Source organism: Meles meles, chromosome 17, assembly GCF_922984935.1.
Source record: "Meles meles chromosome 17, mMelMel3.1 paternal haplotype, whole genome shotgun sequence".
NCBI lineage: Eukaryota > Metazoa > Chordata > Mammalia > Carnivora > Mustelidae > Meles > Meles meles.
This window is the reverse complement of record NC_060082.1, coordinates 39,707,449-39,988,073: the sequence shown is the minus strand read 5'-3', so window position 1 is coordinate 39,988,073 and position 280,625 is coordinate 39,707,449. Positions and strand designations below refer to the sequence as shown.

The 280,625-nt window shown below is 51.8% G+C and overlaps 9 protein-coding genes and 1 long non-coding RNA gene across 17 annotated transcripts; 6 read left to right on the top strand and 4 right to left on the bottom strand.

Annotated features, from left to right (window-relative positions):
- The first annotated feature begins 12,441 nt into the window (after positions 1-12,441).
- Positions 12,442-15,000, top strand: LOC123927432. The gene is made up of 2 exons (XR_006815461.1): positions 12,442-13,872; positions 14,484-15,000. It is a non-coding gene; the product is annotated as an uncharacterized LOC123927432 (long non-coding RNA).
- Positions 15,001-57,013: 42,013 nt separating this feature from the next.
- Positions 57,014-66,090, bottom strand: LOC123927758 (histone H3.3A). The gene is made up of 4 exons (XM_045982578.1): positions 65,940-66,090; positions 64,285-64,435; positions 62,908-63,061; positions 57,014-57,669 (listed from the first exon to the last, which is right to left on the bottom strand). The coding sequence occupies exons 2-4, from the start codon at positions 64,410-64,412 to the stop codon at positions 57,541-57,543; spliced, it is 411 nt and encodes a 136-aa protein (XP_045838534.1). The 5' UTR covers positions 64,413-64,435; positions 65,940-66,090; the 3' UTR covers positions 57,014-57,540.
- A 47,056-nt stretch (positions 66,091-113,146) lies between these two features.
- On the top strand, positions 113,147-124,277 carry SDE2 (SDE2 telomere maintenance homolog). The gene is made up of 7 exons (XM_045983514.1): positions 113,147-113,325; positions 118,068-118,185; positions 119,698-119,809; positions 120,126-120,295; positions 121,036-121,150; positions 122,978-123,491; positions 123,943-124,277. Exons 1-7 carry the CDS (start codon positions 113,206-113,208, stop codon positions 124,162-124,164), a joined length of 1,371 nt encoding a protein of 456 aa, XP_045839470.1. The 5' UTR covers positions 113,147-113,205; the 3' UTR covers positions 124,165-124,277.
- Positions 124,278-133,448: 9,171 nt separating this feature from the next.
- LOC123927475 (protein FAM71A-like) lies at positions 133,449-135,706 on the bottom strand. The gene has a single exon (XM_045982072.1). It carries the CDS (start codon positions 135,169-135,171, stop codon positions 133,627-133,629), a length of 1,545 nt encoding a protein of 514 aa, XP_045838028.1. The 5' UTR covers positions 135,172-135,706; the 3' UTR covers positions 133,449-133,626.
- Positions 135,707-157,221: 21,515 nt separating this feature from the next.
- On the top strand, positions 157,222-161,015 carry LOC123928043 (left-right determination factor 1-like). Its single transcript, XM_045983089.1, has 4 exons — positions 157,222-157,471; positions 158,741-158,987; positions 159,255-159,497; positions 159,809-161,015. Exons 1-4 carry the CDS (start codon positions 157,222-157,224, stop codon positions 160,170-160,172), a joined length of 1,104 nt encoding a protein of 367 aa, XP_045839045.1. The 3' UTR covers positions 160,173-161,015.
- An 8,012-nt stretch (positions 161,016-169,027) lies between these two features.
- Positions 169,028-172,310, top strand: PYCR2 (pyrroline-5-carboxylate reductase 2). The gene is made up of 8 exons (XM_045981993.1): positions 169,028-169,265; positions 169,485-169,555; positions 170,009-170,188; positions 170,300-170,521; positions 170,718-170,810; positions 170,957-171,120; positions 171,614-171,780; positions 171,893-172,310. Exons 1-7 carry the CDS (start codon positions 169,199-169,201, stop codon positions 171,777-171,779), a joined length of 963 nt encoding a protein of 320 aa, XP_045837949.1. The 5' UTR covers positions 169,028-169,198; the 3' UTR covers position 171,780; positions 171,893-172,310.
- On the top strand, positions 171,933-195,922 carry LOC123927609 (left-right determination factor 1-like). Its single transcript, XM_045982294.1, is given in 6 exon segments — positions 171,933-172,096; positions 192,896-193,194; positions 194,324-194,444; positions 194,446-194,511; positions 194,813-195,061; positions 195,336-195,922. Coding segments are annotated over 6 exon segments (1,281 nt in total). The 3' UTR covers positions 195,718-195,922.
- Positions 195,923-197,721: 1,799 nt separating this feature from the next.
- On the top strand, positions 197,722-223,615 carry TMEM63A (transmembrane protein 63A). 5 transcript variants are annotated; one of them, XM_045983265.1, is made up of 25 exons: positions 197,722-197,867; positions 200,724-200,906; positions 202,640-202,839; positions 204,475-204,554; positions 204,663-204,722; positions 205,614-205,680; positions 206,564-206,601; positions 208,546-208,688; positions 209,742-209,793; positions 210,005-210,113; positions 211,175-211,245; positions 213,071-213,151; positions 213,329-213,452; positions 213,542-213,675; positions 214,788-214,925; positions 216,036-216,189; positions 218,336-218,442; positions 218,565-218,651; positions 219,075-219,137; positions 219,541-219,703; positions 220,036-220,141; positions 220,573-220,740; positions 221,361-221,476; positions 221,781-221,843; positions 222,533-223,615. In XM_045983265.1, the coding sequence occupies exons 3-25, from the start codon at positions 202,654-202,656 to the stop codon at positions 222,656-222,658; spliced, it is 2,436 nt and encodes an 811-aa protein (XP_045839221.1). In that variant the 5' UTR covers positions 197,722-197,867; positions 200,724-200,906; positions 202,640-202,653; the 3' UTR covers positions 222,659-223,615. The 5 variants fall into 5 exon arrangements, with proteins under 5 accessions (XP_045839221.1, XP_045839220.1, XP_045839222.1 ...); XM_045983264.1 differs by having other exon boundaries at positions 202,627-202,839; XM_045983266.1 differs by lacking the exon at positions 204,663-204,722 and having other exon boundaries at positions 202,627-202,839.
- Positions 223,591-257,833, bottom strand: EPHX1 (epoxide hydrolase 1). 4 transcript variants are annotated; one of them, XM_045983276.1, is made up of 9 exons: positions 257,750-257,833; positions 238,552-238,739; positions 236,118-236,298; positions 228,851-229,078; positions 228,181-228,310; positions 227,526-227,731; positions 226,718-226,826; positions 224,331-224,456; positions 223,591-224,004 (listed from the first exon to the last, which is right to left on the bottom strand). In XM_045983276.1, exons 2-9 carry the CDS (start codon positions 238,732-238,734, stop codon positions 223,803-223,805), a joined length of 1,365 nt encoding a protein of 454 aa, XP_045839232.1. In that variant the 5' UTR covers positions 238,735-238,739; positions 257,750-257,833; the 3' UTR covers positions 223,591-223,802. The 4 variants fall into 4 exon arrangements, with proteins under 4 accessions (XP_045839232.1, XP_045839230.1, XP_045839229.1 ...); XM_045983274.1 differs by lacking the exon at positions 257,750-257,833 and adding an exon at positions 251,334-251,469; XM_045983273.1 differs by lacking the exon at positions 257,750-257,833 and adding an exon at positions 251,325-251,456.
- An 11,194-nt stretch (positions 257,834-269,027) lies between these two features.
- Positions 269,028-280,102, bottom strand: SRP9 (signal recognition particle 9). Its single transcript, XM_045983277.1, has 3 exons — positions 279,449-280,102; positions 275,029-275,097; positions 269,028-271,272 (listed from the first exon to the last, which is right to left on the bottom strand). Exons 1-3 carry the CDS (start codon positions 279,518-279,520, stop codon positions 271,153-271,155), a joined length of 261 nt encoding a protein of 86 aa, XP_045839233.1. The 5' UTR covers positions 279,521-280,102; the 3' UTR covers positions 269,028-271,152.
- Positions 280,103-280,625: the final 523 nt, after the last annotated feature.

Sequence of the window (280,625 nt, the reverse complement as noted above, 5' to 3'; positions counted from 1 at the left end):
CTGTTAAATAAATAAATAAAATCTTTAAAAAAAAAAAAAAAAGTCACATGCCAGAGTCAAGAGCCAGCCAGGCACCCCTGTGTATTGCTTCTTGAGTGAGTTTTGTAGTTTGTTTTTCTTTTTTTTTTCTTTCTTTTTTTTTTTTTTAATATTTGACAGAGAGAGAGATCACAAATAGACAGAGAGGCAGGCAGAGAGAGAGAGAGAGAGAGAGGGAAGCAGGCTCGCTGCTGAGCAGAGAGCCCGATGCGGGACTCGATCCCAGGACCCTGAGACCATGACCTGAGCCGAAGGCAGCGGCCCAACCCACTGAGCCACCCAGGCGCCCCTGTAGTTTGTTTTTCTTAAGAAATGTTTCTGTTTTATCAAACAATCATTTATTTGCATAAATTTCATAAGATTTCATATTATTTACTTAATGTCTGAGGATATGTAGTGTGGTCTCTCCTCTTTCATTCCCACGGGTAATTCATGTCTTCTGTCTTGATCTGATTGGCTAGAGAAATGAGTTTATTGATACTTTCAAAGAATCAAACAGTTGGTTTCATTTTTTTTTTTCTATTGTTTCTATATTTTAGGTTGAATTGATTCTTTTTCTTATTACCTCATTCTTTTTGTTTTGGGTTTAATTGCCCCCCTTCCCCCAATTTCTTTTTTTTTTTTTTTTTTTTTTTTTAAAGATTCTATCCATCTATTTGACAGAGAGAGACCACAAGTAGACAGAGAGGCAGGCAGAGAGAGAGAGAGGGAAGCAGGCTTGCCGCCGAGCAGAGAGCCCGATGCGGGACTCGACCCCAGGACCCTGAGATCATGACCTGAGCCAAAGGCAGCGGCTCAACCCACTGAGCCACCCAGGCGCCCCCCCCAATTTCTTAAAGTAGAAACTTAGGTTATTAGAGATCTTTGTCTAATCTAATCATTAAAAGCTATAAATTTCCCCTTAAACTCCTGTTTTACCTGTACCCCAAAAGTTAGGTATATTGGGCTTTTTGCCTTTCATTTAAAATATTTTCTAATTTCATGTGTGATTTCTTCTTTAATGCATGAGTTATTTAGAAGTACATTATTTCATTTTATATATTTGGGGATTTCCCAAATGTTTTTCTGTTACTGATTTCTGTGTGTGTGTGTGTGTGTGTGTGTTTTGTTGTTGTTGATTTCTGATTTAATTCCATATGGTCAAAGAACATATTTTGTATGGTTTCAGTCATTTGAATTTACTGAGGCTTGTTTTATGTCCCAGAATGTCCCCTCTTGGTGGATGTATACCTGTTCACTTGAATGGAATGTATGGTCTGCTGTTCTTAGCTGGGATGTTCTGTGAGTGTCAAGCAGGTCGAGTTGATCGATAGTGGTTTTAAAGCCTTCTCTATCCTTACTGCTTTTATGTCTACTTATTCTATCAATTACCAATAGAGCAGTGATGAAGTCTTCACCTTAAATTGTGGGTCTGTCTGTTTTTGGTAGGCTTTTTGGATCACATTTTGCTTCATGTATTTTTTTTTAAGATTATTTATTCTAGAGAGAAAGCGAGAGCATGAACAGGGGGCAGAGGGAGAGGGAGAGAGAGAATCCTCATGCAGACTCCCTCCTGAGCGCAGAGAGTGACATGGGCCTTGATCCCAGGAACCCAAGATCATGACCTACAGCAAAATCACGAGTCAGGTGTTTAACTGACTGAGCCAGCCAGGCACCCCTGCTTCCTGTATCTTGAAGCTCTGTACTGGGTGTTCACACACTTGTGATTGTTAATTCCTAATGGATTGACCCCTTATTTTGTTATGTACACCTACCTCCTTATCCCTTAGTTATGTATCTTGTTCTGAAGTCTATTTCATCTGGTATTAATATTGCTGCAGCAGCTGTTTATGAAGTATACAGGTTATATTGTAGTCCATCTTTTACTTTTCCTTTTTTTTTTTTAAGAGCACGTACGAGCCGGGGGCGCTGGGGGCAGAGGGAGAGAATCCGTGAAGCAGGCTCCATGGTGAGCGTGAGTCTGAGATCACGGCCTGAGCCCAAAGCAAGAGTCAGATGCTTCACTGACAGCCCCGCAGGCACTCCTCGCCTTTCTACTTTTAACTCTGCACGTCTTCAGAGTGGGTTTCTCGTTGATAGTGTACAGTTGAGTCTTTTTTCGGTCCAGTCGGACGTTTATTTTTCTCTTACAGGTAGTGTTGAGACAGTTTGCATTTAATGTAAATATTGATAAGACTGTAGTTAGAATTCTGTCTTCCTGTTTTTCTCTCTGTTCCATCTGTTCTTTCGTAGGTTATTTTCCCCTCTTTTCTGGTATCTTTTAGCGCTCCATGCTGTCTTTCCTGTGCATTTCTTCCTCTTTGTGGTATTTTTCGGTTTGTGCAGATTTGCGGTGAGGGTCAGTGCCCGCGGCTCTCCTGTGTGTCCCCGGCTCTCAGCGCACCCAGGCTACCTTTGGATCTGCTCTGCGAGCTCCCAGGCCGCGTGAGGGTAGCACTGCAGCGTGCTTCACGGCTGCCTGAGAGTGTGTGTTTCCCAGGCTGTGTAGGGAAGAGGGTTTGCCTCCTTCGTCCGGCGCCTCAGGGTTCTGCTTCGTAGGAAGGGCGGGCTTCCCGGGAGGCAGGTGGCTTTCTGTGCCTTACCCCAGGGCGGCTGCTGCCCACAGCTGCCCTCCAGGCTCCCGTCCTGGGAAAGGGCTTGTGAATGAGTGGGAGCTCCCCTTCTCTGGGCCCCTCTGCTGTCAGAGTGGACACATACTAAGCCCCACTGCGCCTGTTGTAAGAACTGCTACAGTTTTAGCTCATTTCATCTTCCCTGTCTCCCGAGGCGCCCGCCTCCATCCTTCGTGCTCAGCGTTGTACGCTGCGCTCTGTGGCTCACTTCTGCGGGGACGGGCTTGTTGCCCTTCCCAGTTCAGCTGACTTGGTTGCTTTGTGATGGCCCTGGGGAAGTCACAATACTGAATGAAGATGCATTTCTTCTCAGTGTTAATATATTTCTACATCTTAACCATGAGGGAACCTAGATGACATATTTTTTAAAAGATCTTATCTTAGGGAGATAGTGCGTGTGCACTGGAAGGGCAGAGGGAGAGGGAAAGAATCTCAAGCGGACTCCCCTCAGGGCTCGATCTCATGGCCCTGAGATCTCGACCTGAGCCCAGCGGAAAGGATGCTTCACTGACTGATCCCCCCAGGCGCCTCCTCAATGATCTATTTTTAAAAGGCCTTTCTTCCTGGCTTGTTGGGAATTGCTTTGTGTCTTGATCTCATATGCAGGTGTCTTTCATAATAAAGTTCTTTCATCCTGAAAGGACTTCACCTTTTTTCTCTCCAGCCTTAAAATGACCCATTTTGATACTGGCACACTTGATACTGTATTGGTACAGTTGTACCAATCTAGTGATTAAAAAAAAGTTCATTTTTTATTATGCTATAATATGCCTAACATAAAGTGTATTATATGAACCACATATAAGTGTCTGGGTTGGTGGCGTTAAGCATTCACACTCTTGTGGCCCTGACCACCACCCCGCCCCATCTCCAGAACTCTTTACTCTTCCCAAACTCTGTCCCCCTAAACAGTAACTTCTCTGTCCCTTTCCCCTGCCTCTGATAACCAGAATGGAAGAACGGACGCACAGAATGTGGTATGTCCACATGCAACGGAGTGGTCTTTGGCCTTATAAAGGAAGGGTGGCCTGCTTTCTATTGCCAGGACCTGGAAGGTCTCAGTCCCTCGTATCAGTGGAATCATATGGTATTTGTCACATTCATTCCTGGGTTTTTTCAGTTGACATCGTGTCTTCCAGATCCGTCCGTGTCATAGCAGGGTCCGAGTCTCCTTCCTGTCGAAGGCTGCAGACTACTTCGTCGTGTGTGTTTACACACCACGTTGTGTGTCCGTTCTGCCACTTATGGTTATGTGGGTTGTACCTGCCTCTTGTCTGCTGTGAACTTGGGCGTGCAGGTGTCTCTTTGAGACCTGACTTTCAGATCTCTTGGGCATACATCCCTGAGTGGGATTGCTAGATCATGTGGTACTTCTAGTTTCAGGTGTCTGTGAACGGCCACACCACTCACTCCCCCCGCGGCTGCACCAGTGTACGTTCCTACCAGTAATGCACAGGGCTTCCGTTCTTGGGGCGTCTGGGGGTCTCCGTCGGTGAAGCGTCTGCCTTCAGCTCAGGTCGTGATCCCGAGGTCTGGGATTGAGCCCCACATCGGGCCCCCTGCTTAGCGGGGAGCCTGCTTCTCCCTCTCCCTTTGCCACTCCCCCCGCTTGTGCGCTCTCACTCGCTCTCTCAAATAAATAAATAAAATCTTAAATAAAAAATTCCCTCTTCCTCTGCCCCTCCCCTCCTGCTCACTTAAAAAAAGTTCTAGTTTCTCTGTAACATCTGTTGTGTGTACATATATATACACACACATGAGTGTGTGAGAAACAGCCGTGTTAGTGGGTGTGAAGTGGTATCTTGTGGTTGTGGTTTGCATGTCCCTAATGACTAGTGCTGGTGAGCCTCTCCTAGATTTTATTCTTTATAGAAACCCCTATTCAGATCCTTTGCCCATTTTTTAAACTGGGGTGTGTGTCTTGTTGAGTCGTAGAGGTTCTTCGTGTGTTCTAGATATCGATCCCTTAATGAAGGATCAGCAAAGGGTTTCTCCCGGTCCATGGGTCGGACAGATTAGTTTTTGGAAGGCTGCTGCTCTTCTCCCAAGCAGCACGAGTCCGTTTGCTGAACCTTTTAAACAACAAGCTCAGAAGCCAGAGAGCCACCCTGAGGACTTGGAGGTTCTATGGAAAAGGAGCTTCAGAGTTGCAATCTGGCTGGGACCGCTGTGTCGCTGTCCTTGGAGTGTTTGTAAGCATTTCCTTTGCCATCCAAAGACCTTTATTTGACAACTCTTCCAGGGGCTTCTGCCTTTTTTTCCTTTTTAAGGTTCTCTTCTCGGCAGGTGTGCAGAGACCGAGGGACTCAGCCTGTATTGTCCCCACGGTGAACGTGGCGGCCCAGAGCTCAGCCTGCCCTACAGGAGGCAAGCAGCACAGCCTGGAGCCTCTGTTGGTTGTCTCTGGGGACAGACGCCCGTCCCCAGAAGCCTGTCCTGCCGAGCTGGAGCTGGCCGGGAGAATGGTGTAGTCTCCCCGGGAGCACATTCCTCTAGCTCTTGCAGATCATCAAATCTGGATTAAAAGTCCTGTGGCAAACGCTGTCCCATTTATTAATGTTGGGTGAGTCCTGTTCCTGCCGGAGGGGTTGAACACCTCCGTAGAGTCTTGGGGAAATGTTCCTGTCACACAACGGAGCATCCAGTACGCACGCAGACAGACGGCCAATCCCAGGGGCTTGCTTGAGACCAAAGTGAGGACTTCTGTGTCTTCTGGCCCAGAGACTGTGTAGCCGAGTCTGTGGACCACTGTCTGGCTTCATGGACAAGCTGCTGGTGTCTCTCCCTGTCTCCCCGGACAGCACCGCCCGTCCCCCTCGACCCTGGGCTAAGCAGACAGGAGACTGCTCTGGGCCGGACTTGGGTTTCTTAGCTGGCAAATGGGCGGGTGGACCAGATGACTGGTCGTGGAGATGTTTGGGAAAGCCAGTCTTCTGTCCTGGGTTCGCCACATCGGCAACATCCTCGGTGTGATCTGAAGCCGGCGCCCAGACATGGTGGACAGGGAGGGACAGAGGAAAGAGGAACCCACTCCAGATGGGTTGAGTGAGCCCAGGAAGTGGACCTCTGAGGCTTGTCTTGGGGCCTGCAAGATGGCAGATCTCTGCCCACCTGATCCTCCCTGTTCTCAGATCGGCCTCAGCAGGGTTCGGTCCTGTACCTACTCCCTCCTGATGGTCCCAGCCCTACATCCCGTCTCAAGGCCATCCTAGGGGCAGCTTCTGGGCAAGGGCAACCAGAACCACATTCCAATGACAGGGGAGGGGCTGAGGAGCATCCGGGTGTTGGGGTCCAGCTGTTGGGTCAGCCAGCACTCACATTGTCACGATGGTGATGCTTCCCTGTGCAGAGCTGTCCCTGTTTGTTCTGGCACCCCTCCTACACCCCAAGTTCTGGGAACAATTTAAAGGAAGAGTGAGTGGCCAGAACACATTCCGGATTTGTACCTGTCCCGGAGAGGGAGTCACCATCCACCCATTGATGCTGGCTGGGACTGCCCATGGCCAGACTCAGTCAGACCCACCAGGCTGAGCCCCTGGGGCTGTTCCAAGACTCCCAGGCTCAAAGCCTCAGCTGAGAACTGCTGCATCGAGTTTCGCCCTCTCCCAACACCACACCTCCCTAAAAGCATATAATTTGCAGCAAAGCCCGACCTAGCTCTGGAGCTACTCAGCTATTCTACCTGGAAACCGCTTTTTAAATTCCTGGGTTTTCTTAGTCATTTTGCAGGGCCTTGGTACGTGCGCTCCAGGGGGACTGTCCTGTTTTACCTGTACATACAGGCCATGACCTTGTGTCTCCTTGCTGCCACAGGGGGAGCCGCTGAGATTACTGGCTCACAGGAGGAGGGTTTGCAGCCAGAGGAGAAAAACAAAAGCCTCCAGCCCAGAGCCTGTTTGCGCTGCTGGAAGAAGTCCCCTGTTCCTTGTTGGGTGCTTCGGGTCCTGTGGCCTTGACCCTGGTACCCCCTGCATCAGCCATTCCTGGCCCTGACCTTGTGGATCCTGCTACCAGCAAGCCAAGAGGCCCCGCCCAAGGCACCTCCTCTTCTCCACTGACCTTGCTTCCCACCATCCCTTCCGGTTCCACCCCTGTCCCCACATCCTGTCCCCTCCAGGCTGCACTTCCTCTTCAGCAGGTGAGCAGGCTGAAGGTTCATCGTAAGAGGAAGAAAGTTGGAACTCCCTGAGCCTGGCCCCCATTTGCTCTTGCTCCATCTCCTTCCCAGTGCACTCTGCAGGAGGGAGTGGCCCCTGGCCACCTCTGTCTTAGCAGGAGGTTGGCTTCTGCCCCTGCCAGACGAGGGTCACCAACAATCTGCGGAAAGCCAGCGATCCCTTTGCATCCTGGTTGCTTTACAACATTTGACCCTGTTTGTTTAGTTCCTTTTTGAAAATTCTCTGCTGGCTGCTAGCATTCTCCTGATTTCCTCCTGCTGCTCTGGGCACTCTCCCACCCCTTCTGGGGCCCCCAGTCCCCACGTCTGTCTCTCCTCAGGCCGGTGTGCCTGGGATCTGGCTGCAGGGGAGGCTGGTTCCTGGGCCTCCTCTTCTGTTATCCAGGAAAAAGGAGCCCTGCATGGCTTTCTTAGCTGGGGCAGGGAGGTTCTGTGTGTAAAACCCCTTTGGCAATCAGTAAGTGGTAAACAGTGTTGGTGGTTTTGAGAATCTGGGGGAGGAAGGCTCCTGGTTTGGTCTTTGGTCCCCGTGGATAGGCTGTTTCCAGGGACCCTCTGGAACCCTGTAAGCCAGATTTGAGCATGTGGGTGGCCCTCTTTCTCAGCTTTCACCCTGTTCTCAAAGGGCTCTAACCCAAGAAGTGAGTGCTCCCTGCTCTGTGCTCAGGAAACCCACCTCCCTGCCTCCAGCCACCACCAGCTCCTGCCTTTACCGGCAGGCCAAGCTTCAACCCAGAGTAAGGGGCCGGTGGTGCCCCTATGGGAGTGCAGTCACCCCACCCCCTAGCCGGAGATGGGGCAAACTGTGGCGCCGAGAAAGGCCAGCTCTGGTGCCCCGGACCGTGCCAGAGGAGGTGGCTATGTGTGCACGCGGCATGTGTGTCCCAGTCTGCCTGTCACTGTGGGCGTCACCATATCATCTCTGCCTAACACCGTCACTAGATGCTGTCCTTGGGAACAGGGATGTCCCCAAGCTACACAAATCAAACTTTAGGGCTGGACCAGGGGCTCTAGAGTGTTCAATACACTGAGAAAATAACCTTGAGCCCCACCCCAGTGTGGATGTTGGGGACACTGGGGCATCAAGCCAGCAAGGGCCCCGCCATCTGACCACTGACAACCTTTTGGGCTGGGACAGACCCAAGTAAACAAGGAAAGGAAATACTGACCGATAATGAGTGATGCAGAACACGTATGATGATGTAGTCTGAAGCTGGCCACTCATTTAGTGGTGGGGGCAGGGGGCAGGTAATAGGAATAATCTCTCTGAGTGGAGCTCCAGACTTGAAGTCTGCCTCCTGCAGGGGGCAGGAGGAAAGGGAAGGAACCGCATGTGCAAAGGCCCTGCGGTAGGAACAGGGTTTGTCCATGTGCAGAAAGATGGCCACTGGAGCTCGGGGCTGGAGAGGGGAACTGGGGATGAGGTCAGGGGGATGGCAGGGGCACAGCTGGGAGGGCTTGGCAGGATGGCAAGGGTGTAGATTGCAGCTGGGTGATGCTAGTCACACCGAGGGACCTGCACCTGGTATGGTCTGTGAGCAGTGTTAAAAGTCCCCAGGGGGGTTCTCTGCTGGGGACCTCGGAGGCCCTTGACACCTCGGAGGACAGGCTGGGGGCCACAGGGAGGGGGAGGGAAGTCTCCTGCAGATACTGTGGGGAGGGGTGCGTGGTGTGGAGACATAAAGGTGGTCCCCAGCACCCCCCGGCCATCTGTTGGATTCCTCCTTGGAGTCCCACTGGCCTCCGACCCAGTATGTCCCAAACCTCCCCAAATCTGCCCTTCCCTGAACCTCCCCTACCTCCCCCAGTGAGCGTCAGCGTCTTCGGATCCTCACCTCATCCCTCCCAGAGCCCCAGTGATGCCCACCCTGCAGGTGTCTCCCACACCAGCCACCCCCCTCTGCAAGGCCCTTCCTGTGGCGCAGGGAGCTTTGCAAAAGCAGGTGTCCTCGTCCCTCTGCGATTGGAAACCCTGTGGGTCCCCAGGTTCCAGATAGACACCAAACCATCAAGGCAGAGCTGGTTACAGTGCGCGCCCCCACTGGGCTCCACCTGCCTCCCTGGGCCCCTCCCTGCTCCCCAATGGCCTCAGAATTCATCAGAGTTGTCATGCGGGGCCTTTCTTCTGGGTGCCTGTGCTCCATCCACGGACGCCCTGTGCTTGCCGCCCCCAGAGCCGCACGTGGAGCCCACCTGGCGCTAGCTGGCCTCCCCCCAGGGCTGGAACCTAGGCTGGACACAGGGCTGCCCTCTTCCTCCAGGGATCATGCAGTGCCTGTCCCCGCACCCTCTTCCCGGGGAGAAGGGAGAAGGTTAAAGCCAGTAAGAGGAAGGGGGGCAAATCAAGGAGAAAGGGGACTTGAGCTCCAGGAGAGTTAGGTCGCACTGCCTGCACACGGGCCACCGCCACGAGCCTCAGCCTGAGCCAGGGGAGCTACTGCTGGGGGCCGGGCATCTGGGGAGTGGGAGGGGCCAGGGGAACGGAGGTGGGGCCTCCAGCCGGTCTCCCCATGGTGTCCCAGCCTGCCCCTGTTGCCCGGTCCTCACCCCCACCTCTGTGGCCTGGGGATCCAGCCCGGTGGCAACGTTCTCCTGTCTGGTGTGAGGGCGGAGGGGGGACAGGGAGCCGCTCCCCTGCAGGGAAAGCCAGGGGGTCCCCGCGGGGGGCGGGGCGGGTGTCTCGTTCCTGCCCCAAGCAGGGAACGAGACTAGGTGAAAGCTACCGTCTGGAGTTCATTTCCACCTGACCGAAGAATCACGCCATTGCCCCGCGTTTCTGTGCCCACTAAGGGGCTAAGTGCGTTAGACACGCCGTCACTGATGTCACCGAGTCAGGTGCCCTGGAGAGGTAAGTAATTTGCTTAGTGCAGACAGCACACAGTTGGCAGAGCTGACACCCAGACAAGTGGCCGAGAGCCCCTTCCCGAGGGCAGGTCCCTGCTCCACGCCCCCCGCCCCCGCACCACCGTCTGTCTGCGTGGACTTGCTGTGTGACTCTGCTTCCCTGTCCTGGTGCGTCCCGAGCTCACCTCTGGAAGTTGTTCTGAGGAGGGACGTGAACTCACGAAGGTGCTCGGCAGGGACGTCTGTATCAGACTGGGTGGGGGCTGAGTGGGGTCTGGGAGCGGCTGGAAGGAAGCTGGCCTCGGGGCGGAGCCAGACCATGACAACGTGTGCCTGCTGCTCTCTAGGCACCTGTTAGGTGAACGAGTGTCCCTAGATGCTCAGCCCTGGGACCCGGGCTCTCACGCTCCTGGCGGGTTCCCGCATCTGCTGGGAGGACTGCTGTTGCTCATTCTTCCTCTTGTTGCACTCGGCTTTTGTTCAGCGGCTTTTGTTGCTAAAGCCTGTGAAGGCTTTAAAATTGATATTGTGTTCATATTTGGCATGATTTTTTAAAAGATTTTATTTATTTAACAGAGATCACAAGTAGTCAGAGAGGCAGGCAGAGAGAGAGAGGGAAGCAGGCTCCCTGCTCTGCAGAAAGCCCGATGCGGAACTCGATCCCAGGACCCCAAGATCATGACCTGAGCCGAAGGCAGCAACTTAAACCACTGAGCCAGCCAGGCACCCGAATTTTTGTTTTTTAAAATACCATTGAGATATCTGTCTTGGGGGTGCCTGGGGGCTCTGTCAGTTAAGCGTCTGCCTTCATTCAGCTCAGGTCATGATCCTGGGGTCCTGGGATCCAGCCCTGGGTTGGGCTCCCTGCTCAGCGGGGAGTCTGCTTCTCCCGCTCCGACTCTCGTCCCTGCTCATACTTTCTCTCTCAAACGAATAAATACCTATCTTACTCACTTTGTTGTCCACCCCTTACATTTTGTGCTGGAGGCAAGTGCCTCGCTCACCCTCATCCCATCCGTGCCCAGTTGGGGTGACTGAGTGGAGTGTCTTCACAATTTGGACAGCTGGCTTCCCCCAGAGCCAGTGATCCAGGAGCAAGGAAGAAGCTGCAATGTTTCTCATGGCCAATGTTTCTTATGTCTGCCATTTACTATCAGTTACATGAGTTGACCCCATTCAGTGTGGAAGGGACGACACAGGGACATAAAGACCAGGACCCAAGAATCACAGCACCATCTTGGATGCTGGCTACCAGGTCTCCCGCCCTGAGGCTCGGTGGTTGGGACAAGCTTCCATAGCCTGGAATCAAGGATCTGCTGGTCTTTCCTTCATTCTTTACCACATCATCCTCCCTCAGGCCCTGAGTGGTACTGACCCAGGCCTGGACTGTGGGGAACCATGTAGGCCCCACTCACCCGATTTCCGTTCATTGGTCTAGGGAGAAAGTCCCCAACCCAATCAGCCCTCCCCAGGGTTTCTTAATTTGGGCGGGAGTGAGTCAGTACTGCCTATCAGTAACTGTTTACAGCTGGATGGGAGGGACGGGCCATGAAAGATGAGAGAACTCATTCCGGGCCTCCCCTCCCATGGTCCGTGAGCCCAGTGACATCCACGCTCTGCCTGGTGCATTGTCAAGGTCTTAACTGCTGGTCAACCCCCGCCTTCCTCCGAAGCACATTTGAGCTGGGTTTCTGTCACTTCCTCACCTTCTTCCTGGGTGGCCATCTGTCGAAGATGATACTGGAGTTCCATTACCTAGGGCTCTTGCTGAAAGTGTCAGGGGCCCCAATTCAAATTTACTGAGTCTCAGGGGTGGGTCCAGGAATCTGCAATTTTAACAGTGAAGTTTGGGTGCGCTTGTGCTCAGTGTCCTAACATGAGACAAACAACCACTCCCTGCCTCTGCTCTGCTCAGGCTTATGGTTCAGGGCGGCCAGTGTGGATGTGGACTTCAGGATCCAGCATGAGGACCCAGCAAGGCAGGGTGTTCACAGCTGTAGGGCAGAGCGGAGTTAGGAGCTGTGGGCATTCCAGGTGGGAGGGAGGACTCCTGGGGGAGTGGCTGGAAGGGGAGAAGCCTCTTCCAACTGTACATTCTCAGTAAGTGTTCTCAGCAAGCCATGTCAACTCACGGCCGCCTTTGTCCCCAGGTAAAAGAGGAGGTTGGCCCAGTGATTGCAAAGCTCCCTTCTAGCTCTGGAACTCAAGCCAGTGACCATGGGAGGTGAGTGATTTCCTTTCCAGAAGACTTGGTCCTAAGATTGTTCCCTGGCAGAGGGTTGATCCCTGCTCTGTTTGTTTGTTCAGTCTTCCCCAGGGGTGGGGTTCCCTCTGGGAAGCGGGTGCCAAGGAGCCTGGGCACTGCCCTGTTTCCACAGCAACCAGCCACCCCGCCAGCAAGATATGGGTTTCTCCTGGTTGAGAGCTGGAGGAGCTTGACTCCCTCTGGGCTGGCCATACTGCTGGACCGGACAAGAATGGAGGACTGGGACACCCAGGAACTGGGATTTGCAGGTCCCAAATAGCCTTTCATTCAGGCCAGTTGTTCTGCGAGCAGCAAGTAGCACCTGGGAACTGGTTAGAAATGCCAGTGATTGGACTCCACACTAGACCCACTGAACTGGGAACTCCAAGGGTAGAGCCAGCCCTCTGTGTTTTCCTAAGTCCCCAGGTGTTTCTTTCTTTCTTAAAGCTTTATTTATTTATTTATTTGAGAGAGAGAGATTTTGAGTGGGGGGAGGGGCAGAGGAAGAGGGAGAAGCAGGCTCCCTGCTCCATCCAGGGACCCAGGGATCATGACCTGAGGTGAAGGCCGACAAGACACTTAAATGACTGGAATGGCGGTTCATCCCCAGCCTTCAGCTTTGTGTTTCATTATCTGATGCCTGAGACACCACCAAGCCCAGAATGGAATCACCTCAAACAATGTGCCTGTTAACAAATCTGCGATTTGGGTTGGGGTAGATAGACTTCACGGTGCTCGGGGATCCAGGGGGATGTCCCAAGAGAGAGCAACCAGGGGCACTGGGAGCAGGACCACCACTGAACTTCCCAGACATCTCCGGTCCCAGCGGAGGCAATGGAGCCCAGCCCGACACAGGGTGCGCATGCTGCCCTGGGCTGGAGGTGCTCACCCATGAGATGGTGCACTCAACAGCAGCTTGTCTCTTTGTTCCTCCTCCACAAAGCCTTTGGAGTACCTACAGTGTGCCAGGAACTTGGGCTGGGGGCTCATGTTTCTCTGCAAATTCATTTATTTAACTTTATTTAATGAAGTCGGGCCAGAGCCCCAGTCTTAGGAGCCAGGGACAGTTACTGGCGCTGGGAGAGGCTGTGGGGCTGCTGTGGGAAGACGGGGAGACTCTGAACTTGGGGACAGAGAGGATGAGGATAGCTCCGGAATCCTGCATCTTTCCTAGATAGAGGGGCTAAGGGCCACACCCTCCCTCCCCTGGACATGTACTATGGGGCCTCCAGCCACCTCCCTCATGTCATCCTATCTGATCCGGTACTGACCAGTAGAGCGGTGCCCAGAACACATGTTGGGGTCCGTCAGTGCCTACTTCCTCCACCCAAGAGCAGGCCCCTGGGCAGGGGCTACCCTAGAGCCATTCCGCACCTCAGTGCCCAGCAGAAAGACCTCCCCCTCCACTAACCCCCTCCCCGACCCAGCTGCCTGGCCCGTGTCCCCAAAGGGGGAGCGCAGAGGGCCCTGACTGTAGCCCCCGCGCCCCCCAAGTGCTCCCTGAGCTGCTGTGAATTAGAAGGCAGCGCCCCCGCCCCCACCCCTGGGCTGCAGGCTGCCAGCGCCTGTGGACCCATCGTGCGCGCGCCCGTCCCTCCGCACAACCGCCCAGCGGTTTACTCGGACAACCAGGCCTGGGAGAATCGGGGAGGGCTTCTAGTTCAAGGTCTCGTCCGGAAGTCCTCCCGGCAGCCACCGGGCCTCATCTTTCTGGCGTGGGCGCCATCTAGTGGCTTCCCTTGCTCAGAGCCGCCGCGCTCCGGCCGGGAGCAAAGGCTGCTGGGAAGATGGCGGAGTAGGGCTCCACCGGGCTCGGCTCTTGACGCGTGGTCGCCTAGAAGCACCAATATCAGCATAAATAACTCGGAACGCAACCGGATAGCTGGGAGAACGGACTTTCCGCGGCCTGACATAGACAAGAGGCCACAGCGAAGCAGATAAAGACCGGCGGAGAGGTGGGTCCCACGGAAGGGAGGGCGGCGCGGCAGGAGGGAGGCAGCAGACCCGCACACTGGGGGAGCCCACGGGGAAGACACGGGGAAGAGCATTTGGCTGGGAAATCCGGAGCGGCCGAATGGCTTGAGTTCTTAAAACCAGCAGGACTTAACACCTGGGCTTTTAATAGTTAGCAGCTTGGCTCTGGGAGAGCGGGCGGGTGAGAGAAAGCCGAGTCCTTGCCCTAAAAGGACAGCAGGACAAATAGCCCCTGAGGTACTGGGTAGAACTAGCAGTTTGAAAAATGCCTGGGGTATACTAGAGAGTTTTTGGTTCATCGCAACCTGTGTCCCGGAGGGACAGAGGTCTGTGAGGACCCCTCCCGGGTCAAAGGAGCTTGCAGGCGCTTGCCTCTCCACCCGACAGCCTAGAGCCCTAGCAACCCGCCTGTGGGAACCAGCGTGGAGACTCTCCACCTAACTGCCTCGCACCACGAAACAACCCCTCCCTGCTTCTGTGGAGCCACCCCTCTGGCCTGGCCTGCGTCTGTCCAGGTGCGGCAGGGCCCTCCCGCAGGGAACCACCACCAGATTGCAAAACCTTGCTAACCCTGCCCTCCCGCGCGTTGCAGTCCCACCCTCTCCGATCAGTCTCGGCAAGATCCTTCAAAGCACCGCCACAAGCCTGACAGTTTGTGAGCAGCCCAGAGGAGGGCCAGCACCACTCCAGAGAGAGTCCTGCCGGGAGAGAGTGGAGGACCGCCAAACGCCAGTCAGCCTGCAGGCCCCGCCCACCACCAAAAGCTTCTCAGGGGACAACACAGGGAAGGTGCCTGCAGTTTGGGTTTACTTCATCTCTGATAGATGCCTGGTCTGACTCAAGTCAAGCCCAAGGCGGCTCCTGACTGGCCCACTAACACCACCACGACCAGATTCTGCCCACAACAGGCAGAGAGCCATTGCAGGCAGCACTAAAGGCAAACACAGCTCTACCACAACAGTAGGACACCCCTGGGTAACACACACAGGAGACGCCTGTGAAGTGCCAGGTTCTGGAGAACAAGGGACATTGCACTGCGGGACCTCTTAGTCATAAAGCCACTACTTGCAAGTGCAGGAGACATCGCTGACTTTCCTAACACAGAGAAACAGACACAACAATAGACAGAATGAGGATACAGAGGAATATGTCCCAGATGAAAGAACAGAAACAAATCACAGCAAGAGACCTAAGCGAAATGGAGATAAGAAACGTCTGATACTGAATTTAAAGTTATGTTGGTAAAGCTCCTCGCTGGATTTGAGAAAGGAATGCAGAACTTCCATGAGACCCTCCACCAAGAATTAGCAGCCTTAAAGAACGAATTAGAGCCACTGAACTTACCAAATGGAAATAACAATAGACCACCTGGAATAAATTGCAAACAAGAGAAGTAGAAGAATGGATCAGCCACCTGGAGGACAGGGTCTTGGAAAGTAATCAAGCTAAGCAGATGAGAGGGGAAAAAAATACACAAAATGAGAATAGACTCAGGGAACTCAGTGACACTGTGAAGCATAACAGTCGCATGACAGGGATCCCAGAAGGAGAAGAATTAGAAGGGGGGGCAGATTTGTCTGAAGAAAGAATAGATAAGAACTTCCTGAATCGGGAAGGTAAGAGAAATCCAGATCCAGGAGGCACAGATAGTCCCCAGCAAAACCAACCCAAAGAGGTCTGCACCAAGACAGAAAGTAAGAAAGATGGCCAAAAGTATTGTTAAAGAGGGTTTTTTTTTTTTAAGATTTTATTTATTTATTTGACAGATATCACAAGTAGGCAGAGAGGCAGGCAGAGAGAGAGGGGGAAGCAGGTTCCCCGCTGAGCGGAGAGCCCAGTGCAGGGCTGGATCCCAGGACCCTGGGATCATGACCTGAGCTGAAGGCAGAGGCTTAACCCACTGAGCCACCCAGGCGCCTGATAGAGAATTTTAAAAGAAGCAAGAGAAAGGAAAGCAGTGACATACAAGAGAAACCCCATACAGCTATCAGTGGCTTTTTCAGCAGAAACTCTGGAGGCCAGAAGAAATCGGCATGATAAATTCCAATGGCTAAAAGGAAAAATCTAGAGCCAAGAATACTCTGTCCAGCAAGGCTTTTATTTAGAATAGGAGAGGTAGAGTTTCCCAGAAAAAACAAAAGTTAAAAGCAAAACCAGCCACGTCGATCCCAAATTCACAGGCCAGCCGCCCTCCTGCCCAAGTGAGCGTGCCACAGCCTGCCACCTGCTCAGTGCCAAGTCAACACACCTTCACCAGACTGACGAGGACTCCAAATGATTCTCTTCCCCTCAAATTTCAGCCCCTGTACTCAAGTTTGTGCGCAGAAGTGGGCACAATTATAACAGGATGAAGCATCCCCAACAGTGACACTAATTCTGTGGAATATATCATGGATAAAAGGAGTGTGCTGGGCTGAGAACATCTCCAACACTCACATCAAAGAACAATACATACAGCATGACTAAAGGAAACAAACCCAGGAAAAATAAAACAGGATGAAATAAGAGGGAGACAAACCATGAGAGACTCTTAATCATAGGAAACAAACTAGGTTGCTGGAGAGGAGGTGGGTGGGAGGATGAGGTACCTGGGGGATGGGCATTATGGGGGGGCACTTGATGGAATGAGCACTGGGTGTTCTATGCAGCTGACGAATCACTGAACTCTACCTCTGAGACTAATAATATGCTATATGTTAATTAATTGAATTTAAATAAAAAGGAAACCCACAACTGGCAGGTAGTTACCAGTAAAAGTTTGAAAATGGATTGGGGAGGGAGGATTGGGGGAAGGGTGTAGGAGGCCTTTAGTTTTACACACCCTTTCTGTGTATCTTTTTAGGTTTCTAAGACACCAGGGAAGTGAAGCAAACAAAACCGTTGAGTCCCTGCAAATGCCCTAGATGCTTCAAGGAGGGGCAGCCCCTACTTCCTGACTCAAACCCTTTTAGGGCTGCCAGGTCCCAAGTGGCTCACCCGTCTCCCCTCAGGATTCCCTCAGCCCTTTGCAGCTGCTTCCGTCCAACCTAGTGGCCCAAACAGCACTGCCTGTGATGCCACCCCCTTCCCCTGACATCACACCCAGCCAGGGGGGCTTTCAGAAGCCTCTGCAGTCTTGTTGCTCCTGTTGGAGCCTCCTCCAACAAGTGCTCCTGTTGCACCCTTGGTGGCCCTAAGCGTCAGAGACCTGGGGAGCTGGCCAGCGTCCACACCGCCTTCCTATTTGGGAGCGGTCCCCATTGCGTGGGGCGCCATGGGTGGCAGGGTCACTTCGGAAACGGAAGGCGTCCAGTTCCTTTCTCCCTCTGTGGCGAGCTGGGCCATGAGAGCTCCCCCAGGAGCAAGTACGGCAGAGATGGGGACATTAGCCTGCCTCTACTGCAGTGCTCCTGCCACCAGTCCACAGCTCCTCAGTCCCTCTCATAGCTCTTCTGCTAAAGGTCTCCAGGGCTGGTTTCTGTAGCTGGCCACCTCCTTGTGGGGCCTAGGCACCTTACCAGGGGTTCCTTTCAAGTACCACACATACGGGTGTGGGGGATACCTGGTCGGTGCAAGAACCTGCAGTCCCGCAGCAAGGGGCCGCTGGCACAGCCGTTAAGTTGTTATCAGGACCCCGGTGTTGAGAATCAGAGAAGGTGACATTCCAAAGGCAGTTTCCACCATCACAGGAGACAGTGTTGCTGGGTTTTCAAAGTAGCTGACTTAAGGCTTGGTAAGCGCCCAGTGGGAGCGTCCTCCTGGACGGGCAGGTTAAGCTCATCTCAGGCAGGACCTGGAAAGCGGAGCCTGCCTGGGCGCGCACACACAGGTATGCCGTAAACTGCCACTTTTACACGCAGTAAGCTCTACTTCCCATTTCACCCCTCCGACCTGTCCTGCGGGGCCACTTCCCAGCTGCTTTGTTTCCTCTCTGGGACTCTCTGCCAGCCCTCGGACCCTCCTCAACCTCACCCCCACCTGGCCAACCTTCTCTCCAACCGACACGCACCGTGCAACCTGAGCTCCTCCACTGGTTCCTCCTGGCTCGGGAAAGCCCCCGGGTACCCCGCCCTTCCAGTCCTCGGTGCTCCGCCACCTCCTCCCCAGCCGCCCCTCCACCAGGCGCAAGTCCCAGAGAGCGCAGGCGGCGGCCCTGGTGGCTCCTTTCTCACCCGGCTGCGTGGGCCGCCACGCCCGCGTCTCCACCTCTGGAGCACCCCCGCGACACCGCCCCCTCCGCGTGGGCCGCCCCCTGCTGCGCCGCCCCCGCGGGCTGGAAGGTCAGGCGGAGCGCAGCAGCCCGCCCGGCAGCACGCAGGAGCGGGACACAGTCCCAAGTGGCGGCGGCGGCCGCAAGCCAGCCTCGGTTCCGGTTTCTTGGGCCGCGCTCGGCGCCCCTGCCTGCCCTCCGCAAATGCCCGCGGCTTTCAAGACGCAGAGGGCAACCTGTCTCCCCACCGCGCCGGCGGCGACCCCTCGCGACCGCGGGGCCGCGGGCGGGGCGGGGGACACGGACTGTGGGGTGCCCTAGCGCAGCCGGACTGGAGTCTGAGCGCGCGGCTTGACCTCGTGCTGACGGCGCTCTCGGCTCAGGAGGCGGCTGGCGGCGGCGGACAAAGGAGCGCGGGCGGGGCCTCGGGGCCGGGCGGGCGGGGCCTCGGGGCCGGGCGGGCGGGGATAGTGGGCGGGGCCTCGAGGCGGTGGGCAGGCTTCCGGCCCCGCCCGGTGGGCCCCGAGCCGACCAGCAGTGCCACAACAATAGGCGGCGTTTCCGCTCGCTGCCGCTCCCAGCGCTTGCTCCACTGCATCGACTGGGGCGCGGGGGCGCTTCCCTCTAGGCTTATAGACCCGGGAGGCCCTGTCGATGTCATCGCCTGGACAAAAATTCGGTCTCAGCGCAAATATGCTTTTAGGAAGTCACCGCGATCGCGAGGCCCGAACGCCCTCCCGCGGGGTCCTCGGCCGCTGTCGTCCCCGCTGGGCTGCAAGCCGGAGAACTCCGGGCTGCCGGCTTCCGCGCGCCGCGGCCACCGGAGGGCGCCCGGACGCTGTTGCCCTCGTCCTCCAAGGACCCCTGTCTGGGACCCAGGCCCGGGAGACGCTGGCCAGAGGCCCCCGACGGGCCCCCACAGCCACCCCTGCCTTGGGTCCTGCGCCGGCCAGCCAGGGACGGCCAGAGCCTGCCAGCGGCAAAGAGCCAGCACAGGCCCCCGTCCCAGGCCTGAGCCTCCAGGCTACTCTTGGGGGAACCCAGCCGGGTCGCTGTGTGACCTCAGGGCAAGTGCTGCCCCTCCACGTGCTAGGGTCTCCTGCCTGTCTCTGTAGCCAGGGGGATTGGAGGCTATCCCAGACCCACCCTGGGTCCCCACCCTGAAGATCCTACTGGAGGTTCCGTGTATGGACTTCCCCAGAGCGGGCATAGACCAAGTGGTACAAACTGCCTTGTTACTTCTTTTCCAGTCAAGCCTTTTGAGGGTGGGAACGAGGTCCTCTGAGGCCCAGGCATACCCACCCCAAGGCTGTCTGCGTTTTCAGTACAAGCCTGGGATGTCATGAGCAGACCATCCTTTAAATACCCTGGGTAATGGGAAATCTGGCCCACCCAGGAAACAAGCTTCCCTGGTAAAAATAGATACAAGGCTGTTGGGGAGGAAAATGTTTTATTTGCCCTGCGGAGTCTTTTCTGGCGGGTCTAAGAATCACAGTGACAGCAGACAGATTAACAGCAACAAATCAAATTTAACTTCACACCTGCTGGAACTCCACACAGAGAGGTTCCAAGACAGAAAGGGTAAACTGAGTCACATGTGCCATCTTGAGCTAAGGATGGATAGGGGCCTGGGGCCTCTCTCAGTGGTGGACCGCCATCCACAGGGCACTGTTTGGTAAACTGCCATACAGATGGGTCGCTGGGATAAAATCAATCTCTGTTAATAATTCTCATTCTGGGAAGGACCCACAATTTACATCCCTCTAGGTAGTCAGGGGAGGGGAAGAAGTTTCTCCAGAGTCTGCTGTATCCCGATTGCTCTTACCCCAGATAGTCCACATGCCAAAGCGGCACATTTTTGGGCGATTTGCCCTGAACCCCTTCGGGGCCACAGGCAGGTACAGGATTGTGGGCGTTAGGGTCCCCTGCAAACACAACAAACCACACAACAAACAACAAAAGAACCAGGCAAAGACAACTGCAGGCCCAACAATTCTTACCCCAGAACCTGCCACTGGTGGGGGCTTTCTTTACCCCCCGACCGTCTAGGGGGACTCAAACCCCCTGACCGCCTAGGGGGACTCGAAACCCCTGACCGTCTAGGGGGACTCGAATCCCCCGACCGCCCAGGGGGACTTGAACCCCCTTTCGATCTACCAGCAGAGGGATGGGGTGTCCCCGCATCCACTCCAGCCCTGGGGAGCATGGCCATGTCCAACTTCTCCCCGGGGGGCTATACCCTGGAGCTCCGCAACCAGACAGACAGACAAGAGTCTCAATAGAGTCTTTTCCCCAGAAATTCCGATGCTGGCTCAGTTCTTGTCGTTTGATCCCGGATCGAGCCCCCACTGTTAGGGTCTGTGATCAAAGGAACGAGACTGGCACAAAGCGAAAATCAAGCAAAGCTTTATTTCGCGCCATGCATTAGAAATCAAACTAACCGGTAGGTGCCCAAGCCTTGCTGGGGGCCACCGCCTCCTTGCCCTGGGGTCCCTCCTGGAGGCTCCCTGCGTCACCCTCACCGTACCACAGGCCGCTCCCCGTCCGGGGCGGGGCTGCTCCTGACAAGGCCGCTCACAACGAGGCCGCTGCCAGTGAGGCCGCTCCCGGGTCGAGGCCACCAAGCCACCAAGTCCCGCGCTCGCGCTGTCACGAATCCGGGGAGCGGCCCCGTCCAGAGCAGCCTTGTTGGTAGCAGTGCCGCAGCTCGCGCTGTCAGGAGCCTGCTGCGCGGCCTCATCAGGAGCGGCATTGCTGGGAGCCTCGTTGGCAGCGGCCTCGTCCAGGGAGCGGCCTCGCTGCCCCGAGCAACGGCGCCGGAGCAGCCTCGTCAGGAGCCGCCTCGTTGGCAGCAGCGCCGCGGCTCGCGCTGTCACGAGTCCCGGGAGCGGCCCTGTCCGGAGCGGCCTCGTCAGGAGCGGCCTTGTCCAGGGGAGCGGCCTGTGGTACGGTGAGGGTGACGCAGGGAGCCTCCAGGAGGGACCCCAGGCCAGGGAGGCGGTGGCCCCCAGCAAGGCTCGGGCACCTACCGGTCAGTTTGGTTTCTGATGCATGGCGCGAAATAAAGCTTTGCTTGATTTTCGCTTTGTGTCAGTCTCGTTCCTTTGATCACGGACCCTAACAGTGGGGAGCTGGCCCAGGCCTACCAGTGTACCTTGAACAGCTGCAAAGGACACGGTTTTCTCCTCCCTCTCTGCATCCTTCCCAGCAGGGAGTCAGGATTCCCTGCCACTTGGCTTGGGGATACTAAAGCTGAACCCTTTCCTGTCTCAGTTTCCCTCCTAACCCCCACTTCCCAGGACAGATTCTTTGGCTGCTCTGCATGCCTCAGCTGGAAGGAACCTGGAGATCATGGACAAAGCAGTCTCCCTGGCCAGGGCCTCCAACCCTGCCTGGATTGGGTCCTCCTGGGTGGGGGGACTCTGGCCTGGGGACCCTCATCCCTTCCCTACTCCCCTCTACCTCCACTTCCTGGCCCCTCCCCCATTACCACATTCCTGAACTTGCTGGACGTTTCTCTGGACTCAAGCCGGTGGAGATGGCATCTGGGTCTCAAGGACTCTATGTGAAGCTTGGACCCTGTGGCAAGGACAGACTGAACCACTGGGCATGGTAGGGGCTGGCCACACAAGCCTTGCCCTTCCTTGGGCCATGCGGTGCTGGGCAGGCCCCCCCGGGGTGGGGGTAGATAGCACTTGCTCATTCCGTGCTTTTCAATCCCCTGAACTTGGTGAATTTTTCATTAAGTCCCTAGAGCCGGCCTCTCACAGAGCTCACTGCCTTGACTGAGCAGGGCAGAAGCCCGTGAAGCTGGGGTTTGTCAGAACCCTTTCCACTCCCACCCGGGCAGCCTTGGGCCTCCTGTGGTGGGGATAGCCTGGCTTGCCCTAGCCAGAGGGTGAGGACAGAGGCTGGGCAGCATGCTCCCCAGGGCCTATGGGTGGTTCCCCACACTCCCCACTGCCCTGGACACCTGCAGCCTGGCTTAGAGGCCATTAGGGAGAGAGGGGTTCCATGTTTGTGTAGGATTCACAGAGAGTGCCTCCTCTTTCCTGATGCCAGCTGTGTGGCATGGAGCAAGTTGCTCAGCCTTTCTGAGACCTAGTTTCATCATCTGTAAGGTGAGGCCAGGGGGTGACTTCCCCAGAGACCTCTACTGTGAGCCTCAGGGGAAAGCTCCCAGTGGAACTTGCTCCGTCCTCAGCTGAAAGATAGCCTGAGGCTCTGGGGGGCTGTGCGCCTAGCCCAGACCCTCCTCCCTAGAGCCCCTTGGCCTTCTAACTCCCCACACGTCACCCAGGGTCGTCCAGCAGTGTCTGGGGTCATCCGACAGTCCCTGCCTGTGTGACTGGTGATCCACTGATGAATATCGAGAGCCATTGAGGACCCGAGTCTGGGACAGATGTTCCATGAGGAGAGAAAGAGCTCCTGCAGCCCAGCCAAGTCAGGAGGCCCCCCTCCCTGCCTCGCTCTGCCACCGAGTGCCTCTCCCCAGGGACATCACCCGCTCCCCCCAGGGCCACTCAGTTTCTCCCTGCAGTCAGCCATCAGCCAGGAAAACTTGTCATGCTTCGTCCCTTCCCATCCTCTCTCCCTATACAAATACCGCCAATCCCAGGAAAAGGCCCTTCCACACCCCCTCCTGCTCACCAAAGCAGCCCACTGAGGCAGCCAGACGCCTGACCTCAGGACCCTCCCCTTCCTCCTTCTTTCCTCCCTTCCTGTAGCAGCAACCCTAAGGTCAGAGGCATGACAGAAGTGACAGGTGCCACAGAGCCCTGCACCCCCCACCCCCCCAGCGGTCCGGGTTACCCTGGTGAACCGAGACAGAGGCCACTGGAGGTGAGGAGCCTCTTGCGGGGCTGACACTGTAACATGTATGGCTCAGCACCCCACGTTCATGACCACTACCCTTCACCGCCCCTCTGTTAGTGCCAGGGGCTTCTCTAATGAAACTTCCAGCTGACACTGTGTCTCAGGGAGCACGAGTGCCCTGCCCGAACAGCTCATCTGACCAGGGAGAGTCCCCCCAACTTCTGACCTACTTCCCCCCAGGCTAAAGGCCCTTGTGTCCCCAGGCAGGTGATAACAACCCAGCCAGGGAGTATTAGGGCGGTGCGGCCTGGGAAGGGAGGGTGTCGGTCCCCCCGTACCTTTCTGTTCCTTTTCAATTTTGAACTGTGTGACTGTGCCATCCACCAGCCAAGTAAATAAGCCAAATACATACAAAACCAAAAACTAAATGAACATACTGTTGGAAAGAATAAAAACAAGGTAGTAAGCCCAAACTGGAGTCACTTAGGCTAAACCCCAAGGCACCAAACAGAGTCTTACCTGAATGACCGTTTCAGCTCTCCCAGAGATGAGATGGACTCTGAAACCCGTCAGCTGGGAATCTCCCGATCAGCACTGTTGAGGTCGTCGGCCTGAGAGACCCCATCACCCCCTAAAGGAGAGTGACCTTGCCTAACCAACCCGCTGCTTAGTCCGGAATAACTTTCTTGCTCCTGCTTCCTTCTGCCTATAAAAGTCTGATTTTGTACAGTTCCTTGGAATTCCTTTCTTTTTCTTTTTTTTCCCTTAAAAAAAAAAGATTTTATTTTTTTGACAGAGAGCACACACGCAGGGAGAACAGCAAGCAGAGGGAGAGGGAGAAGCAGACTCCCAGCTGAGCAGGGAGCCCAAACCAGGGCTCGATCCCAGGACCCTGAAATCATGACCTGAGCCAAAGGCAGACACTTCACCAACGGAGCCCCTGGGTGTCCCTCACGTTATCTTTTAACAACACAAATCTCAATAACTACGCCATTGGGGTGCTTAGCTTCATCAGGGCAACTGGGGTATTGTCCTGGAACTAACTGTTCAGCTGGATCCCTTCCCCAACCTGAGCCCAGAGCTTCTTGTCCCTGAGAACTGTGTCTTCCTGGTTTCTTTCTGCAAAGTCTTGTGCCCGTCATTAACCACAGGAGAAGTGAGAAGGCTGTTGACCGGCTCAGGGGCATAGATCATTTTTCTGTGCTGGCAGGAGGACCCCAGCTTTGCCCTTAGGACCTTAGCCATGGGGCTCAGGCCATCAGATTGTCTCATTCTTGGCATGGCAATAAAAAATCGAACACCAACCAATAATGACCTTGCGCTCTGGCCCTCGGAGAAGAGCAGAAGGAGGGATGGGGCCCTTCTCAGCAGGAGGTCGTCCCCATGGCACCCTGAGGGGCTGGAAGGTCGCATGCCTGTACCTGAGAACCCAGAACGGGTCCCAGATCTCTGTGCCTAGCCCAGCGGCATGCCTTGCATGCATGTGGAGCAGATACAAAAGGCCTGGCAGAAGGGAAGAGCTGGGTCAGACCCATAAAACTGCCTGAGCTTTGAAGGCATTGCCCCGATCGACACATGGTTCCATCAGCACAGCGTGGAAACTTTTGGGGACAGTCTCTGACCAGTTGCTGGCTCACACGGACAGCCTCTAGAAAGGTATTTTTTTTTATTTAATTAACTTATTTATTTTAGAAAGAGAGTAGGAGCGTGAGTAGGGAAGGGCAGAGAGGGAGGGAGAGGGAGAAATAATCTGAAGCCAACTCCACACTGAGCAGGGAGCCCGATGTGGGGCTCGATCTCATGACTGGGAGTTCACGACCTGAGCCAAAACCAGGAGTTGATGCTTAACTGACTGAGCCACCCAGATGCCCCTAAAAGTCAAAACAAGAAGACAAAACCAAGCAGATGGCAGCAGCTTCACACGGGGTGAGGTGGGGGGGAGACACTCCACAGGATTCGTCCAAGCAAGACAATGAACACACAAAACCCAACAACAACCACAGCCCACCCAGGAAGGGACCAGAATCCAGACCTGGTATGACGTATTTGCTAGACTGTCCATCTGTGGGGCACCTGGGGGACTCCATTGGTTAAGCAGGCAACTCTCGGTTTCCACTCAGGTCATGACCTCAGGGTCATGGGGTCGAGCCCCACGTCAGGCCTCACGCTTAGCACAGTCTGCTAGTTTTTTTCTCTCCCCCTCGGCGCACACACACTGTCTTTCTCTATCTCAAACAAATAAGTAAATAAGATCTTCCCAAAAATGTCCATTTTTCTAAAATAAAATAAGATGTCCATTTGTCAATAAAAAACATTAAGAGATGTACAACAAACCAACAAGAAACACAGGGGCACCTGGCTGGCTCCATCAGTAGAGCGTACAACTCTTGGTCTCAGGGTTGTGAGTCCGAGTCTCATGTTGGGTGTAGAGATTACTTAAAAAAAATCAAAAGTCTTTGGAAAAAACTATGAGATGTGCAAAGAAACAGGCAAGTACTTATGTGGGAAACAAAGGCAGAAGAGATCTAAACTGCCAGATCCCACTGTGGCCAGGCAGTATTTTGGGAGATCAGTCCTTTCCTAAATTTTGCAATCCAAGTTGTTTCTAGTGGGTTAAAAAGCATCCTGAGGAAGAGTCCTTGGGAACTGAAGAGGCAGCAGAATGAAGCCATGCTCTCAGAAAAGTAAAGAAGGGCCATTACCAAGTGTCCCCCAACTCCTAGGTGGCATCCCACACAGGATATGTCAAAGGTTGCTATTGATCACCATCCTGCCTTCCCATGAAGGGATTCCTGCCCTAATAGGCCCTGGAGGGGTGCCAGGGTCCCTCCCCTTCCCCATCCCATCCTACGCTGCCAAGGGGTGCCTGGTGAACAGATGGAAATACTGTGCCGTGTTGTCCTATGCCCTTCCATTTTTAACCTGTGGAAATATAAAGGGAAATTACCAAATTTTGTAATTTAAGTAGTTAGTAGAGGACATTGATGGAAAAGAGTAAAGATGGTGTGCCTGGGTGGCTCAGAGGGTTAAGCTTCTGCCTTCGGCTCAGGTCATGATCTCAAGGTCTTGGGATCGTGAGCCTGCTTCCTCCTCTCTCTCTGCCTGCCTCTCTGCCTACTTGTGATCTCTTTCTGTGAAATAAATAAATAAAATCTTAAAAAAAAAAGAAAGAAAGAAAGAAAAAGAAAATAGTCCCCAGTTGGGCTTTAATTCCATAGGGTACTGGTTTTGGCCAGCTCCCAGTGGAGGTCCCAGTGGAGGCTAGACTAGGGACGTGAAGGGGGTTACAATAGATCAATCAGGAGGAAACCTCACATGGGAGTCTTAAGATTGGCAGCCGTCGTGATGACTTAGGTGGCTGTCCTGTGCCCAAGACAGACGACTTTGTATAAGGACAGAAATAGAGAGGGCATCAAGCGTCTGGGTCTTATTACTATCCCCGCCAGGGGACTGACTTCCAGCCAAAAGGCAGGCTTTCTCCTCCTCATAGAGCGGCAATGGGCTAGAGGATTACAGCCTCAGCAATCAGCATGGAAGTGTTCCAATAAGACCATACTCCTTGAAGGGCCCCTGGAATGAGAAGAAAGGGAGAGGAGAGAAAGTACTCACCAAATTTGCACTGTGGCTTGGAGTCCAGATGGGACTCGACTCAAAGTCCCTGTTGAGGTGCCATATGATGTAGGAAGACATTAGGGTTCGCAGCCGATGATTAAGAAAGAATTCTTGAGACATCTTTGGTGCAAAAAGGTGGTTTTATTAAAGCATGGGGACAGGAACCGCGGGCAGAAAGAGCTGCAGTGTGGGCCACAAGGGGTGGCCCATTACATACCCTCCAGTTGGGAGGGGGTTAGGGATAGTGTAAGTCTCTAAGGAATTTTGAAAGCAAGGTTTCCAGAACCGTGGGGAGCTAGCTATTGTTAGGAAAAGTTCATTTTTTACCACCTAATTAAACCTTAGTCATGAGACCCTTCAGATGTATATTGGTGGGCTGTATGCTTGGGGGTGAGTACCAACATGTATCTTGGGGCGTTTAGAGATAAGGAAGTTTCCAAAAGAATTTTTATATGTTGGAGTGCCTGGGTAGCTCAGTGGGTTAAAGCCTCTGCCTTCAGCTCAAGTCATGATTCCAGGGTCCTGGGATCAAGCCCTGCATCGAGCCCCACATCGAGCCCCACATCAGGCTCTCTGCTCAGTGGGCAGCCTGCCTCCCCCACTCTCTGCCTACTTGTGATCTCTGTCTGTCAAATAAATAAATAAAATCTTAAAAAAAAAAAAAAAGGATGTTGATATGTTGACATAGACTTACAGGGCCCTGGGGTTGGGGGTTTGGGGGGGTGTCATTGAGCTAGGATGAGCTAGGATTGCCTTTTGACCTTAGCAAAGTGTCAACATTGAGGCAGTTGAGTCCCTAGAGGAATGTCACTCTGCCTGTTTCAAGGACTTGTCAGTGGCTGTAGGTAGTAAGGAAATTTAATCATTTTCTTCTGCCTTTGTTTCCCACATCATTATGACCTATATTCTGGGAAAAAAAAAAAAAGAGTGAACAGAAACTCACTGAGAGGCCCAGATGTTGGACATTAACTCTTTCCTTCCCTCACTTTCCTTGTGCCAGTTTCCTTCGAAGAGGCCCTGATCCTTGACCTTGGGGAAGTGGGAAGGGTGGGGCAGGGTGCGGGGATGGGGAGGGGGGCCTGCAGGGCCCGTGGGGGAGCAGAAAAAATGTATACTGACATACCAGCTAGAAACTACCTCCTTGGCTCCATATGGATGAAGCTCAGTCCCCAGATAAATAGAAAGTTCTTTCATTCCAGTCCAGGTTGTGAGATCGTGGTATTAAAAAAAGTCATTTTTAAGAATTTGAGTAAAAATTGTTTGGACTGGCACAGTGCCAAACAGGAAGTGGTTAGCAGTGCTCCTCAGGAGCCTGGGGCAGGACTTACATAGAGAAAGTGCAGAGCGGAGAAAGGAAATCATTTACTGGGCGATGGCTTAGGCCTACTCAGCTTTGTGATTGTCACTCTTGCTTTGATTTCCTGACCTTGAGGCATTTATTGACTTGGATTTCACCGCGTTAGAACCACATCAGTGTAGCGGCCTCCTTGTTTAATGAGTTGAACAGTGGATACCCCAAAGGTTCCTGCCCCCTTTGCTTCCGATGGGGAGCAAAATACGGGACCCCAAAGTATGCGAACTTGGTATGTCGATTATTTTGAGCGGAATGCAATTAAAACCCATCAGACTCAAGAAAAACTATTAGTTGGGGCGCCTGGGTGACTCAGTGGGTTAAACCTCTGCCTTTGGCTCAGGTCATGGTCTCAGGGTCCTGGGATCAAGCCCCGAATTGGGCTCTCTGCTCAGCAGAGAGCCTCCTTCCCTCTCCCCCTCTGCCTGCCTCTCTCCCTACTTGTGATCTCTCTCTGTCAAATGAATAAATAAATAAATAAATCTTAAAAAAAAAAAAGGCAAAATAAAAACTATTAGCTCTCTCTTAATTACTTGCAAATTTTTAGGTAGGGCCCAGAAGGATAGCTGTTACCAGAGATAACTTTTTATCTGAAAGACCTATCTGTATGAGGGCAACAACCCAATTACCAAACACCTGCTCTCTTGCCCTGTAAATCACTCTCCTCCCCTCTGGAGCACAGCTCCCACCTCCCTCCTTTGCTCTGGGATGCCTGGAAGCCTCAAGGGACCCTGTCCATACATAATTAAATTTGTTTTTCTCCCGTTAATCTATCTTATGTCAATTTGATTACTAGACCAGCCTAAGAGTCTAGGAGGAGAGAGGGAAAAAATTTCCTCGGGATTGTTCTGTCCCCTAGAGGAAGGCATTCTGCTAGCCATTTCTTAAGAAGGTGCTTTGCTGGAGCACCTGGGTGGCTCAGGCGGTTAATCGTCTGCCTTCTGTTCAGGTCATGATCTCAGAGTCCTGAGATGGAGCCCCATGTCGGGCTCCCTGCTCAGCAGGGAGTCTGCTTCTGCCTCTGCCCCTGCTCATGCTCTCTCTCAATCTCTCAAATAAATAAATTAAATATCACAAAGTTAAAAAAAAAAAAAAAAAGATGCTTTGCAAACATCCATTCCCTCCTGGAGAGCTGGGGAGGGGAGTGGTGGGAATAGGGCTCATCCTTTTAGTTATCAGGTCTCAGAAGTGACGCCATCGAATTGTACCGAGAAATAGCTGTGGGATCTTCTTTCTTCTCTTCCCTCTATTCCCTCCGACTGTTCTCACGCACGATCAAGTCTGGGCTGTGCGACCACCCTGGGATCAGGGTGGGAGCCCCGTCAACACTCAGGGTGGGCCCCGTGTGAAATGCGCCTCCAAACTTGCAAGGGAAAGACAAAAGAACCAGGAACAAGAAAAATAAAAGGTATTGAAATAGGCTTAGCTACTTTGGGGTTTTCCTTTGTATTTATTTTTAGCAAGGATTGTGTGCCTAACTCTGCATTATAATAGCTGATGTTACCAGTCACGCTTCCAGGCCCCTGCGCGCCGCAGCCTGGCAGGCTTTCTGCAGCCAAAAGTGAAGGCAGCTGGCGGGCCTGGCCCACCCAAGCGGGGAGAGGACCTCCCCACCCCCTCCCGGAACGCTTGGCAGCACGAATGCGAACAGAAGTAGGGCTCTTTGGGTCTGGCTCAGGCCAGGGGAAGAAAGCTCGTGGGAGGCAGCCATGCCTAAGGACGTAGGCTTCCAGAAAGCCTCCGCTGCTGACTGTAGCCAGCAGAGGGCTGAGAAGCCCCGGCTGATCCCCAAGCCCGGCGGCCCGGGAGCACATGTGGCACCCAGCTCTCCGTGAGCGCGCGCGCTCCATAGGGCTCTTTCCTCGGAGAGCGGGTCGGGGAAGAGTTTCTTGACAGCAAGTCCCACCTTAAGATGCCTCAATCTGTCACGTCTTTCTCTCTGGTCCTCCCGCCAGCGGGGAGAAACATGAGTGGCCGAGGAGGGAGTCAGAGGGCGGTGGGGGAGGGGACCTGGCGACCACAGTGAGAAGGTTCATGAGACAAACTTCCCTTTGTCCAAGTGTTTCCGAGTTTGGCCCTGGAGTAGGGATCTACCTCCACGCGGAGTGGGACAGAGTCCCCACGCGGGCGGAGCTGATGCTCCTGACCAGGGAGGATCCCCTGTGTCCAGGACTCCTTCGGAATACTGGGGAAAAGACAATGTGATGACTTCCCTTTTCACCCTGGAGACAGTTCGTTAGCACCGGAAGTGTCCTTGTCGGGAACCCACACTCCAGAAGTGCCTATGTCAACCGCTTCGAATCCTACCTACACCCGCACGGGAGGGGAGTTAAAACTGAGTTGAAGTGATCGGTGCTCCGGGTGTGCGATTGGCTGAAAGCCCGAGCAGGCATCTCTCCGGTGACAGAGGGGGAATCCGGATCGCCAGCTCCGCGGTGCCTCCTGTTCCCGTGGTCCCCCTTTAGGGGGCGATTCTGTTGGCGGACACTGTGGGAAGAATACGGGCGCATTTCCTTCCAAGGGACCCTGTCTTGCAAGGCGGAGGTCAAAAACCTGGGACCTCGCTTGGGCAGCGGCGCTGTGACCTGGAGCAGCGTTATTTAACGCCTCTGAGCTCCATTTTCCACTTCTGTAGACCGGAGCTAACGGTCAGCTCGCAAGGTGGTTGAGAAGACCACGCGAGCTTTTTATGGTCTGCAACGCCCTCCCGCCAAGTGGCTGCGCCAAGGTCAGGACGGGCTTCCGGACCTCGTCGGGGCTCTGGGCCACACTGTCGCCGGCGCCCCAGGAACGCGATCCGTCCATCCTAACGGGGGCTCCCCGCGCCGCCGTTCCTGCGCCCCCCGCCCCCTAATCGCCCACAGCTGGTGGCCCAGGAGCCCTCTCCGCCGCCCCCCGCTCTTGTCGCAGCCCCGGGGCCCCTGTCTCCCCACGGCTCGCAGCTCCCGAAAGCCTGCGCCCCACGCAGGTCCCGCGGCCCCAGCCTCCCACGGACGAGAACGGGCCCAGGAAGCACACCGGGCTGTGCCCGGCCCCGGCGCTGCAGGCAGCTGCCAGCAACTCGAGTATTGATAGGTACAAACTTCCTGGAAAGATTTTCGTCTCCCTGACAGAGGCCCCGCCTTCCTCCGCCAAGATAAATAAATACTGCGCGGCTCGGGGGTCAGGAGGCCGGGAAGACTGGCGCGGCTCCCGGGCGTCCCGAGAGGGGGCGCCTCTTTGTAAGCACCGCCGGGGCGCGCGCCCTCCTCCCGGGGCCTCCCCGCTCCCTCCTCCCCCGGCCCGGCGCCCGTCTCCCGGGACCCCGCGCCCTACTCCCCGGGCCCCGCGCGCTCCCGAGGCTCCGGGCGCCCGGCTCCAAACGGCGGCCGCTCGGCCTGCACGGCTCCCGAGGCCCGCGGGCGGGATGGAAGACCCAGTGTATGTGGCGCCGCTGCGCAACCTCGGCCTCCCGCCCCAGCTTCGTCGCCCCCCACCCCCACCCCAGCCAGGCCGCCTGGGCGCCGGTCGCCGGCGGCGGTCCTGCGGGGCGGGGGACAGCAAGGGGCGCCCAGGCTGGCCCGCGACGCACGCGGCTGAGGTCCGCGGCTCCTCCTCCCGGGAGAAAGCCCGGCGTGCCCTCCGCGCCCGCCGGAGGGGTCGTTCGTCCTTTATGATCCTCAAAACAACCCCCCGCCTTGCGTTTTGACTCGCTCTGCTCTTTCCGAGTTCCCGGACCCCCGGGATCGGCCGGGATTCCCTGGCCCGGGAGGAAACCGAGCGGCCTCCGCTTTTCCCACAGCAGTTCCAAACCCACGGCTCTCCGGGGCGCCCAGGCTCCCCGCACCCGCAGCCCGCCCGCAGAGAGCATGGCCCGCGCGGCCCGCGGGTGGCGGCCCCCGCCCCAGCTTCTGGCTGGGGTAGCAGCTGCCCCTGGATTTGCTCTAACTTTTCCCCCTGCCTGGAAGTCATTCATTCGTTCATGTGAAATAATGGATGCAAGGCTTTATAGGTTCCAGACAGCAGTCTGGGCACTGGGGCTCAAGCAGCAAAGAGACACACACACACACACACACACACACACCCTCTTGGAGCTTAAACACGGTAATGGAAGAGACGGAATAGCTTCAGTAGAATACAGAACATGTTACGTAGTGTAAGGGCTAAGAAAAAAAATACCAGGGGAGCAGAAGACAAAATGTCTGGGAGAGGTGAGTTTTGGATCGGCGACTGGGAAGGCGACACGGAGTTCGAGGAGCCAGTCCGACAGACACAGCTGGCGGCCTTCTGCGCTCCGGGACAGTGTGGGGAGGGGGTGGCAAATGTGTCTGCAAGAGGAAGCCCCTGAGAAGCCCGGGGTGGAGAGGCAGGAGGGGGGGCGGGGGTGGTCACTCGTTGGAGAACCTCGTGCGCCATTGTAAGGACTCGGGCTCCTCTCCCGGGAGAGATGGGAGCCACGCAGGGTTCTGAGCAGAGGAGGGACTAGTGTGACTTCTTTTCCCAGAAGTGCTCTGAGTGAGTTGGAGCAGGGCCAGGAGCTGCGAGACCACACAGAACGTGGTCAGGACAAATCCTCATCCCAGCAGAGCTGATGGGGCGTGGCCAAGGAGGGGAAGGGGATGGGAGGAGCCTTGGGATCCTGGAAATGGCCTGAGGGAGAGACCGGCAGAATTTCATGCCAGGCCTGAGGAGGTGGGAGAGAGAGCAAGCAGTTAAGGAGAGGAGTAAGGTTTTGGCCTGAGCAATAGGAAGAGAGTTGTTGCCATTAACCGAGAGAGAGAAAACTGGCCTTGCTAGGTACAGGCGGTGGGGTAGGAGACGACAGGAGCCCAGTTTGGAACAAGCTAGGTTTGAGGCACCCATTAGACATCCCAGTGCGGAGTTGAGTAGGCACCGGTCAGATGGGTCTGCAGGGCAGAGATGCGCAGGCTGGAGATAAATAGGAGGAAGTCACCAGCAGGGACAGCCACAATTTTCGGAATGATCTAGCTCTGAGCAATCAGGGACAGTAGCCACCAGCCATGTGTGGCTACTGGGCACTTGAAATTAGTGGAGATTGGGCAACGGAAGAACTAAAGATTTTATTTTAATTAATTTAATTAAAAAAACAATAACAGGATTCAATCATTGGAAAATGTGTGTGTATGAAAACACTTGCATGTGTAAATCTACTTTTTCAACTCTAAAGCTTATGAAATCTAAATACGGATCAAGAATAAAAAAAAAAAAAAGAACTCTCAGGAATGAGGGAGCTGCCTGGCTGGCCCAGTGAGAAGAACATATGACACTCCTGATCTCGGGGTCTTTTTCCTTTTTTTAAAGATTTATTTATTTATTTGAGAGAGAGAGAGAGATGGAGAGCATGAGTGGGAGGCGGCAGAGGGAGATGGAGAAGCTGACTCAGGCTGAGCAGAGAGCCAAACATGGGGCTCCCTCCCGGGACTCTGAGATCATGACCTGAGCAACGGCAGATGCTTCATGTCGGAGCCACCCAGGTGCTCCTGATCTCTGGGTCTTAAGTTCAAGCCCTGCTTTGGGTGTAGAGATTACTAAGAAAGGAAAAAAAAAAAAAATTCCAATGAAAATTTGGTGTCCACATTGAGAATGTAGGTGTTAAATACACACAAGATTTTGAAGATTTACTACAAAAAAGTAAAATATCTAATAATTTTTACATTGACTATGTATAAATGATACTATTTGGGGATGCCAATGTCACCAGTGACATCCTGTCTCCTTATTGACCTTGCAGTGACACTTGATGGGCAACTCACTCCCTCTTCCTGGTGACACCCACTTTTAGGGGCTTGCCCAACACCACACCTGCCTCCCTGCTTCTTCCAGGCTTTCTGCTGGTCCCTCCCCAGCACTCTCTCTCTCTCTCTCTGAGACAAATAAATAAATAAATTCTTAAAAAAAAAAAAGAAAAAGAAAAAGAAGGAAAAAATAAACAATACTGGTTGGGCTATCTAGGGTTAATAAATATATTATTAAAATTAATTTCACCTGTTTCTTTTTCACTTTTATTTTTTTATTTTTATTGTTATTTTTATTTATTTTTTTTTAAAAAGATTTTATTTATTTGACAGAGAGAGATCACAAGTAGGCAGAGAGGCAGGCAGAGAGAGAGAGAGGGAAGCAGGCTCCCTGCTGAGCAGAGAGCACGATGCGGGACTTGATCCCAGGACCCTGAGATCATGACCTGAGCCGAAGGCAGTGGCTTAACCCACTGAGCCACCCAGGTGCCCCTCTTTTTCACTTTTAAAAATGGCTACTAGGGGCACCTGGGTGGCTCAATCAGTTAAGCGCCTGCCTTTGGCTCAGATCATGATCTCAGGGTACTCGGACTGAGCCCTGAGTCCGGCTCCCTGCTCAGCAGAAAGCCTGCTTCTCCCTCTCCCCGTCCCCCTGCATGTGTTCCCTCTCTTGCTGTCTCTATGTTAAATAAATAAAATCTTAAAAATAAATAAATAAATAAAAACGGTTACGAAAAATTTTTTATTTTTTATTTTAATTTTTATTTAAATTCAATTAACATATAATGTATTATTGGTTTCAGAGTTAGAGGTCAGTGATTCATCAGTCTATATAACACGCAGTGCCCATTACATCAGGTACCCTGATGTGATGGTGTCCATCACCCAGTTACCCCATCCCCCAGGCCCCCTCCCCTCCAGCAACCCTCAGTTTGTTTCCCATGCTTAAGAGTCTGCTATGTTGGCACGCCTGGGTACCTCAGTAGGTTAAGCCTCTGCCTTCAGCTGGGGTCATGATCTCATGATCTCAGGGTCCTGGGATCGAGCCCCACATTAGGTTCTCTGCTCAGCAGGGAGCCTGCTTCCCCCTCTCTCTCTGCCTGCCTCTCTGACTACTTGTGATCTCTCTCTCTCTCTGTCAAATAAATAAAATCTTTATAAAAAAAGAGTCTGCTATGGTTTGTCTCCCTCTCTGATTTAGTCTTGTTTTATTTTTTCCTCTCTTCCCCTGTTTTGTTTCTTAAATTCCACTATCAGTGAGATCATGTGATAACTGTCTCTCTGATTTTGCTTAGTATAACACCCTCTAGTTCCATCCACCTTGTTGCAAAGGGCAGATTTCATTTTTTTGATGGCTGAGTAGTATTCCATTTCATCTTAAACTTGTGTTGGCTGGTGCCCATCGAAGGAGGGACTCTGGAGAGAGAGGGGGGTGGTCCACGGATGCAGAGCCAGGGACACCCCCAACACAGAAACTCGTGAAATGAGGATGGACGGGCAGAATGCCTGGAAGAAGCAGAGAGGCAGGAGTCACTGGGAGGAGGGAGTGAGCCTCTGGTCAAGTGTTGCTGCAAGGTCAATTACAAGATGGGATGTCACTGGTGACATTGGCAAGAGTGTAGTTTTGAAGGCACAGCGGTTTAGGAGAGAAGAGAGGAGGAGGGACACTAGATTTCGCTGCAGGGAGGAGAGAAGAGCGGCTGAGGAGGGCCGTGAGCTGGACGCGCTCTCTTCCAGCTGGGAGAAATGGCAGCACTGTCCCTGCTGACTGGGATGGCCAGAGGACACTGGAGAGCTGCTGGAGCCCCGTCCTTGAGTGCATGGGGAGCAGAGGCCTTGCCTGGCCGGGCCCAGAAGCCTCCATAGGTACTAGAGGGAAGGCACCTAACGGTTGGGTCCCAAGGCCAGCAGGCGAGTGAGGTGGCAGAGGGAGCTCACAAGCTGTTCTGTCTAGTTGCCACCTGAAGCCACTAATAGGCCTCTAGGTGGGGGCACCCACCTGCCAATTCTGCCAGCCCACTCTGGTTTTTTCCCTAAGATTTTATTGTTAAGGGGCTCCCGGGTGGCTCAGTCCTTAAGCATCCACCTTCAGCTCAGGTCATGATCCTAGGTTCCTCCCACGGAGTCCTGCATCCTGCTTTTCGCTGAGCCGGGAGCCTGCTTCTGCCTCTCCCCGCCCCTCCTCCAGCTTGTGTGCACTCTCTCTCTTTTCCTCTGTCAAAGAAATAAATCTTTTTCAAAAAAGATTCTATTTTTAAAATAATCTCTACATTCAAGGAGGCGCTGGAACTTACAACCCAGAGATCGAGTCCCAGGGTCAACTGACCGAGCCACGAAAGCGCACCCTCCCACCCCCACCCCGCCCACCTGCCCCGGCCAGAACTGCTCTTTTTTTAGGACAAGCCAAGGAAGCAGCAACCAGGAAGGAAGTAGCATCTCTTCTTTGCATCGGGTACACCCCAGAGCCCTCCCTTCCTCCTCCCCTCCCCTCCCCTTCCCTCCTCTCCTCTCCTCCTCCCCGGCAGCGCTGGTCCCGCCCCTTGCCACCTCTAGGGTCACTTCCTCTTCTGGCCCGCGGAGGCGGGCCTGTGGCCCTGCCCACACGGGGAATGTCCTGCCCCATCCTCCCCCGCATCCCCTTTCCGGCAGTGTGCTGGGGAGGGTGCTGGCTACCAGCGCTCCCCGCCGCTAAGACATCCGCGTTCTAATTAGCCCTGCTCTGGCTGGACGGGACTTTGTAGCTGGTGCTGAGTGTCTTACCAGCCTCCCTCCCACCACCTTGCCACCCTCCCTCCCGCTCAGACTAGGTCCTGGAGGACTCCACCAGCGCTCCCCAGAGCCCAGCACAGTGCCCCGTAGGCGGTAATGAAACGGAGCTGGGCCTTTGGAAGAAGCGGTGCCTTGACCTAGCGTCTCCCCAGTGAGTCCACTCAAGGATAAGGATCCTCTGGCTCACTCATCCAGGCGTCGTAACTATGGGACTGAGGCAAGCAAGGCCTGGAGCAGTCAGATCCGCGTGGGCACGTTTCCTAAATGGACTTGACCTCAGACCCTTTCAAATGCTTATTAACAACACCCCAGGCCAAGAATGTACTGGGGAGGACGAAGACACTTGTCTCCTGGGAGAAGGTCCCCAGGGACCTATTCGAGGCCGACCTAGGGCCCTGAATGCACCTGCTCTCAGGGGCTGTCTGTGCCGCTCCTACCCACCCGGCTTTCAGCAGCGGTTTCAAGGGTGGGGGTTCCTGGAGGAGGACTGGGGGATCTCGGGTCAGCCCACTGGTGTGGGGTTCCCTGGGCCAGCAAAGCCTGCCTCAAAAGCCATCTCTTTCCCTGGACACCGACCCCACCCTCCAGGGCACAGTCCGCAGCCATCATTGCTCTAAAAAATGCAAGGTCACAAAACACATCAGAGGTAGGAATGACACTGATCTGACAAAAAGATTCTTCTCTTTCAAGTGGCTCTTTGGGACTTTCAAGTGTTGTTTACTAGTCATTACGCAACTGAGTGAGGAGTGACAAACTTGAAAACCTCAAAACAGCTCTGGTTAGACATCACCGCCTGCTGAATATACTGCTTACCACAGGCGGCTCCAAGATGCACCAAGTCAGTCAATGGCAAACGGCGCCTGGACCTGTAAAAACATGATGTGCGCGGAGTATTTTAGGGAGACTTGTTTAGGACAGAGGATCCTCTATGTGAAAGTCAATGAGTGAACATTTTATTTGCCAGGCAGGTTTCAGGAAGACGTATCTTGTGTGAAACAGTGGATTCGAATGGAATTATGAGTGTCTGTCTCCTACATACAAAGTCGGAAGGCAGGGACCCCTGGATCAGATGGCCGCTTCACCGTTCAATGATGGCTTTCGCTCTCGAGGCTGCTTTGTGCCACAAGGGGGCTGCAGGTGCTCCAACCCTTGACTCTCAGTTCTGCAAGGAGGAAGGTGCAAAGGGTCAAGGGGCCCCCTTAATAGAGCTTTCCCAGAAGCCCACCCAGCAATCCATACCAGCATGGGAGGCAGGAGTGGAGATTTCAGTCTTGGCCCTCACCAACTATCTGAGGGCTGGTGACCAAGGGAGAAGGGACCAGCGCATATTGGGGAGGTCACCAGCAACCTCAGCCACAGCATCTAAGGCTAATTCTCTGGGTGGCTTGTCTCCCAGGAGCCTGGAGGGGAATGGTTCTATGCTTGACATCAGCCCTCAGCTGCCCTGGGCCATCCTGCCAGCCGGTGGCAGAGCCAAGCGGCCCCTGGGGCCTGGGGCCTGAATACAGGGAGGTTCTGGAGGTGAGGCAGGCTTTAAAAGGAGCAGAAGCTGAGTGGCAGTGAGAGGGTGGGTGAGGGAGAGGACAGACGTAGGCAGGGGGTGGCTGCCAGGGTAAGGTGCCACGGGAACTTCTGGGCCAGCGTGGGCCCGGGGATGGGGGATGATGTCCTGCCCCACTAGCAGCCTCGGGCCTGCCTGTGACTGCTACGTGGCTTCTGTCACCTTGTCCTGAGAGCATGCAAAGCCACTGAAAACTGCAAAGATGTAGAGTCGTTCTTCCCAAGGAAGGCACCCAAACGTCACAACAACCCCTGCGGAAGGCAGACAGCTACCATCATTCCATTTTACAGATGTGACAACTCGCTCAGTGTTGCTCCACTCCAAGAGGACACGTCGGGGTGTTGAGCCCTGGAGTTCTGGGCAGTGGCTCCCGAAGTGAATGCCCCAGGCCACAGGACCAACAGGCTGCCTGACCCAGAAGACCACATTTCTGTCCAGCGGACCTGGCAGGGGTGGGGAGGGGAGGTCAGGTCTTTGCCCGCTGGGGAGGCAGGGAGGGCCCCACTGAGTCCCCACCTTGTGCTGGAGGGCCTTCTTAGAAGTGTCCTTCTGGGGGTACCTGGGTGGCTCAGTGGGTTAAAGCCTCTGCCTTCTGGCTCAGGTCATGATCTCGGGGTCCTGGGATCGAGCCCTGCATCGAGCTCTACATCGAGCCCCTCATGGGGCTGTCTGCTCAGCAGGGAGCCTGCTTCCCTTCCTCTCTCTGCCTGCCCCTCTGCCCACTTGTGATCTCTGTCTTTTAAATAAATAAGTAAATAAGAAGTGTCCTTCTGGGGCTGTGGTCACGTGTTTTGGGCATCTTGACATGCTGAGGGTCACTAAGCTGATGGGTAGCCTATCTGGAGGCTTCTGCCCCCTCGCCCCTTGCCCCCGAGGGTGAGGAGGGAAGAGGACAAGCATAGGGTTTGGCTGAATTGAAGAGTCTTGGGGAGGCAGGATGTGAAATCAGCCTAATTTCTTTGTATTTCTGTGAGTTTGACTGCGTCTAGGACAGATCTGAGACCCTGTAGGTCACTCACCTCTTGGTATGTGTGTGATGGGGGCGGTGGGTGGAGGGATGGGAGGGTTGAGGGTCTCTCCACTCTGCTTTCTGCTGTCTCTGACCAGAGTCCTTCTAGAAGCCGCACTTCCTCTGGGTACCCTCTGCCCCCTCTCCACAGAGCAGAATGTAAAGACCTGCACCCTTCCCATTCCCACTGCCCAGGAAGGGCAGTCTATTCTAGACATTTGACGTCTATTTTTAAAAAATAACTTTATCAAGTCATATTTCACACGTCTCCTGAACTCATTTCTAGTCAACTCAATGACTTTTTAGTAAATTCACCCGGTTGTGCTGCCATCGCTGATGACTTCGGTGTCCACTACTGGAATAAGATCCCTAACGCCTGCTTTCTCCCTGCCCCAGGCAAGCACTCATCCATTTTCTGTCTCTATAGAACGTGTCTTTTCTGGACATTTCACATAAATCAACCATACCGTGTGCTGTCTCTCGTGTCTGGCTTCTTTCCCACTGCGGAACGTTTACGAGGCTTCTCCACAGCCTAGCCATAGGTCTGTGCGCAGTGGCTAGACCACATTCTGCCTATCCGTCCACCAGGGGATGGACATCTAGGTGTTTCCGATTTGGGCGCCTTTGAATAAGGCTGCTGAGAACCCGTGTGTGTGTAGCTACTTTGGGTCCGTTATTTCTAATCCTTGCAATCCTGAGTCATGGGTCTTATCACCCTGAGGATCGTGGACAATCAGTAAGAGTCCAAGGGCTCACAGCTACTACACTTTGTCAGTTCCCGAAAGTCCCTTTTTTCACATTTTCTGTTTCTGAAACCAGGATGCATCTTGTAGTCGATGGCTTCTCAAGCTACTCGACCGCGTTTCCCCCTTTCTTAGCCGCGCGCAAAATACTAGTATATTTCACCATCGAGGGCATCTTATATTTGTCAGATATGACATTTAGGTTCACGCTTGGTGAGTCGGGATTCATGGTGGCCAGTGACGGGTTCTGGGCAGTGGCCAGCTGGGCAGAAATCCAGCTCAGAGGGGCATTTACTGGCACGGTGATGGAAAGGGATCTGGGAACAGGACATTGGGCTGGAGGAAGAGATGCCCGCCCTTGAAAGTGGGAGTGGACACCCTTAGGTTTCTGCGGATCTCTCTTCTCTGCTGGCTGTGTGTGTAGATCCCAGGAAATGACTCTGATTGGCCCTGCCTGGCTCACATGTCTACCTCTGATCCAGTCGTGGAAGCCTGGGGAATGGGGTACTGCTACCGTCTAGGCTGGGCAGATACGCCCTGGCTTGTGGTGGGAAAGTTGGTTAGAAGAAGGCGGGTGGGAGAACGTGGGAGAACCCCCATTGCTTCCATAGGCTATGACCCCAAGGCGCCCCTCGGTGTCACTGCAGATCTTTCTGACTAAGGGGTCTTTGGAAAGACTATCTGAAGCTTATGGTTCATTCCTTCTGTCGTGAGATAATGTTGGAAAGAGGAAAATTAAACCTCCAAGAGCTATGTTGTTTGAAGGATTTAATAAAGCAATGAAATATGCATGTAATAGACTAGATGTAATTATGTTTAAGCTTCTCATCAAGGAAAGATTTGTTTGCAGACAGTTATCTAATAGAAACAGGAAAGAATCTTTTAGGATTTGCCACGTTGAATTTAAGCCCCAAAGTACTGGCTTCTGTGTAGCTGTCTCTTTGAACTATGCACCGTCTCTTCTCCATCTCCACGGAGTGTCTGGCACTTTCCCACTTCTGCCCTTGGCCTCTCTTTCCTTGATCTGAACCACCTGAACCCTTTTGCTGAGGATCCAAATCCCACCTTTGATTTAATATCTCTGCCTTTACAGAAGTCTCCCCATAGTTCCATCTGAAGGCACGCTCTCCCCCTCCCAGCTTCCCACAGCCCCGCTGGGCCAGCACCAGTTTGAGTATCCTGCTCTAAGTAGCAGGATATTTTCCTGAGTATTGATTGGTTTTTTTCCTGCCTGTGTTTTTATGGTCCCATTTTAGGGAAGTAGCCGGGCTCTCCTGTGCCCTTGGCTCAGGGACGGTTAAGTCACAGGGCTTGAGACTCTCACTTCCAGGGTTATTCGGGTCAAGGCTAAGCTGTTGTAACAAAGAAACACCCATAAGGTCATTCAAAACAGAAGTTTCTGTCTGTGTCCTGTACCAATGCCGAGGGGGGCGGAGTGGCTCAAGATGGGTCATCCCGGGACCCGGGCTGCCAAGAGGCCATTGTCCCTCCATCCCCTAGATGGCCATCCTCATTTGCATGGTTGCAGCTGGGACCTTAGCCCTCGAGAAGGGAAGTATTTAGAAGAGCAGGTGCCCAAGGCTGGGACACAAGGCACCATTGCTTCTGCTCCCGTTGCGCTGTCTGGAATGACATGGGGGAATGCCAGCAAATGTGGCCTCTATGGGCGCTAACTTGAACTCCATGACTATAGAGGAGGGACAAGGTTGGGGGGGGCTAACTAGCAAGTTACCCCCTCCTCCTTTCTGGCATTACCATTCTCAGAGCTGGTGTCATTGAGGAGGCTATGCTGGGTGCCCAGCAGGTGGGGAGACCCGGAGGACAGGGTCTGGGGACAGAAGGGGGTTCCTGCTCCAGTTATCTATTCCTGCGGACTAGACACCCCAGACCTTAGTGTTTGACAATGACACAGCTGACAGTGCTTGCTAATCTGCTATTGGGGCAGTGCTCGGTGGGGACAGCGGGGCCCCCTCTGCGGTGTCAGCTCAGGACTGGACTCAAAGGCTGGTGGCTGGAATCACCACCACCGCTCTGTCACACGCACATGGGGTGTTGGCTGGGACCGACCTGGCACGGGGGACCAAACACCTCCACCTGGCCTTTCTGCGTGGCTGCTGGGGCTTCTCCCAGCCTGGGGCTCGGGCCTTGGGAGCAGGCCTGCGGGGAGGGGCTGCATGGAAGCAATCGCCTGTTCTGGTGTCACCTCGGAGTCCCACAGCCTCTCTCCTGCCACATCTGTTCAGCACAAGCCAGGTGCCGAGGATAGTCCGTGCTCAAACCTCTACTTTTGATGGGGGGGGGTGTCGAAAAATCTGTGGGCATATTGCAAAGCCACTGCAGCTCTGTAGAGGCTACTTGCTGTCAGCGCCTAGGAAGGGACAGTATTTTGGGGGGTTGGCTGCTTGGAACACAGGGGGAGACAGGTCCTAGACAAGAACCCCAATTTCTTTTCCTTCTTTCTTTCTTCCTCCCTCCTTCCCTCCCTTCTCTCTCTCTTCCTTTTTTCTTTATATTCATGCAAAACCTGTACACCAATGCTCATTGGAACCTTCATATGCACGGATCAATGACCCAGCTGATTGGCCCCAAGAGCACTGCTCAGCAGACGTGAGGGAGGCTGTCACAGGCACTAATGCAGCCGGGTATCCGCGGCACTGTGCGGCGTGGCAGTGCAGCCACGCGCCATGTGAGCCCACGTAGATGGCATCCCGGAGAAGGCATGACTGTGGGGGAGGGAAGGTGTGAGGGAGGGGGGGTGTGCGTGGGGGGTGGGAGGTGGGGCCGTTCTGCATTCTCATCAGGGTGATGGTTACGTGAATCTGCAGTTATGATGACGCTCTCAGGAGTGAGAAGAGGGTCAATTTTTACTGTACAAGAGTCCCTCCTTGTCCACGGTTTCACTTTCCAGGGCCTCAGTGACCTGTGGTCAACCGCAGCTAAGATCAGATGATCCTTCTTCTGACTTAGCCTCAGAATTTCAAGGGTAGCCTAATGCTAGGTCACCGGCATGCGTCAGCTCACCACGTGGGCTTTTTATCAGCTCACATCATCACAAGAAGGGGGAGCACAGGACAATGAGATAGTTTGAAAGAGAGAAAGACCATAATCACACATAACTTTTATTACACTGTGTAATAATCGTTCTATTTTATCCTTAGTTATTGTTGTTAGTTACTTACTGTGCCTAATTTATGCATATATTTTAAAGATTTTATTTATTTATTTGACAGAGAGAGAGGACAAGCAGAGAGAGAAGCAGCGGCAGAGTTCTGAGAAGCAGATTCCCTGCTGAGCAGGGAGCCCAATGGGGAGGCTCGATCCCAGAACCCGATCCCAGGACCCTGAGATCATGACTTGAACTGAAGGAGGGCATTTAACGACTGAGCACCACACTATGCTTGATTTATAAATTAAACTTGACCATAGATATGTAATGTATAGGAGAAAAAAAACCCGTCTCTGTAGGGCTCAGTACTAGCTATGGTTTCAGACGCTCACTGGAGGTCTTGGAACCCATGCTCCATGGATAAGGACCGTACATAAATTCAAACACTAAAATGAAATTATGCTTTTCAGCAAATGGTGCTGGGCAAACTGGACATCTGCACACAGAAAAGAGAATCTAGACACAGACCCCATACCCTTCACCAAAATTAACTCTAACTGGATCACAGACCGAAATATAAAATGTGAAACTATAAAATTTCTAGAAGATACCAGAGAAGAATACCTAGCTGACCTTAGGTACGGTGATGACTGTTAGATACAGCATCATGATCCATGAAAGAAATATTAATAAAGTGGACTTCATTAAAATTAAAAACTTCTGCTCTGTGAGGCACCTGGGGGGCGCAGCTCTTTCCCTTGCCCTCTGCCCCTCCCCAACTCTTAAATAAATATAATAATCTTAAAAAAATAAAAACAAGACCCCACTCTGCTCTATGACAGACACCACCAAGTGAACAAGAAGAGAAGCCACAGACTGGAAGAAAATATTTGCAAAAGACACACCTGATAAAGGACTGTTATCCAAAATCTGCAAAGAGGGGCGCCTGGGTGGCTCAGTTAAGTGTTTGCTTTCAGCTCAGGTCATGACTCCAGAGTTCTGGGATCAAGCCCCGTGTCATAGTGGAAAGCCTGCTTCTTCCTCTCCCACTCCCCCTGCTTGTGTTCCCTCTCTCACTGTCTCTCTCTCTGTCAAATAAATAAAGTAAAATATGCAAAGAACTCTGCAAACTCAACAATGAGAAAATTAATCAGCAGTTTAATAAATAGGCAAAAGATCTGGATAGACACCTCCCCAGAGAAGAGACACAGATGGCAAGGAAGCATATGAAAATATGTTACACATCATCTATCAGTAGGAATTGCAAATTACAACAAGACACCACCGCTCACCTATTAGAATGGCCGGAATCCAAAATGCCAGTGACACCAAATGTTGGCAACAGTGTGGATCAACAGGGACCCTTATTTGTCGCTGGTGGGAATGCAAAATGGTGCATTGGAAGACTTTGGAAGACAGTCTGAGAGTTTCTTACAAAATTAAACGGATTCTAACCATATGAAACACTCTTTGGTGTTTTCCCAGAGGGTGTTGTAAACTTAGGTCTGCACAAAAACCTGCACATGGGTGTTTACAGCAGTTTTATCCATAACTGCCAAAACTCAGAAGCAGCCAAGATATCCTTCAGTGGGTGAATGGATACACGAACCAAGGTCCATCCAGACAGTGGAATCTTACTGTTCAGCGCTGACAGGAAAGGAACCATCCAGCCACAAAAGAGACAGGGGGAGAACCCGAAATGCACAGTACTAAGAAGCCAATCCGAAAAACCTATATGCAGTATGATTCCAACTCTTTGACATTCTGGAAGAGGCAAAGCTATGGAGGCAAAAAAAATCAGGGGAGGTCAGGATTTGAGGGAGGGAGATGAAGGCGGGGGCACAGAGGATTGTTAGGGGCGTGACACTGTTCAGGGTGACAGAATGAGGGTGGATCCCCAGAAGGTGCAGTGCCAAGCATAAACCCTAATGTCAACTAGGGCATTAGCGGCAGAGGGAGAAGCAGACTCCCTGCCGAGCAGGAAGCCAAATGCGGGGCTCAACCCCAGGACTTCAGGCAGTCATAATGTGTCCCTGTACGGTCATTGGCTGTAACAGACGTCCCACTCTGGTGGGGATGCTGACAGTGGGCTGGACGGGACATCAGACAATGGGAGAGGGCAGGGGGATAGGGGAGGTCTCCATACATCTTGCTTAATTTTGCTGGGAACCTAAAACTGCTCTAAAAAGTAAAGCCACGTGGCCGGCTCGGTGAGAGGAGTGTGGGATGCCTGATTTTGGAGTTGTGAGTTCAAGCCCCACGTTGGGTACAGAGTTTATATAAAAATAGATAAGTAAATCCTCTTTCCAACAACTAAAAAAATAAATAATGAAACGAATGAAATCATGGCACTTTATTTGCTTACTAACTAAATTGTGCAGAGGTGCGCAGGGCTTCCAGAGACTTCTGACGTCAGCATGAAAACTTCTCATTTTCAGTCTCAAGTATTGATTTTACTTCTACACAAGAAAAAAAGAGAATCAGCCTGCCACAGACACCATTGTTAAAAGTGGGTTGCATTAATTTAGGTAAAATATAGTGAGTCTATTTATTTATTTAAATATTTTATTTATTTGAGAGAGAGCCCAACAGGGTGATGGGCTGGGAGGAGCAGAGGGAGAGGGAGAAGCAGACTCCCCGCTGAGTGGGAAACTGATACGAGGCTCCATCCCAGGACTCTGGGATCATGACCTGAGCGGAAGGCAGATGATTTACCGACTGTGTCACCCAGGCGCCCGTGAAAAGTTTAAAGAAATACGTTAGGTGAGGACCAGAGCAAGCATGAGACGTGTCTGCAACACGGGCAGGTGCTGGAGGACGTCTCCGGGAAGCACCAGGAGGAGAACCACAGCGTGGACCCCGCGGGCTTTGGAGCAAAGCCTTGCATTTCTGCAGAACGCTGTTCTTCTGGCTTTGCTCCATCTGGGTCCCTGGTGGAAGTCGGGGGCCTGACTGGGGCTCACTGAGTGGCTGTGCCTGCTGGCCAGGCCACAGGATGGGGCCGCACAGCACACACCTCCTATCACGTAGAATGCACTGAGAGATTGGGCCTCAGCGGGTTCCAAGGGCACAAGTAAGTGGTGTGAACAGGCGACTCACATGCCTTCCACAGAGACTCTAGCTTCCTTGTCCCCTTTCCCCCTAATTCTAGAACCTCATAGAAAATTCCTGTGAGCAGGTGACTGGCAGGAAAGAACTCAGGTCCTGTTTACAGATGATTCTGCATGATATGCTGGCCCTGACGGATTGTGGACACCTGGAGCCTCCCGCCTCCGTCCAGGGAGGCCCCGAAGGATAGTGGTTAAGGCGATTCTCCCCGGCAGGACCTGGGCCCAGGTAACCAAGTGGCACCCCCTCACCAGTGCTCACGGTGCCACCTATGATCTATGTGCCTGCTGTGGGCCTGAGCAGGGGGCCTAGCCAGCCAGCCACCCAGCAGCAGGCAGATCGCATGGGACCCTTCCCACTGTGGAGGATTCTGGATGCAGAACCGGCCTTCCCACCCTCAAGGTGTCTGCCGCCACCGCCATGCCTGGGCTGTCCTTACTGGCTGTGCTGACATTCCATGCAACATGCGGCTTCTGATCAAGGATGTCATGTCACATCAGAAACACAGCAGCAAAGCATGGTGCCCGTGGAATTATCTGGTCTAACCACATATCTTCTCACTCAGAAGCAGCTGACCTATTGGCAGGTAGAGTGACCCAGTTATGGGGCCGGTGGGGAGTCACCACAGTGAGGGGATGGGGTTCTGTTTTCCTGGGTCCAGCGGAGGCCACCATATGGCGCTGTCTCTCCCACGGGACCACAGAATCCAGTAGGCCTGAGAAGGAGGGGGGGACGTGGCTGCTGTCACACCTGACACCCAGCACTCCTGGTCCCCACGTTGGTCAGGAGATAGAAACCACAGCAGCTGTTGCAACAGAGAACTTTAATTTTAAAGGATTGTCATGAATGTTTAGTGTGTAAGAAAAATGTGTTAACTAGTAACTGAACGAGTGAGGAGAAGACCATCCAGCATTGTGAAGGCAGCAGCGGCTGGAAACAGTCTGTCTCCTCAGAGGCAGGGACTGTGAGGCTGTGGGACTTCTGGGAGATTGAGCGCCCCTGTGTCTGAAAAAGGGGGATCGATGCCTAATTCTCAGGGTGGCCGTGATAAGGAACAAGAAAACAGTGTGGTTGCTCGGCACATGGTGGAGAAGATATTCCAGAATCTCTGTTCGCCCAGGATATGAAACCAAATAGCCTCCTTTAACATGTCTGTCATCCGTTTGCAACACTAAGTTTCTGGAACTCTTGGGCTAAGCCATTGTTCTTCATTTCTGGAGAGTGGGACCAATAGCTGACTTTCGCCAAGCCCCCACCCCTGACCTGGCAGGGCAGCGGGAGGGAAGGAGGCCCTGGGGAGATCCCAGGTAGAAGCTAGCTGAAATCCCCAAGAGAGGAGGTGGTGTCCTCTCTTTGGATGTGCCCCTTCCTTGGAAAAACTACCCTGCTCTGCTGAGGACCGCTTGAAGCGGCCTTCTCTCAGAGTAGCTGCCAAGTGCTTGACTCTGCCAGGTGGGGGTAAAGTCTCTGATTTACTAAAGGGTCCTGTTAAAACCTTTATGTTAAAATCAAGAAGGCAAGGCCTTCTTGAAGGGGATACTCCTGCTGGGGTCCCCTCCACAGGCCTTCCCACACCCCTTCCCCAGACCATGGGAGAAGCTGAGCAGGGGTTCACTGCTCCCACCCATGCTCAAGGTCATCTAAATACCCGCCCGCCTCTGGTGACCCCACGAGCTGGCTTCTCCAACACTTAGGACTCCCTTTCCCATGGGGCAGCTGTGCAGGCCTTGCAGTGACCTCCCAGCTGATCTCTGCCACACTCCACCGGACTGATTCCTGAGCAAGATCTGATCCTGAAGCCTGGTGGGGTGTCTCCGGTCCTGCCATCCTGGAGGCCATCGGGGATACAACCTGGCTGAGCGCTCAGCCCCAGCACCTTCCCTCTGAGTGTCCCGGAAGGGCGCGCCTCTGCTTGACTGGGGACCTGGGGGCCTTGGGGACCCGGGGGCCGCCCCTTCACCCTTCCTTGCAGCTCCCAGCAGAGGCTGAGCCCGAGGTAAAGACAAGGCCAAAGCCGGAGGATTGCAGCCGGGCAGGTAGGGGGTGCAGGGGCTCCCCGGAGTGTCCCAGCTCTGCGGCCTGGTCATTCGGCCTGGTCATTCGGAGTGCAGGCGGCTCCTCCGCGGGGCACGCGGAGGGACGCGACGGATGGGGTCCACGTGCGACCGGCGTCTCAGTTCCCGAAGAGGAGGAGGTTTTCTTCCTCCTCCTCGGGAGGCAACTGAGTACTGCCCTGCTTTGTCTGCCCGGGGCCGCGTGCAGGCCGGCGGACGGCAGGATGGGCGGCACCTTCCGGGCCACGCACTTGGGCCGGGGTCCCAAACTCGGGGGCTGGAGGAGCTGCGGGAACAGCGAGCCCGCATCCCGCCCGGGAGGCTGACGCCGGGGTGGGCACAGCGGGGAACCGCGGCTGGGGCCTCGTGGCAGAACAGGGTCGGAGGGGCGTGGCCGGGGCCCGGCGGGAACACGAGGGGCGTGGTCTTGGAAGGAGAGTTCCCCGGACACCGCAAGGGAGGGCGCGGTGGGACTCCGAGGGGCGTGGTCTTGAAAGAAGTGATCTGAAAGAGGCGTGGTCACGGAGGGTGTCCGAAGTTCCCGAGGGGTACGGTATTGGAAAACGTGACCTGGGAGGGGCGGGGCTAAGGAGGGAGAGTTCTTGGGGGGGCGTGGTCATAGAGGGCGGAGCGAGATCTCCTGAGGGGCGTGGTCGTGGGAGACACGCTCAGGGGAGGGCGTGGTCAGGGAGGGGCGGGGATAACCCCGGAGGGGCGTGGTCTGAGGGTGCAGCGAGAACCGGTGGGCGTGTTCCTGGTGGGCGCGGCGGTATCCCGAGGGGCGTAGCCCGGAGGCCGCAGCCGGAGCCAGCTGGGCGGGGGGCGGGGCGAGTAACCAGGGGGCGAAGAGTGGGGCGGGGCGAAGGGGTGGCTAGGGTTGGGGGCTGGCCCGCGCGGGGGCTCGGTGTGGAGGTCTCCTGTGCCAGAGGGAGGGAAGTGGAGAGGAGGCCGCAGGGGAGAGAGGTCCTGAGGCGCTCCCAGAAGAGTGCGGGAGGACAGCAGGGCGCAGGGGCGACGGGCTGGGCTCGAGGGGCGTGGAGGACCGGCGTCCCAGAGTTGAGGGGGACGGGACCCCGGGGGACCCCGTCCGGCCCCGGCCGCCCCAGTGTCGGCTGTGCGCTGAGCATTCCTCGCGCGTCCCCAGACGTCCTCCAGTCACTACGCTCAGTTTTGTCTCGCTAGCCCCATCTCTATGATTAGCATTAAAATGTTATACCCTCGGAACCTCAAGGTGGAGAGGTGCTACCTGGAACCCCAGGGTTCACGTACAATATTTATTATGCATCTTAAAAATGCTCACTCCTGGGGCGCCTGGGTGGCTCAGTGGGTTAAAGCCTCTGCCTTCGGCTCAGGTCATGATCTCAGGGTCCTGGGATCGAGCCCCACATCAGGCTCTCTGATCAGCAGGGAGCCTGCTTCCCTCTCTCTCTGTCTGCCTCTCTGCCTACTTGTGATCTTTGTCTGTCAAATAAATAAATAAAAATCTTAAAAAAATATGCTCACTCCTGGGGGTGCCTAGCCGGTTCCGTCGGTGGAGGACCCCGCGCTGGGAGTAGAATTAGATAAATAAATAAACTCAAAACAAAATGCTCACTCCTAAGCCACATGAAATCACCTCCTGTTGCACCAGTGGTCCCTGTATTTCAGAATGGTAAACAGGCTCGTGGAGGTTACCTGTCCTGCTGGCGGTTAGGGGATAGGCCAAGCTAATGTCCTCCTCAACACCTGCAGGTGCCTCAGTTGCCCACGTTGGTGACAGATGCAGCCTGGGGGTCCAAGCAGGCCGATTCTCGTGAAGCGGAACCACGGACCCAGGATGGGTCCAAGCCTGGAGCCGGGCGGGGGAGGTGGAGATCGCTTGCCGTCTCTGCGGTGCACAGGGCGACAGCCGGCCTCGGGGTCCTCAGGAGAATGACACGGGAGACAGCAGGTGTTCCGCACTCAGTACAGCCTTACTGGGTCTGTAAGCAGGTGAGGAGCAGAGTCAGAGGCCTTGTCTGGGAGGAGTGGCTTCTCTGCGGGAATACCCACCGGGGGCTACTGCACCTTTCCTAGGCACGTGTGTGGTAGGTCCATATCCAGCCATATACTTACAAAGGTTTTAGGTTGTTTACTGGGTTTGTTGTTAAGCTCATAGAAAGAAATATGCTACACTATCCCGCAGTATGCTTTTTTTATTTAACTGTGTAGCTTGGACATTTTCCCACTTCCACATTCGTAAGTTTCTCTGTCTCATCCTTTTTAATGACTACATGGTATTTCTTAGGATCACTACATAAAATTTTATTTAGCCATTCCTCCACCGGTAGAATTTGTGTTGTTCAGATTAATAATCCCTGTACAAAACAGAGCTGCAATATATAGGTTTATTCTAGAAATGCATATCTTTATACTTCCAGTGGATAGAAGTAGAGATTTGGGGGAGAGTATTAAAACATACATGAATGCATGCTCCTTTGTGAATAGGTAGATTATCTTACTCTTTAAAAAACTGAGCAGTTAGGGACGTTTGGATGGTTCAGTTGGTTAAGCGTCTGCCTTTGGCTCAGGTCATGATCCAGGGGTCCTGGAATCGAGTCCCATAACCAGCTCCTTGGTTAGTGGGAAGTCTGCTTCTCCTTCTCCTTATTTTTTTTTTTAAGATTTTATTTATTTATTTGACACAAGTAGGCAGACAGGCAGGCAGAGAGAGAAAGAGAGGAGGAAGCTGGCCCCCCGCCGAGCAGAGAGCCCAATGTGGCTCGATCCCAGGACTGAAGGCAGAGGCTTTAACCCACTGAGCCACCCAGGTGCCCCAGTCTCCTTATTTTTTTTAAATTTTATTTATTTGGGGGCGCCTGTGTGGCTCAGTGGGTTGAGCCTCTGCCTTCAGCTCAGGTCATGATCTCAGGGTCCTAGGATTAAGTTCTGCATCTGGCTCTCTCCTCAGCAGGGAGCCTGCCTCTCTCTCTCTGCCTGTCTCTCTGCCTGCCTTTAAAGATTTTTTAAAATCTTTAAAAAAATTTTTTTAATTTATTTGGCAGAGAGAGAGGGTGCCCATGAGCAGGGGGATCAGAGAGGCAGAGGGAGAAGTAGGCTCCCCATGAGCAGGGAGCCAGATGCAGGGCTCTATCCCAGGACCCCGGGATCATGACCTGAGCCAAAGGCAGATGCTTAACCAACTGAGCCACTCAGGCACCCCTCAAGGTTTTGGGTTTTTTTAAAGATTTTATTTTATTTTAAGTAATCTCTGCATCCAATGTGGGACTCAAATTCTTTACCCTGAGATGAAGAGTCCCATGTTCCACCAACTGAAACAGCCAGGAACCCCTTTTATCCAATTTTTTGAACACTACATTTAAAAAAAGGATTTTATTTATTTATTTGACAGACAGAGATCACAAGTAGGCAGAGAGGCAGGCAGAGTGAGAGTGGGGGAAGCAAGTTCCCTGCCAAGAAGGGAACCCGATGTGGGGCTTGATCCCAGGACACCAGGATCATGACCTGAGCCGAAGGCAGAGGCTTTAACCCACTGAGCCACCCAGGCACCCCAGGAGTCACATGTTCGGACTGAGCCAGCCAGGCGCCCCTTCAGAGCCTGAACTATGTATTTATTTATTTAAAGATTTTATTTATTTATTTGACAGAGAGAGAGAGATCACAAGTAGGCAGAGAGGCAGGCAGAGAGAAAGGGGGAGCAGTCTCCCTGCTGAGCAGAGAGCTGGATGTGGGGCTCGATCCCAGGACCCTGAGATCATGACCTGAGCTGAAGGCAGAGGCCTAACCCACTGAGCCACCCAGGTGCCCCCAGAACCTGAACTCTTAACCATGAAGTTAGACTACAAATAATTACTGCCTTTAAAAATATATATATATATTTTCTCATTGCCTAGAACTTTCCAAAATACATTTAATGATAGTGGTGAAGAAAAGTCTTTACAATGACTTTAAGAGAATGCCTTTTACCTAGGGTTTCACCACTAACATTATTGATTTGACTCACTTTATCACTGGTAAAGCTATCCCCACCTGATCCTGTTTCTTTTAGGGACCAAGGCTTAATGGCATAAGAAGATCATCATCCAGGGATGCCTGGTGGCCCAGTTGGTTAAGGTCATGATCTCAGGGTCCTGGGATCGAGTCTCCCATCAAGCTCCTTGCTCAGGGGGAGCCTGCTTCTCCCTCTGCCTGCCACTCCCCCTGCTTGTGCGTGCGCTTTCTCTGTCAAATAAATAAATAAAATCTTGAAGAAGAAGAAGAAGGAAGAGGAGGAGGAGGAGAGGAAAGAAGAAGAAGAAAGTTATCCAGTGGGGACAAAAAATGTGTCCTTGGAAAGACCAGCCCTGGGGAAGTTTCCAGTTGGGACTGTTAGTTGGTCCATGAAGTGGAAAGGCTTCTTGATCCTTCTGTCCTTGGAAGGTGGGTTCTGCTTGTCTTCCCTGCTCCCAGAAGCTGCGGAGCAGCTCAGGGGCAGCCTTGAGAAAGCGATGTGGAGTTGGGAGCATTGGGAGGGAGGGGGTACGGGACTGAAGCTCACTGAGGCAGCTCTGAACTGTGAGGATGGTGTGGGGGGTGTGGGGATCCACCATCTCGCAGCTCCCAAGACAGGCCTCATAGGTCCATCCCTTGTGCTCGTTCAACCCTCCACCTGCGCACCTGGAAGCCTGGTCTTTCTTTGGTCTCTCCCTGTCCTCTGAGTAGTGAGTAGGGATTTGGATTACAGTTGGGGGGCTCCTGGGGGGCTTGAGAACCAACTGAACCCACTGTTGGAAGTTGGGGACCAGATTTTTCTTTACAATTCTTTACAACTTTGAAAGGAACCATATGGGTGCAGGTTTACTGCATCAGAACTTACTACTCCCCTCTGGCATTTACTGAATATTATGTGCCAGGCCTTGGGTTTTCACATCGATTTTCACTTGATCCTCAAAATAACAAATCGGGTCCCATCTATTAAGGTCATAGAGGCTTCAGTGTGAAAATTGGAAGGAAAGCAGGAACTTTCATTTGTTCTAGCATGGGTCTCCCAGGTCGTTTATGCTGCACCACTACTGGGGCCACGGTGGAAAACATGGCGAACCCCAGGTTCTAGCACATTCTAGTGGAGGTCGTCAATAAAAAAGCCAAAGATGTCATTTCAGATTTGGATAGATTCGAAAGGAAGGCAGGCAAGGATGTGACAAAAGGAATGTGGGCCGAGGGTTTGGCTGTGGCTTAGTAGGAGGAGGTGGAAGGAGAAAAGCCTGGCGAGGCCGAGTCACGCAGGGGAGTCACGCAACTAAATTTTTTTTAAGTGGGGAGTTACCTGAAATGACTTGTTTTAGAAGTGTTTCTCTGGGGGCTGTGGTAAGGGGCCCGAGGGGGTCAGATGGGGCTGCTGCAGACCGACTCATGGAGGGTGTCCAGGGTGGGAGTGGGCGTGGGGAGGGCCAGGGAGGGGGCAGTTTGCACAAGGACGTGAGAGGTGTTCAGAGCCAAGTTTTGGTTGCACTTCTTTGGAGCAAGAGTCAACAGGACTTAATGGAGGTGGGAGAGAGGGAGGAATTCAGGGGGCTGCTTGAGACTCAACAGGCGGGAGGCAGGCCGAGGGTTTTTTGGTGATTTCCTTTGTCTGCCCTCACTCCCCAGTCCCAGTTTTGTCTCTTTTCCCATGCTTGCGTTGTCAGGACTGGCCTTCATTTTTGGCACTCCCAGGAAAATGAGCGACTTTTCTATCGCTCGCAGAGCGCAGAGCGTGGTAATTGAAGAGCCAGGTCTGGGATTTAGTCCCCTGGGAAGCACAGTCCATGTCCTCCGTGAACTGGGTGGCCGTGGCCACGTTTCTTAAGGGGTAAGATCAGTCTGTAAGGGTACCTTCCTCACAGAACTGAGAAGTCTGAGTTGGAGCCTCTCTATGCCTTTACATGCTCAGGATCTAACAGATCCTCGATCTGTTCAAATTTGCACATTTGAATTTATTTCTTCTCAGATTTTAGGCTGTCAGGATCGGAAAGGAAAAGAGCCTGGGCATTTTCAAGCGTCCACGCACCTACCAGGATGAGCCAGGCGAGTCCCTCCATTTGCTTGAGAATGAAGTCTACAAATTCCTTCCACAAAGTTTTTCTGGCTGAAGTATTCCTGATTTTCCAAGACCTACTTACCTAAAATTATTGTTTTTTTGAAGATTTTATTTATCTGACACAGAGACACAGGGAGAGAGGGAACACAAGCAGGGGGAGTGGGGAGGGAGAAGCAGGCCTGCCGTGGAGCAAAGAGCCCAATTCAGAACTTGATCCCAGGACCCTGGGAACATGACCTGAGCTGAAGGCAGATGCTTAATGATTGAGCCACCCAGGCGTCCCTACCTAAAATTATTTTTATGTTACCATATAATCTTGTAGGGTTTTTCTTCTATAAGCTTTAGACTAGGAACATTTTCTGGAAGCTTAAGAGGTGTTAACTGGCTCTTTTCCTGTTACTTTAGTACTTGAAAGTGGGTTACCTTGTTGAAGATGTTGATGACCGCACTTAACCAAGAGTGGTGTGGTAAGCCATGCGTCACCCACAGGTCACCTTGGGCCCAAATCCAATTCACCAGACTCTTCCTGGGTAGGCTTGTCAAGTAATCATTCCAAAGCATATTGAGGAACAAGATTATCAGCCTCTTGTTCCCGGGTTCCTGGGTTGAACACGAACCCAGGGGCTAAGGGGCTGGCAGATCACTCACATCCAAGAGTCCCAGAATCTCCCTGAATTCAAAGCTACTATGTATATGTTTAAATCAAAACTTGAAATAAAACAGAATAAAACAAAAACTACTATGCACATAGTATATACCTGTACTGAGAATAACTCCCAGGGGTACCTGGGTAGCTTTGTTAGTGGAGCATCTGCCTTCGGCTCAGGTCATGATCCCGGGGTGCCAGGATGGAGCACCTTGCTGGGCTCCCTGCTCAGCAGGGAGTCTGCCTCTCCTTCTACCCCTCACCCTCCTCACACATATGTGCACCCTCTCAAATAAAATCTTAAAAAAAAAATCCCCCCCAATTTCACTGCATTTGTAAGTAGGAATGAATCACCTACTTCATAGTATATGTGCTGCTGAAGCGAGCACTCACCTACTTCATAGGAATAGAATACATGTCAAATGTTAACAGACCACGGAATATTGAGACAAGCTCATTACAATGGCCAGACATTTGTGTGTGACAAGTGCCAACTTCATGTTTTGTCCCCATTTTTTCTAAATGTTCCCATTTTGTCATATACAATGTATTGTGTGGTAGTACCTCAACAGTGAGCAGCTAAGTGGTTTTTTTTTTAAGATTTTATTTATTTTTATTGGACAGAGAGAGACCACAAGCAGGCAGAGAGGCAGGCAGAGAGAGAGGGGGAAGCAGGTTCGCTGCTGAGCAGAGAGCCCAATGCGGTGCTCGATCCCAGGACCCTGAGATCACGACCTGGGCCGAAGGCAGAGGCTTAACCCACTGAGCCACCCAGGAGCCCCATAAGCGCTCCTCGTGTAAAATTGTTACCATACGCATTTCATGGGGAAACACAAAAATATAACAGGTTTTTTTAGTTCAGGTTTTAGAGCAAAATTTAGTGCGGATTTTAAGTGAGTTTAAGTCAAAGAATGGCATCCCCCATTGGTAAAGTTACTAGCAGCTAACTTCTACCCTATTGGAGACGCCCGCTTTCCCTAGTTAGGTTTTCATAAATGGGCCCTATCATCTGTCCCTTTGCACTGCAAAGCCTGAACTGGGGAAATTCATGAAAAACTGGCTTTTGGGGTGCAAACTGGCTGGCTCAGTGGAGCACATGACTCTTGATCTTGGACTTGAGGGTTCACGCTTACTTAAAAAAACAAAAACCTTTTTGTACGTTGTACTACAATGAGCACTCTGGCCAGTACCCCCAAGTCGTACCAGCGCCCGCCTGAAGTTTACACAAAGGATTGGACTAAAAACTACAATCCCATGTCAAGGAGTTAGAAACATCCTCTAGAACGAATTTCGTAATTCTCTCATAGATTTTTGATGAATATAAAAATGAAGTTACTGTTAAAAAAGAGCCCGGGAGCAGGAAGAGCAGAAGCTCGATGTTCTACCCCATTGACTGGGAGTTCTCTGCCCATTGATTACCTAATTCAACTTGGCTTTTGGAACGGCTTCACGCACTCAAATGTTACAACTAATGTCAGTCCATTAAGGGATGTTACAGGCTCTGAGAGGCTTATTACCCGCATTTCACACTTACCAGTCCAATGTGAAATGAGACGGTGCTCAGGGTCAACTGCTGCTGCTTGATCACTAACTTCCAGGTTAATACACAGCATCTTCAAAGAGCCACATCCCCAATGCACTGATTTTTGAGTTTAAGACTGTTACATTTGCATTTAAACTGCCACTGAACATTCAAAGTTTAATAGTGTAGTCACGTTTGTAAATGTACCTTCACTAGTTACTTAGATTGGACTATTTCCACACGATTCTTCTGTTGGCCAGCTAGGTTCAGGAATTATTGGTTTAGGACAGAACATATCGAAAAGAGTTGAGATCTGGTTTTCACAAATAGATACTCTGCAAATTTTATTTTTCTAAGCTCTTACTTCTAAGTCCTCTCTGCATCCAATGTGGGGCTCGAACTCATGACCCTGAGATCAAGAGTGCCATGCTCTTCAACTGAGCCGGCCAGCGGCCCCTAGTCTCTGCCGATTTTAAAGCACAAGGAAAGCCAGGAGCTCCAGGTCCCTTCCCATGGAAAAACTTCTTTCCACATCTCGCCAACAGCCTTGTCTCAGACAGAAGGTGACAAAACACCTGATGATACTAAACTGACTTTTTTTAAAAAATATATTTTTTATTTATTTGACAGAGAGAAATCACAACTAGGCAGAGAGGCAGGCAGAGAGAGAGGAGGAAGCAGGCTCCCTGCGGAGCAGAGAGCCCGATGCGGGGCTCAATCCCAGGACCCTGAGATCATGACCTGAGCTGAAGGCAGAGGCTTCAATCCACTGAGCCACCCAAGAGACCCTAAACTGACTTTTAATATGGAAATTTCAAGTGGCTTAACTCTACGGCCAAGGTGGATAATAAAGACCAAAAGCAGGTATAGTTTAATGTATTTTAATAGCAAACTTACAGGAACAGCACAGAAGACAGACAACATTAAAAACATGTACTTGCATGTAGGACAACTCAGTTAGAAAAGTATAGCGAATGGATGGATCTACTGTATGATAAAAATGCTACAAACACCATTTAGTTGCCGTCAATAAGAAATTTACTTGTTTTAAAAAAATCCAAATGCTGGCATTGTCCAGAAAAATTTAACAGGTTTATTTATAATTGTTATAAAGTTGAACTGCTGAAACGTGTTCACTGAAACATTTTGACTTGCATTAATGCTTTATATGTCCCCGCATTTATATTAAAAATTCACACACAAATGAAAATGGAAAAACTGCCAATACCTGATTTCTGTCCCCTATTTTTCCACTTGCAATCATATACTTAGGTACCTTTTGACCCCATGGAAAAAAAATATCTAACATTCAGAACTACCAATAACAGGAAGAAGAGAAAAATTTTTTTTTTTTTTTTTAAAGAATGAAATGTTTTCCATCATAGTGGATTCTTAAGCACGTTCTCCACGTATGCGGCGCGCTAGCTGGATGTCTTTTGGCATAATTGTGACACGTTTGGCATGGATAGCACACAGGTTGGTGTCTTCAAAGAGGCCCACCAGATAGGCCTCGCTTGCCTCCTGCAAAGGAACGAGAAGAAATTAACACCATTACAACCAACAGTTAAGATGCGTCTGCATCGGTTAAAATGATGAGGTTTCTGAACCCTCTGAAAACCTTCTTCAGGTAACATGGCCTGTGTTACTGGTGGCCTGTGTTACTGAGCCTTGCAGCTCTGTCCCAATGTTGATGAATAGTGAAAAGCTCAAGTTTGGAAATCTTTATCCAATTACACCGAAGTCAAATGATTTCATTACTAAGAAAAGTTTCAATTTTTCTAATGTTTAACATGTGATTTCTATAAACTGAAAGGTCTTAAGGAGATCCAACTTAACCTAAGAAATCCCATTTAAACTCAAAGATCCTCTCCTTGTCCTTTCAGTGATAAAGGGAATCACGAATCCAATCCAAAGTAATAGTCCTTCCTCTCTTCACCAGTGCCCTCCTTATTCTGAACCCGAGCCACACTCCAGTATCTGCCTGAACCCTGCCTTACCAATAATCCATCATAGCTGACCACTGGCTCCCATACATGGTCCCCCCATCTACCTTTCCCCTTTTATACCTCAGAGTTTGATCACACGAGGACTATGGGTCCCAGAACATACTATATCCATGTCTCGCTGACAGACTTTGACATATTTGGCCTAGATGTGCCCCCTCCCAGGTGTATCTTCCTCTGTGCACCCCAATCTTTACCCTCTAGTTTTTCCCAGTACACTTCAGGATTCCTCAAAGGCACTCTCTTATCCCCACCAGTGCTCACCGAGTGCCGGCCGTAGGAACTGTTCCCAGACATTTGGCATGGGAAGAGGAAAAAGAGGAGCTTCTACCTGTAATTAACTCTTAACTGTTTGTCTACCTTCCAGCTGTGTGGAAGGGGAAGTGTCCTTCAGCTGAGGCTGTAATATCTGCTTACTCATTCTGGAACAAGGCCTGTTGTCACCAACCCTGGGCATCAGCCCTGCGGTGCTAGTGGACGCTTCGCACGAAATGAGCTTATTTGGCCCTGTCTTCTCCTCCATAGGGAAGTTACTTTTCTGTTCAAGATACTTAAGAAAAGGGGCGCCTGGGTGGCTCTGTGGGTTAAAGCCTCTGCCTTCAGCTCAGGTCATGATCTCAGGGTCCTGGGATCGAGCCCCACATGGGGCTCTCTGCTCAGCAGGGAGCCTGCTTCCCTTCCTCTCTCTCTGCCTGACTGTGATCTCTGTCTGTCAAATAAATAAATAAAAAAAGAAAGAAAAATCTTTAAAAAAAAAAAATACTCAGGGGGCGCCTGGGTGGCTCAGTGGGTTAAAGCCTCTGCCTTCAGCTCAGGTCATGGTCCCAGGGTCCTGGGATGGAGCCCCGCATCGGGCTCTCTGCTTGGCAGGGAGCCTGCTTCCTCCTCTCTCTCTGCCTAGTTGTGATTTCTGTCAAAGAAATAAAAATTAAAAAAAAAAAAAAATACTCAGGAAAAAAACAGGTTTTTATAGTTGTGATTTTTGTCCTAATAAGAATTTTCCATTGTGGAATCTTGAGGCCATGATAAACTACAAACGACACACACCAACTACTTTAGCAATTGAAGCCTCATGTGCTACACGATACACAAGCTATGTCAACAGCTTTTCACAAACAGCTGATTTTGCAACAAAACTCCTGAGATTTGGGGGCGCCTGGGTGGCTCAGTGGGTTAAAGCCTTTGCCTTCGGCTCAGGTCATGATCCCAGAATCCTGGGATCCAGCCCGGCATCGGGCTCTCTGCTCAGCAGGGCGCCTGCTTCCTCCTCTCCCTCTGCCTACTTGTGATCTCTGTGTGTCAAATAAATAAATAAAATCTTTAAAAAACAAAAAAACCCCAAAAAACTCCTGAGATTTGCTTTTTAAAGCATTAACACAGCAACAATTAATTCAAATGGTTCAAACATCAGCTTGTCATATGGAAAAATTACTTTTTGCATATTTATACCTTCATCTTTTTTTTTGATGTTATGCCTTTCTTCTATAAAAATGTTTCATCCAAATTTTACCACCCTACATGTTTTTCTACTGCAATTTGTTAAGAATTCAAATCTTATTTACCCATTAAAGCCTAGCTCAAGGTTCCGTGCGGGTAGCCATAACATTATCCTAATCCCTTGGTACTCCTGGGCCTCGTACACCAGCCGCTTTTTAAAAAAATTTAATTAATTATTTATTTGACAGACAGAGATCACAAGTAGGCAGAGAGGCAGGCAGAGAGAAGAAGAGAAGCAGGCTCCTGCTGAGCAGAAAGCCATGCTGCTGAAGGCAGAGGCTTTAACCCAATGAGCCACCCAGGTGCCCCCACCAGCCACCTTTTAAAATAAGTTACTTAACAATTTTGTGATGGTCAACAAATACTTAATTATTTAAAAAAAAATCCGACCCTAATTAAGTTTGCAATCTCTATGCAAACATTCCAAAGAATGTATTAAAAGCCAAAGACCTCATCCGGGGATTCGTTCTTCGGATGTTTTAAGAAACAGATACAAAGTCTGAAAAACAGACCATCCTATAGACTGCTCTAACAGGTTCACAATGTACGTCAGATACCAGAACTGATGTTCCTCAGGAAAGATGCCAGTTTAAGTCTGTTCCACCCAGTATCATTGCACGATGACCCGCATCTGGAATACTCTTGCAAAATGTAGCACTATGAGGCGCTACACGGACATGCCAGCAATGGGCCCTGTGATTCAGAGAGCACTGCAGAGTGCTAGGATCTAGGTGCCCTGCTACTGGTCCGACGAGGACCACAGCAGCCTGGGGCTCCCACTGCCATCTTAGAACCTGGCTACTGCTGGTCTTACAGGCCTGTGTCTGCTCAGCTCCGGGCCAAGTACTGCACACGACAGGGGACTGGACCATGGCCGTACTTCCAATTCTGTCACACAGGCCCTAGGTCTCCTAAACATTAAGGCTGTATTGGGAATTAAAGACTGCCCTGTAAATTTACAGCGTGACAAACACCATTTTGGGATAATGGCAAAAGAAAAAACATCTCACAACTGCAAGGAAAGGCTCATTTACAGCATCTTGAGTAAAGTCAAGGTTCCTCCACCATTTCAAATCACCGAGGTCTGCATTTCTAACACAAGGACACCTTAGTCCAAACTCTCAGACGTTAAAGGCAAAAGTTGAACTTGAAGTCCATCAACTCCTGAGTATCTTGCCGCAGAGCCAGACTGATTCCCCCACCCAGCGCCTGCACCACTGTTCCTCTCATTTAGCTCTGTCAGGGAAGTTGTCAACTGTGTGATTCTGAAGCCAGAAACACAAACCTCTGGCATTTTGTTTTCACCACTCTCTTCTATTACTTTACTTCCATTAGTAAATTCTTCATCTCTATGTCTTTAAGAAACCTGAAGTGTATGTATAAATAAACACATGCACAAAAAACTAAAAGGTTCCTCTTTCCAGTAAAGATCTAGCTGACTGCCAGAGTACCAGAGGCAGCAGAGGCAAACATTTTGCTTAAAACCAACACAACCGGGCGCCTGGGTGGCTCAGTGGTTTAAGCCGCTGCCTTCGGCTCGGGTCATGATCTCAGGGTCCTGGGATGGAGTCCCGCATCGGGCTCTCTGCTCGGCAGGGAGCCTGCTTCCCTCTCACTCTCTCTGCCTACTTGTGATCTCTCTCTGTCAAATAAATAAATAAAATCTTAAAAAAAAAAAAACCCAAAACCAACACAACCACACTTACTAATGTAGGACACACCCCTTAGTCCAGGGATAATGGAAGTTTACACATGAATTAAAAAGACAAAGTCTTCTACCCAGATTGTTTAGTCATTTCAATTTACTAGGCACCACCACTGACAGGTAAACTCAGACACGTGGGACTCCCAAGGATAACATTTTCTTGAAGCGGACTCCGGCTAACTAGAAAACAGGACTAGCAGCTCTTTATCAAATGCTTGTCACTCTCAGTGATGTCTCTACTTAAAAACAGAGTGACTAAAATGTGACTTGCAATTGTAGTAATCCATGAGACCTCAAGATAATCAGTAACTCGAACAGAAAATAGTTTTAAGTCACAACACTGGAAGATTTTAGTAGTTTGAAATGTCAGTAATTTCCATTCATTGAGAATCTAATGGATGCTCACTCCTGGAACCCACCAATCAAACGAAGGCCAGACTAACCATAGAAACAGCTCAACCAATTGCCTTTCGGCAGAGAATCCACCTATCGAATCTTCCTCACATATAAAGCAAAACCTTGGCCCAGCAACAGCAGCCTTGAAAATCCTCCAATGGAGTCCATGTAGATGGTGGACCCTCCCCACCAGAGCTTCTGATCCACGTCTGTGGGGCCTAGCAATTGGCATTAACCACTCCCAACCCCATGCTCTGCTGGAGGTGGCAGTCTTACCACACTTCGAGATTCACTCATTTAAAGAAGGCCAAACACTATAAAATAGGTTACACTTTCCCGACGGATTTAATTACACCCTTATTCCTAATCAAGTATCTTCTTGTGGGCATTTCAAGTTTTAATCTTGGCACAAAACACAAGTATTTCAGATACATAACCACCTCTAAAACTCTATTTCTCCGAGTTCTGACGCCCTGGTGCTAATATTAAACTCAACAGCTTCCCATTTAAGTGGAAATCCATAATCCTCTTTAGCTAACTACAAGTCCTGAAATCCCTCTCCCTTAACAGGTACAGTGTCATCTTGAACCACATCTTTTCTATCAGCCATCCAGTCCTAACTACCCAGTGCTTCTTCTACCTCAGTCCTCGATTCTTTAGTCCCACCTGTTCCCCTGCCTAGACACTCTGTGCTCTCCGCTTGCACCTGCTTCTTCAGAGCCAGTAAGACATCCATTCTCCACCCTTTTGCAGTGGTCACTCTTTAAAAGCTGATCAAAGCACAGACCTCTAAGCCCCATGTCTTCAGAATGTCCTGCAGTGCCCACAGACGAACAACAGAGTTCTTTTCCACTTTCAGCATTGTTCTTGAAGCAACGTTTAAAATTTAAAAATGGCATAGAGGCATGCACACTAGGCTGTGGCATCAAATGGGCTCAAATTAGGACTTTGTGACACAAGTGGATTCAAATGACATTTCTGTGTATATGACCTTCAGCAACTTAACCTTTCTGACATCTCAAGGGTGATGTGAAGGTATCATCCATCTTACAGGCTTGTGACGACAGAATTCCATCAGCACATGTGAAGATTTAGAAATGTTCTCGGTACCCAGCAGGGCAGCCACCTCTTAAGCGCCTTTCCCACCCGCCATCTTACCTGCAAAGCACCAATAGCTGCACTCTGGAAGCGCAGGTCTGTTTTGAAGTCCTGAGCAATTTCTCGCACCAGGCGCTGGAAAGGAAGTTTGCGGATCAGAAGTTCAGTGGACTTCTGATAACGTCTAATTTCACGGAGTGCCACAGTACCAGGCCTTCAAACAAAACAACAAAAAACCCACGTTAAAGAAATGATTACCAACTATATAAAAAACCTAAAAGGTTAGCTTTAAAGAAATGCAGTCTTTTTTCAAAAAATAAACCACCCATTTTCTGTTCTTTGGTTTCTGTATAAAATCTCACTGATCAATCGGTGATGTGACTCTTCAAGCCTATCAAGAGTAATGACAATACCTTTAAAGCAAAAAGCATGGTATTAAAGTGGAGTCTTAGCAGGGAGTTTATTCAAGTCCCGTTCATCAACTTCGTATATAACACAGATGTGGCAGTAACTTCTGTTATTACTTGGGGAGGGTGTTAGAACACTAATAAGTCCCAGTTCAGACTCTTCTCAACTTGGCACCTAAGTCCTCCGCCCACACCCTCAATTCTTCTGAAAGACCTACCAATGCCACCCAATGAGCCTCGTTTAAAATACTTGTCTATTTAAGTTTGATTCCCTAGAGTACATTTACTTTGACTACTGCTCATCCCTCAGGAATGATTCCATTTGAACACTTACAGCTGTGCAGTACATCTTCACATGGAAGACGTTTTTTTGTTTTTTTTACTAAGGAACTGTCGGCAAGAAAAGTACCTCAAGTCTGACTTACTTTCTTCCATCGAATGAGCTTTTATTTTGGAGTAACTATAAAAGCATTTGCAGAGGCTAACTACGGACAACTTCTGCCCTCTAATGGCAGATGCCCTTAACAACACTGCTCAGGGTAGTTCAAAACCCACTGTGCTAACAGAAAGAAAGAAACCAATTCAACTAAATGAGGGGCGACAACTTTACTCAAACAAGACATGCCCCATCCTGGTTACCGGTAAAATAAGTTAATATTAAAATGTGCCATTATACCAAAAGGGACAATGTCCTCAGAAATGAATTTTAAAAATACTTTATCCTCTAAAAAATATATATTATTAACATAAGAAACTAAAGAAAATGTTACTCTACCCCATAAACGTTATTAGTGATTCAATAAGTCTCCTGGGCAGTTTCAAAATAAAACGTTCCAATAAAACCCAACACTAAATTTTATATGTATGTATTTTTCAAGGATTAGTAAATTTTCAAAAGAGGAAAGACACGGGCTTCCCTGAAGCAAAAATCCTGCTTATCCTACATCTTTTGCGTCTATTATATAAATACTGCTTCCTTGGACAGACTTTGTCCCACTAGTTCCTCTTTTTTTTTTTTTTTTTAAAGTACCTGTAACGATGAGGTTTCTTCACCCCTCCAGTAGAGGGCGCACTCTTGCGAGCGGCTTTTGTAGCCAGTTGCTTCCTTGGAGCTTTACCCCCGGTCGATTTGCGGGCGGTCTGCTTTGTACGAGCCATGGTACAGAAACCTCCTTACTTACCTACCAGCATTAAAAAACAAACATCATGTATGCAGCTACCAAATGTCCAAGTTCTCCTGAGACTACCATCACCGCCCCCCCCCCGAAAATCTGGAAATTATGACCGGTGCCAAAAAAACACAAAAGCAAAACAAAACAAAAAACCCCACAAAAAACAATGTCCGTAATGTTATATAATTCGAAAGGGTGCTGATTACGTCTACCACCCAAATAGGACTTCTTGAAACAAAACTGTAGTACTAGACGATTGTTAGCATTAACGCCAGTCATCTCTCAAAATGCCAAATCTGAGCGACAAACGGCAAAACAAAAAGACCCCTCACAGCCTCTGCTTCAATTTCTTTAATTAAAGCAGAAATTAGGAATGCCTGTAAACACCCGATCCCCGAACAAGTCAAAACAACGAAGCCACAAACCACAGAAAGGTCGAGTAAAATTTCAGTATTTTTTTAAAAGGGGGGGGGGCTTTTAGCGCCCCCCCCCCCCCCGCTGCTCCCCCCAGTGCGCCCGGCAGCGCGCAGATCTCCGCAAATACCGGCCAACAGCCCCGGGGTCGCGTCTCTACAGCTCTCGAGGGCCGACAGGGCCGACAGCGCCCGCGAACGGCCGTCCACAAAGCCCGGTCCCCGCGTCCGGCCCGCGGAGGCTCCGCGGCGACGTCCCCCGAGTGCCCGTAGCCGGGCTGGCAGTAGCGCTCGGGCCCCCGGCCGGGCCGCCCGGCCCGCGGAAACTTTCGGGCCCGGCCCCCGGCCCGGCTCCCAGACCCGAGCCAAATGCAAACAATCGCGCCGCCGACCCGCCGCCTCCCCGAACGCCCCACACGCCGAAACGCTCCAAAATGCCCCGATCCCCTGCCACGTGCCGCCCTCCAAAATGCAAAAGTTTTTTTGCATTTCAAATGCATCAAGTTTCCGCTTCTCCAAAAAAGGCGAGAAAAATGTCCCTCGGCGAAAAACGCTCCCCCGGCCGTGAAACGGGGAAGAGAGAAACGGGGGAGAAAAATATGGTCGGTGACCAGAGAAGAGAGACAAGATGGTGAAGCTCAGCAACAACTGTGGGGAGGCAGCGAAAAGCGAGTTACCCCGGGGTGGGAAGCGGCGGCGATTTCCAGCCTTTTCCCGCCCGAAAACCGCGGCCCGGGGCCCGGGGGTGGCAGTTAAGGGGACCGCGCGGGTCGTGGTGAGGGTCTGGGGTCCCGGAAAGGGGCGGCGGGCGGGATTTCGCCGAAGAAAGGGGAGCCCGGGGCGCGAGGAGGAGGGCGAGCGGCTCGGCGCCGCGGCGGCGGCTGCTGTTGGGCTGAGGCGGCGAGAGACGGGGGAGAGCCGCCGCCGCCGCCGCCTCGGGCCGAGGGAAACTCGCTCCTCACGGACGTTTCGGGGCCAAAAAGTTTGCGGGCCGAGCCCGGAGGGGCCGCGGCGCCGTCTCCGTAGCGCCGGGGCTCGGCCCCGTGGCGGGTGGCGAGCGGGGCTCGGTCCCGGGAAGACGGGCGGCCGGGGAAACTTACCCCCCTTCTCCTTCGGCTGGAGCTCGGCGAGCGAGAGGCGGCGCTGGCGTTGGCGAGCGACGGCGGCGCGGCGGCGGCTGCGAACACAATTGAAAGATGGCTGACACCGAGGCTAGCCCCCAACACACGCCGCCCCGCCCCCGCGCCGCGCGCCAGCCAATCACACACAATGGAGGGAAGGCTCGGCCCCGCCCTCGACCCCCGCTCGCGCCCCGCCCCCGCCCCTCCCCCCGCGCGCCCGTTCGCTGGCGCGCGCTCGCCCCTCCCCCGCGCGCCGCCCGCTCCCTCCCCCCGGCCACCTCGCGCCGAGTGTGTACAAACACAAAAGACGTGCGGGAGGGCTGCCGGCTCTCGCCGCGACTGCCGGCCGCTCGCTCAGCTGCCCGAGCGCCGCCGGCCCCGCTCCCGCGCCAGGCCGGTCTTCCCCACCCCCCACAATGCCCCCCGCCAGCCCCTCCCCCCTCCGCGCGCCCACGTCATCCCGCGCCCAGAGCCCGGGGTCGGGGCGCCCAGGGGCGGGGGGGGGGAGGGGCGGCGGCCCGGGCGCGGCCGGTGAACGCCCGGCCTGCGGGCGGCGGCGGGGGAGGGCAGAGGTGGGGGAGGGGGCGCCTCGAGCGGCGGTGGCGGCGGCGCTGGGGCGGAGGCCGGGGGCGCCCCCCGGGGACGCAGCCCGCAGGGGCTTCGGGGCTGGCCCGGCCAGCCCGCTCGCGCGCAACTTTCCCCGCAGGTGGCGGCGCGGGGCCGGACGCCTGACGCAAGATGGCTGTGCTCGGCGAGCCCGACAACAATGCGCGGCCGTCGCCGGCCGCCCGGGCCTCCGCCGCGTCGTGCGCCGGAACCGCCAGAGCGGGCGAGCGGGTGGCCGCGGTCCTCGCGAAGTCCCCGGGCGCCCGGCGGCGGGGCGGGGATGCGGTCTGGGGCCGGCCGCCTTGAGCCGTGTTCCGTTCTCGGGTGCTCGGGGCCCCCATCGCCCCCACGGTGCGTGCCCTTTCCTCGGGGACCTGGGCCGGCCCCGGACGGTCCTGCTAACGCTCCGCAGCCGTGCGCGGCCTTCTGGGGAGTGAGCCCCGCGGCCAACCCGCGCACGGCGAATGGCGCTCGCTGCTGGGTGCATCTCGCTCGCGAACGGGGGCCTGAGACGGGTGGGGGCCCTCGGGTGCCGGGGCGGGAAGAGAGCCGTCCAAGGTCACTTAAGGGAGCTGCATTAAACTCCAGGCCTCCGTGTCCTTGTTAGTGTTAAGTGTACGGGGTTGTAGTGCGGAACACCGGCAGGCAAGCCTCTCCGGAAAGCTTGCGTGCAAAGAAGCCTAGCTGAGCCGTCCGCGAGGAAGACTTCAGGCCATTCGGATCAAGGAGAGTTTAATTTACCTAGGTTGTTTTCCTTGTTTTGTTTTCAGGAAGCCAAAATATTTGTTGTTGGGTTTATTCGGGAAAGCTGTTCTATATCCATTAAATTCATTATATTTTCAAGAAATGTAAAGTGACATCGGTAATGTTCCCTCTGTGGGCTAGATTTTTCCATAGTTTCTGTTTCTTGGCTTGAAACATATTTCTAAGGAAGGGAAAGTATTGTCGGTGAAATAGTTCTGCCCTTGGATTATCTGAACCAACTCAGCTGTCCATCTATAAAATGGAAGTATTATTTATCCCTGTGAAGACAGGTCACAAGTTCATTCTCATTGTAGGATAGAATCCGTAAGCACCTGTGTGGGTGTCTGGTTACTTACCTGCTGGATTCAGGAAGTCTTCTCACTGAGGGAATATTTACTGAGTGACAACTGTGTGATAGACACAATTCCTGGTGCTGGAATTATAACAGTGAACAACACAACAGTCCTGTCCTTATGGGGCTTATGCTTTGCCTTGCACAGGGAAAGTGGCACTTGGAGGAGGGACAAGAAGGAAGTCCTCTGGAGCCCCAACAGTGACAGAAAGCTGTATCCCGGAGAGGAGGGCTTTAGGGTCCAGATGACCCGACAGGAGAGCTGTCAGGGCCAAAACGGGATGCTTAAGGAGCGCTAGACTCAGTCCAGAACTGGCTCAACTTCTAAAACTCTTGGGCTAATCACAGTTTCAAAATGTAGAGTTAAAAAAGTGTGGGGGGCGGGTGGAGGAAGGGAGCAAAAGCTTTTAAGTTAAAACACTTTCCCTAGAATAGAATGCTTATAGCCACTAATTTAGACTTGTTTATAAGTAAAAGTTAAAAAAAAAAAAAAGAATGGGAAGGATTTTAAAAGCACCACTATTAATATCTGCTTGGCTCCTGAGGCAATCAGATGCTGGATCTGAGCGGCTGTTTCTGGCTACTACATTGCCATTCCCATGCACACCCGCCTATCACTGTTTCTCCAACACCTTGATTTAAATGATCATATTTGTTTTAATGTTTATTGCCTGTCTCTCCCCCCAAAGAACTTGAAGCCTAGGACTGCTGTGGCCTTGTCTGTTTCCCTGGGCTTGTCTATTTCCTTCTAGGGTCTAGCACCATCTCCCCACCCCATGCCACACCCCACTTTGGGGCCTTTTCTAATTTGCTCTCCCTCCCCTCCAGGCAATCAGTAGCAGACAGGGCTGTGGAAGTTGTCAAAGATACAACAAAAGTAGAAAGAATAGTGTAATGAACCCCCATGGACCCATCACCTAGCTTCAAAAAGAAGCAGCTCTTCGTGACCAGTCTTGTGCCTCATCTACTCACTTCCCCTGCCTCTCCCACTTGAATTATTTTGAACCTAATCCCAGACTTTCTACATCACTTCATGGATAGATATTTCCGTATGTATGGTAAGAGCCAAATACATGGTTGATAGACCTATTAAATCTCTTATCTAGAGAGTCTCTCTGTTTTGCACTTCATTCAAAAATCCGTCCCAGGGCTTTGGAACCCAGTCCTCTGCCCAAAACTGTTTCCATCTCGTCTCACCCAGTGAACGGCCTTGTGGTTTACTCCACTGCTCACACCAGAAAGCCTGGGCATCCTTCTCAAGCTTCCCTTTCTCCTTTCCATGGTCCTGTTGGTCCTCCCTCTGAAAAGCTCCTTGGGAGGACCACTTACTCGTTCCTCCCCTCACAATCCTGTCCTGTGTGATCTCTCTCCACAGTCCTGTCTCTGTCCCCTATCCTCTGCTGCAGCAGAGAGTTACACCAAAAAGTAGTGGGGATTTGGAGTCTTTGATTAAAAATTTCTTTATACATCTTTATATATTCCATAATCACTACAAGAAAATACTCTGTTTCAAGGAAGATACTAAACTAGTGTAAAACTCCCAAATAGAATGTTTTCAAAGGTTTTAATTGGAAATGCTGAGGTCATGTCTGTAAACAGAATGTTTCTGAAAGTTTTATGCCTGAAATGGTCCTAGTCCATTCCGATTACAACTTTATAATGAAGATCTCTTAAATTCCCGGTGATCTCATCCTTGAGAAACTTTGTTCACACAAATAGGTGCTAGAAAAGGCAAGATACTGTTGTCAGTCCTTCAGACAAGTATACCTGTCGAGCTTAGGTATTTAAAATTCTTCCCTTTTGAGGGGTGCCTAGGTGGCTCAATCATAAGTATCTGCCTTCGACTCGGGTCATGATCCCCGGTTTCTGGGATCGAGCCCTGCATTGGGCTCCCTGCTTGATGGGAAGCCTGCTTGTCCCTCTCCTACTCCCCCTATTTGTGTTATCTCTCTCACTGTGTCTCTCTCTCTCAAGTAAATAAATAAACATCTCTAAAATTCTTCCCTTTTTTTTTTAAAGATTTTATTTATTTATTTGACAGAGAGAGATCACAAGTAGGCAGAAAGGCAGGCAGAGAGAGTGAGAGGGAAGCAGGCTCCCTGCTGAGCAGAGAGCCCGATGCGGGACTCGATCCCAGGACCCTGAGATCATGACCTGAGCCGAAGGCAGCGGCTTAAACCACTGAGCCACCCAGGCGCCCCAATTCTTCCCTTTCGATGATCAACAAATGTAAGCTTGTTCTTTCTTGGTGAGTGGATTTTTAATCCAAGGGGGCTCTTGAAAGGTTGCGCATTTAAAAATAATTACGTCACTCAAATTTGTGAAATGCACATGTGCTGCTGAGCAGTCCCCCGAGTCTCCACCAAAGTGGGGTACGCTGGGGTGGAGACAAGCACCCTAGAGAAAGACAGAAATGCAGGTCCGTGCCAGCTGCCCTGTTTGGCCTCCTTGGCCCCAACCCTGACCGGCTGTGTTTTGGGCTGCACCAGTCCTCCTGGGCACCTGCATGGGTATCCCTCAGTGTCCTTGTTCATGGTGGGTACTGCTCCCTGCTTCACAGGACTGAAGCAGGGATCCAGAGGCTGGAGCGCCTCCTTGGCTGTGCTCACAGTGTGTGCCTCTCCCATAGAGCAGTGGGGGGGGGGACCCTGGCGGCCATGGGGCACGGGTGACGCTACTCAGGCTGCCCTCCAAGGAGACCCAGATAGGGCTGCCTACAGCCAGGGGCCCTAGCGCCTAGAAGGAGGGGCAAACGCATGCCACTGCAGGGACCTACGTCCTGCCTGCCCACACCCAGAGCCCATCAGGACAACCACAGGGCTGCTCTGAGGACTCAGTTGCAATGTCACTCCCCAGAGAGTCACCCCAAGTCCCTATCTACCCTGTCCCTACCGTCCATATGGTACTCGGTCTCCTTTCCAGGCTTACTTCCTTCACATCAACTCTCTGTAGCTGGCTTTTGTTGATGTGTTTCCCGATCCTTTTATACCCCATTCTGTCTCCATCAACTTGCACACTACTGGCCTGGGGCCGGACGTGTAATAAATACTGGATGGAGGAATATACAAAAAGCAACCCTATTTTACAGAGTTTATAGAGTTTGACAAGATGCACTTGGTTTGCCCATCAGAAAAAAAATGTACATCTCGGAGTTAATGAGCTAGACAACCTACGTTGCCTCGTATTCTCCTCGGTAGAAGGAAGATGACAAATATTTTTCTCATGGTGAAGTTGTGAGGGTGAGGCGTGCCCATCTGACCAGGGGCTGCCCCTCTTCAGGTTTTATTAATTTTTTAAAAAATATTTTTATTTATTTATTTGACAGAGAGAGACACAGCGAGAGGAACACAAGCAGGGGGAGTGGGAGAGGGAGAAGCAGGCTTCCTGCTGAGCAAGAAGCCCGATGTGATGAGAGGCTAGATCCCAGGACACTGGGGTCAGGACCCCAGCTGAGCTGAAAGCAGAAGCTTCACCAACTGAGCCACCCCCGTGCCCCTCCTCCCTTTCTTTTATTTTTATTTTTAAATTTTTTAAAAAGAATTTATTTATTTGACAGAGAATGAGAGAAGGAGAGAGAGCACAAGCAGGGGGAGCAGCAGAGGGAGAGGGGGAAGCAGGCTCCCCGCTCAGCAGGGAGCCCAATGTGGGATGCGGGACTGGATCCCAGGACCCTGAGATCATGACCTGAACTGAAGGCAGAGGCTTAACCCACTGAGATACCCAGGTGCCCCTCCCTTTCTTTTAAAGATTTTATTTATTTATTTGAGAGAGAGGGGAGAGGCAGAGGGAGAGGGAGACAATCCCAAGCAGAGCTTGGAGCCCGACATGGGACTCCATCTAACCACCCTGAAATCATGACCCAAGCCAAAAATCAAGAGTTGGACGCTTAACCAACTGAGCTACCCAGGCAGCCCTGGGTTGCTTTTCAATAGTCCAAGCAATAATGCAAGCAATAACGTACTCCTTTTTCTAGTAACAAAAAAGAGCAAATCCTCTCTTATATTACCCTCTCACTCACAGCACTCTCAAGAATACTTGTGATACCAGACAAGTGAACTTACCCCAATTACATTAAAGACTATTTTTAAAATATATTTTTTAAGGTTTTATTTATTTATTTGACAGACAGAAATCACAAGTAGAGAGGCAGGCAGAGAGAGAGGAGGAAGCAGGCTCCCTGCTGAGCAGAGAGCCCAATGTGGGGCTCGATCCCAGGACCTTGGGATCATGACCTGAGCTGAAAGCAGAGGCTTTAACCCACTGAGCCACCCAGGGGCCCCACATTAAAGACTTTTTAAAAAAGACTTTATTTATTTATGACAGAGAGAGGTAGTGAGAGAGGGAACACAAGCCATGGGGGAGCTTGGCGAGTAGGGAGCCGGATGTGGGACTCAATCCCAGGACCCTAGGACCGTGATCTGAGCTGAAGGCAGATGCTTCACAGACTGAGCCACCCAGGCACCCCCCCCAATTTTTTCTTTTTAATAGACTATTCTTTCTCACTTATGTTAAGAATTTTAATTGTAGAGGGGTGCCTGGCTGGCTCCATTGGAAGAGCGTGTAACTCTTGATCTCAGGGTTGTGAGTTTGAGCCCCACATTGGGTGTAGAGATTACTTAAATCAATAAAACTTAAGAATTTTTTTAAAGCCCCAAAGTGGGGCTCAAACTTGGGACCCTGAGATCAAGACCTGAGCTGAGACGCAGAGTCAAACACTTCACTGACTGAGCCATCCAGGCGGCCCAGCTATATTCATTCTTACATGCAAACTGTGACCTCTTGGGAGGCACAAAGGTCCAGATTACCTTTGGGGGTATGTCATGCTTTATTTGGCTTCAGTCCCCTGCCCGGTAGCAAATCAAGGTCCCCCCAGGGCAGAGTCTGGGTCCAGTACTTCTACAAGAGGTTTAGGGAAAAAGTTTAAGGAAACAGTAGCCACGTTACTAGAAGCCCCACAATGTTCCTCAGTGAACAGGATCAGGAGGGAGGAAGATGTTTCTGTGCTAAGCCCGTGGGAGTGTTAGCATCTCACTGGGACACACACAGAGACTGAGTCTGTGCCTGCGAGCACTGCCTTCCCTGGATATTCCCGCTCACTCATCACGGACACTCCACCAGCGCTCAGAATCAACAGGAAAAGCCCCTTATTTTTTCAGGGACAGGGAGCATTTGGGAAGGGATGATGCCGAAACTTTTTCCAGAACACTTTTAAATTTTATTACGATTTTAGTTTTCTTCTTATCAGAAAGAAGGAGACAATTACAGTAACTACTTCCAATACTTGGAGTTTGTATTTTCAGAGATTCTGACTTCTTTCCAGTATATGATATTCATTTGTCAACAAGCATAAACATGATACTCATATGCCCACTTCACTCTGGGTGTTTTCTACAATATAAAATATTGTAGAATTCATGTAGGAATTTACATGAGCCTTGAGGGATGGGTGGAAGGGTGTTCCAGGTGGAGGGAACAGCATGGACAAAGGCACGGAGGCAAGCATTTTCATAAAAGCAGGGCTCATCCATGAAGGCAGAAACCTCCAGATTGGGGGCTAAGAGCCACCAGGGTTTGGTTCCAGACTGCCTGGCCTGTCAGGCTGGCAGGGGCCTGGGGCAAGGGTCAGGAGGGAGGAGACACCATCGGGATGTCTTGCTCCTGTTGGCGGTAGGGTGGGCAGTGGGTTTGAGAGGGCTTGAGACCCAAGGCACAGATTGTGATGACGTGTGTGCCCCTTGAGGACATCTCTTTTTTTTTTTTTTTTTTTTTGAGGACATCTCTTGAGGTGAAATGAGTCTGAGGAAGACAAACAATATGTCTTACACGTGGAATCTGAAACAAAACCCAAACTCATGGATACGGAGAACGGGTGTGTGTTTGCCAGAGATGGGGGCGGGGTGGGTGGAAGGGGTCAAAAGGGACGAACTTCCAGTTGTAGCATAAATAGATCAGGGAAACAGCACGATGACTACGGTTGATAATACTGCACCACACGTTCGAAAGTGGCTAAGACAGTGAGTCTTAAAAGTTCTCATCAAGAGGAAAAAGGTTTTGTGACTACACGTGCCAGATGTTCACTAAACTCATCCTGGGGATCGTTCCACCTGACCTATTTGTACACCTGAAACCAACATAATGTTACCTGTCAATTATGCCTCCATTAAACAAAAAAAGGAAATATTTAGTCCCATTTGGCAAGTATAATTGCGTATTTACTAAGTGCCAGACACTTAATAGAAAAACATGAAAAACTGAAGGCGAAGAGACTCATGGAGAGACCTCAGAAATGTGTCTTTTTTACACTTAAGGACACAGTTGATTTTACCCTCCAGATTTACCCAAGAGGGATGTAGCTCTTCAGCAAATATAGTTTAAGAATTTGATTATACTGGGGTGCCTGTCAGTGAAGGGTGTGACTCGGTTTCGGGGTTGTGGATTCGAGCCTCACGTTGGATGTAGAGATGACTTAAAAATAAAATCTTTGGGGCGCCTCGGTGGCTCAGTGGGTTAAGACTCTGCCTTCGGCTTGGGTCATAATCTCAGGATCCTGGGATCGAGCCTGGTATTGGGCTCTCCGCTCAGCGCGGAGCCTGCTTCCCTCTCTCTCTCTGCCTGCCTCTCTGCCTACTTGTGATCTCTCTCTGTCAAATAAAGAAATAATAAAATCTTTAAAAAAAATAACATGTTTTTTTTTTTTTTGGTAAAGATTTTATTTGGGGCTCCTGGGTGGTTCAGTCGGTGAAGCGTCTGCCTTGGGGTCACGTCATGATCTCAGGGTCCTGGGATTAAGTCCCCGGTCAGGCTCCCTGCTCAGCGAGGAGTCTGCTTCTCCTTTTCCCTCTCCCTCTGTGTGTTCGCTTGCTCTCCCCCCACAAATAAATACATATTATTTTATTTGAGTGAGAGAGAAAACCTGAGCCAGGAGGAGAGGGAGAAGCAGACTCCCCACTGAGCAGGAAGCCCAACGTGGGACTCAATCCCAGGACCCCAGGATCATGACCTGAGCCAAAGGCAGGCACTTCACCAACTGAGCCACCCGGGCGCTTCTGGTCTTAGCCTCTTAATGGACAAAAGCACTTGAGGGATCTGGCTCTGTAGGGGACCCGTGAGTGTTACTGTCTACCTCCCCTCGTGGGAGTAGCTGGCTGGTTTGTGTGTCTGGCCAGTGTTCATGACCGCGTTACAAAATGAGAGTCATCCCCATGTAATGCACTTAGGCGCACCGTTGAAAAGAGTCATGTGGGCCAACAGCGCTTTCCGAGGGATTCACAGAGAAAGCAGACCTTTCCTACGAGGCAGCGTGCCTGGAGCTGTTTGGAGTTTGGCCTCAGACTCAGATCTGCCAAAAGCCTTTTCTTCTGGAAAAGCTACCCGGGTCGTGATGGCTGCGTGCCCACTTCTTTGCCTGCCGCCCTTTGTTTGCTGGCGGCCTCACATGCAGCCTGGGAATTGTGGTTTGGAGCATCGTTCAAGGGCTTGCTTTTGCTTTTGTATTTTTCCTGCTCACCTGGCTTAAAGGACACCCCTGGTCGGTTCACCGTCGTTGGCACGTCACATGTTTATTGTCCATTTTGTACCTGTCCCTTCCCTTCTAAAACAGGGTTCAGTGGACATGCTGTGAGGATCCTCTTGAAACTTCATCCTGACCTGTGGGTTTGTGGGGGAGGAGAGGCGTGGAACAGACACCACAGACATTGCCTGATGCTTGTTCGTATAGCTCTTCTGGAAAGCAGTGTGTGATACGCATCAAAAGTCATAAACATATTCATGCTCTGAGCTTATAATTCTACTTGTAGAATGGAGGAAAAGCTTAAAATATAGAAAATGTGTGTACCATGCTATTCACCGTGGATGAATTAATACCTTTATATTATACCATAATACTGTTATAAACAAATAAAAATATGATTAATGTATTTCAGGGACCTCCTGAATGAAATATTATCCGTCCACTAAAATGCTTTCTTTAAAAATGTTTAGGGGGCTTCTGGGTGGCTCAGTCGGTTGAGCACCTGATTGATTTCAGCTCAGGTCCTGATCTCAGCGTCAAGAGATCGAGCCCCGCATCAGGCTCAGTGCTCTGTGTGGAGTCTGCCTGAGATTCTCTCTCTCCCTTCCTCTGCTCCCCCAAAACTTGTGCACACATAGGTGTGCCCGCTCTCTCTCTCTCTCTCTCTCTCAAATAAATAAATAAATAAATAAACAAACAAAGTAAGTAATGTGGTTGGAGAAAGTAGGATATAAAATTGTGTACTTGTTTTTGGTAGCATGCTGGGAAGATGGTATCCTTAGTAGATACCCATACACAAGGAAATTGGTACTATGGGCAGGATGTTTTTCTTCCTAATTTTCCAGGTTGTTGTTAATAATACGATTGTATTATTTTTGCAGTAGAAAGATTTGTATTAAGAAAGATTCTGGCAAGTTCAATTGGAACCAAATGATAGTGTGATGAGAATTTTCAGAAGCGACACCAACAGGACATGTGGCCAGACTTCCAGCCCAGGGTTGGAGGGAGGGAAGGGCGGGAAAGAGGGACAGAGGAGGGAAGAGGGGGTACCTGGGTTGGAGACTGGAATTCTTTTCCCAGATCTAGGACACATCCATGCATGCACGCTGGCAGGGATGGCTGTGGCCAAAAGTGAATGTGCTGAATGGCTGTGCTTGAGGAAGACGCTCCAGACACTGCTGTCAGTGACTCACGGCCTCCTAGGGCACCACAGTCCCAGGTCAGGCTGGCTGTCAGGGGACCAGATAAAATCGATGCCCTCCTGTAGCTGAAACAGTGAGACTTCGTAGCCATTGTCCCAGCTGGGAAACCTCCCTGTGGGTCATGTCATCTTTTGGTACAAAGGCAAGTCGGGTGGTCCAGACCAACGTTCGTACTGTACAAAGGCTGCCAACCTCTTAGCCACCATGTAGAAGCTTTCCGGTGGAGTTCAGGTGACCACCTTCTGTCACTTCTGTCACCTGTCCTAGGAGAAGCGCCTTCCTCCTAGCCCTGGCACTCAGCAGCACGCTCCAGGATACAGGGCTAAAGAGGAAACCAGACGCTCCTTCCCATTCTTGTTTTCTGGTTTGCACTCCGCACCCCCCCCCATTCCATAAACTCCAAATTCAGTTTTATTAAAAAGGTATTGCTGGTCTCCTGAAGATTCATCTGGTCCTTTGTTCATTTATTAAAGGATTCATTCAAACAGGCATAATTTATTGCACACTGGAATTAAAATTGCACAGAAAGCCATCCGTTCCCCACCCCCCCAACCCCGCCTGGTTATAGGCTAAGTTGGAGTCATAGATATTGCTAGGGAAGGGGAGTCCGTTTGTTTAGGACCTGGGGACCCTGTGAGATGGGCCCCACCTGTCTCAGGGGAGCAGGGCACAGATGGCAGGAGGGGAGGAGCCTGGAGAGGGGCTTAGGGGTGTGCCCAGGGAGCCCTTGGGAGGGCTGGCGACCCCCCCGGGTATGCTGTCAGTTGGAACCTTGGAGGGACATGCAGAAAAGGGAGGGAGGACACACTGACGACAAATATCACGTACTAGACAATTTTGCGTTCGGTCCCCCTTTGGGGGGCTCTGCTGTTCCAGAATGTTCACCTGCCTAGGAGGCTCCCTGGGGATTTACTGAGCCAATTTCTATGATGCCTGGGATTAGACGCATCACCAGAGTCAGTCTGAGCGAATTCCCAAGTGCTGGACCTGGAAACGAAATTCTCAGGACTGGGCACACACTGCTGATGGCTTCTGTCCTTGCCAGAGCCCTGCAGTGAGACAAGCATGTGAGGAATCGGTCTGGGGATGGGGGGTGGGGTGGGGTTCTAGCTTTATGTTCTGTCCATTCCAGGATTTCTGGAGAGTACCAAGCATGACTCTTCTTGGCCTAGGAGGTGGGCAGGCAAGGTGGAGGTGCTCCTAGGTTCTCCTCTGTGGGCAGTAGCCCCGAGGTTCCCCTTCTAGGCTCTCCTTTCTCCCTGCATCTTCTTTCCCCGACATCCTGCCTCCCTCCCTCCCACTCTGGCCAAGTACACTGGGCAGAGGGGCCCTGGCCGGGCCTGGGAAAGCCATTCTTCTCTTGCTTTCCCCGTAGCAAGCCCTGAGCATCTTCCAGCGGACTACGTTGGGGAACTACACCCAAGGGTGACTGAGGTCACTCAGCTTCCAAAGTCAGCCTGGCCTGGAAGGGAAAAGTGACATTTCTGGGGCACTGTCCCCAGGCCCCTCCTGTGTCTCTGGGCAGAGCGGCAGGGGTGGGAGGGTGTGCTCACAGGGTGCTGCTGCCCCTTCCACAAGTGTGCTGGGAATAGCCAGCCTGGCTTGGAGGGGCTGGGCCCAAGCGATTAGGGGGACGGAAGCTCTTAGCCCCTCCAGAAGTGATTATTTGGAACTCAGCCCCTCTAACTTACTCCAAAAAAAAAATTTTTTTTTTTAGATTTTATTTATTTATTTGACAGGCAGAGATCACAAGTAAGCAGAGAAGCAGGCAGAGAGAGAGGAGGAAGCAGGCTCCCTGCCGAACAGAGAGCCCGATGCAGGGCTCCATCCCAGGACCTTGGGATCATGACCTGAGCCGAAGGCAGAGGCTTTAACCAACTGAGCCACCCAGGCGCCCCCCAAAAAATTTTTTAATGAAAATTGAGATTATAAAACACTCCCACAGGGGCACCTGGGTGGCTCAGTGGGTTAAGCCTCTGCCTTCGGCTCAAGTCATGATCTCAGGGTCCTGGGATCAAGCCCCACGTCAGGTACTCTGTGCAGTGGGGAGCCTGCTTCCCCCAGCTCTCTGCCTGTCTGTCTGCCTACTTGTGATCTCTCTCTCTCTGTCAAGTAAATAAATAAAATCTTAAAAAAAAAAAAAAAAAAAGAAAAGAAATTTCTCTCCCTGCAGCAGCTCTTTCTACCCATGGGTCCTATCACTGTGCTTTAATAAAATCACCTTTAAAAAAAAAAAATATATATATATATAAAATAAAATAAAACATTCCCACATTACAAAACATTTTGAAAAAAAAAAACAGAGATCAGATGGAAACAAATCCACCCATAATTCCATCAACCTATTACAATTACTCTTCTTTTTCCTGGAAGTTTGAGTTATTAATTCAGAGGGGGCCTGAGGTGAGTACATAGGGCCAACATGATGGGACCCACAAAGTCTTAGTTACAAAAAAAAGAAAGAAAGAAAAAAAAGAACAAAAGAAAGAAAGACTGCTGGGGCATCTGGGTGGCTCAGTTGTTAAGCGTCTGCCTTCACCTCAGGTCAGGTCATGATCTCAGGGTCCTGGGACTGAGTCCCACTTGCTTGGTGGGGAGTCGGCTTCTGCCTCTCCCACTCCCTCTCGCCTCTGTGCCCTATCTCGCTCTCACTCTCTGTCCCATAAATAAATAAATCTTAAAAGAAAAGAAAGACAGACTGCTTTGGAGGAGGAAATTAGGAAAAATTGTTGAGATCCCCCTCCACAGGACCAGGCTAATCCATGACATTATGAGCAATACCTTTGCTGAGTCATGTCAGCTTTCTTATTTGTGAAATGGCAACAATGCTCCAATTCTTTTTTTCTCGAAGTCATCGTGAGATAAAGGGACATAATTTCCCGCGTGTCTCCCTTCCTGCACACCCGCACGGCCCTCAGTCCTCTCTGATCAGAGACCAGGTGAAATCCTCCCTTGGATGGGGTGCCTGGGGGGCTCAGTCAGTTAGGAGTCTGCCTTCAGCTCAGGTCATGATCCCAGGGTCCTGGGATCGAGCCCTGCAATGGGCTTCCTGCTCAACGGGGAGCCTGCTTCTCCCTCCGCCTTTGACCCTCCCCCTGCTTGTGTGCTTGCTCTCTCTCTCTCTCAAATAAATAAATAAAATCTTTAAAAAAAGATCATTTTTTCAGCGTGTCATTCGAGGCTGAATTGTGTCCATTCCCAAATCCCTACATTGAAATCCTAACCCCACAGCACGCTCCTTGGAAAGGGGGTCACTGCAGACGTCATTAGTTAAGAGGAGGTCCTACTGGAGTAGGGGGACCCCTAACCCTACAGGACGGGGTTTCTTTCTTTTTCTTTTTTTTTTTTTTTAGATTTTATTTATTTATTTATTTGTCAGAGAGAGCACAAGCAGGCAGAGTGGCAGGCAGAGGCAGAAAGAGAAGCAGGCTCCCCACTGAGCAAGGAGCCTGATACCAAGCTCCATCCGGGACCCTGGGATCATGACCTGAGCCGAAGACAGTGGCTTAACCGACTGACCCCCCAGGCGTCCCTAGGAGGGGGTTTCATCATAGGGGGCTGTTCAGAGATGACATGCATGGAGGGAGCGGGACGGGAAGAGGTACAGGTAGGAAATGGCCATCTAGGAGCCCAGGAAAGAGGCCTGCCATAGATGCTCCCCTCTGAGCCCTCAGAAGGAACCAACCAGCCCACACCTGCTTTCGGACTTTGGGCTCCCAAAACCGTGAGACCATACACGCCTACGGTTCAAGCCACGCAGTTCCTGATACTTTTTTTTTTTTTTTAAGATTTTATTTATTTATTTGACAGGGAGATACGTGGTATAAGAGGGAACACAGGTGGGGGAGAGGGAGAGGGAGAAGCAGGCTTCCCGTTGAGCAGGGAGCCGGACATGGGGCTCGATCCCAGGACCCTGGGATTGTGACCTGAGCTGAAGGCAGACGCTCAGCGACTGAGCCACCCAGGCACCCCTCCTGATAATTTGTTATGGCAGCAAATTACCTTCTTATATGGGAGGTACTTTTTCTGTTCTGTGGTTAGTTCCTGGAGAAGATGGACAGTTCCGTGAGAGGTCAGCTTCTCACATGGGACTCTTGGCTTCAAGGTTTGCCAAGGCTCATCCAGCAGCTGGGTGAGGCCTGGAACTGGGGGCTCAGCGTTTTCCCCCATCTCTGGCCCAAACTGATCCCTGCCTAGAATAACCCACATTGACCTCAACTTGACTGCCATTCCTGAGCCCACTGAGGTGGGCACAGTAAGTCCTTGAGAGCTGGCTTCATCGGAACTTCCTCTGGCCAGAGTCAAGTCATCTGGAAACCTTTGATCAGGTGAGCCTGCAAACCAGAAACTCCACAGGTGTGTGCGAGGGTGCTGGGTGCAGGACTGACTTCCTTTCCCAGGTGTCCTTTGGCCTTTCCTTGGGGTTCATTTAATGTTCCCTGATTTTTGCCAAGATAATTGTCACTGGGAAGAAGCCGAGCATCAGACTGTAGCTTGAAAGCGGGCTTATCTGGGAGCGGAAAGCTGGAAAGCTAAGGCAGACAGTGGGGGAAACACGGCAGGGAGGAGAAAGGAGGGAGGAAGACAGATATAGCAAAGGTGCATCATTAAATCTGGGTGTAATGTACAGAACTATCATTGTACTATTCTTATAACTTTTCTGTATGTTTGAATTTTTCATTAAAATTTTAGGGGAGGGGGTACCTGGGTGGTTCTGTTGGTTGAGCGTCTGCCTTCTGCTCAGATCATGATCTCAGGGTCCTGGGATCAAGTCCCACATCGGGCTCTCTGCTCAGTAGGGAATCTGCTTCTCTCCCTGCCTCTGCCTCCTCCCCATCCCCCGCTTGTGCTCTGTCTCTGTCTCTTTTTCTCAAATACATGAATAAAATATTAAATATATATATGTATATTTATATATGTGTGTGTGTATTATATATATTGCATTTGTATATATACATATATATATTGTATGTATATATATTATATTATATTATACATATTTTATATATATATATAATGTTAGGGGAGGAGGGCCCTGGGTGGCTCAGTCAGTTAAGCATCTGACTCTTGATTTCAGCTCAGGTCATGATCTTGGGTGGTGGGATCCAGCCCCATGTTGCACTCCACGCTCATTGTGAACTCTGCTTGAGATTCTCTCTCTCACAAATAAATAAATAAATCTTTTTTTTTTAAAAAAAGATTTAATTTATTTGACAGAGAGAAACACAGCAAGAGAGGAAACACAAGCAGGGGGAGTGGGAGAGGGAGAAGCAGGCTTCCTGCAGAACAGGTAGCCTGATGCGGGGCTCGATCCCAGAAACCTGGGAACATGACCTGAGCCATGTCTTAAAGACTGAACCACCCAGGCTCCCCTAAATAGATAAATCTTAAAAAAATATTAGGGGAGGGGAAGAAAACAGAAAAAAAAAAAAAATCCAGGACGCGAGAGGCACCAGGAGAAGATTCAGAAGAATGAGATCACTTTGAGACAGAGGTGGGAAGAAAGGGGAAAGCTGGGGGAATGTCAGAGAGGTCTGAGACCCGGCGGAAAGGGGAAGCTCAGGCCGCCATCTCCATCCTTCGTTCACTTCCTCCGTGGCCAGAGGAAGCTCTGATGAAGCATGAAAAGGGTTCCCCAAATTACCCCAAATTTCTGTTTTTACATTGACAGGGCGACAGGAGATCAAAAGGGCAAAGCGAGTCTGCAGGGATAGTAATGGGGTCGTGAGTTGCGGAGCCAGAGGCCACCCTGCCTGCTGCCAGGGGACCAGAGCTGGCAGTCTGGCCCCCTGCTCCCCAATCCCCAAGCTGCTGTGTGAATTGGCTGCTGGCATTTGGTAGGTGAGGAGACAAAATGAAGCAGGTGACTCTGGTCAAGACAGAGACACAAAGCAGCCAGGAGAGAGGCGGGGCCCTGTTCCCTGCTCTTGAATCTGAGACCCGAGATTGCCGGCTGTGTCCCCGTCCAGGGCCTGCCTTCCCTGCCTCCTCGAACCCCGCTGGCTCCAGTGGGTACCTATTTCTTGCAGCCCCAATCACCTGGCCTGGAGCAGCGTCTTGTACTTACTGTGGGGCTCCCCTGCCACCCTCTTCCCTGAGAGCCAGAAGATGGACCCCCCCACCTGTCACCTCCCTGTCCGAAAGGATAGGGCTCCCCGGCTTTCCTGGGGCTCAGAGAACTGGGTGTCCCGTCCTTTTCCAGCTCTGAGTCCCCGCTGTTGCTCTGGGGACTTGCCCCACTGGTGTACCCACCAGAGGAGAGGGGTGTGCTCAAAATTGGGCTTAACTGAGGGAGCTCTGATGAAGGGGTCATGGCAGGGGTGTGGGCAGGGTCAGGTGGGGGCACCTGGGCAGCAGGGGGCAAGGGGAGGACACAGTGGTCTCAGGCCACTGGGAGGGGTGCCTGAGAGAATGGGGGCCTTCACTGAGGTGGGGAGAAGTTGTGCTCGGGAGTAGTAAGCCTCGCCTCTCTCTCCTCCTGCCTCTTAGTTGCATAGAGAATTCTGGAAGCTAGAGGGCCAGGAGTCTCCTGGGACATGGAGTAGGACAGAGGAGGAGGGGTGTTGGCTAAACAGAGACAGTCTCTCTCTCCCAAATCACCAGCCTCTCCCTCCAAGTTGGTTCCTTTTCTGGGCTGTATCAGAGAGAATGTTCCTTCCACTGTCTACCCCTCCCTTCCTCTCACGGCAAACTCTTCCATAGACTGGTCTGTAACCCTTGTCTTCACTTTCTCTCTGTCAACTCTCTAAAAAACCCTATTAAGTTTTAGATCCCACACATGCACTGAGTAATGGCAAATTTGAACACAACAAAATACATAACATAGTAAGAGTCCTCTGTAACATTAGCCTCTTCCCTACATGCACCTGCACCAGAAATCACCACAGCCAAAAGTTTGGTGCGTACTTGTCTAAACTTAAAAATATATGTATGTACAATCAGAATGGCAAAAATAAATACCTGTGACACCGGCATGCACCAGTGAGCGCACAGAGGAGCTGGACCACTGCAGGGGGTGCCGGTGAGGGTGTGAAATGGTCCAGACCCTCTCGGAAAACAGTGGCTGGGGCTCTTATTAATGAAACAGGAGTTTACCATAAGACCCCACGATTAACTCCTGGACATCTTTCGCACAGAAATGCTTACATCCACACCCAAAACCTGGACATGGATGTCCGTAATCGCTTTATTCATAGTTGCCCCAAACTGGAAACAACCCCCGTGTCCACCCAGCTGAAGAATTATATAGACTGTGGTCCGTCCACTCCACAGAATACTACTCAGCAGTAAGACAGAAGGAACAACTGTTATTCACGGCCACCTGCATGGGGCACCGAAGAATTCTGCTGAGTGCAGAAAGTCTCAAAGGTTACACGATGCGTACCTCCATTTAGATAGCACCCTTGAAACGACAACATTACGGAGATGGAAAAGAGATTGGAGGTTGCGAGAGGTACGGTGTAGTTCGGGCTAAGAGACCCCATGGGTGCCAACAAAGGAGAACCTGGTGACTTCACAGCGTGAGCAGGGCCCTCTTTTTCCAAGAGCAGGTATTAGTTCCAGGATGAAGGGTCATTGGTTTGCCATCTTCAAGCCACCAGCTGAGTCCTGTGTGGAGACCCCAGGTGTCCCTATTTCCCTGAGTGTACATCTAGCAATGAGGGATAAGTTATCCGGAATCCCTCCAAAGACGGTAACTGAAGGTCAGACTAAACCTACAGAGGAAAGTGCATCTGCCTAGTAACTTCCTAGAATTTAAATGTCAATAGCAAATGAAAATAAAAGTTTTGGGGAAGGGAAGGGAGGGGAAAAGGAGAGGGAGAGAGAGAATCCCAAGCAGACTCCCCATTAAGCATAGAGCCTGATGCAGGGCTCGATGTCACCACCCTGAGATCATGACCAGAGCCAAAGTCAAGAGTTAGAGGCTCACCCACCTGAGCCACCCAGGGGCCTATAAAATAAAAGTTTTCTGTGTAATGTTTACAGGACAACCGAGCAAACATGCGGTGAGTCTGTCTAAGATGCGGTCAGGTACGTCCATGTCAATTTCCTGATGGTCCTCTTGTGCTGCCGTTTCCTAAGATGTTCCCTGGGGGGAGATGGGTGAAGGATCTCTTTGCATTATTTCTTTGTAAAAATGTTTGGTTGAGCTATAATTCACATCTCCAGAGAGTGATTCTTTTAGTGTGTACTACTCAGTGGTTTTAGGGTGCTCACGGAATTGGGCAACCGAGTATCTCATCTGAGAACATTTTCTTTACCCCAGAAAGGAACCCGTACTCATCAGGAGCCACTCCCCATTCCCCCATCTACGCCCCCACAGCCACTAATCTACTTCCAGCCTCGAAGTGCCTCGTCTAGATATTTCATATAAATAGAATCATAAAATAAGTAGCCTTTGGTGTCTAGCTTCCTTTACTTAGTGTGATGTTTTCAAGGTTCTTCTACATTGTAGCACGTGTCTTGACTGTGTTGGTATTTAAGATTTTATTTACTTATTGGAGAGAGAGAGAGAGAGAACTGACAAGTGATGGGGGAGCGGTGGAAGAAGAGGGAGAAGCAGGCTTCCCGCTGAGCAAGTAGTCTGATGTGGGGCTCGATTCCAGGACCCTGAGTCCACGACCTGAGCCGAAGGCAGGCGCTTCACCGACTGAGCCACCCCGGTGTCCCAGGACCGTGTTTTTCCTTCCTTCCTTCCTTCTTTCTTTCCTTCTTTCTCTCTTTCTTTTTTTTTTTTTTTAAGATTTTTATTCGTTTATTTAACAGCGAGACAGTGAGACAGGGACTACAAGCAGAGGGAGTGGAAGAGGGAGAAACAAGCTTCCTGCTGAGCAGGGAGCCCAAAGTGGGGCTTGATCCCAGGACCCTGGGATCATGACCTGAGCTGAAGGCAGATGCTTAACAACTGAGCCACCCTGGTGCCCCAGGACTGTGATTCTTCTTCTTCTTCTTCTTTTTTTTTTTTTAAGATTTTATTTATTAAAAAAAAATTTTATTTATTTATTTGACAGAGGGAGATCAAGTAGGCAGAGAGGCAGGCAGAGACAGAGAGAGGAGGAAGCAGGCTCCCCGCTGAGCAGAGAGCCTGACACAGGGCTCGATTCCAGGACCCTGGGATCATGACCTGACCTGAAGGCAGAGGCCTTAACCCACTGAGCCACCCAGGCGCCCCAGGACTGTGATTCTTCTTATGGCCAAATAATATCTCATTGTTTGGAGATGCTTAACATTTTGCTTTTCCTTTCATCAGTTGGTACACTTTTGGGTTGTTTCCATTTCTTTGGCCGTTGAGGATAACGCTGCTCAGGAACATTCATGGATGCATAAATTGTCCTGTAAATACGCTTTCAATTCTTTGAGATGTATATACCTAAGGCTGGGATTGCTGAGTTCAACAGTAACTTTGATTTTCTGAGGAACCGCTGAGCTGTTTTCCAAAGGGCTGCACCCTTTTATATTCCCACCAGCAACACATGGCAGGTGGAGGGGTAAGTCCTCATCTCCTCATTTCTCCCCATCCTCTCCAGCACATGTTACTGTCCCTCTTTACTATTGCAACCATCCGAGTGGGTGTGCAGTGGTATCTCATTGTGCTCTGTGTTACCTGACCTCCTACCGTGTGCCTCCCCTCCCCATTCTCCAAGCCCTCCCCCTGGAGCCTGCAGCTCTCCTTCCCCACCTCCATCCTGCACCCAGAAACCACTCAGAGGACACTGTCTGTCGCTGTCACACACTGGGCTCCGCTGCCAGGGCTGAGCTCCTGGGGGGCAGAGAGGCCTCCTGGTGGCCCGTTTGGTCACCCATTGCAAGACACAGCAGGCCACAGTCCCTTAAAGCGTGCTCGTGCTCATTAAAGGAATGCCAGTGAACTTGAAGCTCCCGTGACACCCTCCCCACCCCCAGAAAGGAACACCCGTGGAGTAAGAGGGTAAGGAGCTTCAATCCCTGGCGGTTGGCCTCCCGGAGGCCACATCCTGGTAGAATTGAAACTGCTTTGTGAGCAGCAGAAAGAGGGACAGCTGGAGGGGAAGAAAGAAAAGAGGAAATGCCTTAGGACCTCCACCTGGGGACTCGGAGCCCCAGAGCCTGCGGGAGAGTCCACAGAGAAAGGAAGGAGAGTAGAAAAGTGAGAGAGGATACAAGGCCCCTAAAATCCAAGTTCAGAAGCCCTTTATTTACTGAAAAGACCTTCAGGCTCAACGGCCTCAAACGCTTGGCACTTCTTTCCTCCTGACTGTATTGAGACTCCCTCTGAGCAAAGGTTGAGTAATGACTTTACCGTCCCTCGTCCCTCATCCCTTGGGAGCTATTCTCTCAGGGAATAACATCTCTTTTCAATTCTACGGGTATTTTGAGAGTGCTCCTCCTCGGGAAAGTTCAAGAACAATCCATTTATATCAGTCTTGGCTAATTATAAACAGATTTGGGTGAAGGTTTGGTCCATCACAGGGGTGCAAAAGGATAAATTTTAGGACTCACAAACAGAAAAACTCGTGGAAGAAGGTTTGAGCTTCCCTAAGAAAAAGCTGAGTGAATTTCCTCCGTTTCTTTTTTTGGCTCCTATCTATCGTATAAACATTGCAGAATGTACGCGGCTTATTCGTGTAATAAGACAAAGAAAAAGCAACACGTTTATTTAGTTTTTTTTTAAAAATTATTTTCTTTCACTGCAGTTAATTAACATAGGGTGTATTATGAGTTTCTGAGGTACAAGCAATATGTTTATTTCAATAAACGCAATTATGGGCCGGTGGATGTGGAATGGAGGCTGTAAGAGAAGAGCGCTGAGCCACGTCTGGTTTCCATGATGACCACGGACTCCAAGCCTTGGAACAACAGTGGCTCATTATCCCATGCCCTGTGGAGCAGGATCTGGGCGTGCGCAGTAAGGACTGGGTCCAACGAGAAGCCTGGTGTCTGCAGGGCTCGGTTCCACCTGGAGGCTTGACTGGCAAGCGATTTCCCCTCCAGGTCACCTGTTGGCAGGACGAGATTACTTAGTTGTGCTATCAGGGCCCCACTCTCTGCTGACTGTAGGACAGAGGCCACCCTTGTCACTGACAAGCCGCTGGCCACCTGGCTTCTTTGCCCTTGGGTTGGTCCACAGACCCTCCTGCAGTCTGGCACCTCATTTCTGCAAAGCCAGCAAGGGACAAAGAAAAGCCCATGGGAACGGGAACTTGGATAATATAACCTAGTCGTCTTTGCGGCCGTTGAGGGGCCATTGTCGGTCCCAGGCCCCACCCACACTCAGGGCAAGTGGATTATATAAGGGTGTGGGTCCTGGGGAGTGGGAATATGGGGACAGCCTGTCTGCCACAGGGCACGCAACAGTTCTTGTGGGATCAGCACGCCCTCACCACTCAATATTCCAGTACGTTCTCAAGGCTGTTCTGTGGCAGGCACGCAGCTCTCCACCTGGGAGCTCTTCTGCCACGTGATGGACATGCCTGGACTTGACACCTTGAGACCTAGGGAGGGACAGGACATGGAGGCTCCCCCACTGCCTCACCCCGTGGGCAAGGAGAGTCCAGCCATATGTCCTGTGCCATCTCCCAGGGTCCCCAGCAGGGCTGGGCCCCAGCGGCAGTTGCCTCAGCAAAGATTTTGAAAATAATGTTCCTTTTCTTGGCTTCCTTCCCTTTCCCGCCTCCCTGCCCCACTCCCAGTCTCTCCGGGATGGCCTCTTAGGTAAGCCTGGCTAGGGGTCTGAGTCTGGGATGGTCAAACTGAAGCCAGCACAGTTCCAGGCTGAAGTCAGGGTATGCTGGGACTCCCAGCAGCTCCAGTTGCTGTGACAGAATGCCACAGACAACAGAGGTCCATGTCTCCCGCTCCGGAGACGGGAAGTCCAAGGTCACGGCAGGTGGCAGCCTTGGTGTCGGATGAAGGCCATGTTCCAGGCTGCAAACAGCCAGGCGCTTTTGCTGAATCCTCACGAGTCGGAAGGGGTGGAGGTGGGGGGTCCTCTGGAGTCTCCTTTATTGGGGGCACTAATCCTATTCATGAGGGCTCCACCTCAGGACCCGATGGCATCCCCCCAAAGCCCCACCTCCTTATACCACCACCTTGAGCACTAGGTTTGTAACAGAAGAATTTGGGGAAGGAGGGACACAGACATTCAGACCTTAACAGTGTCCAGCCGAAAGGGACCTGAGATCCTCAAGGATTAGAGAGGGAGCTTCGCTGGCCTGGCAGTGGAGAGGAAGAGGACGGAAAACCAGACATGACCCTCAGCAGGTTAGACAAACGTAGCTCATCCGGGATCAGTTACGCTGCCCAGATGTAGACAGGGGCCAGACACCCTCACAGTGTAATAAAGCAGGTTTTTGCTCCTCAGCCACGACCCTGAGCGTGGCTGTGTGTCCGTGTCACGCTGTAAGGGCCTGGAAGGGGCCACGGGGTTTTGGTTCTCTGACAATCAGTAAAGCAGTTGCAACACCCAATAGCTTTGGGGGGGCCCCTTCTTACTTGTACCCCGGGTTTCCTTGAACCTCCTTTCTTTGGACCTGAATAGGTGCCTCGAAATCAGTAAGTCCCAAACCCAGCCCATGAGTCTGCAGACTTGCTTTGGATCCCACAGCTTGAGGGGCACGTGACCTCCCTGGCTGCGCCAGCCGAACACAACGTTGTCTTCAGACCTGCATGTGGTCCACCACCAGGTCCTGCCATGTGACCTCCCAATTTCTATTAAGTCTGTCCATTTCACCCCAGGGTCCCCCACTCTGACCGTCCCAGCCAAGTCCCTGCATCTCTGGATTTCCAGAATAGTCTCCTCCCTGGGTCACTTGAGAAGAGAGGACCCTTGAGGACCCCTCCCAACTCCTGAGGAGGAGTCCGTTGCCAACTCCCAGCCCACGCCAAGACTCCCAGACCCCTTCACGGCCCCGAGGACCTTCCTTCCCAGCAGTGAATCATGGCTGTGATGTCAGGAGTTGGTAAATACAGTTCCTTATGAAAATAGAAATCGAGAGAAATTCAGAGACCACATCAAGAACCTGTAGAGTCATGACCCTGAATTTACAATGTCAGTCAATGCTGCCTTTCTGCCATATTTATTTCAAATGTTTTCCTTGTCTTTAAAGAGGAATCGAACTCAAAACAGGTATGGTTATGATCCATTGTGAACACTGTTCTCCTCTCTACTGCCCCATCATCCTTTTTCCCGTGTCAGAAGAGCTACTATCAAGAATCCTTTTCTTTCCCATTCATACATTTTTTAAAAGATTGATTTAATTATTTGAGAGACAGAGCGAGCAAGCAGGGGTAGGAGCAGAGGGAGAGGGAGGGGATCTTCAAGCAGACTCCCCGCTGAGCGTGGAGCTGGACACAGGCTCAATCCCATGACCCTGAGATCACGACCTGAGCCGAAATCAAGAGTTGGACACCCAACTGACTGAGTCACCCAGGTGCCCTGCCATTCATAGTTTGATGCTTTTATTGTACAATGCATGTTTTAAAAAATGAGTGGTTCTGTTCCCATTGGTTTTTAGATTATGCAAACAATGCTGTGTCATCAAATTATGATTTCCCACCTATTTGTGCTCCTAACTGATCAATGTTTCTCTCTCCCACTTGACTCTAAAACCCACAAGAACGGAGCAGGTTTTCCACCGCTGAATTGACAAATCTGCCGTGCTCCCTGACTCCCAAGACACTCTCCATGTGCCTTTGTTGGCTGAGTGAGAACCACCTCCCTCTTCTAGATGAAGTTCGGACTTCTAGCCCTATAGGGTCCAAACCAAGCATTGCTCATTTTTAGGTAAACCACTTTGATTTCATTCAGGACAAGACTATCTTGGTTCTTAGACAGTGGGTTCAGAATGGAACCAGAGGGAGTTTTTAGTTTGTGCGGGCCCACTGACAAAGGCTCGTGGGAGAACACGTGAAATTTTGGGGTATGTGCTCAATGGAACCCTAAATTAACAAGGGGGCCCAAATGCCAGAGGCCTTGTCTGGGATACTTCCTCTGCCCCCTCCTTGGGTTTGTTACAGAGGAGAGGACATCGTTAAATAAGCTTCAGGTTAATTGCTTCCAGATACAGTGGGAGGGCACAAAAGGGAAGCCACCAGCCGGGCTGTTGACTGGGGACTGAGAATTATACCTCGCCAAGACAAAGGTCCAAAGGACGTTGTTGACTCAGCATCGTGGGACAGGAACGAAGTTACTGAGTCCTGGGAAGCAAGAGATCTTATGGCCCCATGCTGTTGAGACACTTGTCACCTTTACCTGGACTTGATCAGGCCCAGTGAGAGCCATCACAACAGAACTCGGGACCCGCCTGGGACTTGTCCTGAGGTCTGGACAGACCGCGGCATTTGTTCATAACATATACTTTCTTTTTTTTTTTTTTTTCAGGTGGTAAATGAGGAAGTGGGAAGAGCGCGACCTTTGGAGTCAGATGGAGTGAGTTCTTCTCCTGGCAGGTCTCTTCCTGGTGGGAAGTCACAAAAATATTGATTTCTTCTTCCTAACACAAGGAGAAAAATCCCATTTCGCGAGATTTTAGAGAGAACTCATAGGCAGAGCACTGAGCGCTGGGTCTGGGACACGATCGCATCCTTTCATCTGAACTGGAAAGAGTCGAAGGTGGGGCCAGGGACTGGGTCAGCAGCAGGGCCAGCGGGCCAGGCTAGGACGTAGGACGTGCACATGAAACTCAGGTGGCCTCCGCCCTTATCTGGTGGCTGCCAGGGGCCCGCCAAGGTGACAGCCGGCATGGTTTTGACTCTATTAAGTAACCACCAGGTGGTTGGGTGTGTGGGAGTGGCTCCTGTAGTTACTCACCTTGTCAGGGCATTGGCGCGGGCTCCGTGTCCCTCCTGGGTGCGTGCATGCACACATGCAAACACACACACACACACACACACACACTGCTGAGGGTGGTGCAGGAGAGCACTGTGCACTTGCAGGGGCACGCGGAGCCCTAAAGCTTCCTCCAGTGGAGCTGGTGAGACCCTGTCCAGAGTGGGGAGGCCCATGGCACTGCCGTTGGGCCCGCAGGGGATGGTGGGACCCGCAGGGGATGGTCTGATTCTCTTCTCCCCGCTGCTCAGCTGAGAGAGCCGCGTCGCACCCGGGCCTCGGGAGCCCAGATCGGTCTGGTCTGGCCTCTCCTTTTGCAGACACCATCGGTGTGTAGAGCAGCAGGCTTAGTAATTCCACCTCCCGCCCCACCTTTCCGCTGGATAAACTCCAACAGAGCGAGCATACATTATTCAGGGAATGTGAGCCCGTGGGTCTCACGCCCACAGCCAGCCGCAGGCACTCTCCGACGAGGCGTGTGGCACACAGGGGTGCTGTATCTTGCTTCCAACAATATGAATCCCCCCCTGCCAGAGGGGGTTGCCCAAGTGACACAGCTGTGGGTTCCCCTCCAGGGACAACAGCAAAGGATTTGGGTGTCTGGAGTTAACTCCAGCTGAAAACTTCCCTCCCCAACCTACCCTTCTAGTCCTTTCAAGCTGGTTTCACTGGGTTTTAAGTAAGTCACCCAGGGGTGGGTGGGGCAGGATCTTCTGGGAACAACGCCCAGGGACGGGAGATGCCATTCGAGAACCAGCGAGGTGTGCTTCCAAGGTTCTTCGGGGCTACAATTACGCCTTGCAGTGCGCCCATCTCACGTGGGGTTTGGGTATGACTGCTACACTCTGACAGGTGGTTGGCCAGTGATTCAAAAATATGTGGAATCCTGAGATATGCCCTATTTCTCCTTCCTTCCTGGATTATGACATTATGGCCCTGGAGCTAAGGCGGCAGGTCTCCAAGATGGTTTACACACCGTCCGTATCTTGTACTGTGGGCTTACCCTGCGATTCTGCTTTGGCACAGACGCCAAACACACAGATGCCAATTAGGAAACTAAAATCCAGTCATTACTCCGAGATTAAATATTTCAACACAGTGTCTCAAACTATAATTAAAGACAGCAAGCTTCATTACTGGGAGAAAAAAAAGCCCGAGAGGCGATAACTATTTTTGGAATTATTCTTATGCTTGATAAGATCTACACCACATGACATCTTACCGACTTGCCTCCAGTCTACCCAAACTTATGAGCCAGTCTAAATGAAAATGGCAGGAGACAACACGTTTGAGAAGTAGGGAGGACACGGGCAGAAGAGGGGAGGAGAGCAGGGCAGAAGGATGGAGCACTCCTTCCCCGAAAGGGGTGAAGAAAGAAAGTGAGGGTAATTAAAATCTGGAGGGTGTGTTGAATTTTAAGGGGTGGTTCACTTCAATTGTGACGCAGACTTACCTCTGTGTTTTGTTGTGTCCCCTAGCCCACCCCACAGCTAAAAGAGTATGAAGTCCGTATGCACACGGGACATCCGTGTCTTGGGCATACACTCATGAAATTCCTTGTTTTAGAAATATCAGGGTTTCTGGGTGTCTGGGTGGCTCAGTGGGTTGGGCCTCTGCCTTCAGCTCAGGTCATGATCTCAGGGTCCGGGCATCAATGGTATCAGGCTTTCTGCTCAGCAGGGAGCCTGCTTCTGCCTCTCTCTGCCTGCCTCTCTTTCTACTTGTGATCTCTGTCTGTCAAATAAATAAAATCTTTTAAAAAACTTGTTTAAAAAAAGAAATATAAGGGGCGCCTGGGTGGCTCAGTGGGTTAAAGCCTCTGCCTTCTGCTCAGGTCGTGATCCCAGTCCTGGGATCCAGCCCCGCATCGGACTCTCTGCTCTGCAGGGAGCCTGCTTCCTCCTCTCTCTCTGCCTGCCTCTCTGCCTAGTTGTGATTTCTCTCTGTCAAATAAATAAAATATTAAAAAAAAAAGAAATATAAGGTTTCTGTCATTTTGTAAATGACAGGCCACATACAACAGAAGATATAGGTAATCTGGACAAAAAATAACTTGTCAAGGAAATTCAGCATAAAAATCCCACTTCGCATTACCTGAACATTTGGTCAATTAGCTTCTCATGGCTCCATCTCTCTCTGTCCTGCTGTTTTGGCATCAGGGAGGCCTTTCTTAACGGCATTTTAAAAAAACAAAATGAGTCAATACAGGTAAAGTGCTTAAAAGGACCCGTGCAAGTGTGTGCAATTATTATTATTGCTTCTGACTCCAGAAATGAACTGAACTAGGAATATTTGGAAGGTACTCGAATATTTTACTGTATTTTTAATACTCCCACGGCAAGGTATTTCCAAAGCAGCGTTGTCGGAAGACACCACGCATTTCAGCAGATGCTTGATGGTGAGGGTAGGAAGCCGCGCTCACACCTGGGAAGATGACCCCCATGCCCCCTGCTGAGTTCTGTTTTCTTTTTTAAAATTTATTTATTTATTATTAATATATAATATATTATTAGCCCCAGGGGTACAGGTCTGTGAATCCCCAGGTTTACACTTCACAGCACTCACCATAGCACATACCCTCCCCAGAGTTCCGTTTTCTGATAACCGTGTCACAGCGTCCGAAACGGAAACGCATTTCATAGGTAGTATTCTCTAACCCGCAGGTAATCAAGAACATCCCTCAAATACTTACAAACTTACCTATATCTAAAAGGAGTAAAAAACTATTTACTTGTCAGAGACAGAGAGAGATATAGCAGGAGCAGGGGGAGCGGCAGGCAGAGGGAGAAGCAGGCTCCCTGCAGAGTAGGAAGACGGACTCCGGACTCCATCCCAGGACCCTGGGATCATGACCTGAGCTGAAGGTAGATGCTAACTGCCTGAGCCACCCAGCCGTCCCAGGAGTCTTCTTTTTCATAGTGATTTTACAAAGAAAAATGTCTAAAGTTTCTTCCCTCTGAGTCAGCAGCCCTCTCAATTTTATTATGGTAGGAGGGCATCATAATATAGACAATTAGCCAGCTACAGGAGAATTACACAGACTCTATTTCAACAATCGGAGAAATGTGGTTATCATCTGGGTATTAGGAGAAACCAAGGACTGCTGTAAGCACAACACTGACATTATGGTCATGTAAGTATACAGTATATTTAAAATATACTTTTAAAAAGGTTTATTTATTTATTTTAGAGAGAGAGAGAGTAGGGATGAGCAGAGGGAGAGAGAGAGAGAATCCCAAGCAGGCTCCATGCCTGGCGTGGAACCCTACTCGGGGCTGGCTCCATTCCACACCCCTGAGACCATGACCTGAGCTGAAACCAAGAGTCAGATGTTTAACAGACTGAGTCACCTAGGGGCCCCAAGAACACATGTATGTGTGTGTGTTGTTTTTTTTTTTAAGATTATTTATTTATTTATTTCACAAGTAGACAGAGAGGCAGACAGAGAGAGGGGGGAAGCAGGTTCCCCACTGAGCAGGGAGCCTGACTCGGGGATAGATCCCAGGACCCTGAGGTCATAACATGAGCTGAAGGCAGAGGTTTTAACCCACTGAGCCACCCAGGTGCCCCCCCCCTTGTATGTTTTTAAGAGGTGCATATTGAAATCTGTAGAAGTGAGTTGAGATCATTTCTAGGATTAAAAAAATATTTCAAAGAAAAAGAGAGAAAGGGAGAGTACAGCAAATCTTGCTAGTTATTAAATCTGGGTGTTGGGTTTATCATTCTACTCTATTTTTATGTAAGCCTAAATTTTCACAAAATAAAAAGTGTTTTAAAAAGTCTAATTCAAGGAAAAAAATGAAACAATATGGGATCAGGAGGGAGACAAACTATAAGACACTCTTAATTTCATGAAACAAACTGAGGGTTGCTGGGGGGTGGGGTGGTAGAGATAGGATGGTTGGGTTATGGACATTGGGGAGGGTATGGGCTATGGTGAGTGCTGTGAAATGTGTAAGCCTGATGATTCACAGACCTTTACCCCTGGGGCAAAAAATACACTATATGTTAATAAAAATAATTTTTTAAAAAGTCTAATTCAGGGGCACCTGGGTGGCTCGGTGGGTTGAAGCCTCTGCCTTCGGCTCGAGTCATGGTCCCGGGGTCCTGGGATCGAGCACTGCGATGGGCTCTCTGCTCCGTGGGGAGCCTGCTTCCTCCTCTCTCTCTGCCTGCCTTTCTGCCTGCTTGTGATCTCTGTCAAATAAATAAATACAATATTTTTTTAAAAAAAGTCTAATTCAAACACCTGTTTTCAGCAGTTTCTCTCTCAGTTAGGCAGGGTGTGGATGAGATGGAGAGATTCTGCTCAGTTTGAGCCAACCTGTCTGAAGAATTTTCTCTGAGGACTTCTCGAACTTGGGCGCATGTCGGTCACTGGGAGCGGTGGGGGGGGTGTCCCAGTTTGGATCATCTGATTGGTCAGGTCTGTACATGGGCCAAAGAAACGGGCATTTGTATTAAGTTCCCAGGGGATGTTGACGCTCCCAGTCTGGGGGCCACAATTTCTTGTTAAAGTGCCTCTTCTAACCCACCTGGGGCATGTTTTTTGCAATGGATTTCATTTCCTTTCTTCCCTTGCTTGGTTTATCTTGCCACAGAACAGGCTCTTAGTGTCATTGATCTTTTCTATTGTCTTTTAAACCTCTATTTCATTAATTTCCACTTGGATCTTTATTATTTCCTACCTCTACTAAGTGTGCATTTCATGCATTTTCATTATTTCGTGTCTAGCATGAGCTTTAACTGTTTACCTGGGCCAGTTGCTAATCCTGCTTACTTTATTCCAGAATGGATGATATCACTTATTATATTAAAATTACTTATAAAAATACATTTTAGGGATGCCTGGTGGCTCAGTGGGTTAAGCGTCTGCCCTTGGCTCAGGTCATGATCTCAGGGTCCTGGCTTGCTTCCTCTTCTCTGCCTACCTCTCTGCCTACTTATGATCTCTCTCTCTCTCTCTCTGTCAAATAAATAAATAAAATCTTTAAAAATTTTTTTTAAAAATAAAAATAATTTATAATCATTTATAAAAATAAGTAACACAATTTATTCTGGAATAGCCGAGTCAAATCTTGAGTTTGTTACTAAGGCCCTGCACCGTTTGGTTGTGGCCTACCTTGCTTTCCAATCTTATCCTTCAACGTTCTCCCAGCTGCAGTGATATCAAGCTATCTCACCTCTCAACAAATCAGGCATGTTTCAACCTCAGGACCTTTGTTCACTCTCTCATCCCCTGCTGGAATACATGTGTGCGCTTACATACACACACACTCACACATGAGTATCTGAGGTCTGGTCCAAATCCTCCTCCTCCAGGAAGCTCTCCTGGACTACAAGACTCCAAGGTGAAAACCTCTCATTCTGCACAAATCATATCCTGCCTTGAAATAATTTTTATATTATTATTCACTATATACATGTATGTCATCTTATCTCTTCAAGAGACCGTGAACCCACTGAGGGCAGGAGCTGTGTTTTATACAGAATTTCTTTGTATGGCCTGCAGATTTTGGCCCAGAACGAGGTACTTAATAGGCAAGTCCATTTTCCCTCCCAGCTGGGGGGAAGTAATCACCTTTTTTCTGAAGTAAGTAGGGATGGAAACTGCAGTCTGCAGACACAGGTGAAGCATCAGTTGGAGGCTAACAGAATCATAATATCTGTTTACCTCCGAGCAGCGCTGTGCGAATAATTAATGTTTATGCAGGCCTTTGAGATCTTCAGATCAAAGAGGATTTAGAAGAGTCCAGAATGATGATGATGGCTCCTGTGACTCTTTCAAAGCCTCAGACCAAGTCTCTGGCCACCCCTCAGGTTTTTTTGGACGGGGAGAGGGTCAAGGGCTTCCCCACCTGCCCTGCGGCTGGTTGAAGGGGTCAGCTCCCAACAGCCCTGGGGACCTTCAGGGGAAAACGAACTTTAAAATAAGGCTGGAGGTCATTGCAAATCGCGATCATGGACATTGGGCTTCCTGCACAAAACTGAAACCGAAATGCTTCTTTTCATGGTCTAGCCGGGAGAGTTGGACCCTGGAACCAGCTGTCTCCTCGTGTCACCCTTAGGAGTCCCAGGCCCCAGGCTCTCAGGCGTCAGGGCGATGCCTGCCTTAATTTCTCCAGGGTCAAGGTCACTGTGGTCTGAAAGTACAGATTTTGGCCTGTGTTCTGCTCTTCAGGAAGCCTCTCTCCCTTGGTCTCTCTCTCCATCTCTCCCCGCCCCTCCCTCCATCATAGGATGGCCGGAGGGGTCTCTGGATAGTGGATGGAAAACCCATCCATGGCCCAAGCTGGAGAAGGTGCCATCCCCTCCAAGCTCAGGCCTTCCCCAGCCTCTGTTCTCTATGGCCACGATGTTTCCTTCTTTTTTTCCTCTCTGTTTTGTTCCTGCATCCTTGTTTGGGTTGGCTGGCTCAGTACCACTTTAGAAATAATTCATTAGCCATAAAGAATTGTCTTCTTGAACTCTGCAGTTATGGGGCACCTGGGCGGCTCAGGTAGTTCAGCATCTGCCTTCGGCTCAGGTCGCGATCCCGGGGTTCTAGAGTCCCGCCTGCTCAGTGGGGCGTCTCCTTCGCCCTCCCCCTCTGCCCTGCCCCCACTCATGCTCACGCATGCGCATTCTCTCTTTCGCAAATAAATAAATAAAATCTTTAAAAAAAATCTGCAGTTTTGACTCCCTATGTGGGATGACAAGGAGAGAACTCCGGTGTTTTTACAGGGCCCAGGCAAACGTGGGGATGGCTATAATCAAGCAGTAAATCACAACAAGATGTTGTTGGAGCATGCCTCAGATGTGTTGGGAAAATGTTGAACGTCCTCACCTGCCGGCAGGAAAGAAAGGGGAAAAAGCTTGACCAGACAGGGCTTCTACGTGCTAGGATCATAAAGCCTCTCTGGGCTTGTTTTTCCAGGAATGAAAAATCCAATGTACAAAAGGCCAGGGTTCTATTCTACACCAGATGCTAATTCCCTCTGTTGCAGCGAGATCAGGTCAAACTGTTTCCTGGTTGGCAAGGAGTGGCTTCGGTTAGCCTGATGTATGAGATTAGAAGTCCTTGGCCCACAGGGGCCCGTGCGCCCAAAAGTCTGCAGCGAAAAAAGTGCTGGAAATAAAAAGACTCCATTTCAGACCCTCCGCGAGAAGGTGTGGGTTTGGAACCCAAGACTGGCGTCGCTTAACTGGGATCGCAGGGCACACTGGCTCCTTGCTCTGGCCTGAAATTCTCATTGTGGGTGTTCCTCTCTGCACAGGACACCGGCATGGGTGGCTCCTGATGCCTGACTCAGACTTCTGAAGAACAAACATGTGCTGGAGGAGGGTCCCGACTCCTGGTCTCTAAGTGCCCTTTGAGCCCAATTCAGGATATGTTTCTGGGGAAGCAGGTGTCTTCTGGGCAAGTGTGAGCCAGAGATGAATGAATGATGCCTCCCACCCACATTACACTAGCAGGAGAATGCTTCCTGAGGACTCACAACTGGCTTCTCACCCCTGGATTCCATGGATCGCAGACTGCGTGTCCTTGTTGCAGGACCCAATTCTGGGAGAGACCCGAACTCCAAAATTTTTCTAAAAGATTATTTATTTATTTATTTATTTATTTATCTGAGAGAAAGAGAGAGCATGAGCAGGGTCATGGAAAGGGAGAAGCAGGAGCCCGACAGGCGACTTGAACCCAGGACCCAGAGATCATGACTTGAGTGGAAGGCAGACACTTAACTGACTGAGCGACCAGGTGCCCCCAGACTCCAAATTTTTCTAATGCTGTCCTTTAGAAGGCTCTTAGGGAAGGACATCAGATGATTTGTCACAACCAGAGTGGCCTGGACCCCATGGTCTGGACCATGTGGGCCCCACCGTCTGGCAGCCATAGCGTCTCCTGGGAACGTGCCTGAAATGCAAATTCCCAGACCTCTCACTAGGTGGACAGAAACAGAAACACTGGGGCGGGGGCCCGGAAATCTGTTTTAACAACCCCTCCCACTAAAGTCTGAGAACCACAGATCTGTAGGAAAACACATCTTCAGAGAGGGAGGCAGGTGGGAAAGGGTGCTCTCTTGTCTGCCTGGAGTGGGCTTCATGTTCCTGTAAACACTCATTTTGTCCCTCCTTCCCAACCCAGTTTATTCACGTGGAAATTAGAAATTCTTTTCCCCTCTTTTTCTCTCCACCTGCCTCCCATCTCGTGCAGGAGCTCAGCTTCTACTCAGAGAAAGGTGCTCCTCCCAGGACCAGGCTTTTTTGTCCCACAGGCCCCTTGGTCAGTTTGGAAGCAGTCTGGGTGCTTTAAGGTCATAGAAATGAAGGCTCGGCTGCTCCCCGGTGGGCTCAGAAGGCCTGCTGGGTAGTGCTGGGGATCTAGCTCAGGAAACTCAGGAGACAGTGGTAGGGCAGCCCACACACGGGCAGAGGGCTGAAGGCTGGGGCCTCAAAAAGCAAGGACAGCGGCGCCTTATTGGTGAAGTGTCTGCCTTCAGCTGGGGTCATGACCTCAGGGTCCTGGGATCAAGCCCTGGTTCGGGCTTCCTGCTTATCGGGGAGTCTGCTTCTCCCTCTCCCTCGGCCCCTGCTTGTGATCTCTCTCTCTCAAATAAATAAATAAAATCTTTTAAAAAAAATTTAAAAAAGCATGGGGTGCCTGAGTGGCTCAGTGGGTTAAAGCCTCTGCCTTCAGCTCAGGTCATGATCCCAGGGTCCTGGGATCGAGCTCCGCATCGGGCTCTCTGCTCAGCCAGGAGCCTGCTTCCCTTCCTCTCTCTCTGGCTGCCTCTCTGCCTACCTGTGATCTCTGTCAAATAAATAAATAAAATCTTAAAAAAAAAAATTTAGGGGCGCCTGGGTGGCTCAGTGGGTTAAAGCCTCTGCCTTCGGCTCGGGTCATGATCCCAGGGTCCTGGGATCGAGCCCCGCATCGGGCTCTCTGCTCGGCAGGGAGCCTGCCTCCCCCTCTCTCTGTGCCTGCCTCTCTGCTTACTTGTGATTTCTGTCTGTCAAATAAATAAAATCTTTAAAAAAAAAAATTTAAAAAGCAAAGCAAGGACAAACATCCTCAGTCACCTTCCATGAGCTGTTTTCGGAAGAAATAGTAAGGCAGGGTGTGCCCGCAGGGCTCCGAGCTCTTTCAGAGAAAGGCATGGTATGAAGACTCTTCAGAGCAACTCATTACTACACGCGAATATCATTTTCATATGTACCTTTTTGCCAGATACAAAGTCAGCTGGGGATGCTGACAACAGTCTATGCAGATTAAAAGAAAGAATGTGTCAAGAAACAGAAGTATGATTTTTTTTTTTTATCACACGGGTCTGCTAGTGTTTACAATATCTTTGTCAGTTTCTGAGTAGCTTTTTATTTATTGTTATTATTTTTTTTTAAATAAGTTGTACGCCCCAGACAGGAGGCTTGAACTCTCAACCCAGAGATCAAGAGTCGCACATGCTCTACCAACTGAGCCGGCCATTTAGAACCCAACACACCTCCTCAAAGCCCATTTCTATAGCTTTTATTTTATTTTATTTTATCTTTCTAACCTCAGAATTGGATCACACATGTCCTCATGATTCACGCATGCCTTTTACTTAGTTATCTGTAATCACGTTACCCACAAACTCAGCCCCAGGAGACGCCCGCCTTCACCCACCCGAAGGGACCTTTCATCCTGAATCCTGGGTTCTCACTCACTTGCTTTTCTTTTCATAGGATTTTATTTCATCCCTACGTATTCCAAAAAAGTACGTTTTTACTCTGGTCCTTTTTAACTTGATGAGAAGGGTATTGTCTGGTACGTAATCTTGGGGAGCTCAATTTTTCACTTAATATATTGCCAAGAACGTGGCTGTAGTTCTGCTTGTTGTAACTGCTGAATCATAGTCCATCGTGGGGATAAAACACAGCTTATCCATCTACTCTTCTCTTGACGGGCATTTGGGCTGTTTGGGGGGTTTTGCTACTGCGAACAGGAGACCGGATGCTGGTAAAAGAAGCTTCCGTGCAGATATACGCAGTGACAGTGATCAGCTGGGCAACACCGGCCGTGGGGCAGACCCACTGACCGATGGACTAGAATGGAGTGTCAGCAGTGGCGGGACATCAGAGGCGACATTTAAGACAGTGGGAAAGGAGAGACTATTTAATAAATGGAGTGGTATGAAATAAATGGACTTATTATCCCCCATGAAAAAGGACGAAATGGAATCCCTACCTCGATCTATCATAAAACTCGACACCAAACAGATTAAGATCTTAGATATCAAAACAAAACATAAAAAACTATGACCGGAAGACAGTGGTGACTCCTGCAGACCTCGGAGTTGGAAAAATTTCTTAAGACTGTGAAAAGCATCCAACGAAAAAGGAAAAACTGATACATTTGATTCTATTAAAAGTGAGAACATTTGTTTGCTCTTGATTTTCTGCAAGCGATCTCCTGGACGAAAGATGATCTGCTGCTTTTCACTTTACCCGCCCCCCCCAACGTTAAACATTTTATGATTTGAGATTCGATTTGAGTCTAAACGAAGTTTCAGCTGACACTGCCCAATGAGATCGGGCCAAGAGGTAGGCAAGGCCAGCGTGGTTCTCCTAGAGGCAGCCAGGTGCCAGTGGAGGATTGGGGGAGGGAGGTAACATCATTAACTTGGTTTCAGGGAGGTCACTCTGGCCTCTGTGCAGTATGGGTGGGGGAGGGCAGTTCCAGGATGGGAGTAGGGAGCTCACCCAGGCCAGTGAAGGGATGGCTGACACAAGGTGTTAGTCCTGGGCGTGGAACGGCTGGGAGACAGGTGTGAAGGACTTGGACATCCATCAGGTTTGGGGCAGCATGGGAAAGTGTCACATCTGTGAGGATGCTCAGTTTTACGAATTGAGGCCTGGGGAGATCGAGGTCGTCACTGGGCTGGGGAGCCCAGCAGGTGAAGCAAGGTTAGGGGGGCAGAGGGTGGACCCTGAGATGCACAGGGGACACCCCTGCACCCCGGGCAGAGCTGAGACAGAGGTGTCTGGTGAGGGAGGGGCAGACGTGCACAGAGAAGACCTCTGAAGAACCGGGCCTGCAGGGAGGGGGTTGAGGGTGGTTAGAGGGGCACAGGGTCGAGCACGATTTGAGGTTTAAGATACGTGAAACATGAGTATGCAGCCAGGCTGCAAGAATGAAGCCTGTAGGATTGGAATATTGGAATAGCTGATAGGGGAATCCCTTTTTTTTTTTTTTTTTTTTGGTCTCACATCTTGTGAGTGTTGAAATTTCATAGAAAACGTAATGGTCTTTCCAGGAAGCCACTCTTACCCTAAAATAAGCTCCTAGACAGTGTCAAAATTCTAACACAGACCCTCTCCTGCGTCAGGGGCAGCAACACACTCTTGATGTGCACACGAGGTAGGTATCCTATATTTCGACAGACGCACAGAGGAATGTGGCTGGGGACAATAATGTTTTTATCTACATCTGCATTCCACGAATGTCACAGGAGCAACCAGACCTTTCCACGGGGCTTTTCTATTTACCTAGATTGGTGACGCAAACGCACAGACATTTTCCAGATTCATGCAGATAATAAGAGAATGTCACTATGGACTCCTGACATAGACCTTGACAGGCTGCATGTGGAACCCAGCTATATCCCTGGAAAGGTGAAGAATCTGGGAAGAAGTACACTGATGATAGAGACATCGATTGTAAAGAGCTTCTGACCTGCCCAGCTCAGTGCTGGGCGGTGCCCGTGAGGGTTTCTGGCAGGAAGAAGGCGCTACCCTCACAAATGTCTCTCTTCCAGACTGATTTCCCTGGGAGGCCGCAAGGAGAGGTCAGCAGCCTCCTATCCAACATGCCTCCCCCGCTTCTTCCCCCTGTTCTCTTCCCTTTCCTGCTGGTGCCCTCATCCCATCGGAGCAGCAGCCTAATTGTAGGTAGGACCCGGTGGTAGGTCTCCCTGCTGTGGAATCAGACCCGAGTTGAAATCCTGGCGCTGACACCTCATTGCTGTGTGACTTAGGTCAAGCCACTCTCTGAGACTGTTTCCATACTATTAAAATAGGCGGAAGAACTCAAACACAGGGTGGCTGTTGTTACGCCCCTGGTCTGTCCCCAGGGTTATCTCTCTAAAGGATGGGTCTGATCGTGATAGTGTCTCTTCTCTGTTTGAGACCAGCTGTGGTCACAGGTATGGAGTGTAGTCGGTGGTACTGTCTCAGCGCTGCATGGTGACAGGTGGTGGCCACACTTGTGGTGAGTCCCCACACACAGGTACAGACACGTAGACGCGTCCACTCACGATTCGGACCCAGGAAACATGCAACGCTGTGCGTCCGCAGGTACTTCAGTAGAAACAAACAAAAGCAGAAAGAACCTGCTGTGGTCTTTCCTTCCTTAGAGCTCAAGGTCTGGATGCTCAGCCTGGTATCACAAGCCTCATCTACTTCTTCCGCAGCTTGCACCCGTCCCCGCGCTGTGGATCCTCTGACAGTAACTCAGTAACTGCGGACTTCCTGCCAGTTCCAGAACCCGAGCTCAGCTCCGCGGGGCGGGGCTCGCCGGCACGGCGTGCGCGCATGCGCGTGTGCTCCCGCGAGCGCCGCCTCCCATCCCCAAGCCGGCTTCCTTGTGGCCGCTGCTCCTGTCCAACTAGAGGATGCGGTGCGTGTGTGCGCGCTTGCCATGGCAGGGTGAGTTGGGCTGGGATGCCTTCGAATGACTGATTTGCCAGGGTTTTAGAGCGTCTGGAGAGTCGGCCCTTCCTGTTCATCTCAGTTGTCCCTCCGGCTCGTCCCTTGCCTCTCCCCTGTCTTCCCCTCTGTCTTCTCCTGCGCTTATCCTCCAAAAGGCAGAAAGAAGAAAGATATAGCTCACCAGCCCTGATCCTAAACACTAGAAAAAACATACGTGGTCAAAAAATTTTGCTGGTACGGGGAGAACAAAGTGTGTTTTTATGTATTAAAGTGAACTGAGCTCCAGAAATCCCCAGAGGAATCACCTTTATGATCAGTGTCTCTGCTTTTTTTTTATTTTTTTAAATTTTTAAAAATATTTTATTTATTTGACAGAGAAATCACAACTAGGCAGAGAGGCAGGCAGAGAGAGAGGAGGAAGCAGGCTCCCTGCGGAGCAGAGAGCCCGATGTGGGGCTCGATCCCAGGACCCTGGGATCATGACCTGAGCCGAAGGCAGAGGCTTTAACCCACTGAGCCACCCAGGCACCCCTATTTTTTAAATTTTTATTAAAAAAATTTTTTTTTAAAGATTTTATTTATTTATTTGACAGACAGAGATCAGAAGTAGGCAGAGAGGCAGGCAGAGAGAGAGAAGGAAGCAGGCTCCCCGCTGAGCAGAGAGAGCCGGATGCGGGGCTCGACCCCAGGACACTGGAATCATGACCTGAGCCAAATGCAGAGGCTTTAACCCACTGAGCCACACAGGCGCCCCTAAAAATTTTATTTATTTATTTATTTGACAGAGATCACAAGCAGGCAGAGACGTAGGCAGAGAGAGAGGAGGAAGCAAGCTCCCCGCTGAGTAGAGAGCACAGTGCGGGGCTCTATCCCAGAATCCTGGGATCATGACCTGAACTGAAGGCAGAGGCTTTAACCCACTGAGCCACCCAGGCGCCCCCTCTGCTTTTTTTTAATCCCACTGGTAAATAGCCAACATATAAAGAACTCACACAACTCAATGCCAAAACCACAAATAATCCAGTTAAAAATGGGCAAAGGACCTGAACATTTTCCCAAAGAACATTTCCCAAAATGCATGAAAAGGTACTCAACATCATTAGTCATCAGGGAAATGCAAATCCAAACCACAAGGAGATGTCACCTTGCACCCGTCAGAATGGCTAGGATCAAAAAGACAAGAAACAACAGGGGTTGGTGAGGTTCCAGAGAAAGGGGGAACCCTTGCGCATGGCTGGTGGGAATGCAAGCAGGTGCAGCCATTCTGGAAAACAGTATGGAGGGTCCTCAAGAAATTAAACCTAGAACTACTTTATGATCCAGCAATCCCACTTCTGGGAAAATATCTGAAGAAAACAAAAACACTATGCTGAAAAGATGACTCCCCCCACCGCCCACATTCATAGATAGCTGCACTATTTGCACTATTCAAGGCACGAAGCAACCTGTGTTCACTGTGAGATGAACAGATAAAGACATTGTGGCATATGTGTATATATAATGAAATATTACTCAGCCTTAAAAAAGAAGGAAATCCTGTCATTTGTGCTAACAAGGATGGACCTTGAGGGCACTCCGCTAAGAGACAGGAGTCAGACTCCCTCAAGGGGGTTGGCCTTACCCAACATTGCACGATCTCACCCATATGTGGGATCTAAAGAACAAAAAACCAGGGGCGCCTGGGTGGCTCAATTGTTAAGCATCTGCCTTCAGCTTGGGTCATGATCCCAGGGTCCTGGGATTGAGCCCTGCATCGGGCTCCTTGCTTGGCAGGGAGTCTGCTTCTCCCTCTCCCTCTGCCCCTCCATCCAGCTTGTGCTTTCTCTCTCTCTCAAATAAATAAAATCTTCAAAACAAACAAACAAACAAAAAAATCCCACAAAAACCCAGAGTCATAGAAAAAGATATCAGACTTGGTTGCCAGAGAAAGGGGGTGGGGGAGGTGGGGAGTTGGAGGAAGGGGATCCAACATTCGAACTTCCAGTTATAAGGTGGTTAAGCACACAGGATATGAGGTGCACGGAGGAGGGGGATCCAACATTCGAACTTCCAGTTATAAGGTGGTTAAGCACACAGGATATGAGGTGTAAGGCATGGAGGGAAGTTAAGAGCTAGGTCCCAAGAATTCTCATCACAAGGGAAAAGGACGTTTCTTTCTTTCTTTCTTTTTATTGAAATGGGATGATGGATGTTATGTAAATGTACTGGGGCAACCATCTCACAGTAGATGTAAGTCATTTCATGCTGTACACCTTAAACTTCTATAGTTCTGCATGTCAATTATAACATCAAAACTGGAGAAAAAAAGGAGAAACCCCATAGTTAACCATACGTCCATCTGAGCCTTTTCTGAATACCAATCCCAGGGCGTGATGATGGCTGTAACTTGAAAAGAAATTCCATAGGCAAATAAGTTTGTGAAATATTGGATTAAGCAAAGATAACAGAATTTCTCTGGGCTTTGATGGTGTGAATGAACTTTGTGAATTTTTTTTTAAAGATTTATCTATTTTTTTGAGAGAGAGAGTGCGTGCACACATGCAGTAGGGAGGGGCAGAGAGAGAGAAACTCAGAGCAGACTGAGCTGAGGGCAAAGCTGGGGCTCATTCTCACGAATCTGAGATCACACCCTGAGCTGAAACCAAGAGTCGGACAGTTAACCAACTGAGCCACGTAGGCACCCCTGAACATTGTGAATCTTCATGAAGAGGCATGTGGTATGGGAGCGAATTCATTTGAAAAAGAAAGTTTTTTCAAATAGTGGTGACCTAGGATTGTGGTGACCTAGCATTTCCTGGAACACGCTTTGGGAAACACTGGTCTAATTTAATATTAATACCATCTGGAGACTGTATGTGATTTTCTTGCATCTTCAAATCATAGCAGCTAATGTGCATTGCTCCTCTCCGGCCAACGTCCACAGTGATTACAGGATATTGTGCATGTCATGCCCTTTATGGTAGCCGAGACACAAGCCTTATAGATTTCTAGGAAATATTCAAAGGAGAGCCCTCTGCTAATTTACAGAAAATGAAAGACTCCTTTTATCTCCTTATCTAGAGTGGTACAGATTGTCTTCCAAGGCTCTGGGTAATTGAACAAGAAGTTGTGTGTTGAAGTCACTGTCATATAATAGAAATAAAAAGAAATTGTTTATTCATACACGAAAGTTTGTCTTACTCTCTATTTGGAATATAGTAAATTACAAAAGATATCTGATGGGGGGCCTAAACAGCTAAGACTCTCAGGATCCTGTGCTTTGGGGAAACATCCTATTCTGGATAGCTGAGTTTTCACAATCCTTAGGGTTCAAACTGTGTATTCATGAACGTTCAAAATTCTACCCTTGTTGGTGACTTCTAGAACATTTGTCATGTGGCCTTGGCATCTTAACTAGGACACACTGAACAAAACTGAGGCTTTCCTTCAGGATTCGAGACCCTTGGCATTTTCTCCCATGTTTTTCACTCTGCCGTGATCTAGGAATGTCTGTAAGGTCTACTAGGATATGCCACGTTTTTTGACCCAATATGTAGAATCTGTCCCAGCAGCAGTTCAGCTTTGTTTTTGTTCTTTTATTTTTTATGTTTTTAATTTTTAATTTTTTTCTTTGTCTTTTCATAGTTCTGGCCACTCTTTCTTCCCATTATTGCCTCTGTCCAGCATCCTGCACTGCCCCCCTCCCTTTTTGCAATCTGTCCTTGTCTCCTGCTTCATGTAATGGACTCCATTTGCTTAATTTGCTAACTTTCAGTAGCTTGTTAAGCAGACCATCATCACACTTCTAACAAGTGTGTGTGTGTGTATGTGTATATATATATATATATATATATATATATATATATATATATTTTTTTTTTTTTTTTTTAGGATGCCTGGGTGGCTCAGTGTGTTAAGCCTCTGCCTTCGGCCCAGGTCAGGATCTCAGGGTCCTGGGATTGAGCCCTGCTTCGGGGTCTCTACTCAGTGGGAAGCCTGCTTCCCGCTCTCTCTCTGCCTGCCTCTGCCTACTTGTGATCTCTCTCTCTCTCTGTCAAATAAATAAATAAAATTTAAAAAATTAAAAAAAAGAAAACCAACTATGCTATCTTTTAAAAAAATAAATTTAGTTAACTTATTTAAACTGGAATCCTAATTCAGTTGCCTAATTATCACTGGCTTCATGATTGATAAGGCTCCAAAACTTCTTCAAGAGTTTCACAAGCACAAACTGACTACACCTTACTATACAAAGGCGAATTCTAAAGACAATCATAGTGTAGCTCTTTAACCATTCACAAGATCTCACCTAAAGCAGTCAATTGAGTTTCCTGAGTTCACACAGTGAAACCTCCAGGGAGCAAAAAATGTGACTTTTAATCAGTATCTATTCTTCAAATATTTTCTCTTTAGTTGCCAAAGTAAAATTAGATAAAATAGTGAAGGTTAGTTCCTTATTAAACAGAACCCATTAGTGGATGTGATGGTTAATTTCACATGTCAACTTGACTGGATCATGAAGTGCCTGGATATTTGGTCAAACATTATTTTGGGTGTTCCTGTGAGATTATTTCTGAATGAGATTAACATTTGAGTCAGTAGATTAAGTAAAGCAGATTGCCCTCCCTCATGTGGGTGGGCCTCATCCAATCAGTTGAAGGTCTGATTAGAGCAGAAAACCTGACTTCCCAGGAAGGGAGGATTCCTTCTGCCTGACTGCCTTTGAACTGGGACATCAACTTTTTCCTTTCTTCAGACTGGAACTGCACTATTGGCTTTCCTGGGGCTCTAGCTTATTGACTCACTCTGTAGATCTTGGGACTCGGCAGCCTCCATAATTTTGGGGGCAGAGGGTGACTCGATACTTTATAACAAATCTGCCTGCCAGGGTGGAGATCTCTGGTCCTGTGATCAGCCCTACATTGGGCTCTGCACTCAGTGAAGAGTCTGCTTGTCCCTCTCCCTCCCGTTTTGTCCATCCCCCTGCTTGCTCCTTCGAGCACTCTATGTCTCTATCCAAAATAAATAAAATATTAAAAAAAGAAACAACCCTGCCTGCCTCTCTCTTGCGCTTTGCTCTATTGTGCTTGGCAGATAATGCATCTTTTACAAATGGAAGGTTTGTAGCAACCCTGCATTAAGCAAGACTTTTGGTATCATCTTTCCAACATCATTTGCTCACTTCATGTCTCTGTGTCATTTTTTAGTAATTCTCACAATATTTCAGACTTTGTCATTACCAGCATCATTACTATTATTATTAAGTAGGTTCCACAGTTACATGGAACCCAATGAGGAGCTTGAACTCATGACCCTGAGATCAAGACCTGAGCTGAGATTAAGAGTTGGATGCTTAGTTGAGAGGACCACCCAGGCACCCCACTTTGTCATTATTATTATTTTTATTCTGATCTGTGATCTTTGGTGTGCTCCAAAACAATGCCCATAAAGGACAGCAACCTTAATTGGCAAATATTGTGTGTGTTCTGACTGCAGATGGGGAGGAAAGAGCAGGAGAGCTAGAATCAGGAGTGGAGCCTGAAGATGGAACCGGTGGGCTGCAATCCATGGTGAAACCTGAACGGGGGCACAAGAGTGGTTTCTTGAGATGGGACGTACTCCTGGTGATGATGCCGTGAAGATCGCTGATATGACAGGGAAGGATGTAGAACATTCCAGAAACTGAGTTGATAAGGCAGCAGCAGGGTTTGAGATCACTGACCCCAATTCTAGAAGTAGTTCTCCCATGGGTCCAATTCTATGAAACAGCACCCCATGCTAGAGAGAAATCTTTCAGAAAGATCCAGTGATGCTACAAATTTCATTGTTATTGTATTAAGAAACCGCCACGGCCACCCTGACCTTCAGCACCCACCAGTCAGCAGTCACCTACATGGAGGTGAGACCCAGATGACAGTTGGGGTGTTTTAGCAATCAAATATTTTTTCATTAAGGTGTGTACATTTTTTTAGGTATTTTGCTATTGCACACCTAATAGTATAAACATAACCTTTGTATTCACTGGGAAACAAAAGAATTCATTTGAATTGCTTTCCTGAGATATTGGCTTTATTGTGGTGTTCTGGAACTAAGCCCACGATATCTCCAAGGTATACCTGTATCTCTCTCTCTCTGTCTACCCTATTGCCTCCGTTTCTCTAGGAAACCCTAATACAGGGAACGTACTCTAATGTCAAATGACTAAAAAATGTTCCTACAGACCTCTGACTTTTCCAGGAGGAAAATCCCCTTTTGAATGGGTTGGCTATGCAGAATTCAAGAATTATGGATTTTTATTGACAAGAGGGAAATTGAATGTCAATGTTGAAAACATTCCAGTGCCGAAATACCACATTTAGGGAAGACGGGTGCTCTACTGGCTTTGTTTTATAATTCTGGCTCAATGAATGGTATGACTGAAATTAACATTTCGTAACAGTAAACAATTATTTGCTGGAGACCTAAGAATGACATCCACACAAGATAAACAATGAAACACACAAGGTAGTATGGGGGCAATCAGGAGGGACAGCGTTTATTGATGGAAGTCCTGCCCTGAAGAAGGTCCTTTCTTCTTGCTGACACAAAGAGGTGGGCTTCTGTACGCGGTGTGGGCTGTGGGTCCAGCTGCTTCTCTCAGACCCACACCTCCACCCTACTCTTCCCTTCCGCCCTCAAGCTCCTTCCCAAGCAGCAGGGCTAAACTCTTCTTCCACCTCTCAACTCCACCTCGCCCTTGACGTGTCCTGTTTCCTTCTGTCCAATACGGGCAGGAGGGCAGAGCCCTGCCTTCTCTGGCAGCCACACTCCACCTCCCACACTATCCACCACCCAGTGTGGACTAGAAGCTGTTTTTCCATCATAGGAGCTGACCTCTGTGTTCCGGGGGCTGGAACCATCTCTAAGGCAGCACTTGCCAATTTAGTTTATAGCCTTTCCTCATTGGGGGCATGGAGAAGTCAGGCTGTACCATTGTCTTTTGTCATAAAGATGGCATTAATGACCTCCTATCCTTGCCTCTGTGAGTGAGGTTGGCTGAAAGCATACACGTGTGACTTGCCTGTCGCACAAGGATACAGTCTGCAAATTGACTAGTTTGGGAGCCTCATTGTCATTTATAAAAACTGCCTGAGTGGACAGCCCTGCTTCCTGTTCTTGCAGACCAGCATGACCTTTTGGCTGAACTGAGCCTCTGTCATGGGTTACTGCACAAACATTGTCAGGACCTGTCATTTCCTGGCAGTGAACGTTTATTCCACATCATCTCAGGATGCTCTCCCAGTGTCCTCCTGGCATCGGAACCGGTCCTCAAAAAGCAAAGGTAGAGCTAAAGACAATCTTTCAGAGAAGATGGGCAGGAACTAAGTGTGGCTTATTGGAAAGAACAGCAAAGACGGTCCCTAGGGCAAGGCTACACCATTTTGCTAAGAGAGGAACTGGCCTCCACCCAGTCACCACCTACTGGTCCCAACCCTAATGTGTCTTCCTGTCCCTTGCCTGCCTACCACTGTGAGGTGCAGAGGGTGGCAGAAATTATCTCTACTTTTCCATAACCACTGACCGGTCTGGCCACACAGCAGTGTCTATCGGACACCACTGTAGATGCTCAGCCACCTAGCTAAACCAGCTGTATTTCTAGATTTTTCTCTACCGATGTGTTCTTGGCCGCAGCCCTGACATTACAGTCCTGTTTCCTGACTATTTACATGAATTTTAAAACCACCAATCCAAGTTGAATTCCACATTCTTAGGATAGAAAGTTAACTGGTGCAAAATAAATTCTTCAGGCATACATTGGGAATCATTGACTTACTACCTTAGTAAATCAGCAAATACCCAGTTAATACTTATTTGACTTCTACTCAGTGTACATTATGGTGCTATATGCTCAGCGTGAAGGTTTAAGAGCAGCTTAGATACTGCTCAGTAAATATGTATCTTTGAAAAGGCAATAGTTAATAACAATTGCTATTTCATATTTTTTAAATGGCAATGCCTATTCAATGATTAGAATTTTTTCAATTTTAGGAATTTAAATCCAACAAAGAGTAGTGTGAACAATTTCATTCAGATGTGGGGTTTCAGAAGGATGAGATACAATGCTAGTAATAAATGACGTGGACTTTCCTTCCTAAAAACGACTAATTAACCTTCCATGTACAAATCACCGAAGCAAAAACGTGATGTAAAGCTAAACTGCTCTTTTGTCGGTTACTGATAGGAGAGGAAGACCCCAGACCTTTGAAATAGCCCCCCCCCCTTTTTAATCCCAGGAAAGAAGAACTCATGAATAAACAAAGAGGCTTGGGGCTTGGATCTCTGAAGGTGGCTAGTTCAGGCACAGTGAGGACAGAGAGCGAGGAGGAGAGTACAGAGCGGCCGGAGCTGCCCAGGGTCCGGAATGCCCGTCCAGACTTGGTGAGGCACCCATGGACTCCATCCTGGATCCCCGCGAGAGCCATTCTGCAAAACGCTGCGCTCCAGGCCCGCCGACTTCAGCATCTGGGGTAGCTTTTCTGGCGCCACCGGAAGCCCCACCGAGGCCCTTTCTTCCCCATCTCCCTGCAGGGCGAGCGAGGCGAAGACAACAGTCGGAATCCCTAACGTCACAGGCTGTGGCTCGCCAGTCGTGCTCCTGCCGCCACAGCGAAGTGACCTCGGGGCCTCCGTGGGCTTCCCCGGCCCAGGGACCTTCCTGCGAGGGTGGGGGCTGCGGGCCGGCCCCCCGATGGTCCTGCGCCCCAAGCATCCTACCCACGGCGCCAGCGCGACGAAGGAAGAAGGCACGGCGCGCGGCCGGCAAAGACCGAGGAGGAGTGCGCCTGGCCACCGGCGAGCCCCCGCCGCCGCTCCCGGGCCCCTGGGGAGGGGAGGAGAGGAGAGGGGAGGGGGCCCTCCGTGACCGAAGAGACCGCCCCCACCGCTTCCAGGACTGCAACGCCTCCTCCCGCCCTGGCTCCCCGCGACCCAAAAATAGCCACAGCGCGCTGGGTACTCAGTTGTAGCCCGCTGGGCGGCGGCTCGGCGACGCCTCGCCTGCGCCTTATCGCTCGCGGCCAGAAGGCTGGCGGCTTGACCCCGCGCCAGCCTTTTATACGTAGTCCCCCGAGCCCCGCCCTAGCAACGTCTCCTAGCAACGCCTCGCCCTAGCCGAGGGCGGCCTTATCGGCCTCCTCCAGGCCCTTCCTGTTCCCCTCCCTCCCCCGCCCGCGCTGCTCTGCGCGGCGCCGGGCCCGGTTCACGTGACTGGCCCAGGGGAGGGGCGGGGCGAGCGGAGGATGTGGGGGCGGGGCGCAGAACGCCCCGTGACGCCATCGAGACGCGCCGGGCAAGCGGCGTCGCCCTGTCCCCGGTACCTGGAGGTCCGGGAGCTCGCTGAAATGGCGGAGGCTTCGCCGCTGGTGTGGGTTCGTGGCCCGGGCTTCGGGTGCGAGGCGGTGCGGTGTGCGTCGGCCCGGTGTTCCGTACGAGATTTGATCCGCCGGCACTGCCACGATCGGGTGAGCTTCGCGCTTCCTGGAAGGAAGGGTGACGGGAAGGCGGAAGGGGGCAGGATTGGGTGGGGAGAGGGCGGGTCGGAGCGCGTCTCTTCCTTAGGGTTTTCAGTTTTTGAGACTGAGGGCTCCCCAGCTTTAAGGTGCTTCAGACTGCTACTGAGGACTTGCTTTGTTTTTGTTTTGGGGTGGCGGTGGTTTTGTGTCCCTACAGAGGGGGGAACAACCCCTCGGTTCACAGGCGCTCAGTCTCGCCCCCAGTGTAGACGAACAGAAACCCTTGGCGTTGTTTCTTCGTGCTCAAATGAGGCAGTTGGTCCAGATGACTTTAGGGCGCATTTCTTTAGGTTTCCCTTGCATTCATCCTGGTTCGGTGATGGGCGTATTGTCCACGGCACAGCCCCATCAGCTCCAACGTAGAGGAGTATTTTCATATCCTGACCAAGGCCAGAGGATTGTTGAGCAGGGCGATGGGTTCATCTGGTCTCTGCTCGGGGCTGAGCACTCACACACGTGTCTTGTGGAGGGCGTGGGTTCTTGGGGTCTGTCGTTTAGATTTTTCATTGATCCTCCGATGGTCACATTTGTCCGTGCATATTTTTGAAAAATTGTCACGCACATACATGTGTGATTTACGGAATTGTCAAGAAAGCGAGCTTCTCCCAGCTGAGACATTAAACCTGTTATCTAAATAATCTAAACCGGTTATCTAAATAATTTGGTGGTCTCTCCGAGTCTAATTTTAATTTTGGCCCTTGATCTAGTAGTTTGTTTTTCTTTATAACCTCACTTCATCTGTGTTTCCCTAGGCTGTTTTTTCCTCGTTATTTATAGGCTTCATACATGTTAACACTGCAGTCCAAACCAAATCTTTATTTGGACCGGTTCCATGAAAAAGCAACGTGTCTTTGCAAATACTGTGGTTTTTTATTCTCTCCATTTGTCTTTCTACATACATTCCAGTCAAGTCTAAAAACTGTCAGAACTGTTTTTGATCCTCTAGGTGGGGAAATATCTTACAAAATAGATGGATTTTAATATGTCTAAAAATAATCCTTATCTCATGACAGTTGATCCAAAATGACTGGAAAAGTAGGATCTTAATTATGAGAGTATTAGAAAAAATAATTTTAAATAGGAAGGAAGAAATATAAATGGATGATTCTGTCAGGTCCTCAAGAAGTAGGACCATAACATATGTGAACAGAAGCAAGAAACTTTTTAAAGGTCATTCGAAGAGATACTGGGAGAAATTAAAATAGCTCAAGTTCACATCTGTACTTTCTGAAACAAAATTATTTGGACACAGGATGAGGTCAGTGTTCGTGTCCACTGAAAAAGTCAAAATCTGTCCTGCTGTTCTTCAGGCTAGGATAACAGACGCAGATAAAGCCAGCTGCAGAGTTAATAGGAAACAGTATTTTTCCCGAGGACATGGTACAGTTGTAAAATGTCATAATGACTCCCTTGGAAGTCTGCTGCTTTCTGATTCACTAAGAAACCTTGATCTCCAAAATTATAGACTACAAGACACTTTGCTGTTTGAAATTTTATCAGTGAGAATGAAGCATCCCACTCTTGCCTTGAGACTCTGAAGTTGCTTTGATATAGAGAAAGCACTCATGATTTCCATCCCAGGTGCAGACCTTCGGATTAGGAGTTTCCGAATATAGCATTCTGTGTTTATCTTAACTCTGTGGTTTCCAAGGAAATGGGGGTCTGGATCCAATCTACTTCACAGTCTAGACCCGATGTTGCCCCCTTTATGCACAACTCTGCTGTTTTGAGCCTCTCAGAACATTTTCGTTTAAATTTCATCTAAACTCCACCTTTGCACCACATCCTATAATAATTGTTTTTTCCTCTTTTGTGCAGTCCCCACCACCCCCCAACACCGTTGCAGTCAATACATTTGACCATTTGACTTTGGTGAATTACACATTTGTCTCTGATTGCTTTGGGCCAATTGGCCTAAGACACACAATATTTTGTGCTTGAAGTACTTTATAAAACACAGATGGTCAAAAGACCCTTAAATTGATTCTAAATTTCCTTTGTCCTTTTTTCCTACCAGTGATTTTTTTTTTTTTAAGATTTTATTTATTTGTCAGAGAGTGAGCGCACAAATGGGGAGCATCAGGCAGAGCAGGCAGAGGGAGGAGCAGGCTCCCCACTGAGCAAGGAGCCCCATGCGGGACTTGATCCCAGAACTCTGGGATCATGACCCGAGCCAAAGGCAGTGGCTTAACCAACTGAGCCACCCAGGTATCCCGACCTACTAGGGATTAATGATAATCTTAAGTAGAAGATGCAATTTTGTTGATAAGTTGTCTTGTTTAACAAGCAGTTGTGTTTGGAAATGAAGTACGATGTATATAATCCTTCTGCCTTCACATTAATGTCTTTTAAAGTTATTTAGATATTTAGAAACACATACCCACTAGATCCAGAAAATATTAAGAGAAACTAAAGTGGCTTTTCATTCATAAACATAGAGCAAATACAAGGTATATTGCACACCTCATTTAATCTGTACAACTGTTAAAAGTGGACAGCATTTTACAAAGGTAGTCTTTCCTATAATCACATCACTGCATATAACCTGAGCTCCTTTGCTCCTCTGTCCTGCTATTACAGGGTTGTGCTTCCCTGTGGGCTTACCCTGTGGTGGAGGACTGCTGAGAATCCTGATTCCTGCAGCCCTTCAGCGTGGGGCAGAATCTAGGGGTGCCTCAGCAGCTTTGCTTATTTCCCCGTGTCACTGGATGTGCTTTCTGTACACCATTGTGTGAAAAGGCTTGGGAAGCCGTGCCGAGTTCATTGCGCTCACTCTCCTACGTGACTCTCCGACCTCCTCTCTCTTTTTTTTTTTTTTAAGATTTTTTTCATCCATTTGACAGAGATCACAAGTAGGCAGACAGCAGGCAGAGAGCAAGGAGGAAGCAGGCTCCCTGCTGAGCAAAGAGCCCGATGCGGGGCTCGATCCCAGGATGATCTCTGGGTTCCTCAGCATCTCTATGTGGCTGTTAGTCCTTTCAAACCGATATGTCCAAAATGAGACTGGTGCTCTCCCCCAGACGTGCTTTTCACTATTAACAGATGGCAGCTGTTTCCTGTTAGTCAAGCCAAATGTTTAGACTCCTCTCTCATTGCTCTATGGCTCTCACTGTCCGCCTCCAGAGCCTTAGGGGGAACTCCCCGTCCCCCCGTTTCTCATCCCCTGCTGCCACTACCCGGGAGACAAATGGCCTTCATTGCTCACCTAGCTGTGTCGCTGATGTCTCTGCTTCTCCAGTCTTATTTCCAGTTTCACAGCTAGAGTGATCCTTTTGGACTATAACTCCGCTCTCAACCTGTTCGAAGCCCTGCAGTGGCTTTATTCAGAGCGAAACCCGACATTCTTTTTTTTTTTTTTTTTTTTAAGATTTTATTTATTTATTTGACAGAGAGAGATCACAAGTAGATAGAGAGGCAGGCAGAGAGAGAGAGGAAAGCAGGCTCCCTGCTGAGCAGAGAGCCTGATGCGGGACTCGATCCCAGGACCCTGAGATCATGACCTGAGCCGAAGGCAGCGGCTTAACCCACTGAGCCACCCAGGCGCCCCCAAAACCCGACATTCTTACAGGGGCTTTTACGGCCTTCCCCATCCCCTTCGGCAGACGTCTTCCAGCCTTGCTGGCCGTGCTGCTGTTCCACGCATACTCTGGGCTTATTCCTGCTGCCCACCTTTGCCTCCGGAATGCTCTGCCCCCAGATTGCCACTGGCTTGTTCTCTTCCTTTCCTTCATTCTCTGCTAAAATGGTACTTGACCAGAGAGGCTTTTCTTGACTGTGTGTGTTAGATAGATGACTGGTGTGGCCGTCCAACGCGCGCTGTCCCCTTTAGCCTGTTTGTTGCCAGGGTGGTCATATAACATCCATTTGTTCGTTCTCTGACTTTTCCCGCTAGAACGTAAGCTCTGTGAGGTAGGATTCACTACAGTATCCACACTTGAAAGTACCTGGCAGATGGGAGGGACTTGATTAATACTTGTTGAAGGAACAGACAGGTCCCACTGAAGCGGCTGTGGATGTGGTCCGGAACCAACGTTCATTCTGTCCACTTCGGGAAGATACCAGTCATGCATTTTTCCTTCCTGTTGGTTTGTGCATCTCCTTTTATATTTTCTCTTCATCGCTTGCTCTGAAAAGTCTTGAAATCTACAGAGTGGGTTTGGGGGTACTTGGACTTCTGCTGTAACTTGGAGACATGCGCAGAAAAGACCAGCTGGCCCTCTGTCTGTTCCCACTTATGTAGGTGTAGGCAGACCATACTGGCATCTCCTTCCCTCTTCTTGCTTGTCCTTATCTACACTTTTCAGAACGTGTATTGTCACTTTTGAACCTGTGCAACTTGATATCAACTGTCAAAAAAAAAAGTCAAGAGTAAAAGGCCCTTGCAGAGTTACTGGATCCGAGCCCCATTTAGTTTTCCACCTTGACTCTGATTTCCCATCAAAGAAGAGAGCGGTTCTTTCTTTCACCCAAAAGACAAGTTCTTGTACATATTGTGATGAGGTGTTAGGAAAAAGTCATACCCCGAATAAATCCTAGGAAGTGACTTTTTTCCTTTGGATTTTCAGTTCAGCAAATACTAATGGAACACACGCTGTGTGCTTATAACCTGAGTAATAAAAACAAAATGCGCTAGGCCCTTTCCTGCAGGAAACTTCCGTTGTCTCATTTTAAAACCCCAAACTTGTCTCTAGGGTGTCCCAGAGGAATGCTTCTTCGTGAAGTGCGATGGATCCCTCGTGGACTCCAGTGACGGAGTGAGGCATGGTGCTGTGTATAGTCTGGAACCCAGGCTCCGTGGTGGAAAAGGAGGTAGGACGCACCTGTTGGCTGCTTCCGTGTGTCACAACTGCAGTCTCTAGCCCGGCGCAGGCCCCTGGTGTGTGCCAGTTTTGTTTTGCCTTATGAAATCCTTTATTCAGTTTCCTAGTTTTGAGTATTTTCTCTTTTATTATTTTTGAGGAATATATTGTCTGATTATAATTTCTACCCTTACCAGCAGGATAGCTCTTAGGCAATTAGATTCCAAAACTTTGAGGGAGATTGGATAAAGAGAGACAATCATTATTCTGTCCAATTTGCTGAAGAAAGAGTGTTAAAACAGTTAAATCTCCTTCTGCTAGCTATTTATTTATTTATTTATTTATTTGACAGAGAGAAACACAGCGAGAGAGGGAACACAAGTAGGGGGAGTGGCAGAGGGAGAAGCAGACTCCCTGCTGAGCAGGGAGCCCAATGCCAGGCTTGATCCCAGCACCCTGAGATTGTGACCTGAGCCGAAGGCAGATGCTTAACGACTGAGTCACCCAGGCGCCCACTCATGTTTTTTAGCAAGATTTTGTCTGGTCATTATTGTTCTGAGGGAGGACTAAAGTCAGCCTGTGGAATATAGCCGCTTACAGAAGGGGTAGATTTGGGTCTTTGTATGAACACATCTAAGAATAGAGAAGAGAAACTGAAAGGAAAAATGGAATATGGGCAGTTCTGGGTATTTTTCCCAATGTGCTGGCATGTCATCCTGAAGCTCTCTCAAAATCCTCAGTGATTTGGTTTGGTTTTCAGAGAGCTAGCTGGCATCTCATACTATAATCATCCTGCTGTTTGAAATCGTGTCAATAAGAATGAAGTTTATCATATTAGCCGGGGACACCTTAAAAATTTCCTTTGAAACTCACTGCAAAATCTCACCATAAAAATTTTTAAGTTATTAATTTGGGAATCTTGGGATCTGTGGCTCTGGGTAAAGCCCCTCTAAAATACCCCAGTGAGGGGTGCCTGTGGGGCTCAGTCAGATAAGCGTCTGTCTTTGGCTCAAGTCATGATACCAGGGTTCTGGGATCCAGCCCTGCATTGGGCTCCCTGCCCAGTGCGGAGTCGGTTCTTCCCTCCCCCTCTGCCCTCCCACCCCCCATTTGTGCTCTCTCTCAAAAAAATAAAATCTTGAAAAAAAAAATTCCAGTGCAGATACAGTATTTCAGAAATACAAGAGGGAGGGCGAAAGGCATGAGGTTAAATCAGGTTTATCAGTATTTTTATCTTTGATGCCTGGACAGAATCTTGATGTCCTTTTCTTTAAAAAAAAAAAAAAAGAGTGCAGTTTGGTTTTTGTTTTGGTTTTAAAGAATGTATTTATTTTAGAGAGAGTGCAAGCACAGGGAAGGGCAGAGGGAGAAAGAGATGAGTTGGATGCTTAACCGACTGAGCTACCCAGGTGCCCCAAAGAGATTATTTTTAATCTTTGGTTATAATAGCATTTTCACAGATTTGGCATTTATCCATCCTGGAACTCTTTTTAACCTGCTTTTTCCAAACATATTTGCTCAGGGTTCGGATCTATGCTCCGAGCGCTTGGCGCTCAGATTGAGAAGACAACCAATCGAGAAGCTTGCCGGGACCTCAGCGGGAGGAGGCTACGGGATGTCAACCATGAGAAAGCGTAAGCTGCCTGCTGGGCAATGCACGTTCCTGCCACTGTTGGTTGTCCACATGCCACGTATATCCAGCCGTGGAATTGAAGCATGAGTGGTCTCACTGGTCATTGTCAGCCTTAGCTCTTTCTGTTGTTTAGTAACTCCCGTTGGGTTTTAGGGGTTCCCTCCCAGTGTACTGGTGGTGAGCCCGGCCTGTCTTTCTGAGGGAGGATTACAGCAGGCCAGGGACCGTGCGCATTTGGCTGGGGTGGGGGCTCTTCACGGATCAGCAGGCATGGGTGTGATCTGGCCAGTAGGCCCCATCTCTTTCACCCATCCTAGCATGGCCGAGTGGGTGCGACAGCAGGCCGAGCGGGAGGCCGAGAAGGAGCAGAAGCGCCTGGAGCGGCTGCAGCGGAAGCTGGCAGAGCCCAGGCACTGCTTCGCCAGCTCCGCATACCAGCAACAGTGCCATGAGATGGCGGAGCGCCTGGAGGACTCCGTACTCAAAGGTGAGAGTGAGGGGAGTCTGCCTGTCCCTCTCCCTCAGCTTCACCCCCTGCTCACACGTGCACGTGCTCTGTAGAATAAATAGGATCTTTCAAAGTAAAAATAGTAATAAACAGTATGCCTTATAGTCTAGAAACAAAAAAGAGCACACACACAGTATGTGAGGTACTAGGCTCCTGAATTGTGGGGGCCACGGGCCCCAGGTGAGACCACTTGTGCTCGTGGGTACGCCACGTCCTCAGCAAGTGTTTAGATGTCAACATACTTACTTCTAGTTTTAGGCCCGTTTTTTTTTTAGTGTTTTTTTTAATGAGAATGAGTAACTTTTATTATTGTTTTTTAGCTCCCAAAGTATGATGCTAGGGCTCTTGTGCATTCAGCTGAATAAGAAGGAGTCTTCTCAATCAGAGGGTTATGACATCACGCTGTACAAGCGGCGAGTGGCAGGAGATGGAGTCATCCTGGCCCAGGGGGCCAGCGACTCCCTCGTCAGTCTCAGAGCTGCAGATTGGCCGTTGCTGTTTTCCAAACCTGGTTCCAGAGCCAGAATGCTCAGTACCTTAAATCTGTGTAAACTTGAGTCGTATCTCATTTGAGCCGTGTTAAATTTTGGAATGTTAGCAAATTTAAAAACTCGAGCTTTAGGTTGCAGTGCGGCTGCTTCTGTCACCTGTGCTGTTTATCATGTCTTCAGTTATACCCACTTCTGAGAGCATAACTGAGTTGGGACCGTTTTGGTTAGGTATGCAGGCTGCCTCCAGCAAGATGGTCTCGGCTGAGATCAGTGAGAGTCGGAAAAGATCCAAGCCGGCGAAGACAGACCAAGGAGCCAGTGCAGGGAAAAGGAAGTGCTTCTGGTAAGTGTGCTTTGTTTTCAGCCCAGTGTGGCTGGACAGCGTTTCCTCTTGCCTGTCTGCTATAAACCTTCTTTAAAGTAAGGTTTGCTGGGAGCTTGGAGCTTTCCAGTAGGTCTTAGTTCCCAGGGGTCCACGCAATCACAATGCACATGCTCCTCGTGGTTTCTGCCTTGTGGGCTGGAAATGGGAGCTAAAGGACAGGTTTTCCTTAGTGAAAGATCACATAGGAATCACTTTATGCTTGAATGACTATTTGGTGCTGAAAGAGTTAACTTTCAGAAATTCTAGGTGGAAGCCCCAGCTATACTTTCCAGATTGTTCTGTTTTCTCTGTGGTTTTTCACAGTTGTTTCTGAGGTCTGTGGCCAGGTCTGCACTGGTAGCTGACGAACACAAGGATGCCTTGTCTTGTCCATCCCGCTGGTGGCTGGTGGTGCTGCCACCCTTCCCACTTGGTACTCTCGGCGCAAGCTCACTCCCCTGGGCCAGGTTCTAGAAAGTGAGGTCCAGACGCATCTTGCTTCCTCGTTGGCCTCCGCTTTGGGGGCAGAAAGAGAATTATTAATTAAATATCACATAACTGTGTGAGTCCAGCATAGAATCTTGTGTGTTCTTTGTGAAATAGGAATTAAGTGTTCTTGTGAGTGAAGGTAGTGGGATTGTGTGGGGAAGTGGTGGGGGGGTTGAATCAGGTTTTTTAAGGTGCAGTTTTGTTTTTTTTGTTTTTAAGATTTTATTTATTTATTTGACAGAAATCACAACTAGGCAGAGCAGCAGGCAGAGAGAGAGGGGGGAGCAGGCTCCCCGCTGAGCAGAGAGCCTGATGCGGGGCTTGATCCCAGGACCCCAAGATCATGACCTGAGCTGAAAGCAGAGGCTTAACCACTGAGCCACCCAGGCACCCCTGAGGTGCATTTTATATGCGCTAAAATTCATCCTTTTTCATTCAATAGGTCTATGGGTTTTGAGAAATACAGTCACTTAACCAAGATATAGAATGTTTTCATTTCCCCAAAGATTGCCCGTGTGCCCCTTTGTGGTTAATTCCTGTTCCCCTACCCCGTCCCAGGCAAGTGCTGATGCAGAAACCATTTTTTCCAATGGTTCTGTCTTTTCCAGAATGTCCTGCAGCCCTCTGTGTCTGGAGTCTCTCCCTTAGCACAGTGCTTTTGAAATCCACGGCTGGTGTCACGTGTATCAGTGGTTCGTTCCCTTTTGTTGCCACGTATTGTTGTGTCTCTCTGTTCTGTTGATAGTTTGCGTAGTTTCCAGTTTGGGGGGATTATGAATAAAACATAGGTTTTTCTTTTAACTCTGTTATTTTATCTACATTTCTAACCATTTGAGATTTGTACAAGATAGGAAAAAAAGCTGTAGGCAAAATCAATTTTGTTTTAAAAGATTCACATCTGTAGGGACACCTGGGTGGCTTAGTCGGTGAAGCGTCTGCCTTAGGCTCAGGTCGTGACCGCAGGGTCCTGCGATCGAGTTCTTCATCGGGCTCCCTGCTCAGCAGGGTGTCTGCTTCTCCCTCTGCCTCTCCCCCTACTTGTGCACTCCCTCAAATAAATAAAATCTGGAAAGAAAAAAAAAAGATTCACAGCTTTAAAGAGGATTTCCTCTTGGATCTTTGGGATGGTTGGTTCCAGGCTCATTGAATTTTTTCTTCTTGGTTTATACCTCTGAAGATCTTTCTCTGAAACTTAGCTACTGTCCATTTAAGCGAGCAGATCCTTTGACCCTGACAGACACTGTTCCCTGGACACACAGTAACTCTTTCTGGCAGAGAAGCGGGAACGGTGTTAAACCTTTCTGCTGTTCCCGGCAGGTTGGGCATGGAAGGACTGGAGACGGCAGAGGAGTCCAGCTCGGAGACCTCGGATGATGACCGGGAGGAAGGTCCTAGTACTTCAGGCGCAAGCTTGCACGCTGCAGACAATGGCCTCGATGGTGCAGAGCCAGCAGCCAGGTCTCCCCACCACCATCTAGGGACGGGCATGGCCAGCGCAGCCTTTCGGTCCCCGGAGCCACTGCCAGCCCCAGGGACAGGCTCAGGGCATGCTGTCTCCCCAGCTGTGTGTGCCACATCGGGACAGACGTTTGTTGAGGGGTATGAGGACAGGATAGTAGCCACAGAAACAGAGGAAAGCCGGGAGGAGGAGGGGGGCGCAGAGGGCAAAGAGCCCACAGAAGAGGAGGCCACAGAGGCTGGACTGACCCAGGAGCTGGAGCTGGAGCCGGAGGAGGTGGCTAATGGGGCCAGAGCCGCCGAGGCCACACCTGGAGAGACCGGGGGAAGCGTGCCCACTGCCGGACCCGAGGGAGGCCCATCAGGAAGCACAGTAAGTAGTTTGGGGGTCCACGTCCAGAGCCAGGGCAGCTTGATGGCCACAGTTCCTCAGGAAGTCCTTACCATGAAAATGAGCCTTTCCCCATCAGCTGCTGAGTGGGAAGGTTTGTTTCCCAACCAGAAGTACAGATGAGGGTGAACCTCGCCGCAGCCCCCCCAAGGAATGTGTATCATTTTGCCACTAGGTGGCATCCGTGGTTCCATATTTTATGAGTTTTAAGCATGTTGATCACATTTTAATATCTGAATTAGGGTAGATGTCCAGTATGAGCACTGAACAGGTGTGATTTACCTGCAGAGCAGGGAGTCCGACATGGCACTTGATCCTAGGATCCCAGGATTGTCACCTGAGCCGAAGGCATATGCTTAACCCACTGAGCACCCCCAGGTGCCCCTCATGATTGGGAGGGTCTGTTTTGAATATTTTCCTTTTTCCCCCTCAGGATACTGGTCAGCAAACTCTCGATTTGCTGGCCTTTGGCTCCGCAGCAGAGCTGGAGGCGCTGGGTTTGGACAAGCTCAAGTGTGAGCTCATGGCCCTGGGACTTAAATGCGGGGGCACTCTGCAGGAGCGCGCGGCTCGCCTCTTCTCTGTCAGGGGCCTGGCGAGGGACCAGATCGACCCGGCTCTGTTCGCCAAACCTTCGAAGGGGAAGAAGAAATGAATTTTATCGGAGCTGGTTTCCTGTTTCTTCATAGTCTGGCGTTTGTAACCTGTAGAATGTTGACTCCTGGCCATTATTCCCGTCGCTATTAAAGCTGACTTTTTAATAACTCAGTTCTGATCATCCTCTTTTTTCATTATTGTATTTATAGAATTAATGTGTGACATCATCTGGGCCTGTGGTGTTCTTTGTGGAATGGTTTTTTTATAAAGATTTAGTTTAATAAATATAGAACCATTCAGATTTTCTGTTCCATCTTGTGTTATTCAGGTAAATTATGCAGTTGACCCTTGAACATCACAGGTCAGGAAAGCACAGCGATACTTATGTGTGGATTTTTTTTTTCAATCAATACAGTATAGTACGTTCAATATATCTCTCAAGATTTTTTTCCTCATGATTTTAATAACATTTTCCATAGCTTCATTGTAAGAACACAATATATATTCCATACCACATCCCGAACATGTGATATTCCTAGAAGTCCCTCTTACCCTTTTAACATCTGTGGGAGCTGTGCTAGTAGCTGCTTTTTCATCCTGGGGCTGGTGGTTTGCTTTGCCTTTCCCCAGCCAGTCTCACAAGGGTTTGTCGGTTTTGTTGATCTGATTTTCAAAAACCAGCTTCTGGCTTTGTTAATTTTTCTCAACTTTTTCAGTTTTGTTAATTTCTGCTCTTTATCATTAGCTTCCTTCTATTTAGTGTGGATTCATTTTGCTCTTTTTTTTTCTGTAGCTTAAGGGAGGCCATAGGTCATGATTTTAGACTTCTTTCTAGTAGAAGTGTTTGAAGTTACATATTTTTTTTGAAGTACTACTTGAGCTGCATTTCAAAATTTAATATGTTGTATTTTCATTATCATTCAGTTGTAAATATTTCCTAATTTCCTTGTGAATTCTTTGACCCATGGGTTGATTATCTAGAAGCATATGGCCTAATTAGCAGGTGTCTGTTTTGCTCCCTAAATATCTCATAGTTACAGATTGGCACTTTCATTCCATCAAGGTTAGAGAATATGATTTCAGTCTTTTTAGTTTTATCAAGACTTCTCATACAGGGGCTCCTGGGTGGCTCAGTGGGTTAAAGCCTCTGCCTTTGCCTCAGGTCATGATCTTGAGATTGAGCCCCGCATCGGGCTCTGGGCTTAGCTGGAAGCCTGCCTTCCCCCCTCTCTCTGCCTACTTATGATCTCTGTCTGTCAAATAAATAAAATCTTTTAAAAAAAGACTCTTCATATGACCCAGTATGCGTCATATGTGTATGGTCTGTCTTGGTGAAGGTTCCACATTCACTTGAAAAGAATACATACTCCAAAAATAAATAAATAAATTTTAAAAAAAGAAAAGAATACATACTCCAAAATGGGTGAATTTGTTCTCTAATACCAGTTAGGTTATGTAATTAATGCTATTGTTCACATCATCTGTGTCTTCAGACTTTTTGTGTCTGTGAGGTGTTGTGAGGTGTTAAAATCTTCTGTTATGATTGTGCAATTGTCTGTTTCCAATTCTGCTTCATATTCTGAGGGCCTGTTACTCGGTTATGTTACATCCTCCTAATGAGCTGACCATTTTATTGTTAGGAAATTCCCCTCTTTATCTCTGCTAATACCTTTTGTGTCCAATTCTGTTTTATCTGATGTGAGCTTCTCCAGCCTTCTAATGCGTTCTGTGTGCCTAATACCCCACTTTCTGCCTCTCTTGGTCTTTCTACTTAAAGTGAGTGGGATTCCTATACACAGCGTATAACTTGGGTCTTAACGCTTCTCTCTGTTCTGACAGACTCCACCTTTTAATTCCTGTTCATTCACATAAGCTGTGATTACTGTAGAGTCAGGTTTTAGGTTCACCGTTGTATTGTTTATCTGTTTGGATTAGTTTGTTTTAGAACTACATTTTAATTGATTGGCTTTTTAGCTATCCTGTTTATCCAGTTTTTTAGTGGACACTCTAGGAGTTATGATATCCATAAAATTCACATAAAATGTAGAAATCTTCCAACTGTATATATCTGTTTACCATCCCTGTCACTGATGGTCTTGTTTTTATATATATATAAAACTATAGTCCTTATAAGCCCTATAACATTTTGCAATTTCTACTTTATCATACCTGATGTGCACGCAAAGCAGCACAATCAGGACACTGGTGTCGCAGGGGTTAACTTGAACCGCGCAGGAGTTCAGAGGAACAAGCTTCCCATTCATGTGCTCAGGAGTCTGAACCTGGAATGAAGCTACTCTCTCTCCCAAGAAAGATTAAGTTAGTGGCAGAGCAGCCCATTTTTATTTCTAGCCTGTTAGGGATACCTTTGTGTGCAGGCATAGAGCAAGGGCGCCTTGGTTGAACTGGTTGTTACTTGATGGTCAAGTTTAGAGGATTCTTGGATTTCAGCATCAGAAAGGAGCCCTTGTGTCTGGGTCCGGTCGGTCGGTTGGAGGGGGCCCGGTTGCCCTAAGCCTGACTTGGTCCGTCCACAAGACCCCCTGTCCATCTCTGAAGGCTGGGTCCCGGGCCAGGGCTGGGAGGGGCCTCTCTGATTTTGCCCCTTGGCCAAGAGGCCGAAATGACATCATAAAGTTGAGGGAGTGGACGTGAAACAAACAAATGGCTTTAGTTCCAGGAAGTCAGAAATGGAAGGAAAAGCTGTAGATATGCTTTGAGACCCACTGTGGCCTAGGTTTTGGCTGTGCCGGCCAGAACTCTGCCGCTGACCTTGGGAAAGCCCCTCTCCTCTCTAGGCCTCAACTTCCTCATATGTAAAGTACATCTGGGATTAGTCGAGATCCTTCTGGGTCTGACATGCTTTGTGGTTCTAGGTGTCCCAGTACTCTCTCTGTTTCCTGGGGGTCAATGAGCCTGAAGGCATGTGGCGAGAGATAGGGAGAAGGGGACCACAAGACGTCCCTTGCGGGTTCTTATGAGTTCAATTGACTGAAAGCGGGAAGACAAGAAAGGGGTAAGAAAATAAAAAGAAGGAAGCACGTAAGAGGGGAGCTGAGGAGAGGGAAAGTGGGAAACCTGGAGGTGGCGCAGTGACCTCAGGCTCCTCAGGTCCATCCCGGCCCGGCTGACTTTGTTACAGTGGGGGGTGAGGGAGCGGCAAATCTTGTTTTCCAAAGCAGGCCACACTACCATCGCCGCCCCCGCGTCCTTTTGCAATGTGGTCTTGTCATTGCCCTATGAAGAAGAAAAAGTTCAATTTCTCTCCCTTAAAACCTGGGTTGCCCTTCTGACTCACTTGTAACCAGTAGAATGTGGGAGCAGTTCCATTGGGTGCCTTCTGAGGGAAGAAGGCAGGGGAGAAGCAGCTTCCACTTGGCTATCTTGAGATATTTGCTCTGAGGGAAGCCAATCTGACTACCCATGACCACCATGAGCTCAGAGATGTGTGAGATTTCAAAACTAATTGGGAAGCCAACTTCTAACTTTGCCTATCCAGGACATTACAACGAAGTTACCATTTGCTATAGGTCACCATATTATGTTTTTAAAAAGTATATTTTCATGGGAAAGGGAGAAAAGGCACCCATCCCAGCGGATTGGTTAGAAGGAAAGAGATGAGCAACAGCAAATGTTGGCAAGGATGTGGAAACAGCAGAGCTCCCACGCATTCCTGGTGGGAGCGCGGAATGGCACTGTCACTGTGGAATTAGCATGTAGGACTGAACGTATGTGTATATTCAATTCCATTTCTAAGTGTATGTCTGACAGAAACGTATGCATATTTTTTGCCCAAAGATCTGCGTATAAATGTTCACAGCAGCACTATTCTTAGTAGCCCCAAACTGGAAATAACTCGAACACCCACCAATGGCTGAATGAATCAATAAATTGTAGTATATGTCTGTAATGAAATATAGCTGTGAGAAGGAATAATTGCCACAAAAATCATGGACAAATCTCATGACTATGATGTTGAGGGAAAGAAATCAGAGTCAAAGAATACATACAATGTGATTCCATTTACCTAAAGTGGAAAAAGAAGCAAAATGAGTCTCCGATGTCAGAGGTTAGGATAATGGTTACCCCGGGTGGTAGAGAACACGAGGGGGGCTTCTCGTACGTATGTTATCTCTCAAACTCAAATGTTAAAAACAGGAGGAAGGACATGCTCGCGAAGCAAAGGATAGTTCTTTAAATAACTAACTTTCTAAAAAGTTTTATGAAAAACTTTTAAATTAATTAATTAATTTAATTAATTGAAATTAATTCAATTTAATTATGAAAACTTTAAATTTAATTAATTTTTAAAATTAAATTTAATAAAAAGGAGACTTTTAATTTCTCCTTCTTTAATCTCATGTAAATTGCATATGGCAAGGTGCTGGGGCTATGACTATGTCCGTGAGAGAAAGAAACAGGGGCAACGTGTTTAGCAGCAACTGAAACTGGGGGAAAGAGGCCAGCCCTCCAAGGAAGGTGCTTCTCCGAGGCTCCTTACTGCCAACTGTATTGTGTGCACGCAAGCGCATTTCTAGAAAGATCTTTCCCAGACTTCTGCAGGTCACGGCACATGTAGAAAACGGCAACATTGGAATGGCATACTGGCGTGTCACATGGGGCTCCTGACTGGGTCCTCCGGTTGCCCCCAAGATGAGTGGTATCATTTCCTCCGCACACTTGTGGGAAAACACCCACTTACAGAGGGTGGGAAAACATGAACCTCCATAACACATTTTAAGTTCTCCTGCTCTTCTGCTCCAGGAAAATGCAGCTCTATGTGCCCTTCATTTCTGGATTATAGGTCCCATTTGCAGCAATGAAGATCATGGGGTCCAGGGGTTTATGTAGCATTCCTGGTCTCCTTTATGCCGTGGTCTCATTTCCGCTTCCAGCCTCATTTCCCAACACACCCTCACCCCCTTCCCACTGCCCTCCCCCACCCTATACCCTAAACACATGATATCCTGGGCACGCTGTTCTTGTCTGTCATCTAGAAACATCGCCCAAGACCCCCAAGCTCCCAGGTCCTCCTTGTTCTCCATCATCTCTCTGCTCAGACCTTCCCTTCTCTGACGCCTCCTTCTATACACTACCCAAGGCCGCCACCGCACTCTGATTTGCGCTACTGGTATGTGTGTGTATACATGAATGATCTTGCCCACAATAGGTGCTCAACAGTTGTTTCTCGAATGACTTCCAGGCTGCAGAGAGACCGTGACACTAATTCCACCCTAGCCCTATTCTGGATGGTCACTCATTATCCCCTAGAGTTGGAACCCCCAAGTTCCTAGGGTACCCGTCTTGTGGCCACTCCACACTCTGCCATTCCCCTGCCCCGGGAGCCATGCAGCCTGGATGAAAGACATTTCGCACCCCCCACCCCTGCCTCCCCCAGCTCACAAGTCTGGGACTGGCATTAGGCTAATTGTGGTGTGACAAAGGGAAGGGGTGACTGCCCCTTAGCGTCAGTCCTGGCTCCCATCATGCAAGCAATAGCCCGTAGCACCAGGATGTGGCCACAAGGGGCTCTACTGGGCGACTCTTACCTGTATAGTGGAGGAGGGTTTGTGTGAATCCATCTTGCCCAGATACACAAGGAACAGCTCAAGGAGCTCTCGTCTCCTGTCCAGTTCCCTTTGGCTGCCTTATCCTGATGTTTTACCCCCTAGCCACCTAGAAGCTGTTTTATATCTTCAGACACTCCTCCTTGCTTCCAGAACCCTCTCTTCTTGCTATCCCCTTTACACCAACGGTCACCGTGGGGAAGGGCACTTCCCCTTGGTCTGTTCTCCCTCCTTTAGATGAGTGCTGAACTTATGCCATGAGCTCCGTGTCCCTCCAGGATGTGGGATGGAAAACTGTCCTGTGCCATCTTCTCAACACCTCCTGACTCTGCCCCCTTCTGTTTCCCCAACATCACCCAGGATTAGGTTTCTTCATCTCTGGCCAGGATTAATACAATCCCAGCTTTCTGGAGCATCGCCGGTCTCCAGACAGCCCCCTGGCCACCAGCTGTCCACCCTGTTTACAATGGCTCCCAGGGCCCAGACATTCACACAGCACCCCAGGTGCTCGAAGTTCCAGCGGCCTGATTCTCCAGCCTCACGTCTCTCTTCTCCCCTTGGGCTCCAACCGGCCATACTGAAATGCCTGTAATTGCTCAACACATCGTGATATTTCAGGTTTTTGTACTTTGCACACATTCTTTTCTGTGACCTGCACCTCTCCATGCTGTGCCCTAGATACCCATACTTCCTCCGCCTGGCAGAGCCCTAGTCACCCTTAAAGCTGCTGATTCCTCTGTGAACCCGTCCCAGACCTCAGACTCCTTCCCATGCACCGGAACCCCTCCTCGGAATGGATCCTGTGCCCTGAACACACGTCTCTCCTTGTGTCTGCCATTTAGAGTTGGGATGAGTGCTCAAGCCTGTCCTGTTTTCCCCATCCCCTCTGCAGCTCCCTGCGGGAGGCCGAGCTAACACTCAGTCAGTGATACATGGAAGGTGTTGCCTCACCCCTCTCTGAACCATCACCTCACCTTGAGCAAGTCCTTTAAATGCTCTGAATTCCCCTTTGCTGACCTGCCAAACGGAGACCTGGGAGAATCAGAAGAACTTTAAATCATTAAAGAACTTTTGGGGCACCTGGGTGGCTCAGTGGGTTAAGCCTCTGCCTTAGGCTCAGGTCATGATCTCAGGGTCCTGGGATCGAGCCCCACATGGGGCTTTCTCCTCAGTGGGGAGCCTACTTCCTCCCTCTTTCTCTGCCTGTCTCTCTGCCTACTTGTGATCTCTCTGTGAAATAAATAAATAAAATGTCTCTAAAAAAAAAAAAAAAGAACTTAAACCGGCTAAGTGCTGTTTAACAGCCAATGCTATGCAGATGTCTTTATTCCAGACCCGCGTTTACCTGCACTTGCCTGTGTGGAAATCAGAGGGTCAAAGAAATGGGATGTGATCTTTTTGTAACTTCGCTGCCTTGAGTCCAGGGAAAAGCTGGTTACAAGTCAACTATTAATTCTGTCTCCCCACAGCAGCAACGAGTCTTCTCTGAAGCTCTGGGTTAATGATCCTGAGATTGTTTTCCTCACAGGGCCAAACTGTAACTAATCTTTGGCGTGTTCTATTCTTTTTTTTTTTTTTTAGATTTTTATTCATTTATTTATTTGACAGAGAGAGATCACAAGTAGATAGAGAGGCAGGCAGAGAGAGAGAGAGGGAAGCAGGCTCGCTGCTGAGCAGAGAGCCCTATGTGGGACTCGATCCCAGGACCCTGAGATCATGACCTGAGCCGAAAGCAGCAGCTCAACCCACTGAGCCACCCAGGTGCCCCCTATTCTATTCTTTAAGAATAACTTGACTCACTCCAATAATTCTCCATTCTGGGGTTGTGAACATTGTTTGGCCTGAGGAAACGGTGACTGTGTGGGGGTCCCTGGCTCCTTTCCTTCCTCATCCATGCTCCTGCCCCATGGCCACCACCACCCTTCCCTTTACAAAGAGAAGATACTCCTCTCCCACTGAAGGGCCAAACACATATGCTGGGACCTAACAAATAATCTCCCTCACGTGAAGTTTAAGGATTTGTTTTCTGAACTCTGAAGGGGAGACTTGGTAAGGAGAAACCCCTTTAAATTGTTTCTCCGTACCAAAGTTTAATTAGTGCCGGTGGGAGGAATGGATTGTAGGGAGATTCCCGACTGGTCCCTGGAATCCCAGGCTGTTTATGGCTGCAGCGCAGGTCACACAGAGGCTGGGGATAGAAGTCTGGGGGCCAGACACCGCTCAAGGGTGGTCTGGACACTCTTGAGATAAGACCGGCTGACGGCTGTGAACTCACGGAAATTCAAAAGACAGCTCGCAGTGGCTCAGTACCAGGAGTCCCCCAGCTCCCATCCCTCACTCCCCTTAATCTGGTACATTTGGTGCAGAGTTTTGGAACACAGTGGTGGAAACGCTTTGCATAAAGGAGTGGGTCACTGTTCTGCAAAGGTTCCACTGTGCCATAGGAACAAGTTCACTTTTCTTTTTTTTTTTTTTAAAGATTTATTTATTTGACAGATAGAGATTACAAGTAGGCAGAGAGGCAGGCAGAGAGAGAGAGAGGAGGAAGCAGGTTCTGCGCTAAGCAGAGAGCCTGATGCGGGGCTCGATCCCAGGACCCTGGGATCATGACCTGAGCTGAAGGCAGAGGCTTTAACCCGCTGAGCCACCCAGGCGCCCCCAAGTTCACTTTTCTGAGCCTCAGTGCTCTTATCTGTAAGATAGAGATTACATTTACCATAGGTAAATTATTACAAGAACCCAGAACCCAATTTAGAGAGACCAGACCTTCCCGACATAAGACAAACACTTCCGTGCGTACATAAGAGTGAAAACGTAAGGGAAGGCATTGGTATGTCTGGAGCAGTAATATCATAACTATCCCGGAATTTCTTGGACCATTCAGACTGCAGAGATCTGATTGCCGAACAGAACATTTCCAACAGCACTGAAAGCCCAGTCTTCGCCTCATGATCCTGTCTTGCTTTTTCACAGTGTCCTGAATTTTGTATGTACTGTTCCCTTGTTTTTGTCCCACGTGTACTTTTAAAATTTTAATTTTAATTTAATTTTTTTACTACACGTACTTTCGATCTTGTTTTTGAACTATTCTATAGGTGGAATAGATTTACAGCCACAGAATAGGTTTTTATCCTTGGCCAGAGTATGCAGCTGCGCACTGTTGCATGTTTCATCTCTTTCACATCCCACTCTATTGTCAGCTGTGTTGATGGTAACTTGGGCTGCTTGCGGTGTTTTGCTACTTTTTGCTATAAACGTTCTCACTACCTTAGCAAGTTCTTTCCTTGGTATACACCCTGGGTATATACAGGTTCTCAGTCTAGCTGAGAATATTGCCAGCAGAGGCTGCTGCTCAGTGTCCCCTCTTCCCTCCACTGAATAGCCTGTAGAGATGGGGAGTCTCCCCGTTCTCTGTCCCTGTTTTTGTCTATGGACCTTCAGGGGTTAGGAACATTTATAAAACTAGAGAAATAGGGGAGGTGGAGCTTTCTGGGCCAGAGTTTGACTTTCAGCTGTGGCCCCAGGAAACAAGCCAGACAGGCCTTGAGGCAGGATGCTTTGGCTCTGAGCGTGGGTGTGAGGTGGGGGCGGTCCTCGACTGGACCCTTGGCTCTTAGGAGGCAGCCCCGCTGTGAGGTCACTACTGGGTTGCAGGACCTAGAAATTCAAACAGAATGCAGCATGCCATTCTCAGATTGTAATATATTTTATTTTAAAAAATTAGTGAGGAGAGCTAGAATGGGGTATCCGGGGATACGTCCCCAGCTGCGGAAATCTGAGTCTTGGAAATGGGTATCGAAGTTCAGTATCTGCATGAGCTCAGACGTCCCGCTCCCCGCGCTCTCCCGGCCGTGGCTGCTCGCCGCCGCCTCGGCGATGGCCTCCATGCCGCTCCTTCCCGCCGTCTTGACCAACGTGTCGTCCACGTCGCGGCCGTGTTGGGAGGCCGCGCTTCAGGCAGTGAGCCTGGCTCTCAGGTTCCTCAGGAACCCGCGGATCCTGCGGAACATCTTGGTGCCCGAGCCCAAACCGCCGGCGAAGAGGCTCCGCCCCGACTTGTGAGAGGTCCCGGACTTCTCGGCGATGGGGGCGGGGCTGATGGCGTTGTCGGGGGCGGGGCTGATGGCGTCGTCGGGGGCGGGGCTGATGGCGTCGTCGGGGGCGTGCCTGCCGCGCGCGGGGCTGCTGCGGCCCTTGTCCTTCCTGTCCTCCCGCGCTGCTCTGTGGCTGCCTGAGGAGCGGCTGGAGGCCTTCGGGGTGATGTTGTTCCCCGGGGCCTTGTGGCGGTTCTCGGCGGCCCTGTGGTGGCGGGAACTGCGGGGGGCTCCCTCCTTCTCCCGGCGCCCCCTCCGCCCCCTCCGCCCCTTCCCGCCCCTGCGGAGCGGCCTTTCCACCGGCTCCCGACTGCCCGCCGAGCTCCGCGCGTCCCAGAGGAGCTGGCCTTCCGACCCGTCCGCGGCGGCGTCTCCCGCAGGCTTGCCGGCAGCTCCGGTCCCGGCGAACGGCAGGCATACGCGGGCCTCCCCCGCTGCGAGCTCTGCCGCTGTCTCTGCGGCCGCCACTGCCGCGGCCTCCGCGGCCTCCCCGCCGGCCGCCGCCTCGGTCCTGGCCTCTGCTGCCGACTCGCTGTAGAGCCCCGTAGCTTTTGTTGTTGGGGCAGCTAGAGTCGACAGGCTGTTGGGTGTGGGGGGGTCCTGAAAGGTCTCCTCCCCGCCAGCGAAAGCTGCAGAGGTGACCCCGGCCACCTCAGAGTCCACGTGGAGGCTCCTGATGCTGACCTGGTCCTGATCCCCTTCTTGGAGATCTGCCCCTGCTGGGTACCACCCGTCCTGTTGTTCACACAGGGGCATGCCCAGCTTGTCCTCCGCTGGAATGCTGTAGGTACTGCTGTGACTGTCCACTGGCGGCCGCAGGAGGTGAACGAGCTTTTCCCAGTAGGGGAAGAGGTCTTCGCGTGCATCCAGAGGGGGGCTCAGCTGCAGGTAGCAGCAGCGGCCCGTGGCGAACTTGAGGCGCAGCTGTTGTTTCTCGCGGTCGTGAATGGAAATCCGCACAAACATCAAGGGAAGGAGCCTGGTGAGCTCCAGGGTCCCGGAAGGCTTGCGGCCTTTTCCCTTGGTGGTCTGGCCCCCGTCGGAGTCCTCTTCAGAGTCGGCGTCGGGGCTCGCCAGCAGCATGACGTCTGGGAGAGGGAGGCCGGGGCTGGTGGATATGATGCCCACAGTCACCATTCTTACTTGATTGTGCACATCAGCAACTTCTCCCTTCTTTGAAATTTGAATGAAATCGCTTTCAAATATGGGTATATTTTTTAAAAGATGGTATTCTCCCTTGCGGAGCTGTCGTTGGAGTTTCCCCATGGGGGTGTCGAACATGCCCACCCAGGAGGCACTGTGGGCTCTGGAGGGCAGACTGGATAGAAATAGTGGGCTGGGCAGGGGGTGGGGGTTGGTCTGGGGGCTGGTCTCTGGAGCTTCTCCTCCTCCGCCTGGTTGCATTGGCAAAGCGTGCAGCCCCACTCCTGCGGCACTCAGCTGGCTCTGTGGCAGGGTTCCCAAGCCCACCGCGCCCCACAGGCCACAGGCCACAGGCCACAGGCCCCCGCTTTGGCTCAGAACCTCCCAGAGACAGGGGTCAAGGTGGGGGGCTCTGAGGGTGACCGAGGGGATGCTGGTGGGTGCCTGGACCTCAGACTGAAGCTCTGCAAGGGTATAGAGATGGACGGTGCTGTCCCTCACTTTTTAATCTTCCTGATAGGCTGCGAACTGGGAACTGCGAACTGCGAACTGCGAACTGCGAACTGCAGTCCTGGTGAGAGACTAACCTCTCTCTCAGCCTGCACCCTGCACAGCCCTATTTATCCTCTGCTGCCCTTTGTGACCTGTCACTGTCACATACCCCTTTGTTGTCATCCCGCAGACACTCCCTCAGGGCAGGGCCATCATCCTCCCCCCAAATGCCCCATTGACCCCACAGAGGATAGGCCCACCCTGCCAGGGACCCAGGCGGGTATCCAAATAAAAATGTCTTCAAATGGAACAATTTTGTGTGGGGAATTTTTTTCCCTCCCCCAAATTCGGAAGATTCAGGAACTGGACAAAATCTATAGGAATTACTATAAGACGATGGGATATGTTTGAACCATTTGAGCTCTTGGTTTCATTTTATCCAAGAACCCAGAACTGGCAGTCTTGATGCTTAACCTGTTCCTTCATAAGATTGCAGTAGACATGGCTGCTAACAGCCATTAACAGCCATTAATGATGACATGAAAAACAGCCTCCCCTAGGCACCCGGCCGTGTTCTCCACATACGACCATGAGAGTCCATCAGGTTTGGTACTGTTCCCACTGCCCCGTTTTATGAGGAGAGGGAGGTGACATCATCAGCCCAACTTCACGGAACTAATGGTTGTAGAGGCCATGTTTACGGGCAGGTCTACTGGATTCTAAAGCCTTGTTTGGAACCACCATAGTATTTCGCTCCCCACAGCTTGGGCCAGCCACAGGTTTTAAACCAGACTGATTTAAGAACTTTCTGCGGCACTGTCGGAAGTTGCACGACTCCCTGTGTGTATGGATGTTGTGGAGAGAACCTAAGACACTACTTCAGACAGTGGCTGGGCTGAATTGGGAATTAAATTTTACAGGGGGGCATCTTGGTTCCTCCCCTCGCTTGTGCTTCCACAAGCAGCCCATCTGTGGAAACCTGGTTATTCTCTCTCAAGACCCCCCCACCCAGGTTTTCGTCCCTTCTCCTCCAGTGCAATGAAGCGGGGGTTGGGGGGGGTGCTGAGATGTCATCTGCGATTCCAAGAGTTTGCCAAGCAGCCTCCTGGGGCAACAGGTGTGCTTTGGAAGCAGCAACACCTGTGGGGAGCATGTACGTCCTGCTTTACTGCCCCTCCCACACAGCTAGCCACAGAGTACGTGATTTCTAAACTTGTTGCTTGAAAGTTCTAGAAAGATTACCTGCTCCCAACTCTCGTATCTCCCGGTTTGATGTTATGCCCAAAATCCGACATTTGGGATTCATTCCTTGAAAATAAAGACCTTTCTGTTAAGATGCACACACGTGTTCATCAACAGGTGAAAGGACAAATAAAAGGTGGTCTATCCATACAGTGGGATGTTATTCAGCTGTAAAAAGAAATGAGTAGTGCTACGTGCTCCAACAGGGATGAATCCTGAAAATAGGATGCTAAGTGCAAGAAGCTGGATGCAAAAAGGCCACATACTGTATGATTTCATTTAGATGAAATGTTCCAGAAGAGGCCAATCCATAGATAGATATTAGATTAGAGGTTGACTGGGGCTGGAGGGAGAGGAGTGTAGGGAGCAACTGCTTAATGAACAGGAACAGGATTTACTTTGTGGGTGTTAGGGTCCGTGATCAAAGGAACGAGACTGACACAAAGCGAAAATCAAGCAAAGCTTTATTTCACACCATGCATCAGAAACCAAACCGACCGGTCGGGGCCATCTCTTACGTAGAGGCCACGACGAGGAGGATGCGGCTCCCGATGACAAAGAGACGAGGACTACAACCCTGACGACACAGACTCTGCTCCCCATGAGGCCACTCCAACAAGGCCACTCCCCGGAGGAGGCCGCTCTGAGCATGAAGAGGCTGCTCCAGACAAGGCCGCTCCGGCGAGGCCGTGGCTCAAGGCGGCGAGGCGGGTCCCGGCGGGGCCCCGGCACAGGGCAGCGAGGCGGGTCCACCCGGACGCTATCATGCCTACGACTACCCTAACGGCTCCCAACGGCTACCCTAACGACTACCCTAACGGCTCCCAACGGCTACTCTAACGGCTTTTCTAACTCCTCCTACTTCTCTTCCCCCCCCAACCCCAGCCTCACAGACTAACCTTTATACAGGTGGTTGAGCCCAGCCGACACACGGGTGGCCAATGAGATTTCAACTAACCAGAGTTAATATATGCGCACCCCACTGATTGGATACGGCTATCTGGCCTGGCCCGCCCCTATATCCGGGGTTTACAAGTAAGTTCCTCTGGCTAATCAGGCCCCTACAGTGGGGATGAAAATCTGGAACTAGATAGTAGGGATGGTCTCACAGCACTCTGAAGGTACTGAGTTTCACTCTGTCTAGAGTGGGTACGGTGGTAAACTTTATGTTGTAGTTTCTCTCTCTCTTACACAATGCACATATACATTCCTGCTTGGAACCCTTTAGAAAGGTCAGTGGTGTGACTCAGCTTTCCATTTCCTCATCTGTAAAATGGGCTAAGAGTTGCTGTGAGGATTCAACGAGATAATGCACGTGAAGTATTGAGCGTATCCAGGAACTCAGTAAATAGTAGCTGTTGTAATCATTCATCCTCAACCCACCCTTTAAGCGTTGGTGCAGATTCCTTCCTGAGAGCAGTTTTTGAGAAGACAAACTGAGAAGCTTCTGGGGTTAGAGCTACTATGAGAACACAGAAGGATGCTCAATGGGCAAAAGTGGCTTCTTCAGAGTCCCGGCTTCAGGCAGATCCATGAAAACACAGAGAAACTGACTACAACCAGACTATGGGATGCAAAGAGAGGAAAGACTTAATATGGGTTTGGGTTTCAAGGGTTTGTTCAAAGCCCATGGGGAGAAAGTGGGATAAAGACGGAAAATAGCATTTTAGCTCTTGGCAGAAAGTGCAAGTTTTAATTCCAGAATCCCCTGGGGCCAGAATCCTTTAGAACTCTCGATTCTGAAAGAGGACACGTGTCAGGCCAGATGTCAGGGAAAGGCAAGGGGACAAGGATGAGTCAGGAGAGAGGGTGGACTCTCCACGCCCTGCAGTGTGATGTCACCACCCCAGCAGGAGGCAGCCGCATGGAAAGACACTGGCAAACCGGCTGTCTGATTCTGGCGGAGGCCCCCATACAATTAATTCTCGCAGATCCTCCCAACCTCCCCTCTCCGTGGAATGTGAAACAAGAGGAACTAAACAACTTGATGGTAAATACATATTCATCTTTTTTTATTCAAGTATCAAAACACAAACTTGGCTGCAGAAAATTAAGCTGCTTTTAATGCACTTGGTAAAAGGAGCTTTCCGTTCCACTAACCATATACAGTGTATTTTTCAGATCAATTTTTTTGGCCATAGCCACCACCCACTTCCTTCCTCTCCAATTCATTGTCCGTGGCAGCTGAAAAAACGGTCTTTAAAAATAATATTTGTGAGAAAGAGAGGGAGCAGGTGCACAAACGGGGAGTGGCAGGCAGAGCAGAGGGAGAAGTAGACTCCCTGCTGAGCAAAGAGACTGATGCAGGACTCTATCCCAGGACTCTGGGATCGTGACCTGAGCCGAAGGCAGACGCTTCACTGACCGAGCTGGCCGGGAATCCCAAACATATTTTCGAGAAATTAAGAGAAAGAGGGGTGCCTGATGGCTTCATTACCTGGGTGTCTGACTCTTGGTTTCTGCTCAGATCATGATCTCAGGGTGGTAAGATCGAGCCCGGAGTTAGGCTCTGCACTCAGCCCCGAGTCTGCTTGGAAGTCTCTCTCCCTCTGGCCCTCCCCCGCAATAAATAAATACATCTGAAAGAGAAAGGAATAGGTGAAATTAAGTTTGACTAATAAAATTAACATTTATGCCCATATATTAAAAGTCTCATTTAAACATGTAATCAATACAAGACAATAAGATAATTCACATTCTGGGTTTTTTTTGTTTTTTTTTGTGCCAAGTCTTTGCAATCCGGTGTGTGTTTTACACTCACAAGACTTCTCAGGACCAGCCACCTCTTGTGCTGAATTGGACTTCGGGGCGCTAGTGTGTAGGTCGGGAAGTCATCATGGGGAGCCCTCAATCCAAACCAGCACACACACAGCCTTGAAGGGACCTATCACAAAGACACTCGACCCCTAGAGCTCAGCACTGATCTGTTCCTATACCCACAATGTTCTTTCTTCACCTGCCCCCAGGGATGGCTCACTTCTCACCCCCATTTAAAACAGCAACTACCGGGCGCCTGGGTCTCAGTGGTGAAGTGTCTGCCTTCGGCTCAGGTCATGATCCCGGACTTCCGGGATCGAGTCCTGCATCAGGCTCCTTGCTCCGAGAGGAGCTGGCTTCTCCCTCTGCCTCTGCAGCTCTCCCTGCTTGTGCTCTCTCTGTCAAATAAAATCTTAAAAAAATAAAACAGGAACTACCCTTTCTCCATACACATCTTTCTTTCCTGCCTGTTCTTTTTTGTAGTGCCAATTTTTATGCTAGTTACTTATTAAATATCCCTCTCCCCACCTCCCGTAGGGAATAATTTCCATCATGGCAGAGATTTTTTTTTTTTAAAGATTTTATTTATTTGACAGAGAGAGGGAACACAAGCAGGGGGAATGAGAGAGGGAGAAGCAGGCTCCCCACTGAGCAGGGAGCCCGATGTAGGGCTCGATCCCAGGACCCTGGGATCACAACCTGAGCTGAAGCAGACGCTTAATGACTGAGCCACCCAGGCGCCCATGGCAGAGATTTCTGTTTTGTTTACGCCTCGAACATAGAAGGTGCTCAGCACTTATGTATTGAGTGAGTGAGTGAATGCACTACTCTACTAATATGATGTATTTGGTAAGACGATAAATTAGAATTCCGAACATATTCCACACTCATCAGTGGATCATAGGGCGTATCCCGTGGGGTGTTTGACACGTTTGCTTGTAGACATGGGGCGCCTTTGAAGGTTGTGGAGGAAAATGACTGGAGGAGAATAGTTTACTAGTGTCAAATCTGAGGGCAGCTGAAGTGCCGGCTGGAATGGCAGTCCTGTAGACAGGGCTCTGTTTTTATATAAAATTCTAGAGAACTCAAAGCTATCTATAGTGACAGAAGAGAACACAGATCAATGGTTTCGTAAAGGTGGTGTGGAAACGGGGTGGGCTGGGAAGAAAGATTATAGAAAAGCAATTATTGAGAATGTAATATTTCTGGAAGGTGTCTGGCTCTTTTTACTTACCATAATTAGATTCAGATGTATTGTTGCATATAATTTTTTTTATTCTGCTACATAGTATTTTGTTGTATTTTTACACTACAGTGTGTCTATCCATTCACCTGCTGATGGACATTTGAATTGTTTCCAGTTTTGGCTATTAGAAATAATACTGCTTTGGGGAAAGAAAAAAAAAAAAAGAAAAAAAAAAAGTTCTGTTTTCCACCACTGCCCCCGGTCAGCAACGCCACAGATCTCGGTGAAGAAGGCAGGCTCCCCCTATTGCCAGCAGAGGGAGCCGGGCGCTAACAAACACAGGTGGGGAGGGGCAGGGCGGGGAGTGGGGAGTGGACCACGGAGGGTGCCTAAGAACCGCAGCCTGCACACAGAGTAAATGGCCGCAGCTGGTCTAGATCTGGCTGGACTCTTGGATGCTTGTGTTTGTGGTTCCTGCTTGCCCTCTGCAATGGGTACACATCGCTCCCAGGCTTGCAGAGTGTCCCGTAAATCACTACCTCTCAACACAGTTCTTTCCTAGTCACTTGATTCCAGCATCCTTGTATATTCAACAACTCCTTAATTTTTGTGTTCTAAAACATATCTTTTGGGGAGTATAGCTGTGTTTTATGTAGTTCTGAAATAGGTATTTCTGCCTGACCCCCTGGTTGTCACTTCAGGGGGAAAGGGCCACCCTGGTGCGATGTTCCAGCTGGTTACTCCTGCCTGGGTGGCCCCAGGTCACCCTGTCCCCATCGTATGCTTAGTGCTTGCCATTAGCCCAAACAAATGCCAGGACCTTGATTTGAAAAGCAAATGTATTGAATAAAATATCTTTGCTATCTCTTTGTATATCAGAGTTCACATAAGATGCTATTTATACAAATAGGGTTTATCAATAAAAACAATGTTGAAAGTGTCTAGGCATGATTCTTTATATCCTTATTTTGGAAACATGATTTTTGGGAAAATAGATAGCCCTAAACTGAGTCAAGTGGAAAGGCGAGGTAGAAGATGATGCCGAGATAGAAGAATGAAATAGTGTATCTTCTTAAGAGAAGCTGGGTGTAAGCATTGCAGAGAAAGCAAAATCATGATGTGAAAACAAAGATGATACCTCGGACAGAATGACTGTGAGGCTGTACAGGTTACTGTTTCCCCAGATTATCCCTGGGGATGTGAAACGGACTATTTCCCCCGTCTTCCCAATCACCGATACTTCCTAAATGATCTATGATCGGCCTCCATGGGTAATAATGACCCATGTTAAGGCTCCTGGATGGGAATGTGTTACTGAGGTTTGGTTCCGTTTTCAACAGGTTCCTGTGAGCGCCTGCCCGTGCTCTGCTCTACACAGCTGTGGGGGGTGACCTTCTCCCCGACAGGGCTCAAAGCTGGTAGCAAAAGCAGGTGTCTCCAGTGCAGCTAAAATGATTTCAGACATGAAAGGTCATGGGGGGCAGTGGGTGGGATGCAGGAGGAATGACTCGGTCCCTCTGGCAGAGTGAGGCAGGGTCACTGGGGAGGTGACCTGGGCCCTGGGTCTTTTTTTTATTTTAAAGATTTTATTTATTTATTTATTTAAGACAGAGAGAGAGCACAAACAAGGGGAGGAGCAGAGGCGGAGGAGGGAGAAGCAGACTCCCCGCTGAGTGGGGAGCCCGATACAGGGCTTGATCCCAGGACACCAGGATCATGACCTGAGCTAAAGGCAGATGCTTCACCGACTGAACCCCCCAGGCACCCCTGGGCCCTGGGTCTTTAAAGATACTCTCCTGCCCCTGACAAAACATGGCTCTGAAGTGAGGGATTCTTAAGAAGTAGCCCACATGCCAACCATGACCCCCTGTTCTCTGGGAGTGCCCAGGGCTGCGGGGGAAGGCTTAGCTTCTGCCCTTTGCCCCCAGTGGACACCCTCTGCCCCCCCGCCAGTCCTTCTAGATAAGCAAACACTGTGCAAACCCCTTCTTGAATTTACTGCTCACAAAACCCTTCAGAGTAGACACGGAGTCCACCCCCAAGTTAGAGACAGAGCCCCGAGGCTTTCAGATACAAAAGACCCTGCCCCAGGTGCACTGCTCAGAGAGGCCAGAGCTGGGGCTGAAGCCAAGGACCTCGGGCTGGGAGCCAGTGCTCTTCCAGCACCTTCTGCCCTACTTGCCTGCCGACCCTCCCCAAGCCCAGCCTGGGAAGTTGGCTTCTCCCTCTGCAGATTACCCCCAGAGCACCGCTGGGAGGAGGCCAGGGCCAGCCCCCGCCCCAGAGGAGAAGGTGCTAGAAAGGCCTCTTAGGATCTCTCCATCACCCTCTGCCTCTGTTGGGCCCCTCCCTGAGGTTGGAGAATTCTCCCCTTTGCTGTCAGATGGCTTAGCGTCTCCCTCTCTGCGCCCGTGGGGAGCGGACATTCACGGCTTATTCAACCTCTGTGAACCCCATGTCCCTTACTTATAAAATAGGGACCCCAGTTCCTGCCTCCTAAGGTGGTCTCAGGGGTCCAACGAGGCATGTTGTCCACTCGCAGGGCCTAGATTTATGCCCCTGTGCTGTCAGACCAGAGCCTGGGAGCGGGGAGCGGGGGGCCAGCTGACCAGACCCCACTGGAATGAGAGCCACAGCAGGTGTGGGTTTGACGCTGGGCTGCGAGACAAGTAGTGGCCTCACACGTGGGCTTGTATGTCTTCTTGTTGAAAAGAAATGACATACCGTTTTGAAGACAACAGTACTAAAGGCAATTCTGACGATTCAAACATCAAAGGGCATGCTGGCACCATCTATTTTGGAACACTTTCTGGTTCCTCTCCTGTATTCTGGCATTGTTACTGGTCAGTAGGTCAGAAACATATCGACCTTCCCCTCTGCATCCTCCTAACGCGCCTTTGGCTGGGCCCTCAGGGACCTGGTGGGCAAACCAACCCGCCACCCACCCCACCAATGCTGCCTGCGTGGACAGGCCGCTGAGCACCTCGGACGCGGAAGGGCCCCCTGCCTCCTCTCTTGAGCCAGTTACTGCTGTCCGTCCTCCACTCAGCAGATGGGCACCTGGGTGGCTCGGTGCGGTAAGTGTCCGACTCTTGATCTCAGCTCAGGTCTCGATCTCAGGGTTGTGAGTTCAAGACTCGAGTTGGGCTCCATGCTGGGCGTGAGCCTACTAAAAATTCTCTCCTTCCTCCTCCTCCCCCACTTCTCTAAAAAAATAAATTTAAAAAATTAGTTTTCTTTTATTGTGGTAAAATATGTACAATGTAACATTGACTCTTTTGACCATTTGAAAGTGTATAGTTCTTGGGTGTCAGGTATGTTCACGCCGTGGTTCAACCATCACCCCCGTCCCCCTCCAGAACTCTCTCACCCTCCCAAACTGAATCTCTGTCCCCATGAAATGAGGACCCCCTCTCTGCTGGCTGCTGACACCACCGTTCTGCTTTCTACCTCTGGCTCTAAGGCCCCCGAGGGACCTCCTATCAGTGGAGTCGCACAGTGTTTGTCCTTCAGTGACTGGCTCATTTCCCAGAGTATGAAGCCCTCAAGGTTCGTCCATGGGGTCGCAGGGGGACAGCCTTTCTTTTTTAAGGCTGAAGAATATTCCATTGTGCATGTATAGGACATTCTGTTAATGCATTAGAATTATCTTTTTAAAATGCAAATTTGATCGTGTCCGTTTTCTTGCTTAGCCCTCCCAGTGGCTTCCCGGGCCTCTGAGTCACGAGCCTTCCCATGGCCCTGGACCCTCTCCGGCCCCTGGCCCTCACCCTCACCCCGGTCTGCAGCCCTGCAGGCCGCTTCCTGACCTCCAACACACACACACATACACACACACTCGGTGTCCTTCCTGGGCCCCACGGGGCGGCTCCCTGGCCTGGACCTGCCCTCCCCACCCCCCTCATGCTGCTCCTCGTCTCCCCAGACCTCAGACATGCCCCTTGGGGGAGGCCTTCCAGTCACTCTCTCTTTCATGACCCTGTTTACTTCCTTCCCGTTATCTGGCTTCTCTGCCGCCTTGTTTATCGTCTGTCTCCTCCCCTGGAATGGCCCAGCCAAGAGCCCGGGCTGTGTCTGGGTCACGGCTGCGGCTGCGGGGCTCGCAGGGGATGCGCTGATAGGCGCCTGGCTGCAGTGGGAACCGCAGGCGATCTGGGGGAACCGGCCTGCTGTGACTTGTTGTCACCTGCCCTACAAGCTCATTTAGAGCGAAGCCAGTACAGGCAGGCGGCGGGTGGCCTGGGGAGGGGCTGCCCTAGCTGGTCAGAGTCCCGGCTTGCTCTCCTCGCTCAGACCGAAGGAGGTGACCCTGCAGTGGCCTCATCTCCCCTCTTTGTTCCGATTTTGTGCAGCTGTAGGAGACAGAGAAACTAAAAACACTGCTGCTGGAAGACAGAGCTTTAGAAAGTAACATATCAAATCTTTCACGGCTCAGGCAGGAAACAAAAACCAAGGGCAACATAATAACATTATTTGAAGAATCTTCCCCAGAGAAAGGGCCAAAGTTCCATCCACCTGCATCCTGAAGTTTGTTCTGGGGGAAAATCGATCCAATAAACACAAAAAAAGGAATTTATTTTCAAATTACACGTATCTGTAGAGAAATGTAAAAATATGTAGTTAGGGAAAGATGAAGGGACCTGAAAGGGGAGCCCCCGGTTCACAGAACAGGGGAACAGTAAAACACCTCCCTGCTCTCCATGGTGTTACCGAGTGTGACAGATACTGAGAACAGTGACCACGTTGTAAGATACAACATGAAGTTTCTACACGCAAGTGGTGGGACTGGTCCCCAGACCGAGCCTCAGAAGAGGGCCAGCGTCTAAAGCCCCTTTCTGCGCGCCTCTGGGCAGCGCCTCCCACGGGGAAGCACGACCCGGGCTTCCACAACGGACCACGCGAGTTTGGACGTGGATTCAGCCTACCTTTCTGGGCAGTTGTCACTCGCTCACATTTGTCACTCGGCAGCATTCTGTCCGTCACGCGACGGATGACGGATGGGTGTTTGGACAGTTCCCAGGAGTGCGACTGTGAACATTCTAGCACGTAGTTTTGACAGACACACGACACTTGCCTGTCGGCCGCACAACTGCGCGGGTCCGAGGATGTGTGTATGTGCAGCTTTAGGAGATGGAGGAAGAAATGCCGACCTGGGGTACTTTCTGTCCTTCCTGACAGACCTAGCGGGACTGCGCTCTGTGTCAACTGCATTCCCGGATGCCTGGTGAGGGTGAGCCTCGTTTCCCATTTGTTGGCCACTTGGACACCCTCTCTGCGGCTGGTCTGCGGCTGCTCTGCCCCACCCCCCCGTCCGCTGTTGGGTTTCTGTTCTGTGTGACTCTTGCTCCGTCTTTCTGTATTCTGACTACGAGTCCTTTGCCAAATACGTGAATTGTAACTTCTGCTATCTGGCTTGAATTTTTACTCATAACGGTGGCTTTTGGGCAAAAGTCTCAAATTTAATATAGGCTAATTTATCAAATTTCTTCCTTCATGGTTAACTCTTTTAGTTTTCTGTTTAATTAAAATATCTCTGATAGGTAAACATCTCTGAGTTTAATGTAGTTGAATTGAGCAATCTGGTTTGTTGTTGTTGTTGTTGTTGTTGTTGTTTAATTTTAAGCAGGGAGCCCAATGTGGACCTGGATCCCAGGATGCTGGAATCATGACCTGAGCTGAAGGCAGCCGCCCAACGACCAAGCCACCCAGGTGCCCCATCAATCTAGTTTTTTTAGTGGTCGTTCTATCATAGTTCTCATCTCCCTACTTCAGCAGCTGTAGGAGACAGAATAACTAAAAACTTTGAGCTAGTTTTAGGATAGTGTCTTAGATGTCTAAGAAATCTTGCCCTATCCTATGTTCGGTGAGACATGGACACTTGTTCTCTCCTGAAAACTTTGATAGGTTTGCTTTATATATTTAGGTCCATACTCCACCAGAAACTGATTTGTGTGTATGACATGAGGTAGGGGTCCAATTTCATTTTTTTGCATATGGATACTTAATAGAGTCAGCATTATTTGTTGAAAAGGCTGTTTTTTTCTCTATTGCAATGCTCTTCTACCTTTGTTATAAATCAAGTGTTTGCACCCCCATGGGGTCTGTTTCTGACTCTCTTGTTCTATTGGTGTTTTTATCTATCACTACTAATATCACACTGTCTTACTTGCACTAAAGACTTTGAAGACAAGTTGTCACTGTAGCTATAAGTGGGGATATTCCCTCTTGATATTTTCTCCAATTGATATCTACAATTATTCCTTTCCCACAGGACAGTCTTGAGGAAATGAAACAATACATATGAAGGATAATCAAAATCATAAAGAAGGACAGCTTAAAACAACACCGGGAAGTCATTTTATGGCTCTTGGCTCCCAAGAAAGCTAGCTTTGAAGATTCCCTGTTGAGGATTCTGGGAAACAGAATTGCACTCATTTCATTGCTGGAGACTTAGAAAATGTGAACATGCTACTGGAGTGCAATTAAGCCAACAGAGTAACGAAAATGCTAGTACCCTCTTCAATTTTACCCTCCCCCCGCAAGAAAGTAGGTCAAAAGAGAAAAGAAGCACACACACACAGAGATGTTTATAATTGTGCTTCCAGTAGTGAAAACTGGAAACACCTTTGGCGTGGCCCCAACAGTAAATCACACAGCTATCAGAGCGCCTAGTATAGTAAACGTGCACTACAGGGACGAGTAATTCCACTGCATTGAAAGCATAATCTGTCAAACTCGGAGGTAGATTGTTTACTAAGATTTGTTGTGTACATGGATACAAGTTGTCAGGGCATAAAAAGAAGAATGAATAAGTTCCTCATAGTGCAATTGCTGGGGACACCTGGGTAGTTCAGTCGTTAAGTGTCTGCCTTCGGTGCAGTTCATGGTCCTGGGTCCTGGGATCGAGTCCTGCATCAGGCTCCCTGCTCGGTAGGAAGCGTGCTTCTCCCTCTCCCACTCCTCCTGCTTGTGTTCCCTGTCTCGTTGTGTCTGTGTCAAATAAATAAATAAAATCTTAAAAAAAAAAAGGTTTCAGATATTCTGGGAAATACAGAAAGGTATAAAGATGACATTAGAATTCACCCAGGTTTCTTTAACCCAGGAATAATCACCGTTAACCCAGTGGTAAATTTCCTTTTTTTCTTCTTCTGCGTATATTGACTGGAATCATACATCATAAACAATTCTGCGCATTTCTTTTTAAACCGATGCTGCATAGTGTGAGTGCTCCTCATGCCATTTAAAATTCATTTTTTTAAAAAGATTTTATTTTAAAATAATCTCTGCATCCAACATGGGGGTCGAACTCACGACCCCAAGATCGAGAGTCACACACTCCACCAACTAAGCGGGCTGGACACCCCATTTAAAAGATTAAAAATCTTTTAAACATGATTTTTAGTGACTAATAATTTGTTTTGTGTGTACACCATCCTTCGGTCTTTCCCTTGTTGGGCATTTGTACTTTCTCACTTTTTTTGTAATTATAGAAATGCTGTATAGAATCTTGGTAGACAACTTTTTTTTTTAAAGATGTTATTTATTTATTTGACAGAGAGAAATCACAAGTAGGCAGAAGCAGGCAGAGAGAGAGGCAGAAGCAGGCTCCCCGCCGAGCAGAGAGCCCGATGCGGGACTCAATCCCAGGACCCTGAGATCATGACCTGAGCTGAAGGCAGTGGCTTAATCCACTGAGCTACCCAGGTGCCCCCTTGGTAGACAACTTTTATCTGAATCTCAAAGTGTCTTCCTGGGACAGACTCACAAAAGTGGAGCAAGGCTGGGAATATTTTTTTTTAAAGATTTTTATTTATTTATTTGACAGAGAGAGATCACAAGCAGGCAGAGAGGCAGGCAGAGAGAGAGAGAGGAGGAAGCAGGCTCCCCGCCTGAGCAGAGAGCCCGATGTGGGGCTCGATCCCAGGACCCCGAGATCATGACCTGAGCCGAAGGCAGAGGCTTTAACCCACTGAGCCACCCAGGCACCCCAGCTGGGAATATTTTTAAAGTCTTTTTAAGTTCTTTAGTTCTTCTTCTTCTTCTTTTTTTGTATTGTATTTGTATTGTATTTCTAGTTGGCACACAATGTCACATTCATTCTAGGTGATTTGACGGCTCCACCTTACTCCCCGCCCACCACAGGTGGCTGTCAAGGCTATGAATATTAATACTAATATTAATATTTTTAAGGTCTTTGATCTATATTACTGACTTGTCACAAGGGGTCTTCACTAACAAGGTGCCTGTGGGATGCTTCCTTCCCACTGACCAGGGCTATGCTCCACGCATGGGTCCTGGCTGAGGGTCCCAGCCTCCAACAGTCTCCAGGATCCTTTCTTTTCCTTTTTTAAAAGCACTTACACAGGGCTTTCCTGTTCTTTCTAAGTGCCTTCTAAAAAAAAAATTTAATTAATTAATTTATTTGAGAGAGAGAGGAGTAAGAACAAGCAGAGGGAGGAAAAGAAGGAGAAGCAGACTCCCCCCCTGAGCAGGGAGCCCGATACGGGGCTCGATTCCAGGACCCTGAGATCATGAGATCGTGACCTGAGCCAAAGGCTGACGCTTAACAGACTGAGCCCCGCAGGCGCCCCTCCTATGCGCTTTATAAGTACTAACTGATGTAACAACCCTACAAAGAAGGCCTGGTCCTTCTCCTTGCTCCATAGATGAGGAAGATGGCTCGGGGACAAGCCCAAGGCCACAGGATGCGTGGGCAGGACTAGTGTGGGTCACTGCCTGGCAGCAGGAGCAGGGGCCGCAGGGTGGGGCGGGGGGTATCTCTGCTCTGGGAAGAAGCCAGACCCTCTGGCCTGGGTCTCAGGCATACAGTTCCTGACTCATCACTTTCTTTCTTATTTCTTGGGTGTCCTGAGCTTTGAGCTATTGCCAAGCCTGGTCACGTGAACTGGGACCCCGCAGGCAGCCTGGCGGGTGACCTTTGGGATGGCAGGGAGGCCTCTGGCTTTGTAGTCAAGAGTGTGGCACCAAGGGCCCTTGAGGGGCTTAGTGGCTGGAGTCAGTGTGGCGGGGCCTATGCCCAGCCCAGAGGCTCAAGGGGATGGCAGTCAGCACAGATGACTTTTTGGTGTCTGACCCCAAGAGAAGTAAGATCTGACACGGGCTGTTTTCGGGAAACTCATAAGAATCCACATGACCGGAGGCATCGGCTGGGCCAGCCCCAGTCATCGCCTAGGTTCGGGGGTGAGCTCCCTCAGGTCGGGGCCAGTCTTTGTGTCCCCAGCCCTGTGCCCTTTGCATCTGCTGATTGATGGGTGCTCAGGGACTCTGGATGGGGTTCATTGGCCACCCAGGAGGGGCCCGCTGCTGGGATTAGGAGTTTGCTTACCCACGAGATGAAGGTGCAGCCTGGTCAGGCAGGGGTCCTGGGTTCAAATCCCATTGGGGTCCCTCATGGTCAGGCTGCATGACCTCGGATCGGATTTAGTGTATGCACTGTGGCCTCAGTTTCCCTTCTGAATGCCTACACTGTGTTGAGGGTGGAAAGAGCCATGTGTCAGCAAGGAAGCCTGAATAGACAGACACCACAGGTGCCTTGGGGTGTGGGCAGGGAGCTACAGAGCCCCTGTCTGCATCCCATCTTGTTCCTTCTGAAGACAGGGGACACCATTTGGGGTTCCTGGATTGACTGACCTCCCCTCCTCACGAAGGGGCTCTGCCCTTTGACAGTGCTTCGACCGCCACCCCAAGGCCAGAAGCTGGCGTGCAAAGGCCGCTGGGGGTCTGCCTGGAGAAGTCTCAGAGCCAACGCCGTCCCTGGAGAAATGTTGGCAGACCCCACCCGCCCCGTGCTGTCTCCCCTGGGGTGGCTTCGGGCCCTGGCTGCCCAGCCCAGACATCTCCAGGGTCCCTGCCCCTGGTCATACCTGGTGAGGCAGCAAGACCCCGTGGGCAGCTCCAGGGGCAAGACCCGGAGGTCTGAGTGTTCTGTGCTCGTCTGCACAAGTGGCAGAACTGAATGACCCCGTGCTTACTAAAAACTGGAGAGGAGGATGGAAGGCAGAGTGAGGGAGTGGAGTCAAATCCTCTCGGGTCGTGGCAGGGCATCAGTGACCTGGTCTAAGTCAAAGGAAGGAGACCCCCATGCGCAGTGTGCGTCCGAAGTGGGGTTTGTCTGGGGAAGGACCCAGCAGGGAGACGGGCGCTTGCGGCTACAGACTCCTCTTCCCTGTGGGGTTCTGTACCCCAGACACATCCTTGAAAACACATGGAGCCGATGTCACGTGTGCACACATGTGCGCACACACACTGCTCTTTAGGAAACTCACCAGCTCCCACCAGGAGCCTCTCAGAGGACCCAGACCAAGAGGCGGCGGCCAGATGCTCCCAGGACAGCCGAGCACCGCATGGGATAGGAAGCCAGAAGTGTCTGCAGGAGGTGTGGGGGCTGCGTGGTGGCGGCCGGGGGGTCACACCCCCTAATGAACGCTCAGGAAGCCCCAGCGGGCTGGCCAGGAGCTTCGCACCCCAGGGGACAGCAAAAGCTTGTTTCCTTTCCCAGATAGAGGCTGCGCTCTTGATGAACTTGATAAACCACTGGGGAAAGGGGCTGCCCCAGCGGGACAGGGCTAATCCTCGGATCCCCCAGTGACTGCCTGCTCATTATTATGTATTGTGTTTACTCAGCCCACCTTTCTAGTGGCCCTTCAGAAGGTGCAAATCCTTCCTGCCCCTTATCAGCCCCGCTCTGGAGATGAGAGCCCCAACACCATCTCCCAGGGCTCCTCCCTGGACTGGGGAGGGAGGTGGGGGTGGGGGGAGCTGGATCCACGCCGAAGGACTCAGGACCTGCGGCCTGGAAACTGGAACCGGTGACGGGTCCGCGTGGAGAAGACTTCCCATCTAAAACACAGTGACCCCACAGAAAGGCCAAGGCGATGACCTGGGGGCAGGAGAGCTAGGGTAGAGAGGGAGGTCAGGCGTGGGCGGGTGAGAACAGGAGGACATGCCCCCATCCCGGTGTGATTGCACACCTGGGCTTGTGCAGGTCGAGGTCCTGGAAATGTACCCACAAGACAGCCGGGGCAGGGGGCAGCGTGGGACATAATTGTCCCTGTCCGTCCGTCCACCAAGGGTATGTTTTTCAACCTCAAAGGTGTATATGTTCCTAGTTACGAATAACCTATTCTGGACTAAGATCTCGAGTCTCTAATTTCCCCTCTTTGGGTTGGTTTTTTTTTTTTTTTTTTTTTCCTTAGCAAAAAAGAAATCCAACCATGCATTCTCGCTTCCCTCCCTCCCCTCCCCACACCCAGCGTACACTGTTGGAGCACCGGCTGTTTGTGAGTCCCAGCAAGAGTCTGTCCCTTGCTGGGCTTGCTACTCTGATGGGCACCTGTCTCCTCCATGCCAAGACTGGAGGGTCATCCTGCCGTTCCCATGAGAGATCAAGGGCATCCAGAGAACAGAGGGACGCACTGGGCGGGGAGAGTTGGGGGTGATGAGTTCATCAGGGGAGGATTTTCACGGAGGAAGGAAATTTATGCCAGACTTGCCAGATGAGAATGTTGCAGAGGTAAAGAACAGGAAAGAGCGAGCCCATATTGTGTGTGAGGCCAGTATGTGGCTCGCAGGGCGGCTGGTGGGGGGAGGGACGTGGGCTGGGGAAGTCAGGCGGGGCCTCAGGAGAGCCTCCAGGATGGGGGGCTGAAGAGGGGGAGCCTGTGTCTGTGACACAGAAGTGACACGTAGGGGTCACCCAGGCAGAGGGTCAGGTTCCTTCACACCAGACTCTGCTCCTCTTTTGGGGTTCCCGAAAGTGAAAATATTGACCAAAAAAGACACCAAAAATTGTTCTGCAGGAAAGGCTGATGGGGGGAAGTACCAGAAGTTTATTTTTATTTACTTTTTAGATTTATTTCTTTGAGGAGGGGAGGTGCAGAGAGAGAAAGAGAGAGGATCTCCAGCAGGCCCCGCGCTGAGCGTGGAGCCTGACGTGGGGCCCATGCCTTGAGCTTGAGATCATGACCTGAGCTGAAACCAAGAGCCAGCTGCTCAACAGACCGAGCCATGCAGGCGCCCTGAAGTAACAGGAGTTTAGAGGGAAATATTGACCTATATGATGCTAACTTCAGATGTTAAATATGAAACTTCACCTGCATATTGTAATTATGTTTGGAGCTTTTAGAGAGAGGGAAAAAACCTTTCTGTTCATCTGTTCTTACTCTCAGATGCTTGGGGAGAGCCCAGAAAAGACCTCAGGAAAAAATTATTTTTCTTTTTTTTTTTTCCTGAATTTTCCTTCCTTCCTTCCTTCCTTCCTTCCTTCCTTCCTTCCTTCCTCCTTCCTTCCTTCCTTCCTTCCTTCCTTCCTTCCTTCCTTCTTTCTTTCTCTCTTTTTTTCTGGGCCCTTTATTTCCTCCCTGAAGCAATCAGGAAGCTGAGGAATCATCTGGAACATGCCAGATCACCATCACCTTCATGGCAGGACAGGTGTTTGTCCCTCACAGGCCTGCTGTTGCCACCCCAGTCGGCCTTCCCCTGCTTGGGTCAGATTCTGGACTGTGTGCCCAGCGAGGCCCATGCAAGAGGCCCGGCATTAGATGGGTTCCTGGGTGGTTCCAGGCAGAAGCCATCGCATCCAGGGATAGTCCCACAGAACAAACCTGGCCTGGGAGAAGGCCGGAATCGTGGGAGAGGTGCACGGAGCCCCATGCCCATGCAGAGGGGGAGCCCACTCTCAAAGCCCAGCCAGCTTGCATGTCCAACACAGCCATGTTGTGCAGAGCGACGGAACAGGGCCATTGCATGATCCAAGGAATCCAGGAATCCTGCACTGAGAGGACCCAGTGAGCTGGAAGGCTGGGCTCTCTCCCGGTCCCCCTAGGTGGGAGGAGACTTTGGTTCAACTGTCCTGGGTCTTAACGCGTACACATGTGAGCTCAGTGTACAGCCAACCCTTGAACAATGTCGGGGTTGGGGTGCCATCGAAAATCTGCATAGGACTTTCAACTCCCCTAAAACCTCACTACTTGACCAGAAGCCCCACCGATCACCTAACCAGTTAACATATAGTTTGTATGTTCTACGTGTTATATGTTGTATTCCTACAACAAAGTAAGCTAGAAAAAAGAAAATGGCATCAAGAACATCATAAGGAAGGGGTGCCTGGGTGGCTCTGTCCGTGGAACATCTGACTCTTGATTTCTGCTCAGGTCATGGTCTCTAGTTCATGGGATCGAGCCCCTGTAGGGCTCTGTGCTCAGTGGGGAGTCAGCTTATCCCTCTCTGCCTGCCCCCCACTTGTGCTCTCTTTCTCTAAATAAATAAATCTTAAAAAAAAATCATAAGGAAGAGAAAATACACAGCCAGAATCTTAATAAATAAATAAATCTTTAAAAAAAAAAACGATTGTAAGGAAGGGAAATTACAGCCCAGGACTGTATCTATTAGAAAAAAAAATGTGTAATTGGACCCAATGTGTGTAATTGAACCAGTTCAGATCAGCGGGGTTCAAAGGCACTTGCCTTCTTGTACGACATTCAGACCATTAATGCTCCCAGCATCCCAACATATCTCTGAGAGAGAAAAGTCTTTACCTGAAGCTAGTAGAGCACTATGTGTTCATTATCCTGGAATTTGAACCAAACCAAACCTCATTTTACCATGCCCTAGTTTAAAGAAAAAATTCTTTGCAAAACTCTAAAATTCCCAGCAATACAGGTTGGTAAAGGTTATGGGTATCTTCCGCCTTACAAAGCCTGGGGGGAAGAGGGCAGATTTAGACAGCTTTAGAAGTAGGCTTCCCTTCTACAGTTCAGAAGGGGCGATTTTGCTGTTATCCCGCTTTTGGAGCCCACCCTGAGCCCACAGACTCAAGATCAGACCCCACCATCACCACCAACCACAGTCCCTGCGGGCCTGCCCTCCCTCCCACTAGCTAATCAGCCCCTGGTACAAAGCGTCTCAATCCACATTCGTGTTTTTCTTCTGGCCACTAGCTAATTGCCCAATTATTTTATTTCCCCAGCAAAACTTCAGTCGGCATGGAATCCACATTCAGGACTAAAAGCCTGTGTCCAGGGAGTCAGGGGATTTGTCCTCTGTCTGTCTGCTTCTCCTACGTGGTCCCCAGCTCGTCTGGGGTTGGGGGGGTGGGGGTGCGCCCTGCCCACTTCAGAGGTTGGCCAGGACTGTGCCCTGGAAAGAGCTTCGGGGTGTGGAAGGAATCCTGACCTAGGAATCGAAGGCCTGGCTTTCTTCTGGCAGCCATTGGAAACTGGGAGCTAGGGCAAGGAGTCGCCTCTCTGAGCCTCAGTTTTCTTGGCTTTAGAAATGGGTGGGATGGGGGTGGGGCAGATTGGCCTGGGCAGGCACTGTGGCCCTCAGCTTTCTGAGTCAACAGAGTAGCCGGGAGCAGGAGCAGGGGGCCTCTTGGCTGGACAAACCTTCTGGGGTGCCGAATGCTGCCAGGCTTTCCTGGGGGAGGCCCCAAGATCTAGAAGCATTCTGGGGGGCCCCCCGAGCACTGGGTTCCAGAATCCCATTCCTTAGTCAGAAATGCTGGGTGTTGACTGGTAGTTCTAGTCCCCACTGAACCAAAGCTGTAGACTCATCTCTGTGCTTGGAGACCCACCCTGGGGCCCAGGGACAGGCCTGGGGGAGGAAGAGAACCCAACAGAGGACTGTCTTTCCCATTTACTTTCTTCTTGGAAAAATGAAGTTTCAGTAGAACTGGTTGGCAATCCCAGGTGCAAAAGGGGCTCAGGCCAATGAGGATTCCCAGGGGTTCTCAGCCCAGAGGTGTCTCCTGGGCGAGGGAAGAGCCTTGGGTCTCCATGCCCACTCGGCCTGGGAGCAGCACTGGGGGCCTGACCTCCCCTAGCCCCGGAACAGTCGGTCCCTGTGGAAACCAACACAGGGGGCCACAGGGCCTCATTGTGAACTTCTAGGCCCAGGGGCTCCTGGGGCCTAGATGTTGGGGGCCCAGGGAGGGGTCCCTGGCCTGCGAGGGGCAACCCGGGTGTTACTTCCTTGGCACCGATGGCCCATGATAAGCCACCGGGCTTCCTCTCTGCAAGTGGCGAGGGTGGCGACCGCTGCATATTTATGGAACAGCAGTTCGGGATGGCTGCCAGGGACTAAGGGCCACGGGTCCTGGGTTGCCTGCGAATGCGACACTTCTGCACCTTTTGGCTTGACTTAAGGCCCAAATGTTTGCAGCAAGGAAGTCCCTGCTAATCACTTGCAGAGAAAAGCCACACCTTGGCTCCCAGCAGAGGCTGTGCCGCCCAGACAGAGCAGGCGGCAGAGGCTGCGCCCCCCAGAGAGAGCAGGTGGCCCGTGGGGCCTCGGGGTGCTGGGGGGTTCAGGCTGCAGGAGAGCTGCAGTGAGCTCTCCAATGGGTTCTCTGCGCTGTGCCTTCCCTGAGCGGTGTTCTGACTTTGCCTCTGAAAGGTGCTTGAGAACACCTGCCTCCTCTCCTGTTGTGAACACCTGCTTAGGGTCTAGGACATGGGGAGCACTCAAGAAATGATTGTTCTAGTCATGGCCATTTTTAGAAAAGCCACTGGTAATAAGGGGGGGCAACCCTTATTGTGCACTTACTGTATATCATACTCTGGGATGCATGTTCTCCGTGTGCTAGTGCGTTTGCTCTCCAGACTAGCCCTGCGAAGGAGACCCGATTATGACCGCCCCTCCTTCAGCTGGGGAATCTGAGTCACGAAGGCCTTGAGGAACTTGCTAGAAGGTCCGACAGCCAGCAAGGTGCACAGGCCCCATATGTGCCCCCAGCCAGTCTAAACCCTGTGTTTCGGAGGCCCTGGAAGGCTCCCAAACCCAGGTGCTCAGTACGTAAGGCTTTGGACAAGACAGGACTCTGGGCAACTATGGTCTCACTTTCCAGGTCCTGGTCCCTTGACCCGGTCCCCCTGAGTGCCAGTGTGAGCCCACGGCCAGTACTCCAAGAGCGACTGGCACAGCTGACGGGCCTTGGCTGTGGGACTGCGAAGACACTCGCATAGTTGCCCTTCCTGGGACCTCCAGAGAGCCAGGCCTGACGGCAGTGGCTTCCTCAATCACAGACAGGTCTCGGTCTTCGGAGTGCCTGCGGAGAGGAGCAGGAGGGGTCCCACAGGGATGGAGAGTAGGGGAAGATGGGTCGGGGGCTTCCGTGGGTGCTTGCTGGATGGGGCCTCGCCCAGAGCAGGCCGGAATGCAGAGGCCTCTCCTTCCTTCCTGACCAACACACTGACACCCAGACTGGCCTCCAGGAAAGGGATTTCAGCAGACGCCTGATAGGATTCTCCTTGATACAGAATAGGCCCACTTTTTCATAGGCTGGGACCAGGGGAGCGCCAGGGAAATTTAAGAGGCACTAAAGTCATTCCCGAGCTGCCCAGACAGCCATGGCCAGAGGCCCCAGGCTGGTGTGGCATCCAGACAGGCCTCCCTGCGCGTTCTTCAGGGCCCCCTCCTCCAGGCTCCTGGACCTGTCTGGCTGCTCAGCAACAAGGGGGTCCGAGGGGTGTGGCCTCCCTCCCTCCCCGCTCAGCCCCAGGCTGCCTATAAAGCCAGTCCGACCCTGAGCCCAGCTAGCTCGGTCCCTCCTCAAGCCTCCTCCCGGGACAGGTCTGTCTGCTCCGCCGCCGCTCCTCCTCCCCGAGCGCCGCCCCATGAGGTCGCTGTGGCTGTGCTGGGCGCTGTGGGCCCTGTCCCTGCCGGGCCCCGGGGCCGCCCTGAGCGGGGAGCACATTCTCAGCACCCTGCTGCGGCAGCTGCAGCTCCGAGAGGCGCCCGTCCTGGACGCAGGCGACGTGGAGGAGCTGGTCACCCCCGCGCACGTGATGGCCCAGTACGTGGCCCTGTTGCAGCGCAGCCACGGGGTCCGCTCTCGAGGGAAGAGGTTCAGCCAGAGGTTCCGAGGTGAGGACCCCCTGCCGCCGCACCTGAGTCCTGGCTGGGGGCGGGGCGGGCGAAGATGGGAGGAGCCTGTTCTGGGGGCGCTGCCGCCGGGACGCGGGGGTGTGAGGAAGGCTGCGTCCCCGGGGAAGGGGTCTCTGTCTGCCCCGAGCGCCCCCGCCGCTCAGGCCCGGGGGAGCTGCCCCACTGCCAAGGCCGTGGCAAGAGAGGAAGGACCCTGGGGCTCGCGGCTCCCCTCTGCTATTTGTCGTCTGCCCTAGACGAGTCTCCTGACGTCTCTGAGCTTGTTGGCTTCCCTGGCTCTGATTCCCTCCCACAGTGGGGGGCAGCTTGTGAGATGAGAGGGAAGGGCTGATTCCATCATTTTCAAGGTCAGCCTGTGGAGAGGTGAATGGCACTGCGCCCTCTCAGCTCCGTGGGGCTGGGGCTCCCCTCCTCAGTGCCCAGGGACGGACCCACACGTGCTGCTTTCCAGCTGGGAGGGCGGGTGGCTGGAGGCCTGGAGACTCGGCAGAGGTGACTGCCCTCCCAGTTTTGCTGTGCACCCTTTGCCCAGCGAAGGCTGCACGTGACTCTTGAAGTCAGGGTTGTGAGTTTGAGCCCCACACTGGGCATAGAGATTTCTTTCTTTTTTTTTTTTTTTTTTTCTAAAGATTTCATTTATTTACTTGACGGAGAGAGAGATCACAAGTAGGCAGAGAGGCAGGCAGAGAGAGAGGAGGAAGCAGGCTCCCCGCGGAGCAGAGAGCCCGACGCGGGGCTCGATCCCAGGACCCTGAGATCACGACCTGAGCCGAAGGCAGCGGCTTAATCCACTGAGCCACCCAGGCGCCCCATGCATAGAGATTTCTTAAAAATAAAATCTTAGGGGCACTCAGGTGGCTCAGTCGGTTGAATATGGACTCCTGATTTTGGCTGTTGTCATCTCCAGGTCCTGAGATAGAGCCCTCCTGGGCTCAACACTGGCGGGGTGCCTACTTGAGATCCTCTTTCTCCCTGCCCCTCCCCCTGCCCCTCCCCTTGAGGGGCCCACGTGCACTCTCTCTCTCAATAAAATAAAATATTTTTCAAAACAAACAAAACAGAAAACTGCGTGCCTGTGCACCTGAGGCCAAACCCCAGCCCCCACAACGATCCTGCAGATTCCTGGGGACTTCCCCGCGGATCTCCCTGGGGACTCCCAGGGAAATGCTATTGGCTGGCCCCAGATCCTGATCCCCTCGCAGCCGCCCTGGTGCTGGAGAGGCCTCCTGACCCTGTTCCTGTCCCCAGAGGTGGCGGGCAGGTGGCTGGCGTCCGAGGCCTCCACGCACCTGCTGGTGTTCAGCATGGAGGGGCGGCTGCCCCCCAACAGCGAGCTGGTGCGGGCCGTGCTGCGCCTTTTCCAGGAGCCGGTGCCCAGGGCCGCGCTGCGCAGGCACGAGCGACTGTCCCCGCACAGCGCCCGCGCCCGCGTCACCGTCGAGTGGCTGCAGGTCCGCGAAGACAGCTCCAACCGCACCTCGCTGGTGGACTCCAGGTGGGTGCTACTAATGGGGAGGGGAGGGTATGGGAGGGGAGGGGGTGGAGGTAGCAGCGCGGGGCGGGGCGTGTTTGGGAAGGAAGGGGAGGGGAGGGGAGGAGAGGGGAAGGGAGGGAGGGAAGGGAAGGGAAGTCCTAGCTCGGGAGAGAGGGGGCGACAGTCCTGGGGTGGAGGGGCTCCTGCGCAGGGGATGGGAGGGGAGGCTCCCCGGGGGGAACCCCCAGGCCCCAGCTCAGCTCCCATCTCCGCACTGCCCTGTCGCAGGCTGGTGTCCCTCCACGAGAGCGGCTGGAAGGCCTTCGACGTGACAGAGGCGGTGACCTTCTGGCAGCAGCTGAGCCAGCCTCGCCAGCCTCTGCTCCTGCAGGTGACCGTGCACAGGGAGCACCTGGGCCCGCTGGCCTCGGGCGCCCACAAGCTGGTGCGCTTCGCCTCCCAGGGGCCCGAGGGCGCGCGGCAGGGAGAACCCCAGCTGGAGCTGCACACGCTGGACCTGGGGGCCTACGGGTAGGAACCCGGGCCCCACGGGGACCCCGGTCACAGGGCACAGGGGGAACTCCAGCTCAGTCCTAGTGGGACATTTCAGGGTGCCCATGGGAGTGAGTGCCCACAGGAGATTGTCCTTCAGTCTCAGGACAAGTGGCACTTGTACTGTTTGGCTGTTGGTAGTGACCCGTCCTTGCCACAAATAGCCTTTTGAACATAAGGAGCGCTGGATGGTAAAGCTCCCTCCCGGATGCCCCATCTCCCGCCCCTGCCCCGCCCTCTGCCCCGCCCCCGCTGACCTCTGCCTCTCCTTACTCCCGCCCCCCTCGCAGAGCTCAGGGCGACTGTGACCCCGAGGCGCCCGTGACGGAGGCCACCCGCTGTTGCCGCCAGGAGATGTACATTGACCTGCAGGGGATGAAGTGGGCTGAGAACTGGGTCCTGGAGCCCCCGGGCTTCCTGGCCTACGAGTGCGTGGGCGCCTGCCAGCAGCCCCCGCGGCCCCTGCCCTTCCAGTGGCCATTTCTGGGCCCGCGGCAGTGCATCGCTTCGGAGACGACCTCGCTGCCCATGATCGTGAGCGTCAAGGAAGGAGGCAGGACCAGGCTCCAGGTGGTCAGCCTGCCCAACATGAGGGTGCAGAAGTGCAGCTGCTCCTGGGACGGGGCGCCCGTGCCCCGGAAGCTGGAGCCTTAGGTGGGGGGCAGAGCCACCCAGGTGCCGGGCTGGACAGGTGCACAGAAACAGGTCTTGACATAGGTGTTAATTTCCTCCTTAGCAGGTGACCTCTGGCCCCACTCAGCACCCTGTTTTACCTTTCCTGCACCTTCTTCCATTTCTTGTCCTCTTCTGCACCATCACCCACCCTAAGCACTTACATGAGTCACTAATGCAACTCCAACTGCTGAGATCTAGAAGGAAATCCCAGTCTCCTTGTTATAGGATGCAGCCAGCTCAGACAGACTGCCCGCTGGGAGTTTCTGTTCTCTTGCAAATTCGCAAATTCTCAGCTGAGTATGGTACAGCGTGCCCTATGATGTGAGCTGGGGAAACAGACTGATTTACTCTACTACATGATGGGAATTACAGGAAAACTTTAAAAAATCCCCCAGTTTCCCTAGGTAGGGAGGAGGTCTAAAAAAAGGACACCCTTTCCCCAAAACGCTGACCCATTCAGGATTCTTGTGAACAAACTCCCCTGAGAGATTGCTAGGAGGGAGGACCAAGGGCTTCCACCTGGGGCAATGGGCAGGGAGTCAGGACACCTGGTTTCTGGATGGAACAGGGTCACAACTGTGACCTCAAGCCAATGGGGTCACCCTTTCCTCTTAAAAGGGAGAAGGTGGGAATCAGCTGAGTCATTGCCCTGGGAGTCAGAGACCCCTAACCTCTCCCCCTGCCCCCACCCCCCAGCATTTCCTGTGCATAGTTGCATTATTTCCCCCATGGTTTTAGAATTTTCCCCACCAAAACCCATGTGTATTTACTTTTTAAAAATGTAGCCAAAAGGGTTGAGTGTAGATAATCCTCCAAAATAAAGTGACGGTTTGCTCTGTGTTTCTGCATTTAGTTTCTGGTACCCTTTACACGAGAGAGAAGGGAGCAATGATGGGGACAAGATCTCATAATGACGTGAAGAGAGGGGGTGACCGAGACCCCCAAACACTGCAATAACTAGGTTTAGATTAAGCTTTCATTTGTAACACTTAGATTCTCCACCCCCCCCCACTCCAAAACCAGTATTGTAAACAATCACTCACACATGCCATCTCTTTGGAACCCCCCCCCCAAGGCAGTGGTTATGGGGACAGGACCCGGGGTGACAATGGTGTGGCAAGCAAGCTAAGCCTCACTGAGCCCTCACTGAAAGCCGGGGTGCTGTGCCAGGCAATTTTGTAGAGCTTGTGTCACTTAATTCTTGCAACGAATTCCTTGAGGTAGGTATTATGATTCCCATGTTCCAGATGAAGAAATCGAGGCAGGGGCAATGCAAAGCTGCTGAATCCCTACGCCAAGGCATGGGTTATAACACTCCTTCCCACTGCACTGCTGCCCCCCTCCTCATAAGCGTGCTCTGCTGAGGACATGGGCGTTAGTGTCCAGGTCACCTGGAAGTTGCCACAGCTGGCAGCATCCTTACGTGACCTTTCCAGGCACCTGGGTTTCCCTATGTTTGGCTGTTGAAGTTCTTGGGCTCTGTTTTTACCTACAAAGCTAATTAATAACAACGGACTAGTGGAGGGGGAAACGGAACCCATCTCTGGACAGGTGGGATCTGAGAACGTGGCAAGTGTACGGTTGGAGGCAGTGGAGAGGACTTGGCGTGGACAGAAAGGCCTAGATCCCAGGTGGGATGCTGTGAATACCAGAGTAGACCACTGTTTTCTTTATAAGAAGGGTATGCATACCTTCTAAAGGGTTCCACCAGCTACTCAGTGACCTATCTGCGGCTCTAAAAGGTCTGGGGGCTCCCAGCCAGTCCATTCAATCAGGGGCAAGAGTGGGCCTACTCCCAGCATCTCCTGTGATCTAAAAAATCCAGGAGATTGGCCTCATTTCAGAATGCAAGGATGAGTTCCTCCGCACAGGGAGATGGTGTGGTAGGCAAGGTGTTCTCCCCAACACACCCATGCCTCCCTACCCTCGGAGCCCATGACAGTCATTTTATATTTCAAAGGGGATTTTGCAGTTGTAATTAAGGTTACCAACCTCAAGACAAGGAGATGATCCTGGAGTGACCAGGTACATCTAGTACCTCATCACAGAATGATGAATCTCATCACAATGAAAGAATCTCATCACAGGATTCTTTCAAAGCAGAGAACGTTCTCTGCTGGAGGCACGGAGATGAGGTTTTAGGGAAGGTCAACGTGAAGATGTGAGTGCAGGCTGACCTGTGGGCTGGACCCAGGTGAGGGAAGCTCTTCAGTCCCTCCGCTGTCCTTGGAATGTGGATTCTGGTTGCCCTTGCCCAGAAGCTGCCCCCAGGACAGCCTTGAGACAGGGATGTGGGGCTGGGACCATCAGGGACGGAACCCTGCTAAGGCCGATCTGAGAGCCGTGAGGAGCAGGTGGGCAGAGATCCACCATCTAGCGGCCCCCAAGACAAGCCTCCTATATCAGTTCCCTGTGCTTCTTCAACCCATCTGGAGCTACCTCTTTCCTGCGTCCCTCCCTCTCCACCGTGTCTGGGCACCCGCTTCAGATCACACCCGGGAGCTCCCAGGAGGAGGAGAACCAACAAGAGGCAGCAAAGGAGGCCAGAAAGAGTTGAACCATGAAAAGGGAGGGACCTGCCATTGCTGCTTTGCAGATGGAGGGGGCCGTGAGCATGGGAATGTGAGGGCCTTCCAGAAGCTGAGAACACAAGGAAAGGGGACCTCAGGCTACAGCCACACGGAGCCAAATTCTGCCAGCAGCCTGACTGTGTCATGGTGCCAATTCTCCCCCAGAGCCTCTAGGGAGGGGTCCAGATTGGCTGCCATCTTGATGTGGCCTGTGGGACCCAGAGCAGAGAAACCAGCCGGAACCACCCAGACTTCTGACCTGCGGCATGTGAGGCAACAGGTTCATTCCGTGATGCGTTCTATGGCAACAGCAGAAATGAAGCTGGTCTGTCCAAGTCGGCTAGAAGTGAGGTGTAATTACAATGTTTTCACATACAACATGAACACCGTACTTCTTTTAAAAATCAGGTTTAGGGGGGCACCTGGGTGGCTCAGTGGGTTAAAGCCTCTGCCTTAGGCTCAGGTCATGATTCCAGGATCCTGGGATCCAGCCCCACATCGGGCTCTCTGCTCAGCAGGGAGCCTGCTTCCTCCCTTCTCTCCCTCTGCCTGCCCCTCTGCCTACTTGTGATCTGTCAAATAAATAAATAAAATCTTTAAAAAAAAATCAGGTTTAGGGGTGCCTGGGTGGCTCAATGGTTGTCTGCCTTGAGCTCAGGTCATGACCCCAGATTCCTGGGATCAAGCCCCTCATCAGGTTCCCTGCTCGGCAGGAAGCCTGCTTCTCCCTCTCCCACTCTCCTTCTGTTCCCTCTCGCAGTCTCTCTCTCTGTCAAATAAATTAAAAAAATAAAATAAATTAAAAATAAAAATTATTTAAAAATTTTTTAAAAATCAGGTTTAAGGGCATCTGGGGAGCTCAGTCAGTTAAGTAAGTGTCTGCCTTTGGCCTTCAATTCAGTTCATGATCTCAGGGTCCTGGGATCAAGTCCTACATCGAGCTCCCTGTTCAGTGGGGAGTCTGCTTCTCCTTCTCCCTCTGCCCCTCACCTCTGCTCATGCTTTCTTTCTGTCTCTCTAATAAATAACATCTTAAAAAAAAAAAAAAAAGTCAGGGCATCTGGGTGGCTCAGTGGGTTAAGCCTCTGCCTTCAGGTCAGAGTCCTGGCATCAAGTCCCCGCATCAGGCTCTCTGCTCTCTGCTCAGTGGGGAGCCTGCTTCCCCCTCTCTCTCTGACTGCCTCTCTGCCTACTTGTGATCTCTCTTTATATATATCAAATAAATAAATAAAATCTTTAAAAAAAATCAGGTGTAAGATGTGCCTGGCTTATAGGACAAGGGAGTGTAGTTACATTCCAAAGAGTCACATTGGATCTCTTTAGGTGCTGGGATTAAAAGCAATATTCATTTTTTCATTTAATCAAATTAAAAAATGTTTCTACAATGAACATGGGTTACTGGTGTAATTAAAAAAAAAAAGAAAGAAAAAGAAAAATGCATGCAAAATGTGCCTCCCTGGAGAGGTCCCTAAATCAGGATGGACTGGAGTCAAGAGGACTTGGTGTAGGTAGGATTCCCTGGAAGCTGGAAGCTGTTCAGGATCCTCCCTCATTCCCTGAATCACCAGCATTGTTACAACCGTTGAGCCAGCTAATTAGACCGGGAAGGAGACCTGGCCTTGGGTGGGGAGGGAGGGGTGGAGGTTACCCGGAAAAGGGGAGGCAGAAAAAACAGCATTATCCACTTTGGGAAGGCAGGAGGAGGAGGAACAGGACAGTAGGGCAGCCTCAGCTGACAGAGCTGGAGGAGGAGGAGGAGGGAAGGAGGGAGAAGGAGAGAGGGGAAGGTGGGCAGTCCAGGAAGCTTGGTGAGCTTCCCCTCTTTCCTTCTGGTCTTCTCTTTGCCTGTTCATATGGAGTAAAATGGATAGAGTGGCCGCCCAAGGACACCGGTGCTGGCCATGGACAGCATGTGTCATGCCAGGTTGGGGCCCTCCTGGAGAGGGGCAGGAAGCAAGGGGGCCCTGCAGCCTTCCAAAAGGACTGTGGGGAGCCCAGCATCCCTCAGAGGGGCGACAGCATTCAGAAGTTCCCACCCTCTCCGCTGCCTGCTGAAGATTTTTCTACCAGAAAGGAGGGCCAAATGGAAGCGAGTAAAGACCAGAGAAGAGGGGAAGGATGCGGGCAGTGCTGGGGCCCCAGTCCCAGTCCCTACCTGATGCAGGTGCCCCTTCCAGATGGCATGCTCCCCAGTACCTTCCCAAGAGCTGTATGGAAAGTCCCCTTTCCTTCAGCTAGTTTGAACTGTTGAGATGCTGGTGCTGATGGCCACCACAGGGAGCCTTTAAACATGTGATACTAAGAACATAATCAGATTGTTAGACAAAGATTTTCTCACAGTAGATGATTTTTTATTGGTTTACTTTTTTGAAGATTTTATTTATTTATTCATTAGACACAGAGGAGAGAGGCATAGGCAGAGGGAGAAGCAGGCTTCCAGCTGAGCAGGGAGCCAGGTGCAAGGCTCAATTTCAGGACCCTGGGATCAAGACCTGAGTGTAAAGCAGATACTTAATCAACTGAGCCACCCAGGCGTCCCTGAATAACTTGAAAAACTGATGTGTTTGTGAGGACAGGGACTTTCGTTTTGTTCATGGCTGAACCCCCAGAACCTGGGTCAGTAAACATCTGTGGAATGAGTCAATAAACCTAATTTTGATCTTTGGGAAAATGGTTAGTGTGGGGCAGCCTTAGAATGGAATACTAAGTAGTCACAGAAATCTCGTTTTAGACAACTTTTCAGTGACATTGGGAAATGCTTATTATATATCTCATGTAGAAGTTTCAAAACTGTATGTATATCATTTATTTCCAAGGTTGGAAAAGTACATATGCACAGACAATAATAATGTAAGGAAATCCACTGAAAATGTTTCTAAGAAACTATCCCTAGCAAGTCTGATTATGAGACTATTTTTAACTTGACTTTTTTGGTATTTCCTGCATTTTCCTCAATATGCATGAACTCCTTTTCTAATCAGAAACAGTTTGCTTAATAGTGAACATTAGGAGTCGGGGGATGGAATCATAGGCCTCCCGGTCTTGGCTGGGTCCTACCTGCAGCTGGGGCACGGAGGGACACGAGCACCAGGTTCTGCCGGTCCCGGACGACCAGGGTCAGCCACTCACCACTCACCAAATCAAAGACAGAGAAAGGAGTGGAGATGAAACGGGCAAGGGGTTTATTTCAGTGAGGCCAAGAGCGGGAAGACAGCCGACTAGCGTCTCAAAGACAGTCTCCCAAGAGCTGAAAACATGCAGGTTTGCATGAGGCCTGTGCAAAGGGACCGAGGTCAGTGGGAGTGCGGGTGGGCAGCAAAGGGCAGGTCCACCATGGTCCTGGGGTCAGTCACAGGCGGCCTTCCCAGGGCACGCTCAGGGCGGTCCGTACTGCCGGCGGGGGTCTCGGTGTCCTTGCCGGGTTCTTGGCCCCAGGCCCTCGAGAACGTCATTGGAAGGGACAAACAGATAGAAAGGATCAGGAGGAAGCCTGGAACAAACAGCTCAGAAGCCATGAAAACAGAATCAGGGAAATAAATGATGCCATGAAACGTTCCAACATCAGAATTATTGGAATCCCTGAAGGGGAGGAAAAAGAAAGAAGTCTAGAAGATATAGTGGAAGAAGTTGTCTATGAAAATTTTCCCAATCTCACGAATGGAAACAACGTTCATGTACTAGAGGCAGAGAGATTTCCTCCCAAGATTTTAGATTCTCAAAAGTCCTCACAACACCTTATAGTTAAAATGAGGAATTATGTTTCAAGAGAGACCCTCTTCTTTTTTTTTTCAAGATTTTATTTATTTGACAGAGAGAGATCACAAGTAGACAGAGAGGCAGGCAGAGAGAGAGGGGGAAGCAGGCTCCCTGCCGAGCAGAGAGCCCGATGTGGGGCTCGATCCCAGGACCCTGAGACCATGACCTGAGCTGAAGGCAGTGGCTCAATCCACTGAGCCACCCAGGCGCCCCAAGAGAGACCCTCTTAAAAGCAGCTAGGACAAAAAAGCTCCTTATGTACAGAGGAAAGCCCATTAGAATAACGTCAGGCCTTTCCACAGAGACCTGGCAAGCCAGGAAGGGCTGGCAAAATATATTGAGTACTAAATGAGAAGAACATGCAGCCAAGAATCCTCTATCCAGCAAGATTGACATTCAAAATGGATGGAGAGATAAAGAGTTTCCAAGACCAGCAAGGCTTAAAAGACTATGCAACCACCAAGCCGACACTGCAGGAAATATTAAGGGGGGTCCTATAAAAGGGAAAAAATCCTAAGAATATCATTGAACAGAAATATAGAGACAATCTACAGACAGAAAGACTTCAAAGGTAACACGATGTCAATAAAAACCTATCTCTCAATAATCACTCTCAATGTGAATGGCCTAAATGCGCCCATAAAACGACACAGGGTTGCAGATTGGATAAAACGAAAGGACCCATCCATATGTTGTCTACAAGAGACCCATTTTGAACCTAAGGATACACCCAGACTGAAAGTGAAGGGATGGAGAAGCATCTTTCATGCCAATGGGCCTCAAAAGAAGGCCGGGGTAGCGATTCTCATATCAGATAAATTAGATTTTAAACTAAAGACTGTAGTCAGAGATACAGAAGGACACTACATAATTCTTAAAGGGACTATCCGCCAAGATGATCTAACAATTGTGAATATCTATGCCCCCAATATGGGAGCACCCAATTACATAAGAAAACTATTAATCAAGATAAAGAGTCGTATTGATATGAATACAATAATAGTAGATCTTAGTACGCCTCTCTCAGAAATAGACAGATCATCGAAGCAGAAAATAAAGAAATAAGAGCATTGAATGAAACATTGGACCAGATGGACCTCATCGACATATACTGAACATTCCACCCTAAAACAACAGAATACTCATTCTTCTCAAGTGCACATGGAACCTTCTCCAGAATAGACCACATACTGGGTCACAAAGCAGGACTCAACCGATACCAAAAGACTGACATTATTCCCTGCATATTCTCCGATCACAATGCTTTGAAACTGGAGCTCAATCACAAGGAAAAGTTCAGAAGGAACTCAAACACCTGGAAGCTAAAGACCACCTTGCTTAAGAATGCTTGGATCAACCAGGAGATCAAAGATGAACTTAATTCATGGAAACCAATGAGAATGAACACACTTCGGTCCAAAACCTATGGGATACAGTAAAGGCGGTTCTAAGGGGGAAATACATAGCCATCCAAGCCTCCCTCAAAAACACTGAAAAATCCAGAATACACCAAGCTGTCTCTACACCTTAAAGAACTGGAGAATCAACAACAAATCAAACCAACTCCACACGCAAGAAGGGAAATAATCAAGATTAGAGCAGAGATCAATGAGGTAGAAACGAGAGATACAGTAGAACGTATCAATGAAACTAGAAGCTGGTTTTTTGAAAGAATCAATAAGATCGATAAACCATTGGCCACACTAATCCAAAAGAAAAGAGAAAGCCCAAATTAATAAAATTATGAATGAAAAGGGAGAGATCACAACTAACACCAAGGAAATAGAAACAATCATCAGAAATTATTACCAACAGTTATATGCCAATAAGAAAGGTACAGAAAGGTGCGAAAGGGGGCGGCTAACCGCTTCTTCACGCGGAAGGGGCGGATGCTCCCGAGCGCAGGAAAGGGGCCAATCCCCAACCTAGCTAGGCCCGATTCTTAGGGGCAGTGCAGGTTCGGGTGGACAGCCGGGGCTGCTTCCGAGCCCCCCACCCCGCAGGCCGGGAGGCGGCGGGCAGCGGGGCCTCCAGCCGCTCCAGGTCTGTCCGAGCCCCCCGTCCCATCCAACCCCGCAGTCCGCGACCTGCGGAGGCCTCCCTTCCGGCAGGCCAGATACAACACCATTGGTCTTCGGCCTGGATCCCCGCCCTGGGCCCCACCCACGTCTGCGGGGGGCCGAGACCCGGGCTGACTCTCACCGCGCGGGTGGTTCCCACCGCCAATCCCGTGTGCGCGGGGCGGACACTCGGCCGGAGCCCCCGGCCGCGGATTGGTCCGCTCGAGATCCCGGTCGAGGATTGGTCCGCCCGGCGGAGGCTTGGTCTGCCCGAAGATTGGTGCCCCACTCCCGAGTTCTCGGCCGCGGACTGGCCCGCTCGAGTTCCCGGCAGAGGCTTCCTCCCCCCTAGGATTGGTGCCTCCTTTCCAGAGCTCACGACCACGATTGGTCCGCCCGGGCTCCCTGCCGCGGATTGGTCGCCCCGGCGGGGTGGGGCGGGGCCCCGTGAGGCCGATGTACCATCTGCCGGGCAGGCGGTGGGGAGGGGTCTTGGGAGCCCCGCCGGAAGCTGCTGGCAGCTCCCTGGGTCTGGCTTCCGGGGCGTGCGGCTCTCTGGAACCTCTCATTGCTGGGTGTTGTGTGTCCTGCGTCGGCTTCCGGGCAGGTTCCCGCCGCCATGAGCGTGGGCTTCATCGGCGCGGGCCAGCTGGCCTGTGCCCTGGCTCGGGGCTTCACGGCCGCAGGTGGGCGTGCGGGGGCGGGCGGGCCGCAGCTGGGTCCAGGGACGCCCTCCGCCCCGCGAGCCTGAACTGCTGAGCATCTGGTGGGCGGGACTGGGCTCGTGGAGCAGCGGGGGCTGCGATCCTGCGTGGGGCCTCCGTGTGGGTCCGCCCTGCCCTCCCGGGGACAGCGCGGGAGCCGGGGGGCCGCGGTGCCCGGCTGACGAGCCTTGTCTTCCGCAGGCATCCTGTCGGCTCACAAGATAATAGCCAGCTCTCCGGAAATGGACCTGCCCACAGTGTCCTCGCTCAGGGTAGGGCGGCGCAGGGGCGTGGGGAGCAAGGTGGGGGCCCCGGGGTGAGCCGAACAGTGCCGGTCGCCGGCCGGCGCCGACCTCCTCCCGGGAGTGTCCCAGCCCTCCGGGCCGACCCTCCTGGGAGCTCCCATCTCACCTGTTTACAGCCAGGGGAACTTACCCGCCAGAGGGGTGTTCGGGTGGCCAGGACTGGGGGGGATGGGAGACAGCCACGTCCCGCTTGCCTTGGGGAAGCTTGTGCCTGCCCAGCACCTAGTTCACTTGTCCAGTAGCAACTGGGGAAGACTTCGTGCCACGGTGGGGCATAGAGAGCGTAGGTGCAGACCCTGGAAGGACAGGGCAGGGAATTCCAGGCTGCCCCTGGCAGAGTGCATCTGCTCCTGGGGTGGAGGGTGGCCTGGGCCAAGTAAGGCTGCCCGGCTCTGTGAGCTGGGCAGTCTCCTCCTGCAGAAGATGGGCGTGAACCTGACCCGAAGCAACAAGGAGACGGTGAGGCACAGTGACGTCCTGTTCCTCGCTGTGAAACCACACATTATCCCCTTCATCCTGGACGAGATCGGGGCAGACGTCCAGGGCAGGCACATCGTGGTGTCCTGTGCTGCTGGAGTCACCATCAGCTCTGTGGAAAAGGTGCCCATCTCAGCCCTGGTGCCCCTGTGAGGTGGTGCTTGTTTGGGAGGCTGGGGGGCGTGGGTGGATGGCAAGCCCTGGTGACTCACTTGGGTCTTCTCCTCATCCCAGAAGCTGATGGCCTTCCAGCCAGCCCCCAAGGTGATTCGCTGCATGACCAACACACCAGTGGTGGTGCGGGAGGGTGCCACAGTGTACGCCACAGGCACCCACGCCCTGGTGGAGGATGGGCAGCTCTTGGAGCAGCTCATGAGCAGTGTGGGCTTCTGCACGGAGGTAGAAGAGGACCTGATTGACGCCGTCACGGGGCTCAGTGGCAGTGGGCCTGCCTATGTGAGACCCTGCGGGGACATAGGGCAGTGGGATGGGCTGGCAGGCAGATTGGGGCTCTGGGTGTTGCCCACTCTGGGCAAAGCTAGCTAATGGAGGAGGCCAGCCTCTGGAGCTAGTTCTGGTTGTCGGGGAGAGCAGACTGCAGGGAGCGGCCCTGAGTGTCTGCTGCCCCAGGACTTAGTGAGTGTCTCCACAGGCATTCATGGCTCTGGACGCGTTGGCTGATGGTGGGGTGAAGATGGGCCTGCCTCGGCGCCTGGCGGTGCGCCTGGGGGCGCAGGCCTTGCTGGTCAGTATACTCACCCTGCATGTTCCAGACTGGGGGGTGGGGTGGGGAAGGTCCCTGGGCTGGGTAGTGGCTGGGGAAGGGCGGGGATTGTGGAAAAGCCTGTCCTAAGGTGCCCAAGCTGTTTTCTCTCATCCTGCTTCCCGCAGGGGGCCGCCAAGATGCTGCTGGACTCGGAGCAGCACCCAGGTCAGCTCAAGGACAACGTCTGCTCCCCCGGGGGGGCCACCATCCATGCCCTGCACTTCCTAGAGAGTGGCGGCTTCCGCTCCCTGCTCATCAATGCGGTGGAGGCCTCCTGCATCCGCACACGGTGAGTCGCTCCCCCTCTGTGCCCCTGGGCTGGGCCCCATACCGTGGAGCCTGCTGTCTCTGGTCCCTCGGAAGTGTTGGACTCTGTCCATAAGCAGGGATTATTGGATTCTGTCTCGCTGAGGGTTTTGCAGGCCTTTCTACGTTTAACACTCACCACAGTTCCTGTGGGGGCGGGGAGCTTGTATATACAGAAGAGGAGGTTATGGCCTAGAGAGGATTTCCAGGCCGCTGGTGCATAGTGGAGGCGCGGCTGCACGAGTGTATGACTCCAGACCCGCCAGCTGTTCCATCCATACTGTGTGTCCTTGTGATCACCCATAGCATGTGGAGCTACACATGTGTGGTCACCCACACATAGCTCGGGGGGCGTGTTTGATTGGGGGTTCTAATTTTGCGTGGTGTCCAGTCCTCGAGACTTGGGAGTTACATGCATGGGGAAGCCATGTGGAGCTCTGGCTTGTCCTTCAACCCCTGGGGGGCTTTGTTGGCAGAGAGCTGCAGTCCATGGCTGACCAAGAGAAGGTCTCCCCTGCTGCCCTCAAGAAGACCCTCCTGGACAGAGTGAAGCTGGAATCCCCCACAGTGTCCACGCTGACCCATTCCAGCCCGGGGAAGCTGCTCACAAGAAGCCTGGCCCCCGGGGGCAAGAAGGAGTGAGGTGGCCTCTGCCCTCCTTCCTGAAACCAGAGCCCAGAGGAGGACCGTGCAGTGGGAGGGCAGGTCCAGCAGTTTTCAGTTCCTTATGGTAAAACCTCCTTAAATCTGTTCAGACCCGGCTGCGCTAGTTTCCCGTCTTGTCCACGTCAGAAGATGCTCCCAGGGTGGGTGACGGTGGCAGCTGGAGGCAGGCCTGTGCACCTGTTGCCGGAGAGCGAGGCTGCGACTCCAGTCAGAGCCCCGCTGGCTGCAAGGTCTGGAGACCTTCAGCTGGGGTCCTCCATCCGGAGCTCCAACCAGTGTCCGCTTGACGCCGGGTGAGGGCGGAGAGAGGTACGAAACGTGACAAGGGCTTTTCTCTCTGGATTATGATGCAAAAGAAGAAGGCAACTTAGAATTGTTACACTTAATCAGAATAGCACGAAATTAGACCATGCTTCTGTTTAACTCCTACTTCCCTAGGTGTCCTGTTGGAAGAGTGTTACTCAGCGCTGTTAAGTTTAGCTGCTTCAATAAAGGTTTTATTTTTTATTACCCTGCCTTTTTTTTTTTTTAAAGTAAGCTCTGTTCCCAGTGTGGGTCTTCAACCCACAACCCCGAGATCAAGAGTCCCTTGAGCTTTGCCTTACTCTGCCCAGTTCTTCAATCCTTAGATTTCCTATAAAGGGCGTGCAGAGCCTACCATGTGTCGGGGGCTTTACAATAGCTTTGTGTGGGGCTGAACTTGTCACTGTGGCCCCGCAAAGACGAGCCTTGCCCACAGGCTCCCAGGTTTGGAGTCGGGGAGCCCAGGTTGCCGCTGCCGCTGGTAGGGGAAGGATGAGCACCACTTGCTTGAGGGGTCCACCGTGTTCTAGATGTTCCGTTGAGCCATTCCATAAGGTCTTGCTGCAAACCCACCGGAACCTTCTGATGGAGGGGGAACTCCTATATATAGGGGGTGAAATCAGTAACTTCTCCAAGGTTCCCAAGCTGAAAGTGGTAGAAACTAACGCTCTTGTGATGAGCACAGGACGTCTGGAAGTGCTTAGTGACCATATCGTATGCCTGAAACTAATGCCATCTGTTAACTGGCTGGAATTAAGATCTTAAGAAAATAAATCCACTAGCAAATCGTGGGGAAAAAAGTGGCCAAGACTCAGATTTAAACCCAGAGACGAGGCTGATGGCAACGGCACCGGCAGCGAGTTCCTGAGGGCAAGCGGGAGGCACCCTGGCCCATGCAGTTGGGCCTGTAGGCTCTGTCCTGCTATGTGCACAGCATACCCGACTGTGGCCCCACTTGTGAGCAGCAACTCAATGCGCTAAGCTGCTTGGCCCCTCCAGGCCTCAGCATCTTTGACCAAGTGAGGGGAGGAGTGCTTAGTCTGTCTGGATCCAAAGCCTGGCCGGTGCATGGCTGACAACAAAGCTGATGGCTTCCTCCTCTGTGTCTGTGCAGCGGCCTTATCCTCTTGGGTTGCCCGTCTTCTCACTGGGGGTGGGGGAGGGGGGTCCTGCGGCTGGGACCGGGGCTGCAGGCGGTCAGAGCCAGGGGCCAGGGACTTCCTGTAAGGTCAGGGGGGCCCCCCGAGTATCAGGCCCTGGCCAGGTAGAGACCCTGTGGCCTGAGCCTCCTGGAGGACACCCGATTGCTGGCTGCAACCCTTTCAGAATCGAGAGCTGGCGTTCAAGGCCAGTGCAGCCTCTCCATTAAGTATGTGTGGAACACTCCCTCTGCCAAGTGCCTGTGAGGCCTGGGAGACCTCTGGTCTGCAAGACTCTCCTTGCTCAGAGCTGCACAGAGGCCGAGGACAGACACAGACACAGGACCTGTAGACAACAGGACAGAGAGGGCTGAGGGAGTGAGAGGAAGGGAGGGTGTAACCAACGCCCTGCCCTGTGCCCACATCCCCAGCCCACCAGGACTCTTGGAGCACCGGGCCTAGAGTGGGCCTCAATCCCCACGTCACAGCTGGCTTCTCTCGGGACCCCCAGAACTGCCTTAGCTGCTACCCTGATGTCACTGTCTCATAAAACGGGGCATAAACCTTGGCCCCAACGGTTACCAATAGTTACCCTGGGAAGTGGAGCTGAGCTGGTTCTCACTTGATTTTCTTTCTTTTACTTTAGATTGTTGCTGGCAATATTCAGGCCCCCCTCCATAGTGAAAGGATTAAAAAATGGGGGCACCTGGGAGGGGGGGCTCAGTCAGTTAAGTATCCGACTCTTTTTTTTTTTTTTTTTTTAAGTATCCGACTCTTAATTGCAGCTTAGGTCATGATCTCAGGGTTGGAAAATCCAACCCCGTACTGGGCATGGAGCCTGCGTGAGATTCTCTCTCACTCTTCCTCTTCCTGTGCACCCTCCAAATAAATAAATCTTAAAAAAAAAAAAAAAGATTAAAAAATGTTTGTGCTATTCCCTGCTTCTCCTGGCAGGCACTGTGTGTGTGACTGTTACTAGGCAGCGTGCTCCCTGGCTCTCAGAGGGACCCTGGAGACCCTGACTGTGCTTCCTTCACTGGTCCAGTGGGAATAGACAGGCCTCTCTGCTGTCTAATCAAATCACTTCAAAGACTTGACCTGTTCTCCCCTTTTACCAACAAACCTGAACATAGACAGCAATGTGTATTGTGAGTCTACGGAATCCGTAGCGCTGAGAAAACAGAACGCCCTTCTTTTCAAGATCTGAGCCAGTGAGGAGGGCACACTACCTTTATGAATGACGGGGGACTATGACATTGGATGAAGAAGCTCCAGAAGGGTGCACAAGATACCGATGAGAGAGGTGCTCGGGGTGGGGATGGCAGGAAGGCAGGGGCAGGACAAAGACATTTCATTAGAAATGTTTTCCCACTGCCCTGACTTAGGAATCACTCATCATCATATATATTTTGCAAACTTTTAAGGGGGCTGCCAGGCTGCCTGGGCCGTGCAGTGCCCCAGCAGGACACATTGCCCCAGGGGCCCCGCCAGGGCTGGTGTGTGTCCTGTGCGCCCTGCTCTGGCCATGGGAGCGGCTCCCTCTGCCAAAGTGGGCAGATAGGTCCTCTGTCTCTTATCTCCACTTACACCCACCTTGTGTGCTGCTGGCCTCCAGAATGGGCTAATCATCTTTCTGTCTGTCTTCCCCCAGCAGCTGGGGTGCTGCCTGGGGACAGGGGGAGGCTGGGGCTGTAGACCACACCCGTGGTCCTGGGGCTTCACACTCAGGAAACGCAGTGGAATAAGTGCAGGCAGGCACGGATGAATGAATGAATGCATGACAGCCCTTCTGCTTATGTGGAGGGCTGGGCTCTTTCTTGCCACAGCTCAGGAGGCCTCTGGTTTGTTGGGGGTAGAGGCCCTGTGCACCTGCTAGCCTGTCTTTGGACCTGGTATTTCACTGTTGGTAGGTTCCCACGTGCTTGGGTTCAATCAGCGTTTCCTGAGCACTTCTAGAATGCTGGGCTCGTGCTCAGCTGGCTGGGGTGTGCGGAACACTTAGTGAATTTCTGTTGGGGCCACTCTGTCTGGCGGCTTCTCCTACGGAGGGGGTGCCTCCCTTTTGGCATCAGAGCCTTTCCTATAGCATGGGGCTCCTTCAGGTAGGAGAGAAGCATGTCAGGAGCATCTAGATAAAGAGGGATTGGGGGGCGCCTGGGTGGCTCAGTGGGTTAAAGCCTCTGCCTTCGGCTCAGGTCATGATCCCAGGGTCCTGGGATCGAGCCCTGCATCGGGCTCTCTGCTCAGCGGGGAGCCTGCTTCCCCCCCTCTCTCTGCCTGCCTCTCTGCCTGCTTGTGATTTCTGTCTGTCAAATAAATAAAATCTTTAAAAAAAAAAAAAAAGAGGGATTGGGATAGAAACGGACTTCAAAGCAGTTCTCAACTTGGGCACCTGGGCTGCTCTGTCGGTTAAACGTCCAACTCTTGGTTTTAGCTCGTATTGTGATCTGAGGGTCGTGAGATCGAACCCCGGGTGGGGTTCCGTGCTCAGTGTGGATTCTGCTGGAGATTCTTGCTCCCTCTGCTGCCCCCCCCAATCCGTGCTCTCTAAATCAATCAATCAATCAATCTTAAAAAAAAAAGTATTGGGGTGGAAATCAATTTCAAAGCAGTTTCCCATTTTAGGAGGGATTACATGGATAAATGTCTTCTCCCCCTTAAGCACTGCTGACCAGAAATGCGCTTGGTGGACTGGAGAGAGGTGTGGTTGGATGTCGGAGACTTTCCCACGCATTGGGGTGCTTCAAGGGTGGGTGCCTCAGAAAACCTGAGAAATCAGCCTCTGGTGTGACGAAGTCGTCTTCAGTGGCTGTGTGGGGGCCTCTCGCTTACGGGTCCCCCCCGAGTTCTAAGATATGTGCATTTTCCACTGGACTTTCACATGTAGGATCTTGTCGGTGGAATCACGGCAAACATTGTTTCCTTTCTGCCATCTTAGTAAATTTTGGCTATGCAGAAGGCAAAGACCTGGGATCCAGTGCTCACTGGTCAGGTGATCTCAGGCAAGTCATTAGTCTGTTTTGATTTCAATTGATTATATGTCCTTAAAACAGAAAAACAGCAATAATTGCCCGTCCTTCTCTGGGGTGGTGACCACAGTAGGTGAGGTGCAGCCTGCCAGGCCTTCAGAGGGGCCAACTCTGCGTGACGTGGTCTCTACTGTTTCTGCAGCCCCTGGCGCTCTGTGCCGAGACTCCTCGTCCACAGCTTCTCCTCTGCAACCTAAACCTTGCACGCGGCCTGAAGCAACTACGTGCCGGGCCCAGGATTACATCTGCAAGACCCATGATCTCCCTTCTTCTTTAAGAATCATGATGGGGATGGGGCACCTGGGTGGCTCAGTGGGTTAAGCCTCTGCCTTCAGCTCAGGTCATGATCTCAGGGTCCTGGGATCGAGTCCCACATCGGGCTCTCTGCTCAGGGGGAGCCTGCTTCCTCCTCTCTCTCTGCCTGCCTCTCTGCTTACTTGTGATCTCTCTCTGTCAAATAAATAAATCTTAAAAAAAAAAAAGAATCATGATGGGCTGGGGGCACCTGTGGGGCTCAGTCAGTGAGGCATCTGCCTTCGGCTCAGGTCATGATCTCGGGGTCCTGGGATCGAGCCCCGTGTCGGGCTCTGCGCTCAGTGCAGAGGCAGCTTGGGATTCTCTCTCTCTGCCCCTCTAACCCATGCACTCTCTCCCTCTCTCTCTAAAATGAATAAATAAATCTTTAAAATATATAAGTTATTCAATTCATTTAAACTGAAGAAAAAGTTCACCCATTTCTTCCACCCCACACCTCCATCTCTGACAACCACCAATCTAGTCTCTGTGTCTATGATCTCGCTTGTTGCTCACAGATAAGAGAAATCATCCGGTATTTGCCTATGTCCGACTTAACTTCACTTAGGATAACACCCTTGAAGTCCATCCACGATGGCAAGATTTCCTTCTTTTTTAGCTGAGTAGTGTTCCATTATATTTATCCCACATCTTCTTTATCCATTCACCTGCCGATGAGTGGATTCTCGTTTCAGAGTCTCAGCTACTGTAAATAACGCTGCAGTGAACATGGGCGTGCACATACCGTTCTGAGTGAGGGGTTTCGTTTTCTTTAGATAAATACCCAGCAGGGCTGGGTTACAAGGTAGCTCTGTTTTCCATTTCTCGCGGAACCTCCATCCTATTTTCCAGAGTGGCCACACCCGCTTGCATGCCCACCAACTGTGCACGAGGGGCTCCCCTTTCTCCGCATCCTTGCCAACCCCTGTTGTCTTGTCTTTTTGAGTCTAGCCATTCTGACAGGTGCGAGGCGACATCTCACTGTGGTTTGGATTTGCGTTTCCCCGGTGATGAATGACGCTGAGCCTGTTTTCATGCACCTAGTGCCCATCTGTATGTCTTCTTTGGGAAAATGTCTATTCACACCTTCTGCCCATTTTCTAACCAAACGGTTTTTTGCTATTGTTGTTGTTGAGTTGTGTGAGTTTATGTATTTTGGATATGACCTCCCCCCTTATCAGATATATGATTGGCGGATATTTCCCCCATTTGGAAGGTCGCCTTCGCTCCGTGGATGTTATCCCGTGCCATGCAGAAGCTCTTTAGCTTGATGTAGTCTGACTTGTTGATTTTGGCTGTTGTTGCTTTGGCTTTTAGTATCCAATTAAAAAAAAATCGTCACTAAGACCAACGCCTGGAAGTTCACCATCTGTTTTTTTTTTCTTCTGGGAGTTTTATGGTTTCAGGTCTTACCTTCACATCTTTAATCCATTTTGAGTTAGCGTCTGTGTATGGTGTTAGAAAGCAGTCCAGTGTCTTTCTGTTGCATGTAGCTGTCCAGTTTTCCTACAATTTATTGAAGAGACTCTTTTCTCCATCGTATATTCTTGCCCAGACTTGGTTGTGAATTAATTGGCCATGTGCTGTGGCTTTATTTTTGGGCTCTCTCTCCGGGTCCCGTCATCAGTGTGTCTGTTCTTATGCTAACACTGTGCTGTGTTCCCCTGACTCTGGTATAGTTTATAGTCTGACTATATCCAGCTTTGCTTGTCTTTCCCAAGATGGCTTTGGCCCTTCAGGGTCTTTGTGCTTCCACACAAAATTTTAGGTTTGTTCTGCTTCTGTGAAAAATGCCACTGGGTTTTTGATAGGGATAGTCTTGACCCTGTAGTTTGGTTTGGGTAGTATGGACCTACCCACCTTTGGGATTATGAGAAATGAACAAGAAATGAGTATTTGTCCACTTCCGTTTCCAGCCCCATTGCCTGAATGTCCCCAGAAGGCTCCTTTTGCTGTGGATGTTTGGGTCTCCCCTGAGCCCAGCCCTCTCCCCCCCACACACCTCTGCTGGGGATGCCTTCTCCCCTGCTTGGCTCCTCTGCCCCCAGCTCCTTCCCCCAAGCCAGCCCTTCATTGGTCCTTGGTTCCCTGGATCTGCACTCTCCCTTATCTTCCTCTGAGCACAATGCTTTGCTCTTCAGTAATGCTTTGGAACTGACAAGGTGCTGTCATCCATCACATCCCCCTGGAGTCTCCAGGGTCCCGGGGTGCGAGTGGGGAGGGCGTGGGCACCCCCATCGCACACATGAAGAACCCGAGGCACTCATCTAAGGCAGCTGGGGCCCAAACCCCAGCCTTCAGATTCCAAGTCCTCCCCTCTTCCCTCATTGTCTCACAGGCAGGTGCTCAGGTACAGCAGGTGGCCCTGCTTAAATGCCCCTGACAAAGGGGCGGTTTCCAGCCTTGGTCCCCCACTGCCCAACTGCGCCACTAGAGGGCACCAGGCACCAACCGCTGAGACCCCGGCCCGCACTCCCCACCCCCCACCCGCACTGGGAGAAGCCCCAGCAGGGACAGGAGATCCAGCCCAGCGCCCAGCCCCAGCTGTGGTACCCGATTTCATGTATTCCCATGACAAAGCGGCTGAGTGACTGCTCAGGGGAAGTGCTCGAATCTTTCTCCTCCATGCAGCCTCTACTCTTACCCCTCAGCGTCCCTGTCCCCAGTGGGAAGGCAGGTGACCTCCCAGCTCCCCCCCTCTGGCTGCATCTCTGGGTAGCCCTGTGTCCAGGCTTGTCCGGGGTCATCCAGCTCAGGAAGAGGCCTGGAGAGTCACATCCCTCAATGACCTCAGGGGGCTTGCTTACCCTCTAGGAACTTCCCAGGTCAGACTGTGGTTGGGAGCGGAATGTGGGGGGGGGGGCGCCCATCCACGGCCCCTGTTTCCCAGGCACAACCAGCTCTGGACCTGCATCTCAAACCAAGTGATTTCCTGCCTGGTTTTTGTTGTTGTTGTTGTTTTTAAGATTTTATTTATTTATTTATTTATTTGACAGACAGAGATCACAAGTAGGCGGGGGGGTGGGGGGGAAAGCAGCTCCCCTCCAAGCAGAGAGCCCGATGTGGGGCTCAATCCCAGGACCCTGGGATCATGACCTGAGCCAAAGGCAGAGGCTTTAACCCACTGAGCCACCCAGGCACCCTGTTGTTGTTTTTAACGTAATCTCTACACACAACATGGGACTCAAACTCACATCCCTGGAATCAAGAGTACCATGCTTCACCGACTGAGCCAGCCACACACCCAAACGCCTGCCTTTCAAAATTCAGGGCAATAGAGATCAAACTTGTGTTGCTGAGTTCTGTTTCCAATCTTACTCCCCTCTACCCTCCAAGATGCTCCTCTGTCCAGACCCCAGACCTTCCCCCATCTGGACATACCCCCACCCTGGTTTTGCTCATTTCATTTCCTCCCCTGGAAAGGCCTTCTCCTTGCCCTTTCCCCTCTTTGAATGTGGCAAGTCCTCATCTCCCACCCAAACCTCAGAACTAGAAGTTCCGACCCTCAGGGGGAAGGGGGGCCCCTGCCTGGCACCACCCTGGGAGCCCCACAGATTTGACCGAGTCAGGCTGACTGTGGCCCGCAGCCAACATGAGCCCCTGGGGAGATACAGAGGAAAGGAGGTTTACCAGTTGATATGTATTTATTTTGGCTCATTTGGGGGCACATGAAATACAGAGCATTCACTCACCAAGCCCCCTGATGTGATGGTGTCAGTATTCTGAGACATCCAGGGCACCCTGGGGACTGGAGACCAGCTGAAGAGCAGCCCCAGAGACCATGCGAGGGGCAAGGGACAGGCAGGGCAGAGCCAAATCTGGCCTTGCTGCCACCGCGCCCTCCCTGAGTGGTGGGAGAGGAAGTGGGGGAGGAACAGCTGTAAGAAGCAGCATCTGCTTCGATGGACTCAGTCTGCACCACTGTGTACCAGACCAGAGCAGCAGTTATAACCAGACCCATCTCTTCCTCCCCTAAGGGGCTTCCTGACCTGGTGGGGCAGAGTGACCGAGAAGAGCCCATGCTATAGGGTGGATGGGCTGTGCAGAGGTGGGAAAGAGCGCTGGGGCCAGACAGGGGGTTCCAGGGAATGTCTGGGCAAGGAGTGACCAGATCGGTCTTGAAAGATAAGGGGGGGGCACCTGGGGGCTCAGTGGGTGAGGTGTCTGCCTGCATGATCTCAGGGTCGTGGGATCGACCTGCCCCACAGGGAGTCTGCTTCTTCCTCCCCCTCTGCTGCTCTCCCTGCTTGTGCTCTCTCTCTCTCAAATAAATAAGTAAAATCTTTAATAAATAAATAAATAATCTTATTAAAAAAAAAAAAAAGAAACTCTGTAAGCCTTGAGACTCTCGGGCATCCAGGTAAGAAGTGGGAGAGGTGGCTGAGGATAGCTGCGAGTCTCAAGGCTTCAGGTCCCCTCCCCAACCCCACACTCCCTATGTTGTAATTGATGGTTTAAAATTGAATTTGTTTAATTAATGTGCAGATAACCTGTCCACCCCCCACCACCGCCCTGGCACACACAGGCTTCACCCCATGTACTCAGTAAAGCACTCTGGCTTGTGGGGCGCCCGGTGCTCGGAGGGCGTGGTCAGGCGAGTGAAGTGACGGCAGATCCCTGGATTGGGGCAGGAGCTGGGGGGCCGAGGGGGAAGCGGGCCAAGGCTTCCAGCTCAGGGACCCCTTCGCTGAGCTGCCAGATACCGCAGAGCACCGAGTACAGGTCAGTGCAGGGCCAGGCTCTGCACCCAACGTGCCCGGGTCCTCCCAGGCAGGGAGAACGAGGAGAACAAGGCTTGCAGTGTGCTGGGGCCTGCGGCCAGCGGACGTAGAGCTAGACTGTGTGCACCCGGCTCTGCCGAGGGGAGCCCCACCCCCGGGGAGCAGGCAGGGACAGGGCCTGGCCCGGTGTGGAGGTACAATTTGGCACTATAGCCGGGATTGGGAGAGGGCAGGGTGGGGGGTGGCTAGGGGTGGTTAGGGCTGGTGTGCATGCTCATTGGCATGGGAAGCTCGGCGTTCTTGCTTCCTTGGGCTGTCCACGAAGGTACCTCGGCCGGTGCCGAAGACCTAGTGCCAACCCCCTCTCCTCCCCAGATCTGGAGGCTGGGATTCCGAGATGCAGAGACCGGCTGGTCTGGTGTCTCCAGAGGCCTCGCTCCCGCTGTGCTCACGGGTTGCCCTGTCTGCATTCTGACCTCCTCTCCTTGTAAGGACAGCCATTCTATTAAGGCCACCGACAGCCCCTCATTGTACCTCACTTACCTCTTCACGGCCGTATCTCCAAGGACAGTCACATTCTGGGGCGCTGAGGGTTAGAGCGGCAGCGTGGGAATCTGGGGGGGACACAATACAGCCCTTCACAAGCTGGAGATTTCAGGGCTGGGGCAAAGAAAGACCTGAGAGCAACAGGAGGGGCCGTCCTGGCGGGGGCAAGGGGACCTGGGAGGGACATCGGTGGACCAGAAGCCCCTAGGCTGGCAAGTGAGCAGTCCCAGATGAGCTGGGTGCATGCGGCTGAGCTCGAGATCCCAGAACTTGGAGGCATGGACAGCCACTCGGGAGGGAAGGACACGGCTGCGGTGGCCACCTCCATTGGGAAAGTGACCTGTCAGACCCGCTCCAGACAACAGCGCGGCCGTGGAGGGCATCTCCGGTCGTTGCTGGTCTGGGCTGTGATGTCTCCAGCTCTGCTCCTGGTCTTCCCCAGGCTGCCCATTCTGGAATCTATGGGGAACTGCTCCCCTCTGGACACTACGGGAACAGGCCAGGCCTTGTTATCCTGGGGCCCTCAGGGGGACCCGGCACGAGGACCCGGCCTTTCTGCTAACACCCAGACAAAAACATTTCCTGGGATCCCCCTGGGCCTGCTAGTGTCCCTCAGGGCTCAGTGCTGAACTTGGTCGACTTGTGGGCAGAGAAGGGATTGCACTCTCACACACCCACACCCACCCCCCCCACACACACACCCCAGAGCACGCTTCTGTTTTACTCAGTTGCTGCTAACACCAAACTAACACATCCCCTGGAAATCTCCAACTGTAGAAACGGACTCCTCCAAAAGAAACAGGGGCATGTCCTAGATGATTCCTTGGTCTAGAATCAGAGTTGCTGGAAAGACATGAAGATCGTGCAGGTCAAATCCCTCATTTTCCAGAGAGATTCCTGGGCTGCCCTAGATCACACAGCGTGCTGGGCCTGCCTGTGCCCTGTGCAGGCTCCCTTGGCTGGTGCTCAGGCCGACATTGGGCCAACTGCTATCCGAAGGCACTGGGGGTGCTCCCTCCGGGGCCGGGCAGCCCTGTGCTTTGATCTGAGGTGGGGCCTCTGACCTCCCCCTCAGCCTCCATCCCCTTTCCGGGGCCCCGGGCAGGATGCCGAAGCCCACTGCGGGAAATGAGAGGCTGGTTCCACAGAGCCCTGGGGACCCTTCCCTCCCTCACTTTCCATGTCACTCCATTCTTAATTGCAGAGCCGAGCAGCAGAGCCTCCCAGGCTGAGCCAGAAATCGTCAGCTTCGTAACTGGATTTTTGTTCTCCCAAAGGAAAGCCCCCTGAGCCTGCAGGGGTGCAGGCAGGGGCCGCAGGGCTCACTGGGACCTGGAGCTGGCGACGTGGAGGGAATGGGGTCCTATGACCCAGAGGTTTGACTCCAACCTGACCCCTCCCTCAGCAAGTAAGGTGACCTCAGCAGGCCTCAGTTTCCCCATCGGAACAAGGCGGAGCGAGCTTGCTCTTGGAGCTTTCCCTGCAGACTGATCAGGAAAGCTCAGGCAGCACTTGACCCTCACGTGGGCGCCCTTGCAGCCTCTCGGGCCTCTCCCACCTCTGGGCTCTCCTCTTTCACTGTAATGATGAACGTGTTCTCTGTTCCCCTCCTTGGAGCTCCAACCAGTGGCTCTCTGCGGTGGGGTGGGCTGGGGTGGGAACTCGGGATCTCCTTTGGCTTCTCTGACAGTTCTCCCCTGTCCCATGGCGATGCCCTGGGGGTGCAAGGGCTCCGAGAGTGCCTGGGGGGTGGGGGGCAGAGCCTCTCCTGGGCCTGGGGACCAACACTGAAATGAAGAGCTGTTTTCCTGAGAAGGAAGCGGAGTGGGGCTCAGCTTCCCAGTGAGGTCCTCCTGCAGATGCAGAGTTAGCCCCAGAGCCCACAAACAGCTGGGGCCACTGTGTGGACCGGGAGCCCCGCTTCTTGCTGGAAGGGTGTCCTGGACAAGTGCAGACACTTACCATCCACACCAGGGCTTGCTGCCTGCAGGGGCCTGGTGTTCCAAGGGCTCTGCGGCAGGGGGCCTGCAGCTGGGGGGCCGCCAACACTTCCTGGTCGTGGGGAGGCTGTCCTGTCCTTGGTGGGAACCTGCAGCATCTCACGTGGACAGACCAGGGAGAACCCCATCCCTCCCCTCTTCTCCCTCCCAGTGCTTTGGAGCTGGAAGGAAACTCCAGTTTATCTCCCTTGTTTCCCAAAGGCATTGAGATCCCGAGATGCTTGTAAAGTTTGCACAGAGCTAAATCTCCTCTGTTTCGATTCATTAATTTATTTATTCATTCAACAAATAAAGTATTCATGAGAGCCAGTCCTCGGTCTCTGCATAGGGACACAGCCACTAACTCGCGGGACAGTCACTGAGCTGGTAGAATCTACATCCTAATGGAGAGGTAGTCCACAAACAATGAAACAAATAGATAAAGAAGATAGTTTTAGATAGGACTAAGTAGAAAGAGAAAGATAAACCTGAATAATTAGAGAGATCTAGGTTGACCCGGGGCGGGGCAGGGGGTGGGCAGGAAGGGACTCAGGGATTTTATAAATGGGCAAGAGGCCTTGACGTTTGATGTGATGTCTGAATAACAAGAATTAGTGAACCCTGCGAAGGTCAGGTCCCCTTGCAGGCAGAGGGTCCAGCTAGTGCAAAGGCCCTGGGGACCGTAAGAAGAGCCACGTGGCAGGCTGTCAGGGAGCAAGTAAGGAGCCCCAGGATCAGAGGCAGAAGGGTGACCCTGGTCCAGGTCAGCCTGGGCTTTCAGGTAAGATACTCAAGTTTTATGCAAAGTGTAGTAGGAAGTCATTGGAGGTTTTTGTGTTTTTTTGTTTTATGTTTTTCAAGAATAGACTATTTTATTTGGAGTAGTTTGGGTTCACAGTAAAATTGAGCAGTAAGTATAGGGCATCCCCATATACCCCCTCCCCCCCCCCCACACACCCATCAACAACCCTACTGTGGCGTGTACTTGCCACAGTGCCTGAGACTGCACAGACACATCATTGTCACCCAAAGTCCATCGTTTCCACTCTCTGGGTTTGGACAAACGTGGAATGATGGGCATCCACCATTAAAACATCATACAGAGTATTTCCACTGCCCTAAAAATCCTCTCTGCTCCCCCCTTCGTTCCCCCACCCCACCCACCCACCACTGGCAACCTCTGGTCTTTTTTTATAATCCCCATAGTCTTGCCTTTTCCAGAATGTTGTGGGGTCGACATGCGGCCTTTTCAGATCGACTTCTTTCACTTAGTAATATGCATCTGAGATTTTTCCATGTCTTTTCATGACTCGAGAGATCATTTCTGTTTAGTGCTGGTTAATCTTCCATTGTGTGGATGGACCACAAGTTTGTTTGGTTTTAATCCCTTTACCTCGGGAAGGATGTCTTGGCGGCCTACAGGTTTGGGAAATTATGAATAAAGCTGCCATTAACATCCACAGGCAGGTGTTTGTGTGGATAGAAGTTCTCAGCTTCTCTGAGTAAATACCAAGGAGCATGATGGCTGGATCATACCATGAGAGCATGTTTAGTTTTGTAAGAAGCTCCAAATCATTTCTCAAAGTGGCTGCCCCTGTTTGCATCCCCATTGGCAATGAAGGAGAGTTCCCGTGGCTCCCACATCCTCGTGGGCATTTGCTGGTGTCACTGTTCCGGCTTTGGGCCGTTCCCATAGGCGTGTGGTGTGAGGTGTGTTACATTGCATTTCCCTGATAGCTTGTGACCTCTGGCCTCTTCTTGAATGCTTATTCACCATCTGTAGCTCTCCTTTGGTGAGGTGTCTGATCTTTCACCTGCTTTCTTATTTGAGTTGTTTGGGTTTTCTTTTTTTATTGTGAAGTTTTGAGGGTTCTTTGCATATTTTGGATAACAGGTCTTTATCAGATATGTTTATACTGTAGGAGGACTTCTAGACCCAACAGACAATTAAATTGTAACTGCTAGGGGCGCCTGGGTGGCTCAGGCTGCTAAGCATCAGACTTGATTTCGGCTCAGGTCCTGATCTTGGGGTCTTCAAGCCCCACGTCCGGCTCTGCCCAGTGTGGAGTCTGCTTGTCCCTCTCCCTCCCCCCACTTGCATGCTTGCTCTCTCACTCTCCTAAAATAAATAAGTAGAATCTTTTTTTTTTCTTTTTTCCAAATGTTTTCTCCCAGTGTGTGGTGTGTCTTCTCATTCTCTTGACAGTATCTTTTGTACAACAGAAGATTTTAATTGTAACAAAGTCTAGCTTATTAATTGTGTCTTTCATGGATCCTGCCTTTGGTGTTCTGTCTAAGTCACCTCCAAATCCAAGTTCATCTAGATTTCCTCCTGTTAATCTTCAAAGAGTTTTATGGTTTTGCATTTTAAAAAGTTGTCTTATTTTACGTATTTTTAAAAGTAAACTCTGCCCCCAATGTGGGGCTCGAACTCATGACTCCAAGGTCAAGAATCTCAAGCTCTACTGCCTGAGCCAGCCAGGCGCCCCTATAGTTTCGCATTTTATATTTAGGTCTGTGACCCGTTCTGAGTTGATTTGGGGAGGGATTTAATTAATCAAGTAGCTCTGATTAAAGTCTGTTGGCGACCTCTGTGGACTGTGGGGGTGGGAAAGGCAGTGGGGAGGGGGAGGTGGCAGTCCCAACCACCCAACCAAGTGATGGAGGGTCAGTGCCAGATGGTCACAGCCTTATTTTGCAGGTGAGGACACTGGGACTTGCCAGGAGCTGAGTCCGGAGGGTATAGGACAGTCAAGAAGGAGGCGGGGTGGGGGCCCTGCAGGGTGTTGGAGAAGAAAGGGAATGGGTGGACAGAAGGGCTGGGATGTATGCTTCTGGGCCTGGTGGGGTGTTAAGCTTGGAGGCACCTGCAGCCAAGAGACAGGAGACCACCAAGGAGGAAAGAGAAGGGGGTTCCTTCCCTGGGTCCTGCCATGGTGTCATGAAGAGGTCCCCTGACCAGGGGTCAGAGAGACGGTGAAGTGCTTGTTGTAAAGCTGGTTGATTGAGTGTAGACCCAGCAAAGGGACCAGTAAAGGCAGATGCAGGGCAGATCTCCCAGACCTTTTACCCTCTGCAAACACAGGCCCTTTCCTGAATGTGGATTCCACCGGGTTCAAGAGTTTTGCTGGGGAATAAAACAATTGGGCCACATCAGCCAGAAGAAAGCTGGTGTGGCCTGGGAGACTGATGGGCAGATGGGCCCATAGTTGGGCTGACAGCCCTTTGTCAGGCATAGCTTGTGGAGCTGGGTGGGAGCCTGTGGATTGGGCCTGGAAGTCATCCCAAAGCCAGATCCTCTGTCCTGGAGAGCAGGAGGGGGCAGGGGAGAGGGGGGAAATGAGGAGACTCTGTACGGTCCTGACCCAGGGCCTGGAATTGAGGATGTCTGGGTGGATGAGGTTGATGGGGGCTGGGATAGGCAGGTGAGGTGGAGCCAGGATTTGTTCCCAGGCAGAATCCAGGCTGCCAGGTGAGGCCATGACAACACATGGGGTCAGAGGTCATCCTCAGCCTCCATGGGTGGGCCACTTGCTGGACCTGGCCTGGGCTCAGAACCAGAGGGGACTCTGAGGTCAGTGAGGTTGGAGCCCAGGAGCAGCTTCACGTCTGCATCAGAGCGCAGCATCTGGGGGGCTCCAGGAGGGCTCCTGTCTCCTTCCTATTTGGGGCAGGCCCTGCCGTGCATGCCCCGGAGATGCCCTGAGGCCCAGCTCCAGATGCCCTGGGCCGTCCCAGCCCCGCACCCACCAGCCTCCCGGATCCCAGGCCTGGGGGCCCATGTGGCCCCTTGGGGTCTCCAGATGAGCTCCCTGGGACTCCCTAAGTTTCGGTTCCTCTAGCTCCTTCCTGGCAGGAGTGAGCCCTGAGCTGTGCATCCCTCACTATCTATATGTAATCAGCTGAACTCTCTACCCTCTTCAGTATGAGTCTCTCATGATAAAATGGGAATAATGTACTTTTTTTTGCAAGGGGCTCCGCGTATTAACCAAGATATCAGCAGAATGCCTGGCACTGCCTCCTGGTATCCAGTAGGCGCTCAATCAAGAGTGGGAGTCTTTCACAGTGCTAATTTTTACACTGTTTTCCTTTGAGAAAATTAAGTTAACAATGTTTCTTAAATCTTTTTACAGTGAACACACACAGTACAAGAGTCAAAGATTCCCAGGATGAGAGACTGCCAGGCTCCTTCTCTCGCTCCTCGGCTGTCCCTTCCCCTCCCCCGAGACAGGCTGTGCTCTGCAGAGAGACACACTTCGTATTTCTCCCCACCATGTAAATACTACTGATCGGTCCTCATGACTTTTTGACATTGTCATTATAATTTGTTATTATAATGTTGTTTTTATAACTGTGCCCTGAGCAGACTCAGCCCAGTCTTGACCCCCCAGGCTCCTTGGCCCCTCCCGGCCCGCCGCTGAGCCAGGGCTCTGGGTTTTAACTGATTCTAGGGAGCTTCTTACTTTCTCTGACACTGTAGCCTCCTTTAAGATTGTATTTTATTTTATTTATTTGTCAGAGAGAGAGAGAGTATAAGGGGGAGCAGCAGGCAGAGGGAGAAGCAGACTCCCCGCTGAGCAGGGAGCCCAATATGGGACTCGATTCCAGGACCTTGATGTCATGACCTGAGCCAAAGGCAGCTGTTTAACTGACTGAGCCTCCCAGGCGCCCCTGTCCTTTCTTTTTAAAACTAAATGATTAGGGGCGCCTGGGTGGCTCAGTGGGTTAAGCCTCTGCCTTCAGCTCAGGTCATGATCTCAGGGTCCAGGGATCGAGCCCCACATGGAGCTCTCTGCTCAGCGGGGAGCCTGCTTCCTGCCCCCCGCCCGCCACTCTGCCTATTTGTGATCACTCTCTCTCTCTCTGTCAAATAAATAAATAAAATCTTCATTTTTTTTAAATAAATAAAATCTTTAAAAAATAACTCAATGATTAACATGTTATACATACATTAAAATTTTTTTTCTTTCATTTGACAATGTTTTGGAAGGGCACCTGGCTGGCTCAGTCAGAAGAGCATGTGACTCCTGTTCTTGGGGTGGTGAGTTCAAGCCCCACTGTCGGGTGTTGCCTCATGCTTTTGTTTTATTTTGCTACTACGTAAGATTCCTCTGCATGCAAGTAGTGTAATGGGTGTAACCAGATCCCGCTGAATGAAGTTCACCTTGTTCCCAAGTGTTTACTGTTACACATAATGCTGCATAAACAGCATTATAATAAGGGCGACTTTATACCTGTATGAATGTGTCTTTCGGATAAAGGTCTATAAGTGGATGCAATGAGGTACGGAGTATGTATAGTTCTCTCTCTCTCTCTTTTAAAGTAGGCCCCCTGCCCAGCGCCCGACTTTTGGTTTCTGCTCAGGTCACCATCTCGGGGTCCTGGGATTGAGCCCCAGGTGGGGCTGTGCACTCAGCGTGTAGTCTGCTGGAGATCCTCTCTCTCTCTCAAATAAATAAAATCTTAAAAAAAAAAAAAAAAAGCAGAGCTTTTCTCTGGCTGGTAGCAGAAGAGGAAGTCAGAGGGATTGAAAGCATAAGAAGCATTTGACATATAGCCGCCAACATGAAAATGAAGGGGCCGTGGACAGAATGTGGCCCCCCCATCCCCTGCCAGTTCACACACAGAAACAATCCCCAGGGCAACGGTGTTTGGAGGTGGGCACCTCTGGGAGGTGGTTAGGTCATGAAGGTGGAGGCCTCTTGATGGCATTTGTGCCCTTATGTGCTGAGCAGGCACCGCGAGAGGCAGCTGTCTGCAAACCTGGGGGGGGTCTCTCACCCGAACCCCCCATGTTGGCACCCTGAACTTGAACTCCCAGCCCCCAGAATTATGAGAAGTAAATGCTGGGTGTTGAAGCCACGCCGTCTGTGCTCTTCTGGGAGAGTGGCCGAGCTAAGTGCTGCCGTTAAGGTGACAAGAGGGGTAACCAGCCCATGGCCAGGAAGGGAGAGAGTACAGCCCTCCAGCCCAAGGAGCTGGACACCGCCGGCAGCCCGAGTGAGCTTAGAGCAGTGTCCCGCCCCAGCAGACAGCAGGACCTCAGCCGTGTGACCCCTGAGCATAGACTGTGGCTTGAGCCTGCTCAGACCTCAGACCTGCACAACCCTGAGACTGTTTTTGGAAAGTGTTGTTTGGAGCAGCTAAGTGTGTGAGCATTTATGAGGTGGGAAGGGAAACGTCCACTTCTTTCTCTTTAGACTTCCGCCTTGCTGGGATTTTTATTTTTATTTACTATTTTTAAGTCATCTCTATGCCCAATGTGGGGCTCAAACTTATGACCCTAAGATCAAACATTGTAAGCTCCACCTACCACCGAGACAGCCAGGCGCCCTTGCTCTGACGGCATTCTTGACATTGAGAACATTTTCATGGGTCACTCACTTAGTCTTTTAAAGATCAATTAAAAAGCAAAAAAGTACTCACCTGGAAACAGGTCCACATAAAATAAATGGACATGAAAAAGCAAATTTCAAAGCAGTACGCATCCTGTGATGACATTTTAATTTTACAATCTGTGTTTAAACAGAGATCTCTGTATAATCCCACCAGAGATTTCTGTCTCTAGAAGGCTTGCTTCCTTCCCTGGGGATGTTTACATTTTCAGCCTTATCTCCAGTCCCCAGTAGAAAACAGGCTTCATTCCCTGCTGGAGGAAGCCCAAGCCTTTTTAAACCTGGTGTAGAGGGCCACAGGATGGGGTGTGGGGGAGCCACCAGCCAGGATCCTGGAATGACACGTGGCCCCTAGAAGCTCCGTGGTCTGTGGGGTGGGAGTGCAGGGGCGAGTGACCATTCACACGGACAAGTAAGGAAAATAGTGTAGGTAGTGCTTTATCAGAGCTGGGCAGGAAGAAAAACATTACAGCAGAAGAGGTAGCTCTGCAGAGGTGGCTGGGGGGGGGTGGGGGGGGTGGGGCGCTGAGGAGGAGGAGGAGGAGAAGGAAGGGGAGGGTAAGAGGAGGAGGGGGAGGAGGGGGAGGAAGGGGAAGCAGGTGGTGGGCCAGTGAGACACACACCCCAGCAGCTGGGGGGGTGGCGGGGCTGGCCTGCCTGAGTCTGGAGGCTTCCTGGGGTCAGAAGGCTGTCTCATGGGGGGGACTTTGAACTTGGGGGGATGTATGGGGGTGGAGGGGTGGCCTGGGATGTGCTCGGGAGTGGTGGCAGGAGGCAGGGAGCCTCCCACGGCTGCAGAGCTCCCTTTGGCCATTTGTCTCCCACGTGACAAGTTTTTTCCAAGTTTTGCTTCTATCTCTGAGGCCCTAAGTACCTGATGAATGAGGCAAGAGGGACTGGAAGTGGGGGTGATCCCGATCAGAACACACCAGAGTCCCAGGGAGGCTGCTATCTGGTCCTGAGCCATCCCACGGACTCTGTCCCTCCCGTGCTCCCGCCTGGGTGACAGAGGAGGACGGCTTAGGGCTCCCACACCCCTCAGGGCTGCTGGCAGCAGAAGCAGGGTGACCTCTGGCAGAAGAGATGGGGCCTTCCCAGGCTCCTCTACCCTGGGATTCATGCTGCCAATGTGTGGGGAGCTGCCCAGAGTCACCAAGGCCACCAGCCCCCAGTGCTTTGTCCATGCCACACAGGAGGGTGAGGGGACTCCCTTCAGCCTCAGCACAATCGGGCGCAGGGTGGACACATGTGGTTGCACGGTGACCCAGCCAACCCCTTTCCCAGGACTGACACAGGCTCTGTCCCCGAAATCACAGCGCCTCCCCTGAGGGTGGGGCTGTCGCCTATGGCTGCTGGCCTCTGTCCCCCCGTCCCTGGACTCCCTGCCTCCTCCTCCAGGGGGCAGCTGCTGAGTTTGGACTCCGACTTCCCCCTTGAAACACCAGACTTCCTGGGATTCAGAAACTCACAAACAACTTATCACTGTGAGGTGGTAGGATTGTACCCAGATTGACTGATTGATTGACTGATTTTTTTCTTTCCTTCTCTCTTTCTTTCTTTCTTGGGGGGAGGCGTTAGCAATATTAGGCTTTTTTTAAACACCAAGTAAAAAGTGCATGAAAAGAAAAATGCTCATATAAGCCCCGTCTCTTTCCTCACATCTTGCCCTGAAGAAGGATCTTCTAGAAGCTCCTCTTCTCCCTCCCTTACTCTTCAATTAATTAAGCAAAATTTTATTGTCTCTGTGTCCTGGGGACATCCAAGGAGACCAAGAAGCAGCTGATAGGGAAAGAGAGCTCAGATGCAGGGGCGTGGGGTAGGGAGCTCCCAGTGAAAGGGACTCACCACACAAAGCTGTGTTGCACAGCCCCAGGGTACCCTAGTGCACCCCCCCTTGGCGCAGCCTGGTCTCCTCCTCTGCTGTTGGGACCTCATGGTGCTCCTTCACCTTCCCCCACACCTTGGGAGGAAAGCAGTGTTCACATTTCTCAAAGGAGGCTCTGGGCTCTGAACCATCTCCAGCCCGAGGGACCCCCTGGAGATCTGAGCCAGACCCAGAGCAGGTGGAAGGTGAGGATGAGGGGTTCCTTCCTCTGCATGACAAAGGGTGGGGACTGCCATCAGCCCATTGTCACAAATCTCCCAATCCATACTGGCTTCCTTGGGCCTCTGGCCTGGGCTGCCCAGAGTCAGCAACTCAAAACAGAGGACTCCCAGTGAAATCCAGATTTCAGATAAACAACAAAGAATTAATTAGTCTAAGTACATCCCCAGCTGTGTCTTGTCTTTTATGTGGCAGCATGACCCCTGGCGACTGCCCAGGTGTTTCATTTCCCTGGTATACTCTCCCAAGCACCTGCAGACCCTCCAGCCCTTGCAGGAAGTCTGGGAAGCCCGGAATGGGTCCTACCCCTGCCTGGCTCCATCCCTTGGACAGAGTATCTCCCTGCCTCCCCGCAGCTTCCCTGGTCAGCAGGACTCTGGCTGGGAAGAGCTGGAGGGTGTGGAAGGAATTCGGGCTGGCGGCCAGAAGGCCTGATGCTACCATGTAGCCATCAGCGACTGGGGGAGCTCCAGGAGGCGGTCACTTCACTGAGCCTCCGTTGTCTCCGCTCAGAGGTTGGAGGGGGTGAGGCACTGGCTGGTGCTTCCACGTCTAATCTCTGAATCCGTGAACGGCCGCCAGAAAGACGGAGAGACGGGTCCTTGCTGGAGACACCGCCGTTGGTGCTAAATTATCACAGCTGTGGCTGTGCTGGGCGCTGTGGGCCCTGTCCCTGCCGGGCCCCGGGGCCGCCCTGAGCGGGGAGCACATTCTCAGCACCCTGCTGCGGCAGCTGCAGCTCCGAGAGGCGCCCGTCCTGGACGCAGGCGACGTGGAGGAGCTGGTCACCCCCGCGCACGTGATGGCCCAGTACGTGGCCCTGTTGCAGCGCAGCCACGGGGTCCGCTCTCGAGGGAAGAGGTTCAGCCAGAGGTTCCGAGGTGAGGACCCCCTGCCGCCGCACCTGAGTCCTGGCTGGGGGCGGGGCGGGCGAAGATGGGAGGAGCCTGTTCTGGGGGCGCTGCCGCCGGGACGCGGGGGTGTGAGGAAGGCTGCGTCCCCGGGGAAGGGGTCTCTGTCTGCCCCGAGCGCCCCCGCCGCTCAGGCCCGGGGGAGCTGCCCCACTGCCAAGGCCGTGGCAAGAGAGGAAGGACCCTGGGGCTCGCGGCTCCCCTCTGCTATTTGTCGTCTGCCCTAGACGAGTCTCCTGACGTCTCTGAGCTTGTTGGCTTCCCTGGAAACGGGGGTGAACCGGCTCTGATTCCCTCCCACAGTGGGGGGCAGCTTATGAGATGAGAGGGAAGGGCTGATTCCATCATTTTCAAGGTCAGCCTGTGGAGAGGTGAATGGCACTGCGCCCTCTCAGCTCCGTGGGGCTGGGGCTCCCCTCCTCAGTGCCCAGGGACGGACCCACACGTGCTGCTTTCCAGCTGGGAGGGCGGGTGCCTGGAAGCCGGGAGGCTCAGGTGTTGGGGACACATGGCCTGGGGCCTGTGAGGGGGCTGTGGGACCTGTCCCACCATTGGCCTCCAGAGTTAGTAGCCCTTGAAAAGCTGGTTACAGGCCCCACAAAAGCCAGTTCCTCCAGCTGGGGACATCTCCCTGGGCATGAGAAGGAAATGAAGGAATTTCAGGGCTCTTGCTCTGCCTCTTAGGACACTCAGCTGGTGACCAGAGATCTCCGTGGCAGGGTTCTCTGCCTCTCTCTCTCTCTCCATTGGCTCTCCAGTTTTGTTGTGCCCTTTGCCCAAAGAAGGCTGCAGGTCCGGGGTCATGGGTGGCTCAGAAAGTGGAACATGTGACTCTGGATCTTGGGGATGGGAGTTTGAGCCCCCACAGGGCATAGAGATTATTTGAAAGTCAAAACAAAACAAAACAAAACCTACCAGGAGGCTGCATGTCTGTGCACTTAAGGCCAAGCCCCAGCCCCCACAGAGATCCCTATCCTGCAGATTCCTGGGGATCTCCCTGGGATCTCCCAGGGAAATGCTGTTGGCTGGCCCCAGATCCTGCTCCTCTCGCAGCTGCCCTTGTGCTGGAGAGGACTCCTGAACCTGTTCCTGTCCCCAGAGGTGGCAGACAGGTGGCTGATGTCCGAGGCCTCGACGCACCTGCTGGTGTTCAGCATGGAGCAGCGGCTGCCCCCCAGCTATGCAGGCATGAGTGGCTGTCCCTTACAGTACCTGCACCGGCGTCACCGTGGAGTGGCTGCAGGTCCAAGAAGACAGCTCCAACAGCACCTTGCTGATGGACTCCAGGTGGATGCTGCTAATGGGGAGGGGAGGGCAGGGCTGAAGAGGGTATGGGAGGGGAGGGGGTATGTGCAGGCTGCAGTGGTGGGAGGTGGGGACTGGAGTCCTAGCTGGGGGAGCGGTGCAGGAGTCAGGGCGCAGGGGAGGGAGGGAGAAGTGGGGGTGCTAGCTCGGAGGAGGAGACAGTAGGGGAGGGGGCGGGGAGGTGGAGGAATGGGGTCCCCAGCACAAGGGAGGAGAGGGGAGGCTGGGGGAGGAACCCCTAGCCTCCAGCTCAGATCCCCATCTCAGAGCTGTCCTGTCCCAGGCTGGTGTCCCTCCACGAGAGTGGCTGGAAGGCCTTCGACGTGACAGAGGCGGTGACCTTCTGGCATCAGCTGAGCCAGCCTCGCCAGCCTCTGCTCCTGCAGGTGACGGTGCACAGGGAGCACCTGGGCCCGCTGGCCTCGGGCGCCCACAAGCTGGTGCGCTTTGCCTCCCAGGGGCCCGAGGGCGCGCGGCAGGGAGAGCCCCAGCTGGGTAGGAGTCCGGGCCCCACGGGGACCCCGGTCACAGGGCACAGGGGGAACTCCAGCTCAGTCCTAGTGGGACATTTCAGGGTGCCCATGGGAGTGAGTGCCCACAGGAGATTGTCCTTCAGTCTCAGGACAAGTGGCACTTGTACTGTTTGGCTGTTGGTAGTGACCCGTCCTTGCCACAAATAGCCTTTTGAACATAAGGAGCGCTGGATGGTAAAGCTCCCTCGCGGATGCCCCATCTCCCGCCCCTGCCCCGCCCTCTGCCCCGCCCCCGCTGACCTCTGCCTCTCCTTACTCCCGCCCCCCTCGCAGAGCTCAGGGCGACTGTGACCCCGAGGCACCCATGACAGAGGCCACCCACTGCTGCTGCCAGGAGATGTACATTGACCTGCAGGGGATGAAGTGGGCTGGGAACTGGGTCCTGGAGCCTCTGGGCTTCCTGGCCTACGAGTGCGTGGGCACCTGCCAGCAGCCCCTGCGGCCCCTGCCCTTCGAGTGGCCATTTCTGGGCCCGCGGCAGTGCGTTGCCTCTGAGATGACCTCACTGCCCATGATCGTGAGCGTCAAGGAGGGAGGCAAGGCCAGGCCCCAGGTGGTCAGCCTGCCCAACAGGCTGACCAGGGTGCAGAAGTGCGGCTGCTCCTGCTACGAGTGCCTGGGATCTGGAGCCTTAGGTGGAGGGCGGAGCCACTGAGGGACTTGGCTGTGTCTGGGCTATTGTATGTCTCGGGGAGAGCTGGGGGTTACTGTTGATGGACAAATGCTCTGTGCCATATACTGAGCTCTCTGTCCATTCAGCTCACCTCCTGATTTTGGTTTTCCAGGGTCAAGACTCCCTGGCAACTGGGTAGCCCCTGCCAGTCTTCTCTGTTCAGGTTATGGTATCCCAAGCACTTATCTGTCAGTTCTATAATGGAAGAGCAGGAAGCCAAATTGTCATCGTTTCCTTGCTCTGTTGCTGGACCTGGGCTGAGCTCTGCAGAATGGGCCTGTTTTAGGGTCAAGTATGGGTTGTGTATTCCCAACCCAGATAGTAAGGACATCTTCTAACAAGTGTAACACGGTTTCATCTGTATTTCTCTATTATTCCAGTTACCCAGAGGGAACAGGAAGTTCTGAAGGGGATTAGGTCAATGTGCTTAGAAAACCAAGGAAGGAGCTAGAGAGGAGTCAGTCAAGGTCTCAGTAGTTTAGGAAGCTAGGACTGAAGCCACTCAGGGTCCAGGGCACCCATCCTGCTAGAAGCCAACCAGACGTCTTTTTGTCACTGTTATTTTACCTTCCTGGACACAGTGAGTGGGCTTTGTTTCAATTCTACTTGCTACAAAATAAAAATGTCTGTGATGAAAAAATAATGAGAACTGTAAGACTGTAGGTCAGCCTTTAGCTGTGGAGGCAGATGAAGGGAACAGATGTTGAAAATGAAGATGACATTTTCCAATGCACTGATCACAGGGACTGATAAGCTGTGACTATGAACCCAGCCTGGACATCTTGAATTCGAGACAGTGTGCAGAGCTCTTATTAGCTCTGAATTCCATACCCTCCAAACCTCTGTTTCCTTCCCTACACAACAGAATAATCCCTGCCTCCTACCCATCTACTGGGAGATTTAAGGAAATGGTTAGTTTGTTTAAGGAAATGGTTTTTACCAGCATCTGCCACACCGATGGTATGTGACAAGGGGTTATGGCTTTCTGAACTCACATTCGGACCCACTTGGCCTTCTCTTGATTGTGAAACAAACTTCATCTACTGAAAGTCAAGTTTAGAAATCCCTTTCCTCTCTGCAATTTTGAAATCAAAGATTCAAACATTTCTCTCTCTTTTTTTTCCCCCTTGGTCAGTGGCTTCACCATTCTCACTTCCTGGGGGGTAGAGTCTGGCGCTTCCTGGGACCCCTCAGTACACACCAGACAGGTGGTGGTGTCATTAATGGAGTCAGGGAAAGAATGAGGATAGGGGCGTGAGGGATGGGAAGACAGGCTGGGAAGTCTGGTGTGGTCGCGGGGTTGGGGGGCAGGATATAGACGTCCAGCCAACCACAGGCAGGAGCCTGGGGGCGGTTAAGTGCGAGGCCCTTGGCAGCAGGAGGTAACAGCAGGAGAGGACGGATGCCCAGGCGCTAGTCAGGAGGACAAGGGCTGAGTGCCAGGGGCCCTCAGAAAACTCCAGGAAATAACAGTGTCTGGGATGGTGGGGGTGGGAAGGGGGACCAGGAGGAGGCCAGATGGGACGGAAGGGAACTGTTGGAGAAGCGGGAAGATGCGCCCGGCTCCCACCCCGGCGCACCTCACGGCAGAGAGCCACAGGCCGGGCCATTCAGGGGCAGGGAGGAACCGAGAAGGCCTTGAACGTGGCAGTGAAAGAGGAGAGCTCAGACGTGAGAGAGGCCCGAGAGGTCGCCAGGGTGCCCACGCGAGGGTCCCCAGGGATAGTGCCGGGAAGGCCCCGAGGGTCCCCGGCTCCCCGGCCCGGGGCTGCAGATACGGAAACCCCGGGCAGGCGGTGGACCTGTCCCTGCCTCCCGTCCCGTGCGCTCCGCCCCGCTTGGGGGAGAAGGAGCTCCCGACCCGGCCGCGCAGCTCGGGCTCCCGGGGTCGCCAGCGGCCCTGCGACCTCCGCCCGGAGCCGAGCCGCGCGTCCTCCCGGGGGGGCTGCGGTCCCGCGGGGCAGGGGCGAGGGCGGGGGGGGGGGGCGAGGGCGGGGGGGGGAGCCGCCAATGGGGCCGGCGCGCGCGGCTCTGCGCATGTGCGGGAGGCGCCCGAGTTTCCCTTTGCAACTTTTGAGTGACCGGGACGCCGCCCCAGCCGGCCAGGTGCAGACGCCGCGCCTTCGCCGCAGGTAGGGAGGAAGGGGCGCAGGGTGGGAGCGGGGGGTCGGGTCCCCTGCCCACAGCCTCTCCGGACTACCCCCGCCCCCAGGCTCCCTCTCCCCTCCCCTTCCCCTGGGGACTTGTCCCCGGGAGCCCGACCTCGCAACCCTGACCGGGAGCGAGGAGCGCAGCCGGGGGCCTGGGTGGGGGGCGGGTGGGGCTCTTCTTTCTCTGACTCTGCGTGGCGGTCCTGCGAAAGGGCGGGCGCCCGAGTCCCCCCCAGCCGCTGGGCGGGGGTGGAAGCCCTGGGGACTGTTCCTCAGTGACCCCTGCCACGGCCCTGCGGGTGCCCCGAGGGAGGCCCAGGGTTGGGGAGGGTGAGGAGAGTTCTGCCAGGAAACCAAACCGCCCAGGTTCGGGGACCTGATAGGACTGGCTACCTGAGACTCTGGGTTGGCCTCCCCGTTTCAGCCCCAGGCGGTGTCCTCAAGGGTAGGACTCCACGGGGCGGGAGACCAAGTGGCCACCAGCTTCCTTCCCCGTCGGACTTGCGGGGCTGCGTGCCAGCAGCGCCCACAGGGCCCGGGGTTCCGGGTTAGGCTGGTGGGCTGTGCTCCCCAAGTCCCAGCTGGGGCACGGGACAGGGGTGGGGGGCGGCTGTGGAGGCACGTTGGGGCCCTTCTGAGACCCTGGTGCCTACAGGGTTGAAGACACTCATGGAGACCGGGAAAGACTCCCCATCATCCCTCCCTGCAGGAACAATCAGTATTTCTCCCTCCCCCCCACCCTCTGACACCTGTCAGAGTCCCAAGTGTGCTGCTTCCAGGAGAATGGGAAGAGAAGCAGAGGCCCCCTCCTCTTCACAATGGCCTCTTGTTTGTTTAGTGTCCTGGAGAAAGGTCCCTCTTGAACATTAGAGGGAGTCCTGACATTGCTTCCCCAACTAGTTGGAAGAGTGACTTAAAATAAAAACCCAGACCTTTTGAGTGCTCACTGGGCTAGGCCCTGGGCTAAGTGCTTCATGGGGGCTGTCTCAGGTGTGGGCCTCCCAACAGCCCTGTAAGAGGAACAACATCATCACCCCCATTTTATGGAGAAGGAAGTCAAGGCACTGAGCATTTAAGCCACTTGTCTAAGCAACATGGTACAGAGACCCTGTAAGTGCAGAACTCAGGGTGCCCTTCTGGGTGCCCTGCCTCCCTGAGGCTGGTGGGCCCGTGCTAGGGAGGGAAACAGCGGTCCAGGCTCCTGGGTCCTGTCTGGTGGTGCTTTAAGACCTTTGCGTTCGCTGGGCAAGCTTCTCTGAGTCCGGTCCTGTGGCTGAAGGGCTGCAGCTGCGTGTAGTCTTGCTGTCGGGAGGTTTGTGCTGATAAAAATACCCTGAATTTGAATGGGGCCTTCTCACAAGACCTGACAGGGCTCACGAACCTCCTGCCACATTCTGTTGGCTTTTCTGGAAGGAGGGTGTGCTGATGGTCAGGGGCCTGTCCTGGCTGCCTTGGCTGCCAACTCAGGTGGCTGGTGGCTTAGCGTTGGCAAGTTTGAGGCCGGCTGTTGGATTCAGTCCTCCCTCCCGATGGTCATGGCCAGATTCTGGGGTGCACAAGGGCTGCACTTGGAGGTGGGGGCCTGAGTCACCTGCTGTTCCCCTGGCCTCTCCTACCTTCAGGTTACTAGAGAGCTCTCTGTGAGGCACGGATGAGGCATTCGCCTAAGCGGGTCTGTAAATGGGAAGACTGCCCGTGCGTCCTGTGGACACGGGGGCTACTTCCTGGTTCACCCCCAATGGTCCCAGCCAGGCAGGGCTGCCCTGTGGTGCTTGTGCCCCCACCTGTCAGGTCAGAGCTTGTCTGTTCGGGAAGATGGGGTGCGGGGGGGCTGGTTCTGGAGGCACCATGATGTTTCAGCAGAATTTGGAGAGGACGTGTATAGCGCAGGGACAGTTCACAAGGGAGCTGAAAGGTCCAAGAGGGCAGCGGGCCTCCAAAGCCCTGTCCTCACCTGGGCGCTCCCCCAAGAAGGGGCTGACCCAGCGGGGCCCTAGTCCGAGGTGCCGCGAGGCTCCCTGCCAGGCTGGCAGTGTTTGCTGGCTGGCCTCATGAGCTCTTGCCCAACTTTGTAAAACCACCCCAGGGAGCCTGTTTGGCAGGAGGAAAGTGACTTAGAGGTGTGCCTAGAGCTGGAGGGGGAAGGGGAAGCACAGGAAGCTTCCTCCTGCGGGGCCCCTGCTCCCAGGGACAGTGCTCCCTCTGTGAGCTTTTTTAATTTTTTTTTAAGATTTTATTTATTTATTTGTCAGGGAAAAAGAGAGAGCACAAGCAGGGGAAGCAGCAGGCAGAGGAAGACGCAGGCTCCCCACTGAGCGGGGAACCAGTTTTGGGTCTTAATCCCAGGACCCTGGGATCATGACCTGAGCCCAAGGCAGATAGATGGTCAACCCACTGAGCCCCCCAGGTTTCCCTTCACAGCAGTTTCTTCCCACGTCAGCTTTCAGGCTTCCTTGTTTGTTCTTCTGTGTTCCCTCTCCTGATGCTAACCCTCAGACAGCAGCCGCCCTTGGGGGCCCGCTGAGGTCCTGGAGCCCACGGCCACCCCTGCCCTCATAGGGGGGGACACTCCCCGGTCCCTGCAGTTCCAGGAGCTGGAGAAGAGGGGAGAGGCTGCTGATGTTGGAGGAGGAGAGAGGAGCAGATTGCCCAGAGGAGGGCCCAGGACCAGTTCTGGGAGCTGGGGGGAGACCAGGCTGGGGGAGCCCCCCTGGGGAGAGAGTGAGAGGCTCCATGTGGGTGTCTGAGTTCAGAGACTCAGGGCAGGTGTGAGCACAGGGCAGTGTGCCAGGCTGGGGAAGGCCGCCCCCAGTGACTCGGGCCTCCTGTGTTCCTTAGGGAAGCCTGTGAAGGCTGGTGCTCCCCGGTCCTGGGGTCAGGGAGGCCCTGCAGGAAATGAGTAGCAGGCCCGAGGCGTCCTGGGAGGCGGCCAGGGCTGCCTCTGTGTGTGCCAGAGCCGAAGCCGGAGCCGGCTCCAAGTGAGGACCTCTCGGAGGGACGCGCCCACAGTCCTCCCTGCCGGTGAGTGTGGGGCAGGAGGGAGGGGCAGGCGCCAGGCCCTGCTGTCGGGTGGTGCCGCTGGGCGAGCCGCAGGATCTGCCTCCCACGGGAGTCTCCGGGACTCTGTTCAGAGCCACCAAATCCATGGCTCTGGCCTCGTATCTTCCAGTCATTGCCAAATCTCTTATGGGGGAAGAAAGTGACTCGGCCTTCTGGGGGATCCTCCCAGGCCCTAGGACCTGCCACCAAACCCCCTTCCTGCTCTTCCTGGTGTGTGTGTGTGTGTGTGTGTGTGTGTGTGTGTGTGTGTGCGTGAGAGAGAGAGAGAGAGAGAGACTGTCCCCAGCCAGCCAGCCCCAGGGGCCAGAAGTGGCGCTCACCAGCCCACACACAGCGGAGCAGCATTCCTAGGTAGTCCAAACACCTGGTTGTCTGTACCTTTTCTTCTTGTCCCCAGGAGTTTTGTTTCCATAACAGGTTAGAAATATTAGAGCTGGGGGCTCCTGGGTGGCTCAGTTCGTTAAGTGTCTGACTCTTGAGTTTGGTTCAGGTTGTGATCTCAGGGTCATGAGATCGAGCCCCATGTCGGGCTCTCTGCTCAGCACGGAGTCTGCTTGAGGGTTCTCTCTCCCTCCCTCTCCCTCTGCACCCCTCCCCCACCATGAGCTCCTTCTCTGAAAGAAAGAAAGCGAAAATCTTTTTAAAAAACAGAAAAAGAAATCTCAGACCTAGCAGGACAAATGAGTTTCACCAGACGGGGGCAGTGGGAGCTTGAGGAAGGGGTGCCGAGGATTCCTGCGGCTTTTCGGCCGCAGACGGCATGAGAAGGGGGCCAGGACTTGGGCGCCGACTCCGGGCCTTTGGTGTCAGTAGACAACCCTAGAGGTTTCCGTTGGCTTCACTGGAGTGCCGGGAGCCTCAGAAAGGAAAGGTCAACAACCAGCCAGGAGTGATATTTGCTTTGGAAATGCTGGGCCTTCCAGTTTGACTGAGGGTACTGGGAGGGGGGGCGGTTGGTGAGAGGACAGAGCTGGGAGTGCGCTCCAGGAGTCCCTGAGGAACCCTCCCTCCCTCTTTCCCCTCCTCCTCCGTCTCTTCCTGCTCCCCCACCCTGCCTCGGCCTCCTCCCACTGCCCCTTCTGGGCCTTCACTGAGCTACTGTGTGTTTGTCATTGTGCCAGACGGGGAGTGTGGTGTGGCAGGAAGAGGCTGGGTCTGGGGGCCGATTCTGTGTTGACTCACTCCGTAGAGCCCCCGAGCCTCGGTTCCAAGTGGACGGAATGGCCTGTGTCCGAGGTCCCGGCTGGACAGCACAGGAGTGGTGGGGCCGGCGGCCCGTCTGTGGCTCCCAGGGATCCACCGGTGTTGCCCCTTGGGTGTCCCTTCTTACTTGTTCACTCCTGCCTTACTCCCCACCTTTATCTCCCTCCTGTCTGTCCCCTGCCTGCCCTCTCCAGCTCCCCGCAGCTCCCACAGGATGCTCTCGTCGGCAGCCCCAGTGGCCCCTGACCTTCCCCTCCTTCCTGTTCACCCGCTCCAGGAGGCTGCGGGCTGTGTCCTGGACCAGCCCTCCCCCTGCCTGACACTGTCCCCACAATGGAGCTATTCTCGTGGGCTCTGCCAGGCGCGCGGGGCCTGGTGTCAGCCGCTCCCGACTCCTTGCTGCCGGCCCCCACCTTGGGCTCCGCCAGCACAGGCCCGGGAGACCGCAGGGGCATCCACGCCCTGACTGTCGGCCCAGGTTTTCTCTCCAGGGAGGACAGTCGCCATGACCGGCCCCCGGTCCCTGGAGCTGTGGCAGTCTGAGGCTGTGTCCCTGAGTGGGCGGCTGGGCCTCGGGGACCGGCCCAATGACTCCTACTGCTACAACTCGGCCAAGAACAGCACCGTGCTGCAGGGAGTCACCTTTGGAGGCGTCCCCACTGTCCTGCTCATAGACGTCGTTTGCTTCCTGGTGAGATGCCCCCTCCCCCCTCCCCCGCTTTCCCCCCAACCCCGGTCCCCCCAGGCCTCCTGGGATGGTCAGGTGAGGAGCCAGGCTTACCTGAGTGTGGATGCCTGCTGTGTTGCCCTCCAGCTGTGGCTGTGACCTGCCTGTGTCCCTCTGCACAGCAGGGGTCAGGAATCTTTCCTCCGGGATTTCTGGAGAAGATCCCGCCAGGCTTTGCAGGGAAAGAGCCCATGTGGCTGTGCCCTTGATGTTGAGTTAGTGGCCTGTCATGTGGGGAGGCCCACGGGAGCAGGGTATCCACAGGGATGAAAGGGGAGGACAGAAGGTGTGGGTTCAAATCAGAGTGGCCACACCTCCTGGGTTAGAAACGTCATCTCCTGTCCTCACTGGGTCCTGGGCCTTTTAAGGAAAAGGCCCGCTTTACTCAGAGCTGGCTCACACAGTGGCCTCTCTTTTGTGTAGACCGCCCTGTTCCCAACCCCCCCCCCCCCCCCCCGTTTGTAGCATACGACTTTTCTCCCCTGTGCTGACCCACCTTGGCCAGGTGGCAGGCGGTGGGGTCAGGTGCACCTTCCTTGGCCTGCTCCCCTCCTGATGCCTTCTCCCGCCTCGTGACAGAGCCCATGGGAGAAATGGGGTGCAGCATGGGTGGGGGCAGTGGGCCAAGAAGACACATCTGGGACGGAGGTGGCCATGGCTGAGGGGGCCTGGCTGAGGTGGGAGCCTGCAGGCAGTGGATTTTTATCCTGGGATGTTCTGGGGTGTACCCGGGAGCCGGCGGGGCCTGGAAGACGTGGGCGCGTGGGAAATGTCCACACCCCAAGAAGGCAGGGGCAGGAGCTCGCCCTGAGCAGCCTTCAAGTTTACCCTAAGGCATGACTCACCTGCCTCTGGAGACAGTCGCCAACTCCCTACCCACCTGGAGCTAATTCCTCAGGGAGCAGGAGCGCAGCCCCCGTGGGGTTCTGGCTTTAGGGAGACAAAACCCACACTGAAAAGTTTAGCTCCTGACCGGGAAGCAGGGTTGTGTTGATGGAAATGGCTGTCTCTGCCTCCCTGAACCTGGAGGGAGGGAACCTATGTGGGAGCAGGGAGAGGCCTGCCCAGGTCTGAGGAGGCGTAGGGCAGCTAAAAGGATGAGAGATGAGATGAGCCCAGGGCCCCAGAGCAGCAGGTCCTAGGTGGGCACAGCCTGTCCGAGAGAACCACACACAAGTGAGGGTCTCTCGGCTGCTCGCTTGGGCTGGGGCTGCGCTGCACCTTGGAATCAAACATGCACATCTGTGTAAAGGGAAGGGAGACTGGTCCCCAGGGCAGCTGCGGGGCCTGGGCTTGTCTTCCTGCTCAGGAGCCAAGGAAGGCCCGTCCGGGCTGGGGAAGTTGTGGCTGGTGCTGTGGCCCTGAGAGCAGGGAACGGGGCAGGCGTGTGTGACGAGGGGGGCCCCCGGAGGCCCAGCGCAGTGTGGATGGGCGCTGGCGAAGGGGGTGTGCAGAGCATCCAACCGACCCTGGCACAGTGTGGCCTTGGGCAGCTCAACACCCTCTCTGGGCCCTCCCAGCTCCACTGAGCTTAGGGCAATGGGCTTTGCCTCTAAGACAGCTGTCTCTTTCTAACTAGAAGTTCTTTTCTCCTTCTAGTGTTTAATTTCAGTGTTTACCATCATAAGAAGGAGATTCTGGGATTATGGCCGCATTGCGCTGGTGTCGGAAGTTGACAGGTACTGAGGACACGTCACCTCAAGTGTGTGTGTGTGTGTCCCCGTCCGTCTGTGGGACGGGCTGGCGGCCCCTGGGGGATGCTGAGTCTAGATTGCACTTGTTGCCAGGCCGGTGCCCCAGGAGCCGTTGGCTTCAGGCTGTGGAGGAAACCCAGCTGCCTCGAATACGTAGGGCTTTTCACGGAGAAGCTGTCTTTCTGACCTTGAGTATTTTCAAGGGTCTTTTCTGGAAATGAGCTAGTCTGGGGCTGGGATGAGGCGAGGCAGGTTAGGGAGCTGCCCCTGTCCCTGTGCCGGGTCAGCGTGGGGGGCTGACCCTGCTTAGCCAGTGTCGGTTTAGTCTGTAGGGAAGCAGGGCCCCCCCTTGGCCCGACACCCCCCTACCCTAGGCTCTGACGGCTCAGGACACCCAAGGGGGCATTGGACTCCAGGCCTGCACGCCAGCTTCTCCAAGCTCAGCTGCTGCCGCACGGCCTGGATCCTATGTCAAATGCAGAACGGGAAGCTGTGGGGGAGACCCTCGTGTGCCCGCTTCTCGCCCCCCCAGCCTCCTCGGGCGCTCACCACACGACCCCTGCCACTCTTGCTCCATGGGGCCGTGGTGTAACATGGTCTGTGCATGCGGGGCAGGGGGCACAGACGCCTTCCTTCCCCGTGGCCTCGGTGCTGGTGTTGGCGAGCCATGGCTCGGACAGAACACGTCATTTGTTCTGAGTTCTGTTTAACACCTGGGGAAAACGGATCACAGACGTCCATGCTCTGAGGCCATTTATGTGGATGAGTGGCTGCGCTGGGGCCCCAGGACATGGGGTACGGGGGTGTTCTGCTGATGCCTAAGCCCTGGGCCCTCGTCCCCTGTGAGGTGGAGTGTCACGGCTCTCACGTGCAGGTGTGGGCCTCGCCCTGTCTGCACACCCCTCGGGCCGTGTCACACCTTGTGCCTGCTCTGCAGCGGGCTTGAAGCTTTGGCCCGGAGCTCTAAGGCAGCAGCATGCTGGACACCGAGTATAGGCCTGGGGAAGGAATTTTCTGTCGTTCTTCCCTTTTTTTTTTTTCTAGTGAGTCCAGATTCCAGAGATTATCTTCATCTTCCTCTTTCGGGCAACAAGATTTTGAAAGCGAGCTGGTTGGTATTGAAGGGACTGGTGCGGCCGTGGCAGGGGCAGAGGCAGGGGAGGGCCGCCATGTGTCTGTTCAGCAGCTGACTCGGGACCCTGCGTCTTGAGTGGCCGGTGCTGGCGACAGCTCGTCCCTACACTGACCAAGCCACCAGACTGGGACGTGCGCAGGGAGGATGCAGCTGTGGGGAGCACGGGACGGGATCAACTCTCAGGCAGACGGCTCCCCACATCCCCTGCGATCCCCATGCTCGTCTCTGTGCTCACACTCAGGGACTAGTGTGACAATTTGTTGAGGGCTTGCTGCTGGTTTGAGCCACCTCTGCGCAGGGACCATGCCCTATCCAGCCCTGTCGCCCTGAAGGGATGGTGACCAAACCTGTGTGTCTCCCAGCCAGGGGATAGCCCAGCTTTAGAGGGGAATATCTGTAAGAGATGTGATGGACAGTAAAACCTTCAGATCCCCTCCTTCCTCCCTAATCCCACTGTGGGCGGGGAGGACCGTCCCATCCACGAGGCTCATTTCCCTGCATCCATCCCATCTCTCAGCCTGTCATTCTGGTCAACCAAACAGAAGCCTGTGGAAGCTTCTCTGCAGCTGTCCTGAGCTCCCATCAGCTCTCTCTTCAAGTTCAGCATTTGCCCCTAGAGCCTGTATGATTCTTCCAATTGTCAAAGCTTGAGAGGTTTTTACAAGTGTTCCAGGCATGGGGTGGGAGCATGGAGACCCTGTCACTCTGGGGACATGTGGTAGCTTGCTGAATTGGGAACAAAAGCATTGCTTTCACACCAGGTGACGTTAGGGGGTTGTTTAATGTCACAGACAATGATCACATCTGCCTCCCAAAGACACAGATGTTCATGGCTGACCCCTGTTCTCTGCCTTTCCAGGGATGCTGCCCCTGGCTGACTGCCATCTTCCGCCTGCAGTGAGTACAGCACGGTGGCTGGGGTGTGTGTCGGTGTGTGTGTGTGGGTGGGTGGGTGGGTGTCTGGCTGGCTGGCTGTCTTTCTCGGGTGGGTTTTTGCGTGTTTGACCCACGAGGAGGAAAGGCCAAAATGGCCCGACCCTGAGATGGGGTCTCTTGGCCGCTTCTCAGCTCAGGTCCAAAGCAGGATGTGGGGGCTGAGAATTGGGTGTCCCGGACCATCCCTGCACGAGCTCACTAAAGCTGATTTTTTGGGCTTTAGGCGGGAGTGATGCCTTCTTAGTATCTAACATGGACACGCCTGGCCAGAGGCTCTACCCAGCAGGCTTCTGTGTCTATTCGGAGCAAAGAGGAGAAATAATGATGCTTTAGTACATTCACCTCATTGGGTTAAAAGTTACCTTGTTTTTAAGATGCGGGGGCTGCGGGGAAAAATCCTGTCCAGCTAGGGTCTGCTGCAATCGCAGGGAGCATCCTTCCAGGGCACCCAGATATGGGAAGGACCTCTCAGAACTGATGATGCGTGGCAGTTATGGAGTGCTGGGGACGTCCCTCTCTCTGGGCCTCAGTTTCCCTGACTATAGGAGGGGGCCCAGGATGACATGGTGGGAGAGGGGTGTCTGCCAACCCCACCCTTCTCTGCCACTGCAGAATCGTGTCACTAGGAGACATTTCTCCTGACACTGTAAGTCACGTGTACTCCGCGCAAAAAGTCCACCACATAAGGAAAAGAATCAGTGAGAACAAATTTGAGGTTGCCAAGAACCCTCCACGCCCTGCTCCCACCCCTGAGCTGCCCAGGGTGTGGTCTTTGGTTGGCTGCTCTCCGGCCATGCCCCTGCCCCTGGGCTGGGGACACTCCCCAACCACCATCCAGAGGAGCCGCAGAGGACACTGACTCATCATTTCCATGGTAACCCACAATAGCAGTGGGCAGATCGGCTCTGAGGCGGGATTCTCTCCCTATGCCCGGATTTTCTGGTTGCATGTCCCCTACAGTCCCCCACCCCACCCCGCGCGGGGACACACATTTCTCATGGAGGGCTGTTGCAGGGACCGGCGTGTATCCTGCTTTGTCTCTGTGACATTGTCAGACGTGTTTCCCATGTCCACTCCCTGGAGTCTTCTCCTGTTCCTGTCTCAGAAAGGACAACACTTTGACGTTTTTGAGGCTACAACTAAATTCTAACAGCTGCTCATGGCCAACATTACAATGGACATTCAAGGAGGCCCCTCAGGTTCCTTGAAGTTGTCCCTCCCAGCGAGAAGTCAGAGGCACGTCCCCAGAAACACCGTGGATGAGCATCGCTCATTCATTGTTCTGAGTCTCCATCACTACCCTTCCCACCTTCTTTCGGGAGCCTGGCTCCCTGGGGTACCTCCTGGTCAGGAGAGTGGGAAAGAGGGAAATCCTCCTTCTGCCTCCTGGCTTGGAGGTCTGGCTGTGAGCCTCTGGAATTTTCCAGGTCCCCAAGCCAGCCGGAGCTTCCAGATATGGGACCCAGGAAAGGATGGAGCCCCTGTGAGGCCCCGGAAGGATGCAGGGAGGAGGCGGGATGGCAGAGGACCTGAGAGCCCTGGAATGCTTCCAGGACCTGCTCCCCCCTGCCTCACAGCTGACCTGAGGGAGCCCTGGGAAAGAGGAGAGCCCAAGCAGCCCCCTTGTCAGTGGCTTTGCTTATTCATAGCAGCGCGGGGGGGGGGGCTGTTTCCACACCTCACCCCTGCACAGATGGCTCCCAGGCATGATGCTGTGGGGGCTCCGGAGTCCCCACACAAGCTGTGTGACCGGGGACGCTGGCCGCGCCTCCGTGTCCTCGTAGGTAGAACACCGGGTTGGGATGGGAACCACCTCCCAGGCTGGTCCCGAGGATCCGGTGAGGTCACCCGTGGCTGGGCCTGTCACTGCCACTCACGGAGATTCCATGTGCGTGTCTCGGCCAGCGATGACCAGATCCTGGAGTGGTGTGGGGAGGACGCCATCCACTACCTGTCCTTCCAGAGACACATCATCTTCCTGCTGGTGGTGGTCAGCTGCTTGTCCCTGTGCGTCATCCTGCCTGTCAACCTCTCGGGTGACTTGCTAGGTAATGACCCCTCATCCCATGCAACCTGGGCTGGGGCAGAGCCACAGGTTTCCCTGTGATAGGGCAGAACCCCAGGACTCTTGCTCACATTCACAAGTGAGGAGTCCTTGAGGCAACTCTTGGAGCCCTCCCTGTGCACCAAGGTCTGGAGAAGAACCCACCTCTCCCCCCAGCCAATAGCTGTGTCCCTCCCCTATGTCAGTTTCTGATTCTGTCCCAGTTCGAGGACTAAAACCCCAAGATTTGTCAAATGGGGCTTTTGGAGTGTGTTTTACACTCTCCTGCCCCCACGCAATCCAGAGGCCATAATTAGTGGATCTGGAAGATGGTGATGCTCAAAGTCAAAACCAGAGCGTGGAACAATGTTTCTAAGCAACTGCAGGAAGTCAGCTTTCAAAATGCCTCATGAATCCACTTTTTTCCTTTCCCTTTTTAAAAATTTTTTAAAGTAATCTCTCTACCCACCCTGGGGCTCCAACTCATGACCCCAAGATCAAGAGTCGCGTGCTTTGCCAACAGAGCCGGCCAGGCGCCCCAAGAATGCACTTCTTTTGCCCAGTGATTCCCAGCTTGGTGTTGGGCCCAGCTTAGGGTGATTTTTAATTTTCTTTTTTTTTTTAAGATTTTATTTATTTATTTGACAGAGAAAGACACAGCGGGAGAGGGAGCACAAGCAGAGGGAATGGGAGAGGGAGAAGCAGGTTCTCCACTGAGCAGGGAGCCTGATACGGGGCTCGAACCCAGCACCCTGGGATCATGATCTGAGCCAAAGGCAGACGCTTAACAACTGAGCCACCCAGGCACCTCTGATTTTAAATTTTCAAAGAGTGTCACAGGAATCTCAGAGCAAGAGGAATTCCAATGTTGACTTTCCCATGTGGCGGGTTGGGAAGAAGCAGTCAGTTCAGCAGAGGCCTTGGTTGGTGGGGCTTTGGAAAGACTGGACAGATGGTCAAGGTCCTCTGATGGGCCCGAGGCCACACACCGAGGTGACTGGGCCCCGTTCTCCTCCCCCAGCCTGATCCTGGGACTAAGTGTCTTCCTTTTCTGCAGACAAAGACCCTTACAGTTTTGGGAGGACGACGATAGCAAACCTGCAGACCGAGTGAGTATGGGGTGGGGGCTGACGGGCGTGCGGGGGGCACCCACAAAGGGGAAGGCAGGCTCTGGGGCCCGGGCTCGGCCAGAGAGTCCTCAGCCAGTGGGCAGATGTGCGAGAGCCCCTCCGTGGCAGGGGCGTGTGGCCCCATCCTTGCACCTGCATCCGGGCTCGGGAGCCAGCCCTCACAGCAGGTGGTGCTTCCCCCGACCCCCAGCAATGACCTTCTGTGGCTGCACACCATCTTCGCTGTCCTCTACCTCATCCTCACCGTGGGCTTCATGCGGCACCACACCCAGTCCATCTGGTACAAGGAAGAGAGCCTGGTGAGTGCGGCTGGGGGTGCAGGGGGAGTCGGAGCCCTGCGGTGCCCCTGGCGTATGACCCGGCAAGCAGTGAGCTTAAATCCAGGGCCTCTGCGGAACCTGGCTGGCGTGTCAGCACGTAAAAATGTCTTTTGCTTTTTAATTTTATTTATTTATTTGACAGACAGAGATCACAAATAGGCAGAGAGGCAGGCAGAGAGGGGGGAAAGCAGGCTCCCTGCCGAGTAGAGAGCCCAATGCGGGGCTCGATTCCAGGACCCTGAGATCATGACCTCAGCCGAAGGCAGAGGCTTAACCCACTGAGCCACCCAGGTGCCTCTGCCTTTTGCTTTTTAAAAAAGAATTCTGATTACTTTATTTTATCTTATTTTTAAAAAAGATTTTATTTATTTATTTACTTGAGACAGAGAGAGAGATAGCAAGAGAGGGAACACAAGCATGGGGGAGTGGGATAGGGAGAAGTAGACTGTCCACTGAGCAGGGGCCTGACGTGGGACTCGATCCCAGGACCTTGAGATCATGACCTGAGCCCAAGGCAGATGGTCAATGACTGAGGTGCCCCAAAATTCTGATCATTTTAGAACACGGATTTTTTCCCCTCCATTTTGCCAACTAAGCCCTTAAATTTGTGGGGTTCAGGCTTGTGGTTGCTGATTTTCAGCACCTTCGTGGAAGGTCGGACTGCAAACAGCCCTCTCTCTGTCAGCCACAGCTAGATGGGGGCACAGGAGTGCCCGTGGATTGTTTCCAGGCCTGGGTTCTCCTCTTATCTGCTGTATGACCACATTTGAGTCACTCACCCTCTCTGGGTTCCTTCTCCCTGTCTTGTCATGCAAGGGAGGCTCGCAGGACTGCCGCAGCAGGGTACTCTTTGTGCAGCCTGCAAGACGATTCCGTGGGAATGACAGCTGTCCAGCCTTGGCCAGGCGGCAGGAGGGCACCCGAGCCTCCCGAGCTCCCACTGTGTTCTTCGGGGAGGCTGGAACAGGGTTGCAGAGTGGCGCCTGCCTGCAGACAGCCTGGCCCTGCTGACTTCTCTCCCTGGGGCATTTCTCCGGCAGGTGAGGCGGACCCTGTTCATCACGGGCCTCCCGAGAGACACCAAGAAGGAGACTGTGGAGAACCACTTCCGGTGAGCAGGGCTGCGGTGGGACAAGTGCCTTAGGGGAGCATCCATGTCCTGTCTGGGGACCGGGAGACCTCAAGCAGGGCCTGGCCCTGCCACACGGGCATCGCGTGGCTGCTGGTGGCATGCAAGTTTTCCAGCTGGGTTGGCCTGTCCTCTGCCCGCCACCATGGCCACCCCAGGTGACCATAGTAGCCGGAGGGGAGGCCAAGGTGTAGGGGCAAATAAGCAGCTGGCGAGCAGCAGGAAGATGACCTCCCCTGGGTGCCTCGGCATCAGCTGTGCAGAGTCTGACGCCCGAGACAGAGGTTGTCTCCGAAGGGGAGGGCCCAGGGCTGGCTCTTCCATGCACAGGCGTCTGGGCAGGGGACACGTGTGTCCGGGGCCCTGTCCTCACAGAGTTCACCATTCACTGAGTCCAAGCTCTCCCTGGCAGGACCTCCATCTCCGCAGCACCCACTGAGCACCTGCCCCAGGGCTCTTGCAGGTGGTGGGGTGGGGAGGAGGTGTGCGCAGGGTCAGCAGTGAAGCAGCAGGATTGGGGGCGGGGCACAGAGCAGGTGCAGAGGCCCCTGGACCCCCTGGGCTGCTGGTGAGGGAGCTGGGCTTCAGTCTGTCCTCACTTCCACCAGCTCAGTGGTCAGTAATCTGTAGAGCGGGCTGGGGCAGAGGACCGTGTAGCTTGGCACCATTTGCAAAGAACTACGCAGAGGTGTAAAGCGAGTGTTTACAATTTATTGACTAACCTCTTCAGCAGCTCCAAGTATTTCAGAAGTACTCTTTTATGTAAACACCGTACTGGCGTCCTTTTCCTCTGTTCTTGAAACAGCTCCTGAGGGGCCCTGCTGGGCAGCGTGGAAAGCAATGGTGTCATTTGTTGTACAACCTTAGCCAAGAAAAGCCCCCTCCTACCGCGCAGACCCTGGGTCGGAGCTCCCTCAGTAGAGGCGGCTCTTTTGGTGCATGGGCCGCAGCAACCCCTGGGGCCCGACCTGGCATCTGCCTTGTGGCTGGGGTGCTCACGCTGGGGTTCTCTTCCCCAGTGCTCTTCCTGGGACCTGGGCTTGTCCTGCTGTTCAAATCAATGACTGACATGTGGTGGGCTTTGTCTCTCACAAAGATGTACCCAGAAGTGTGCCTGGCGTATGGCGGGGGTGGATTATATGTGCCGGGGGAGGGAAGGTCACGCGGTACTGCAGCTGCCCAGAGGCAGATCGCGGTTCCCGACAGCCACTAGCTGTGTGGCCTGGGGCACAAGTCCTATAACCTGTCCAACGCAATTTTCCTCATCTGGAAAACGGGGATGAAACCTCCCAGGTTACGACGAGGATTAAATCAGCCCCTACCAGTTCCTGGTCAATGGCGAGGATGTGCACAGCATGCGTACAAATAGACACAATCTTACTCGGATGGTTAATGAGGGTGCACACATTTTCTGGACTGAGGGTCCTTCGGTTTCATTAAACCTGAAAGGTCTGTGACCTTCAAAAGGGTCACAGACTGGATAGAACTTCAGGGGTCCAAGGTCGACGTGACCTAGAGCCAATGATAAATGTCTTCCCTTGGGTGGGTGGAGAACGTCGGCTGTGGTGTCCAGCCTTGGCCACAAGCACCCGCTGACGTAAAGCCATGAGGGTCTAAACCCGTCACTTGCAGTGACTTTCATGCTCTTAGAAAAGGCCTCTTTGTATTAAATTTCAAAATTTTCCCCATTGATAAAAGACAAAGAGAAAAGAGGCCTCTGTTGGCACAAAAATAAAAGGCGTGGAGATGTGGGGGTCTCCCCTGCCCCGGGGGGTCCTCTTTTCCAACAGGCATCTTCTGGGCACAGGGACGCGTACCCCACATGTGAGGTGTTGGACGTCCAGCTGTGCTACAATGTGGCCAGACTGCTGTCCCTGTGCAGCGAGAGGTAAGGGGAGGCTGACCTGGGGTCCCCCTCCCCTGCCGAGACCCCGCCCTCCTTCCTGCTCGCCCTGGGGAAGGCAGAAGGGCGACTCTGCCCCTCTCTTGCTCGGGTCTGGTGGCGGCTGGTGTCTGAGGCTGACGTTCACGCACTGCCCGCTGCCCCGCCCGGCGCCCCGGGCAGGAAGAAGACGGAGAAGAGCTTGAGCTATTACACGAGCCTACGGGCAAAGACAGGCCAGTGGACCCTGATCAACCCCAGGCCCTGTGGCCAGTTCTGCTGCTGCGAAGTGCCCGGCTGTGAGTGGGTGAGGGCCCGGTCCCTGCAGGAGCGCGCTGCTTGGTCCCCAACCCCCGTGCTGGCCTCCTGGTCATCAGGGGGTGTGTCCGCCGGCAGGAGGACGCCATCGCTTACTACACGCGTCTGAAGGACAGGCTGACCGAGAGGATCATGGAGGAGGAGCGCCGGGTCCAGGAGCAGCCACTGGGGATGGCCTTCGTCACCTTCCAGGAGAAGTCCATGGCCACCTAGTGAGTGGGACCCTTCCCCGGCCAACTCTGGTCCCCCTGCAGGTGACTTACTGTCCCTGTTGGATGCAGGTGGTCCTGCGGAACCCACCCCTCGGATTTGCTAGTGGCATTTCCATCTCCTTCCCCGGGTGTGGCTGGGGACGTTGCACACCCCCGGTCATCCCAGCCCATGTGTGTGTGACGGCTGGGCAGGGGTAACTCTTCTGAGCCCCTCTCAGCTTGACGCAGACTCACCTTCCTGCTGGGCTCTCACCAGCTGCCCCAGGGATCCTGTTGCCTCTGTCCAGTGTTCTGCCTGGCAGAACAGACGCTGCCCTCCTTCAGATGTCTACTCTGGACCACAGATCTTCTGTGCCCAGGATTCCCATCCCTGTACAAATGCACACCACACCCCCAAGCACTCTTGGACTCCCTGTTGCTGAGCTGAGGCCTGGGGAGGGTTGCAGGATGTAGGCTGGCATGGGGTGCTCACTCCCAAAGCAGTCCCGTGCCTGGGGTCGGGAGAGCACTGGTGACAGCAGGTGGCCACACAGAGGCCCCTTCCCCTGTCTTCTCTGTGGGCAGCATGGGCCCAGGAATGGACCCTGCCTCAAGGCTAGAGCCAGGAGGGGACCCGTGGAAAGAGGGTGTTTTGAGGCAAGAGTGGGGGGCACGGAGATGGCAAGGGGTGAGGTGGCTGTCCTGGGGAGGGTGTCAGAGCAGGAAGGAGTTGGGGGAGGGCTGGTGAGACCCTGGCCTGGCCGCAGGATGTGCCCATAGTGCTCCAGTGTGCGGGGTGGGCAGAGGGGGTAGCCCGGGGAAGAGCCGCGGGTCGAGGCCATGCAACAGTGTGGGAAACAGTCAGATGGAGGGGCACACAACTGGTTGGTGGAGCCTCAGTTTCTCTATCCGTGAAGCAGAAGTCCTCCCTGGCTTACCCAATTGTTCTGGGGATTAGAATCCTCCCCAGAGAGTGCCGGGCATGGCTTTTCTTAGCATCACCTGTAATAAACTAATAAAGCCAAGGTCCCTTGCCCCGGGGGCCCCCGCTCTCACTGGGTCCCATCTGCCATGTGTGTACGTGGTCCCCAGGCATCCAGACAGACCCTGGCCACTTCTGCTTTCCCTGGCAGCATCCTGAAGGATTTCAATGCCTGTAAGTGTCAGAGCCTGCGGTGCAAAGGGGAGCCCCAGCCGTCCTCCTGCAGCAGGGAGCTCCACACCTCCAAATGGACAGTGGCTTTTGCCACTTACCCTGAGGACATCTGCTGGTGAGCCCCTGGGGCAGGGCAGGTGCCTGCTGGGGCTGCCGGGTCACTGGGAAGCCCGGGCGGGAGCTGGCGGTCAGGGAGGCTGGCATGTGGCCCCTGCTCCTCTCCAGGGCTGGGCGGGGGGGTGGGGGGGCGCATGGTGTGTGTGCGGCCGGTGGGAGGGGGGCTTGTCCATGCCCCAGGCTTCACTCCCATGAATCCAGACTATCCAAAATAGTATCATTTCTACACATGATCAGTTACTTTTCAGTTGAGATGTTTCTCTTTTTCATACTTTGTATCTTTGAAATGCAAGTATGTTACTTGGTTGGGACTGGGCCCTGCAAGGCTCAGCAGCAGGGCGGGCTTCCAGCTCTTGTCCCCCATCCCCCACCCACCGCCCCAGCCCCGTACAGGCTTCGGTCAGGTGACAGCCATCTGTCTGGCCTGGGGGACATGCAGGGGTGTTGAGCTGTGTCCACGAGGCCATCAGTGAGCCTGGAGCATGACGCAGGGGTGAGGACAGCCCCAGGAGAGGCCCAGCACAGTTGGCCTCAGTACCGCCTCCCCCTGCTGAGATCAACATTTAGGTGCTCGTCCCCACTGGCCTCTGACAGTTCTGCTCCTTGCGTCACAGGGCTTACCAACCTTGGGGGTGGTTTGTCTGTTTGTGGTGGGCTGGGGCCCAGGCCCTGCTGTCCCCTGCCTCCCCCTCCCTGCACCCAGCCCCGGCCCCGCTGGGGAGGGTGTGTCACTAGTCACCAGGGCTGCAGACATGGCTGGGCAGTCCTAGGCCGGAGCCTTGTTTTTCTGCCTGTATGCTCATGGGACCTCTTCGATGGGTTCTGGCCCTGACGCTGTGGCTGGGGAGTCATGCTCGCTGTGCATAACCTGCTTTCCCTCTGAGCTCAAAGGGACCCCAGATCTGACATGGCTGAAGCTGAGGGTCAGTACAGGGCACTTGCCTATACCCCTGAGGTCAAAATGAGCCCCCCGCCGGAGTCCTCTGCCCTGTGTCTTGCCGTGTCTAAATTTGACCCACTGACCCACCTATTCTGGGGCCGCTGCTGGCATGGCAGGCAGCCAGAGCCCAGGAGATAAGCCTCTGGGGCCTGTGTCCTCCCCCTGCAGGAAGAACCTGTCCATCCAGGGCTTCCGCTGGTGGTTCCAGTGGCTGGGTATCAACTTCACACTCTTCGTGGGACTGTTTTTCCTGACCACGCCCTCCATCATCCTGTCCACCATAGACAAGTTCAATGTCACCAAACCCATCCACGAGCTGAACGTGAGTGACTGTGCTGCAAGGCCTCTGCTGCGGGGAGGGTGGCGAGAAGGCATGGTGGGTGGATCGGGAGCCAAGGCCCGGCACTGAGCTGGGAGCGGTGGTTCCAAGCAGGGGTGAGGCCAGCGGTGCAGGTGCATAGAGGACACTCCTGCCAGGGCCTCTGCCAGGCTGTCCTCATCCCCGCGTCATGCTCCAGGTTCACCGATGGCCCCGTGGACACAGCTCAGCTCCCCCACGTGTCCCCCAGGCCAGACCGGTGGCTGACTCCTGCGTGGGAGGGTGCTGGGGGGCAGGTAGAAAGGAGTGACAAATGCTTCACGCATTGGAATGGCAATTGTCTCTGTCATGCTCCAGTGTCTAATAATCTTGTTACAAAACCATTGAGCCTAGATAGGAAACCGATGAAGTTTTAAAATCTTAGATAAATCCAGAATAGCCAAACACTCCCTAAATGGTCATCTGCTTAAAAAGGCATTGGTTTCCCATAATTAGCTTTGCTGGACCCTAAGTCATTTTTCTTTTTTCCAATTACTCTTGACATTCTGTGAGTCATGCCCTGGGAAAGCACACGGGGCTGGCCCTTGCTGTGCCGTTGGTGGCTGGTGAGTTCTGAGCCTTGGATTTTCATCCAACGGCTGGAGTGAGAGCACCTGCCTTAGCACCCTCATGGGCTGCGGGGCTGGACCCACCGTGAGCTAATGTGTGCCTGGAGCTCTCCTACCTGACGTGGTATGAGAATAAAGAAATACACAGCAAACACTAAGCAGTTTTGCTTAGAATTAAAGCTGGTAAATGTTCACACCTTTGCCGATCTTGGGATGTGTGGCCAAGGCCTGTTCTTTGGAGGTGGACTTGTAGAGCGGAGCCCCGTTTTCTGTTCTCCATAAACCAGTTTGGGTTTCTTTTCTTTTCTTTCTTTCTTTTTTTTTTTTTTTTAAGATTTTATTTATTTATTTGACAGAGAGAGATCACAAGTAGGCAGAGAGGCAGGCAGAGAGAGAGGAGAAAGCGGGCTCCCCGCTGAGCAGAAAGCCCGATGTGGGGCTCAATCCCAGGACCCTGAGAACACGACCTGAGCTGAAGGCAGAGGCTTAACCCACTGAGCCACCCAGGCGCCCCTAGTTTGGGTTTCTTACAGTAAAACAGGGATCTACAGACACTGGCCACCATTCTGAGGACGGACCCCTCCCAGATCTCCGATCCATGGCTGTTCTGTAGTTAATTTAGTCTCGTCTATTTCAGTAACTTTTTTTTTTTAAGATTTTATTTATTTATTTGACAGGCAGAGATCACGAGTAGGCAGAGAGGCAGGCAGAGAGAGAGAAAGGGAAGCAGGTTCCCCGTTGAGCAGGGAGCCCGATGCGGGGCTCGATCCCAGGACCCTGAGATCATGACCTGAGCCGAAGGCAGAGGCTTTAACCCACTGAGCCACCCAGGCGTCCCATCAGTAACATTTTTAAAGAGATTTATTTGTTTATTTGAGAGAGAGAGAGAGAGAGAGAGAGAGGAGGTGGGGAAGGGGCAGAGGGGAGAGAGAATCCCAAGCAGACCCCACTGAGTGTGGAACTTGACTTGGGGCTTGATCCCATGACCCAGAGGTAAAACCTGAGCCAAAACCAGGAGTTGGAATCTCAAGTGACTGTACCCCAGGTACAGTCCCCCTCATTCAGTAGGGGGACTCAGTAGCATTTTCTAGAAATTGGCCTTTATTGAGTCTCTGAAGTATGCCACTTGGTTTTCACCAGATTTTCTATGGTTATGCTCATTATCAGGGAGAGTGGTGAGTCTGTGAGCCCATGTGATGATAATTGTGGGTGCTGTGGGCTCACACGGGATGGGGCCCTCACTGGGCAGGCGGGAGCTTAGTGGGTATCTGCCCCAGGGCACCCGGCTTCGGTGTGCCCACTTCCCTTGGCAGCCACTGCTGGTTGTGTATTGGGGGGCCCAGAGGTGATGGGGGCTGCCTGTGAAGTTCCTTGCTTCGCTTCGAAGAGCTTTACTCCCATCCAGGCCGGTTACGGCCTGTTCGGCCAACGTCATGGGACACACACCCTATCCCAGGCCCGGTGTCGGCTCTGGGGGATGTCACCGTGTTGCGGCGCCCATGGCCCCTCCACCTGTCTCCTCTGTGGCCCTTGTTTTCCAGGACCCCATCATTAGCCAGTTCTTCCCGACCCTCCTGCTCTGGTCCTTCTCGGCCCTGCTCCCCACCGTTGTGTACTACTCCACGCTGCTGGAGTCTCACTGGACCAAGTGAGTGAGCACCGCGAGTGCCTGGCCCCCACCCCCAGGGCAGGACTCCCCCCCAAGCAGGGGCCTTCCGGGCACCTGGAGCACCTGGGGGACTGGGAGGACCCACCTACAACTTCCTGCAGGTCTGGAGAGAACCGGATCATGATGTCAAAAGTCTACATATTTTTGATCTTCATGGTGCTGATCCTGCCTTCCCTGGGCCTCACCAGGTACCCACTGCCACCACCTCTCAGAGTTCACATCGCTTGGTCCCCTCGGCTGGTCCCCGGTAGAGGGGAGACGGTCTGGGGGTGGGGCACGCACATCCCTGACAACATCCACGCCCATCCTGCCCACTCAGGGTGCTGTGGGGCTCACGGATTCTTCTGGAGATGAGGTCTCTTCCTTAAATGAAGCTTGAGAACAAAACGGAGCTCCGACCTTCCCCATAGGGAACGGAGAATCTGTTTTAAGGGAGGGAGTTGCTGGGAGAGTGGCTTGACTGGTTACCCTGCAGTTAAGCGGCATCTTAGACAAGGACCGTGGACCTGGAGGTCCTGCCTGATGCTTTGAGCAGAAAATGTGAAAATGCCTGGTGAGCGCAGCGAGCGCGGGACAGAAATTCTCATGGCACTCGTTTTTTCCTCCCCCAGTCTGGACTTTTTCTTCCGGTGGCTCTTTGACAAAACTTCCTCGGAAGGCTACATCAGGTTGGAGTAGGTGTCGGCCGCGCCGCATTTGGGAGCCACAGTCCCTGAGACATGTTCCCCGGGGGCTCGGCTGGGGCGGTGTGGGGGGTGGGTGGTCCAGAGCACACTCTGCGACAGTCCTCTCCTCCAGCGGCCCGGGGGCCTGGCACCTCCCCAGCACCCCTCCCAGCCCGGGCAGAGCCTTTGGCGGGCACCGGGGGAGGGGATCCACAATGTGCCAGCTGTGCCTAAAGGGGGTCATCTCTGAGGGTGGAACTCCATTAGTGGCCGTCTTGTTCCTTCTTTGAGACTTACTCCTGAGAATGGAGCCACTTGGGGAGGGAGGAATAATGAGCCCTGGAAGCACCTTGCATGGTGGGACAGAGGCTCCCGGCCTCGGCTCACCCCCCACCCACTGGTGGCCCTGCAGGTGCGTCTTCCTGCCTGACCAGGGTGCCTTCTTTGTGAACTACGTCATCGCCTCGGCCTTCATCGGCAACGGGATGGAGCTGCTCCGGCTGCCAGGCCTGGTGCTCTACACCTTCCGCATGTTCATGGCCAAGACAGCTGCCGAACGCAGGAATGTCAAGCAGGTACGGGGCGCAGTGGGCGGGGCCTGGATGTAGACTGCCCCCAGGACCCCAGCCTCTGTGCCACGCTATGTGGCTCCGTGGGGGGCTTGACCTTGAAGCCTCGGGGTTGGGGTCACTGTCCTGAGCACCCCTGATTAGAATGAGAGACACGTGAAAGGCCCGCGAATCCTCGTGGTCCTGGGTGGCCTGGGTGCGAGCCCAGCAAGGCTGGAGGTTTGTGGAGGGCAGAAGGGACCCCAAGAGGTGGGGGTAGCTGTGCGCCTCCTGTTTCGGAAGTTGTCCCTGCGCTGTCCCCCGGCAGCCCAGACTGAGCTCCTCGCCCCTCCACCCAGACCCAGGCCTTCCAGTACGAGTTCGGCGCCATGTACGCGTGGGTGCTCTGTGTCTTCACGGTCATCATGGCCTACAGCATCACCTGCCCCATCATCGCACCCTTCGGTGAGTGGCTGGGGGTGGGTGCTGGGTCACCCCCCATCAGAACGGCTCTGCAGCAGACTGCCCGCGCTCAGCCAGGCCTGCAGCGCTGCACGCCACCGGGATCTTGCCGCCACGTGCCACACGGGCTGCGAGGCAGGTGTGGTTTCTGTCCTCCTTTCACTGATGAAACCCAGTGATGAAGTAGGACAGAGTGAGGAGCAGACCCGGATTTGGACTGGGGACCTTTGACCTTGGAGACCACGGTCTTGCCACTAAAGTAAACTTCAGGTTCCCAGGTTTCGGCACCAAAATATGTATATATTTATATGTTAGACATACTACTTGGGCTCCAAATGGGCAGGCCGCGGAGCCAGTCCCAGGAAGCAGGAGGTGGTGGGCCCGTGGCTGGGGTGGTCCAGCCAGGTCTGCTGCTCACAGTCCCACCTCCACAGGCCTCATCTACATCCTGCTCAAGCACATGGTGGACCGACACAATCTCTACTTTGCCTACCTCCCGGCCAAGCTAGAGAAGAGGATCCACCTGGCAGCCGTGAACCAGGCTCTGGCCGCGCCCATCCTGTGCCTCTTCTGGCTCTGTTTCTTCTCCTTCCTGCGCCTGGGTGAGGGGCCCTTCTGACCAGGGCGGGCTGCAGGGGGTGGGTGGGGGAGGGGGGCTCACAGTGTTGCGTGCATACCGGCTGGTCGGATCCTTCACTGGGGTGCCCTATCGGAACGTGGGTCCCAGGCAAGGGCTGGTGGGGGCAGCAGGGCTGGAGCTGGCTGGAGCCCGGGGGACCCCGGGGACCCCAAGTCAGTGGAGAAACCTTACAGAGAAGGCCTGAACCAGAGAGGGCAAGCCGGTGTAGGCCGCCGTTTGGGGCGCTGGTGGGCCCAGGGCATCAGCGCAGTCAGAAGTGGGGGCCCGTGAGAGGAGAAGCGGACACTCTCAGGCAGATGAAAAAGGCAGGATTGTGGCCGAGCCCCGGTCGGGTGGGGGACTCCATCCCACCTAGCCCAGGGCATGGAGCTGCCAGGGAGCCGGCCCAGCAAGGAAGCGGGGCTTGGGGTCCCAGCTCCTGAAATCTGACCAGGGATGGGGCCAGCCAGCCATTCAGCGGGTCCCCCTCTGGCTGCTCCTGGCTAGACGACACCCTCCTGGCCGCGGAGCGTTCCCACGTGGTTGCCGCACCAGCTGCGGCCCCTCTCCCCCCCAGCACGACCGGCATCCCTTTGTCCCCAGGTCTGAGGGCCCCCCTCACCCTGTTTACGCTCCTGGTCGTGCTGCTAACCATCTTGGTCTGCGTGGCCTACACCTGCTTTGGATGCTTCAAGCACCTCAGCCCTCTGAACTACAGGGTAAGGGGTTCCACGGGGACGTGGGTGGGGAGGTGGTGGGGGCAGTCCCCGCCTTGTCACAGCCCAGCCTGTCGGCAGTCTTGTCCACGTTTGGACATGTTTTATCCATGGGGAAGGCACGGGTGGCTGGGTGCGATGTGCGGCTTCCCTCCCCTCCCCACCAAGCCGCTCCCCCCACCTGCTGCAGGGAGCTTGGTGCCTGCCGGTACTGTCATCCCAGTGGTAGCGATCGGTTTGTTCTGAGGCTGCTGGTTCAGGGAGATGGGTTTTGTTGATCATGGTGCGTCTTTGCTGTCCCCTGCAGACGGAGGACTCAGGCAGCGACAGAGGAAGTGAGGCAGATGCCCCCAGGCCAGCGACCTTCACGGTAAGTTCTCCTTCTTCCCCAGCCACCAGCCTGGGGGGCTCCCTGGGGCGGGGCCGGGGGGGGGGAACGCAAAAGTGCCTCGATCATGTGGCAGCCACGGTTCCAGAAGGAATCCCTTGTCCCACGGAATGCTTCACCGGCATGAGTGAAGCCACATTCCAGAAGTGATCACTGATGCCCGTGAAGCCACATTTGGCCAAGATGCCGCCCCATCCCCTGGTTCCTGTTTCAGGCCCTGGTTCCTTCTCTGCAGGTTTCATGCCCCCTGCGCTCAGGCCTCACCCAGGGCAGTGTGGTAGGGGCCTGTGGCTGTGGAAGTGTGCAGGAAACGGGGTGGCCCCAGTGCCTGCCGTGGGAGGCCCCCAGGGTCCCTGCCAGAGACCCAGGGTAGAGCAGCCTTCACTCCTGCCCCTGCCTTCTCTGGGCCAGGTGCTCCTGTGACTGTGTGTCTGTCCTCGGACCAGCCCCAGTGGAGAGAGGGTTCTCAGAAAGATGCATTCCCGGAGGTCACCTGCCCCTGCATACAGGGGAGGAGGCAGAACAGGTGGAGGGCCTGAGTCCCCTTCTTCACTGGGCTCTGGGGCCTCGCAGCAGGAAGCGGGGGAGGAGCGGGTTTGGAGTCTCATGCCCGGCTCCCCCCGCACCCCCTGCTCCAAGCACTCAGCCCCTCCTCCCCCATTTGCTGGCAGCCCTACGTCCCCCGGATTCTGAGTGGCCCGTCCTCAGAGAGAACAGCCCTGTCCCCGCAGCAGCAGCAGACCTATGGCGCCATCCACAGCATCAGCGAGACTGTCCCAGGGCCCCAGGGACAGTGACAGCAGCATACCTGCCTACCAGGAGGCCTGAGGGCTGCCGGGCCAGGCTCGGAGCCAGGAGAGGAGACCCAGGTGGGAAGGCGGCTTGACTCAGGCTGAGCCCAGGATGACTTCCCACCGGTTTTAAGCCCAGCTGCTCTTAAGCGATGGAACTGGAAAGGTGTTCCTGCCCTTGGCCGAGGGGGCAGGCTGGGACTGCCATTGAGTGGTGAGCACTGGCCTTTCTGGCCACGGCAGAGGGGATGGGAGCTGAGCAGCTCTGAGCCCAGCTCACTTGTAGGTCCCCCTCCTGCACAAACGTCCAGCTCTGCAGCTGGGACGCCGTCCCTGGGGATTGGCGCAGAATCCCGTACTGGAATTATGCACCCCAGCCCCACTGCTGTGGTGACGGAATCTGGTACAAGGGAGGACAGGCGACTTGACCAGCCCCAGAAGACCCCTCAACTAGCCAATAACCAAAAAGCCTGCAGCGGATCCCAGCTGGAGAGAGGGTCCAGACGATGGCCGGTGTCCAGCCCTTCCCCTCCGATTCGGGAGCTGCTGTGGGAACAGGCAGGCAGTGGGCCAGGCCAGGTTGGGTGGGCTGCAACCCTGGCTGGAAGGACAGGAGGCCCCTTCCTTTTTCTCCCTGTGGGGATGGGGACTGGCAGCCTCCCACTGCCTCCAGGGGGTGCCAGAGGCACATGGGCCAGGTGGGTGGTGGCCCAGGCCCCCTGCCACCCACCCCCTCCTCCCCCAACAGCAGCCCCTTGCTCTCGGCAGCCAGGGACATGAGGAGGGGGTGGAGCGTCCCGGTGCCCCCCCCCACCCCGGGCCTGTTCCCCCTTCCCAATGGGGACCCCCCTCCCCAACCCAGACCCAACCTGCCAGCTGTACTGGGACGCCTCTCCATTTGGGACGGGTGTGCCCATGTCACCTGCTTCCAGCCATTCTTAGGAATAGAATCATTTATCATCACTGACATGCGTGTGGGAGCGCTGGAGGGGGGCAGTGAGCAGGGGGCCAGCAGAGGCGGGGGACAGGTGTGGGGTGTACATCATTGCAAAGAGAAGCGGGGGTTCTCCCTGCTCCTTGGGAGGGTCCTGGGGCAGGGAGGACAGCCATCGGCCGGGGAGCCTGCGGGTGACGGCCAGCCCCACGGGGGTCAGCGCTGCTCCAGCAGCCCCACGAATTTGCAGATGTCCCGGGCCAGCAGCTCTGGCTCCTCAAAGGCGGCAAAGTGGCCCCCGCGGGCCATGTAGGAATAGGAGACGAGTTTCGGATACTTGAACTTCACCCACTTTTCCGGCACATGCATTAACTCACAAGGGAAGGCAGCAAAGCCTGTGGGCACGTGGACCTTGATCCTAGAAGGACAGAGATCCCACTGAGGGCAAGGTGGCATCCTGGTCCCCTTCTGTCCCCCGCAGCAGGGGCTCTGGGATGGGGGAGAGGGGGTCTGTTTGCCCACCCACAGGGAGCCGGAAAGGACAGACCCAGGGTTCTCGGCACTCTTCAATTCCAACCCACTGGAGCCTCCTTCTGCAGAAGGGCCAGCTGTGCTGCAAGGTCTGGCCACCAAAGACCCTCCTTGGGGGTGGAGTGTCTCAGGAGATGGAGAGCCAGTGGTCTGGCTGCTCCCAGTCCTGGAGGCCCGTAAGCGGGCATCTGCTGCGGGCTCAGCCACACTCACCGGTCGTGCTTGTTGGCCATGAAGCCCTGGCCCAGGTTCTCCTTGTAGAAGCGCTGGGAGGAGGCGATGGTGCCCGTTGTCCAGTAGAGCATAACATTGGTTAGCAGGTCGTCCAGGGAGAACTTCCTGCAGGAGTAGCCCCGGGAGGCCCCTCAGAGTCTGGCACGGCCTTCAGACTGTGAGCCCTGGGGACCCCCACCCACCTGGCCTCCTGCTCAGACACCTCAGGCAGGTGCATATTATCCCTGAGGCCAGGCAGGCTTGGCCCTCCCCGCCTGGCATGGGACCCCACCCAGGCTGCAGGGCTCCATGCGTGCAGAGGAAAGAGCCATCTGCTTCTTACTGTGGGGGCACGTGGAAACCTGAAACCCCACATGCCACCCGGGCTCTGTCCTGCTCTTGCTGGGTCCCCTCATGCTACCCCAGAGGCCCCCAGGAGCACTCCATGGCCTCCCCTGTCCAGGTGCTGGTGCCCACCACCTCTGCCCCCCAATGCCCTCCCCCTACTCATCTTCCGTCCCTCCCAGCCTCCAGCCTTCCCTCCCAGAAGAGCCCCCTGATGCGCCCAGACCCACTAGCTTCACACCATGCCCCCCCCACTGCCATGATACCCCTTCAATGCCATCAGCCCGGTGCCTTCTGGCACCCAGACCCACCTGATGGTCCGCAAACCCCGGGGACAACAGCTCTGTGGAGTAGCTCCCCTCATGTCTTCCCTGCTTGATTCCAGATCTGGGGGCTTCGGAGAGCTCCCGCCTCCCTTGCCAGGTGCTCATCCCTTCACTGGCCTCCTCACAGCCACTCTCCCTCCCCTGCCCACAGCCTGGGGTCCATACTGCCCAGGCCTGCCTTCCTGTCTCGCCTCTGCCCCCCTCTCTGCATCCCTGCAACTGCCAACCCACACTTGCCAACCCCTGTCCAGGTAGGGGCTTCCCACCAGACTCTGTCCTCCTCACCCCACTGGGTGTTGCTCGACCAGCCTGCTCATTCCCCCGGGAGCACAGAGAAAGTAATTTCCTCCCCTCGATCCCTCCCTGGGGCTCCGGATCGCCCATCTCAGTCCTTAACCAAGCAGGCACCTCCCACTCAGCATGTCCACACCAGAAGCAGCCCACATCTCTGTCGAGCCCCTCGTGGACACACATGCTCACAGATGCAAGTGCTCCCACACACGCACGCTCACGTGTGTTTGTATCCAAATCCACGCGCACACTTCCACCATCCAAATGGGCGCAGACACTCCGAGGCTCCCCTCCTCATTCCCTAGTTCCTGCTTGATGAAGGGCATCCCTGCAGCCTGATGGGGAGCTAGAAACTACTCCCTCTGCTGCCTCCTCCCATCCCCACCAAGCCCTGGCTGTCCCTGCTCCCCCACCCCTCCCCCCCATCCCCACCGAGCCTTGGCTGTCCCTGCCATTCCTCGCCAAGGACCTGCTGGTAGAACCCCTGCGCCGCCAGGCTCTGCCCAGCATGGGGCAGGGAATGGATCCCACCGTGAGGGCTCCTGCTTGGGCTCATGGTGTGGTCCCTTCATACCTGCCCCCATCCTCAGCAAAGTCAGTCTTTCCAAGAGCACCTCGTGTTCCTATCCCTCCCACCTTTGCTTCTGCTTTTCTCTCTGCCTAAACTCTCCTCCATCCTTTTCACCGGCAAACTCCCACTCGCCCTTTAAGGTCCCGATCAAAGAGATTCTCCATATCATTTCCCCTCCCTGCCCCTTTCTCCGGACTCGCACAGCCAGGGCTCATTCATCCAGTGCGTGTTTGTTGAGCTCAAGCTTCCTTCTAGGTGCTGGGGCTAGAGCACTGCCTAGACATGATGCCCGCGTCCTAGGTGGCAGCCAGCCCCAGCTCACCCCACTCCCACCCCAGCACTGTGTCTGGTGCTCTGTGCGCCCCCAAAGCAACGAAGAGGGGGATGGGTGCTGGAAAAGCTGGGTCAGGGCTGACCTTGATGGAGCCTGAGTTAGGCCAGAGGCCTGGAAGTCACGTACTCCTAGGCTCCCTGCAGTTCCTCCAGGCCTGGCTTCCCCAGGGCACATGGTCAGGTGGCCATGCTGGGCTCTCATGGGCTCTGGAGGGAGGGGGTCCCTGGCTGCTCCCACCTCTTGGCTGCTCCCACCTCTTGGCAATAAAGGGGGCTTGCTGCCCTCTGGACCCACTGATCCCAGGAGGGGACTGTTTAGCAAATGGACCGTCAACATTCTCCAGCCCTGTATCCCGTTCCTGACCCCTCTACTGTGAGGCTTGGAGAGAGTCACTAGGCCTCTCTGTGCCTCTGCTCCCTCATCCAGAGGAACTGGGGCCGTGTTCACCAGGGCGAGGGTCCGAGGGGCACCCAGCCGCAGGTAGGACATGCTGGCTGGCGGCTAGACGGCAGGGTCCCACCTCTCCAGGCCTCCATCCTCCAGGTCTCGGAACTCCGGGTTGGTCCAGGTAGAAAACTTCTCCAGGATATAGGCAGCAAGGCCCACGGGGGAGTCGTTCAGAGCGCAGCCTGGGGTGGGGAGAAGCAAGGGAGGGACTGACTCGGGCCTGGGACCAGCTAGCTGTCAGGGCCCTGTGTCGGGGCATAGCTCTGCCCTTGCTCCTGGGGCGCTCATGCACCCCCATCTACTCGACCCTCCGCCTTGGAACGCTCATCTGAGAAAAAGGGGTAATGCTGTCCCCACTGCTCCTGGGTCTCTCCATGGCACGGGCGGCTTCCCACATTTGGGGAGACCCAGATGGGGTTTTGGGGCACCTGGCTGGCTCGGTCCAAAGAACATGCAACTCTTGTTCTGAGGGTCGTGAGTTTCAGACCTACGTTGAGTACAGAGACTACTTAAATAAAAAAAAACTGAAAAAAAAAAGGGGGAGTTTAGTTTATACGCTCTGATTTTTAAAAAGTAAGAAACAGCCTCAAAGTCCAAATTAGGGGCACAGTTCCAAATGCATACTGACCCCTTTCAACCCCCAGAGTCCTGGGACTGCCAGGCTGCAGGGCTCCCTGCTCAACTCAGCCTCAGGGTGCAGGGCTCAGGGGTCCAGGCCCCTGGGGCCCACCGAGTCCTCTCCAGCAGGTGTCTGCCTCGCCTGACCTCTGCCCAGCACTGCAGCCCGAGAACGAGCTCGGGTCCCTCTCAGAAGGATTCTGCCCATCCCGAGCAGCGTCGCGGGGTTGGGTGAGGCCCCCTGGCCGGAAGCACGCACTCACCCACGGTGTCGGGCTTGGTACACTGGATATGCATGTAACCGCTCTCCCTCAGCAAGCTGTAGAAAACCTTCTCCCTGAAGGGGAACAGCAGCTCCATATCCCTCTGCGTGTAGCCGAAAAGCCACGGGAAACGCCGTCCCAGAAGAAGGGTCAGGATGCCGGGATTTACAATGAAAGCCATGTTCAAGTGCAGGCCTTTCACGTGGCTGAGGGCAGAGAGAGGGTCCGGGTGAGGCTGGTACAGGGCTGGGGGAGGGGAGACGAGCCCTCTGGCCATGGTGCCAGCCCTCTTGGAACCAGTCCCTCTGGGGTGGCCTCGTGATGGGGAGGAAAAGACGTTTCTAGAACGTTCTGGTCTCCTCCAGGACTTGGTCCTCCAGAAAGGTTCACTGCTTGACTTTCCCTTCCTCTACCTGGCCCCCTCTGCCGGGGCACCTGGCCCAGAGTCCCCAACGCCCCTGTGACTCCCAGGAGAGAATCCACATCAAGGTGCCCCAGGCTCAGCAGGGTGACGGGGGCCCTTGCTTCCCTCCCCCAGGTTCATAGACAGCATGCCTTGGTGACCCCTGGCGAGCACGCACCAAGGCTCAGACGGTGTGTCCAGGTGGATCCTATGGCCAGATGGCAACCTCCCCCACATGACAGGGACTCTCACCTGGGCACCATCTGAGCCATGTTGGTGCAGATTAGGGACCCCCAGTCCCCACCCTGAATGTAGAAGTCCCGGAAGCCCAGCCGCAGCATCAGCTTGTAAAAGATCCTGGCCGTGGCCACAGAGTTCAAGCCTGGTTTGGAGGGGAGAGAACAGAGTCACAGAGGGGTCACTCCCTGGGCTCCCAGAAATTCCTCATCTCCCCCACAACCCTTGCCCCAGGCTGGGGTAACAGCAGTTCACAGAAGGGGAGAAAGAGCACTGGTGCCCCATGGCGGCCTGGCCACTGCCCAGCAGTCAGTGTGCCCAGCCTCTGGTGGGAGAGAGGGTCGGTGAATGGACAGCCACGCAGCAAGGGGCAGTGGGCTCAGGCTGGCACCACGAGGTTCTGGGGGCCTGTGCTGTGGAAGGGCTGGCCTGGAACAGCAAGGTGCACAAAGGTGGCCCTGAACCGGTGCGGGGAGCCCCTGAGAGCACAGGACTGCAGGCCCCGAGGCCAGTGCTGGCCACTGAGGATAGGCTGCTCTGCTCACCCCCCACCCCCAGGAGAGCCCGAGAAGGAGCACTAGCCATCTGGCCCCTGCCCCCAGGCTCCAAAGGGAGCTGCCCCTGCTGGCTCCCTGCCTGTGGGAAGACCTGACCCCCAGAGGCCCCAGCAGCACTCCGTACCTACCCTTTTTGGAGGATGCCTCCGAGAAGCCGTAGCCAGGAATGGAAGGGCAGATGACTTCAAACACATGCTCCTCGCTCAGGCCGTGGCTCCTGGGGTCAGTCAGGAACGGGATGATCTTATAAAACTCGTAGAAGGAGCCGGGCCAGCCATGCACCATCAGCAAGGGCTTTGGGTTGCAGCCAGGTGGTGGCTGGGGGGGCTTCACGTGGATGAAGTGGATGTCCAGTCCTGGGAGACAGAGCATAGTCAGCCCACGGGGATGGGGGAGGCCCCACCATGGGGGGAGGCTGCAGCCATGGCCCCCCGTTTGTGCGCTGCACCCCCCCTTCCCAGAGCTCAGGCAGCGCCCCACGGTACTGAGCACAGTGGCCACCCACACTGGCTGCGTGTCTACCCGGTGCTCCAGCCACAGGGGCGCCCTGCAAGGTACAGACAGGGACCACGGCCCTTACACATGGGAGCATGAGCCCTGCCTGGGGCTGGCGGGCCGTGCACTTGCCAAGGCTGACTAATACTGTGAAGACTGGGGGAGGGGCGCCTGGCTGGCTCAGTTGGTAGAGCGGATGCCTCTCCTGATCTCAGGGTTGTAAGTTCGAGCCCCGTGTTGGGTGTGAAGATCACTTAAATAGAAAACCTTGGGGAAAAAAAAAAGATTGAGGGGCACCTGGCGGCTCAGTTCTTAAGTGTCTGCCTTCAGCTCAGGTCATGATCTCAGGGTCCTGGGATCGAGCCCCTCATCAGGCTCCGTGCTCTGCGGGGAACCTGCTTCTCCCTCTGCCTGCCTCTCCCCCTGCTTGTGCTCTCTCTCTCTCTATTTCTCTGACAAATAAATAAAATCTTAAAAAGAGATTGGGAGGAAAAAACCCTGTCTATCCAGCACTAGAGGCTGAAACAGATGATAGGTTTACACTGGAATATGATACACTTGTTTAAGATGACAATGTAAATATGTTTTTATTTAACATATAAAACAACTCACTGCCAATTGGTAAAAGCAAATCACCAAGTCAAATATCTCATTTTTGTAAGCAGTCGTATGTCTGTGTATACGTATACTGTGTGTATATGAACTCACATGTATATACATTTTAAAGTCTGGAAGGACAGACTACAAACACCTAAGAAGTAGTTTCCTCTGAGCAATGGAGAGCGTGGGTGAGCACGAGAGGTGGGTGGTAGGGGCAGAGAGAGAACCAGACCCTCACTGAGCAGGGAGCCCGACAGGGGGCTCGATCCCAGGACCCCGAGATCATGACCTGAGCCGAAGGCAGCCGCTTAACGCCTGACCCACCCAGGCACCCCCAATTATTTTCTTTTTTTGTGTTTTCTGAACTTCCTAATACTTCTAAAAGGGATATAAATTCAAAGCATAGCTTCTTTTAAGTGGAGACATTTTTTTAAGGTCGAGTGGCGTGCTGGGCATTAGGAACACATCCAGGCCAAGGGTGTGTGAATGGGTTCCAGGCCCCCCCAGAGTCCCTCCGAGGGCAGTCCCTTCCCAGGCAAGTGACCCGGAGAGGACCTGGGCGTTCAAGGCAAACACAGCCTGTGCGGCTGTCCCCTGTGGCACCCCGCACCGCGACCAGCTCTCCACGACCAGCTCTCGTTTGGGCCACTGCTAATTCATTACACAAACAATACACGTTTACCGTAAGAAATGGAAAATCCGTATAAATCAAGAGGGGGAAAATCACACATAATACCACTAACTGAAGAGAACATTATGTTGTCTTTCCACATTTTTAAAAGTAAATTTGTTATTTTGGAACAATTTTTTTTTTTAAGGGTAGGGCTCAAATTCACGACCCCAAGGTCAAGATAAGCATGTTCGGGCTGCCTGGGTGGCTCAGTCGGTTAAGCGGCCAACTCTTGGTTTCAGCTCAGGTCTTGATCTCAGGATGGAGCTGACTTTAAAAAAAAAAGAAAGAAAAAAAGAACCTGGCAGGCTCCACAGAGACAGCCAGGCGCCCTTATGGAACAATTTCACATTTATAGAAAAACACTGAGGCCGTACAGGAAGTTCCCACGAACCCACACCCAGTTTCCTGGTCATTGACAGCTTACGTTAGTCTGGTACATTTGTTACAATGAACGAACCAGTACTAATACGTTCGTAACTCCACTAAAATCCATCATTTATTCAGATTTCCTTAGTTTTAGAAACATCTTTATTTTTAAAATTTTCTGGCAGGAAGAACATTTAATCCCTCCTCACAGATTGGTTCGCATGCGATCCGGCACTGCCAACTGCGAGCACGATGCATGATGCACCCGCGGGTGTCAGAACTTACTCTGGCATAACTGAGACTCTATGCCCATTACCGAGCGTCTCCCCACCTCCCTGCCTCCCGGTCCCCCATCCTCTTCTCTGCCTTTAGGAGCGCCACAGTTGGGGATTCCCCCATCTGCGGGATCGTGCAGTATGTGTCCTCGTAGGACTGAATTATATCACTCAACAGAATGTCCGTGAGGTTCACCCATGTGGTCATCTAGGGCAGGGCTTTTCTAAAAGGCTTTTCTATTCAGTCTTTTCTAAAGGCTGGATAACGCTGGTGTCCACAGACAATGGACTATGGCTCCAATGTCCTGAGTTTTTACCTAACGTCCTTTTCCTATTCCAGGATCCCATCCAGGACCCCACGTTATGGTCAGCTGTCATGTCTCCTTAGACTCTCTGGACTGTAGCAGTTCGGACTGTTTTTTTTTTAAGATTTATTTATCTGAGCGAGACAGAGAGCCATGAGTGAGCAGAGGGAGGGGCAGAGGGAGAGAGAATCCCCAGCAGGCTCCGGGCCGAGCGTGGATCCTGACTCGGGGCTTGATCTCACGACCCCGAGAAATCACGACCTGAACGGAAACCAAGAGTCAGAAGCTCAACTGAGAGTACCACCCAGGCGCCCCCAGCTCAGACTTTTTAAGAAATACAGATCCTAACTTTCTTTGAGCAAAACCAGAACCCTATATACATTCTGCTTCCGAGCCTTTTTGTCTGTGTCCCTCCAGGTTGCCTGCTCTAGCGTTCATTCTGGAAGGTAACCGTTCCTCCTCCGGAACACATTGCACGATGTGAGAGGATGTCTAACTCGTCTGCGCGCGCAGCTGGGCAGCCCCATGCATACACACGTGTGCTGGCGTGCACGGGTGCCCCCTGAACCTGAGATGTGCTCGTGAGCACGCGTGCGAGGGAAGCGGAAGCTGTCCAGGGCGGGAACAGCCGAGGGAGAAGGGGCGAGACCGAGGCTGCCTATTCACTGTGTCCTTGTATACTGTTCGAATTTTAAATATTTGAATTTTAGGGGCGCCTAAATTAGGGTTCAGTCGTTAGGCGTCTGCCTTCGGCTCAGATCCTGGGGTCCTGGGTTGGGCCCTGCGTTGGGCTCCCTGCTTGGTGGGAGGCCTGCTTCTCCCTCTCCCTCTCCCCCTGCTTGTGTTCCCTCTTTTGCTGTGTCTCCCTCTGTCAAATAATAAATAAAATCTTTAAAAATAAATAAATAAATAAATATATATATATAATATTTGAATTTTAAAAATGAAGAAAAATGTTCAAAACCCATACTTCCTAATTTGCCCTACAGGGGGCTTTCCTTGGCGGAGGAAGCAAGCCCCCTTGCCCCCCAGGTTTCCCCACTTGTCTGTGGTGCTGTGGGGTGCTCCAGGCCCAGGATGTGGGCTCCTGCTGGGTGGCGAAGCGGACATGAGTGGAGGGGGTCAGGGACCAGGACCCGAGCCAGGACAGGGGCTGGAAATGAAGGGTAAAGTGCTGAGCTAGTGCTGAGGGGCCCTGAACCTCGGCCTCCCAGTGACTCACTAATGCTATCCTCTTGGGGGGGGGGCACGGGCTGCCCTGAGCCCTCCGGAGGCCCCGCCTGCTCACCCCCAGTCTCTGGAGCTAGAGACCGATCTCTGGAGAGAGGCCCAGGCCTCCTCACAGGACAGGTAGGCAAATGCAAAGCCCGGAACACGGGGTAGGGGCAGAGAGGACCCCAGAGAGGAGTCAGCTTGTGGGATGAATGAGGATGGCAGCAGACAGAGGGAGGAGGGAGGAGGGAGACCTTCTTGGACCACGCAGGCTGGGGACCCAGGGAAAGAGAAGCACGAAGGCTCGCTGGGCCAGGGTCAGGCCGCCAGCCAGGAGAAGTGGCTGACCCGCACACGGGTTCAGTCACGGTGGGCTGCGGCCCAGGATAACTCGATGCCAGAAGTTAGCCCCTGTGGAGTGCTTGCACTGTTCTGTGCCATGATGTCCAGGGGGTAAGACTTTCTCAAGCCTGCAGCTGCCAGGAAGGGAACAGCCCTTTAGTGACACTCGCCTCTGGGTTTTTGAACATGCTGTTCCCTCCTCCTGGACCACCTTCCCCACATAAGTGGCAAATTCCTATTCACCCTTTCAGTCTCAGCTTACATGCCACCACCTCCTCCAGGAAGCCTTCTGTCATACTTCCAGGCGGTATGTTGGGCTCACGAAGCTCCCAGAGCCTCCTCCCTCACAGAAATCCTCACCCTGTGCTGGGGTCGTAGGCATCACCCCTGAGAGAAGGCAGGAAGCCCGTTCCCTGGCTGTGGGGCCCCAGGTCCAGCAGAATGCCTGGGTCCAGGAGACGCCTGCCTGTCAGCACCAGCTAGAGGACTGGGGAAGAGCTGGGGCTGCACAGTGATCCCAGTCACTGTGAGGAAGCCAGGCCCTCTGGCAGCAGCGGTGTGAAAGGGAACCTCTGAAATCACATACGAGGACCTGTATGTACTTCAGCAGGGAGGAAATGGCTTAGGTCCTCTTATGAGGCTCGTGATGAAGACATCAGTGTCCCCTAAGGGGCACAGCAACAACCAATTTATATTTAAAATTAGTCCTCACCTTATTAATGTTACAAAATAAAGTTACAAGACCTAGCTCTCTATTAAGCCTTGGAGTTCAACTTAGAAATACTATTTTCTCCATACCGTTGAAATTTTATTATTATTTTTAAAGACTTTATTCTTAAGTCATCTCTACACTCAGTGTGCAGCTCAAACCCACAATCCCGTGATCAAGAGTCACACACTTCACCGACCAAGCCAGCCCAGAGGCCCCAACGTTTCTGTTTGATTCTAAATCTTTCTGGAGTTAAGACATGCTTTCCCAACAGACAAACAGACCAGTGGAACAGAACTGAGAGCCTGGAAATAAACCCAGGGATGTGCAGTCAACTAGTCTTTGACAAGGATACTGAACGGGAGAGAAGATGGGATCTTTTTTTTTTTTTTTCAAAGATTCTATTTATTTATTTGACAGACAGAGATCACAAGTAGGCAGAGAGGCAGGCAGAGAGAGAGAGGAGGAAGCAGGCTCCCCGTGGAGCAGAGAGCCCGATGCGGGGCTCGATCCCAGGACCCTGGGATCATGACCTGAGCCAAAGGCAGAGGCTTTAACCCACTGAGCCACCCAGGCACCCCAGAAGATGGTCTCTTGATAACTGGATATTCACATGGGAAACAATGGAGCTGGACCCCTACCTCACACCACGCACAAAAATTAACCCGACATGGATCAAAGACTTAAATGTAAGACCTGAACCCACGGAATTCCTGGAAGGAAACACAGACACAAAACTCCCCCGACGTGGGTCCTGGTGATGGTTTCTCGGATGTGACACCTAAAGTTCAAGCAACTGAAGCAAAAAATAAACACGTCGGACAAACTTCTGCAGAGCAAAGGAAACCATCCGCAGAGTGAAAAGACAACCTGTGGAATGGGAGAAAACACCTGCAAACCATGCGTTTGATAACGGGTTAATCTCCAAAATACAGAGAGAACTCATCCAGCTCAGTAGCGGAAAAACCACCCAATTAAAACATGGGCAAAGGACCTGAACAGACGCTTCTCCAAAGAAGACACCCGGACAGCCAACAGGCACATTCTCATGCTCAGGGAAATGCCAATCAAAAACCACACTGAGATGTTACCTCCCACCCGTCAGAATGGCCACGATCAAAAGACACAGACGAGAGATGTTGTCAAGGATGTGGAGGAAAAGGAACCCTCGTGCTCTGCTGCTGGGATTGTAAATAGGTGCAGCCATTTACAGTATGGAGGATCCTCAAAAAATGAAACACACAACGACCATATGGTCCAGCAATCCCATTCTGGGGAAAATGAAAACATTAATTCAAAGAGATATCCGTTCCCCAAGTTCATTGCAGCATTATTTACAGTAGCCAAGACATGTCTACAGATGGAGGGATGGATAGAGACATCGTGGTGCATGTGTGCACAATGGAATAGTATTCAGCCATAAAAACCGAGGAAACCCTACCACTCGTGACAACATGATGCTGTCATCTCGCTAAGTGAGATAAACCAGACGGAGAATCTCCGTCCTCTGCAGACCAAACTGCAGGATCTCACTGATATGTGGGATCTCAAACAAAAACAACAAACAAACTCAGGAAAAGAGGTCAGACGTGTGGTTATAGGGGAGTGAGAGAGCTGGAGGAGGGGGTCAGAGGGTCCAAACCCCATGTGCAAGGGAAGGAAGCACCGGGGGGTGTCTCGCAGCCGACCCTGCTGTGGGACTGGAGGGACGGTAAAATCCCGAGTTCTCGCCACATGGAGACAAGGGCTTTGTGTCTTTGTGTCGTATCTGTAGGAGCAACGGGATGTTAGCAGAGCCTCCCGTGCTGATCACTTCACAGCAGACGTCAGCCAAACCATCACGCTGCACGCCTCAACCTCGCACCGCAATGGGTCTCAACGATTTCTCCATCAAAGTGGGGAAAAAACCTTTTCCACCGAGGCAACAGTTCCCTCAGCCCAAGTGATCTTGAGGTGACCTTGGCAAGACTATCTGAGAGGCGCCTTCCCTCCAGGAGAAGCTGTGGGACAACCTGCCATCCAGGGGAGACATGAGGCGGAGGGCCAGAGACAGGAAGGGCGATCTTCCACAGGACCTCGCCTGATGGACACAGCAGCCCGGACTCCGAGACCCCGAGAGGGGCTAAGCTGCCTGCGGCCACGGCAACCCCTGGCCTTCGCTCCCTCCTCTCCACGGCTGTTCCATCCAGATTCTGTGTTCCTTTGGCTTTGAAATGATTTATGTGTTTTCCTGTCTTGCTCGAATGCTCACTAGATTGGTGGGGATTCAGTGTCTTTGTACCCAGCAGAAAGGTGACCCTACAAATCCACTGGAGGACCGGCATTTGGGTTCTAAGTGGGGTCTGCATCACGTCTCGCGCCGACGAAGACTGCTCCCACGACAGACCGCCCTCCCTGGCTGCTGGCGTGCAAACGTACCTTCAATCCTAGTCTTGAAGTGGGGGTACCTGTTGAGAATCTCCACCTGCTTCCTCCAGTCAAAGTCATTCCGCCAGTAGGAAAGGACTTTCCTCAGGTATGTGGAGTTGAAGCCGAAGTGGAAACGCGCGTCGTCCAAAGGTGGGGTCAAACGGACCCTGTCGATCCTCTGGTGTAAGTCCTGGAGCAAAACACAGGAGCCGGGAGAGACAGGGGTTGGGGGCAGAGCACAAAGCAGGTTTGTTTCCAGAAGACAGAGCGCAGCCTGCCGCCACGAGACAGCGTGAGTGGTCGAGGCAAAGCTGCGTCCCATCCCACTGGAGGACGGGAGGTTGCCGGTCTGCACATGTGCGTTCCGGCCAGTCAGGTTGACCCCAGGAGAAATCTCCTTGTTTCCCACAACAGTGGCTGTTCCCAAAGCCTATGTTGTTCACTTGTTAAACAATTAATTTATTAGAGAAAGAGAGAGCAAGAGAGTGCCTGAGTTGATAAGGCGGTGAGGGGCAGAGGGAGAGAGAAACTCCAGACTCCCCACCGAGTGCGGAGCCGGGTGCAGGGCTCGATCCCAGGACCCCCGGATTGTGACTCGAGCTGAAACCAAGAGTCGGCCACTGAGCCGACTGAGCCCTCCAGGTGTCCCTATGTTCTTCACCTTTGACTTCAGTATTTTTTTTTTTTTTACTTTTTTTTTTACTTCACTCTTCCCTATTTTTTTTTTTTTTTAAGATTTTATTTATTTATTTGACAGACAGAGATCACAGGTAGGGAGAGAGGCAGCCAGAGAGAGAGGAAGGGAAACAGGCTCCCTGCTGAGCAGAGAGCCTGATGCGGGGCTTGATCCCAGGGATCATGACCTGAGCCGAAGGCAGAGGCTTTAACCCACTGAGCCACCCAGGCGCCCCTTCCCTATTTTTAACCATACGAACGATATGCATCTTTCATTTATCTAGGCTTACGCAGGGACCAGCAAACCTTTTTTGGTCAGAGGCCAGCCACTAACTATTTTAGGCTTTTGAAGCTGCCCCTGGTCTACTCTGTCCTTGCAGCATGGAAGCAGCCAAGCCACAGGCAAGTCGCGGACGAGCGGACACGGCCGTGTTTCGGTAAAACTTTATTTACAGACATGGAATCCCTCATGCCATGTGATTTTCACATGTCTCGAGATAGTATTCTTTTCTGGATGGTTTTCAGCCATATGGAGACACATAAAAGCTATTTGGATCAGCAGGCAGCAGGACAGAGTTGTCCCACAGCTGCAGTCTGCAGACTCGGAGACTCAGCACTGGGAAACGCTGTAACCCCGCTGGGATCAAGACGCAGACCAGGAGAGCAGGCGCAAGCCTGCTGGGTGAGCATTGGGCTAGGATGTCGTCCGCCTCGGCTCAGGGGGCTCCCAAGCGTTACCTTCTCGGTCAGTGTCCTCCTGAGCTCTCCAGCACCCAGGTATCAGATGTCTTAGACTCTGGGTCTGAGAACCCACGAGAGGAGTGACCCTCGGGCCCTGCCTCTGTCCTGAACAGCAAGGCATTGGTGGTCCCCCCCAAGGAGTCTCAGCCTGCTTTCTCTTGGGTGCAGCCCAGTTTCTGCTTTTCGCCGAAATCTTACTTTTTATTGGCACTTCGTACGGCATGTACCCTTAGTAAACCCTCAGTTCCCTTTCCTCTGTGCCCACTTCTTCTCTAGATTATGGGACTGCAAGCGAATAGCGGGCAGGACTTATCCCTTCTCTGGAAGCCTAGCACCATACCGGCATATAGCAGGTGCTCCAATATGCACAGAACGAGAGCAAGAACGGGCAGGGCCACCCTGGGTCCCACTCACCCTCCTGGCCCAGCAGCCCACCACATCTGGCACTCCAGACTCCAGTGTGTGGGGGAGGGGCGCACGCTCCAGGGCTGGACGGACCCGACCCCAAATCCTGCTTATCATCTCCGTCACCTGGAGCCCATTGCTTTGTCCGAGCTCCAATTCCTGTGTCCGTAGAAGGGACGACAGTCCTCAGCCTACAGGGTCACTGCAGGGACTGCACAGGACCATGAGCCCCTGCCCCCCAGCAGGCGCATAATGAATGCTGACCCTGACAGCATCTGACATCACTGCGGCCTCGCTTGTCACTCAGCATCTCTGCCCGCGCCCCGAAGAGAACCTGAGAACCGCTGGCTTTCTCCTGCCAGCTCACTCCCAGGGCTTCACCGGGTACAAAGGAGGAGGAAGCAGCTGCTTTCCGTTTCCTTGGATGCGCGTGCCCGGGACAGTTGTCACCACCCCCTCACCTGGCCGTGGCTGGAACCTGGACATGTCTTTCTGGGCACCCGCCCAGTGGGAGGAGAATGGAGGGAAACCTGCTCCCTGGCCCGTCCCAGCCACGGGGGAGCCCCAGCAGGGGCCTCGCTGTCCTCCCCCGGCTCAGCCCCACCTGCAGAAGCTACCTTACCTCGATCTCCTCCTCGGAGGTCTCTACCTTGAAAGGGCGGATGCTGCTGTCCTCCGTGGCTGCGGGCCTTGCCCCAGGCCCCCACCACCCATCTTCAAGAGGCAACGTTTCCTCCTTGTCCCGGGAGACAAACCAGTAGATGACAAAGCCCAGCACGGAGGTGAGGAGAATCTCCAGCCACATGATTCCTGCAAGAGCAAGGAGTGTCTGTCAGCCACTGAGACCCTCGGTCATGCCTCAACCCCCCACTGGAGACCCTGAATCCCCACCTGCTCTCCCACCGGGCCCTCAACATCGGGTACTTTTTTTTAAGGTAAGCACCACACCCAGCACGGAGTCCAGTGTGGGGCTCGAACTCACGACCCTGAGCTCAAGCTCTGAGCTGAGATCGAGTCAGACCCTCACTGATTCCCCCAGACCTCATGTACTTCTGACCTAAAAAAAGAATATAAGCACACGGAAGTACTGAACACCAAGAAAAAAAGACAAGCCTCATCTGTAAGCTCATCTACTGAGCTATGAAATTCATTCTTTGAATTGGAAAAATATGGATGCAGGGCGACTTCTCCACAGCCCCTGGGCATAGAAGCTGCTCTTTCGCAGCCTCGCGGTTCTCCCACGGGCCTTCAGCTCTGGAAGCTTCTCTCCACCCTTGTGAGCACGCCCCCCCCCCCCCATGCAGTGCTGGGCTCTGGAGGCTCCACCCCTTACTGTCTCCAGTCCCCAAGGGTGCAGGGACTGGCACGGAGGCTTGGGAGGATAGGGGAGCGTTATGAGGCCATACATCTCAGCTGTAATTTTAAAACCTCTTTAGAAGATAGGATTCATGGGGCGCCTGGGTGGCTCAGTGGGTTAAAGCCTCTGCCTTTGGCTCAGGTCGTGATCTCAGGGTCCTGGGATTGAGCCCCACGGCGGTGGCGGGCTGTCTGCTCAGCGGGGAGTCTGTTTCCTCCTCTCTCTCTGCCTGTCTCCCTGCCTACTTGTGATCTCTGTCGGTCAAATAAATAAATAAAATAAAATAGAATAAAAAGAAGATAGGATTCACAAGTTGTACAATTCCCCCGCCTCAAGTGTAGGATCTGGTGATTTCCGGTCAGCGGGAGCCACAATTTCAGAGCATCTCCATCAGCCCTAGGCAACCACAATTCCACTTTCTGTCTCTATTCTGTTCTTAGGACAACCTGAGAAGCTATCCGAGTTCTCTTTGCCGAAGGACCTGCTGGGGCAATGCCGAGGCCCTGGGGTTGGTTGCCAGCCCCTTGAACCGGGCCACCGGCGGCTGGTCCTTGAAATCCTGGTCCACGGGCACCCAGAAATCGCTTAGCCTCCCTGCCCTTCCCTCAGCACTGCAGAGATCAAATGCCCTTCGCTGTCTCCATCCTACTGATGCAGGGGACAGCTGTGTGCCCCTCCCTGCCCCCAACTCCGGTCGATGCCTTCTCGCTGCTGGGGGCTCTCGGTCTGGGCAAGTGACAGGCAGTGTCAGGGAGGGCTTCCTCGGGGGGAGTGACTCCGTATCATTCAGCTCACCTAACTACCGTAATAGTCGCATTTTGCAGTTGAGGAAATGAAGCCCTAAGAGCCCGTAAACGGGGGAGGCAGGTTCCCAAGCTGCACGAACATGCACCCCAGACCACCTCTACTCCCTGTGCTTGGTTACTCGGGGAAGCTCTCTCTGCACGTTGGAACTGTGGGCCTCTCGAAGGCAGGGAGGATGTCCTTTTTGGCCCTAAATCCTCTCTATTCCCCTCTAAGGTGGCAGGGGGCCATGGGCAGCATCATCCCAACCGTAAGGGATAAACCAAAACCTTGCAGGAGAATTGCCTACAGTCTCTCTGGAAAAGGGCAGAATCTACTAGAACTGGACCTTGACAAAGTCTGTGACTCAGCAAATCACCCCTAGATACAGACCCAACCTAAACGCAGCCCAGCCTGGGGAAGAGGTGTGGACAGCAAGGCTCAGGCAGGTGCATGACACAACTCGGGGTGCACGGGGTCACTGCTGCAGGGATACTGTATTAGGAGCCTGGCGCGGCCATGGTCATGGCCCCTGAGGCTGCACGCTGCCCCTCGACTGTGGGAACCCACCCGGGCTCTGATTCTTTACTCAGCAAGACCTGCTGATTCGGAAGTCACAGGCGGCCTAGTTCCTGGAAATGGGAGCGCGCTGGTGGGGGGGTGGTGTGTGACACGCCATCACCCAGGCCCACCACACTCCAAGTAACACGCAAAGCCCTTGTGGGTCTGGGGAGACCCAGTCTGGCCTTCCCAGAGAACCCCCATTCCATGGGACCCCCCAAAAGAGAAACTGGGGCTACTTTGACTTAAGAACTGGAACATCTCGGGGTTTACAAAAAAGGAGCTTCTCCTGTTTCTGGTAGCTGAAATCCAGAGCGACCAAAGCACTCTGAGCATCTGTGGCCTTGTAAACTGGGGGAAACCATGCCTGGCTCAAAGCAGGTGCTCTGGCCCCGTGCATTCCTTCCCCTGAATCCCTTCCTACTGGGCGCAACCGTCAGGCTGGCAGAGACCTTGGGAGATTCCCGCATGCCAGAGCCACGTTCGGGAAACTGCCATCTGGGAGTGTCCGCTCCTCAAGGACATGGCTTGGGAGGATGGAGGCCGCACGAGGGAGACCTCTGGCTGTCTGCAACCCACAACCCCCATCCCAGGGCAGGCGCCCATCTTCATTTCCATCTGTCCTGAGAGGCTGCAATTCTCACCCCCAGGGACAGATCTCTGTCTCTTTGGCCGTCAAGTCCTCAGGGAGAGCTCTTGCATGGGGTCCGCTCCTGCCAGTGGAGAAAACACTCTGCCCCCTTCAAAACACCAGCGTTCAGGAGCCACTGTGAAGACCTCACAAGTCCCAGGTTCCAGAAGGAGCATGGTGGCTTTGTGGGGTGGGCTCCTGACGCCCGAGCCTGGGAGGCACACTCCAAAAGCTCTAGACCCTTATTCGACCTGATTCCGTTGCTTAACATTGTTTGGTTGTAATGCATTTTCCCAGAACCCAGACCTGACGCTCTGCTGGGAGAGGTTGAGGGGTCAGAGGAGAGGAAGTCTTTCCCAGTGGAAACATTTTTTCCTCAGAGTCAGAGTACCCTTCCTAAAACAGTGATTAGCTTGCCTCATAAGGAAAATGTAGTTTTTCTTGTAAACCAGCCTGATTTCTTTCACAGTAACTGGAGGACAGTGGTCATGTGAGATCGTGCTCAAAGGGACCTTGACAACTTGGGTAAGAAACAAGATCATATGGAGTTTAATTCCCCAAATTCTTCTCTGAGGTCAAGCTCTGGACACATACTTATGCAACTTGGGGAAAAAATCAGTGATTGGGGCACCTGGGTAGCTCTGTGGGTTGAGCGTCTGCCTTTAGCTCAGGTAGGATTGAGTCCTGCGTCAGGCTCCCTCTGCCCCTCACCCCACTTGTGCTCTCTCTCTCTGCCTCACTCTCAAATAAATAAATAAAATCTTTTAAAAAATCAGGGTCAGTTTGCAGTGAAGAAGCATTTAATTGGGCAATACGGTGATCTTAGGACTGAATGTAAAGTACTTGAAAGGGACAAGGAAAGCCCATGGGGCTGTGAACTCATTTTCTCCTGCCTACCTGCATCTGACTTACAAAGCCAACTCTTAGATACACAAGGTCAAATAAAGGAGGCACTTCCATCTCCCGCACGCACATCCTTCTAAGAATTGAACTGAAGTCATCTTTCTGTTATGCTTGGGGCAGAAACCAAAGTTTTAAAAACAGACAATTCATTTAAGGACTGAGACTAAAAGCTCAACTCTCTTCTTGTAACTTGAATTTGGTCTGTAATGGACCAGGAAGTCATTCTTTCTTTTAAGGTAAGTAAGGGATTTGGATTGGTGCCTTGGAAAAGTCTTCTTGGACCAGAGATGAGCTCAGCAGACACCATGGGTGTGTGTGTGGCTGGGAGTTTTGAAGGCTACATGGGAGTTCACAAGACACAAAGTAGGAAAGTGCACGTGTGGGCGAGGAGCCCCGAGATCTACACCTGTGCCCAGCGTAGGCACTGACAGTTGCAAGCTTTGGGGTGCAGTCTTTCCATTTCCGTCTGTTCCAGCTGTCCCTACCTAGCCTCCTGGAAACTGCTGCTTCTTCATGATGATGCCACGAGTGTTAACGCAGAAGTCAGGATTGCTGTTCAGATGCCCCTTCTGGAAATCCGAAGTCAGGACTTGGGAGCAGGGTGAGGAAATGTGCCTGGGGAGGTAGGCGCGTTGTGGTTGCGGTAGAAAAAGGCAGCCTGGCCAGGTTACTGAAACCTCGGCGCCCTGTCCCTGCTGTCTGGAGGGAGCTGGGCACTCCACAAATGTGCCCCCCACCCAAGGAGGCAGAGTGGCTGCCGCCAGCGACCTTCTCCTGCTTCCTTCCTCGCTTGGAATTTTGCTTTTCATTGGCAAAGCCCAGCTGAACACTGCATTTCCTGGCCCTCCCTGCAGCTCAGTCTGATGGAGCGATGAGGTGCTGACAAAGAGCCATAAGTGTGTTTGGGGATGAGCCACCTGTGGCCTGGACAGTACTTGGTATAAATTAGGAAAAGACACCCGTCCTTTAAAACGAGATCAGAAAATTAACCTAGTGTATTGTTTGGTCCTAAGATGCCTCATTGTCATCTCCCAGAAAGCACTTGTAAATCCATATGCAAATCCACGCTGCAGACGACATGCATGGCATCCTCTCAGGTTGCACAGTGTGCCACCTGAGCAAGGGTGCATGGGTCCTACACGCATGTGGCAGACTGTGTAAAGAGCGCTGCCTCAGCTGGGAAGTGTGCATCTATTGCCCTTCCCCTTCCTCCTTCATGCTTCCAGGGATACAGATGTGATGCTTGGACTCCGGTAGCCATTTTGGGCCGTGAGGTCATCTTGAGGTGAGAGGTTAGTGCTAGGGCGATGATGGTGATGATGGGTTCCCACTGACTGTGGCACTAGCAGCCCAGTCCTGGATTACTTACTCCAAACTTCCTTCATGTGACAGGGAAATAAACTTCTACATTGTTTGAGCCACTGTCCCTTTGAGCGTTGTATTATAGAAAGCCTAACATCATCCTCACTAATTGTGAAAGTTAGGGGGAAAAGAAAATATATCCAATCCCCCTGCCCCCGTGGACACATTCTCAACAACAAATGCTCAGTCTTCGAAAGGTTCAATGCTGCATTCGTGTTCCATGGCTGAGATGTATCTGATGCACAAACATTGTCCTGGAAACAATTTGAATGTCCACTGGCTGGGGACGGAAGTAAGCTGTCATGGATTCATCAAATGAATTTAGGGACGGCTGCCCCAAATGTGCCCCTTCGGCACGGTGGTGAGTTTAAATAAAAGTCACTTAGGGAGCAGCCAGTGCGAGGACCCTCAGATCCTCCTGTTTGCCCCTGAAAACAGGAAACAAGCCTCCCAAATGAAAAATACCCTTCCTGTGTTAAGAAGTAAAAAGACACCCTTGTCACAGGAGATAGGGACTTGAGAGTTGAGAAAGCGGTACACTCAGGCTAATCTACTCACCGTGTCTAAATTCTGATTAGAATTCCCCACAGATTAAGGCTCGCAAACACCTGTTTTCTATATCCCGTTAATTCGTCACGCATTGATTGTCTCTTTGTCTCAAAAGTATAAAAACTATCTGCCTTGGTCCTTTCTTTGGGCCTCAATTTCTCTACTGGATCTCCATGCACAGGTCATAAAACTTTGATGTTTTTCTTCTGGTTAATCTGTCTCGTGTGAATTGAATTCTTGGTCCAGCCGAAGACCCTGAGGGTAGATGAAGAACTTGTCCTTCCTTACACTACGCAGAAGGTCACTTATCTGTGGCTCCAGAAAAATCTCCCTGATGAACAGTTAAGTGAGAGCAGAAGAGCATGACCAACAGCGCCACCTGTGTGGACCAAAGGACACAATACCCTATGGACAGTCTGGGACTTCACCTGGATACTGGCAACAGTGACCGCCCCAAAGAGGAAACGATCTTTTTTATTCTTTTCAAAGATTTTATTTATTTGAGAGAGGGGGGCATGCCACCAGGGAGAGGAGCAGAGGGAGAGAGGGAATCTCCAGCAGGCTCCACGCTGAGCATGGAGCCCAATGTGGGGCTCGATCTCATGACCCTGAGATCAGAAGTTGAGCCAAAACCAAGAGTCAGACGCTCAACCAACTCAGCCACCATGCGCCCCATCAGGAAAAGTCTTGTGCTGAATAAGCTTTTGTACTTTGGAAAAAAAACACCTTTTACCAAATGCATGTACCATCCTCTCAAAAACAACATAATTGTACATTTTTTAAACCACGAAAACCCATAAGGGGGACAACAGTCCTCCCTGTGACTCAGGGTCAACGGTGAGTCAGATGCCCCCTCTGGGCCAGAGGCACTCAGAACCTACTCATGCAGCTATGGCGGGGATCCTGTTTGGTGACTTCCTGGGGGCCGAGACCCCATTGGGATAAAGGGCAATCTGGAAGCCTGGGGAACTCTGTGGGCCACGGGCCTGGTGGAAATGTGAAACAGAGGGGTGAACGAGGCTGGCCAGGCTGCCAGGGGTCCTGTGCCCAAACGGGGCCATCCCTTCCAGGCGCGGGGCTCCTGCTGTTTGCTGTGCAGGCGACAGACACATACGTCGTTCTAACCTAGATCCCAGTGCCCATCTGCCAACGCAATGGCTCCCAAGCATCTTGGACCCTCCGCGGGGGCATCTGCAAAGGCACAGTGATCTCATCCCCCTACGCCTCTGTCTCCTTCTGGGGCTCCTACTCACTGTGGCAGGCACTAGGCACCTTCTGCACGCCACGCCCACGGCCCATGCCATGACCTTGAACCCCCTCCAGCGTTCCACCCACATGGACAGAAGCTGTCGGCAGGTTCTAGCCGCTCCATCTCCAAGATGGTCTGGAAGCCACCTCTGCCACTATCTCCCTTGGACCAAAGTGAAGCCCTGGTCCGGTCCCCTCCCACGTGCTCTGTCCCCTCCCACATCATCTGCAGCCAGAGGGACCTTCTGGAAATCCAAAGCTGCTCATGTCCCTTCCCTCGTTACAACCCTCGAATAGCTTCCCACTGTCCTTGGAACAGAGGGACACCGGCTCAGCCTTCAAGGCTCCTGTGGTCAGAGCGGCGCACCTCTCCCTTCCTCGCCCTCTCTGGATCCGCCACCACCTCGGACCCAGGGCACCCCAGGCTCTTTGAGAACAGAGGCCGAGCGGGCCCAGCTCTGCCTCACCGGGAGGACTCCGCCCTCTGCCCCATGGCGCTGAGGGTTTCCTGACTGTGACTCACATGCACATGAGGGGGAGAACCTTAGCTCCTTCCGGGGGAAGTCATCTCGACAGAAAACTCTGGGGCAGAGGCTGTGAGGGGGGACACGGTGGCACCACAGGCCGCTGTGACGCCAGACCAGACAGAAACGTGGGGCTTGGGGCTCTGTGCACTCCCCCAGGCCTGGGCCCCTCGCCACCCTCCCCAGTCTCACCGCTCCTCTCTGGAGGAAGGCAGAAGGAATATCCCTGTGGAACGGACAAACAGATGGCTTCCCTTCCATTCCAGGGCTGACCATGAAGAATGGGAATGTTCCTGCCGCTGAAGCACTGCCCACAGGCACCGCCCCAGCAAAGGCGCTTCCCGAAATTCCCAGGCCCTGCTCACTGGGGCTGAGATCACCCTGGGGCATGGATGGCCAGGGACGGAGCAGGAAAGCCTGGCAGGAAGGACAACCTGACCAGCCACACAGCCTCTGCCCCTACAGACATTTCTCCCCGGACCCCAACGGCCAGCAGGGCCTCAGGATGGGTGAGGCCCGGGACAGCTGCCGAGCAACACGCCCTGCACCCCTACCCCAGAGCCAGGCCTTGTTTTCCACCTAGAAGGCCTGGAGCAAAGCTTGGGAGAGCAGCCTGGAACCAGCACCCAGGGGAAAAGAAAACATCGTTTACAGGCAAAAACAAAGCAGAATGCAAGGGCAGTAAAAACAGCACCGGGGCGGGGTGCAGGCTTCTTGGGGGAAGCCCTGCTCTGGGCCTGCGTGGGGGCACATTGCCACTGACATGGAGTGTGTCCCCCACCCCCAAACCGACTCTCTGTTCACACCTTTGTGTAGACAGACAGAACACGACTCGACTCGTCTTGCAGCTGGATGGCATGCTCTTGGAGCCAGGAGCCTGCAGGCTGGTGGTCAGGCGCTGGCTGCCAGCCTCCAGTTCTGGCCCTGCCGCCCACCAGCCACGCGACTTCAGACCAGTGACCCCAGCCCTCCAGGCCTCACCGAACTGGGGGGTTCAAAGAGTCACTTCGGGTAAAGGGGCGATGCATCCACCCAGGGATTCGCTTTGGATTTTAAGTCCGCAGAACATGACAGGTCAAGGAGAGGGACCCCAACCTATGTCCTTATCCAGCACTTTCCCTGAGGAAGTGCTACCCCGACCAAGATGGGGAGCTGAGGAGTGGACCTGAGGAGGCAAGGCAGAAAGTGTGGGGCACCCAGACCCCACTGCAATGGGAGAAGGGAGGACCCCTGGCAGGGCTGGCTGACCCCCAGCATCTCTGGAGGGGGCCCAGGGACCTGCAGACCTGGCTGCTGAGCTAAGGGCTCCCCACAGACACAGCCTCCACGCAGACCTGAAGGTAGGTAGTGGGGGGGCATGCTGGGATCAGTGTGTTGGTGGCCGGTGTCACCCAAGGCCCCACTCCATCTCCTGGCTGCCCGAGGACACCAGGCCAGTTTTCCACTGGTCTTATGTTACAAGAGAAACGCCCCGAGCAGAGCACAGTTCGCTGCCTCTGAGGAGGAAGCAATTTACCTGGTGTGGGATTTCAACACTTGGCATCTCTACCTGAGTAGAGCAGAGCCCCACTCCGGAGGATAAAGGAGTGGGCCATGCGTGCTCAAATGCTGTCAGTCACGTACCTGGTCTCCTGCCACTCTGTCCCCGGGTCAGCCAGCCCTCAACAATGTGCTCCCTGGTCTGGAAGCTTCTTCAATGGTATGTAAGCTGAGAGCACTGTTGGCTGGGCCTCGCTGAGTAACCTAAGCTACTTTCTCCTCTGGAATGTGGTGAAAGGCCCCATGCTTCAGGGACAGGGGGCCCTAAGGACGAGAGTCAGGGTGTCCAGGAATGTTTTGGGCTGTTGGTATCTTGATGGGGGTCAGTTTGCTAGTGGCAATGTCTGGGTAGCAGAAAGGAATAAAAAGTTGCAAAAGGCTAAAAATACTTCTGGAGTTCAGTGGAAGGTCCTGGTGGACAAAGCAGCCTCTGAGGGAGGGAGGAAGGTGCAGACCTGGGTGAGGACATGGCCATCTCCCTCCCCCCTGGGGGGTCTGGGCCTGCCCATTCCTGCCGCCTCACAGTGACCACATGGTCCAGCAAGCAGGTCCTGCCACAGGCAAACAAAAAACCCGGGAAAGCAGAAAAGTACATCCACTTTCCCTGAAGACTTGGAAAGCTAGTTGGACTCCCTGCACACATCACTGCGTAGACCCACCAAGACGACATCTGAATTCAGTGTATCAATCTTCTCTAAAGGTAAAGGCAGCAAGAACTCCTGTTCTCGATCCAGGGACCTTCCGTTCCTCTCACGGTCGCCCTTTGTGGGTCACCCATAGAATCTTCTGGAATGTCTCGGAGCACCTCAGAGAGGGAGGGTTGCAGCAGTAGGACAGCACAACCCCACGCTGGACACAGACAGTGGGGTGTCCACACCAGGTGCGTGAGCCGGGCTGGGGGAAAGCCTCAGCTGGGCTTCTGAGGGTGAGGCAATGTGCACCGTGACCTCCCTCGGGAAGGCAAACACACCTTGAGGGAAGTGAAAACCCCAGTGTGAACTCGGTTCGCACAGAGTGTGTCTGGTCATGTAACCAAAGATGGGACCGCGTTCTCTCCCTGGCGAGAGGGAGGATTTCCTGCAGCACATACCGCCCCTCTCCTCAAGGAAGGCAGGCGGCTGGATCCTCAGCAAAGCCTGGATCCCCCTCGTGGGGAACTGCTGCGCCCCCAACCCTCTCCACACAGCACCCTGAGGCCCCTGCTCCAGCCCAGGAACACCCACAGGCGGGTGGGTGGTGACTCCGGGGGGCCAGCTGCGCTGGGCAGGGACACTTCTTTAGTCCCAAGCCCCTGCCCTCTGTCCGAGGGTTTGCCCCACAGCCTGAGGCCGTGGCCGTCACTTCATTTGCGGCTGCCCCTGTGGACCTGGCACAGGGTCCCCCCAGGCCCCATCAAAACTGACTGCTCCCCACAGACACGTTTCCCCCCGAAGGTCTGTTTGGACTTCTTACCCACACAGTCGTCACACACTCGTGCTCCAGGGACCCTCACATTGAACACCCCAACCCCTCCATTTTGTGGGTGAGGTCCAGGGCAGGGACATCCCAATAGCACAGCTAGGACACACGTCCCCTCTTCTTTCAGTGCCAATTCTCCTTCCGCACTACCGTGTTCCGTCAGAGGAAGGACGATGGGGTTGAGGGCCTTCTGGAGGTAGGTTTTGGGCACGAGCTCCCAGGGGCCCTGTGAACCACCCCCACCTGCCTGCTCTCTCTGTGCACCCTCTGGCCCTGAGTGTGGGTCCTTGGCCCCAGTCCCTCAACAGCGGCCCCCAGCTCCCACTGAGCCCCCCCTTATTCTGTGCACTCATCTGTGCTCCACAGCTCTGAGCACCTGCACTCAAGAACAGAGTCTGGGCAACCTGTGTGTCCTTGGGTCTGGGCCTGGGCCAGGAGGCTGAAGGGAAGAGTCAGTGTGCACGGGCGGTGAGGGGCAGCAGTTAGTAAGCCTGGGGCCTGTCGGGCTCTTCTGTCCATGGCTGGGGCTCCCTGCGAGCTCCTGTGGGAGCATGGGACAGGTCCCTCTCCCCAAGTGCATTTGACCACTTTGACCAGAGACCCCGCTCCCGTAGGTGGGTGCCAGCCAGAGTGTCCCAGGCCCATGGGTGCACATGGGTTGGAGCAGAAGGCGCTGAGGTTCACTCTGGTTGTCCTGCTGAGCAGTTACTGTCTGTGTGTCTGTGAAGGTCTTTCCTTTCCTGGAACTGGGAGGGGGGCAGAGCAGGGAGCAGGCCGCAGAAAGTTCCGGAGTCCTCTCGCTCTCAAACTGGGGCCAGTACAGTTTACACAGGAGGTCACTCACACCAAAGGCCCTGATGGCAGCCAGCCCCACACCCAGAAAACACAGATAAGAGTTCATCTGTGCCAGGAGCGCTCCTGCCCCAGGGCCTTTGCTCTTCCCTCAACCTGGTGCACAGTCACCCCCGATGGCAATCTGCCACTCCTACCTCCTCAGCTATTCAGTTATTCAGTTATCAGTTATTCAGTTATCAGTTATTCAGATGTCACTTCTCAACCCAGGCTTCTCTTTCACCTGACACTCCTTCCCTCTCCAGGTTTTTCCCATCTTTGAAGGTACCTTATATTTTACGAGTTTATTTCATGGCCCACCTCTCCCTCCATAAACCTGCCAGCCTCCTAAAGGCATGATCCAGGAGGAGCCCCCTGCCCTGGACAGAGGGTGGTCCCTAAGCACCGCCCACATTTCCCAGGGAAACACCCCAGTCCTCACACAGTCATCCTAGGTCTGGAAATTTGGGGGAGGGGGGACGCGAACTGCTGCTGAACAATCCCAGAACTTTTTGCTAAGTCAGACCCAGTGGGGCTAGGCCCTGAAGGAAGCCACCACCCAGTAGAGGACAATGTTACTTTCTGGAGCTGGGAGCTCCCTTGGGAATGTTTACTGTCCATGCTGCTGCACTCAGGGGAGGCCCACGTCCTCAGCCATTTCCCCCAAGAGCTCATCCATCCAAGCAAAGGCGCTGGGTGGGAGACAGAGATGTCCAATGCGCAGGCCTCCCCTCTCCCCCCCTACCCGGGGGGGTGCAGGATGCAGAGCCCTCACAGAGCTGCCAGGGCCGGGGACAGGGGAGTCTGGCCGGGCAGGCGGGAGGGCAAAACCAGGCTCTGCAGAGCCCAAGGCTTACACTGCGGGAGGCGGGAGGGCAAGTGGGCCACGCAGCTTTAGAGAAAGAAGTCAAACAGCCCAGCGGGATTACTGGAGCTCTGACCCCAAGCCCAGACCTCCCCCTAGCTAGGCGGCGGGTAGGGCGGGGAGAGAGGAGCGGGAGGGGAAAACCGGGCGGCAGTCACGGAAGGCAGAAAAGCACGCTCCAACTGCGAGATTTGGGACAGGTTTTAGGACTCCGGCGACAAACAAGAGCGTTTCACTGCGGGGCGCGACGCACCCTGTAAGCAATACTGTCGGGGAGTGAGAGTCTTGAGGACCCGCGCCGCCCCCCCTCTCCGCCCCCGTGCGCCCGCCCGAGCGCGCTCGCAGGGCCTGCCCCGGCCTTTTCCCCGAGCCACACGCAGCTGCAGCCCCAGGCTGGGGGAGGGCGGAGGGGGCGAGGCGTGGGCGCGCCAAGCCCTCGGTCCTCGTGTAGCTGCGGGCCTCTGAGGGGTGAGCGAGTCACTGCTCGCAAGTCCCACTGCCGCCCGCGCCCGCAGCCGTGCCCCTATACTCGCCCCCTTCACCCTTCGCGCCCCACACTCGCCCCCAGCAACCGCGCCCGCACACCCCCTCGCGCCGCACAGCTGCCCCGCCTCGCCCCACCCCCGCAACCGCGCCCCTACACTCTCCTGGCGTCAGCTCCCGGCAACAGCGCCCCGCACACCCTCCCCTCTTCCGCCCCCCGTAGCTGCACCCCCAACCCGGGCCCTCGCACCCTCCCGGCACGCACCCACAGCCGCGAACTCGCGCGACCCCCCGTCCGTACCCTCCGCACCCCCTTACGATCGTCGCCTTCCAGGGCCCCAGGTTCCGGCGGCGGCGGCGGCGGCGCTGTCCCTCGGACTCCCGCAGAACCTCGGACTCCGGCTCTGCAGGCTCGGGCGGCCCCGCGCTGACCCCGCCCAGACTCGGCCCCCAAGGGGCGGTCCCGGGTCGCGCCCACGGGCCAGCGGAGAACCCGGTTCAGCCCCGCCCCTGTTCCGGGAGCTGCCCAGGCAGGTCCCGTTACCCGCCCGGGGATGCGCCCCTGCTGGGGAAGAGGGCGCCTGCACGTGCAGACTCGAAGTCGAGGCGTTTAGGGACTTGGAGAAGTTCGGAGCAGCCCCTGGGTCGGCTGACTTCGGGGGCAGAGGCGTCCTTCCCGTTTCTTCGCTGCGGCCTCTCACTGCCGCTGTCCCTCGCACACCTGGAGCGCCGGAAGCGCGGCGCAACTTTAGAACAAATTCTGTGTTCTGGATGGAGGCAGGAGCCACTCTGAGGTCTTCCCAGCGAGGACTGGAGTCTGCGGTGCCGACCCGAAGGGGGATGGTGGGCTCCCTGACCGTCCCACGGGCGCTGATCGCAGACCTCCGCCCGTGGACCGCCCTGCTTCCCTCCTCGCGACCCCGCAGCGCCTGGCCTCTGCGCCCAGGAGGTGGCTATCGCCACGCCTGGCACCCTCGGGCCTCAGCCAGCAGAGGGCCTGTCGCGGGGGGGGGGGGGGGGGGAGGGCGGGATGCTGGGGACCGGCCCCTCACCCTGGCCCGGGACTCTGCCTTTCGAGGAGAGGGGCTGTTTCTGGCCATCGGGCGCACGATTCATCTTAGCCTCCGGGCCTTTGCTCATGCCGCAGCCCTGGACAGGATGCCTTCCTGAATGCGATGGGCAGTGCCCCTGAGCCTTCATTCGACACCCTCCTGCAAAAGCCCTCCATCACCCTGTGGTCCTGGGCATCTCCATCCTCGTTCAAAATTTGCCCTCTGTTGCATCCTCCCCTCCCCCATCCTTCCTCCTCTATCAGGCAGAACCTCTGGCCATTTCACCAAGGGACTAGATTTTGCTGTTATTCTTAAAACGGCAGTGACGATGAAAACATTTTAAAATTCGATCCTGGTGGTGACGGCACCGCCAGAACCCTGTGACTGTGCTGAAAACTACTGATTTGAACACTTTAAGAGGGTGGACTGTGTAGCATGTGAATTATATTTCCGCAAAACAGGTATTTTTATATAAAATAACATTAGCGACATCGTAACCTCAGGGCTCACTCCTGAATGCTAACATCCTCCTCCTGGGGTACATCATCCATCCAGCATTAGGATATGCAATCTAAGACAGTGCAAGATATTTCAAAGTGCAATCTGCATACAGGCAGTCCGTAAATAAATAAGTCCGATTCCAAGCCAGCAGGGCAAAGTTCAGACAGTCACATTTCCACTGCTTTCTGTCAAAAGCCACCCAAAGGTTTATGAAGCAAAAGAGTGGGTATAATGCGACCTCTAGAATACATTGTATATTTTTAAAAACCAGAACAAAGGGTGCTGCTCTAGATAAGCTTCTGGAGAGTTTCCAGGATGTCAGGAACGATGAAAAATAACTTGGGGGAGGGACGATTTTAAATAAAAATTGTAGATCAGTTCCTGATTCACCACCAACAAAACAAGATTCTTTATGTCAAAAATGCACACATGAGGAAACATCCAATACCAAATAAAGTGACATTCTAGAAACTAATGGCCCGTATCTCCAAAAATGTCAGTGTCCAAACAACGTCAGTGTCACGAAACACAAAACAAGAATGAGAAACTGTTTCTCACTGAAGGAGCTAGCAAAGCATGAAAACCCACTGTAATGCTCTATCTGGACCGGGCTCTGGGCTGGAAACAGTTCTAGAAAGGACTTATTGGGGACATCTGAGGAAGGTCTACAGATAAAACAACAGATTATAAACGTTAAATATCTTGATTTTGAGAACTAAATTTCTCCTGAGTCAGTATTTGTGATCTTAGAAAAAATACAGTGAAGTATTTAAGGAATAATGGAACCCCAGGTCTGAAATGGTTCTATCTGTCTATGGAGGGAGAATCATAAGGGAAATGTTGCAAAATAGTAACAACTTTATACTATTCTTGCAACTTTACTGGAAGCTTGGAATCATTTTGAAATAAAAAGCTTAAAAACTTGTGGATCAGGGAGGGGCACCTGGGTTAAGCAACCAACTCTTGGTTTCCGCTCAGGTCGTGATCTCAGGGCCGTGAGATCAAGACCCCCTATGTCAGACTCCACGCTCAGTACGGAGTCTCCTTAGGGCCCTCTCTCCCTCTGCCCCCCCCCACCCTGCAGTAAAACAAGCAAACAAATCTTTTAAAAAATTGTGGATCAAACATATGCATTGATCTCAGTTACTGAAACAACACTAAAATAACTACAGAGGGATTTTTTTAAAAACCTATATATTCCACAGGGACAAAGTGAATGAGAGAAAAGGTAAGAGCAGAGGAGAGATGTCAAATTTCTGTAAGGTGGAAAGTAGGGTGATTGATTAAGCAACTAAAGCCAAAAACCTTTCTACAACCAGAACTACAGCCCTGGCCAAACAGGACCCTGCAACTCACTTTTGTAAATCAAGTTTAACTGAATGAGGTTGTACTTGTTTGTATATTGTCTATGGCTACAAGAGCAGAGATGAGCAGTTACCCCTAAAGCCTAAAATATTTATGATTTAGCCCTTTCTAGGAAAAGTTTGCCAATACTCACCTTACAGCTTGGCAAAATCTTAGGAGCTAAAGGCATTAGGAGCCTCTGAAGGCAGGGCTGTGGGTGGGTGTGGGGACACCAGAGTGTCCCTGAAGGGCAATAATGCAAGGCAAAGACTTACCCACGGGGCACTATTGCTTCAGGAGGAGAGTTTCAGTTTTGTAAGGTGAAAGGCGTTCTGCAGATGGATAGCGATGATGGTTGTCCAACAACAGGAATCAACCAAGTATCACTTAAATGTACACTTAAAAATGGTCAGGGGTGCCTAGGTGACTCAGTCAGTTAGGCAACTGACTCTTGGTTTCAGCTCAGGTCATGATCTCGGGGTGGTGCTATCAAGCCCCATACGGGAGTTCTGCACTCAGCAGGGGGTCTGCTTGAGATTCTCTCTCTCCTTCTGCTCTTCCCCTTCGCTCTCTAAAATAAATAAATAAATCTTTAAAATGGCTTAGATGGCAAATTTTATGTCATATGTGTTTTACTGTGATAAAAAAAATTGGGGGGGGGGACCCTAGAAGGATTAAAGTCTGTACAAGAAATTATATCTCCTGTCCCTGGTTCCTACTCCAAGCCTTCTGATCTGCCTACCTCGACAGGTCAGGGGTTTATTTTCTGAAACTGAACAGAGAGACGTCCCACTCAGAGGCACTCTCATAAGTAGAATCGAGAGGAAGTGTTCGCGCTGAACTATGAGTCCCTCCTCAGCCCCTTCCTGCTGTGGGTTCACAGATCACCGCCTCCGGGGAATAACCCCCAGGCAGGAAATGGAGGATCCGTGTCTGGAATAAGTGAGCAGTTCGCTCCCCATCTGAGTGCCCTCCACTGAGGCCAGTCTGTGGTTCTCACCCAGAGCTGCCAACTGGATTTCAGTGTCAGCTGTCTCAGTCCTAAATATTGAAAGATCAGACACTTGGGGAACGCCTCTGACATGAAAGGCAAAGTACAGAAAGTGCTCGCAGGCAACAGAAGAAACTAATATCTACAGAGATAAGAAATGAATTTATTTATGAAGCAGGAACAGGAGGCAATAAGACAAAAGAAGCATTCCTACAGTTAGAAAACACTGTCGGAAATAAAATTTTTCATGGAAAAGTAAGAGCACGGAGTTGAGGGATTCTCCCAGAAAAACAGAACACAAATCAGAAGATCAATCTGGGAAGTCACCAGATTAATCTGAGTTCTGCAGGGGAGAAAAAAACCAAGGTGCCTGGGTGGCTCAGTCGTTAAGTGTCTGCCTTCGGCACAGGTCATGATTTCAGGGTTCTGGGATCTCAGGCTCCGCGGGGAGTCTGCTTCTCCCTCTCCTTCTGCCCCTCCACCATCATCCCCCTGCTCGTGCTAGCTCTCTCTCTCTCAAATAATAAAATCTTAAAAAGAGAGAGAGAGAGAGAGAAGAATATAGAGAGAAGGAAGTAACTAAAGAAATAACCCAAGAATATTTCCCAAACCAAAGGACAGGAGTTTCCAGATTGAAAAGACACAATAAAAAGCCAGAACCACACCAAGGCAAGTCACTGTGAACTTTCAGAATATTAAAGAAAAGATAAGCTCCTAGAAACTCCTAGAGAGAAAAACTAAAATGTAAAGAGGTCAACACAAACAGTAGTCTTCCTCTTCTCCTTTTTTAAAAAAGATTTTATTTATCTGACAGAAGACAGTGAGAGAGGGAATACAGCAGGGGGAGTGGGAGAGGGAGAAGCAAGCTTCCCTCACAGCAGGGAACCTGACGCTGGGCTTGAGCCCAGGACGCTGGAATCATGACCCAAGCTGAAGGCAGATGCCCAATGGCTGAGCCACCCAGGTGCCCCAAACAGTAGTATTCTTAATAGTAACACTGATGCCCTAAGACAGTGATGCAAGGCCTTCAAAAGTTGGAGGGAAATTATTATAGAGAGTTCCAGAATGAAGTATGAGGGCAAATGGGAGACATGTTGACACATGCAAGGGCTGAAAAACCATTTTTACTTCTCAGTACCCTTTCTTGAGATGCAACTAGCAGATGTGCTCCAGCAAAACAAGGGCGTAAATTACGAAAGGAGAACACATGGTCCCTAGGAGCAGGGGATCTGGTAGAAAGGAGGAGCTGCTGGTCCTGATGACAAGTGCGTAGCAGGCTACCCAAGGTGCTGGAAGGCAGGTCTCCAGGGAAAAGATGGAATTAACCCATTAACTGATAGAATTAAACTTTTGGAAAATAATATGAATAGACACTTGTCAGATCTGAGGGCATATTTGGGGAAAAACTAAAGAAAGGAACATGGAAAAATAAGCAAAGTGGAAAAAATCGAGTAATTACAAGAAAAGCAGAAAGTTGTTCAGGAAAGAGAAAGTAATCACGGCGCACTGCTTGGCTCTGCAGTGAGCAGTATTCATGCAACCACGATTGTGTGAATTACTGATTTAACAAAAAGCTACTGTTGCTAGATTGGGAGGATGCAGTGGGAACCATCAAGGTGTAGAGACTTTATCTACTATTGAATCAATAGACAATCAAATTTACAAACCTGGAAATACACATTGTAAGTATGTAATTTCAAAATACAGAAGTAAATGCTAAAAACCTTGGAAGGTAGAATAAGAAAAATGAATGATGGGGGCCTGTTCTATTTTATCCCAAGCCCTGATTATTTTATGAAAAAAAAAAACCCAAAAACATGTGCAGGGATAAAAATAAAAACTAGCTTGGGGGTGCCAGGGGGGCTCAGTCTGTTAAGCATCTGCCTTTGGCTCAGGTCATGGTCCTGGGGTCCTGGGATCAAGCCCTGCTTTGGGTTCCCCACCCTCATGCTCTCTCTGGGTATCCCTCTCTCTCTCAAATAAATACTTAAAATCTTTAAAAATAAAGAAAGAAAAATAAAAATTAACTTTAAAATACTGTTTTCGGAAGTTGAACCCTCCAGATTCATTGCTTTTTCCTCAAGATTCTAAAGCACGTCTGGTGCTCTTGCCAATTCCAGGCTTGGATCACTTCCCACAAACTGCTGTTCCTCTCTCTCCTCACGTGAGCTTTTCCTTGGCTCTCATTCACCACAGGGCTCCTGACCTGCCCAATCTGTTATCCGGACACTCCCCATACTTACCAATAAATTCCTTTACCAGGCACCAATTGAAAGCTTACTGATTGCCTCAGATCCTGCCTGCATTTTATGACGATTATATTCTCAAAGGGCATAACGCCCACTATGCATTACTGCAAGATGAACAGATTATAAACCCACTGGGACATTAAGACGTGAGGGCGGGGATGCCAAATGGGTATTTTACAAAACGTTCCGGAGAGAAAGACTTTTGTAAGAATATTAATTATATAGAATAGTTTCTTGTCTGTGTTGTCTCACCATTTTTATAGTCAAGTATATTTACCAGTCATCTATCAGCATCTGTTGTTACCAACAAACCGACCAATAAATAAAATCCAAACAGAATCCCCAGTTTCTAATAACTTGCCCATGCAGCATACACAAGACAATTTGCAAAGGTATCTGCTGGGCATATCAGGAATGACAAAATAATATGTAATATATCCTATGTACTGAGTTACTACTAATAGAAAATAATCTTGGATTTTCTATAGATTTCACACTTATAAAGAATGCTAAGAGAGAGGCAACTTGTTGGACTTTAAAGCAATTTCCCCACATCCACAAAAAGGAGGAAGGATAGAGGATTACTCACCGATCCCCAAAGTTTTTCTAAATGATTTCAGACTCTCTCCAAACCACTTTCTCTCAGGTGTCCTGAGTTCTCTGACTGTACCCTGTTCTCAGGACTTCAAGAGCAAGGATCAGCAATATAATCATGTGAATGTCAGAGGTCAACAGAAGTGAAGCTCACGACTTCCAAGTCAGGAAAGGCTCTCTTGGGCCCTCTAGGGGTCTGCACTGGACACTGCATCTTTTCACTGCTTTATTTGACTGAAAATAATTTTGTTCCCATTCTGAACAGATTGGGGGGGGGGGGCTCTTATTTAAACCTCACGTTTCAATCTGTTATTTGAAGCATCAGCTGAGTCTGTGAGGTGTTGAAGACAACAGCAATTTCAGCCCTTGTCCCCATTCCACCCCCAGCCCCCATTCTCCTGAAAGAGTAAAAACCAGGTTTAACCCTTCTAGTGGATTCTTCCTGTATTTGCATATTTACATTTGCTTTCCCACTCACATCTCAGGCACCATAGATTGAAGACATCTAAAGCTATGGCGATGAGCAGAGAGGCAGGCAGAGAGAAAGGAGGAAGCAGGCTTCCTGCTGAGCAGAGACCCAGGACCCTGAGATCATGACCTGAGCCAAAGGCAGAGGCTTTAACCCACTGAACCACCCAGGCTCTCCTCCTTTAAGGTTTTAGAGGAGCACATCCCTGATTGCTTCTTGTAAAGTCTTGAGACATCGTGTAGATTACTGTTCTCAGGGATTCTTGCCCTTTGCTTGGTGACCTCTAGTGCCTCCCCGCAGATGAATATAATTCCCAGGTCACTGATGCGAGGCTTGGACACGGCACCTGCTCTGATCAACAGAATAGGACATGACATTTGAGCAGAGGCTTCGAGAGCTGTTGTGAGATTCTGCTCTTTCCTCCTCGATCCTGGAATCAAGACATTGACTGTGAGTAGGAACAGGGCTGTGGAGCCACAGCTCCCTCTAATTTGAGCAAAAAATTAAATTTTTTTCGACGTACTGAGATTGGGGGGTTTACTTCAGGAAACATAATCTAAGTGTGCCTGGAAAACATGTTTATTCGATGCTTCCTGTTAGCTAATGCAACATTCCAGAATGGAAAGAATTTTCTTTCAGAAGTGTGATGACCTTGTTCTGTGATCTCCTGGTTTCTAGGACTGCCGCTGACATAGTCCAAAGCCATTTGTCGTCTTCTTTTTTTTTTTTTAAAGATTTTATTTATTTATTTGACAGAGAGAGAGATCACAAGCAGGCAGAGAGGCAGGCAGAGAGAGAGAGGAGGAAGCAGGCTCCCTGCAGAGCAGACAGCCCGATGTGGGGCTCGATCCCAGGACCCTGAGATCATGACCCGAGCCGAAGGCAGCGGCTTAATCCACTGAGCCACCCAGGCGCCCCTGTCGTCGTCTTCTTTTTTTTTTTTAAGTTTATTTACTTAAGTAATCTCAGGACCCCGAGAGCAAGAGTCACATGCTCTTCCAAATGAGCCAGCCAAGTGCCCCAAGTCCAAAGCCATTCTAATGCCTTTTAAAAAACGTCTTTCTCCCTCAGGAAACTTCTAGGATCTTTTCTTTACCCACACAGCTCTGAAATTCCAACATCACTGGTTTTCATACTTGGTTGACTTTTATGCTATCCAAGGCACCAGGAGGGCCCTTCCAGTCTGGAAAGTCATGTCCTTTAATTCCGCAAACATTTCTTAGGTCATCTTATTGGTGATTTCCTCCACTTCATTCTCCTTTTCTTGGGAATTCCTGTTATCCAAATCTTGAACTGCTTTTCTTATCCTTTCTCTCTTTTTTTTTTTCCTTCTCGGCTTCAATCTCTGAGCTATTTCTGTATTTTTTTCTCTTCACATTTCTGTGTTTTCATTCCAGTGATCATGTTCTTAATTTCCAAGAGCTGTTTGTTGTTGCTGCTCTTATCAAGGGTCCCCTGAAAGTAGAGTGTAAGACAAGGGTTTGCATGTAAGGAGCTTATTTGGGATGTCACCCCAGGGACAGGAGTAAGGGTGAGGAGGTGAAAATGTAAAGGAGGAAAAGATGATATGAGGAGGTGTTTTCTTTTGGGGGGGTGCAGAGGGAGAGGGAAAGAGAGAATCTCAAGCAGACTCCCCTGCCCAGTGCCAGTCTGATGTGGGATTCCATCCCACCACACTGAGATCCCACCCTGAGCTGAAATCAGGAGTCAGGTGCTTAACCGATCGAGCCTCCACAAGGTGCCCCATGAGGATGTGTTTTCAACTTGGCCGCTGCTCTGGGCAGCCAGTCCTTGCTCCTCTGGAACCTTCCGAGGAGGTTCCAAGTCTCAGAGCTCTCCGCCCAGGGGATGAAAAGTGGGAGGAACAGCTCCCATCCTTCACTGGCCCAGTGTGACCTCACAGGCTTCGGCTCCCCTGTTCTTGCAAGTCGTGTGTGCATGGATGTCAAGAAGAGTGGTCGGACCGGATCCGTAAAGGAGTGGAGGAGGACAGTGAGTGGCGACCATCCAAGGCTGTAATGTGCGTCTGACAAAAGCTTATCTGTAGCAGGCTGAGCAATGGCTCCTCTGATGCCCTAATCCCCAGAGCCTGTGAATTTGCTGCCTTATGTGGCAAAAGCAACTTTGCAGATAAGACTGACACAGAGACACGATCCTGGGCTAGATGCATCAGCATTAAACGTAGTCACAAGATCTTTATGAGAGGGAGGCAAGGAGGTCAGAGGAGGCAGAGGTAACAGGACAGAAAGAGGGTGGGAAAGTGATGTGATGTGGAGCCATGAGCCAGGAAAGGAGGACAGCGCCCCAGGGGGCCAGCAAAGGCAGAGAAACAGAGGCTCCCTTAGATGCTCCCACAGGAGCAGACCCTACTGACACCTGCACCCCAGCTCTTGAAGACCCGCTCCGGACCCGTGATCCTGTAGAATACATTCGTGTTGTTTCAAGCCACCGAACTTGTGGTCATTTGAGAGGGCAGCCACAGGAAAGGAACCAGATCTCCCACATACCAAGGCTTGGAGAAAACAGTTGCAACACACACAACAAAGGATATTCTGGCCCCACAGAGCACCCCAATTTTTTTCTTAATGAACACACAGAGATGACTGTGCCAGGCACTGGTCTAAGTGCTTTCCAAATACTTACTCACTTAATCTCTGTAACAACCCCATGAGGTAAATACTACTTTTATTGCCAATTACAGCTGAGGACATTGAGGTGCTCTGGTTAAATACCTTGTCCAAGGTCCCAAGAACCCCTACAGAAATGACAACTCAACAGGAAAATGAACAAAATCAGAATTCACACAACACACGTGTGAAGGTGTGAACTCCAGTGCTCCAGAAAGCACACCAAGTGGGAGTAAGAAGAGTGAAGATGAATGGCAGGAACCAGGAGAAGGGAGGGGGACGGAAGGAAGGTGGCTGGGAAGAGCCTTGGACACCCCCGCGGTGCTGGGATGGTGGCGGGAGCAGCCCAGGAAGAGTCAGCAGCAAATCACTCAGCACTGGCAGCTGGAGGCTTGCAGCGAACTGTGGCGCGCTCTCTCTCATTTTTAAGATTTTGACTTTGAGAGAGAGCAGGAGCATGCGAGGAGGAGGGGAAGAAGAAGGAGGAGGAGGGGAAGGAGAAGAAGGAGAAGGGACAAGCAAGCTCTGTGCTGAGCGTGGAGACTGCCGCGGGGCTCTATCTCAGGACCTTAACCCTAACCAAGTCGGGTGCTTAACCAACTGTGCCACCCAGGCACCCCCCTCCTTCTTTTTTTTTCAAAACACCTTATTGGGGGGGGGGTGGCTCAGTGGGTTAAAGCCTCTGCCTTCGGCTCAGGTCATGATCCCAGAGTCCTGGGATCGAGCCCTGCATCAGGCTCTCTGCTCCGCAGGAAGCCTGCTTCCTCCTCTCTCTCTGCCTGCCTCTTTGACTACTTGTGATCTCTGTCTGTCAAATAAATAAATAAAATCTTTAAAAAAAAAAACACCTTATTGGGGGTATGGTTGGCATACAGTAAGCTGCAAATATTTAGAACATACAATTTCCCGTTTTGAGGTATGTGAATGCTCATGGAACCGTCACCATGATGGAGTTTGTGAATATATCCACAGCCCGCAAAGTTGGCTCATGTGTACTGCAATCCCTTCTGTTCCCTGGCCCCTTGTCCCCAAGGAAAGCACTCCTCTGCCTGCAGTCACTCTAGGTTATTTTGCAGTTTTTGCGGCTAGAAGTTCACCTACATTAAATCATTCAGGATGTTCTCACAGACCTGGTTCCTGTAACTCAGGGTATTTCAAGATTCATCGATGTTGTTGTGTGTGTTGGTAATTATTCCTCCTTTTCATCATTGAGTGGTATTTCTATGTATGGATATACCACAGTTTATCCAAAACTTGACTTGTTGGTGGACTTTTGGTTGTTCCCAGTTTAGGATTATTAACAAATAAAGCCAGGAGTAACATTCATGTACGAGTTGGGGCATGTGGTTGGCTCATTCAGTAGAATGTGGGACTCTTGATCTCGGGGTTGTGAGTTCAAGCCCCAGGTTGGGTGTACAGATTACTTAAAAATAATTTTTTATTATTTATTTATTTATTTTTGCTATTTGAGAGAGACAGTGCATGAAAGAGAGCACAAGCAGGGGTAAGGACAGAGGGAGAAGCAGACTTCCCACTGAGCAGGGAGCCCGATGCAGGGCTCAATCTCAGGACCCTGGGATCATGACCTGAGTAGATGCTTAACCCACTGAGCCACCCAGGTGCCCTAAAAATAGTATCTTTTTTTTTTTTTTAAGATTTATTTGTCAGAGAGAGAGAGAGAGAGAGTGAGACAGCACAAGCAGGCAGAGTGGCAGGCAGAGGCAGAGAGAGAAGCAGGCTCCCTGCTCTTCGGGACTCCATCCCAGGATCCTGGGATCATGATGGGAGCCGAAGGCAGTGGCTTAACTGACTGAGCCACCCAGGAGTCCCTAAAAATAGTATCTTAAAAAAAAAAAGTACATCTAAAAAAAAAATTCATATACAAGTCTTTGTGTGGATGGTAGATTCATGTATAATTTTTAAAGAAACTGCCTGTTTTCCAAATGGTCACACCAGTTTGCATTCCTACCAGCAGTGTATGAGATTTCTGGTTGCTCCAAGTCCCTCTCAGCTCTTGGTACAGTCAAGATTTTAAATTTTAGCCACTCGAATAGTTGCGTAGTGGTATCTCATGATTTTGAATTGCATCTCCTAACAACTAATACTTACTGTTCAACATCTTTTCATGGGTTTACTGACATGTACATCCTTAGTCAAGGGTCTTTTGTGTGCTTTTTTCGGAGAAGGAGGTTTATTGAGTTTTGAGAGTCCTTTATATGAGAGTTTATACATATACATACACACACACACACACACACACACACACATGCTTTACAAATAATTTCTTTTGATATGTGGCTTGTCATTGCCTTAGTGTCTCTGGAAGAACAGAAGATTTTAATTTTGAAGCTCAATTTTTTTTTTAATACATTGCATACAGATTAAGAAATCTTTGCCTAACCGAGGTCACAAAGATTCCCTCCTTTTCTCTTCTATAAATTTTGTGGTTTAGGGGAGAGTGGGTGGCTTAGTCGGTTAAGCATCCAACTCTTGATTTCGCCTTGGATCATGATCTCGGGGGTCCCAATTGAGCCCCGCATTGGTCTCTGTGCTTAGCGAGGAGTCTGCTTGGATTCTCTCTCTCTCCTTCTCCCTTTGCTCCTCCACTCCAGAATAGATAATCTTTTAAAAAAAGTTTTGTGGTTTTATATTTAGATCCATAGTTCATCTTTTAAGTTAATATCTGCATATGGTGCAAGGTAGTTTGTTTGAATTTTTTAATGTTTCAATTTTTTGAACATAGGAATATTGAATCCCAGCACCATTTGTTAAACAGACTGTCTTTTCTCCATGACTTGCTTTTAGATCTTTGTAAATTAAGTTATCCATATATGTGTGGGTCTGTTTCTGGACTGTATTCTGTTCCACTGATCTCGTTTATGCTGGTGCAGTCTTAAAGAACTGTAGCTTTGCAAGACATGAAAAAAGGCAGTTAGAGCTCCACATTTTGGCACACCTTTGGCAAAGATGTTTTAGCTATTCTCACCTGCTCTTTTGCTTTCCCATGTGAATTTCAGAATCAGAATAACAATTTCTACAAAAAAGCCTGCTGGGATTTTAACTGGGGAATACATTGAACCTATACATCAATTCGGGGGGAAATGACATTTTAATATACTGATTCTTCTGACCCGTGAATAAAATAGATCACTCACTTAAGTCTTCTTAATTTCTCTCAGCAATGTTTTGTAGCTTTCAGTACATATCTTTTGATATTAAAAATGTATTTTCAGTTTAATTTCCATGTTTCTTCCAAGTATATAGGAATATATGTTTATATATAAACATATATTTAATGTTTATATATTTATAATTTATAATAAACATATAATTTATATATATTAAACACATATATAAACATATATAGGAAGACATTCCTTTATATATAGGAACATTCTATATATATATAGAATATCTATACATTTTTTATATATATAGAATGTTCCTATTTATAGGAATATGTTCCTATATATGTTTACATATAGAATATCTATACACTATATATATATATAATGTTCCTATATATAGGAATATATATAGGAATATAAAGTTGTATATATTACAGAAATATATTAATCATGTAACCTGCAATCTTACTACTTTCAGCAGCTTTTTTTGGTAGATTTTTTTTGTAGATTCCATAAGATTCTCTATGTAGGCAATCAAGTTGTCTACAGATAGTTACTTCTTCCTCTTCAATTTGGATGCCTTTTATTTCTTTTTCTTGCCTTACTACCCTGGTTCGTCTCCTGTATGACATCAGTGAATGTTCTACTGCTGAGATTGATTGTAAAGGTTTCTGGTCTTTGTTCCAGGAAACCAAGGTTACTAGGAATTAACCTCTAAATCTTTGCAGTCTTCTGAGTGACAGAAGTACCTTTGTTATTCATGGTGGGTCCCTGGGACCATCTCTGAGTTTATGCTAATGAAATAACTCAGGAAGGAGGCTAGCCATGCCAGAAAGACCAACCGTGTAATTAGAGGATTGGGGCTCTAAGGAGGGTGGTTAGCCCATCCTCTGGGAAGGGTAAGGGTGGCTGGAGATCGAGCTCTAGTGCATGGCCAGTGATTCGATCATTCTTACATCACAGAACATAATGGACAGCCAAAGCTTGGGTTTGTAATCATTCATGAACACACTAGGAGGGTAATAAGCCTAAGGACATGGAAGGTTTACATTTTGTATCTTTCTAGACCTTATCCTGTATTTCCTCATTTGCTCAATCCTGACATATCTTTTATAATAAACTGTTTTGTTTTTTGATTTTTGAAAATTTCTGTGTGCTTAGACTATTGGCACTTAATTTAAGTATTGATATGCTTGCCTTGAGGTCTACCATTTTATTGTTTTTTGTTTGTTCCCTGTTTTGTTGTTATTCCTGATAACCCTTTCTTGGGGCCATTTTTTTTTTTCTTCAGCATTTCATTTATCTATCTACTAAAAGAACTACTTGCAGTTCTTTTAGTGGTTGCTTGAGAGATGAGGATACACATATGTAGTTTTTCAGTCTACTAGGAATCAAGATTTCACTTTGAGTGGACTGTAGAAACTTTACTATCATACAGGTTACATAATCCCCCTGTTACTGATGTCTTACGTATTCCATCAGTGAAAACACCATCAGTGTCTTATTTTATTTCTATCATCAAATGTATTTTAAGAACTCAAGAGAACCGTTTAATTCTTTTAACCCAGATCATGACTATTCCCGTTGCTCCTCCTCTTTCCTGAATGTTTCTATTTTTGTTATTGCGTCATCTCCTTTCAGTCTAAGGAACTCCCTTTAGTGATTTGTTTTAGACCAGGTCTGCTGGGAATGAATTCTTTGTTTTTCTTCATCTAAGAGTGACTTTTCAGTCAGTTCCTGAAGGATATTTTCACTGGATATAGAATTCTGGGTTGTCAGTTCTTTCCTTTTAGCGTTTTCGAAATGTTGTGCTCTTTCCTTCTGGCCTCCATTTCTGATGAGAGATCCGTCATCCAAATCATTATTCCCTACAGATAATGCATTGCTTTTCCACTGGCTGCTTTCAAGAGTATTGTCCAGTTTTCATTACGACTCTGTTGGGTGTGGGTATCTTGTGAGTTTCCTGAATCCAAAGGTTTAGGTTTTCCACCAAACTGGGTAGTTTCTAGCCAGTATTTCCTCAAATATTTTTTTCCAACATTATGCTTTCTCCTCTCCTACAGGGATTCAGATGGCACAAATGTTAGACCTTTTATTATTGTGCTGCAGATCTCTGAAGTTCTGCTCATGGTTTTGTTTTGTCATTTCCCAACCTTTTTCTCTGATCAGATTAAATTCTCTTGGTTTACTTTCAAGTTCATGGTTTCCTCCATTATGCTACACTATTCAGGGAGTTTTTAATTTTGGTTACTGTGTATTTCAGTTCTAAAATTTCCATTTTGTTCTTTTTATATGTATCTTCTATTTCCTCCCATTTCTTTTCCTCCCATTGGTTACAAGAGAGTTCTTGATTATTTGCTGGAGCACTTTTATAATAGTTGCTTTAATGTCTTTGTCAGATAATTCCAACATGTGGTATCTGTCTTTTTCTAGGAGTTGAGGTTTTCCCCATTTCCTGGTGTGCCAGGTAATTCTGGATTGTACCCTTGACATTTTGAACACTGTCATTACACTCTAACTCTTGTTCAAATCCAACAGAAAATACTGAGTTTTTGTTTCAGCAGGCAGTCAACCTGGTTAGGTCATAGGCAAAAGTTTATTATTTTTTAAAAATTCTGGCAAAATGGACATAACACATTATATGAGTTTTGGGTGTGTAAGATCAGGCAAGGGTTTTTTGTGTGTGTGTTTTAAGATTTTATTTATTTGACAGATATCGCAAGTAGGCAGAGAGGCAGGCAGAGAGAGGGAGGGAAGCAGGCTCCCTGCTGAGCAGAGAACCTGACGTGGGGCTCAATCCCAGGACCCTGGGATCATGACCTAAGCCGAAGGCAGAGGCTTTAACCCACTGAACCACCCAGGCGTCCCGAGGCAAGGGTTTTCAAAGCTACACTGACACTGGACTCACAGCCTTCAGAAGACAGTTTGCGATGTCAGTTCAAAATCATTGCAATGCTTTCTGGATCTACAGGATGTAAATGCCTCCCAGTTGCCAGGCTGGGATCTAGGTGGTGGTCTCTTCATTAGAGTCTCTGGTCTACTGAAAAGGATCAGATCCACACATACGTACAGCTTGGCAGTGGACCCAAGGGTTCATCAGCAACTTAATGAGGTCCCTTTCTGAATTCCTTCCTGTGATCTCTTTGGTACTTTCTGGTTCCTTCTAATTCTCTGGCCAGAAGACTACTTTTGCCACTGTGTCTGCATCCAGGGCCAAGTGGATGGAGGGCAAAGAGAAAAATGCAATGGGGATTGATTCTACGCTCTTGGAGACAAAAGCTGTACGGGAGAGGAAGGGTCCTCTTCCCATGTTTTGGCTCCCACAGGCTCCCAATGCTGATAGCGGATGCTGTCATCATGTCACCATGATGGGGGTCAGAGTGGTGGCGTAAGAGAACACAAAAGAGCAAAAACCAAAATATTTCTACACTCTCTTGGGTGTACTAGAAGTTCCCCTTGTACTCCTTGAGCCAGACTGAGAGAGCTTATGCCTATCTGTGCCCCAATACTCACTTCCAGCTTTCCCATGTGCTGAGTTCAGGCTGCGGGATACGGGGCAGGGGTGGACTCGTCATGGGTTCAGTGGTACTTCAAGCTCTCATCTTCTTCCCTAATCCACCTGCTGTTTTCTTCTGGCGGTCCATGTACTCACAGCTGAAGCTGGTAGAAGAGTTGTGGCGGCAAGTGGCTGCTCCACCTTCTCTCAAACCAGTCCGACTAGTGCTTTTAAAGATTTTATTTATTTATTGGACAGAGAGAGATCACAAGTAGGCAGAGAGGCAGGCAGAGAGAGTGAGAGGGAAGCAGGCTCCCTGCCCAGCAGAGAGCCCAATGCGGGACTCGATCCCAGGACCCTGAGATCATGACCTGAGCCGAAGGCAGCGGCTTAAACCACTGAGCCACCCAGGCGCCCCATAGTGCTTTTAAAGCTTATTCTCTCTCCCCGCCATGGGTCGCAAACTCACAACTCTGAAATCTAAGAGCCACACATTCCTCCAACTGAGCCAGCCAAGTACCCCCCCAACTAGTGCTTTTAATATAAGAAAGAGGAATGAAATTATTTTGACTTTCTTCTCACATTATCATAAATTTCAACTGCAGTAAAAGGAACATTTTCCCTGTTGTTCCAAGAGAAATAATACTGAATATGATGACAAATTACCACAAGGCCATCTTTGACAAAGATGAACAGGAGGAGTGCAACAAATATAGGGATTTGGCTTTCAGTTTTATTTTCAGTAGGCAGAGCGGATCGGACCTCTTACTGTTCTTGGGCAATTAATTTCATATTTCCCTCATTTTGAATTTGTTTTAGAATACTTTGAAGACTTTTAGCATCATACAATTGCTAATCTTAGAGTTTTCTAAGGGTAAAAGAAGGTATCAACTATAAAATGCTGCGAACACTGCCTCTATCACTGACTGAAAGCTGTGGCTGAGAAAGACACTTTATACACACACACATACACATACACACGCTTTTTTTTTTGAGAGGATGAGCAACCCATGTGGGACGGGGGTACAGGGAGAGGGAGAGAATCTTAAGCATGGAGCCTAATGAAGGGCTCAATCTGACGACCGAGGTCATGACCTGAGCTGAAATCAAGAGTGGGACACTTAACCAACAGAGCCACTCACGTGTCCTGAGACCTTTTATTTTTAAGACAGAAAGCTGGCAGACTAGGTACCCCAAGAGGTAAGTAGAAAACATATGTAGCCTAACAGCAATGTTTAATGAACTCTGTGCTCCAAGGAGAGTGGGTCCTTAGAAGAACAAAATGAAATTGTTTTAACTGCTAACTACACCTAGAATCTCAATCACTACTGTGACATCATGTGGGTTACATGAGAGTCAGCAGGGTTTGACCAAACATATCACAAACACGTTTGTTAAAAATTAACCCGGGTAAGTGTGATTAGGGTGTCCAGAAATACTTCATGAGTTAAAAAAGAATTGGGAATATAGAACACTGCAATTTTCAGAATATATGATTATTTGGGGTTTTGTTATTTATACTGACTTTAAGAAACTCGATACTTACAAATTAATTATCTTAATAACTTTATTTTGTGCAGACACAAATAGAAGTTTTAGATTTAAGGATTTCAGTTTCTTCCCACATAAGAATGCTCTCTATGGGGACGGTCCTGTTTTGTACCCCAACTGCCAAAAATGACATTTAATAAAAGATACAGCTCTCAGCAGAAAAAAGCAGATGTTATTTCTAAATAATCCTTCAATTAATATTATGAAATAAACTTTAAGAGCCAGGTACACCTTTTCGCCTGAAAAAATACAATTACTACTGCTAGCAGCTACTATTTATTGACCTAGATAGGCTCTACCACTTGATTCTCAAGTCCTAGAAGTACTGTTGTCAGCCCAATGTCCAGAGAAGGAAATGGGCTCAGAGAAGCATCCAAAGACCACAGAGTCAGGAAGTAGCAGAGCCAATACTGTAACACAGGCTATCTGCCTTGTGCCCTCTGCTATAAGCTATAAGGACCCAAGGAATCCCAATCCCAGCCTCACCCTTCCAGGTTATTTTTTATAAAGTAGTGTTAATAAATAGAAGGCGTAAATGAGAAAGAAAAAGGCCAAAAAGCCTCCAGGGATCCCACTGACTCAGGGGTGGGGGGTGGGGACACAACCCCAAACCCCAAATACCCTTTACTCTTCGATGTTACTCCTCTTATGAAGAAAACAACCTTGCCATCAACATTCATCTTCAGAGAAAGTCATGTAATAAAAAGTACCAACAAACAAAACAAACAAAACTTACTTACAGCATCATCAGGCTCATTTTAGACTAACGAATACAGTATATTCTTGAGAACTTAAAAACTTCAGGAGAAACAATATATTCATATAATATTTTACTTACTTCTCTGAAACATGCAAAAATTCGTATGGCTAATGGAATTTTCCATATTAAAATGCTACTCAACATGACAAATTCCTAACCAAAAAATACTGTAATGTAGGAAGCAACATGTGAACATTTAGGTGGTAAAATTAAGGTTATAATATGATAAATATCAAATAATATCCTTCTGGCCTAATGGAAAACATAACAGTTGTGACAGTCAGGCTTAACACCTTGGTTAAATACAGAGAGAAACGAGTTGCGGGGTGGGGGCAGGCACAGACATATGCAAAGGTTTAACAGTTTGAATAATCTTTAGCCCTTCCAGGAAAATGTAGATAGGAAATCTGTGGCAAATAATTGTGTAATACGGTGCTTTCAGTCCACTAGTGATCACTCTGTTCATGCACTTAAAGTAACTGCAATTGTTTCCGAGCACTGAAAACTAGATTCAAAGCAAGTCTCTGCTCCACAAGCTAAGGATACAACAAATCCCTTATATTCAAAAACACAGTTTAAATTTGTAAAGTGTTAGGTAAGGAAAGCATTATCTGTTTCCATAATTACTTTTTTTAAAATATTTTATTTATTTATTTGACAGAGATCACAAGTAGGCAAAGAGGCAGGCAGAGAGAGGAAGGGAAGCAAGCTGCCTGCTGAGCAGAGGCCTGATGCAGCCAGATCCCAGGACCCTGGGATTAAGACGGGAGCTGAAGGCAGAGGCTTTAACCCACTGAGCCACCCAGGTGCCCTCCATGATCACTTTCAGACAGAACAGAGACTACATATCATACAGAGTCATACATAGTCTGTATCACACAGAGTCTGGTATGCTGCTGTGCACAGATTAATTCCAGTTACCATATTTTGTTTGTAGGTCATCAACAGCACAGATTTCATGCTCCAAAAGAAATATATCAATCTGGCAAAATAGTTACGTTTAACTTTCTTTCAATGACAGATTAACTAAATTTAAGGAAGAACTGCCTTTCACTGGTATCTCATTTTCAAATTACTGATACAAAGTTACCAGAGAATAATTACGTATTTTGTCCCACATCAACCTGCAAAAGGTTTCCCAACATAGATATATTTGTTCAGTTTCCAAAAATAAATAAAAGTTTCCTACCTGAAAGCATTTACATTCCTAGCTCTCTAAAGTAAACATTAAAAAAAAGTACAAAAAATCATCTCCCCATTTCTGAAGAGCCCACTTAGTTACATAAAGTATTTTCTTTCCCAATACTTATTCAGATTCAAAAGAGATTTACTTCCTACAAACATGACAGATCTTCATTTCAAACCATTCAGTCTGTTTCCATGGCAACACTGCGGGATTCCTTGGCTACCATAAGTCGCATTAGTTGACTGTGGAATTTCTCAATCTTCTTTACGTCTTGGGCTTGGTCTGTTCTATACACCAAACACTGTCAGAAATTTTAAAAGTACACATTAACTAGGCAAAACTAGATTATCAACAATGTAGCAAATGTAGGATTGGGTACAAATAGGAGTCTTTCCTCATACTAAGGCAGTTACACTAAGGTTTCTAAGCCCCCGACAATTCATTCCTTTAGTATCTTATAGTATTTCCAACTCCACTGCCATAAGCAAAAAACTAAATGAACTCTAACTGAAGCTCCTCAAAAATGACCAATTAAGTAACATGCTAAATCCTGCTGTGGGGTCTGATGAGAACTCCAGGCTAGGAATCAGATTATTTTCTCCCTGGGATCTGGTCATGACTAACCGAGTTATACTGGGAAAAGCACAGCAATATTAGGACTTATTTCCCTACTTGTGAAACTGGGAGATGGGGAGGCAACAGTAATGATAATTTAAGGAAAAAAAAATCCACCATCCCTTGCTCACAGCTGGTCATGGTCTAAATTAAACCAGATAAATCTGTCCAGCTTTAATTTTTTGAAGGTATTCACAATTTTTAATCCAAACCAAATTCTTCCTTGCTCTAAGTTAAATACTTGCTCTAAGTTAAATTTAAACAGATGCTTAAGATCTGCCTGTGGTTTGTCAAAAACCATTTGTTCTAAGAGTCTTCAAAAGTATCAAATTTAAGCTGCAATTTTTCCCCTTATTTTATATTAAAAGGTCCATTTTTCTTTAGCCCATCTTAAAGGTTCACATGAGTCTTAAAAAAACGAATGATTCTGCAATAATATTCCTCAGCTTAGGGCGCCTGCGTGGCTAGCTAGTTAACCAACTCCCTTCAGCTCAGGTCATGATCCTGGAGTCCCTGGATCAAACTCCAAACCCCACCCCCCAAGTCAGGCTCCCTGCTCAGCAGAGAGTCTGCTTCTCCCTCTGGCCCTCCCTCCTCTCTCAGGCTCTCTTTCTCTCTCTCTCTCTCTGATACATAAATAAATAAAATCTTAAAAAAAAAAAATTCATGAACTCAAGTAACCTATTGTTCAATCTTATCATCCCCGACAGGTCTGAGTTGATTTAGCCTTTAAAAGGCACTCACTTAAAACTGTTATCCACATATTGTAGAAATTTGTGCAGCAATCTTATAAAGAGGCCATAATAATCTCCAACATTCCAATTTCAGTGTATGTGCTACGGGAGAATCTACCTTGTCACCATGGTTTGACAGAAAAGATTTCAAAGTCCTAGAGAATATTATAAATCAGTCGTGGGATCAGAAAAAAATGAAGCATAAATGGGATTATAAAAAAGTCAAAGACACAGTGATAATAATAAATGTAACCTACGACTGAGTTTCTGAAGGAAGTAGTAACTATTAAGATGAACTGGCAAGGGAAGTGCACACACTTCTTAAGAGAGTCATTAGGAAACAGATTTTTTCTGTCGGAGTTGAGTCAGATATTTATTATTTAGGAGAATGGATTTGGTTGTGTCTTTGGCCCCTTCCAAACATGGACTAATTCTCAGTAGTTTTAAGAAAGAACACAGAAGGCATTTTTCCTATTTCGATCTTGTCACAGGAATCATCAGTGTGACATAAAGTTCCTGCCAATCCTGGCATCCATTATCCTTAATCATTACTGGAGGCAAAAAGTCACCATTTTGAGTTACAGCCTTTTGTATTAAAATCAGTTCTGCATTTTTTCCTAACTCAAAAATGGGACACGCCAACTTGTCTTCAGCAGATACACCTCCCCACTCTGGGTCCATCACAACGGAGACGATGGAGATGATCGTCCGTGTGTACACCCCAGACTCAAGGGCACGCGTAGATGTACTGGGAGGCAAGCACTAATGCTAGGTACCTTCCCGTGTGGGGTTTATGTCCCACCCCTTGATCAGGGGAGCAGACCACACTACGCACTTTACAGATAGGGAAACGGAGCCCCAGAAAGCCGAACTTTGGTCTGAACTTTTCCAAGGCTGAGACACTGGTAAATGGCTAAACTCCGATTCCAATCTCTTGACTCTAAGTCAAGCACACGACACCATTTTTCACGTTTTCAGTTACTTCCAACTAACTGGTGCCTGGAAGACACAGTAATCATTAAAAGTCTGAATTCACACAACCTCACAACAGAATCTTGAACACAAATATATAAAAAGCTAATATATGAGCAAAGACAAAAAGTGACTTTTTAGTCACTCTGAAATTTTTTAAAGAATTCATCTAAGTAAACTCCGGGTCCGGATACCATGCTAGTCACTGGACATCGGGTAAGAACTTTACTGCTCTCTACTGTCTTGAAGCTCACAATCTACTAAGAAGACAAGTATGATAAAACAATTGTGATACAGCACAAAAAGAGCCAAAAAGAAAAGCAAGAGAGGAAGCATTCCTTTCGGCTGGGTCTGAAAGATCAGCACCCATCTGACCACACTGGGGTGGGCAGTGGATTCAATGCCGCAAAGATGGGAAGAGGACACTCAGAGGCACCGAGGCCCAAGACAGCCCGCCCCGTCACAGGAGCCCCGCAGTAACGCAGGAAAGGCAGAGGATGGAGGGGACGTGAGGTTGCAGTCACACTAGCAGTGACGAGGAGCCACTAAGGTTTAAAGCAGGGTCTAGTGACCAAACCTGCCTTTTAGAAATCTCTCCAGACAACTAAAGGGTGAACTAGAAGCAGGGACACATTTGGGAGATGGGTCTAGCCGGCCAGCCAAGTGAGGATGACACCCTAAACTCAGGGGAGGCACAGTGGAGACAGAGTGCTCATGACAGGAAATGAGACCAGGATGCTTGAGTCAGCAATTCCCAAGTGCCTGGGAAAGCACACGGAGCATGTCAGAGGACCGAAGACAAGCTCTTCACATGAGGGGCCAGTGGACGTGAGAATGGAAACGGAGGACTCTACCGCACTAGCAAACAGGAGGTGGCAGCTTCAGAAGTGATGAGGAGTTCCATCCTGGACACGCTAATTCTAAGGAGCACCGAGGAAAGGACGCTGAACAGAGAGCTAGTCAGGAAGTCAAAAGAAAAATGGGATCTAAATGTACAAATCTGGAGACAGACCTAAACTGCAGCAGTCCCGGGCACTGTGGCTGAATGGACTGCTCCAGAAACAGTATGAAAAGCTGACCCAGGACAGAATTCTGGAGAAACCAGTATTTATTAGCAAAGAGCACTAAGGCAAGCACAGAAAAAGAAAAAGAAGATAAAACAGAGCCACAGATGCCAAAATAATTTCCACCAGAGTGGTTTTATGTATCAGAAGCAGCCAGGAGGTCCAGTAAGATGTGGACTGCTGAGACTGTTAGGTCTGGAAGCGCAGGGCTGCTGCTGGGCTGGCCGCGAGACTCGTTTAGCGGACAAATGCCGCTGTGTGGAGATCAGGCGGCAGAGGGTCCCGGAAGTAACGGGGTGTGCAGAAGGGACAAGACTGAGCAGAGCGGGAAGGAGGGAGGCAGCTATGAAGCCTATAACATGTGTTCAAACACCATTTCCTTCCCATACACTCATAAGGAGACCTCTATCCCCTCATACCCAGTTTTAGTTTTAGCCTGTACACTCCTTCTGCTTAAGATCTGAAGTAATTACTGAATGACACTTGACGTACTACATTATTTCCCCAAGAGTCTATAAAAGTAGTTTCTAGAATGAGATTTCTGACTTTGGAATGAAATGCAAAATAAGCACCCTAATGGGCAATCTGCATAAATTCTATGTAAACAATTTCAAACAAATGATTAACTCAAATGAATCTGGAAATATGCAACAAATAAAAATGTATACTTACAACTAAATCATCTGTTACTTTAATACACAAACTCCCATCAGAATGCCTATACTTGAGAACCACACGGGCCTGAAATAAAAATACACATTTAGAAACAGTGAAGTCAGAAGACATTTCTCATAAATAATTAGTCTTCAGGTATGCTAAAGAGGATCCCTCTAGAATAGCCAAAACATCTACATATATCTTTACTGTAAATATCATTATTGAAATGAGATAGAAAATAGTATTTTAGTTCCTTCCTATTGCTATAATTAATTTTTAAAAAAGACTTATTAAAAAGTTCAATATTTATTTGCAACCAGTTTGAAGAGATATACTGAAAATTTCCCAAACACATCCACATTCAGGGAATATCCATGAGACTCTTAAGGTGGTTTGGCATTAAGAATATACTGATCTAAAAAAAAAAAAAAAAAGAATATACTGATCTCAGGGCGCCTGGGTGGCTCAGTCGGTTAAGCATTCGACTCTTGATCTTGGCTCAGGCCATGATCTCAGGGTTGTGAGATTGAGCCCCTGTGTTGGGCTCTGTGCTGGAAATGGAGCCTGCTAGGGATTCTCTCTCTCCCTCTGCCTACCCCCTGACACAAATATACAGATCTTCCTCAACTCACAATGGGGTTATTCCCCCAATAAACCCACTGCCAGCTCAGTGGGTAGAGCATCCGATTCTGGATCTTGGGGTTGTGGGTTCAAGCCCTTCACTGGGTGTAGAAATTACTTTGTGGCCCGAGAAAAGATCAGAATTCAAATTCATAGTATAATTTCAACTGAATTTATATTGCTTTTGCAGTACCAAAAGTCAAAAAACTAAAGTCCAAGCACTGTAAGTTGGGGACCATCTATATACTGAAGGGGATCACAACATGCTTCCTCAAAATATGTCACTTTGGCATAAGGACTGTTCTGAGCAGAGAATAATTAGCTCTCTGCCCTTTCTGGCTGAAGAACAGGACATAAATTAACCTTCGTAAAGGTGACATAAAATTTCTAGTAGTAAAGATGCTCCTTTCTCCCTTCCTGGGAAAAGGAGGACTCTTATCTGCAGAACAATTCTTACTAATCACCTTCCCCTCCACAGTAGCTCCAAACCCCCTGTCCTTAGTCCACCCTCTTTCCCACACTCCATCAGCCTTGCCGATCACGGTACATAGGCCCCAATGCTTTGTGAACTCCGTGCACACTGCGTACATGTGTCAGGTTTTCTTTCTTGTTACTATGTCTCTTGTCAGTTTAATTTGCAGGCCCCCAGCTATGAAACCTAAGAGGGTAAAAGAGAAGAGTTTTTCCTTCCCTACAATATCAACCCAGCCACGGAAGAATGAAAGGAAAAGTAGGAGGAAAAACAGCAGACTACGCTATGCAAGTCCAAATCTGTGTGGCAGGAAGTACGGCAGTCACAGTTCATGCTGTCCCCTCCCTGTGGCTCTCAGGAGGTAGATTCGGACTCAAGCATTCAGCGAAATCATGGCACCACACAATGCATTAGGACAGAAAAACAGAATTCTGTCTTGGAAAGAAGTCTCCATCAATGACTTTTCCAAAAACGATTCCTATACTGAACACCACGCTACACAACACCTTCCATTGTTCGGCATTCCACAGTTAGGGAACCAAGAAAATGATTTATCTAAAAGAGAACATCTCCCAGTAGGGTTTACCACTTCTGGGAACATTAATTTTATTTTTTTAAATGAGGATTCAAAATAGTGTAGTGCAGCAGAGTCCGTTTTTTGCAGACTTACAAAAATAACCAGCAGTTTCAAAAGATGTGAAGTATCTAAAAGCCAAAACAGGAACATAATTTTAAAATGGTCACAATGTAGAACTAGAAGCCTCAAGATAATTCTGGAAACTAAAGAAAAAGGGCTTATGAAGAGCTGTACCCTCCAGCTTTTCCCATTATGTCTCTGCTCTCCTGGGATTGGGGGTGTTGGGGGGGGCACCCGTCGGAGATTTGTTTTGGTGAAGGAGAAAAGGAACTCAGAAAGCACTTATATAAATTACAACTAGATTATCTTTAGACACCAGATTCTATATATTGGGTTATTTAATTCTACATGTTTTAAAAAATTCAGTTCTACAGAAACTTTAAAATGTGCTAATTAATCATGGGGGCGCCTGGGTGGCTCAGTCAATTAAGCTTCTGACTTCCCTTCCGCTCAGGTCAGGATCTCAGGGTTTTGCGATGGAGCCTGCCTAAGGCTCCCTGCTCAGTGGGGAGTCTGCTTCTACTCTGCCTCCCTCCACTTGTGCTCTCAATCACTCCCTCTCTCAAATAAATAAATAAAATCTTTTTTAAAAAATGTGCTAAGCATGACAACTATGTAAACTCTTCAGTCTCAGTTGCAAGAATAATGGCTGGCTTCATGAGGGGAAGTGAGAGTTAAAAGCTCTATGACACTGTAAGAGTCTATTCTGTAACTGAGGGGGCACCTATGTTATCCGATGCCACAAAAGGAGAAAAAGCAATCAAGATTCTTGCTCTCTTAGGAACTGTGAATTCAATCAACCAAAATAACCAAGCACAAGACAGCATGAATGAAGTCCTTTTATAGAGGCATACACAGGTAAAATGCTAAAAAAGAAAACAAGTAATTATAACTGGGGGGAGGGGAAATGTAAAAAGGCTTGCTAAAGATGGCTTTGTCAATGCACGCTTTTTTCTTTTACGGAAAAGGGTAGGAGAGAAGCTGAAGGAGCAGTGTGAATGAAGATCTAAATCCTGTAACTTCATGAGACTAGAACAGAGGATGGTGGATATGGTGGGAAGACAAAGCCAGAAAGATTGGAGAGGGTCAGAGTGTGGACTGGGAGTCTGGACTTTACCTGGCAATCAACGAAAAGCCAGTATTTAAGTAGGAAACTGAGAGAATTCCATTTTTGTTTTAGACAGGTGTGGCATGAGTAAAAGAGGGATTAAAAAGGCAGAAAGACTGACTGAGAGGTTATCACATGGTCCAGCAGGAACACCATCTCCAGTGAGAGCAATGCAAGAGAGAACAGTAAAAGTTGACAGGTGTACTCGGCAGGCTCAGAGGGTGGGAGAGAGGACAGAAAATTCTCCAAGACGGATACCGAGGAGTCTTGACAAAAGTCCTCTTCTTTAGTTCTAGCAGAGACAGCACAGACTTGGCGTTTAGAGAACGGGGTTCAAATTCTAGCTTCATCTCTTGGAGACCAGACAATCCATTTAATGTATCAAAGACTATTTATTCATTTGCCTCAAGGGATTGTTTTGACTGTTCACATGAACTATACACCTGAGGATACGTAGTATAGAATGTCACAGAGAAGGCACTCCACAAAACCGTTAGTCAAGCGCCCCTCACCTATCAAAAAATCAGAGCTGAAAACCAGTAGAAGTTTTCAGGCTCTGGACTTTCCTGTGGGGTGAAGAGAGGAAAAGCTCTCTCCCCATCCTGCGTATTCTAGACCAGTTCTGTTCACGGCAATATGCTGTCATTACTATCTTGTGTTCATTTCCCTATTAAATTTAACTAATTAAAATACGATTACTCTTGATGCGAACTTCTATACTCTTACTATGTTTTCAGATATTTTGTGTACTGTGTGGGTACCTCTGGACAAAAATCCTGTATTGTTCTCACAATACACTGCACGGGGAAACAATGTCCCAGCACACACAGGACGTCAACCAAATGGAGGAGCTAGAAATCGTGTCATACACAAACACTCAATTTCAAAAATACCTAACTCATGTCATCACCTATTATGTTACTGTAAAGAATGGACAAACACTGTTTCACAGCTTCTTGTTAGGTATCTAGGTCTAAAAACCTACTGAGACTTTTAATTAACAAGGAGCGATTTAAATAGTTTCTGGATAGAACAACAAAATTAATAGAAACTCGGGAGGAAGAAAAATCAAGACCTGAATGCTCCAGTTCCCGTCATGGGGCCCTCTCTGCTCTTTAATAAGGAGCTAACCACTGGCGTCTACTCACCGTAATTTTTGTGGGGACCACGAATGAGCCCCCTGAACTGTCCGCCAACATTTTACGTTTAAGAGTATTCTCCCGAGAAAAGGGTGCAAGCTTTCTCATACACGCCGAAGCAGGACGGGAAAAGGGCACCGAGACCACCGAGGGTCAGGAAGCCGCAGCCGCAGGGAGAGGAGCCCTGCCCTTAGAGACACGTAAACCTACCGCGGCCGCAGGGCTTGGGGGCGGGGAAGGCAGAGCAGGGCCGCTTGGGGGCCGGCGATGACCCGATTTCCGGGACTCGTCCGGCCGCTTCTCCGGGAGGAGGCAGTGGGAGCCATGACACCTGGCAGGGTCCGTCTCCGCTCACACCCAGCACCTCCCGGCGGGGCTGGAGAAGCTCCGCAGGCCGCGCGGACCATAGGGATGACATCCTGACCTGGGGCCGATGCAGCGGCCCCGCGGGGATTTACCTTCATAGGGTCGGCGAGGTAGAGTTTCTCGGCCGCGCGACTGAACTCCTCCCAGGTCTGGTACTGCGGCATCGTGGCTCCGCAGCGGAGAGTGAGGGTACTAGGCCGAAGACCGCAGGCGGCACGACCCAGCCCACCTACCACCTACTTCTGGCGGCCAGAAACGGGTGCGGGGGCCTAGCGGCCCGAAGATGGCGGCACCTCCTCGCACCAACGCCTCGTCCCATTGGACGGCCCGGCCCGCCCTCGCCCAATGGGAAGGAGAGATGCTGCAAGGAGGGGCGGAGCCTCGAGCGCTCTGGGAGCTCGCAGGAAGAAGTCAAGAGCAGGGAGACAGGTGCGACTTTGTCACAGTGCCCTCTTCAGGACTGGAGGAGCGAGCCGACGGTGTTGGCCCGGGGGTCCTTCCAGCGAGACAGCTCCAAGGCCTGAGTCCCGCTACCTGGACGGAGTGGCTGGGTGGGAGGTGCTGGAGACGCAATCCTGGAGCGGGCAGGTTCCAGCGGATACGCCCGCAGCCTACCAAAGCGGGGCAGAGGGGACAGAAACGCAGGGACGCAACCGGAAAGTGTGTGCGATGGGCATTTATGTTGGTTCGCTGGACCCCATGGGAAGCCTGTGGGTCCGGGGTGCAAGCCGAGTGTTGAGGGTCGCAGCGGGTGTTCCGCGGGAGGGCGGGGACAGAGAGGCCCCTTCCAGGTCTCAGGGGTACGCAGTGGGCGGGTGTTTAGGGGATGGGGAAGAAGTCTCATCATTACCTGTGACGGAGTCAGAAATTTGAACTTGGCTCTCAGGCACTGGGGTGACCTGGAAGGGTATCTGGCTTTAATCACCTTTATTTAGGTATATTTTACTACAATGAAACACACTGGTTTTAAACGTACAGCCTGATGCATTTTGACAAGCATGTGTGTAGACCCAGCAGTCACATACCAGTATGCCCAATGCCAAGAAGTTCCCTTATGCTACTTTATATTTAGTCGCCCCACGCCCACCCCTGACCCCGGATGATCACCCATTTGCTTTCTGCAACTCTAGAGTCCTGTCCACTGCCTTTTATGGGACTGAAGAGAAATAGTGCAAACCCAAAGGTAGGGGAGGCCCCTTAATGTGCTGGTGCCTAGTTACAGGCATAGGAATCGTGGATCTGAGTTAGGACACTCACCTGGGACTGGGG

Excerpts from the sequence above, each read along its gene's own strand:
- LOC123927758 (XM_045982578.1), bottom strand. The coding sequence starts at position 64,412 with ATGGCTCGTACAAAGCAGACCGCCCGCAAATCGACCGGGGGTAAAGCT. Across the intron at positions 63,062-64,284 it reads AAGAAACCTCATCGTTACAG|GCCTGGTACTGTGGCACTCC; the intron begins GTACTTTAAAAA and ends TTTTGTTTGAAG. Across the intron at positions 57,670-62,907 it reads CAGCTATTGGTGCTTTGCAG|GAGGCAAGCGAGGCCTATCT; the intron begins GTAAGATGGCGG and ends GTTCCTTTGCAG.
- SDE2 (XM_045983514.1), top strand. The coding sequence starts at position 113,206 with ATGGCGGAGGCTTCGCCGCTGGTGTGGGTTCGTGGCCCGGGCTTCGGG. Across the intron at positions 113,326-118,067 it reads GCCGGCACTGCCACGATCGG|GGTGTCCCAGAGGAATGCTT; the intron begins GTGAGCTTCGCG and ends ACTTGTCTCTAG. Across the intron at positions 120,296-121,035 it reads GGAGGACTCCGTACTCAAAG|GTATGCAGGCTGCCTCCAGC; the intron begins GTGAGAGTGAGG and ends CGTTTTGGTTAG.
- LOC123927475 (XM_045982072.1), bottom strand. The coding sequence starts at position 135,171 with ATGCAACCAGGCGGAGGAGGAGAAGCTCCAGAGACCAGCCCCCAGACC.
- LOC123928043 (XM_045983089.1), top strand. The coding sequence starts at position 157,222 with ATGAGGTCGCTGTGGCTGTGCTGGGCGCTGTGGGCCCTGTCCCTGCCG. Across the intron at positions 157,472-158,740 it reads GTTCAGCCAGAGGTTCCGAG|AGGTGGCGGGCAGGTGGCTG; the intron begins GTGAGGACCCCC and ends TCCTGTCCCCAG. Across the intron at positions 158,988-159,254 it reads ACCTCGCTGGTGGACTCCAG|GCTGGTGTCCCTCCACGAGA; the intron begins GTGGGTGCTACT and ends GCCCTGTCGCAG.
- PYCR2 (XM_045981993.1), top strand. The coding sequence starts at position 169,199 with ATGAGCGTGGGCTTCATCGGCGCGGGCCAGCTGGCCTGTGCCCTGGCT. Across the intron at positions 169,556-170,008 it reads CCACAGTGTCCTCGCTCAGG|AAGATGGGCGTGAACCTGAC; the intron begins GTAGGGCGGCGC and ends CTCCTCCTGCAG. Across the intron at positions 170,522-170,717 it reads GTGGCAGTGGGCCTGCCTAT|GCATTCATGGCTCTGGACGC; the intron begins GTGAGACCCTGC and ends GTGTCTCCACAG.
- TMEM63A (XM_045983265.1), top strand. The coding sequence starts at position 202,654 with ATGACCGGCCCCCGGTCCCTGGAGCTGTGGCAGTCTGAGGCTGTGTCC. Across the intron at positions 205,681-206,563 it reads AAGATTTTGAAAGCGAGCTG|GGATGCTGCCCCTGGCTGAC; the intron begins GTTGGTATTGAA and ends CTGCCTTTCCAG. Across the intron at positions 216,190-218,335 it reads AACCCATCCACGAGCTGAAC|GACCCCATCATTAGCCAGTT; the intron begins GTGAGTGACTGT and ends CTTGTTTTCCAG.
- EPHX1 (XM_045983276.1), bottom strand. The coding sequence starts at position 238,734 with ATGTGGCTGGAGATTCTCCTCACCTCCGTGCTGGGCTTTGTCATCTAC. Across the intron at positions 228,311-228,850 it reads GGAGGCATCCTCCAAAAAGG|GCTTGAACTCTGTGGCCACG; the intron begins GTAGGTACGGAG and ends CCTCCAAACCAG. Across the intron at positions 226,827-227,525 it reads TACCAAGCCCGACACCGTGG|GCTGCGCTCTGAACGACTCC; the intron begins GTGAGTGCGTGC and ends TCCCCACCCCAG.
- SRP9 (XM_045983277.1), bottom strand. The coding sequence starts at position 279,520 with ATGCCGCAGTACCAGACCTGGGAGGAGTTCAGTCGCGCGGCCGAGAAA. Across the intron at positions 275,098-279,448 it reads ACCTCGCCGACCCTATGAAG|GCCCGTGTGGTTCTCAAGTA; the intron begins GTAAATCCCCGC and ends TTTTTATTTCAG. Across the intron at positions 271,273-275,028 it reads AAGTAACAGATGATTTAGTT|TGTTTGGTGTATAGAACAGA; the intron begins GTAAGTATACAT and ends AATTTCTGACAG.